The sequence below is a fragment of the Callospermophilus lateralis genome, chromosome 11 (genome assembly GCF_048772815.1).
Source record: "Callospermophilus lateralis isolate mCalLat2 chromosome 11, mCalLat2.hap1, whole genome shotgun sequence".
Classification (NCBI taxonomy): Eukaryota; Metazoa; Chordata; class Mammalia; order Rodentia; family Sciuridae; genus Callospermophilus; species Callospermophilus lateralis.
The window spans coordinates 47,372,049-47,625,262 of NC_135315.1; the positions used below are offsets into that span (position 1 = coordinate 47,372,049).

At 38.8% G+C, this 253,214-nt stretch overlaps 8 protein-coding genes, 2 non-coding genes and 1 pseudogene across 17 annotated transcripts; 4 read left to right on the forward strand and 7 right to left on the reverse strand.

Annotated features, from left to right (window-relative positions):
- The first annotated feature begins 29,492 nt into the window (after positions 1-29,492).
- Rabep1 (rabaptin, RAB GTPase binding effector protein 1) lies at positions 29,493-130,404 on the forward strand. Its single transcript, XM_076871704.1, has 18 exons — positions 29,493-29,725; positions 64,630-64,758; positions 75,119-75,322; positions 77,526-77,686; positions 81,140-81,259; positions 88,303-88,438; positions 93,875-94,053; positions 97,090-97,221; positions 102,899-103,366; positions 104,698-104,802; positions 107,079-107,195; positions 114,380-114,478; positions 119,197-119,337; positions 122,124-122,313; positions 123,085-123,140; positions 125,959-126,057; positions 126,967-127,083; positions 127,761-130,404. The coding sequence occupies exons 1-18, from the start codon at positions 29,692-29,694 to the stop codon at positions 127,860-127,862; spliced, it is 2,589 nt and encodes an 862-aa protein (XP_076727819.1). The 5' UTR covers positions 29,493-29,691; the 3' UTR covers positions 127,863-130,404.
- Positions 71,113-71,219, reverse strand: LOC143411044 (U6 spliceosomal RNA). Its single transcript, XR_013092771.1, has one exon. It is a non-coding gene; the product is annotated as a U6 spliceosomal RNA (small nuclear RNA).
- Positions 130,405-130,680: 276 nt separating the features above from the next.
- Nup88 (nucleoporin 88) lies at positions 130,681-161,053 on the reverse strand. 2 transcript variants are annotated; one of them, XM_076871706.1, is made up of 18 exons: positions 160,954-161,053; positions 160,269-160,403; positions 157,378-157,547; positions 156,563-156,688; positions 152,415-152,501; positions 148,955-149,131; positions 145,353-145,539; positions 144,711-144,858; positions 142,851-142,949; positions 137,908-137,998; positions 135,246-135,347; positions 133,099-133,257; positions 132,569-132,694; positions 132,399-132,464; positions 132,208-132,288; positions 131,785-131,911; positions 131,522-131,640; positions 130,681-130,847 (listed from the first exon to the last, which is right to left on the reverse strand). In XM_076871706.1, the coding sequence occupies exons 1-18, from the start codon at positions 160,981-160,983 to the stop codon at positions 130,784-130,786; spliced, it is 2,094 nt and encodes a 697-aa protein (XP_076727821.1). In that variant the 5' UTR covers positions 160,984-161,053; the 3' UTR covers positions 130,681-130,783. The 2 variants fall into 2 exon arrangements, with proteins under 2 accessions (XP_076727821.1, XP_076727820.1); XM_076871705.1 differs by lacking the exon at positions 160,954-161,053 and having other exon boundaries at positions 160,269-160,643.
- On the forward strand, positions 160,838-169,443 carry Rpain (RPA interacting protein). Of its 4 annotated transcripts, XM_076871710.1 has the most exons (7): positions 160,838-161,251; positions 162,613-162,783; positions 163,983-164,043; positions 165,958-166,069; positions 166,224-166,287; positions 167,353-167,493; positions 169,310-169,443. In XM_076871710.1, the coding sequence occupies exons 1-7, from the start codon at positions 161,123-161,125 to the stop codon at positions 169,337-169,339; spliced, it is 708 nt and encodes a 235-aa protein (XP_076727825.1). In that variant the 5' UTR covers positions 160,838-161,122; the 3' UTR covers positions 169,340-169,443. The 4 variants fall into 4 exon arrangements, with proteins under 4 accessions (XP_076727825.1, XP_076727824.1, XP_076727826.1 ...); XM_076871709.1 differs by having other exon boundaries at positions 167,353-169,443; XM_076871711.1 differs by lacking the exons at positions 166,224-166,287; positions 167,353-167,493; positions 169,310-169,443 and adding an exon at positions 164,389-164,497 and having other exon boundaries at positions 165,864-166,050.
- A 62-nt stretch (positions 169,444-169,505) lies between these two features.
- Positions 169,506-174,522, reverse strand: C1qbp (complement C1q binding protein). The gene is made up of 6 exons (XM_076871708.1): positions 174,219-174,522; positions 173,508-173,658; positions 171,572-171,665; positions 170,408-170,503; positions 170,042-170,164; positions 169,506-169,903 (listed from the first exon to the last, which is right to left on the reverse strand). The coding sequence occupies exons 1-6, from the start codon at positions 174,448-174,450 to the stop codon at positions 169,754-169,756; spliced, it is 846 nt and encodes a 281-aa protein (XP_076727823.1). The 5' UTR covers positions 174,451-174,522; the 3' UTR covers positions 169,506-169,753.
- A 1,011-nt stretch (positions 174,523-175,533) lies between these two features.
- Positions 175,534-200,387, reverse strand: Dhx33 (DEAH-box helicase 33). The gene is made up of 12 exons (XM_076869861.1): positions 200,087-200,387; positions 197,316-197,476; positions 196,056-196,283; positions 195,696-195,866; positions 191,092-191,277; positions 190,271-190,382; positions 188,427-188,586; positions 188,167-188,255; positions 186,329-186,456; positions 185,756-185,959; positions 182,780-182,866; positions 175,534-181,092 (listed from the first exon to the last, which is right to left on the reverse strand). The coding sequence occupies exons 1-12, from the start codon at positions 200,376-200,378 to the stop codon at positions 180,784-180,786; spliced, it is 2,127 nt and encodes a 708-aa protein (XP_076725976.1). The 5' UTR covers positions 200,379-200,387; the 3' UTR covers positions 175,534-180,783.
- A 5,951-nt stretch (positions 200,388-206,338) lies between these two features.
- Positions 206,339-217,489, reverse strand: Derl2 (derlin 2). Of its 3 annotated transcripts, none has more exons than XM_076869931.1 (7): positions 216,979-217,489; positions 215,902-215,967; positions 213,442-213,515; positions 212,242-212,335; positions 211,179-211,374; positions 210,838-210,928; positions 206,339-206,845 (listed from the first exon to the last, which is right to left on the reverse strand). In XM_076869931.1, the coding sequence occupies exons 3-7, from the start codon at positions 213,450-213,452 to the stop codon at positions 206,740-206,742; spliced, it is 498 nt and encodes a 165-aa protein (XP_076726046.1). In that variant the 5' UTR covers positions 213,453-213,515; positions 215,902-215,967; positions 216,979-217,489; the 3' UTR covers positions 206,339-206,739. The 3 variants fall into 3 exon arrangements, with proteins under 3 accessions (XP_076726046.1, XP_076726042.1, XP_076726041.1); XM_076869927.1 differs by lacking the exon at positions 216,979-217,489 and adding an exon at positions 216,791-216,914 and having other exon boundaries at positions 215,902-215,964; XM_076869926.1 differs by lacking the exon at positions 216,979-217,489 and adding an exon at positions 216,791-216,914.
- Positions 217,119-222,244, forward strand: Mis12 (MIS12 kinetochore complex component). 2 transcript variants are annotated; one of them, XM_076869932.1, is made up of 2 exons: positions 217,119-217,395; positions 221,075-222,244. In XM_076869932.1, exon 2 carries the CDS (start codon positions 221,110-221,112, stop codon positions 221,728-221,730), a length of 621 nt encoding a protein of 206 aa, XP_076726047.1. In that variant the 5' UTR covers positions 217,119-217,395; positions 221,075-221,109; the 3' UTR covers positions 221,731-222,244. The 2 variants fall into 2 exon arrangements, with proteins under 2 accessions (XP_076726047.1, XP_076726048.1); XM_076869933.1 differs by having other exon boundaries at positions 217,119-217,386.
- On the forward strand, positions 218,193-218,321 carry LOC143411090 (small nucleolar RNA SNORA30/SNORA37 family). Its single transcript, XR_013092806.1, has one exon. It is a non-coding gene; the product is annotated as a small nucleolar RNA SNORA30/SNORA37 family (small nucleolar RNA).
- Positions 222,245-227,199: 4,955 nt separating the features above from the next.
- Smim48 (small integral membrane protein 48) lies at positions 227,200-227,565 on the reverse strand. The gene has a single exon (XM_076869127.1). It carries the CDS (start codon positions 227,563-227,565, stop codon positions 227,200-227,202), a length of 366 nt encoding a protein of 121 aa, XP_076725242.1.
- A 20,110-nt stretch (positions 227,566-247,675) lies between these two features.
- On the reverse strand, positions 247,676-248,942 carry LOC143410519 (L-aminoadipate-semialdehyde dehydrogenase-phosphopantetheinyl transferase pseudogene; annotated as a pseudogene).
- Positions 248,943-253,214: the final 4,272 nt, after the last annotated feature.

Below are 253,214 nucleotides of genomic sequence, written 5' to 3' on the forward strand. Positions count from 1 at the left end.
CAATATTTGAAAAGACACTTCACCAAGCTGGGCGTAGTGGTACACACATGTAATCCCAGCAGTTCAGGAGGCTGAGGCAGGAGGATAGTGAATTCAAAGTCAGCTTCAGCAACTTAGCAAGGCTGTAAGCTACTAGGTGAGACCCTGTCTCTAAATAAAATATAAAAAAAGGGCTGGGGATGTGGCTCAATGAGTAAGAACCCCGGGATCAATCCCTAATACAAAAAAAAAAAAAAAAAAAAAGAGAGACCACTTCATCCAAAAAGATTTACAAATAACAATCACATGAAAAAATGCTTAATATCATTAATTATCAGGGAGATGAAAATTTAAACCTTATTGAGATACCTACATATTCATTAGAATGGCTAAAATGAAATACTGGCCATTCAAGTGTTGGCAAGCATGTGGCGGGCACTGGAACTCTCGTACACTGCTGATGGAAGTATAAAAAATAGAAATCAATTGGAAAAACATCTGGTAGTTTCTTAAAAAGTTAAATATGCACTTACTGTATGGCCAGTAATTGTGCTCCTACAAATTTACTCAAGAGAAGTAAAAACAAATGTCTATGCAAAGACATGTGTACAAATATTCATAGCAGCTTTATTTGAAAGAGTAAAAAATTGAAAACAACCTAAATGTTCAACAATAAATACATAAACAAATTGTAATATATATATACAATGGAATACTACTCAGCAATGAAAAGAAATGAGCTCTTTCTTTGGGGGTGGGGTAGTGGAGATTGAATCTAGTGTCACTCTACCACCTGAGCTACATCTCTTTTATTCATTCATTCATTTGCAATACTAGGGATTGAACTCAGGGACACTTTACCATTAAGCTACATTCCCAGCCCCTTTTATTTTTTATTTTGAAACAGGGTCTCACTAAGTTGCCCAGGCTGGCCTAGAACTTGCCAGCTTCCTGAGTAGCAGGTGTTCGTCACTGTGCCAGGCTAAGAAATGAGCTCTTGATACACACAGTAGCATAGATGAGTCTCAGAGTAAATACTCAGTGAAAGCCAGACAAAAAGGTGTAAAACTCCCAAAATTGCAAACTAGTCCATAGCAACAGAAAGCAGATCACTGGTTACTATAGTAGGTGAGTTGGGGGATATGGGGAGGTGTGAGAAGGGCAAGAGGAAACTTTGAGGCCGAAAGATGTGTTCATTATTGTGATTGTCCTGATGATTCTATGAGTATATACATATGTCCAAAGTTTTCAAACTGTAGACTTTTTTGGAGGGGTACCAGGGACTGAACTCAGGGGCACTCAACCACTGAGCCACATCCCCAGCCCAATTTATTAGAGTCAGAGTCTCACTGAGTTGCTTAGTGCCTCATTGTTGCTAAGGATGGCTTTGAACTTGAGATCCTCCTGCCTTGGCCTCCTGAGCTGCTGGGATTGTAGGCATGTGCCACTGTGCTCAGCTCAAACTGTAGACTTTATTTATTTTGTACTGGGGATTGAATCCAGAAGTATTCTACCTCTGAAGTTACATCCCCAGCCCTTTTTTAATTTAATTTTTATTTTTTTATTATTGTTATTTTATCATTTGCAATGCTGGAATTGAATCCAAGGGCTTTTTACTACTGAGTTAAATCCTTAGCCCTTTTAAAAAATTTTTTTGTCAGACAGGGTCTTGCTAAATTGCCCATGTGGGTGTTAAACTTGGGATCCTTCTGCCTCAGCCTCATAGGTAGCTGGAATTAGAGGTGTGTGCCACCATGTCTGAATTCAAATTGTAGGCTTTAAATATATGCAGTTTATTTCATGTCAAAAGAAAAAGGCTGGAGGGGCAGGAGTTGTGGCTCAGTGGTAGAGCACTTGCCTGGCATGTGTGGGGCCCTGGTTGGATCTGCAGCACTGCATATAAATAAATAAATAAGTAGATAGATAGATAGATAGATAGATAGATAGATAGATAGATAAAAGGATCCACTGACAACTAAAACATATTTAAAAAAAAAAAAAAGAGGTGAGCCTGGTGGCTCAGCAACTTGGAAGGCTGAGGCAGGAGGATTCCAATTTCAAGGTTAGTCTCGGAAACTTAGTGAGACCCTGTCTTAAAAAAGGGCTGGGGATGTGATTCAGTGGTAGTGCCCCAAGGTTCAATGCTGAGTACCGTGGAGAAAAAAAAAAAAAAAAGGTCAATCTAGGGTGAGGTGGAAATGGGAGACCAGGTGTCAGAGTATGGAGGACTTTGGAGCCAGAATGAGAGGTATAGATGATTCCAAGGTAAGGGGCAAGCATCCAAGCACTTCAGTCAGGATTTGATTGTGGAAAACCAATGCTGTGGGTAGGAGATCTGAAATAGATCACAGGGGAAAAGCAAGGAGCTCTAGTGATGAGGATGGATTCTAGTACTAAAAGGAAGGAGAAACAACTGGATCCATGATAATCTAGGGCTGATGCCCTACTCCCAGGGCAGTCACCTGATAAACAAAATCTGGGGCAAAGAAGGACCTTGGGAGCTTGTAAAAACAAATCCTGCCATATCTGCTTTTTAAAAAATTTCTCCCTTATAAATGGTGTCCTGTGACTGCAGTTCTTTCTGCTAACTTCAGCTGGGTGTTACTGCCTAAGAACTACTGGCTCAGGTCTGGCTCACCCAGCAGGAAGGAGCCTGCCCCTGCATCTCCACCTCAAGGCAGCAAAGGCCTCCAGGGACCTATTTTTCTTTCTGCTGATGACAAGGGCTCCCACTTTACCCTGTGCAAGCCAAGAAGTGATTTCTCTCTGAAGTCAAGTTTCCTCCTTCTGGATGTCCTCCAACTCTTTATGTGTAATGCAAAGCAGGCATTTTTTATCCTGCCCTGTGACTTGCTTAAATGAGCCTGGCATCAATGCCCGGTTTTCTTGCCCACTTTCTCGTCCCACCACAGTTGACTCTTGAAACTGCAGCTGCCACTGGGCCCTGATTCATGGGTGACCCCATCAGGTGACAGAAATCTAAATATAACTGGCTAGCTGGCTTTCTGTGTGCAAAGGGCAAGAAACCAGAACATTTACCTTCACAAAGCTTGTAGACCAGGATCTTTACTGCCTGGGGCAGCCAGCCACAAGGTCATAGTCTGATCGAACATATCCACAGAGATGGAGACAGAGCTTGGCCCAGAAGAAGCTGGGAGTCAAACCCAAAACAGAGGTAGAATTAAGAACCTTGCAGAATGACTAATATCCCGATGTGACAGATTTCTGTAAGGTTCATCCTGCCCAATGGAGAATCTGCCAGGAGCCTTTGATTGATATCCTAATAGCAAATGGGTGTCTGAATACTCTGCCCAACCCAAATGTCTCATTCCTTCATCCCTTTATTCATTTATGAAAGCAAATATTTAGTTAAGTCCTGGTTGAAGAACTACACCTTGCCTCAGAGACTAAAGACCACAAAACCATAAATCGTTACAAACACTATAATAAGGGATCTGGGAGAGGGTGGGATGGGTCAGGGAAGGTTTGCTGGAAGCGATCCCATTCAGACTCAAGTCCTGAAGTGTTAGTAGGAATAAGCTAAGAGAGGTGTGCCAGGGTGGGACAGATGGGCTGAACTTGTCTTCAAGGAACCTTAAGTAGTTTGTATATTGGGCACTTAGGGTGAGATGGGTGTACAGAATGGGAGGTGGTGAGGCAAGGCTGGGCAGGTTGGCAGCTTCTGGATCTTGAAGGCCTTCATTCATTGGCTCACTTATTAACTCACTGAACAAATATCCAGAGTACCTACTCTGGGTCAAACACTGTGCTAGTGCATTGAGAATATCCTATAGGGGGGCTAGGCATATGGCTCAGTTGATAGAGTACTTGCCTTGCATGCACACAAGGCCCTGGGTTCAAACCTCAGCACTGCTGCAACAACTACAACAAAAAATTAGAATATCATATAGGACTGCAGATTAGCTCAGTAGTATAGCCTTTGTCTAGTATACTTGAGGCTCTGGGTTCAATCATCAGTACCAGAAAAAGAAGGAAGGAAAGGAAAGGAAGGAAAGGAAAGGAAGGAAAGGAAGGGAGGAAGGAAGGAAGGAAGGAAGGAAAGAAGGAAGGAAAAAGAACAATCCTAAATTCATTAAGAAATATGCAGTCACTGAAATAAAATGCTATCCAGACTTAAGTGAATCGAAACTGAACAGAACACTTTTTTTTTTTTTTCCTTTTTGGGGCCCGAAGAAAACATCTGGGTATACCCTTCTGATTTTTTTGTTTCTAATTGCTCATACTATTATGATTATTTTTCTTAAAACAGACTACACATCCAGGCAAGAAAGATCATTAATGATAGAGAATATAAATGTGTATTTCAAAACTCGTTTTTGATAATTTCTCTGACTCCCTCACTTGCTTGCCAGATTTTGGTCAGATCTGATGAGCTCATCTTGTTTTGGCCTCATAACGTTGCTGACAAAGAACTACCTAGCCAGGCACGGTGGCACACATCTATAATCTCAGTGACTCATGAGGCTGAGGCAGGAGGATTGCAAATTCAAGGTCAGCCTCAACACCTCAGTGAGACCCTGTCTCAAAATAAAAAATAAAAAGGATTGGAGATATAGCTCAGTGGTAGAGGACACTTGGGTTCAATCCCCAGTAGCAAAAACAACAACAACAACAAAAACAAAACAAAACGATTTCTACCAGGAATAGGAGAAGCATGAGATCTGTCATTTCCTTGTTTGGAAATTGTGCTGGCTTTATTAATTTATATTCAATGGGTGAATTTTTGTGAGCCTCATGTCCAGTTTTTGAGAGTTAGGTTAGTGATAACTGGATAATATAATTAGAAAACATATTTAACTGGGTCCATTTAAGCTGCAATGCATCACAATATGGTGAAATCAAAGATCATGGTTGCCACTGAGCTCCCCCCACTGGCAGATGGCCTCTCCCTCACCTATCAGGACACCTGTGCACCCTGCTTTACTTGAAATGATCTGATCTACACATCAGGATGCCAGTGTCAACTACATAATATACCTAAACTACATCTGATATATTTCACTGTTTGGGGATTTAATGCAAACTCTCTTTAGGGGGTCATTTTATGGATGTGTGTGACCAGGTCCATGGCAATTGCCCTGTCTTATTTCAGGGGTGGAGAAAGCTCTGACATAGCCTTCAGGCAGCATCCAATGTGGGATCCTCAATTTCCCTGACTAAAATCCAAATCCCTTGCTGTGGCCCTTGATGTTTGTTTATCATCCAAACCCAAATAATTTTGAAAGGGGAAAGGCAGAACAAGCCAGACAATAGGTGTCAATTGGACCCTCCCAGGCTCCCAGGCAACTATATTTTACCATATAATCATTACAGATTTTATGCTTTTTTTTTTTTTTTTTTTTTTTGCAAAAAAGAAGGGGTGGGACCATTTTATGAAGCTTTTCTATTTATTAATTTAAAGTAAATTTGGCTCACTCTTTTCTTGGGGGGTGCTGGGGATTGAACCAAGGGGTGTTTTACCACTAAGTTACATCCTCAAGCCCTTTATTTTTTTATTAAAAAAATTTTTTTTGGTTGTTAATGGACCTTTATTTTATTTATTTATCTATATGCAGTGCTGAGAATCCAACCCAGTGTCTCACACATGCTAAGCAAGCACTCTTTTACCACTGAGCCACAACTCCAGCTCCAAGCCCTTTATTTTTTATTTTGAAACTGTCTTTGTTATCCAGAGCCTTGCAAAATTGCTGGGGCTGGCCTCAAACTTGTGATCCTCCTGCCTCAGCCTTCAGAGTCACTGGGATAATAATGCCTAGCTATGTGCCAGCATTACTTAAAAATCAGTTATTACTAAATCATCTTTGGGGCAAGATGCACAGAATATACTTGTGAATGTATGTTAAAACTGAATAGTCCAAATCAACACACACTGTGTCTTTGTGATAGTTTAGTGAACATTTTTCTGGTCTGGAAAATAACATAAGCACATTAGTTACTATTGATATGTGCATTACAATCAAAATATTACACTTGAGAAAATTTGCTACAGTGTTGCAAAGTAAAGACTTACAAAATTTAATTTTCCTGTGTATGATAATTTTGTACCTCTATCATTGGTTTTGTTGTCTGACTTGCCATCTTCAGCATCAGTGCTTCACTTTCAGATCCATTCAGCACATCCAAAATTCCTTTTTTTTTTTTTTTTTTTGGCATTGGTGATTGAATCCAGGGGCTCTTTTCCACTGAGGTACATCCCCAGCTTTTTTTTTTTTTTAATCTTCTTCTTCTTTTCCCCCAGCTCTTTTTATTTATCTATTTTTAGAAGGAGTCTCAAAAATTGCACAAGATGGCCTTGAACTTGAGATCCTCCTGCCTCAGCCTCCAAAGTAGCTGGGATAACTGGCGGGCACCCAAAATTCCCGCCATTTTGAAGCTTTTTCACTTTAGTGTAGTAAAAGATCCTAGCTCTTAATTACCCATGCTCATAATAGTTCCAAAGACAGGCCCTAAATATTTCCAACAGGCATCACCTCTAATCATGTACTCTTATAGAAATGCAGCAAGTGGACTTAAAAGATTTGTTTACATATACATCCAGTGGCTGCAAGAGAGATAAATGTTAGGCCACCAGGAATGACTTACCTGTTACATCTCATTTTCATGCAGAAGTTGCTTCACTTTGTTGTGATCTCAGAAACTATTGCACTGCTCCTAAGAATCACGCAAGTCAGCTTTTGGAAATACACTGACAGTGCGCATGCGCTGAGAATTCTAGGTTCAAGGCTCGTAGCGGTCCACCACCAAAGCGCATCCACAGGTCGCTGGTGAATATGCTGCTGCTTTGTTTACTTTTAAGTGCCCCGAGGAACAGAATTATACCATGTAATGATTATAAGATGAAAGATTATAAACCAGTTTTTGGACTGAAAAACCAAAGTGCAACAATTTTGCAGTGTCATTTATGATGCAGTGAAATAGAGAAATTGGAATGAAACACCATTCTAGAACGTGACCCCAATCCTCTCTAATCTTACGTCCCACGTCCCACAGTTTCGCTGCTCCTTTACAAAGCTCTAACCATGCTGGCCTTCCTTCTGGTCCTGCACAGTGCTAAGGTTTTTCTACTTTTCGGGGACTTCACACTGGCTGGATCCTCCACCTGGAGCACTGTTCTTTGGAACAGCTGACTTCTCACCAGTCCATCCTCAGTTGAAATATCACCTCCTCAGAAAAATTGTCTCCAACCTCCTTCCCTAATTAGTGTCCTCCTGCCCGTAGATTGCCACTCATTCCCACCCTATCCATTACTTCATTCTGTTTTGTTTTGTTTTTTAACCACTGAGCCACATCCCAGCCCCCTTTATTTTTTATTTCAAGCAGTCTCACTAAACTGTTTAAGGCCTTGCTAAATTGCTGAGGCTGGCTTTGAACTTGCCATCCTCCTGTCTCAGCCTCCCAATCTGTTGCTGGCCTTGACTTTGATGGTTTAGAGGACTACTGGCAAGGCGTTTTATAGAATGTTCCAATACTGGAATTTGTCTCACGTTTCTCATGTGAAGACTAGGCTTATTGCGCTGAGGCACAGTGCCTGTGATCCCAGCAAGTGGAGAGGCTGAGGCAGGAAGATCACAAATTCGAGGCCAGCCTTAGCAAATTAGTGAGGCCTGAGCAATTTTGTGACACCCTGTCTCAAAATAAAAAAATAAAAAGATCTGGGATGTAGCTCAGTGGTAAATTGTCCCTGGGTCTAATCCCCAGTGCCAAAAAATAAGAAAAAAAATCACTGAGAGCATAAAGTATGTCTTTCTTTTTTCTTTTTCTTCTTGCAGTACTGGGAGATTGAATCCATGGGTGGTGATCTACTATTGAGCTCCACCCCCAGGCCTTTTTTAATTTTGAGACAGGGTCTCCTTGATTGGCTGAGACAGACCTGGAATTTGTGCTTCTCCTGCCTCAGTCTCCTGAGTTGCTGAGATTACAGGCATGTGCCACTGTTCCCAGTGTACCTATTACTCTGGAGAGTGTGATTTTAGAATTGGTCATTCATTTTTATGATACTTTCATCTCCTATCAAAATGAAACAGTTTTGTATGAAGAGGTCGTTTTTTAAACTTCAGGTGGCTGAGCAAAGCACACCTGTAATCTCAGTGGCTCAGGAGGCTGAGGCAAGAGGATCGAAAATTCAAGGCCAGCTTCAGCAAATTAGAGAGGCCCTAAGCAACTTAGTGAGACCCTGTCTCAAAAACTAAAAAGGATTGGGAAGATAACCCAGTGGTATCCCTGGGTGTAATTCCTAGTTCTGTTAAAAAAATAAATAAAATGAGCCTCAGGAGGTTTTGGTTTGTGTTCTGTTTTTGTGATATTCCTACCTCAATCTTCCCAGTTGCTGGGATTAGAGGCACATTATGAGGATCATAACTCGGGGCCTTGTGAATGGTGCAAGTGCTCTACCAGTGAGCTACTTCCTCAGTTCAAGCCTCAGAGATTTTTTTTTTTAATTCAAAAGTTTTTCCTATTAATATGACATTGAATTCAATCGAAGGTCTGTGCTTGTTGGCTAAGTGATTTGCATTATGTAAATGTAGAAAAATTTCATTACTGCCTTCTAGGATCTTCAGTTAGAACAGAAACCAAAGTCACAGAACGCAGCAGCTGTGGAATATCCTGAAAAGGGTTTGGACTTGCTCCCACAAAATTCTGGGGATAGACTTGGCAGTCACTAATTAACTGTGTGACTTCAAACTCCAACCTTGGAGATTCACATTACTCACTTGCAAAATGGAAATTGACAACAAAAAAATAAAACGAATGCAGCTGGGTGAAGTGGCGCATGCCTGTAAGTCTCAGCTACTGAGAGGCTGAGACAGGAGGATGGCCCTAGCACAAGGATTCTAGACAGCTCAGCTACAGAGCATCTCAAAAACAAAACAAAGCCTAGCTGGTGAGGCAGGCCTGTACTTCCAGCACTAGAGAAGTTGAGACAGGAGGATCTCAAATTGGAGGCCAGCCTCTTTAATCCAGTGAGATCCTGTCTCAAAATAAAAAAGACTGGAGTTGTAACTTAGTGGTAAAGCATCCTTGGGTTCAATCCCTGGACCCCCCCACCTCCTGCAAAAAAAAAAAAAACTGAACAAAACAAAGAATACTAATGTAGGAAGTCTGAAAAGCAAAGGTGGGATTACTGAGGGCAGAGGGAAGACTAGCAGACCAAGATCAATAAAAAAGAAGGATTATATATATGCAGTCAAATTTTATCCACTTTATCTTCTCCCATAGTCCAGTGTTAGAACTATGATGGAAAATGGATTTACACTGGTCACTGAAGGATGAGCCCAATTGCAAAATTAAAAGGAATGCCCCTGAGGCTGGGTGTGGGGTGCACACCTGCAATCCCAGAGACTGGAGGCTGAGACAGACAGGAGGATTGCAAGTTTGAGGCTAGCCTCAGCAATTTAGCGAACCCCTAAACAACTTAGTGAGACCCTTTCTTAAAACGAAAAGGACTGAGGATGTAGCTTAGTGGTAAAATGCCTCTGGGTTCAATCCCCAGTACCCTCCTCCCCTTCAAAAAGAAAGAAAAAGAAATATAGACTCGAAACTATAAGACTCAAAACTTCAATTCAGCCTTGGAGGGGGTGGGGGGAAAGCTTTGGGTCACAATATTTAATGAGAGGCCTGGAGAACAAGTATATTTTTGCCAAAATTATTTGAGAATGCTAGCATTGTTCTGGTTATATCTTGGCAAGAAAGAAGAAAACGTTAGTATGATGGGAGACAAGCCAGGTGTCACCAAAGATCTAACTTGTGATTAAACTACACATGCTTGCTTCCCTGCCCTTGTGTTGGTAGTTCCTCTCACTGTGTTTACTGGTATTCATAGGAGAAGGAAGGACAAGGATTCCATGAGCTATCCATCCATTACAGCACAAGAGGCTTTTTGTTGCTTAACCTCACAGGAATGTAACCTTTAACCACCAGTTTGGGATAATAACAGAACTTGTAAAATGCATTTATTATGACATTATATTTACTCATTTAGGTTCCAAAAGATGCTTGTTGTAGTAAACTGAATTTGCTTACTTGATTTGAAATGAGCTCAATGACTTTATGATAACTAATATGCCATTTTACAATGAAGTGTTTGCGTTACATGGAAAAAATCAAAGACTGTGGGCAAGCTGGAGAATCAAGTCTGAGATTTTGTGGTAAGAACCACCACCAAAATTATGGCATAGAACTGCTGTGGTTGAGGACACCTCTGCTGCTATTCCAGAGGGGTAGGTGCTGCAGTGCCACAGCTGTTGTCACTGATGCTACCACTGCCACCATCTCCACTACTGCCAGTGAGGATGCTTCATTGCCTCTGTCTATTTCTTAGCTCCTGATTAAAAATGCAGTACAGTGCATCTGATTGAAGCACTTACGACGTCATGTGCTCAGTCCTCTATGAAAAGGAGAATGGGAGAGTATCTGGCAATTTCAGCTTCTGTGTTGGGAGGAGGGCTATGTCATTCACCAAAACTGTTAGGGTGGGGGAAATACAGGGAATACAGGAAAGGGGTTCCAATATGTAAGGACAGCTTTTGGAGTCTGAATGGCCAATAAAAAACAAGAAAGGTCTGTTAGATCTGGCGAACCTAAATTATCCTCTTACTTTGCACCTGTGCCCAAACAAGTGCATATTGTAAGAAAAATCACTTCACTGTCCTAATCGAACTCATTCTCAGTGTATGGCCACAGTCTCAAATAAACTTGCAACACTGCCAGACTATTCTATCCACTTTCCTAGTAAGTTCTTATATATATATATTTTTTTGTCTCTTTCTTTTCTTCCTTCCTTCCTTCCTTCCTTCCGTCTTTCCTTCCTTTCTTTCTTATTTAGGGGACTGAACCACTGAGCCACATTTCCAGCCCTTCTTTTTTTTTTTTTTTTTTTTTTGCTAAGTTGCTAAGGCTGGCTTTGAATTTGTGATCTTCCTGTCTCAGACTCCTGAGTGGCTGGGATTACAGGCATGCACCACTATACCTGTTTTTTTTTTTAAACTTTCTGAGATAGTATTTCATATTTCTCTCTCGACTCCATCTCCAATATCTCCCTTCATCCAATGGTGTCTTTCTAAGCGATCCCTAGAGGAAATACATGTAAATAGAAGAGGTCTATTCTATTGGTCTTCTCTTTCCACCACTGCCACCTTTCCCCTCCTCTCTGCATCCCATCCCCTCTCACTTACTCAAAGACTTTGCCCCTATAATCTCCTCTTTCATGTTCTACTGGATCACCCCACTGGCATGGACATGTCTTAATATCACTCATCTTCAAAAACAAAACAAAAAAATATATATATGTGCTCCAAACCCATATCCTCTTCTACCTCCTCTTTCCCAGTGAACCTCATCACTTGGATTTTCTATTTGTGTTCTCGCTCTCCCTCATCTCCAACTTTTCTTTAAACCATTTCAATTGGGCTCTTGTTTTCACTGGCAGTCAAGGTCAGGACTGACCTACATCTTGCCCAAGCCAATGTTGATTTGTTTGATTTTTCTGTTGGCACTTATTGAACTTCTTAGTGACATTTGAGGCTGTTGAACATCTTGTCCTTTTTGAAACAGGTTATTTCTGAGAATCCCATGGCCTTATAGCCCCACTCCCACCCCATTCCCCCCCCCCTTTTTTTTTTGTCTCCTTTTTCTCAAATCTACTTGGCTTTCTCTGGACTCTGGCCTTAGGTATGTAACAAACAGAAAGTCTGGTGGTTCATTTTCAAAATCTAGTATTCAGTCTTAATTGGATCTAATTGTAGTCCTTCCCTTTTGCTCGCCCTAATTCTAAGATTAGCCAATTGCTAGGGCTAATTGTTGGTAGACTGCCTGCCCAGGTGTGCTTGCTTGAGGATTCGCTTTGGGAGAGAGCGCACCCTTCTGCAGAAGTACATTTATTTGCCTTGTCCACCGGCTTCTGAGCGCGTGTTTGATTTCTTGTGGCACCTCCTTACTTCCAACAGTTATCTTCTCTCCTCTAGCTACATTCTCTCCTTACGTAATTTCTTGCCTTAATTTTTGCCTCCATGAATTTATTATATTTTTCCTCAACTTATTTTGAAAAATTTTAAGCTTACTGAAAAGCAGGAAGAATATGAACACCTAAATGCTCTTCAATGAAGTTCACCATTTGCTAGCAATTTACCAACATTTGTGTGCACACACATTCTTTCTCACACTCCCTTACACACTTTATTATTATTATTATTATTTGCCGAAGCATTTGAAATCTAGTTTCAATCAATATACTTCTCCTTAAAGCTTTAGGATATATATCCCAAGATCGAAGTAAAGATTTTCTTAAAAAACTATAATAGTAGGGTTGGGGTTGTGGCTCAGTGGTAGAGCGCTTGCCTAGCATGCACGAGGCACTGGGTTCGATCCCTGGGCACCACTTTAAAAATAAATAAATAAAATAAAAGTATTAAAAAAAAACTATAATGCTATCATTCTATCTAAGAAAACTGGCAATAGGACTAGGGCTATAGCTCAGTGGTACCACACATGCTTAGCATGCATAAGACCCAGGGCACCGCCCACCCAAAGAAAAAAGGAAGGAAGAAAGAAAAAAAAATGAACAACAAACTAATATCATCTAACATACAGTCCATATCCAAATTTCCCCAGATCTCTAAAATATGACTTTCTAGAGAAGTTTTTCTTTTTAATCCAAGACCCCAATCCAATTAAGATTCACCTATTGCATTTAGTCACTATCTCTCTATTCCCATTTATTGTAGGATAAATAGACTCTTCATCTTTATTTATTTTTTTGCTTCATAACATCGACTTCTTTGAAGAGTCTGCTCTTGTAGAATGCATTGTCCATCAGTGGTTCTCAACCAGGGCAATTTTGCCCCCTAGGGGACATTTGGCTATGCCTGGAGACATTTTTTGGTTGTCACAACTATGAAGGTGCTACTGTCATCTAGTGGGAAGAGACCAGGGATGCTGCTAAGCATTCTACAATGCCCAAAACAGTCCCTACAATTATCCAGTCCAAAAATGTTGTTAATGAGCACCACACTGTCTCTCTTTAAGTGGAAGAACTCAAAGAAATGTGTGATCATGAGGACTTCGCTCTTTTGAGAGACTTTGCTCTTTTGGAGAACTTCGTTCGCTCTTTTGGGGGAGGGAGTACCACTGGAAATTGAACCCAGGAACACTTTACCACTAAGCTACATCCTTTTATGTTATTTAAGTTACTTTGTTTTATGTGTGGTACTGGGGATTGAACCTAGAAGTGTTCTACCACTGAGTTACATACACAGCCTATTATTTTGGGGGTAGGGGTAGTGCTGCAGATTGAATCCAGGAACTTATGCACACTAGACAAGAACTACTACTGAGTCACATCCCCAGACTCCATATTAGGGTAAAAATCAAAATGAAGTCACTTACCCTAAAAGTTCCAAGCTGAAACCAAGCTGTTTATTTGACCTTCTAAGAAATTAGGATTACAGAGATAACGGCCACATTTCCCAAACAGACTGGTTTCAGTTGGCATGATACTGAAGTTCCATCTCTGTTTAATCCTTACACAAAAGAAGTTACCTGAAATAACCTGAGGTTAAACAATCAGTTATTTCTCTATTGTTCTATCTTCCTGCCCCACCTTGCAAGGAAAATAAATTTGAAATGACCAATCTGCTTTTAATTTCTCCTCCTTCTTGGGAGGCTGAGACAGGAAAATTGAGTTTAAGTCCAGCCTGGGCAATTGAAAGAAACCGTCTCAAAAATAAGATTTAAAAAGGCTGAGATGTAGCTCAGTGTTAGAGCACTTGAGGTCCTGAATTTGGTCGCCAGTACCACATACATACCCAATGAAGGGAAAGTGAGGAACGAGAGACTGGTAAGCAAGAAATGAAAGATGGAGACCAGGCAGAGATACACACAAGAGTTTATTTGTCAGAGCTGACAAATAAAGGCCATCTCTCTATAGCAGAGAGAGGCAAAAGGCTTGGGTCCGGGACTTTTATGGGGCAGGCTCAGGAATTAGAGCTGAGCAGGTCTTAATGCAGGCAGTTATGGATTGGACTGGTATGAAGGAGTGGTGAGCCTTTCTCAGAAAGGCCCTTGGGCGGGAAAGCAAAACTTTTTCCTTAAAATGGTGGCTGCCACTTAAGATGGCCTTCCATATGCTAAACTAGAAACTTATACCCAAAATAAAGCCAACAAAGATTGTTAAAAAAAAAAAAAAAAAAAAAAGACAGGGGTGCTGAAGTTGAGAAACAATACTAGAGACTTATCTGATTGCTTACTCATGATTAAGTTAGTATCCAACTTTTTGTCCCCAGAGAAAATTATACAAATGACCGAATGGTTTTTAGTGAATTTCATCAGGAGGCTCTTCCTGTCAAGTGTCCCTTTTGTTGGTCCCCAAGTCTGATCAGTTATTTAAGCAGGGACAATTCTATCTGTCCACTGCAAAGATATATCCTCCCCCTGCTTTTTGCAATACTGGGGACCACCCCTTTTTATTTTTTGAGATAGGGTCTCATTAAGTTGCATAGGATTTTGCTTAATTGCTAATGCTGGTCTCCCACTTCAGTCTCTGAGTCACCAGCATTGAGAGACATTTACCTTTGTGTCCAGCTCCCATCTCCCCCTTTTAAGTAATCTGTGCAATAACACTTGGAGATATTGTGAGTATTCTATTGCCAAAATATATTTTTTTTGCAATTTTCAGCATCTATCAATGATCCTTGCCTGAACCAACTATGACACTAATTGTTGTGTCTATGATTATTTGCTGGCACTCTTGTATAAAGAAGAGTTTTCATTTGTTTTCCTCTTTGTCATTTTAGTATTACTATGGACTAATGATAATTTTAAATTCATTATACTACAATAATTGTTACCAACATTATTCATTTTTATGCTCAAATCATCATTAATTTGGCCATTGGAATCACTTCAAATTGGCTTCTACATCCTTTTGACATTTGCCAATAGTCTTTGAGCACTTCTTTGCTTTCTGAAACAAAACTATGTCTCTGACTTACCTTCCACTTCCCCTGCACCTGCCCTGGAATCATCTATTTCATGATTTCTGTTAATAGAGCATGGTACTTAGGAACCAAGAACTGAGTGCTAGGTATATTCGTTGCTATTAGGTATCATTATTTTCAGGCCTTTTCATTAGACAGAGCAAAAAATCACAAACTCAAAACCTAACAAAATGTATAAAAATCATAATTCAATGCCAATACCATAAATTCAAATCCAACAAATACCATTCCACCTTTATGCTTATACATTTGCTTTTTCCTTCTCCATCATGACAATCCTGGTTCTCAACAAAGTCAGTGTATTTTCTTACTAGCCCTATCCCATAATATCACAAAATATTAGTCCCTATAATAACAATTTTTATTAGTTTCTGGTTTATCCTGAACTAATTTCCTTCCTTCCTTCCTTTCTTTCTGAATAAAAAATAACAGGCCAGGCTTGGTGATACATGCAATTCCAATAACTTTTCATTTCTTGCAGGAGGACCCCAAGTTTGAGGCCAGCCTAGGCAACTTAGTGAGACCCTGTCTCAAAATAAAACATAAAAAAGACTAGGGATGCATCTTTGTGGTAGAACTCCCCTGAACTCAAATCTATTATGTCAAAAAAAGAAATACAGAAAAAAACATTTCCACAGTGGTTGAGTAAATATCTCTGAAAATCTGCTGTTTCATGTGTATGTGTGTGCATGTGTGAGCACTCATTCTTCTGGGGATTGATCCCAGGGCCTTGCATATGCTAGACAAATGTTTTGCCACTAGACCTCACCCACAGCCCTCTGCTCTTCCATAATAATAACAATAATGCTGGCAAAAATTGTCAAAGCCAACTTTCTCAAAGCTCTGGAAATTAATCAAAGCATCACAAAAACTGGAAGAGGATTTATTCAAGAAAAACAGCTGAATCTAGGTAAGAACAGAAAGCTCTATACTGTCTTAAGTTAGCCTAGCCCCATTCTTCTCTAATTTTGCAGTGATCTTGAAACTACCATACCTGTGAAAACCAGCAGTCACTCAAGGGGGCAGAGTAGGCTTGAGCCTCCCCCTCAACTTGACATGCAGAGAATTGTCCCTATTTGATCTGTCTGACAGCCTGAAAACATCCATGAGTAAGATTTCTTTATCTATACTGACTCAGAGTTCAAACAGGCAAACATTCTATCCCCAGTGCATTTGCTGAAAAATAAAAAATCAGCTGCAACTGGTATTACCAATTGGAGTTTAACAAAGAACTTGATTTTTTTTTTTTTGGTGGTGTTGGGGATTGAACTCGGGGGTTCTTTACCACTGAACTACATCCCCAGCCCTTTTTATTTTGGAGGATGGAGTCTCATAAACTGCCAAGGTTGGCTTCAAACTTGTGATTCTTCTGCCTCAGCCTTGGGTAGCTGGGATTACAGGCATGTGGTGGCACCAACCTGACTGACCAAAACATCCAAAAGAAAAACTGGTGAATGAGTTGTCTGTAGAGGGATTTGATACATTCTGACTTATTCTTGGAACACATGCCTGTGTAGAGCTATGCATATGCCAAAGAAAGATCTGGGAAATCCCCAGTCTTTCTTCACCTCTTGCTGACCTTGAGCCTTTGCATGAGGAGAAAGTGAAGGGTAAGGCAAAGTTGCAAACTATTGGTGCATTGAAGGTGTAATCCAAGATACTTGCAGCCCCTTGGCAAGGGATATGAGATTTATTGATTCAAGGCATTTAAGAAACTCTGTCCAATTGTTCACTGACCATTAAGTTAGTTGAGGAGAATGTCAGTAACTATGTAGACAAGAAATAAAGACTTTATAGAATTAGTCCAGGAGAGTTATTCAAAAACACAACAATAGCAACAATTACACACTGAAACAATGACAAATACTAGGAATAGGGGCATTTGATTTCTAGAGTTTCCTCATTTATTTATATATTTTTGTGCTGGGGACTGAATTTGATCCAGTCTCAGTGGTTAAGTGTTCCTGGGTTTAATCCCCACTATTAAACAACAAAACAAAAAAGTTGGTTGAGATTATCTAGTCTAAGAAACAGAAAGAGTAAAGAATAATGAACAAAGTCAAAGAGACTTGTGAGATACCATTAGGAAAATCAACCACTTTACCATTGAGCCACATCCCCAGCCCTTTTTATTTATTTATTTTTTATTTTGAGACTAACTATTAAGTTGCTGAGACTGGCTTTGAATTTGAGTCCCTCAGCTTCCTGAGTTGCTGGGATTACAGATGTGTGCCAACACATCCAGCCTCATTATATTATTAGAATATCCACTTTCTGACATAAGAAAAAAAATGAACTACACAAAGAACAAAAGTATGGCACATACACAGGAAAAACATCATTTAATAAAAGTGGTACTTGAAGAAGTTCAAACATTGGATTTATTAAATATTTGAAGCCAGACATTACAAATATGTTCAAAAAACAAAGAGAAAACATGTCGTAAGCCACTAAATTAAAATATTAAATTGATGTATCACAAAAATAAAAAGAACAATAAAGATATGGAAATTTAAAAAGGGACCAAATACAAATTTAGGAGTTGAAAAGTATAATAACTGAAATAAAAAATTCACTAGTGAGGGCTGAACACAAGATTTGAACAAGCCAATGCTGTACTGTACCCCTGAAATCCCAGTAACTCTGGAGGCTGAGGGAGGAGGATCACAAGTTCAAGGCAACCCTCAGCAATCTAGTGAGACCCTTTCTCAAAATAAACAAAAATAAAAAGGTCTGGGGATGTAGCCAGTGGTAAAGCACCCCTAGATTCAATTCCCAGTACCAAAACAAAACAAAATGAACTGGGGGGTGTAGCTCAGTGGTCAAGTGTCCCTGGGTTCAATCCCCACTACCAGAAGCAAACAAAGAAAACCATATCAAAACCTGAACATGGTGGCATATACCTATAATCCCAGCAACTCTGGAGGCTGAGGCAGGAGAATCACAAATTTGAAACCAACCTCTGCAATTTAGCAAGGCCCTGTCTCAAAATGATTAAAAAAAAAAAAAAAGTCTCAGTGGTCAAGTGTTCCTGGGTTTAATCCCCACTATCAAAAACAACAACAACAACAACAACAACAAAAAAAAAAAATTGTTCGAGATTATCTAGTCTAAGAAACAGAAAGAGTAAAGAATAATGAACAAAGTCTAAGAAACTTGTGAGATACCATTAAGAAAATCAATGTATGAATAAAGAGGGCAAAAAGAACATTTAATGAAACAATGGCATAAAATTTCCCAAATTTGATGAAAAACATTCATTTGCTCATCCAAGAAATTCAACAAACATCAAGTATTATAAATTCAACTGATGCACACTTGAATGTCTCACAAACTGTCCAAAGCCAAGGCCAAAGAGTGAACCTTTTAAAATAGGAAGAAAAAAAAAAAAAGCCAACTCCTCATGTACAAGAAATCCTTAATAACAGAAGACTTGTCTAAAAACCATAGTGGCCAAGTCTGGAGTGTTGACACACACCTGTAATCCCAGCATTTTGGAAAGCTGAGGCAAGAGGATCACAAATTCAAAGCCAGCCTCAGCAACTTAGTGAGACCTGTCTCAAAAGAAAAAAATAAAAAGAGGTGAGAATATGGCTTAGTGGTTAAACACCCTTGGGTTCAATCCCCAGTATAAAAGACCAAAACCAGCCAAACACAAAAACCATAGTTGCAGATAGCAGGGGAATGGCATATTCAAAGTGATGAAGCAAAAGAACTGTCAATCAAGAAGGACAGATTTAGTAAAATTATCCTTCAAAATTAAGACATTCCCAGATAAACAAAGATAATACTTTGTTTTTTTTTTAAATTTATTTTTCAGTTGTAGTTGGATAAAATACCTTTATTTTATTTATTTTTATGTGGTACCCAGCCCAATAATGCATTTTTAGTAGACCTGCCCTACCAAGAATAAAAAGGGCTGGGGATGTGGCTCAGTGGTTAAACACCCCTGAGTTAAACCCCCAGTACAAGAAAAAAAAAAAAAAAAAAAGCAACAGTATTTATGTTTATGGATATATTTGTTTCCTATTCTATCATTAATTACATTAAATGTACATGGGCTAAATACTCCAATCAAATGTAAATATAGGCAATGGATTTAAAAAAAAACTCATCAGCTATGTATTGTACCAAGAGCTATATGTAAAGTCCAATACACTAAATGTATAGAAAAAATAGTTAGTGCCAATAGTATTTTTTTATTTTTTATTTTTAGCTGTAGATGGACACAAAACCTCCCAAGATGCTGAGATTCTTTATTTAATTTATTTTTATGTGGTGCTGAAGATTTAACCCAGTGCCTCACATGTGCTAGGCAAGCGCTCTACCACTGAGCTACATCCCCAGCCCTGCCAATAGTATTTAAAAGAGAGAGAACGTGGTGTTACACAGTCAGGTATTCGTGTATAAACACAGGAAAGTTATATCCATTTCATTCTACTGTCTTTCCTAATTCCATCCTCTATCCCTTTCCTTCATTTTCCTTTGTCTAATTCAACGAACTTCTATTCTTCCCCACCTCTCTTATTGTGTGTGAGCATCTACATATCAGGGAGAACATTTGGCCTTTTGTTTTGGGGGATTGGCTTATTTCACTTTGCATGATATTCTCCAATTCTGTCCATTTACCAGCAAATGCCATAATTTCATTCTTCCGTAAGGCTGAGTAATATTCCATCATGTATATGTACTTCAATTTCTTTATCCATTCATCTGTTCAAGGGTACCTAGGTTGGTTCTGTAGCTTAGCTACTGTGAATTTAGCTGCTATAAACATTGATGTGGCTGTGTCACTGTAGTATGCTGATTTTAAGTCCTTGGGTATATGCCAAGGAGTGAAATAACTGGATCAAATGGTGGTTCCATTCCAAGTTTTCTGAGGAATTGCCATACTGTTTTCCAGAGTGATTGCACCAATTTGTAGTCCCACCAACAATGTATGAATGTATCTTTTCCCCCACATCCTCACTAACATTTGTTGTTACTTGTATTATTTTATTTTACTTTATTTTTCACTGGGGATTGAACCCAAGGACACTCCACCACTGAGCCACATTCCCAGTCCTTCTTTATATATTTTTTTGAGACAGGGTCTTCTTGAGTTGCTTAGGTCCTCGCTAAGTTGCTAGGCAGCCTTTGAACTCACAATCCTCCTGCTTCAGCATCCCAAGATGCTGGGATCCTTTCATTTAAAAAATATTTGTTTTTAGTTGTAAATGGACAGAATACCTTTATTATATTTTATTTTTATGTGGTGCTGAGGATTGGCCCTGTTTTTCAAAGTGGCTGTACCATTTCAAAATTCTACTTGCGATGTAGAATTTTTTTTTATTATTTATTTTTTAGTTTTTGGCGGACACAACATCTTTGTTTGTATGTGGTGCTGAGGATTGAACTGAGCTGCCCACATGCCAGGCAAGTGCGCTACCGCTTGAGCCACATCCCCAGCCCTGCAATGTAGAATTTTGTGCTAGGCAAACACTTTACCACGGAGCTACAACTGTAGTCCCATTACTTGTATCCTTGATAATTGCCATTCTGACTGGAGTGAGATGGAATCTCAGTGTCGTTTTAATTTGCATTTCTCTATTTGCTAGAGATGTTGAACATTTTTTCATATATTTGTTGACCATTTGCATTTCTTCTGTGAAGTGCCTAATCAGTTCCTTTGGGCAAAGGATTTAAATAGATATTTCTTCAAAGATATACAAATGGCACATGAAGCCATGTTCAATATGGTCATCAGAAAAATGCAGTTCAAACCACAAGACACCAGTTCACACTCTACGAGGATGGCTAAAAGTAAAAAGCCTATAAATAACAAGTATTGGCAAAAATGTGGAGAATTTGAAATCCTTCTACATTGCAAGTAGAATTTTGAAATGGTTCAGCCACTTTGAAAAACAGTTTGACAGTTCTTCAAAGTGCTAAACACAATGTTACCTTATGACTCAGCAATTCTCCTAGTTATATACACAAGTGAAATGAAAATATATGTCCACATAAAACATTGTACACAAATATTCATAACAGTGTTACATGGAAATAACCCCAAATGTCTCTTAACTGGTAATGGATTAAAAAAAAGGTATATCCATACAATGGAACATTATTTGGTTATAAGAGGAAACACAATATTGATACATGTCACAACATGATGAAATTTAAAAACATAATGCCTAGAGAGAGAGAGAGAGAGAGAGAGAGTAATATATAGGTATATAGGTATAATATATAGGTAATAATATATAGGTATAATATATAGGTAATACAGAAAATATAGGAGATATATATATATAGAAGATATATATGTATATATATATCTCCTATATTTTCTGTATTACCTAATTTTTTTATAGTTTTATTGAGCTATAATCCATATAACATAAAATTCACCATTTTATAATATATACTCCACTGGTTTTTAGTTACATTCACAAAGATATATAACCGCCTCCATGATCAATTTTAGAACTTTTTCGTGATTACACAAAGGAACCCTGTACCCTAGTCCTCTTTCCCACCAACCACTGACATCTACTGATCTGTTTTCCTCATCTATGGATTTTCCTATTCTGGACATTTCATATAAATGGAATCATACAAGTTGTCTTTTTTATTTATTTTTTTAAGTTGTTGATGAACCTTTATTTTATTCATTTATTTACATGCGGTTCTGAGAATTGAACCCATTGACTCACACAAGCTAGGCAAGTGCTCTACCACTGAGCCACAAGCCCAGCCCAATTTTATGACCTTCATTTTACTATGAAAAACAACATTATAAACAATAAATTTGTGCACTCATTTCATTTTTTTCAGATGTCTCCTTGGGATAATTTACTATGAAAGAGATTGCTGGGTCAGAGAATAAATAAATCTGAATATAAAGTTTTGTTAAATATTGCCAAATATTTCCTCTGTAATATTTGTTCCATTTTGCATTTCCAACAGCAACGGAATAGAGTACTTATTTTCCTCATATTTTCATGAAGAGCACAGCGACCAATTTATTTGAATTTTTCCAATAAATGATTGAAAACCACAATATCAGTGTAGTTTCAGTTTGAATCATATTTTGAGTGATATGGACATCTTTTCATATATTTTTAAAAAAAGCGTTTGATGCTTTTTTTTTTTTTTTTTTTTTTTAATGTGGTACTGGGGATTGAGCCTAGGGCCTCATACATACTAGGCAAGTAATTTACTGCTAAACCTCATCTCCAGCCCTTTTGTCTGCTTTTTTTATGTTGAGACATGGTCTTACTAAATTATCCAGGCAGGCTTTGACTTGTAGTCCTCCTGTATCAGCCTCCTGAGTGGCTGAGATTATAGGCATGTGCCACTGAGTCCTGCCATGCCTTAAAATGGACTTCCATATTCTTTGCCCATTTTTAAAAATCAGGTGTTTAGTCTTGGTTCTCTAGATTTTTAAAAAGAGCTCTTTATATATTTCCATCCATTTGCTAAACAGGTGACTCAGTTCTACCACTGTAAAGATAGAACTAGCTGGGTGTGGTGGCACATGTCTGTAATCCCAGTGGCTCTGGAGGCTGAGGCAGGAGATGGTAAGTTCAAAACCATCCTCAGCAATTTAGTGAAGCCCTAAGCAATTTAGCAAGATCCTGTCTCAAAATAAAGTATAAAAAGGGCTGGAGATGTGGCTCAGTGGTTAAACACCCCTGAGTTCAATCCCTAGTACAAAAAAAAAAAATAATAATTCCTTATTGTTTGCTTTGTTTACTATTATTGATAGTCATTTGTTTATTCATTCATTCAAAAATCATTAACTAAGGACTTGTTATGTTGGTTTTAGACATACAGTGTTAGAAATAGACTCTGACCCTATTTTGGGGGACTTGACATTTTACTCAATGGGAGAAAGACATACATAGCTGGCTGGCTGGCCACATATCATGGTGATTATGCATATGGACTTTGGCCCCAAACAACATGAATCTCTCACTTATCATCTTTGTGACCTTAGATGCATTATTTAACCTCTTTGTTTGTTGTAGATGGAACTCAGGGTCTCATACTTAGTAGGCAAATACTCTTCGGTCAAGCTACATCTCTAGTCTTTTGTATTTTTATTTTGAGACAGCATCTCACTAAGTTTCTTGGACTGGGCTTCATGATCCTCCTGCTTCTCAGCCTTCTGGGTAGCTGGGATTATAGGCATGTGCCACTGCCAGGCTCTTAACCTCTTTGGTCTCATCATCTACAAAACGAGGTTGACAACAGTTTCCCCACAACCAATATCCCCATAATAAGGTTTTTAAGGGGATTAAAAAAGTTAAGACATGTGCCTGGCACATGATATACATTAGCAAATGTCAGTTGTTTTTATCTCCAGACAATTTTGCCATTGTGTGGTTAATGTTATAAAAGGGTAATTGCAAGAGAAGGGAGCATGCACAAGCTCTGAAAATACTGGTCTAAGAAGCTACATATATATAACTAATAGTGAATCTCTCTTTGCATTATTAATTGATAGCTGATAAAGAACTGAAATAAGAGCCCTAATCATCATGAGATAAGAAATGTGATATAATTTCTATTCAAAGCCAAGAAACTTGACATTTTAACCCCAGTACCTTATCTAGTGTAAATGGAACAGCTCCGTTAGACTTTTGTAAATATTGGTAATTTTGCCCTGGATTCCCAGGAAAACTTTCAGATAGTAAAGTCTATGGTCTAGACCCCTATTTCCCAGGATGGAAACTACGCTTTGAGGATAAAAAGGAGAGAGGGAAAGGAGAAAGCAGGTATTCACAGAGCAACCACCATGAGTCAGGATATTTGGGGTCTTCAGTCTCCTGATGCACCATAAATTTGGTCTATTAGAGATATGTACATATCTCTAATAGATTAAATAATATGTTTTGGGTGAACACTTAATCCTTGCCAGAATTTCCAGATCTGATCTGAAGCCTGGAGCTCTTTCCTGGATAGCAGGCTGCATCTTGGGAAGGTGTAAGAGAAGCCAGTGTTCTGTTTGGGGCACTCCTCCCATAGGCTCTTTGCTTAGGAGAGGGATGGAGGGCAAGGGTGGTTTGGAGCAATTATAGGCACCTGCCATTTTTTCTTCTCTAGGTTCCAGATACTCTTGGTTAAATGGATCAGGAGATAACTGGAGAAGAAGGGACCAGTATAGGGAATCATCTTGGCTGAACACATCATGGGTGTCTATTCTTGATGGGCTTTTCCTGGAAGGCTACAGTAAGGAAACAGGTACCCAGGCTGTGACTTTATATGAATTTCCAAATGTCTGGGAATAGACAAATTCTCTAGGGGAGAGTGTCTGATTCTGATCCCTATTCCCATAGCCTGCATTGCAAATGTCCCTTATTGCTGGGCAAAGTGGCGCACACTTGTAATCCAGCTATTTGGAGGCTGAGACAGGAGGATTGAAAGTTCAAGAACAACCTCAGCAATTTAGTGAGTCCCTACGGACTTAGCAAGATCCAGTCTCATTTTTTTTTTTAAATTTTTATTTTTTTGCTTATTGAAGCCCAGGGAAGTACGGTGTTCCTATCCTACTCTGAAGACTCTTAGTGTGAAGGAGAACACTTAAAGTGGTGAATACTATCAGCTGAGTGCTAAGTTGGAACATCTGATCTGTACTTAACAGAAATTACAGGGTAGAATTTTTGCAGAATTTTTCAAGAAGAATTTGGGCTATCTATTTTGTATTTATTGCTACCCTTTGGGTTGTTGTGAAGAGTAAAACGAAATAATATTCATGGGAAAGCACCTAAGAAAATTAAATGCTGCAAAAATATGTAGTAAACCACCGGGGCTGGTAGCCCATTCCTACAATCCCAGCAACTTAAGAGGCTGAAGCAGGTCACAATCAGCCCAGGCAACTTAGTGAGACCCTGACTCAAAATAAAAAATAACAGTAATTTTAAGAAGCTGGGTATATAGCTCAGTGGTAGAGTGCCCCTGAATTCAATTTCTAGTACCAAAAACAAACAAACAAACAAACCGTAAAATTATTGTCATTAGTATTATGGAGACTTGGGAGCTGAAGATAATAAAATAGTCCAGTCTAATACCCTGATCATAGCAAGGATTCCTTGTCTAGCATGTCTGAATCACCAGCCATCTCTGCTTGCATTCTTTATTATTTTTATTATTTATTACTTTTTTGGAACTGGTAATTGAACCCAGGGGCATTTTACTATGGAGCTAAAATTCCAGTCCATTTTTTTGCTTTTGCTTTTGATGACAGGTCTAAGTTGCTTAGGACCTTGCTAAATGCTGAGGCTGGCCACAAACTTTTCATTCTCCTGCCTCAGCCTCCCAAATCACTAGAATTACAGATGTGTACTATCATGCCTGGCTCTGCTTGCACTCTTATAGCAACCAGAGTTAATTCCCTGGAAGGCAGAACCTTCTTTTTCTGATCTCTGGGCATTGTACCTACTCAAATCCAGCGATTTGAGGAAACTCTTCATGGCCCAGGTAATTTCTTTACTTCCCACCTTGTCTCACTTTCTTTTCTTTTTCTTTTTTTAAAATTATTGTAGTTGTAGATGGACAGAATGCCTTTATTTGTTTATTTTTATATGGTACTGAGGATCGAACCCAGTGCCTCATGAATGCTAGGCAAGTGCTCTGCCACTGAGCTACAGACCCAGCCCTATTCTCACTTTCTTTCAAATCTCCATGTATTTTGCACAGAATAATTTTTAGATTCTGCATTCCCTGGGGTTCCATTCACTGCAGCTGGTCATTGTCACCTTGCTAATAATGGTGCCCAGAACAAACACAATCAACACTGCTGATGTGACCCTATCAGGGCAAACTGCATGCAAGGCATCACCACCTATAATCTACATGGTGTGAATCTATTAATGAAACACAAAGTGAGTCCTTTCCAAAAGTTCTATCAAATTTGCTCATTTTAGTTCTCTAACTGGCAAATATCACTAAATGTTTTTTTTTCCACCTAAATAATATAAAAATTTGTGCTCCTGGGATTTAGTCAACTTTCTCTATCCGTGGGAATTGGTTCCAAGATGTAGCCCCCACTCTCCACCGCATGGATGCTAGAGTCCCTTCTATATAATGTCTTATATAAGTGTTTGCAATATAACCTGGGTACATCCTCCCATATATTTTAAATTGTTCTAGGTTACTTATAATATGTAACACTGTGTAAATGATATGTAAATTGTTATATTGTTTAGGGAATAATGACAAGAGAAAAATTGTATATGTTCAGTACATATGCAATATTTTCCAAAATATTTTCAACATGCAGGTGGTTGAATTTGCAAATGTGGAATCCATGGTTATGGAGGGCCAATTATTATTTTTTTTAAAGAGAGAGTGAGAGATGGAGAGAGAGAGAGAATTTTTAAATATTTATTCTTTAGTTTTCGGCAGACACAACATCTTTATTTGTATGTGGTGCTGAGAATCGAACCCGGGCCGCAAGCATGCCAGGCGAGCGCGCCACCGCTTGAGCCACATTCCCAGCCCCTGGAGGGCCAATTAAATGGACCCAAATTAAGAAATATCACATTGGGGAGCTGGGGTTGTAGCTCAGTGGTAGAGCACTTGCCTAGCATGTGTGAGGCACTGGGTTTGATCCTCAGCACCATATAAAAAATAAATAAATAAAGGTATTGTGTTCATCTACAACTAAAAAAAAAATTTTTTAAAAAATTTCACATTGGAGTTGGACACAGTGGTGCAAGTCTGTAATCCAAGTGACTCAGGAGGCTGAGGCAGGAGGATTGAAAGTGTAAGACCAGCTTTAGCAATTTAGGGAGACCCTTGTCTTAAAATAAAAAAATAAAAAGGGCTGGGGATGTAGGGCTGGGGATGTAGCTCAGTGGTAGATCTCCTCTGGTTCAGTCTCTATTATCAGAAAATGAAAATCACAAAGCCAGCCTCCTAGAAGGTAGGCTTTTAGGCATCCTTATTAACAGCATGCCAGAACCAGTCATGACTAAGGTCATTCTGTGATATTGGTTCTCTTCCTCTCTTTACAGCGAATCTCCTATTCACTCATTATGTTTACTTGTTTTGGAACTTTATATAAGTAGAATTTTGTTATATGATTTTATCATTTCTTTTAAAATTATATTTGTGAGATTCGCCTATATTGACTATGTGGCTCTAGTTTGCTCATTTTATTGCTATAGAGCATTCCATTAAATATCTAATATAATGAATATTTAATTCAAAAAATTTAAATTATTGTTGATGAATGTTTGGGTCACTTATTGTATCATGAACCATGCTCCTATAAATATTCTTTTTTTTTTTTTTTTTGGTGGTACTGGGGATTGAACCAGGGGCTTCCTGCCAATGATCTTCATCCCTAGTCCTTTTCCTTTCTTTTTCCTTTGTTCTCTTTAGATATACATGACTCTAGAGTGTATTTTGACATATTATACATCCATACAGTATAACTTATTCTAATTAGGATCCCATTCTTGTCTTTCTCACTTTTTTTGTTTTGAGAAAGGGTCTTGCCAAGTTGCTCTGCCCTTCAACTTGTGGTCCTCCTGCCTCAGCTTTCTGAGTGGTCTGTTAACATTCTTGCATTTGTCTACTGGTGCACACATGCAATATAATTGACATGTAATTATTTCATGTCTTATCTCTCAATTTTCTTCAGAATCCAAGAATCACTTCTTTTATACTTAATAAAGCCTTTGAGCACACACTAGTTTTTTCTAGCATATATACTTAGGAGTCGAATTGCTGTGTCTTAGGGTTTACCTAAAAATATAAAAATATAGGTAACTCTGATTTGATTTCAGAATTGCTTTTTCAACCCTCGGCGGTGCGAGGGCACGGGGCTGGGGGGGGGGGGGGGCGGGGCGGGGATTCTGGGTGTCCAAATCAGATGCCTGACGGGTTCAGAATGACCTTGATCTTGAGGGCCTGGTTTCAAGCCTAATTATCAATGGCAATAAATGAGCACTCCTGTAGAGGGCATTAGTATCTGTTATCTTTATGGCCCTTAGGTCCTGTTAATCATCACAACTACTGGGGCTGCTTATCCTGGCCAAAGGTCTCTGTGCTTAGTATGGATTTGCTCACTCAGGAAAGTCTTGTAAGGGTAAGGGTGGAAAAGGGCCCTGCTTGCTCTTTCTTTTTTGATGCTGGGGATTGAACCCAGGGGCACTTAAACACTGAGCCATATCCCCAGGCCTTTTTATTTTAAGATAGGGTCTCTCTAAGTTACTTAGGGCTTTGGTAAGTTGCAAGGCTGGCTTTCTCTTCCTGTTTCAACCTCCTGAGTTGCCACGATTACAGGCATATGACACTGTGCCCAGCCTTGCTTGCTATCACCAGCCGTGAGGATGTTAACTGCTCAAAAAACTAAAAAAAAAAAAAAAAAAAGTCGGAATAAAGCTCTCCCCTAATGTTAGGAAGACCTGGGCAAAAGAACAAATAGATGTCACATGTCTGCCTAAATTATTTAATATTACAAACCATTCCAGTTAACTGATAACCTTAATATAGTCTATTCTTCTATTTTGACAAATATGCTATCTTTAATGACCCTGAAGAGTGGCCTTGAATTTAGATTTGCTGAACTCCTGGGCTTTATGCAATAGAATGAGGTGGTGAGGGTGGCATAAGCTTTGGCTGAACTATTGCACCACCAGGAATCTGTGGACATAACAGCTTAAATATTCAAGTGCTGTGGCCACCTCCTCAAAATTTAGCTGCCCTTTGACACTTTAGGGAATGCCCAGATTCTGCCCTAGAAAGAATGAACTTGGGAAAGAGGCCACAGCTTCAGTCACGTGGGGAGGGAATTCTGGGGTCACACGTTTCCAGCATTTGGTCCTAATGTGCCAGATTCTATTAAGTACTCACTCTAGGATAAGCCGGGGTGGGTAGAGAGGAGCCTGTGAAGTATGGGGCCTAGGGCAGGCCCAGGTATAAAAACAGTACTTTCTGTGTATTATTTCTCTTTTCCTGTCATGAGTACAGGCAATGTCTGGCTGTATCCTTAGCAAGCTCTTTCTGTGCCTGGCAACTAAAAGAGTTATTGCTTAATGGAAAGTAAACCAGCCTCTGCAACACAAGACTGGCTCCAGTTCTGTCGGAAACAGTTTTTCCTAATTTTTTTTTTTTATCCTATTTAAGCTGTTATTAGCCATTATTAGGATGGATATTCCAAGAGATTAAGTGACTCTCCCAAGGTCACACAGTTAGGGAGATAGAGGATTGATTTACTCTCCACCATTCGGTCTCTTCTCGTCCTTTTCTTTTTTTCTTTTGCCTCAGTGCTGGAAGCGGACCCTCCCGGAGGCCGAGCCTTTCCCGCCGGTGTTGCAAATTCACTTCTTCCTCCGTATTAAACCTCCCTCCAGCGCCGTGTCTATCGACCCCTCCCCTCCACTCCAGAGCCTAACCTCCCCGCGCTTCCCCCACCCTCGCGAAGCCCCTCCCCTCCCCTCAGGCCAACGTCACGTGCCGCCCCATCCCCCCGCGCCTGCGCAGTGCTTATTTCCCGCTGTCAGGATGAGGAGGCGGAGGTCGGCGCTCGGGTCCGTCTCTGCCCGCGGCTGTGGCGGCGCCGGCGGCTCCAGCCTTAGCGGTTCCTCCCTGGGCAGCGGCGGCGGCGGCTCGGTCGACGCCTCCTCCGCCAGCTGAGCCCGCGGCATCCCGGGACGCCGCTTCCCCGCCCATCCCCGCTCCCCGAGGCCGGTCCCTGGCCATGGCGCAGCCGGGCCCGGCTCCCCAGCCTGACGGTGAGGCGCCCACCATGGCAGGCGCGGCGGGCGCGGCCTGCCCGGCGCCGGCGTCGCGGGGGAACCTTGGGGTGTGCGGCGGGAAGGGCGTGCGCAGGCCCCGGGGGTGACCCCGCCGGGCGGAGGCGGGAGCGCGCGGGACCGGCGCGGGCGGCGCGCGAAGGCAGCGCGGGGGCCTGGGCGGCCGTCGCTGGGGAGGGGGCGAGAGGCTTCGGCTGCAGCATCCGCAGGCGGGCCGAGGGAAGGGCGTGGGGAGGCTGCGGGGACCTAGGAGAAGCAAGGGAACTTGGTGAGGAAGCTGCTGTGCGATCGGCACGTGGGTTAAGTGGGGAGGATGGAGACCAGGAACATGTGCTGTATTCGATAATGGAAGAAGAAGAAAAAAAAACACAAAAAACCCAACAACAAAATCTTGGTTGTGCTGATGTATCCTCTCACGCCAGCTCCCTCCTCCCAAGTCCACGCTCTTTGCACCCAGTTTTGTGGCATACAACTAGTTCGGATCAGTAAATGGATTTAGTAGCATTCCTTGAGTGGCAGTGTTCCTTAATGGTTAAATGCTAGGGCTTGGGATCCTTCACTAACAAATTCTGACCATATTATCCTCTTAGAGCCTCAGTATATTCAGATGAGGTTAATTTCTGCCTGTTTTATTTATTAAGATGGTAACATTATTTACTTAACCGATAGCTTTGTATTTTTCTGAGAGTGTTAGGGATAATGAGAATACCGAAATCGAGAAATGTTTATTATTAAATATTAAATATTTTTGTGGTGGAAGAAATTGAACCCAGGGCCTCATGCCTGCTAGGCAAGTGCTCTACCATTGAACCACACCCCCAGCCCTATTATTATTTTCAAAGAGATCTGGTTCTCTCTTACCCAGGTTGACCTCCTCTTGGGTTCAGAAGATCCCCCAGAGTAGCAGGGATTACAGGTGCTCACCCAGTTTTTTTTTTTTTTTTTTTTTTTTAAGTTGCAGATGGACACAATACCTTTATTTTTATGTGGTGCTGATGATCGAACCCAGTGCCTCACACAGGCCAGGCAAGCGCTCTACCACTGAGTCACAACCCCAGCCCAGCTGTTTCTTATAGCATTTATGTTCTTGGGAGGAAACAGAGCCTCATCCTGAATGATCCAAGTTAGTTGTCAGAGCCCTTCATGACTCTCAGGGAAGTGGACTAAGCTCTGCTTCAGAGATTGACCACATTTACCCAGAATTTACTACTTGGAGTTATGTTTGGAAAGAATATGCTTAGTCTTTGTCAAGAGCCTCCTTTATGTAGTGAATGTATAATCGACCTTTGTGCCTAGCATCTTTGAGTGTGAGTAGAATGTTGAGATGCGGTGCCTGGCATAGAAGCTACTTAAAAATTTGCTTTGCCCAGGGTAGTCTCTTGTAATAACCTTTCATGAAAACCTTACTGTTTGTTCTTGCCTTTGGGGAACTGGAAACAATGTTATCAGATTTTAAGGCTTCTGCTCTCTTTGCACTCCAAAGCCTGTTAGCCTGAAATGTTGGGTTATATTAGTTGGCTAAGGTAAGATGTCCAGCACCCAAAGTGGACATAAGAATCACCTTGCTGGTTCTATTCCAGCAGAGGAGAAGGGAGGCATGTCTGGTGGGCTGTCCGAGGAAACCTAGGATGTTTTCAGGTGACAATTTATTCCTCACCTTTTGCATTTGATGCCAGGGAAGAAAACTTAGCACTTGACAAACCTTTGATACTGCAGAGTGAGGCAGAATACAGAGAAAGCTCAGTGGCTTCTGTCTCTGATCTGGGGTGCTAGGTATGCCTTGCTGCTTCTGCTTTCTCTTGAGTTGCATGGAAACAAATGGCTAGGGCAGCTCAGGTGACATGACAGTCTGTGATCTAAATTCTCTGCCTCTTTCAGGATGTGAAATGGTCTTCCTTGTAAATAGACAGAAGTGACTAAGCACTTGAAAGAGGCTAGGAAAACATTAGCTTTGGGAAATCTTGTATTCTTGCTATTCTTAGTGCAGGTTTTTTTCCTATTTTTCAAATCTTATGACTATTGGATGAGATTTAGCTTGCATAAATTGCAGTTTTTATTATAAATTAATGTAGTAAATGGGTGGCTACAGCTATTGTTTACAAAAGGAGAGAATTTCCTGTGTTTTGAGTGTTTTGTATCATTTTCTGCTTCACAATTCATCTTGGGATTTAATTTTTCTCTGCAGTTGAACTCATTGGTCATAAGCACACTTGAATTTCCTAGCTTCTGCTGATTTAAAAAACAAAACTATTGCAGAATTCTTTTGCATGAAACTGACAGTAAAAGGTAACTGCTTAGTCTTTGATTTTGTTTGCTTTTATTCCATTTCAAAAGCAATTGTCTTTTATGACATTTGTTTTCCTTTTTGACATATATTGAATTTCTTTTCATGGGATTAAGAAAAGAGTGATTTGTGTGTAAATCAATAGGATGAAATGTTATTTAAAATTTCTCTTTAATTCCTTATTTTATAGATTTTTGAAAAAGTCTTGCTTTTTTTTGGATGGTTCATCTTAGTTTACTCATTTAGATTAATGGTAATTGTAATAGTCATATTTCAGTTGATTAATTTGTTTTCCCTTGAGAACTTAAAGATTGTAGAAATCTTCATATTTTAATTTAACTTAAATTATATTTTAGAAGCATTTATTCTAATTTTACTTCATTACTTTATTTAAGCTTTCTATTTTTTTATAATCCCTCCATTAAAAATACATATATATGGGCGCTGTGGTTGTAGCTCAGTGGTAGATCACTTGCCTAGCATATGTGAGGCATTGGGTTCGATCCTCAGCATGACATAAATATAAGTAAAATAAAGGTATTCTGTCATCTACAACTAAATATATATATATATATATATATATATATATATATATATACACACACACACACACACACACACACACACACACTGGGGAGAGGAGAGGGCCTGGGGAGAGCAAGCCCCCCAGGTATGGTGGCATAGGCCTGTAACTCAAGCTTCTTGGGAGTCTGAGTTAGGAGGGTGGCAAGTTCAAGGTCAGGCTGGATAATTTAGTGAGACCCTATCTCAGAATAAAAAAGCTGGAGATATGGCTCAGTGGTAAAGGGTCCGTGGGTTCAATTCTCAATTAGAAAAAAGAAAGGTCTGGGATGTAGCACCAAAAAAAAAAAGCATGTGTGTATATAGAAAGGATTTTGAACGTTTTCACCATAAATGATAGTAAAAGATAATATGTTTAAAATGATTTAAACATTTCATATTACATACAAGTATCAAAATGTGACATGGTATGCTTTTTTAAAAAAATATTTTTAAAAATTGTCGATGGACCTTTATTTATTAATTTATTTATATGTGGTGCTGAGAATCAAACCCAGTGCCTCACAGGTGCTAGGCAAGCGCTGTACCACTGAGCTACAACCCCAGTCCCATGGTATGCTTTTAATATGTGCAACTTTTATGCTTTTATGTATCAGAAAAAATGTATATATTAAAAAGTAGAAGTATGTTTTCCTTCATTTCCCAGAGGTAACCACTCAATAAGTTTTCTGTTAGTTACATAGACTCAGGCTACCTTTTATCCCTGCTAGACATGGCTTGCATACATAGTTCTACAACTTGCCTGTCTCACTTAACAAATGTTAGCATCATAATTACTTACCTGTACTTGGACCATGTAAATGACCATGGAATGTTATATACGCTTTGTTGGTAATATCTCAGGAAATCTTCATGTTAGTGAAGTGTATATTGCTTCTGTTTTAGTGATGAGGAAACCGAAACAGAGAAGTTAAAGAAATATGCCTTAAGTTGTACAGCTAGTAAATAGGGGACCCAGAATTCAAATAGGCTCTTTGATGCCAGCACCCTCTGACTGAATTGCTAGACCATATGGAGCACTTCCATGTTAGGATTATAAGTCTGTCTCATCCTTGTTAACCCCACTACCTCACCCCTACCTCAAGGGTGGAACTCAGGTACTTTACCATTGAGCCACCTCCCCAGCCCTTTATTATTTATTATTTTTTGGTACTGGGGATTGAACCCAAGGGTGCTTAACCACTGAGTCACATCCCCAGCCTTTTTTTATTTTTTGAGACAGGGCCTCACTAAGTTGCTGACCTTGTGATCCTCTTGCCTAGGCCTCCTCAGTTGTTGGGATTATAGGTGCATGCCACCATGCCCAGCCCAGCCCTTTATTTTTTATTTTGAAACAGTGTCTCATTAAGTTGCTCAGGCAGGCCTTCATTTTGTGGTCTCCCTCCTGTATCTCCCAAAAGCTGGGATTTTCTGATTGATTTTTTTTAAAGTGTGTGTGTATATATATATATATATATTTTTTTTTTTTTTTTTTTTTTTTTTTTGGTGGTGGTATTGGGGATTGAACCCAGGGGTAATCTACTAGCCTTTTTTTGATACTAATGATTGAACTCAGGGACACTTAGCCACTGAGCCACATCCCTAGCCCCCTTTTTTTTTTTTTTTTTTTTTTGTATTTTATTTAGGGACAGTCTTGCTAAGTTGCTGAAGCTAGCTTTGAACTTATGATCCTCCTGCCTTAGCCTCCTGAGCTGCTGTGATCACAGGTGTGTGCTATTTCACCCGGCCCTTTTTAAATTTTTTATTTTGATACAAGGACTTGCTCAGTTGCTCAGGCTGGCCTTGAACTTGTGATCCTCCTGGCACAGTCTCAAGTCACTGGGATTACAGGTGTATGCCATCACACCCAGCTAAAAAAAGTGGTATTCTTCATTTAACTAGTAGTTGGGTATCTACATCATGCCAAGCCCTCTGTTAGTCTCTAGGAAATGCAGGGATGAAGTAAACCAGACCTAGTCCCTATTCCTACGTGTGAATGATTTAGTCATTAATTAGAGATCTCATAGGTATAAAACCATTTATTTATTCAATTAATATGAATGTGTACTACTTTCCAGGCACAGTTCTAGGTATTTGGAATACCTCAGTGAGTAACACAGATAATAATGCTGCCCTAGTGGGACAAAAAGATGCTGAACAACAAACATGAAAGATGGATTGTTAGGTGAAAAGTGCATAGAAACAAAAAAAGAACAGAATAAAGGGAATGGGTGGGGCTGGCCTTAAATAGAGTATAATGGTAATCTTACTGAGAAAATGACAGTTGTGCAAACACTTGAAGGAGGCAGACTGAAGGAATCTGGACAAAGAGTGTTACAGAGGGATCTTTTTTTTATTTTTTTGCAAATACCTTGAAGGAGCATGTCTGCCATGTTGGAGATCAGTGTGACCAGAATGGTGATGAGAGAGAGGAAAGTAATAGGATATGAGATCAGAGAGGCAACGAGGTAGGGTATAGTTTTGTAGGGCCCTAGAAGCAATATTAAGTATTGGCTTTCACTTGGGGAACCATTGAAAAAGTTTTGAACAGAAGAGTGATATGATCTGACTTAAATTTTAAAAAAATTACTCTGGTTGCTGGATTGGCAGTAAGGTAATAGGGAAACAAGGGAGGCATGAATCCAGGAAAAAGATGTTGGGTTTTGGAGAAGGAAGTATTGATGGAAGTTACATTTTGAAAGTATGGCCAATAGGGTTTTCTGATACATTGGATATGGGGTGGAAGAGAAAGAGCGGAGTCAAGGAATTCTAAAGGTTTTTAGCTCTAACAACTGTGGGATATACATAGTATCATGATGCCTGTAATTGAGGAAGGTATTTGACTCATTGAGGGGAGGTTGGGAAAAGTTTCTGAGGAAGTGGTCCTGAATCTGAGATATAATGGATGAACAGGAGTCCCTTTCTTAGAGGAAGCAGGATGAGTAGGAGAACTGAAGAAAGGTCTGTGTGCCTGGACTAGAGAGAGAGAACAAGTGTGTAAAATGGGCATGGGCTAGCCTGTGTGGCCTTTTATCCTTAGAGCTGCAGAGGAAGCCATTCTCTAAGTAGGTTTTAAGCAGGTAGATGACATGTTAACTTTGCAATTTGCACTTTGCTAATCATTAGTAATCATATTGGTATGTGGGTCGTCGTCCCCCGCCCCCCCTCCCCCGCGCGCACAGCACACGCACACACTTAAAATTTTTTTTATTTGGAGACAGGGTCTCACTAAGTAAGTTGTGGAGGCTGGCCTGGAATTTGGGATTCCCCCTTGTCTCAGCTTCTCAAGTATCTGGAATTACAGAAGTGTGCCACCTGCCTTGGCTGATTATATTGTTAATTATAGCATACTTTTAGCTTATTTGCCACCTTTATTTCTTTTATGAATTGGCAATTTAAATCTATTTTCTTTTTTTTTTTTTTTGTATCAGGGATTGAACCCAGGGGTGCTTATTCACTGTGCCACATCCCCAACACATTTTTTTTAATTTAAATTTTTTTTTTTTTTTAGTCATACATGATAGCAGAATGTATTTTGACATATGATACATATATGCCCAACACATTTTTTATTTTGAGATAGGGTGTCACTAAATTGCTTAGTTCCCTGCTAAATTGCTTAGACTGGCTTTGAACTCACCATCCTCTTGCCTCAGCCTACTGAGCTGCTGGGATTGCAAGTGTGTACCACCATGCCCAGCCTTTTTTCTTCCCCCCTATTGGATTGTTCTTTTCACATTAATTTAGTGTGGTCTTTGTAAACTATATTAGCTTTTCTGTATGTTTTAGAAATTTTGGTCTCCAAGTTTGTTGTTTATCTCTATTTTCTTTTATTCTGCAGAAAGCAGTTTTTATGTAGATTTTACCATTGTTTTTTCATTTGTGGTGCTGAGTTTCTTGTTTTATGAGGAAGGCCTCCCCAGCTCTCTTGCTGTCCACCTCACATCTCTTTCTACACCTTTATAGTTGTCATTTGTCTAGTATTTTAATTCATCTGGAGTTTATTTTTAAGTTTAAACAGTGCAAGTTTAATATAAAGGATCATTAACAGATTACCTGGTAAAGAGAAAAGAAAATCTTACAGAAAGCAGTAATAATAGAGAGGAGTAGCCACTTTTCCAGGGCTAAGGAAGAGCAAGGAAGGAGCATATCTAGAAGAAGCAGTTTTCAGAACTGAGATCCAGACCAGGGTGAAGAAGACAAAACTGTGGCTTTTTACAGGACAGAGTTCATTGAAGTGCTACTACAGCAGAACTTGCTTGTAAACAAACAGCTTCGTAGATTGCTGCGGGAAATTGTCTACATCTGGAGTTTATTTTTGCTATGACATAGGGATATGAGCTTATTTTTGCCCCAAATGGACAGCCAGTTGTCTTAATACTATTTATTCAAATAATCCTTGCATTTGGTCACAGGGGGTTGAACCCTTGTGTGCTCTATCACTGAGCTATAGCTCCAGTCTTTTTTATTTTTATTTTGAGACAGTCTTGCTAAATTGACCATACTGTCTTTGAACTTGCAATCCTGCCATACTCACCTGAGTAGCTGGGATTATAGGCATGTGTTACTGAGTGTAGTTTATCTATTTTTAAAATCAGTTTTCTGTATTTTTTTTAATTGTATCTGGAATGGTACCTGATACATGGTAGTCACTGAGTGAAAATTGAATTAGTATTATAATATAGAAGACAATAATGAAAGAATAGAAATGCAACCTTTATAAAGGAGGTGAGCCTTTGGGAGTGGGATTATGGGGAATGATAATATTCAAGTTTATGTATGTAAACATATGCATTACTTTTATAAGACTCTGCACATATACATATATGCTTATTTTTTTCTTCACATATTATGTTGGTGCATTATAGTTGTACATGGTGATGAATTTTGGTATGTAGTTGTACATGCACACAATATAACAATATAATTGAGCCAATATCACTCCTCAGTATTTTTAAATTTTCTTTTTTGTGGTACTGGAGTTTGAACCCAGGAGTGCTTTACCACTGAGCTACATTCCTAATCTTTATTCTCTTTTGAGATAGCATCTCACTGAGTTGCCAAGACTGGCCCCCTGCCTCAGCTTCCCAAGTTGCCAGAATTACAAGCGTTTGTTACCTGCCTGGCTGTGCCTTGTTTATTGCGTGAAATTTGATATGTTCTTGTATAGTCGTTATAACAATAATGAGTTTAGTCTTTATAATAATATCTACTAGGCATTTATTGTTTATTTCTATGTGGTACTGTTGTGCCAGATAATGTGTGTTTGGGGAATAATTAATCATGTATAAGCCCAGTGTGGTGTGTGCTGTAATTCCAGTGACTTGGCATGCTGGGGCAGGAGGACCCCAAGTTCCAGGCCAGCCGTGGCAACTTAATAAGACCCTTTGCAAAATAAAAAATAGTTTAAAAAAAAAAAGGTGGGGTGAGGATGTAACTCAGTGGTGGTAGTGTCCCTGAGTTCATCCCTAGTGCTGGAAAAAAAAAACAAAACCCCAAATTTTTAATAGTTTTATGTGCTCTAGTGAAGGACTAGGCTTTAGTAACATGTGAACTGAGAAGGTGCCCAGTGAGAAAATGGAAATTGTCAGTGCTATTGGATTTAAGGAAGAAAAGGAAGAGCTATGAAGAAAGATCTTTTTTAAAAAAGTGATTTTATTAGTATATTATAATTATATATAAATGGGGTTCATTTTGATATAATCATACTCATAGAAGATAATTTGTTCCATTTCATTCCCCAGTACTTCTTTATCCCTCCTCTCTCTCCCTGTTGAAGGAAGGTATCTTCGGTCAATTTTATCATTAGACACCTGAATCTCTTTCAAGTGGTAGCCTGAGTTCTGTTCCTTTTGGAGAGGATCTTACTACTTCCTAGTTTAACTGGGTCTGATACTTATTTTACCTTTAATTAAATTGAAACTTGTCTCACTCTAACTTCTACCTATTGTTTTACATTCTCTTCCCTAGAACCACGGGGAGGAAAAGATTTTTTCTGCACATTGGTCCTGAAGAAAATTTTTTTTTAGTTGTAGCTGGACACAGTACTTTCATTTTATTTTTATGTGGTGCTGAGGGTCTAACCAGTGCCTCACATGTGCTAGGCATATGTTCTACGACTGAACTACAACCCCACTCCCTAGTCCTGAAGAAACGTGATGATAATCCTTTTTTCCCCAAAGTATTTTGTTTATTTCTCCTAATATATGAATTGAACCTACTTAATGTTCTTTTGGTTCTCTCTTTTTTTTTTTTTTTTTAATTTTTTTAAATTGTAAACGGACATAGTACCTTTATTTTGTTTATGTGGTGCTGAGGATCGCCAGGCAAGGGCTCTATCACTGAGCCACAACCCCAGCCCTCTTTTGATCGTCTTTCAGACAGATTCCAGTTGTTAATGACTTTTGATGGTACTGATGTTCTGGATCTCCTTACACAAAGTAATGGAGTCATAAAACTGAAAGGAATCCTGGACATTCACTATCTTTCTCATTTTACAGATTAGGAAACTAAGTACCAAATAGAAGTGATTTGCATTATAGTAAAGCCAGTACTGGAATTTAGGAGTAGCAAGGAGCCCTCACCTCTTTGCTGGTTACTGTTTCTTTTTATGTAGAATAAGCTTTCTTTAGAATCAGATATTTCCTGGAAAGAATCATGAATTAATAGAGACTGATTATAGTCAGAACATTTAAGACTGTCTTGATAATCATTTCTTTTTCTTTAACACATTTATTTATTTATTTTGGTGTTGGAGATCAGACCCCAGGCCTTATGTATGCAAAGCATGCATTCTACCACTGAGCTATACCTGTAGCCCCAGTACTTCCATTTTTAAAAGATAATTTATCGTGTGTGCTTATTGATAATGGGTATTGTATTGGAGATAATATAGCAAAATGAAATGGTCCTTATGAGGCTTAAAAGTCTAATGCTGAATATAGATACCACAAGGAAAGAACAATTCTGATAGTGGTGTATCTTTCTCTCTGTGTGTCAAAAGTATAGACAGATTTATTTAGGAAAGTGGATAACCTAGCCAAGGAGAATGGGGTAATCTCAAGAGAGATACCTTTGGGGTAAAGCAAGGAATACACATTTAAGGGAGAACATCTACAGAGGGAGAGACGGCCTGCTAGTGCATGAGTGGTAATTATTTGTTGAAGGAAAGTCAAACAAAAGCCTGCAGTTACAATTACGTGGTAATTCTTTCCCATTCACTCCCCCCCCACTATGTGTGTGTGTGTGTGTTTATTTATATATGTAAATATAAACGTGTGTGTGTGTGTGTGTGTGTGTGTGGTGTGTGGTGTGTGTATGTGTTTCTTTGGTACTTAAATCCAGGGGTGCTGTACCACTGAACTGCATTTCCAATGCCCCACACAGCCTTTGAGATAGTTTTCGAAGTTGCTTAGGCTGGCCTTGAACCTGAAAACCTGCCTGAGCCTACTCAGTAGCTGGGATTTCAGGTGTGCATCACTTTCCCTGGCTCTAGTCACAATATTTTGTTAATCCAGCAGAGACATTTTATGAAGAGTCTTGAGAGTTATGTAGAATTTTGTTTTCCTGTTTCAGATCGCATCTATAAATACTTCCCTATGAGCTACATATCTAACCCTTTAAAAGATTTTTTTTAGACAGATTCTTTTGTAAAATTTTATTTATTTATTTATTTTAGTTAGGTATATATGACAGCAGAATGCATTTTGATTCATTGTACACAACTGCAGCACACCTTTTCATTTCTCTGTACACGATGTAACATTGTACCAAATATGCAGTCATACATGTAACTGTTGCCCTACAATAGTTGAGACAGGTTTTTGCTAAGTTTCCTAGGCTGGCCCCAAGCTTGCCATCCTCCTGCTTTAGTCTCCCACTTTGGTGGGATTATAGGTGTGCACTACTGTGCCCAGCTTGTATAGATATTTTGAAAGATGGAGAAGAAATGGATAATTTCCTGGATATATGAAAAACCTGCCAAGATTGAATCATGAAGAAAAGAAATCTAAACAGTCCAATAATGAGTAAGAAGATTAAATTGGTAATAAAAAGTCTCCCAAGAGAAAAGTCCAGAACCTGATGGCTTCACTGCTGAATTCTACCAAACATTTACAGAAGAATTGACATTAGTTCTTCTCAAACATTACGAAAATTGAATGCCAATATCACCATGCTACCTAAATCAGGCAAGAATACAAGAAAGAAAGAAAAACAGGCCAATACCCTTGATGAACATAGAGGCAAAAATCTTCAACAGAAAATTAGCAAACCAAATTCAATAAATTAATAAGATTATTCACCCTGACAAAGTAGGATTGAATGATGATGTTTCAACATAGGAAACTCAGTAGAAGTGATCTCACCAACATAAAATCATTTCAATAGATGCAGATAAAGCATATTTGACAAAATTCAATATCCCTTCAGGACCAAAACACAAGAAATTAGGTCTAGAAGAAAAAAAACCTCAACACAATAAAGGCCAGAGATGACAAAACCACAGTAAATATATTGAATAGGGAAGAGTTGAAAGCTTTTTCTTAATGTCTGGAACAAGACAAGGATACCCATGTTTACCACATTAAAAAAAATTTTTTTAGTTGTAGATGGACACAATGCCTTTATTTTGTTTATTTATTTTTATGTGGTGCTGAGGATCAAACCCAGTGCCTCACACATGTGAGGCAAGCACTCTACCATTGAGCTACAACCCCAAGTCCCATCACTTTAAAAATAAATAAATAAATAAATAAATTTCTAAGTTACTCTGTCTCAGCCATACTCTTAGGTAGCAACATAATGGACTGACATTTTTCTGTTTATGCTATAAACAAACTATTTCAAACTTCGTGGCTTAAAATAACACACTTCCGTTAACCTTTACTTCTAGAGGCCAGAAGCTTGAAATTGGCTTCACTGAGCTAAAATCAAGCTGTTGGCAGGCTCCTGTTGGAGGCTTTAGGAGAGAATCCATTTCCTTACCTTTTCCAGCTTCTAGAATCTGCTGCATTTCTGGACTCATGGCTCCTTCCATCTTTAAGCCAGAAGAGTGGCATCTTCAAACCTCTCTGACTGCCTCTTCTGCTTCCCTCTTCTCTAAGGAAATTTGGGGTACATTTGGCCCATTCAGATAATACAGGATAATCCCCCACATTTACAGTGAGATTATTAACCTTGATTCTATTTGCAATCTTAATTCTTCTTGGCCATGTATCCTAACATTCACAGGTTACAGATAGCAGAATGTAGGCATCTTTGGGTACCATTATGTGCCCACATTTTTTTATCTCTTCATATTCATTATATGATAGGAAAATTTAAAGTTTTAAATCTAAATTCCTGGATTTTTAAGAATTCTTTTTAGATGTGCATGACAGTAGAATGTATTTTGATATATTATACATAAATGGATATAACTTTCCATTCTTGTGGTTGTCATATTTACCACTTCTGTTTGGAATAGTACTGGAATTACTGAAGCCCTTACCTAGAGCTTTAGGCAAGAGAAAGTACTAAAAGGAATCCAATTTGAAAGGAAGAAGTTAAACTGCCCTAGTTTGCCAATGATATATTTAAAAACCCTCAAACTCTACCAAATAAACTGTTAGAATGTATAAAATAATTCAGTAAAATTGCAGGCACACAACAACATTACAAAAATTAGTAGTGTTTCTGTGTACTAACAACAGATTATCTGAAAAAGAAGTGAAGAAAACAGCTTCATTTACAATAGCTACAGAAAACAATTTAGGAAAAAGTTTAGCTAAGGAAGTAAAAGATCTTAGCACTAAAAATTATGAAACATTGATGAAAGATGATATAGATGGAAATATATCCCATGTTCATGGATTGGAAGAATTAATATTGTTTAAATGTCCATACCAAAAGCAATCTATGGATTAATTGAAATTCTCATCAAACTACCCATAATATTCATTAGAGAAATATGAAACACTAGTAAGATTTGTATAGAATCAGAAAAAATCCTGCATAGCCTAAGCAACTCTGAACAAAAATAATAAAGCTGGAAGCATCATGCTATTTGGTATCAAAATATGCCAGGAACCTATAGTAATCAAAACAATGTGATATTGGCTTAAAAACTGACATGTAGACCAATGGAACAGAATAGAGCATCTGGAAATAAGTCCACATGTACAACAGAACTGATTTTCAACAAAGATGCCAAGAATACATAGGCAAATGATGTCAGAACACTGAATATCCACAAGCAGAGAATGAAATTAGACCTTTTTACCATGTACAAAAATTAACTCAAAGTTGATGAAGGGCTGTGTATGGTGGGTGGCACAAGCCTATAATTCAAGCTGCTTGGGAGGTGGATGCAGGATCACAAGTTTGAGGCCAGCCTGGGCAACTTAGCAAGACCCTGTCTCCAAATAAAAGGATGGGGATGGAACTCAGTAATTAGATTTACTTGCCTAGCATATGCACTTGGCCCCTAAGTTCAATCTCCAGTATTGCCAAAATAAATAAATAAATACAAACAAAAGCCAGTCAAGGACATAAATGTAAGGTTCCAAACTATGAAACTATTAGAAGAAAAAGGAGGAAATCTCCACATTATTCTGGTCAGTGATTTTTTTTTAATGTGACCTCAAATATCTAGCATAGACAACAAAAGCAAAAGTAGACCAATGAGAGAACATCAGACTAAGAAGCAAATGCAAAGTGAAGGAAACGATAGTGAAGAAAACCTACATAGTGGGAGACAAGATCTGGAAACCAGACATTAAAGGGTTAATGTCCGTGATATATAAGGAACTCTATAGCAAGAAAACAATCTAGTTAAAAAAAATGAGCAAAACACCTGAATAGACATTTCTCAAAATAAGATATACAGATGGCCAACAGGTATATGAAAAAATGTGCACTGTTGCTAATTAAGGAAATATAAGTCAAAACCACAGTGAAATAACACCTCACTCCAGTTAGAATGATAGTTGTCAAGAAGATAAAAGATTACTGGGTACAATGGTGCATGCCTGAGGATTGCAAGTTTATGGCCAACCAACCTCAGCAACCTAGACCCTGTCTCCAAAAAAAAAAAAGTGCTCAGTGGTAAAGCGCCCCTAAGTTCAGTTCCCAATGTTGTTATTTGTTTTTATTTTAATTTTTTTAGATTCGGCAATGCAGGAGAAAACTCACATCCTGAGAATGTAGATAACTGTTTATCAACTTAAGTCAATGGAAATGGAGAGAAGGAGATAATAGATGTCAGAAATACTGTACTGGTGAAATAGTAACTTGCTGAAATTTTGGTTTGGGAGGTGGATAGGAGAGAAATTGAAGAGGATATTGAGAATATAGATGCTGTGTACCAGTCTAGAGAGCTAGGCAAATTTTATAGTAGGAAGTGGCAGTTTGGTTTTAGGTAGGTTACTCTGGAGTACTAGTAGAGCAGCCATGTAGAAATATATAGTAAATAGCTAGAAATATAGGCCTAGAGTTCAGGGAAGAAGTCGGTGATGTAGATTTATTTTGGGAGTGAAGTGGCTTATAAATCATGAAAGATGAACAGTGCTCAGGGAGAAAAGTATAGGTGATAAGGAAAGCCACAGGTAAACAATAGGTTGGATGAAGAAGGGAAGCCAGTGAACCTGGTTAGAAAGATTAGGAGAAATCAACACTAGAGAAAGTCTGAGGGAGGAGAGGGGATGATCATCAATCTGAATGAATGTTGCAGAGAATTCAGATAATATCACTGAAATTAGCAATTAAGCAATTATCAAGAACTCTAAGAAGAATTTCAATAAAGAAGGAGTAAATAGGCAGCATGTGTAGACTAAACTTTTTAAGTTATGGAGATAAGCATAAAAGTAGGACAGTCACTTCATGGAATAGAAAGGTAGGGGTGGGTGTGTGTGTGTGTGTGTGTGTGTGTGTAAGAAGAGAAATTTAAATAATTGGATGCTGGGGAAACTACCAGTGGAAAGGGAGAGCCTGAAAATGTAAAAATAAGGAGATGATAGGTGGGGCTAGGCCTCAGGAAAATGGAGAGCAGATGAGATGGATCAAGAGGATGAGTCAGTAGGAGAGACAGGGACCTTATCCTTCATAACAGAAGAGAGGAAAGGATGAGTGAGAAAACTGAGGTAGAAGAGACTGACTAGATATACTCTGCATACCTTTATTTTCTTTCTTTCTTTCTTTTTTTTTTTTTTTTTGTACAAGGGATTGAACCCCCACAGTTGCTTAATCTCTGGAGCCACATCCCCAGCCCTTTTTATTGTTACTATTAAGGTCTCACTGGGTTGCTTAGGGCCTTACTTGCGATTGTTCTGCCTCAGCCTCTGGACCTCCATTCTTTTGTACATTTCTTCAGACATGATTTGAGTAAACACACTGAACAAGGTAAATCAGATGCCTGTACTCATGGAGGTTATATTTTTGAGAATTTTTCGGTCAGATAGATTACATTGTTTATTTTCTTCTGGGTCTTTCCTGGGTTATGTTTTGTTGTTGTAGATGGACACAATGACTTCATTTTATTTTTACGTGGTGCTGAGGATTGAACCCAGTGTCTCAAATGTGCTAGGCAAGTGCTGTACCACTGAGCCAGAACCCTAGTCCCCCTCCTGGGTTATCTTAACTAAAGAACAAAAATAATTTGGCCATTTTCCCAATTATCCTAAATATGTTATAACCAGTACCATTATAGATATGCAGGGAAGAAGTTAATTCTTTATATATATATCAAGTGCCCTGGGCATTAGAGCTTAGTTCTTTCATGGAAACTGCGGTAAAAATGACTGATAGAGTAATAATAAGTGCAGGATATGATTAGGTTTGTATTATAAATTTGATGAATTGTGGGGAGCAGACCATGATGTGAGTTTCTATTCCTTTGGTTAAAGCAATCAAAGATTGAGATGAACTTTTTTCCCCTTTTTAGCCTCAGTTGATGTCTACTTTCTGCTACCCCTCTTCATCTCGATCTTATTTCCCCAGTTTTCTAAATTACTCAAGTGTCAGAATATTTCTGAAACTGCTGCTTTATTTTAATACACTGTGAACCTGTTAGGGCTCTGCAGAGTGTCATGAAAGGACATGAACAGTTTAAGTCTGTCTCTATTGCAAGAAAATGTTTTGCAAACAGACGGAAATCTAGTTTCTTTAGAAAATTTCCATTCTTTTGTGATAGTATTAAGTATGAGTATTCTTAATTTTATTGGACCCATATTACTTCCCCTCTTCACCTTGGTTCTAGGCTCTTTGAACAAATCAAAATGGGCTGATTTATCTTGTACACAAAAATCTTAAGATATTGAGGAGCTTTCTTTTCATTTGGGCATTTCCTCACATGAGGGTACAATACCTGCAGCATGTTGTACTTGTCTCCTGTTAACTTTCTGTTAACTCCTGCTACATGTAAGCTAGTCAGATACTGTAATACCATGTAGTTTGCTAGTGTTCTTCTTAAATTGGTACATCAAAAATTGGCAAAAAACATTCCATATATAGAACCTATCTGTCTTGTGCAAAGAACAGTAAAAACATTTCTCTCTCAATAAGAACCCTTAACTATCTTCAGTGTAGACCAACTTCCCTCAGTTTTGTTTGGTGGGGTATGGGGATTGAATTCAGGGGAATTGTACCACTGAGCTACATCTCCACTGTTTTTTATTTTATTTTTGATACAGAATCTAAGTTGTCCAGGGGAACCTTTAACTTTTGATTCTCTTGCCTCAGCCACTGGAGTATCTGAAATTACAGGCTTCCCACCGTTCTTGGCCCTCAATTTGTTTTAATCCACTGTATCACATTCATAATAAAAATAGCAGTTCCCTAATGACATACGATACTAAACATCTTTTTATATGTCTACTTACCATCTGTATATCTTCTTTGATGAGGTATCCATTTAGATCGCATCCATTTTTTCATTGGGTTGTTCATTTTTCCATTGTTGAATTTTAAGAGTTATTTTTATATTTTATATTTTGGATAACTGTCCTTTCTTTATCAGACATGACATTCGCAAATAATTTTTATGGCTTGTCTTTTTTTTTTTTTTTTTTTTTGGTACCAGGGATTGAACTCAGAGGTACTTAATCACTGAGTCACATTCCCAGCCCCTATTTTTAATTTTATTTAGAGACAGGGTCTTGCTGAGTTGCTTAGGGCCTTGATAAGTTGCTGGCTTTGTATTTGCAATCCTTTTGCCTCAGCTTCCCCAGCCTCTGAGACTATAGACGTGCGCCACTGTACCTGGCATGACTTGTCTTTTCATTCTCTTGATAGTGTCTTTGGTGTAGCAGAAGGTTTTAATTTTAATGAAGTCCAATTTATCAGTTATTTCTTTTAGGGATTAAACTTTTGGTGTTATATCCGAAAAGTCATCTCCAAAGCCAAGATCATTCAGATTTTTCTCCCATGTTGTATTTTAAGAAGTTTATAGTTTTGCATTTATTTTAGGTCTGTGATCTCTTTTGAGTTTATTATTTTTTTTTTGTGAAGCATGTAAGGGCAGTGTCTAGGGTCATTTTTCTGTATGTGAATATGCAGTTGTTCTAGCACCATTTGTTAAATGGTTAAATTTAACAAGGGCCTTGTTAAAATTCTGAGATTGGGCTTGAACTTGCGATCCTCCTGCCTCAGCCTCCTGAGTTGCTGGGATTACATATATCCACCACCATGCCCAGTCTTTTTTCTTTCTTTCTTTTTTTTTTAAAAATATTTTTAGTTATAGATGGACACAATATCTTTATTTTATTTATTTTTTTTAATGTAGTGCTGAGAATCAAACCTAGTGTTTCACACATGTTAGGTAAGCATTCTACTGCTGAACCACAACCCAACCCCAGATACAATTCTTAATGAAATTAATTTTTTTTTGCATCAAAAGTAATACTTTTGGGGAAACAATTTGTAAGTGTTTGAAACAATTTGAAAGGAAAATCCATATGGAAGCTAATAAACTTTATTTACTTTGGTACTGGGGATTGGACCTAGGGGTGCTCTACCACTGAGCTACATCCCTATATCTTTTTATTTTTAATTTTGAGACAGGGTCTTACTAAGTGGGCAGGCTGGTTTATGATCCTACTGCCTTGACCTCCCAAGTCACTGGGATTATAAGCATGTATCACTGTGCCTGTCCTGTCCTTTGTCTTAATATAGCTTTTGGGGTAATTTTTGTATAGGGAAATCTATGATTCATTTGAACAACTTTTTTTGGTAATGCTTTGACAGTTTCAAATACCTATTCTGTCTATCTTGGCTGAGTGTGAAGGTTCATGTTTGTAATGCCAGTGACCTGGGAAGGCTAATGCAGGATTACAAATTCTTGAGCCTCTGGTATTACAGGTGTATGCGACTGCACCTGGCTCAATATCATTTTTAATCAAGTTATTTATTTTTGCCAGGCGTGTTGGTACATGCCTGTAATCCCAGTAACTTGGGAGGCTGAGGCAGGAGGATTGAAAATTCAAGGCTAGCCCCAGCAATTTAGTGAAGCCCTTAGCTATTTAGACCTATCTTAAAAAAATCTAAAAGGGCCAGGGATGTGGCTCAGTGATAATCCCAGTACCCTCCTCCCCCCCCAAAAAAATTATTTCTTTGTGAGCTGTTTTTCAAGTTAGGTCTTTTACATTTTATATTGCTATTTTTCTTTTCTGCAACAGTTATACTTTTAGACAAAATTTATTGCGCATTGCAAACAACTCAGGAAACAAAAGCATTATAAGACTTTTTTTTGGTACTAGGTATTGAACCCAGGGGCAGTTTACCACTGAGCTACATCTCCAGTACTTTTTTTTTTTTTTTTTTTGTATTTTGAGATATGGTCTCACTAAGTTGCTTTGTCATTCTCCTGCTTAGTCTCCTGAGTCACTGAGATTTCAGTTGTGTGCCACAGTGCCCAGCCATTATAACACTTTTACAGCCTGTTGTTTTCCACTTAAATAAAGTGATGATTGACATATTATTAAATACCATTATTTTAAACAGTACTCAATCTGTGATCTCACCCCACCCGTGGTCAGATAAAGACAAAGATTCGTGACTAGAAGCAAATACGCTAAATTCTAAGGTTTTTACCGGTGAAAAGTAGCCTTCGAGTTTGTTCCAGATATGATGGCAACATATCTGCTTCCAGAAATGAAATTAATCATGACATTTTTAGGGATTAATTAGAATCAAATTGGTAGAGAACATGGAATAATAACCTTTGATAAAATGCTGCGGGGACATTGAAATGGGAGCCACAGGAACCGGGAGGGACAGGTACCTAGTGCATTTGCACAATCTTAGATTCTCCCTTGAGTATGTTTTACTTTTGCCATAAGTGAAAACATTTAAATTTCTTTAAAATTACATTTAACTTAATTATACCCAGGCCCTGATACCGGTAAGCCCCCTATTTTGCCTGCTTTTCTGTCGGATGGAAGCGACCGGGCTCATCATTTCATAAAGACTTGTTTTTCTACAGGAAAAAAAAAAAAAAAAAAAAACAGTACTCAACAACTAATAATATTCTAATGAATGGAATTCATTATGTTTAATCTTCTGATAAATATTTAAAATTAATTAAAAGGGTTTTTTTCTCATTCCAAATGATGCTATCATAAACATCTGAATATCTGTCTCTTAATTATTTGTCCAAATACTTCAGTCTAATCTGTTGTTTCAAATGTTATATATATTTAAAAATTGATACTTTTGATATATTTAAATTTTGACCTTTTTTTGGCATCCAGCATTGGAACCCAGGAGTCCAACAACTCCAGCCCTTTTTATTTTGAGACAGGATCTTGCTAAATTGCTTAGAGCCTTGCTAAATTGCTGAGGCTGACTTTGAACTTGTGATCTTATTCTCCCAAGACTCTGGGATTACAAGCATGCACCACAGTGCCCAGCAGATGTATTCCTTTGTATGAGTTAGGAATACCTTTAACTGAAAGCAATTGGAATGTCAACTCCCAGTGGCTTAAAAAAGTAAAAGGCTCAGATTTTTTTATGTATAACACATTCATAAATAGGGCATTTTAAGGCTGGTTTGACTATTCAAATATGTCAGATTCAAATTTTTTGTTTTCTACTTTACTGTTAATGTTTTTTGTGGATCTTTCTTTCTAAAGATATCACTACCAGGTATTGGCATGTTCACACACTGCTGATGAGAGCAAAAACTATGACAACCTTATAGGACAAAATATTAATAAAATATTAATCACGTTTCATGTGGATTTAATAGAATTTGTGTTCTTTTTCAAGTTTCATCTTGAAATTTGTGAATACAACTTTTTTATACCTTTATTTTATTTATTTTTATGTGGTGCTAAGGGTCGAACCCAGGGCCTCGAATATGCTAGGCAAGTGTACTACTGCTAAGCCACAATCCAAGCCCCTGTATATAATTTTTGTATTTTTTATTGTTAGAGATGGCATAGTCCCCCTTATCCATGGGGCCCCAGGTGGTTGCTTGAAACTCTGGATAGTACCAAACCTTATATACTATGTTTTTTCCCTGTATGTACATACTCATGATAAAATGTAATCTATAAGTTAGTATGAAATTGATACTAATTATAAAATAGAATGATTAAAAGAGTATAATAATTTAATTAAGTTACATGGATGTGTTCTTTCTCTCTCAAAATCTCTTATTGTACTTTAATCTTTTTGCCTAAAGGAAGCACTTAATGGCTTCAGTTTGGCAAATACAAATTGCCAGCGTTACTACTCTTATGTTTTAAAACCATTATTAAGTAAAGTAAGTATTACTTAAACACAAGTACTGTGATACTGTGACAGTGGACCTGATAGCCTAGATGGCTACTGGGTAACTAATGGGTGGCTGGTGTATATACCATAGATATGTTGGACAAAATTGATTTGTGTCCTAGGCAAGTGGGAGTGGATGACATGAAATTTCATCATGCTATTCAGAACAGTGTACAATTTAATACTTCTTAAATGGAAGAATTCTATATTTCTTGCAGCTGACTCCTGGTAACTGAAACCATGGAAAGTGAAACCATAAAGGAGGACCACTGTATTGGCTTTTCCTAATGTTTTAGAAATTTAACTGATACTGTAATCAGTATTCTTACAATTAAAGCTTTATACATCATCTATGATTATTTCTTTATGTTAAGTTCCTGGCAGTGAAATTGCTTAAAAAAATAAACAAAATGTTAAAAGTTTTACTATTGATTATCACATCGCTGTCTGTCTTGAAATGTACCCTGGATTTTTAAAATCGTGTGTAAGGAGACAACTGTCTTTAAAAGAAGAGTTTATTACTTACAGATCCCAGGAGAAAGGGCATGCCTTTGCCACATAGAGCTACCCAAGTAAGTGAGAAGCAGAAAGATCACAGGACAGCACGGGCCAGACCTTTATAGTGGTTTCTATGGGAAGGAATGAACAGGGCAGGTAAAGTACACAAGTCTGAGCAAGTTTAAGATTGGATAGTTTGAATATTGTTGGTGTATTTCTAACTGTAGGGGTAGTCTTTAGTTGTTACCTGGCCCTTGGAGTGATTAGGGCTTGAGCAATTGTGGCTTGATGTGCCTTAGACAAAAGAGGTGGTTGGTTTGCAAATGAAAGGTATACTCTTGTCGGGTGGGAGGAATTGTTTGCTCTCAATATTTGATGATTCTTGGAGGGGCAGTTTCCCTGTTAAGCATTATTTCTACAACGTCAAAGAGTTATATTGAAAATAAGAAACATGATTAATATTTTATTAATATTTTGTCCTATAAGGTTGTCAGAGGTTTTGCTCTCATCAGCAGTGTGTGAGCATGCCAATACCTGGTAGTGGTATCTTTAGAAAGAGATCCACAAAAACATTATCTATTTTTGTCTCGTTTTTATTTCATGGTGCTGGGGATCAAACCCAGGGCCTTGCACGTGCTAGGTAACACTCTATCACCAAGCCCCCAAAATAGGATTTTTTTTTTTATTTTTTATTTTTTGGTACTAGGAATTGAATCAGGAGCACTTTACCACTGAGCTGTACCCCCGGTCCTTTTTATTTTGAGACATGTTCTTGATAAGTTGCTGAGGCTAGCCTTAAACTTTTGATCCTCCTGTTGCAGCCTCGTGAGTCACCGGGATTACATGCATGTGCCACCATCTCTGGCAAGTTAGCTAATTTTGTGAGCAAAACAATATTGTTTAAATTTATTTCTTTGGTTTCTGTTGGAATTTGGAGTTATTTTGCAAGTTATCTTTTTACTGATATGAAGAGCTTTCTGCACAAGGACATTACTCCAACCTTTTTTTCTGGTGGGGGCTGAAATTCTATTGCCATAATTTGAGTTGGTTTGTCAAAATCATCAAAGGAAAACAAGCGATGGAATTGTGGGATTAATGTGGACATTGGTACCCTTCATCACCTAATGTGACTGTGTAATTGATGCAAACATTAGTATCTATGGACCTTGTTTATTTTTTGAAGAATGTACAGAAGACACTTAAAGATAAAGCTTTTTCTTTTTATTCCCATAATTAGAATATTTCTTGTTTGGTGATAAGAAAGTAGAAGCCTTTTTGTTTGAGTATTATTGAGAGACCAGGTTGATTTGGAACAAGAAATCAAATTTATTTACTTATGACTCTCTTCTTAATTAACAAAAAAAGTTTTTAGAACTTTAACTCTGGCGACATTCGAGCCTGAGGCAGGAGGATAACAAGTTTGAGGCCAGCCTGGGCAACCTAGTAAGACCCTGTCTCAAAATAAAAAGGGTTGGGGTTGTACCTCAATTGACAGAGCACCCCTGGGTTCAATTCCCAGTAGTACCAAAAACAAAACACTCCCAAACAACCCCCCAAGTAAAAACCTCTCAAACCCCAACAGTATAATGCCCTTATTTCTATAGAGGAAACTAATTTATAATTAAATAATCTGTATTTCATGTAAATGAACAGTGGGAATACGTTAAAAGAACACCTTTAGCAGAGATGGTATTATATTTATAACTCCTGCTCATGTGATATATGAATCTTCTATATTAGTGTCTTATATTAAATACTTGTAATCAAAGAGAAATCCAACTAGGTCAGTTCAACATGTCAGTGTTTGAACTCTGCCACTTATTAGCTATATAACAATAGATTATTCAGTCTCTTAGGGAATATTTTTGTGTAACTGGGGGTGATGATGCCTGCATTGTTCATTGTTTTGAAGATTTATTTAGGCAGTATATAAAATTACTTTTCTGACACTCAATAAAGAGCTTTGTTTGGATTATTTAATCTTTACATCCTAAGCAGAAGTACTATTACTGCTCTTATTTTTGCATATAGAGCAGAGGAATCAGTTTATAAGTGGTAGAGCTGGGATTCAAATCTTAGTTTAATTCTGGAGCCTGTTTTCCCAACTATTATGTTATACTGATTCCCATATAATACGAGGCATATCATTGATACTTAATTTTTTATCTCCTGTTATTTTCTGTTTCATTTTTTTGGTGCAATACGGTTAATACTGCATGTCTATTGAACATTCACTCACATCCAGTCATCCCAAAATAATTGCCCTAAAAATACTACCTCTTCTTTGTTCTCCCAACCCTTAAATCTTAACATTAGCATTCTGTCCTTGAAACTTCTTTGACCTGTTGGTTCTTATGTTCCCCTCCTTAGATACAAAGTTAATCTTCTTCATCCACATGTAGGTAAGATGGGTATTTCTTAAAATTCAAATCCATATTTTTGAACTTGATATTTCTGAAAAGCTCATAAATAATGCATTCAACTTTCCTTGTAAATAAAATATGATCCTCGTGTTTTTATTACTTATTTATGATGAACTTTTATTCTGATAAGTAATTTGTGGTATAGAATATGTAGCTATAGTGTAACCTTTTTATAACACAAGTGTGGGGAAAAGAATAATTATGTCTACATTTAAAATTTTGTGTTAAAGGATAGTAAATACATGGGGAAGTTGATTGTTTTTTGGTTTAATCAAACATGGTTCTAAGAGATGGTTTTTGTTGCATTAGGCATTTCCCCCTAAAAATGGTAAAGATATTTAGAATATTTTAATCCAATTACAATTTTATATTAAAAGAAGTTAATAAGGGCATATGTGTGTATGTGTGTTTTGGTGGTGATACAGGGGACTTATCCATGCTAGGCAGGTACTCCGCCAAGCTACATACCACCCTAATAATTAAAAATTTTAAATTAATAGTTCTCTATTGTGAAGTGTGTGTGTGTGTGTGTGTGTGTGTGTGTGTATGTATGTGTGTGTATGTGTATAATGCCCCATTAACTGGAATGGTGGAGCAGTGGTATTATATGGGTAAATTATTTTTTGGTAAAACCCTCAGGTACAGAAATGACAAAATGGAAATAAAGATTAGCCTGACTCCTTTGTCTTATTTAAAAACATTTTTATGCTGGGCACAGTGGTACATGCCTGTAATCCCAGCTGCTTGCATGTTCCAAGCAGGACGATCACAAATTTGAGGCCAGCTTTAGCAGTTTATCAAGGCACATGAACTTAAGAGTAATCCTGACTCAAAAAATAAAAGGGACTAGGGATGTAGCTCAATGGTTAAGTGCCCCTGGTTCAACTTCAGGTTACTCGCCCCTGCCTGCCAAAAAAACCCAAACAACAAACAAACAAAAACCAGCTTTATGTGGAACTTTTTAAAGTTGAAAATATTCACTTAAAAAGCGAAAGATTAGTATGTAGATTTACCACCTTCCACATGTCATGATTGTTAATGTTAATGAACAATAGCACCTCCATATATGTATTTTATATATATACCATATATGTACACGCGCGCGCGCGCACACACACACACACACACACACACATATACACACACGTGTGTATATATACTGGGGATGGAACCTAGGACACTCTGTCACTGAGCTACATCTCTAGCATTTATTTTTATTTTGAGAAGCCATCTTGCCCAGACTGGCCTTGAGTTTATAACCCTTCTGCCTCAGCCTCATGGGCTGTTGGGGTTACTGGCATGTGCCATCACACCTGGCTTCTATAGTATATTTCAGCTGTATAATTGATTGTAAAAGAATCCTGTTTTAGCCCTTTTCATGGTTACATTGTCACCGGGTGTTCCATTTGGCAATACATATGATGATAATAAAGGAATAAACCCTGCAATACAGTTAATACTGCATCAGTAATCTATTGAACATTTACTCACATCCAGTCATCTCAAAATAATTGCCCTAAATATACTATTTCTTCTTTGCTCTCATGCCCCTCATTATTATCCCAGACCTTCCTGTTTTCCCTTTCCTGAGCCTACTGATTTTTTTCTCTATTTGTATTTCCATTCTTTTCTATTATACTGCAAAAAAACTATTAATTTTTCACAGTTACTTCCCTTTTGTATTTTTGCTTTTTCTCAAAGTATTTTTTTTTTTACTTGTGTGTCTTAATTTGTTATCTTGCTTGAATACAATTTATGGAACATTTGAAAATGTATGGATTATTACACATAAGTAGCTTATGAGCATTTTAGAAAGTAAAGTGATATAGTTGTTACTAGAATGAATCCCCAGAAAAAGTTGGATCAAATGAACATCTTCATTTCTTCTTAGCAGAATTAAGAACCTGAAATTCTTAATAACAACTATTATTTGATTGTATTTATGTGAAATTTTTAAAAAATGTGCTGTATTTAATGCTCATAATCTGTGATACTGTGCATAATACTGTGCATTTTAATAATGAAACCTAATGCAAAAAGTTTAACCTTTCCAACATTTGGCCAACTTTCTCTTACTTAAAAATTTTGGTTAGCTTACTTTTTAATTTATTATTATTTTTGGTACTGAGGATTGAACCCATGGGCCCTCTACACAGAGCTATATTGTCAGGTCTTTTTATGTTTCATTTTGAGATAGGGTCTCACAAAGTTGCTTAGGATCTCGCTGAGACTGTCTTAAAATTTATAATCTTCTTGTCTTAGCTTCCTGAGTCACTGGGATTATAGGCCTGCACACCACTCCTGGCACTTTTTAATTTTTATAAAGTCATGGGTAAGAGGAAGAAATATATTTTGATACTAAAGATGATTGGATAGAACCATCTTTCTAATATATTAGTATTAACCTCTACTAAGATCTCATGATAATGTGCCAAAATCCAAGCTTAAAACTTTGCAAATAACAACAACCCTCCAACATTACTAAAACTATACTAGGTTTAGGTTGGAGAGAGTGTTGGCTTAATAGCAGTTTAAGTGGAAAGGATTTTGAGAACAGTGTAAGATTATGTCAGTCTTGTGGGCTAACATTAACAATGTGGATTTGTGGTCCAAAACAAACAAACCAACCCCACTAGGATAAGCTTACTGAATATTATTAAGAGTTTAGTTCCTGTTGGTCATGTGGGTTTGCCCTGCCAAAATAAATTTTCAAACATTTTAGTTCTGTTGATCATACCTGTGATCCCAGGGACTCAGAAAGCTGAGGCAGGAGGATCACAAGTTCAGAGACTAGCTTCAGCAATTTAGTGAGCCCCTAAGCAACTTAGTGGGACCCTGTATCAAAAAAATAAAAAGAAAGCCAGGCATGGTGGTGCATGCCTGCAATCTCAGCTACTCAGGAGGCTGAGGCAAGAAGACTGTAAGTTTGAGGACAGCCTCAGCAACTTTGCAGGGCCCTAAGCAATTTAGGAAGACCCTGCCTTAAAAAATAATAATAAAGGACTGGGAATGGGGCTTAGTGGTAAAGTAACTCTGGTTTCAATTCCCAGTACCAAAAAAAAAAAAAAAAAAAAAAAAAAAAAAAGGTTTATTTTTGTAAATGGGCAGGACAAAAGGATGCATTTTCTACAAGTTGTCAAAGTCAGGTGTCTTTGGGATTATATGAATTGAATTGAAATGAAATTATGTAAGGTGGAACAATTTTTTTCTTGGAAGAAATGATTATCTTTGGTACTATGGAAAAACTGAATAAGATATTTGATTACCTAATACCATCTGTTTTTTTCAAATATTGTAAAATGTTTGGTATGTTAATGCAATTACCTTTACGTGGACTATTTGTCATGAGTATTTGTTAGAGAACAGTGTAAGATTATCCCTACCATCCCTACCATCCGCATTGTACTTTCTCCTTCCCACCCTTCCTCTGTGAGGTATGCTATGTATAATTCAGTGGATTTACAGTAAATAATAATCACTTTTATTGTTAGAAAAGGCTGGAGTGATAAGTTTTGGAGCACACATGAGAGCTTGCTAGGTGGAAATGTTTGAAAATTTATTTTGGCAGGGCAAGTTGGCTCATGCCTGTAATCACAGCTAACTAGGGAGGCTGAGGCAGGAGGATTGCAAATTCAAGGGCAGCATGGGCAATATAGTGAGACCTTGTCTTAAAAAAAAAAAAAAAAAAAAAGGCACTGGGAATCTAACTCAGTGGTAGAACACCCTGGGGTTCAATTCTCAGTATCACTCCCTGGCACTTTCCATCTCCCTCCTTGCTTCCTGCCCACAGTATTGATCTCCCTTTGATTTTCATTAGACTCCCGCCCCCATTTTCCTTTATTTTTTTTTCCTCTCTAGGTTCTACATAATAAGAGAAAACATACAACCCTTGACCTTTTGAGTTTGGCTTATTTCTATTAAATAATGGTCTCTAGTTCCATCTATTTTCCTGCAAATGACATAATTTCATTTTTCTTTATGGCTGAATAAAACTCCATTGTGTATATATACCATATTTTCTTTTTTTAAAATCCATTCACCCGTTGAAGGATACCTAGGCTGGTTCGATAGTTTGGCTGTTGTGAGTTGTGCTGTTATAAACATGGGCGTGCATATATCATTGTAGTATGACGACTTTAATTCTTTAGAATAAATACCAAGAAGTGGTATAACTGGGTCATATAGTGATTTCAGGCCTGGTCTTTTGAGGAATGTCCATACTGATTTCCATAGTAGTCATCCTAATTTACAATCTCACTAACAGTATAAAAGTGTTTCTTTTTCTCCATATCATCTCCAGCATTTATTATTATTTGTATTCTTGATGACTACCATTCTTACTGGTGTGAGATGAAATCTCAGTGTAGTTTTTTTTAATATAATTTTTTAATATCTTTATTTACTTATTTTTATGTGGTGCTGAGGGTTGAACCCAGGGTCTCACACGTGCTAGGCAAGTGCTTTACCACTGAGCCACAACCCCAGCCCCTCAGTGTAGTTTTGATTTGTATTTCCCTAATTGCTAAAGATGTTAAACATTTTTTTATATATATTTGTTGGCTATTTGTATTTCTTTTTTTGAGAAGTGTCTGTTTAATTCATTTGCCCATTTATTTATTAAGTACAGTGTTTTCCTTGTTAGAAAATGTAGTAATAGAATGTAGTGAGGGGCTTAAAAATAATTTCAAGTTGTTGCAAAATTAGGAAAAATAAAGTATCTAAAAATTGTTATTAGTTTTGACCCCAAACTGGGTCCTTTTTCTTTCTTAGAATCTTGTAATGAATAAATGAGACAAAGCCTGGATTGAGCAGTAAAGAAAGGGTATTCTTGGCCAAAAAGAATGGAAGCTGAAAGAAAGGCCCCCATATCAGCTTCTTGACCCTTGGATGTCAGGAGGCTATGGATATAGGGTAAAAGAATGAGGAGAGGGGACTGGGGATGTGGCTCAAGCGGTAGCGCGCTTGACTGGCATGCATGCGGCCCGGGTTCGATCCTCAGCACCATGTACAAACAAAGATGTTGTGTCTGCCGAGAACTAAAAAATAAATATTAAAAATTCTCTCTCTTTCTACCGCTCTATCTCTCTCACTCTCTCTTTAAAAAAAAAAAAAAAGAATGAGGAGAGAAAGGTTAATAGAGGGGAGGAACATTGATGTCTTTTCTGAGAATAGATTGGGATGTTCAGGGATTCAGATGCTCTTTTTGTTCCTCTTGTGGCTAAAATAATTTTTTGTTGATGCCTTTTAATTATAACAGTGGGATTCATTACATTATTACTACATGAGCACACCATAATTTGCTTTTATGGTTCTTTTTTTGTAGCCATGGCAGTGGTCACTGTGTGGGAGAGGTGTGTGTCTGTGTGTGAGATAGCATGCAGATAGAATTAAGTGAAATTAGAGGTTGTCTGGTGGTCATTTTGGCAGCCATCTTAGATATTTATTTATTTGTACTGGGAATTTTTAGTACTGGGTGCAGAGATGTACTGAACTAAATCTCCAGCCTTATTTATTTATTTATTACCACCCAGCGATTGGACCCAAGGGTGCTTTACCATTGAGACATAGCCCAGTCCTTTTTACTATTTTATACAGAGTCTTGCTGAGTTACCTAGGGCCTTACTAAATTGCTGAGGCTGGCTTAAATTTACAATCCTCCTATCTCAGCTTCCCAAGCCACTGGGATTACTGGAGTGAGCTACCATGCCAGTCCCCTTTTTATTTTGAGATAGGTCTCATCAAATTGCTGAGGCTGTCCTTGACTTTGAGATCCTCCTGCCTCAGCCTCCTGAGTCCCAGGGATTATAGAATCACTGGGATTACAAGTGTACACTCCCTTGCCTGGCTAGATTGAACTGGTTCTGACTAGCCTGTCTGAAAAGGAATTTGTGGCTTCAGGCATTCTGTTGCAAATATAAACAAGATTAGAGTGGGATAGAGATTCAACTAGGTCATGTAGGCAGTATATTGGGTAACCAAAGTATTGGCTTTTTCCTTTATGATATTCTTCTTTTTTCTTTTTCCTTTTTTTCTGTATTACTGTTGCTCAATTTACATATTTTCAGTAAATGGTATAGTAATTTTTCCCTTTGGATGTCAAACATTAGGTTTTCCCTTTTTCTTATTACTTAAATGAAGGTAACAGTATATGGAATGTGTGGGATGACTCAGAAAGGCTGATGACTAAAACTCTGAACTGGTAAATTTCAGAAGGTTTAGTACTATTGAAGGCTGTCATTGACACTAATTAGTTTGTTCATGATGCTGCGAAATACATGTTTTAAAAGAAAAGTGTGAGCTGGAAGTCTAAGCATGGAACTTAGTCAAAATCATGAGATTGAAAGTGACTTCTGGTCTTCTGTGGCTACATACAAAGGTACCTAATCACTCTGCTTTTCTTTTTTTTATTTATTCATTACCCCCCCCAATCCCCCAGGACTAGGGATGTGACTTGGTAATACAATGCCTTGCATGTACAAGGCCCAGGGTTTAGTCACCAGCACTAGGGGTGAGAGTGGGCTGGAAGATGCACTTAATACATATTCCCTCTCATCAAGTGATGAGCTGCACTGCCTCAGGACTCTGCCAACAAGTTACACACCCTTCATCTTGGACCTTCAGGAGCCAAAATAAACCTCTCCTTGTTAAACCTTAAATACCACTAGTTTAATAAATGCTCATAGTTATTAAAGTTTTCTATATGCAATGCTAAGTACTTGAACTATTATCTAATTATTACCATGTTAGAAAAATAATGCAGTATTTTGTGTGATGAGAGCCGTTTTAAGTTTATTTTGTAGTTGCTTGCTAATGTATTATACTTATTTGTAATCTTGCGTTTGTTCAGAATGGGTTGATTTTTTTTTTTTAAGACATGATAGTAAAGGCATTCTTGTAAGAAGTAGTTATTTGGGTCTGTCAGTATTTGTACAATTGTAGTATGTTAGAAGTGCTTGAGATATCCATGTTATTTAAAAATTAACAGCAAAAATAAAATGAGAATAAGGGAGTTACTTGGTATACCCTCAAATGGATCGTGATTCCTGGAATTGAAAACTGTCCTGAATCTTACAGAGAGCCAGTAAGATGTGTGGGTAAAAGCCAGAATGGGGTTGGGAGCAGTGGAGAAACACATTTAATTTTGGGGCTGCAATTTTTTTTTCACCCTTTGGGTGGTACTGGGGCTCAACTGAGGAAGATTCTACTTTGAGTTATACTTTCAGTTCTTGTTTCTTTCTTTTTCTTCTATTCTTTCTTAATTTGGTTTGTTTTGCTTAATATGATATTCTCAAATTCCATTATTGTTTATTTCTTTCTTTCATTTTTTAAAAATTTTGTATTGAGACAGGATCTTGCTAAGTTCAGCAGGCCTTGAAGTTTTGATTCTCCTGCCTCAGTCTCCTGAGCAGCTTTATTACAGTAGTGTGCTGCAATTTTATTTTATTTTTTTGGGTACTGGATACTGACTCTAGGGGCACTTTACCATTGAATCATATTCCCAGTCCTTTTTTTTGTTGTTGTTGTTTTTTGAGACAGATTCTCGCTAAATTACTTAGGGCCTCGATAAATTGCTGAGGCTGGCCTCCAGCTTGCAGTCCTCCAGTCTCTACCTTCCAAGGCACAGGGGTTATAGGCTTCTGCTAATTTTGTGTTGTGGTTTCATTAGCCTTGTTTGACCTAAATGTAATAATGTTGAATGGCAGGCATTTTGTGCATGCATGTCTGTGATTTGGTGGAAGGTAGGGATTGGGACGGGGATGTAGTTGTTAGGGAAAGAAAGAGGAGAGGCTCTTGTTTTTTCTTCAATTTACTTATTTATTTATTTGGTAATAGGAATTGAACCCAGGGGTACTTAACCACTGAGCAATATCCCTAGCCCTTTTTATTTTAAGACAAGTTCTTACTAAGTTGCTGAGGCTGGCTTTGAACTTCTGATCCTCCTTGCTTAGCCTTCCGAGTCACTGGGATTATAGGCGTTCACCACCGCACCCAGCTGTTTATTTTAAATTGATAGAAAAATATTGTGTGTTTTTATCATGTCCAACATGGTGTTTTGATGTATACATACAGTGTGGAATTGTTATCTCTTTTATTCACTCCTCAGAGCCTCTCCCTTGCTCTTTTTTCCTCCTTTCTTTTTATGGTACAGAGGATTGAACCTAGGGTGCTTAGCCACTGAGCCACATACATAGCCACTTTAAAATTTTTTTTATTTGAGACAGGATCTTACTAAGTTTCTTAGGGCTTAGCTAAATTGCTGAGGGTATCTTTGGACTTGTGATTCTTCTGCTTTATCCTCTTGAGTTACTGGGATTACCAGCATGTGCTACCAGCCCAGGCTCCCTTCCCTGTTTTTGCAGTAATTAAGAGCTACCAGTAATAATAAAGTGTTAAGGCTCATTCCTGTAGTCCCAGTGATGGTGAGGTTGAGGCAGGAGGATTGCAAGTTTGGGGCCAGCCTCAGCAATTTAGTGAAACCATGCTTGTCTTAAAATATAAAAAGGACTGGGGATATAGCACACTGGTAGAGCATTCTCAGTTCAATCCCTAACACAAACAAATAAAGTGTTTGATGGATTAGTTATTTATTTAACTGTTGTAATTTAATGATAAAATACCAGCAGAGATAAAGATCCCAGAGAAAAAATTTCCTTCATGATTTTACATGGTAAAAATAACATAATCTGGCCAGGTGCCAGTGGCACACACCTGTAATCCCAGCTGCTCAGGAGGCTGAGGTAGGAGGATCTTGAATTCAAAGCCAGCCTCAGCAGTGGTGAAGTGCTAGCAACTCAGTGAGAGAGACCTTGTCTCTAAATAAAACACAAAATAGGGCTGGGGATGTGGCTCAGTGGTTGAGTGCCCCTGAGTTCCATGTCCAGTACCAAAAAAAAAAAAAAAAAAAAAAATTAAGAAATTTTTAAAAAATCACACATTTTCTCCTTCTGATATATTCCCCATCTCTCTCTCTCTCTCAACAAGTTTTTAAGCCTTCATATGATGTCATTGCTTTAACCTGAAGACTAGATATTTGTCCCTCACAATGACTCCTTAACTGTAATGATATATAACTCAAAGCAGTGGTCATTTCCTCATTTTGCCTTGGGTTATATTAATAATGATAAATTTAGTGAGGCTAGTCTGTTATGGAAATGAATAAATACTGATTTTAGTTTTTATGTATTAGAAGTGTATACCCTCATTGTAGAGAACTTTGCAAAGTATAGAGAAGCAAATTATGAGTCATAATTCTATTATATGTAGATATATCATTCATATTTTTTCTAGTCTTTTTTTCTATGCATTATAAAATTAGCTCTGAATTAAATTGAACAATGGGCTGGGGAGTAGGTATGTCTTTAAAAATAATCTCAGATCTTGATAAAAATTATAGGCAAGGGCTGGGACTGTAGCTCAGTGGCAGAGTGCTTGCCTAGCATATGTGAGGCACTGGGTTCGATCCTCAGCACCACATTAAAAAAAAAAAAAGACAAAATAAAGGCATTCTGCTCATCTATAACTACATTTTTTAAAAAATTCAGGCAAGTCATTATCCTAGGGTAGTTTATAGTAGGGAACTTAGACCTCTTATCCAAATAATTAGTGGCTAATTAGTACTGATGGATATCTCCTGAAGGGATTATGGTCTTAAGGTTGGCCTTCAGTTGGAGCAAAGGAGGAGGTCAAGAGTATGTTCTTTAGCCAAAACGGTCCCTGGACTTGGCCAGAGCAGGCAGTCATTTAATGAGTTTTGGCCAAATTTAAAGTCCCTATGACAAAAATGTGTCCCAGACCCTGCCACACCATGATCAATGGTAATTTGAAAACCATGTAATCTTTAGTGTTTTTGAGATTTCATACAGAATGAACAGTTCTTTATTCTTCCTATTTGATTATGATTTCAGAATACTGTTAATGAATTTCTTTGAAACTGGAAAAATAGTTCTGACTGGTATGGCTGCTCCAATCAGGGAACCCATTAGATTTTGTTTGTAACACTTGAGAGAAACAGGAACTAGCAGTATTGGCAGTGGGCTTCATTGTAGGATAATTGTAGGATAATTACTTTAAATAATCCAATACTTAATTTTAAAAGTGGATTTGTTATCAGATAAGGTCTGAGGAGATCCCCAGAAGAGAAAAAGGGACCTCAATTCAGTTCTGGCAGGTTCTTGATTTATATCACATAATGGGATTTGAGGGTACACATATTATTTGGAAAGCATGCCTTATATGGTGGTATATGCCTGTAATCCTACTGACTCTGGTGGTTGAGGCAGAAGAATCTCCAGTTTGAGGTCAATCTCAGCAACTTGGTGAGACCCTGTCTCAATAAAAAGGGTTAGGGGTATATAACTCAGTGGTAGAGTGTCCATGGGTTCAATCCCCAGAATCAAAAGGAAAAAAGGAAAGCAAGGAGATTTATTCCGGAAAGCAAGCCAAGGTGTGCCAGTATTCCAAAGCGAGACGTCTTTTGGGGTCTCAGGCTTCCTTTATTTTTTTGGTACTGAGGATTAAACCTAAGCACACTTTACCACTGAGTTACATCTCCAGGCCTTATATTTTTTATTTTGAGACAGCATCTGATTAAATAACTTAGGTTGGCCTTGAAATTGAGATCTTCCTGTTTCAATGTCTCTAGTCACTGGAATCACAGGTGTGTGCCATTCAGCCTGGCCAGGTTTCTTTCATAGGAAACCTTGAAAATGGGGAATATGAAAATGTGTAAGGGAATGGTGTCAGCCTAATGATTGTGGAGCACAGAGCAGGTTGTGATGGTCGATTCTTAGAATCTTCAGACTGTACCCATATCATGGGTCTCTAACAATCTCTCTGTAAGCTTCTTTTAACTTGTCTAAAAATATATTCTGTAAGCAATAAGGTATATAAGCACTAATTAACTGGACTTACAGTAGTTTAAGATTTATTGGACCTGTTAAGAATTCAGGCCTGCAAGAAAACAGATGAAGGGGTGAAAGGAAGGACATTTATGGAATTTTTAGATTTAAAGCTATAGGTCTTCTTTCTTTCCTTGTTTCTGTCCTTTCTACCTGTTTGTGTTTCTTCTATCCTACCTCAAGTTGACATTCTGCCAATTGTACAAAAGAACTTTGGAAGCTGTTTTGGGATTTGACTTTATGTGATTCTCTGTTTATATGCTGTTTTACTATACATGACTCATTCACAGTTTGTTTATTAAGTTTAATAGAAGTTTTAAAATGAGAATTTCTAAGAATATAGTAGATCTTGGGAATAGCTTGACTACTTGTTCCATGTATGGCATTGTTTGGTTGAAATACTAATTTATTCTTGTTACTTAATTTGTAAACAAAATTACTTGTTAACTTAGTTTTTTTTTTTTCCAGTTTCTCTTCAGCAACGGGTAGCAGAATTGGAAAAAATTAATGCAGAATTTTTACGTGCACAGCAGCAGCTTGAGCAAGAATTTAATCAAAAGAGAGCAAAATTTAAGGAGCTATATTTGGCTAAAGAGGGTAAGTTCATAAAGTCTCCTCCAAACCCTCAAGCTAAAACTGCCTTTAAATGTTAAGTTTTTTGGTAGTACAGTGTTAATTTTGTCATTGAATAAAGCTTGATTTTATGTGTACTTATAATGTGTAACAAAATAATACTATTGAAAAGGCCTGATGTGGTGGCACACTCCTGTGATCCCAGCTACTGAGGAGGCTGAGGTGAGAGGATTGTAGGTTCAAGGCCAGCCTCAGCAAGTTAGTGAGGCCCTAAGCAGCTCAGCGAGACCCTGTCTCAAATTAGAAAATAAAAAAGGGCTGGGGATGTCGCTCAGTGGTAAAGTACCCCTGGGTTCACTCCCTAGTACACATCCCTTCCCCCCGGAAAAAAAAAAAAAAAAAAAACTATTTAAAGGTTAGGGTTAATAATGAAATTGAAAACAAGTGGAACATGCATTATTTTTATTTTTTTTCTTGTTTTCTGATCTTAAGTGTTGATACTTAATCCTGACATTTGACACTTTCAGTGCTCTTGAACACTTGAGGTATATCTCCAGGACCGTGGGCATTCTAATAATACTTTTTATCATGTTATATCAAAACTGACATTTCATGGAATTAATGTGACAAATGTTTGGTAATTTTTCAGTGAATACTTAAGTATCTACTTTGAGACATTGTACTTAGGTGTTGGGTACACAGAAGATGCAAGATTCATATAGTTCTTTAGTTGGATTGAATTTATGTGAGGAAAGGAGATGTAGACTAAATAGGTGGAAAGTGTATAGGTAAATATATGAGAGAACATGATAGGGGACCTAATTCAAAAGGTTGGGATATTGACTTATAGCAATATGGATATAGTTTCCATGTCCTACAGACCCAGGGCTCTCAGAGTGTTATTGTAGACAGCATTATCAGCATCACCAGGAAAAGTTGTTAAAAATCCTCAATTTTGGCAGCACACAGTGGTGCACACCTATAATCCTAGCAGCTTGGGAGCTGAGACGGGAGGATCGCGGGTTCGAAGCCAGCCTCAGCAACAGTGAGGTGCTAAGCAACTCAGTGAGACCCTGTCTCTAAATAAAATACAAAATAGGGCTGGAGATGTGGCTCAGTGATTAAGTGTCCCTGAGTTCAATCCCCAGTATCCCCCCCAAAAATATGCTCAATTTTGGGGTCCCATCTCACATTTTCTAAGAACTGGGATTAGCATTAGGTTAGTGTTTTCTACAAGCTTTCCATAGTGATTTAGATGCATGCTAAAATTTTAAAACTGCTTTAGTCTAGAACAGTGCTTTCAAACTTTAACTTGGATAAAAGTCACCTAGAGAAATGATTAACCACAATATATTTGGGTGTGGTCTAAAATTTGTATCTATTAAGCTTTACCAGTGAACTGTATCCCCAGCTCTTTTTAGTTTTTGAGACAAGGTCTTGCTGAGTTATTGAGGACCTCGCTAAATGGTTGAAGCTGGCCTCTAACCTGGGATCCTCCTGCCTCAGCCTACTGGGTTGCTGAGATTATAAGTGTGAACCACCAACCCTGCTTAAGTTGATATTTAACATTTTTTTTTTTAAAGACATGAAAGCTGGCTTTACCATAACATATTATTTTCTTTCTTTCTTTTTTTTTTAAAGAGAGAGTGAGAGAGGAGAGTGAGTGAGAACCTTTTTTTTTTTTAATATTTATTTTCTAGTTCTCTGCTGACACAACATCTTTGCTGGTGTGTGGTGCTGAGGATCGAACCCGGGCCGCCCACATGCCAGGCGAGCGCGCTACCGCTTGAGCCACATCCCCAGCCCGATATTTAACATTTTTAAAGTTTACCCAGGCACTGTGGTGCATGCTTATAATCCCACTTACCGGGCTCCAAATTCCTTAATAGGACACCCATAGCACAAGAGTTAATAACAAGAATCAACAAATGGGACTTACTTAACCTAAAAAGTTTTTTCTCAGCAAGAGAAACAATAAGAGAGGTAAATAGGGAGCCTACATCATGGGAACAAATTTTTACTCCTCACACTTCAGATAGAGCCCTAATATCCAGAGTATACAAAGAACTCAAAAAATTAAACAATAAGAAAACAAATAACCCAATCAACAAATGGGCCAAAGACCTGAACAGACACTTCTCAAAGGAGGACATACAATCAATCAACAAGTACATGAAAAAATGCTCACCATCTCTAGCAGTCAGAGAAATGCAAATCAAAACCACCCTAAGATACCATCTCACTCCAGTAAGATTGGCAGCCATTATGAAGTCGAACAATAACAAGTGCTGGCGAGGATGTGGGGAAAAGGGTACTCTTGTACATTGCTGGGGGGACTGCAAAATAGTGAGGCCAATATGGAAAGCAGTATGGAGATTCCTGGGAAAGCTGGGAATGGAACCACCATTTGACCCAGCTATTGCCCTTCTCGGACTATTCCCTGAAGACCTCAAAAGAGCGTACTACAGGGATACTGCCACATCGATGTTCATAGCAGCACAATTCACAATAGCTAGACTGTGGAACCAACCCCGATGCCCCTCAATAGATGAATGGATAAAAAAAATGTGGCATTTATACACAATGGAGTACTACGCAGCACTAAGAAATGACAAAATCATGGAATTTGCAGGGAAATGGATGGCATTAGAGCAGATTATGCTAAGTGAAGCTAGCCAATCCCTAAAAAACAAATGCCAAATGTCTTCTTTGATATAATGAGAGCAACTAAGAACAGAGCAGGGAGGAAGAGCAGGAAGTGGGAGGGAAAGGGAGAGAAAAGGGAAATTGCATGGAAATGGAAGGAGACCCTCATTGTTATACAAAATTACATATAAGAGTTTGTGAGGGGAATGGGAAAAAAATAAGGAGAGAAATGAATTACAGTAGATGGGGTAGAGAGAGAAGATGGGAGGGGAAGGGAGGGGGGATAGTAGAGGATAGGAAAGGTAGCAGAATACAACAGTTACTATTATGGTATTATGTAAAAATGTAGATGTGTAACCGATGTGATTCTGCAATCTTTGTAATGTTTTGAATAACCAATAAAAAAAAAAAAAATCCCACTTACTTGGAAGCCTGAGGTAGGAGGATTACAATTTCAAGGCCAGCTTCGGCAGTTTATTGAGATCCCATCCCAAAATAAAATAATGAAAAGAGCTGGGGATATAGCTCAGTGGTAAAGTGCCACTGAGTTCAATCCTCACTTCCAAAATAATAAATAAATTAATTATTTTATGTTTCAAAAGATATGAACAGTGCTTGTTACAGTAGCACACATACTAAAATTAGAATTATATATGGCTCCTGCACAGTAATTACTTGCAAATTCATGAAGCATTACATATTTTAAAAATATATGAAGTATACATTCTATCATAAAATTCAAATTAAAACTTCATGATTTGAAACATTTAGTGCAATCAAATCTTCAAGGAACAAGTAGTCTCAGTCTTTTCTCCTGGGTCAGAGCTATACAATTTATTTTGTGGGATTACTATAACCTTAATACCTAACAAGAAGCACTAATATTACTGTAACAGACCAGTTTTACTTATTATCCTAGAGCTTAAAATCTTAAATAAAATTGATGTTAGTAGTGTTAAAAAATGGTATACTACTAGAAGTGCTTACTATGGATGCAAAAGTAATTTACCATTGAACATCTGTTGATATAACTGACTACATTAACTGATTAGTGGATTCCCTTGGATTTCCAGGACAAAAGACTATGTCATTTGAGAATAGTAAATAGTTTCACATCTTATATGACTTCTTTTCCAATCTGGATTCCTTTTATTTATTTTTTCTTCATTTCCCCACTTTAGTCTAATGGTCCTGAACAGAACCTCAGTCTAGTGCTAAAATAAATGGTAAGAATGGACATCACTGTCTTGTTCTATATTAGGACGAAAGCATTCAGACTGTAAACATGGCTGATTTTAGCTGTGAGTTTTTCTAGATACCCATTATCAGCTTGACAGTTTCCTTCCATTCCTGGTTTAGTGTTTCTACAATGGAAGAGTTTTGGATCTTATAAAGGTCTTTGTCTACTGGAATGATTATGTAGTGTTTTTTTTTTTTAAATCTGTTGATGGGTCAAGTGCTGAACCATCCTTGCATTCCTGAGTTATATTCCACTTGGTTATGCTGTGTTTTTTTTTTTTTTTTTTTGGTGTGTGTTGTTGAATTTGATTTGTTGGTACTTTGTTGAGTATTTCTACATTTGTATTTCTAAGAGATATTTTTCCAAGTTTCTTTGTTCTAAAGTCTTTTTTGGTTTTAATATCAGGATAATACTCACCTCAAAGAATGTCCCCCCAGTCTACTTTTTTTTTTTTGCCATAGTTTTAGAAAGTAATGGTGTTAGCTCTGCCTTTAATTTTAGTAATATGTTATATTCAATAATATGCCGTTATATAGCCTCACATACATAATAGTGGAATTCATTGCTAATGCTGAATAATTCTTAAATCATGATCTCCTCATGAGGGAAAAACTTAAATTTTATAATTATTATTTTTTTATTTTAGTGAGTTGGCTAGGGATACTTCTGGTAAAATAAAGAATTAGAGAACTGATCAGAGAACTGATCAGAGAACAGGCCTTCTTGTTTCACCAAGAGATATATGTTATAGGTTTCTATTACAAACATTGTCACAGAGTAAGATAATTTCCCTTTAGTTACTAGTTTAGAGTTTCCACTACCAAGGAGTATTAAATTTGATTGATTGTCTTTTTCTGTTTTTTTCATTTTCAAAAGCATTAACATAAATAATATACTTAATAAATGTAGTAAAATAAGTTCAAAACTTGTATTCTGAAAACTTCAAAACACTGTTAAGTTAAAGGAAATCTACATAAATGGAAAGACATCCCATATTCATCGATCAGAGGACTTAATATTATTATGAGGCATTATTCCTCAAATTGATCTATAGATCAGTGTAGTATCTTTCAGTATCCCATATGGTGTCTTTGTAGAAATTGATAAGCTGATCCTAAAATCTACGTGGAAATTCTAGAGATCTAGAATAGTCACAATAATCTTTTTAAAAAGAACACAATGCAAATATTCACTTTCTACAACTTTGAGACTTACTACAAAGCAACAATAATCAAACATGGCACTAGTATAAGGACAGACATAATTCAATAGAATAGAATTAAAACTCCAGAAATACACCCTTACATATATCATTAGTTGCTTTTCTACAGATGCAAAACAATTCAGTGGGACAAAGATTCATCTTTTCATCAAATTCTGCTGACATTTGGATACCTACATGCAAAAGAATTAAGTTGAACTTCTACCATTAATCCCCCAAATTAATGCAAAATGCATAAAGACAGATGTGAAAAATGAAAACATAGAGGTAAATCTTTTTGATCTTAGATCAGGCAATTATATTTTGTATAAGAGACTAAAAGTAGGAGCAACCAAAGAAAAATCAGACTTCATACCAAAACAAAACAAAACAAAACAAAACAAAAACCACCACCAACAACAAACTTTTGTGCTTTCAAGGACACCATCAAGAAAGTGAAAAGAACGGGGCTGGGATTGTGGCTCAGGGGTAGAGCGCTCGCCTAGCATGCATGAGGCACTAGGTTCGATTCTCAGCATCACATACAAATAAATAAATTTTTTTAAAAAAGAATCTCTTTAAAAAAAAAAGAAAGTGAAAAGAAAATAAACAAATAGCTAGTAGACATATGAGAAGGTGCTCAAAAGTCATCAGGAAAACACAAAAAATATGAGAACCAGGTATGGTGGCTTACTTCTGTAATCCTAGTGACTCAGGAGGCTTAGGCAGGATTCTAAATTTGAGGACAGCCTCAGCAACTTAGCCACACCCTGCCTTATAATTAAAAAAAGAGGGTGGGGATGGGTTGTTGGGGATGTAGCTCAGGTAGTGTACCCCTGGGTTTAACCACTAGTTCTGGGGGTAAAAATGACAGCCAGATGCAGTGGTGCATATTTGTAATCTCAGCAATTTGTGAGGCTAAGGCAGGAGAATTGCATATTTGAAGCCAGCCTCCACAATTTAGTGAGATCTTGTCTTAAAAAAAAAAAAAAAAAAAAAAAAAAAAGCCTGGTATTGTAGCTTAGTGTAACAGTATAGCAGAGAAAAACAAAAAAACAAAAACAAAAAATGTAGTGGTGGAATTAAACCCAGAGCCTTGTGCATGCTACACAAGTGAGCCTCATCCCCATCGTTTTAAAATTTTATTTTATTTTAAAACAGATGTCCCATTAAGTTGCCCAGCCTGGCCTGGAACTTTGGATCTTCCTGCCTCAGCCCTCTAAGTAGCTAAGATTGTAGGCATGTACCACTGTGCCTAGCTCCTTACATTAGTCTTGTCTTTTTTTTTTTTTTTTTAATGGAATGCTTTATGAATTTGTGTATCATCCTTGTGCAGGGGCCATGTTAATTTCTTCTGTATTGTTCCAGTTTTAGTATATGTGCTGCTGAAGTGAGAATTTATTTTCCGTTTTTTAAATGGATGCATTATAAGTATATATAATAGTGGAATTTATTGCTACATATTTATACATGCCACAATATAAGAATATAATTTGGTCAACATCATTTCCTAGCAATAACATGATTCTTATTATGAGAAATTTGAAGCTTTCCTACTAAAATCAAGAGCAAGAATCTTACTATTGATTTTTTTTTTGGGGGGGTGGGGGGTAGGGTTACCAGGGATTGAACTCAGGGGCACTGGGCCACATCCCCAGCCCTGCTTTGTATTTTACTTAGAGACAGGGTCTCACCGAGTTGCTTAGTGCCTTGCTTTTGCTGAGGCTGGCTTTGAACCCGTGATCCTCCTGTTTCAGCCTCCTGAGCTGCAGGAAGTATAGGCAAGTACTACTGCGCCCAGCTCACCATTGATTTTTAACATAGTCCTACTTAATGCAGTTAGATGAGAAAAGGAAATGAAAGGTATATGGATTGGGAAAGAATAATAAAACTTTATTTGTTCACAGATGACATGATGTCTATGTAGAAAATGCAAAAAAAAACTGGGTGTGATGGGGACTTCTGGAACTAGTGAGTGTAGCAATGTTCATGATAAAAGTTTAATGAAGAAAAGTCACTTGCTTTCCTACATACCAGAATGAACAAATGGAATTTGAAATTAAATCACATTGCCATTTACATTAACATGCAAAAAATAAAAATGTTCAGATATAATCTAATAATAGGTATAAGATCTATATGAGTGAAACTATAAAACCATGATGAAAGAATAAAGAGCTGTGCATGGTGGCACATGCCTATAATCCTAGTTAACATAGGAAGTTGAGACAGGGAGATCTCAAGTTCAAGGCCAGCCTCTGCAAATTAGCGAGAACTTGTCTCAAAAAGGGCTGGAGAGGGCAGGGGATATAGTTCAGTTGGTAGAGTGCTTGCCTTGCGTGCACAAGGCCCTGGGTTCAATCCCCAGCACCATTAAAAAAAAAAAAAAGGCTGGAGATATGGTTCAATATGATCATTGATTCAATCCCCAGTACTGCAACGGAAAAAAAGGAGCAAAGTAAATAGAGTAATGTCCTATATTCTTGGACAGGAATACTTAGTACGGTCAAGGGGTAAGTTCTTCACAACCTGATCTGTAGATTCAGAGTAATCCTAGCATGTTATTTTGTAGACACTGACAAAATGATTCAAAAGTTCATATGGCAAGGCAAAAAGACCTAGAATAGTCAGTTCAGTATTGGAGGTGAATAACAAAGTATGAGGACTGATACAACCTGACTTTAGGACTTTACATAAAGCTACAGTATTATTAAGTGAAAGAATAAATAAATAGCTCAGTAGAACACAAGTAGAGAGTAGAACAGAGTAGAGAGCCCCCAAAATACACACTTGTAAATATAGTTCAGCTGATTCTTGCCAAAGGAGCAAAGATAATATTTGGAGAAAAATGGTCTTTTCAAATGATGTTGGACATCTACATACAAAACAGTTAGAGACTATTATCCAAAGTGTGCAAAAAACTCTTAAAATGCAATGATAGGAAAATAAGCAAAGACACAAACAGACATCTCTAAAGAAGATATGCAGTTGGCAAGTAAGTATATGAAAATATGTTCAATATTATATGTTATTAAGGAATTGTAAATTAAAACAATGAGCCAGATGTGGTGGCACATGCTTATAATCCTATCAACTCAGGAGACTGAGGAAGGAGGATCACAAGTTCCAGGGCTACCTGAGCAACTTAGCAAGGCCCTGTCTCAAAAATAAATAAAAATGGCTGGGGGTGTGGCTTAGTGGTAAAGCGCTCCTGGGTTCAATCCCCAGTGCCAAAAATAAAAAATAAATAAAACAATGAAATAATAAATATTACAAAGTAATATAAGTAATGCTGTGTTAGACAGTATAATACTAGCATGAGAATAGACAATTTTACACCTATTAGAATGGTCCATATCCAAAATACAGATAATACCAAATCCTTGTAAGGACAAAGAGCAACAAGAATTTTCATTCGTTGCTGAGGAGAATGCAGAATGGTGTATCCACTTTAGAAGACTGTTTATGGTTTATTTCAAAACTAAACATAATTCATATTTGATTTTGCAGTCATTATACTTGCAATTTATACAAATATCTTGGAAACCTATGTTTGCACAAAAATCTGCACACAGATGTGTATAGCAACTTTATCCATAATTGTCACAACTTGTCGCACTTTTTTCCTCCTGTTTTGTGATACTGGGAATGGACACTGGCTTTCAACATGATAGGCAAGCACTCTATCATTGAGTTACATCCCCAGCAAATTGTCACAACTTTGAAGCAACTGAGATGCCCATCAGTCAGTGAATGGATAAATAAATTGATATAGCCAGACAGTGGTATATAACTATGCTAAAAGAAATAAGCTATCAAGTCAGGAACAGAGAGGAACTTTAAATGTATATTACTAAATGAAAGAAGGGAAATTGAAAAGATGATATAATAAGTGACTCCAAGTAAAAGACATTTTAGAAAAGGCAAAACGGGGCTGGGTTTGCGCAATAAAAAGAGCAGTGATTGCTAGGAGTGGAATGAGGGAGGAATGAATAGGAAGAGCTCAGGATTTTTAGGGCAGTGAAACTATTTGGACAATAGATACTTCAGTGGTGATACATGTCATTATACGTTTGTCAAAACCCATAGAATGTATACCAGGAGTGAACCTTAATGTAAATTATGTATGGACTATGGGTGATAATTGCCAATGTAGGTTCACCAGTTGTATGATTATACTATTGTGGTGCAGGATATCTAGAGGGGAGAGAGTGGTGTATATATTAGAATATGGGGTGTGTGGGAAATCTTTTATACTTCTCAATTTTTTTTTGTGAATCTAAAGCTGCTCAGATGTTAACTAAAAAATAAATCTGAGATTTGGCTCGGTATATGTGGAGTGCATATGGATGGATCAGGCAAGATATGTGTATGGTTGATGGAGCTGGCTGGTAGATTCACGGGGCTTATAATAACTTTGGATATTTGGTAGGGGAAATCCCCCTATATTATTTGAAACTATTATGACCTTTGTTATTAAACTTTTATTATGTAAAAATTTAAATGTGCACACACCTGTAATTGCTGCAACCCAGGAGGCTGAGACAGGAGGATGGCAAGTTCAAGGTTAGGTTCAGCAACTTAGCCCCTGTCTCAAAAAAAATAAATAAATAAGGGCTGTGGATGTAGCTCAGTGGTAAAGCACCCCTGGGTTCAATCCCCAGTACAAAACAAAACAAGTATACAAGAGTAGACAAAGTAATATAAGTAATGCTGTGTTAGACAGTATAATATTAGCATGAGAATAGACAAATAGATCGTATTTATACAGTGGAGTTCCCAAACCAGACCCGTGTATATGGAGATTTGATGATGATAAAGATGGCAGTATCAAATTGGGAAAAGACTGGAATGGTGGTTATAGAATAATGAGAACTCACAGTTGTTGTACTGATAATTTTTAATCCCCATTTTGTACTTGTGGACACTTAGGCCAGAGAGTTTAAATAAATTGCCAGATTTCATTTAGTCAGTGGTGGAAGAGCCTAAATATAGCTCTAAAACTATGACCTTAACCACTGTATCATTAGATAGTTAATAATTTACTTGTGGTACCCAGCATAGTTAAATCTTATCTCTTGCAAATGGTGTCACTTTCTGTTAACCTTTTCTTTCTTTCTTTTTTTTTTTTTTTGTGGTGCTGGGATTGAACCCAGGGCCTTGTACATGCGAGGCAAGCACTCTTACCAACTGAGCTATATCCCCAGCCTAACACTTTAAAATTTAAATTTCTTCACTAGATTGTCAGCCTGATAAAGTGAGTGCCTCATTAATAGAATGTCTTTACTTTTTTCCAGAGGATCTGAAGAGGCAAAATGCAGTATTACAAGCTGCGCAGGATGATTTGGGACACCTTCGGACACAGCTGTGGGAAGCTCAAGCAGAGATGGAGAATATTAAGGCAATTGCGACAGTCTCTGAGAATACCAAGCAAGAAGCTATAGATGAAGTGAAAAGGCAGTGGAGGGAAGAAGTTGCTTCCCTTCAGGCAGTTATGAAAGGTAAAGACAAAGATCAGTTCTATGGCTTTCTAAGATAACCAAATTTTAGCAATAAGAATATTTTCACACAGTCTGAATGTATATCCTGAGTTCATTTGTGGCTTTATGTGCTGTCATCTTCAAAGATGTACTGTCAGATAAAAGGGAAGTAGGACAGGTGTAGTGACATGTACCTATAATCTCAGCTACTTAGGACGCTGAGGCAGAAGGATTGAAATTTTGAGCCTGGGTGATTTAGCAAGACCCTCTCTCAAAATTAAATTTAAAAGCCAGGTGCGGTGGTGCATGGCTGAAATCCCAGCGGCTTGGGATGCCGAGGCAGAAGAATTGCAAGTTCAAAGCCAACCTTGGTAACTTAGTGAGACCCTGTCTCAAAATAAAAAATAAAAAGGGCTGGGGATGTAGCTCCATGGTTAAGTGCCTCTGGGTACAATCTCTGCTAAAGTGCTTGGTTAGCTCATTCAAGGTCCTGAGTTCTATCCCCACCACTGCTGGGCGGGGGGGGGGGGGGGGGGAGTCAGCCGTGATACTGTAAATGGATGTATTATTCTGTCTTTAACAGATTTAGTAATAAAGAGTATAATGAGAATATTATAGAGATAATACATTAAATGAAGACTACAGTTAATTGTTAGGTATAAAGCAGGGCTTAAATATGGGATTTAATGAGTTAGGTATATAATGTTATTGAATAAGATGTGGGCACAGGGAATGTAATAAACTAGAGAGAGCTGCCATGCAGAAGACAAAGCGATTACACTTAATAGCTGTAGCTGATTATTGCTTTTCTGGTCTAGTGTTGCCATGAAATAACTTCTCCCTGAACCTTTGTGATTGTAGAATTAGTTAACATGATAAATGTGACTCCTGCAGTATCTTCACATTTGTATGTCATTTTTTCCTTAGTGTTCTTTGTGAGAAGACAAGCCCTAATTCTGAGTCTCTAGTTATCAAGTAAAGATTACTCTAGGCTTCCTTTAACAAATCTGATTATAGTGGTTTTCTCAAACAGGAGTTAATTTTTCTCATTAAAGTCCAGCAGGTAATCTAGGGCAAGTTAAACTGTCCTGTGATGTCACTAGAGTCCCTAACTTCTGCAGTCCTTCTGTTCCTTCATCCTTGCATGTGGTTTTCAACTTTGTTTTTGCCTCATAGCTCACAAATGATTGCTCTTCCTCTAGTCTGCATCAGAAAAGCAAGTTTTCAAGAAACCACCAACATACACTCCCCTCATACTTTGTTGACCAAGTGTATAGTCGCCATAATTACAAGGAAACTGGAGAGTGTAGTTCCTATTTTTATTTTTTGTGGTGTGGTAATCCAACCCAAGGCCTCATGCATGTGAGAAAAGCACTGAACTACACCCCCAGCATGAAAATGTTTATTTTATTTTTGTGCTGGGGATTGAACTTAGGGTAACTTAACCATTGAGCCACATCCCCACCACTTTTTGTCATTGTTGTTGTTTTGTTTTTGAGACAGGGTCTTGCTAAGTTACTTAGAGCCTCGGTAAGTTGCTGAGGATGGCCTCAAACTTGAGACCCTCCTGCCTTAGCCTCCAGTGTCACTGGGATTACAGGGTGTGCCACCACACCTGACTTGAAAATGTAGATTTTAAAATGGGCACATTGACTTCCTAAACAAAACTTGGTTTTATTAGTAAAGAAGACGGAGTGAAAATTAATAATCAATGTGTCTATCACATAATGTTTTAAGATTACATTTAAATACAAATACTTCATAGAATTTATTTCAATTAGTATCTTTGGTTATAGTACAATATTCAAGAAATAAATTCATTTCCTCCACTTCCAGGTATTTAGACATGTTGTAATTGTCTTGGGTGCCTTGATGGTAGAACATAGATTTTGGAGTTGACTTTTGAGTTCAAGCCTTGTTTATTTAAGGTTATGAAACATCGGGTAGACTATTTAATCTATCCTTTGGTTTCTCATCTGTTTATAAAATGTATGTCATAGATTTATTATGAAGATTGGAGATCATAGCTTAATAAAGCCCTTTAATTCTACATATAATAACTAAAAAAAAGGAAAACAAATTAAAAAAAAAGAACTAGGAATGTTAGCTTCATTTTTGTGTGAGAGTTAATAGATTTTCAGAAATTAAGCATAAGATCTTTTTATGACTACAAAATTTTAGTGTACCAATGCTTAGACATGAAATACGTGGTAATGTTTTATAGAAACAGTTCGAGACTATGAGCACCAGTTTCACCTTAGGCTGGAACAAGAGCGAGCACAATGGTCACAATATCGAGAATCTGCAGAAAGGGAAATAGCTGATTTAAGAAGAAGACTGTCTGAAGGTCAAGAGGAAGAAAATTTAGAAAACGAAATGAAAAAGGTACCAAAGAATATGTTCATCTATAGAAATATTTGAATCCAGGTGCAAGTGCTTTAATGAATGTGGTTATAGTACTAGATAATGTATTCCCCTTCTCCTAGACAATGCATGTGACTCACTCCCTTATCTTCAAATCTCTGATTAGACATGAGCACCTCATGAGGCTGTCCTAACCTCCCTATTTCACATTGTAATCTCCCTTTCCCACCTACCACAACTCCTGATTTCCCATATTTTACTCCAGTTTTTCCTCTTTCCATGTCTTTCACATAATGTATTTTATATTAAAGTAATCTTTAAAATATGGTATATATAGGAGCTGGGATTGTGGCTCAGTGGTAGAGCGCTCGCCTAGCACGTGCAAGGCCCTGGGTTCAATCCTCAGCTCCACATAAAAATAAAATAAAGATATTGTGTCCAACTACAACTAAAAAAAAAAAAAATATGGTGTGTGTACACACACACACACACACACACACACACAAGTGCAATCCTCAGCACCACAGTGGAATATTATACACACAATGGAATATTATTCAACCTTAAAGAAGAATGAAATGATGACATTTGCCAGTAAATGGATGGAACCAGAGAATATTATGCTAAGCGAAATAAGCCAATCCCAAAGAACTAAAGGCTAAATGTTTTCTCTGATATGTGGATGCTAATTCACAATGGGGGTGGGGAGAATAGAGGTATTTTGGACTATACAGAAGGGAGTGAAGAAGGAGATGGGCATGGGGGTAGGAATAATAATAGAATGAATCAGAGATTATTACCCTATATGCATATATGACTGTACGATCTATGTAACTCTACATCATGTATAACCAGACGAATGATATTATAACTCTGTTTATGTATGATGTGTCAAAATGCATTCTGCTGTCAGTGTTTAACTAATTAAAACAAATAAAAATATATTATAAATAATAAAGTCATCTTTATAAAGATTTCCTTAGAATTGTCTCAATTTAAATTCTTGGGTTATAGTAAAATATTGAAATAAGCCCCTTTTTTCCTACTTTCAGGTAGGTAGATAAGGTGTCATGTTGTATTTGTCTTGGGGACCATAAAAAACATCATATTTCTTTATAAAACAATGCATGTATTTTTTTAAACATTTTTTTAAAGTCGTCAATGCATCTTAATTTGCTTATTTATATGTGATGCTGAGGATCGAACCTGTGCCTCACACATGTCAGTAAAGTGCTCTACCCCTGAGCTACAAACCCAGCCCTCAATGCATGTATTTTTATAAGCACATATTTCTTTAAAACAGTTTGTTTTTTATTGTGTTTATTATTTGCCACCTTTCTTTGTTAGAATAAAAATTCCATGTTAGTAGAAATCTTTTTTATTTGCCTAGAATAGAATGTAACACATAGTTTTTTTTTTAATATTTATTTTTTAGTTGTAGTTGAACACAATACCTTTATTTTTATGTGGTGCTGAGGATCGAACCCAGGGCCTTGCACATGCTAGGTGAGTGCTCTAATGCTGAGCCACAACTCCAGCTCCACATAGGTATTTAATAAATGTTTTTGCATAAGGCTCATTGCTTAATGATTGCACTTAAACCAAAGTTTTAGAACAGGTGTCAATTTTCCTTCTTTCTCAGTTTACCTTGGTTCCTGTGTGACAGAATGCTTGAGCATATTACCATCTAATGCCTGAACACAGGGCTACTAAATATGAGACATTTTATCATTGAGAAAATATAAATAACCTTTTGCCCAGTTTGATAATATAAGCTAAGTATTTTTTTATTTATATATATATATATATACATATTTTTAAATATACATACATATTTTGTTATTGGACCTTTATTTAATATATTTTTTCATTTATATGTTGTGCTGAGATGGAACCCGATGTCTCACCCATACTAGGCAAGTGCTCCACTACTGAGTTACAACTTCAGTGTACATCCATGTTTTTAAAACCACATTATCTTAAAATTTTCAAAATAAATTTTTGTCAATAGGATCATGATCTTCTATTACTAATCCAAATAATGTACATATTTGTTACTTCTATAATATGCCACTTTGTTATTTAAAGTGCTTCAATTTTTAAAATAAACTTTACTTTAGAACCATTTCTGATTAACAGAAAATTTATAAGATAGTAGACAGTTCCTGTATGTTCCATGCCCAGTTTTTCTTATTAATTTTTATATTAATATATATTTGTCACAGTTAATAAACTCATATCCACTCATTAGTACTAAGATACTTTCTTTGTATTCAGATTACTTTAGTTTTCACCTAATATCTATTTTTTTCTCTTCATAGATCTTTGTCCGGGATACCACATTGACTCTTCTTGGTTATTACAGTTTCTCAGATTTTCCTTGCCTTTAATGACCTTTCTTTGATTTTTAACGATGCTCTTTAAAACTTTGTTTACAATGACATCTAACACTTGGAATTGTGAGGTTATATTTGTATTAATAAATAACTATGGGGGCTGGGGTTGTGGCTCAGTGGTAGAGTGCTTGCCTAGCATGAGTGAGGCACTGGGTTCAATCCTCAGCACCACATAAAAGTAAATAAATAAATGGTCCGTTGACAACTACAACTACAAAAAAAAAGATAATAATAATAAAAAAGAAATAACTATGACACATTTTTTACTTTCTCTCACCTTTTCGCCCTACCTCCAAATGATCTTTGTCAAGTGATCCCAAACTAACTGTGAAGATGTTTAAAACTAACATGTCTTTTCCAAACAGTACTTAGTTCAAAATAAAATAAATGAAGATTGTAAGGATTTAAAAACAAAGTGAATATGAATTGTTCTTTTCCAGGGGATATGTTTTTTTTTTTTTGAAAGTCCCCTTTATATTTGTGCATATGTTTCCCTGTCCTAAACAATTTGGGATAAATTTTTGCTTATTTACATTGAGTGACTAAGGTTAATTTTCATATTTATTAGCAGGAAGAACTCCAGCTTTTCGAGTTGTTGTTTCTCTGTATGTGTGTGTATGTATATATTAAAAAATGAAAATTTAGTTTCTCGTCAGTTTACTAATTTATAGTAATGGATTATTAGTATATTTATCATTATAAATATACTAATTTATAGTAACGTGTCAAAAGAAAAATAAAGAAGGGCTGGGGATGTCACTCAGTGAAGAGCACCCGAGTTAAAAAAAAGAAAAAGGAAATTATGTTTTATTAACATAGTAACCAGGAGTTGAAAAAATATTTATTGTGTGCATTTTCGGTTATATATGAGATACTTACTAACACAGTTACTCAATTAAAAAATCAAATTTTCTATTTCAAATTGTAAATTAAATATTTGGCAAAACCCTGATTATGACTTGACATTTAAAGTTAGATTCAGTTTAATTTTCTGAATGTCAGTAAAGTGCTTGGTGTAGTTATTTGTAATACTAGTTTTTATGAGTAAGTTGTACCATTTAATTCTTTTTAACCATAGGCCCAAGAAGATGCTGAAAAACTTCGGTCTGTTGTGATGCCAATGGAGAAGGAAATTGCAGCTTTGAAAGATAAACTGACAGAGGCTGAAGACAAGATTAAAGAGCTGGAGGCCTCAAAGGTTGTGAAACATTGAAATCCATCTGCCCTAATGCCATGAGCAAAATTAGAATCATTAAGTGGGAAAAACTAATTTAGACTATGAGTCTTAAAAATCTTGCTTTTGGCGGGCACGGTGGAGCACACCTGTAATCCTAGCCACTCAGGAGGCTGAGGCAGGAGGATTGTGAGTTCAAAGCCAGCCTCAAGCAACTTGGTGAGACATTTAGCAACTCAGTGAGACCCTGTCTCTAAATAAAATACCAAAAAGGGGCTGAGGATGTGGCCCAGTAGTTAAGCACCACTGGCTTCAATCCCCAGTACCAAAAAAAAAGAATCTTGCTTTTGTTTATAATACAAAAAAACTGCCTGGTTGTGAACACCTGTAATTCCAGCTACTCGGGAGACTGAGGAAGGATTGCAAGTTGAGGCCAGTGTGGGCAATTCAGGGAGACCCTGTCACAAAATAAAAGGAGCCGGGCATGGTGGCGCACACCTGTAACCCCAGCGGCTTGGGAGTCTGAGGCAAGAGGGATTGCAAACTCAAAGCCGGCCTCAGCAACATAGTAAGACCCTGTCTCAAAATAAAAAATAAAAAGGGGTGGGGATGTGGTCCCTGGGTTCAATCCCTGGTACTAATAAATAAGTAAGTAAGTAAATAAAATAGAGTGAGGGTGGGGTGGGGGAACTCACTCTATTACATCACCTCAGTAGTTGAGTATCTGCCTTGCACATGTGAAGTCCTTGGTTGAATCCCTAGTCCCACCACCATCACCACTAAAGCAAACAAACAAACAAATAAAAGCATTGAGATGATTTCTCTCTTATGGATATTTTAAATAATTATAATAATGATGTCCTATCATAAATTGCTTCCTTGTTTCAAATTTAATGTGTATTTTCTTATCAAAATGATTCAATCTCATTAATTTTTTTTTATCTTGGAAAATAAACTGTTCAATGTTGAAGGTTTTTTGATGCCAGCCCTAGACTTGATCTTTTAACAAGAATGTAACTGTAATAATGACTGACTTTGTTGTCCATAAAGACACACCAGAGAAAATACAAATGGATGGTTGGAAATTTTATTAGGGCCAAGTATGGTAGTACAAACATCTAATCCGAGAGATTTAAGGGCGCTGAGGCAGGAGCATCACTGGTTCGAGGCCAGCCTGAGCAATTTAGCAAGGCCCTAAGCAACTTAGTGAGATTACCTCTCAAAATAAAAAGGCCTGGGGATGGAGCTCAATGGTAAAGTGCCCTGGGTTTAATCCCAGTAACAAAAAAATGAACGTAGAAGTATAGTTCAGTGGTAGAATGCTTGTCTAGCATGTAAGAAACTCTGGGTTGGATCTCCGGGACCACCAAAATTTTTAAAAAAGTAAAGATTAAAAGTAGGAAAGAAACAAATAATGAAAAATGATAACAGCAGAAAACAGGAATATAAAAAAATGGTAATGTATCAGTAATCCTAGTAAATGTAAATTGAGACCTACTAAAAGATTTATCAGTTTAACTGATAAACATAAGTTGATATTGCTTATAAGAGATTCACCTAAAATAAAACCCCAAAGTAAGATTGAAAATAAATACAACTTAGATCCTGTCTCAAAAAGAAATAGGGTATAGATCAGCAGTAGAAGTTCCATGGGTTCAATCCCCAGAGCCAGAAACAAAGAAAATCCAAAATAGAAAAACATACTGTTTAAATTCCAGCCAGAAAACTGATAGAGGAAGTGCAATATCAAATGGATAGGATAAGGAGGAAAAAACTAATAAAGAGGGAACCTACTTAATAATTCATCAGTAAAATAATTATGAACTTGAATGTGCTTTGAAATATGTGAACTAAAAAGTGACAACTACAAGGAGAAATTGACACAGTTACAGTAGGCAATTTGAACTGATCTTTAGAGCAAGGAGAAAAAAATATTAGTAGGGCTACAGGAATTTTGAAAAATCAGGACCATAATTTAGATTTAATACACACATCAAATGTAGATTTAATAGTCAAAAAAGAAAGATAATATTTTGTAGAGCATAGTAGTTAAAATCTCAGCATTTAGTAGTGTGGGTGACCTTGAGAAAAGTTACTTAATCTTATTCTGTTTTTCTTTTTCTGGGGACATTTTATAATACCCTTTATAATACCTTATAAGGATATTATAAGGATGGTTCGAATTAATAAATAGGAACCCTTAGGATAGTATATGGGATATATTATTATTTTTAGATACATTATCCTTTTCATGATATATATTAGCATTATGATACATTAAGCTTTTTATTTATTTATTTTTATTTTTTGTGGTGCTGGGAATTGAACCCAGGGCCTTGTGCATGGGAGGCAAGCACTCTACCAACTGAGCTATATCCCCAGCCCCTTAAGCTTTTTATAGTGTATTTTCAGATACATTTTTTCATAAGGTCAGAAAGGAATTGTTAACAAATTTCAAAGAATTGATGTTCTACAGATCCAGTTGTCCAATCCCAGATTATTCAGTTATTCACAATAAAAAAGATAGTCAAAATAAAATACTTGGAAAAAGGGGGGAAAATCATGGAAAAAGTAATCACAAAATATGTAGAGTGATGGGGATATTTAGCTCAAGAATATTAAGGAAAAAATAGCCAGGCACAGTGGCGTACATCTGTAATCTCAGCGGCTCAGGAGGCTGAGGCAGGAGGATCATAAGTTCAATGCCAGCCTCAGCAACGGTGAGGCATTAAGCAACTCAGTGAGACCCTGTCTCTAAATAAAATACAAAATGCGGCTGGGGGTGTGGCTCAGTGGTCAAATGTGCCTGAGTTCAAACCCTAACCCTAACCCATGCCCCCAATTCCCCCCAAAAAAATGTAAAGGAGAAAATAATAATGGTAAAAACCGAAAGTAAGTGGAAGGAAATAGTACAAGTAAGAGCAGAAGTTAGTGAGATAGAAAAGCAAAAGAATAATAGGGAATAATCAACATATGAGAAATTGGAAAAAGTAATTAGACAATCTCTAATATTAAAGTCTTATCAGGAAAAATGAAAATGTTTTCTAATCATTAGAAATGAAATGGGACATGATTGCAAATCCTTAGTTAAAAATAGTAAATGCTACAAACAGTGATATACTAATAAGGTTGAAAAAATGAAATGAAAAAAATTCTCATGAAATATATTTAGTCAGAATTTTCCCAAGATGACATAGGCAAGGTAAAGTAGTAATTATTGAAGAAAATTAGTCTAGAATCAAATTTTTGTTCTTCCTGCCTCCTGTTTCCAAGACATTAAACTCAGTTGATTTTCCAGGCACATTTTTCAGAATCTTTTGGAAAGAGAATCCTTATATTTTACACACTGTGTCAGAAAATAGAAGAGGAAAAAAAATTCTCCTTTCATTTCTGAGACTAGTAGATCCTTACTATAATGAACCAATACATAGAAAGGTAGTAAAAGAAAACAAAATCATAGATTTGTCTCAGGAATCTGGAAGTTAAATTTTTTTTAACATTTGTTAAACTGTTGGGGGTAGGGGTGGAAAACAGCCAGACTTGGTTGTGTACATCGGTAATCCCAGTGATCAGGGAGGCCGAGGCCATAGGATTGCAAGCTCAAAGGGCCCATGGGTAATCTAACAAGTCTCTGTCTCAAAACAAAAGACAAACAAAAACTGGAGAAGTAGCTCAGTGGTAGAGCACTAGCCTGTGTTCAATCCCCAGTACTGAAGAAGAAGGGAAAAACATATCACAACCAAGTAGGGAGTATTCTCAGCAACTTAAGGATGGCATATCATTCTTACATGTATCAGGATGTCGTATTACTGTGATGCACCACAAAAAAGACTGCAGAAGAGCAATGTTTGTCTTGGATTCCGAAGGCCTTTGATAAATTTAAACATTAAACAAAGGGCTGTTTATCAGACCTTCAGTAAGCACAGTTAACAAATGTTTAGCAGTGTTGGGAACACTATGTGGAGACCTGTGTTCAGGAATTTTGTTGAGGTTGTTTTTGTGGGTCCTAGATGATATAGCAAGGCAACATAAAGAAATGAGAAGAACTGGAAAGAATCTGATGAAACTGATTTGATTGTCTACATAGAAAAGCCAGAAAATGCACAACAGATTGTTAGACCAAGTAAGAATTCAACTAGTTGAAAGCTGTTCCAGCAAGGTCAACATAAAAAAAAAAAAAAAAAAGGAGATGTTTCTATACTCCAGTAATGTCCAATTATAGAATGTAGCAAGAAGAAGGATCCCATTCACAACAGCAGAAAAAATTCTTGATTACCTAAGAATAAACAAAGGTGGGTAAGACCTTTATAGAATACATTATAAATGAAGACCTGTGTGTATACTCCTGATAAAAAGCATTGTAAAGCAATTGGTATACTCCCAATTTAATCTGTAAATTCAGATTAGATCATAGCATTTCTACAGGGAAATAACAGATCAGGAATACACCCAGCAAAATTTTAAAGAAGACATGGCAGTAGACTTGCTCTACCTACTATTTATTAAGATAGTTTGTCCCTGGTTTCTGGATAAACAAATGGATCAATGAAACAGAATAGTGAGCCCAGAGATAGATTCGTATGTCTGTGGAAATTGGTAATTGGCAGGTGACATTACAAATTAGTGGAGAAGGGTGGGCTGCAGGTATAGCTCAGTTGGTAGAGTGCTTGCCTCACATGTACAAGGCCCTGGGTTTGATCCCTAGCACCACAAAAAAACAACAGCAAGCAAAACTAAGACAAATTAGTGGTGAAGGTACAGATTGTTTGAAATATACTTTTTGCTGGACACTGATGCATACTTGTAATCCCAATGATTCTGGAAGTGAAGGCAGGAGGATTTCAAGTTTGAGTCCGGCCTGAGCAGCTTAATGAGACCCTGTTTCAAAATAAAAAGGGCTGGGGTTGAAATTCAGTGGTAGAGCACCCTTGTTCAATCCTCAGTATAAGGGATTGGGGGCAGGAAGATTTTCAAATAGTTATATGTTCAGAATAAAGTGAAATTAACTTTATACCTCATACCTTATGGAAATTAATTTCAGTTAATTAAAAATCTAAAAGTGAAAATTAAATCTTTAAAACTATCAGATATTAAAAAACAGTATGGGGCTAGGGTGTGGCTCATTGGTAAAGCACTTGCCTAGCACGTGCAAGGCCTTGGAGTTCACAAATGTGCACACAAAAATTGGGGTCAAAAAGAAAACACTATTGATTATGGACAAAACACTGACAAATCTGGCTACCTTAGAATATAATATTCCCTGTTAAAAGGTCTACAAAAAGTTGAAAAAGAGAAGCTGTAGACTGTGAGAAGATATGTATAGCTCCTATTCCTGACAATTAATAGCCCAAATTTATACAGATTGCCAAGTCCATGCGTGACAAAAGGCCCATTGGCAAAACAGGTAAAGTATATGAATGAGTAGCTACAAAAGAGAAAATTAAATAGTCAAGGAATGTAAAAAATAATATCTGGCTATACTAAGAAATCAGAAAAATACAGATGAAAGTGGGATACCATTTTAACCAGGTTATAAATCTTACAGAATAAATTTGTTACATTCAACTTACTGTTGTAGTGTTTCAGCTACTGTCATAATATCAGATCCCAAGTTCACTATTTTGGGGTTCTTGATGTGGGGGAGTCCTTGTTACTTCTTTCTACTTTCTCCTGATACCATATGGATCTCTCTCTCTCTCTCTTTCTCTCTCTCTCTCTCTCTCTCTCTCTCTTTGTGGTACTGGGCCTCATTCAGGTTTCTCTTTCAGTCTTTCAGTGGTTTGTCCTCAGCTATACTATTACTCTGTGTTACCTGGATTTTTGTAGATGTCCGTAAGCTTTTGATGAGTTGTTAGGGTTGTAGAATTCAAAGAAAAAAAATATTGTGCTGCTACTTCCACTATCTTCCCAGAGTCTTCTTAATAGCTTTCAAATATTAGAAATTCACTAATTTTTAATTCAGTTGAAATCTTTATTCTAAGAAGTTAGAGCTGGTAGAGTTAGCAGTTGTATACCGTCATTTATAATGGCTCTTTTGCCTCTTCATTACCATTTGATGATAACAGGTGTCAGGAAAGCACTTTGCTTTGTTTGGTTAGTGCCTTGTGGTTGACTGATGACCTCCAGTAAAACATCAAATTGCAGTGTCAGTAATCATTTTAGTCTCTGACTAGTACTGTGTAATGGTCTAGGAATAAGGATAACTGAAAACAGATAAGCCAGCTGTTTGAAGAAATAGAAAATGGCTGAAAGTGACCTTGAGTATGAAATTAGATATAGCCATGTAAAAAAATAAAAGTTAACTAAATGGTTAGAATTTAGAATGAACAATTTATGTGAAAGTATAAAAAAGTGACTTACAATCCTAGATTTTCTGGTTATATCTATTTCAAATATTAGGCTGTGTTGTTAATATTCTAGGTATTACAGTTATTGTTTAACAAAAATAAAGCACTTTATAAAATGATGTGATTTTAAAAAATATTATGCCCTTATGTGATTAGTGGCACATAAGGGCACTTCTTCTCATCAAGACTTCCTTTCTTTTAATTTCCATGAATAAGTATTGGTGAAAATTTCTCCTTTTTATAAATTTAAGATATTTGGAATTACCTTACCAGAAATTGAAGAAAATCAAAGTTACAAGAATAGGTTGTCATTTTTATCTTTAGAAATTAGCTGCTATTTAAAAAACTCAGTCCATACCTGATGTTACTAAGTATGGGATAAAATAAGCACCTGAATTGTTCTGAAAATGAAAATGGAACTTTTTGGAAAAGCAGACTATAAAATAATTATGTGTAATTTCAGTTGCATATTTATTCAGGTGATGGAATTATGGATAACATCTATTAATTATGTTATTTTCCAAGTTTTCTTTCATAAGTATGTATTTGTTTTAGAATTAAAATTATTAATGTTAATTTTGTGTATACATAAATTTATGTAAAAGTAAATGTTAATTTTTTCCAGAACTTACGTTTTTTTTATTTTTTTAAGTACTGGACATTATACCTAATGTAGAAACGGTTGTAAAATTTCAGTTTGATAGATGCATCATCTTTCAGGTTAAAGAACTGAATCATTATTTGGAAGCTGAGAAATCTTGTAGGACTGATCTAGAGATGTACGTAGCTGTTTTGAATACTCAGAAATCTGTTCTACAGGAAGATGCTGAGAAACTCCGGAAAGAATTGCATGAAGGTAAATGTATGTTCTAAATATTTTTATTTCAGTCTTGAAGATAACTATGTTAGCAATTTGATATTAACTAATAATAACAAATTTTGAAATTCCAATTCAAGCTGGGCACTGTGGCACACATTTGTAATCCCAGCAGCTTGGGAGGCAGAGGCAGGAGAATGGCAAGTTCAAAGCCAGCCTCAGCAACAGTGAGGCATTTAATAACTCAGTGAGACCCTGTATCTAAATAAAATACAAAATAGTGCTGGGGATTTGGCTCAGTGGTCTGTGATTCAGTGGTCTAGTGATTCAGTTTAAGCTTTGTGGTCAATTTGAATGTTCTTATGCGAAGCTGAAGCTGTGAGAACTACTAAAGGTCCTTGGATTGATAGTGCTTTTGTGTTCCTACATAACTTCAGCAATAACTGTACAAGGTATGAGCTCTCAGTAGAAAGATAATAAGGCTGGAAATGTGTACTTATACTGCTTTTGCTTGCATACCTTGTTTGATGGATGTGAATTAGCAAAAGTGAGAATGTGATTGAGAGGGCAGACAATCTATTCTGTGGGCCTTATTAACATTCCTTTTTTTAAAACAGTACTGGGACTTGAATCCAGGGTCTTAGACTTGCTAAGCAAGCACTCTTTCACTGAGCTATATCCATAGCCCTCTTTGTTTTTTATTTTGAGACAAGGGTCTCACTAAGTTACTCATGCTGGCCTTTAATTTGTGATCTTCTTGTCTCAGCCTCCCGAGTTCCTGGGTTACATGTTTGCACTATTGTGTCCAGTTTAACATCCTTTTATTTTTTCCTAGTTGTGGATATTGAACCCAGGACCTCCTGCTTGTTGGCAAGCTACACCCCCAGCCTCTCCCCGCTTTTTTATTTAAATGTTTTTAGTTGTACATGCAGCGTGTTTATTTTGTTGATTTACTTTTATGTGGTGCTGAGAATCAAACCCAGTGCCTCACACATGGAGGCAGGTGCTTTACTGCTGAGCCACACCCCAGCCACCACCCCCAGCCCTTTTTGGAATTACCTTACCAGAAATTGTTTTACTATTTATTTATTTATTTTTGTTTTATTATTTATTTATTTATTTTTAACAGGCCTGGGGATTGAACCCAGGGGCACTCTACTACTGAGCTACACCCCTAACCCTTTTTTTTTTTTAATATTTATTTTTCAGTTTTCAGTGGACACAACATCTTTATTTTATTTTTATGTGGTGCTAAGGATTGAACCTAGCACCCCGCGCATGCCAGGCGAGCGCGTTACCACTTGAGCCACATCCCCAGCCCAACTCCTAACCCTTTTTAAACTTTGAGACAGTCACACTAAGTAAGTTGCCCAGGCTGGCCTCAAACTTGTGATCTTCTTGACTCAGCCTCCATTGTAGTTGAGAGTAGTTGTAGATATAGTTGTAGATGTTCATATCTATACACTCAGTTAACATCCCTATTTTTTTTTTGGCACCTGGGACTGAACTTGGGTACTTGACCACTGAGTCACATCCCCAGCCCCATTTTGTATTTTATTTAGAGACAGGGTCTCACTGAGTTGCTTAGCGCCTTGCAGTTGCTGAGGTTGGCTTTGAACTCTTGATCATCCTGTCTCGTCCTCCTACGCTGCAGGGATTATAGGCGTGCGCCCGGCAGTAACATCCTTGTTTTTAAGGGACTATTTTGGATTTTACTAGTCTTGTAGGAGAGTGACGTATACATTGACTCTGTATTTTCTAAAACAGGTATGGAAGGAAAAAGTAACCCTAAAACTTACAAATGAGCTAATTTAATACACTAAATAACAAGGTCTAGCAACAGATTTAATAACTGCTTTTTTTCTTTTAGTACTGGGAACTGAACCCATTTAGCCTTTTTATTTTTGTTTAGAGACAGGGTCTTGCTAAATTGCTGAGGCTGGCCTCAAACTTTTGATCCTCTTGCCTCAGCCTCCCAAGTTGCAGGGATTATAGGTGTGTTCCACCATGCTGGGTTTAACTACTGTCATTTTGAAATAGTGTTGTGCATAAATGATACATTAAGAGGTCTGCTGGATTGGGGATATAGTTGGTAGAGTGCTTGCCTTGCGGGCACAAGGCCCTGGGTTCAATCCCCAGCACCCCCTCCCCTTAAAAAAAAATCTGCAACAACTGTAGTACAGATAAAAATATCTATGATTTCTAATGATGGTCAAGTCATGGTTTTTCTTCTACTGTATTGCCTAGACTTTACAGTGAAGGAAATGGTGAATTTCAGTTAGAGAATATTGAAAATAAAGATTTTTTTTCCTTATCCTAGTATATGGATTCCTTGAAATCCTAGACTTGTTGCAGCTTATACTAGCAACATTTTAATGTGCAGGATTTGGAGTGTGTTGATAGAATTCTAACAGAATTTAAGTACATTTAGTGCTATGGAAAACAGAGTCATAAATAACTTAGCCATATATTTATTTTTTTTCCAAATAGTGGAATGCTAAAATGATATAAACCTAAAAAATTATTTCAGAAAACATTATGAAAATAACCCAAACTTTGAGTGGGTCTTTGGCCTTCAGGACATACTTTTCAAATATTACTACTGTTACAATCAAACAGATAACCATACTGTCAAAGGGTTTCCAAAAGAAGTACAATCTTGGTTTAAACTTTGTATCCCAGCTCTTTTAGAATAAGTTGTTGAGGTTATCAAACCTTCTAATATATCTGAGACAAGTAATTGAGAAATTATTATGAAAATGAGGAAGGGATAAGAGAAGTAATTTTGTTCTAAAATGGCTACAAAAAATAGTGTTTTTAAGTGAAAGAGAGAAAAGTTGAGCAGCAGTATAATTTGCTGCCTAAATTGGGGGAATTAGATATGCAATCAAATTAATTTAAGTGCCTGGTCTAGGTGCTGTGCTGGGAAGTATGTTAGGATATAGCAATGTCACCAACAAAGATAGGCTCGATTCTTTTTTCTTAGGAATAGATGAGTTTTTTAAAATAAATTATTCTTTAATTTTTTTTTTTTTTTTTTTGAGATGGAACTCTCACTGTGTTTTCTAGACTGGTCTTGAACTTCTAGGTTTAGGTGATGTTTCCACCTCAACTCCCCAAGTAGCTGGCACTACAGCATGTCCCATTGTGCCTGGCTGAAAAAAGTTATTCTTAGTAGAGTTTAGCTTGTTCTTTTTTTGTCGTTGTTTTGTTTTCTTTTATTAAGTGATGTTTTAAGAGAGGGGTGAATACTTGACAGGAGTCTGAGGGGAGTGTGGCATGCAAGGCCATTTGCATGTGGTACAGCTAGTTAAGGAAGTAGAAGAGAGTAGTTCAGCGCGATTAGGATGCAAGAGAAAATGGGCAAAGTGTAATATTGGAACAGTGGACATGGACTAGATCATGGAGGTCTTATGCTCAGGATGTTGAACTTTATCAGATCAGCTTTAAAGAGCCTCTTCAGAGACTTTTTTTTTTTTTTTTTTTTTTTTGGTACTTGGGATTTAACCTAGTGGCAGTTTACTGGTGAGCTATATCCCTAGCTCTTTACTTTTTGAAACAGGGTCTTACTATGTTGCTTAGGGTCTTGCTAAGTTGCTGAGGCTGCCTCAAACTTGAGATTTTCCTGTCTCAGTTGATTTTTAAGTAACAGTTTTATCAAGATGTAATTTACATTCAGCCTCTTAAAGTGAATATTGAACTTTTTTCTTTTGAGAGTAAAGTAAGAATTTATTTTTGAAACAGAAAGTGGAGCACACATAGGAAGGGGTCCCAAGAGGGTTGCCCAATGATTTTTAATATAGAATTATATGTCATCAACCACTATCTAATTCCAAAACAGTTCATTACCTCAGAAATCCTTACCCATTTGTAGTCATTCACAATTTCTCTTTTCCCATGCCCCTGGCAATCACAAATCTACTTTTTGTCTCCAGGTTTTCCTGTTCTGACTTTTAATTTGAACAGAATTTTGTAATATATGATATATGCCTCTTTGTGTCTGGCTTCTCTGAAGGATTTTAAACTGGGGAGTCATATCATTTTTGAGTTTTAGAAAGTTCAGTTTAAGCTGGCACAGTGGTGCATCCCTGTAATTCCAGCAGTTTGAGAGGCTGAGGCAGGAGGATCCCAAGTTCAAAGTTAGCATTAGCAACTTAATGAGGCCCTGTCTCAAAATAAAACAAACAAAAGAAAAGGGCTGGAGATGTGGCTCAATGGTTGATTGAGCGTGGCTGGGTTCAATCTCTGGTACCAAAAAAAATAAAAAAAGTTTCGGTTTAATAGCAGTGTGGAGGATAGGAAAGAGAGAGCAAGACCAATCTAAAGGCCAGCTCAGGAAGAATGAAAATGGGACTACCATTAAAGTTGTCTTAAATCCTAAGGGCTGGTCTAAGGCAGAAGCCAGAAATCAGAAGATAGATGGGGATATGAAGTCAGAAATATGATTCTCTCAGGTTTCTGACTTGGGTGGTTGGGTGGATGAGTGGATGGGTAGATAGATAGTGCTTTATCTATTGATAAAGATAAACATAGATAGATGTTTTCAAAGTAAGATGGCTGAGCTGATGGTATCAACAATGTATATATTTTACAATTTTTTTTTTTTTTTTTTTTTTTACTTATCCTAAGGAGGCAGAAATAAATGGGCCCCGGAAGGATTCCTGAATGACAAATTTATCAAAACGTATTAAGCATATTTAGGAGTAGTTACCACACGTGGGCCCTTAGAACAACATTTGCCAAAGTGTATTCCCTTCACTTATTTAAACTGAACTGTAAAAATTGTTTTTATTTGTTTAATTTTTGTGATACTGGGGATTGAACCCAGGACCTCACTTATGACAGGCAAGTGTTCTACCACTGAGCCACATCCCCAGTCCTTGTTATTATTTGTCTAATAAATTTGGGAAATGCTATATTACATATTACCTTTTTTCGGGGGGCGGGTACTAGAGATTGAATCTAAGAGCCCTTTACCACTAAGCTACATTTCTAGCCTTTTTTGGTTTTTATTTTGAGACAGGGTCTCACTAAGTTGCTTAGGGCCTTGTTTACTTGCTGGGGCCAGCCTTGAACTTGTAATCTTCCTGCCTCAGCCTCCTAAACTGCTGGGATTATAGGTGTATAGCCCTCATGCCCAGCATATATCACCTTCTAAGAGAAAATACATATAATGAAGACCCTCAACTCAAAATCCTGCTGTAGTCTTTAACAATTTACTTAACCCAGAATTTCTTAAACTTAAATGAACACAGAAGTCCTTTCTTCATATGTTCTTGGGCACACACTTTGGGAGGCTCTGCAGTACAGAGATGGTGTAGAGATACCTGCCATATTCATTTGTAGATTGCCTCTTGGGGCCAATCAAGAACACACATATAGATAAAATAGACCACTGGTTCTGGTCTAGTAGCCCTATGCTAAAGAAATTTTCTTCCATTAAAATTCAGTGTTTTTGATTGGGGTTCCTAATAGTTTGCCATCTCTTGGAACAAGAGCGACAACAACACAACCAGTTAAAACATACATGGCAGAAGGCCAATGACCAGTTTCTGGAATCTCAGCGTTTACTGATGAGAGACATGCAGCGAATGGAGATTGTGTTAACTTCAGAACAGCTCCGACAAGTAGAAGAACTAAAGAAGAAAGATCAGGTGAATACTAGTTTTGTAGGATTTGCTTATGTTGTTAATAATAGCACCCCTCCCCTGATTGCATTATTGTATGATTTTTTTTTTGTGTTGATTTAAGCTGGAACAAGGTAATGTGTACCACTTTATTATCATCATTGCCATTATTATCGAGTGCTGGGAATGGAATCCAGGACATTGCCCATGTTAGGGGCAGCTGAGCTGCATGTACTTGTTTATAGTTTTTTGTTTGTTTTGTTGCTTTTTTCTTTTTTTGAATGCCACTTTAAAAAAAAAAGATAATAGCTGTATTTGAGGAATTTTGTTTTTTAGCTTCATATATGGCCTTATCTCAGAAGGGGGATACTGATTTATAAATGATCCTCTTCGAGATTGCAGGATGTGGCCGTGCCTGTTTCTGAGAAATCTTTGCAGTGCTGTCTTTTGGTGACTTTGTTCTAAAAGTCTGATTAGAAGATGGCAAGATGGGGATGGAAAAACTGAGTGATATGAAAGATAGTTGTCCAGGGTGCTACAAAGTTTCTCTTCATTATTTAAAAATAATTACTTATATGAATAATGCACACATGCATTTTCATGTTGAAAGTTGCTTGTTTAAAATTCAAAATGAAATAGTAAAGTCATATGAAGTGATCAAGGTGAAATTCCTCTGGATACCTACTTCTTTTCCAGAAATAACTGCATTTAGCAGTTTGATAGTTTCCCAGATCAGTTCTGTGTGTTTGTCAGTATATAGTTAGGGTGATTCCTTCCTCTACCCCAAATACTTGGATCATAAAAGTATTTCTTCCATAACTTATTTTTTCATAAGCATCATCTTGGATATATTTTCATACCAGAGTTCTATCTCATTAACTGGCAGCAGGTATATATCATAATTTAATATTTCTCCATGTGGACATCTAGATTTCCACCCCCCTTATTTTGTCATCTTAAGTAATGCCATACCTAATCCAGACTCATGGATTCAGACTCATTCATCTTGTGTGACAGCAGTCACACAAAGGGTTAGCCTAAGGGTTTAGATTCTAAAATACAGATTTTGTCATGCCTTTCTTGCTGCTCATTGAAACAGTCTAAGCTTACTAAGATCGTTGTTTAAGGCCATTATTAACATATCCTATACCATATTGTATACGTGCACAGATATTTCCCTAGGGGGCTATATAAAAGTTTGCATTGATTTTCTAGGTATTTTAAGAAGTATTTTAAATTGCCTTATGTGACTTAGGTTGGATTTTACTTACTTATTTAGGTACTAGAGACTGAATCCTGGAGTGTTCTGCTGCTGAGATACATCCCCATCCCTTTTTAGTATCTATTCTGAGACAGGGTCTTACTAAGCTGCCCAGGCTGGCCTCAAACTTGTGATCCTCCTGCTTTTGCCTCTCAAGCAGCTGGAATCACAAGCATGTCCCACTGTGCCCAGCTAAATTTTGTTTTGCAGAAGTTTCTCTTTTAAATTTCTTCTTTTTCGTTAGCATGGTATTGCACTTCTGTAATCCCAGCAACCCAGGGGCTGAGGCAGGAGGATCAGAAGTTTGAAGCTAGCCTCAACAACTTAGTGAGGCCCTAAGCAACTTAGTAAGACCCTGTCTCAAAATAACACAAAGGGATGGGAGGGCTCAGCAGTAGAGCACTTACCTTGCACACGTGAGGCACTGGATTTGATCCTTAGTACCACATAAAAATAAACAAACAAAATAAAGGTATTGTGTCCATCTACAACTAAAATATATATTTGTGTGTGTGTGTGTGTGTGTGTGTGTGTGTGTGTATGGGGTTGCTGGGGACTTAGCTCAGTGATAAGTACTGCTGGGTTCAATCTGCAGTATCATTCATAAATAAACTTCTTTTTTATCACTTAATTCAGACTCATTCATCTTGTGTGACAGCAGTCACACAAAGGGTTAGCCTAAGGGTTTAGATTCTAAACTACAAATTGTCATGCCTTTCTTGCTGCTCATTGAAACAGTCTAAGCTTACTAAGATCATTGTTTAAGGCCATTATTAACATTTATTGAGCTCTAACTATGTGTTTATGTGCTAGCATGGTGCTAAGGCTTTATATGTAAAGCTTTATCTCAAGTGGTTGTCAGAAAACAGCAAAACCGTCCATACGAGGTAGGCACTAGAGAACTGTTCTTATGTTATAAATGAGGAAGCAGGCTGTGAGAAGTAATGGCAGCTCTGAGGTTTGAGCCAATTTCTGATTCTAGAGTCTAAGCACTTAATCATTGCCTCTTTCCTGTGTCCCTCACTTTTTATGTACCTGTCCACTTTTCAGACACATTGAATTATTCAGCATTCCACCATAAGCCTGCCTTCCCAGGCTTCTTTGTTTTGTACATGCTTCCTTTCTCCCTGGAACCCTTGCCTACCTTCTCTTAGGCAAGTGGCAAGCTCATCTTATTGATCTTCCATGATCCAGCTGAAATATTGCCTCCTTTAGGGCTCCTTTGCTCGATCCCTCAAATGAAATCAATCTTGTATTTCTCCTGCAGAACGTTGTACCTCCTTGTATTGTAATTGTGTGTTTGTCTCTCCTTACTAAACAGTCTTTGGGGGAACCCAGAAGGTATCTTATTCACCTTTGTTGAATGAATTTCTACATCAACTTTGATCATTGTTTTTGTATTTTATACAAATTTTTACGTGTTTCTAATGGGTGTGTAGTGTCATAACAACTTTTTTCCTATTTTCTACAATAATCAGAAGGAATGTTCTATGTAAAAAAAATCTTTTTTGATCATTTGAAGGGAGAAGTTAGTTTTCTTTTGCTTTACTTTCATATATATGCTTTTCTTGAAAGCTGTTTTCTGATATTTTTCTTTGTAGCAGGGTTCTTATTTTGTGCTTACAGTTTTAAAATATTTTGTCATGACCAGAGGCCCCTAGATATTATTACAAAACAAATAAGCTTTAAGTGTCCAATTTTCTATTGGTATAAAGCTCTTTGTTCTTTTTTATTTGTTTAGTGTGATTAAAGAACTGTGACTTGTTAAGATTACCTTGATAAATGTTTTTTCTTCCTTTTAGGAGGACGATGAACAACAAAGAATTAATAAGAGAAAGGATCACAAAAAAACAGATATTGAGGAAGAAGTAAAAATACCAGTAGTATGTGCTTTACCTCAAGAAGAATCTTCTGCCCAGTTATCAAATGAAGAGGTATAGTGAATCTGTAATTAAAATTTTTGCATTAGCCAGGCACAGAACGTGTCTGTAAATCCCTGTACTTGGGAGGCTGAGGTGGGAGGATCACTTAAGCCCAGGAGTTGAAGGCATCTCAGAAAACAAAAATACTATATGTTCAATGTCACATACAGTTCACTTACTCAAACATCAGCCAATTACATTGTTTATATTGGAAGTAAATAGCTAGAAATTAGATAAAATAATAGTATTTTCTGTTGGTTGCTTAGAAAGTATTATAGGTAGTACTATCTGAAATATGTTGGAGTTTCATTCACCCTATGAAATATTTTTTTTTACCAGTAATTTCAAAATTTGAGACTTTAGAATCTTTAAGTGATGTGTATAAAATCTTTTTTGAAGTGAATGGTGTTACTAATACTTGGAGTTTGTTTAAAGGAGATTAAAGTGTGGAAACATTTAGCTTCCTATAGCACATGTATGAGTTTTAACTAGTACTAGGATTTTTTTTTTTCCTTGTGGCACTGGGGATAGAGCCCAAGGTGCTTTACCTCTGAGCTACATCCCAAGACCTTTCTAAATTTTATTTTGAGACAGGGTCTTGCCAACTTGCTGAGGCTGGCCTCAAACTTGGAATCCTCCTGCCTCAGTCTCCCAAATCACAGGGATTACAGGAGTGCACCACCACATTTGGCAGAAATAGGTCTTTAGTGCTGAGAATAGAGGGTGAAGTTTGACAGATTGTGGTGAGGCCTGGTAGAACATTGCAGATGTTGAGAATGGATATAGTAGAGAGTCCCAGAGGTGGAAAGTGTAAGATGGTGTTCTTGTAGTCTCATCATCCCTCACCTGCAGTGTCACAAAGACCTTCTCATTGGGTTTCTTGCCTTCAGCCTTTTCTACTCCATTGTACACTTGCATCATTGTCAAATTAATTTTCTTAAGTGCAGCTGCATTCAGGCCACTCCTTTACTTAAAAACCACCACTCATTCCCATTATGTATATCACTGAATACAGATCCTTCAATTAGAGGATTGAAATTCTTCATAATAAGGATTCCATTTTGGCCACATTGGTCATTGTATTGTGCTACACTCTGTATTGCATGATGTTTCCTTCATGTGGAATTCTTTTTTTTATTTTTTAAATTTTTTTTATTTGTATTAATTAGTTACACATGACAGTACAATGATCTTGACATATCATACATTTGAGTCAGATGGGGTATAATTTCTCATTTTTCTGAATGTACAGGTTGCAGAATCACGTTGGTCATGCAGTCATGTATATACCCACAGCAATAATAAAGTCTGTTTTAATCTGCTGTCCTTCCTTTCCCCCCTTCCTCTTCCCTCCCCTCCCATCACTTCTCTCTACCCAATCTAAGGTGACACACTTCTTTTTTTTTTTTCCTCACATCGTCATACATGTATTCTGTATAACAATGAGGGTCTCCTTCCATCTTCCATGCAATTCCCCTTTTCCCTCCCCTTCCCTCCCACCTCTCTTCCCTATTTAGTGATAATCTTCTTCTCATGCTCTTCCTTCCTACCTCATTTTGAGTCATGTATCAGAGAAGACATTTGGCATTTGTTTTTTAGGGTTTGGCTAACTTCACTTAGCCTAATCTGCTCTAATGCCATCCATTTCCCTGCAAATGCCATGATCTTGTTATTTTTTAGTGCTGAGTAATATTCCATTGTGTATATATGCCACATTTTTTGTATCTTCATCCTTTGAAGGGCATCTAGGTTGGTTCCACAGTCTAGCTATTGTGAATTGTGTTGCTGTAAACATTGATGTGGCTGTGTCCCTGTAGTATGCTGTTTTTAGGTCTTTTGGGTATAGTCCAAGAAGAGGAATAGCTGGGTCAAATGGTGGTTCTATTCCCAGCTTTCCAGGGAATCTCCATACTGCTTTCCAAATTGGCTGCCTACAAGTAGAATTTTTGTCTTTCTCTGCCTTTCTTTCTTTTCTGCTTCCCCCACCTCCCCACCATTAGAGGTTGAACCCAGGGCCTTGCACATACTAATCAAGAGTTCTACCACTGAGCTATATCCCTAGTGCTTCCCTCCATCTTTCTGAATGTTGAAATTCTTTTACTCATCCTTCAAAGCTCATGCTGATATCTTCTCTTTAATTAAGAAAAATGTTTCCCTTATTTCCTTTAGGAGAAAAAGTAAGTTCTTAGCTTGGCTTTCCTAACTGAACATCCCTTCAGTTCTTTTTTTTTTTAATATTTATTTTTTAGTTCTCGGCGGACACAACATCTTTGTTTGTATGTGGTGCTGAGGATCGAACCCGGGCCGCACGCACACCAGCCAAGCGCGCTACTGCTTGAGCCACATCCCCAGCCCAATCCCTTCAGTTCTTAATCCCTGCTCTCATTTCACTACAACCAGACCTGTCTGCTTGCTGTTCATGTTTATATGCCTTGTTTTTACTGTCCCTGCTACTTAGAATTTTGTACTCAGAGGGGCTAGAGATGTGGCTAGTTCCAGCACTCCAGCCCTTCTGAGTGTGAGGTCCTGGATTTCATCCCTAATACCAAACAAAAAGGAATTCCCTACACACCTGCTCAACCTTAATTCCCAGTCTGGTGAACAAGCATCAGTTAAATTGGGATAAAGGGCCGGACACAGTGGCAGACACCTGTAATCCCAGCAGCTTGGGAGGCAGAGGCAAGATGATCACAAATTCAAAGCCAGCCTCAGCAACTTAGCAAGGCCCTGAGCAACTTAACAAGATCCTGTCTCAAAATAAAAAATAAAAAGGGCTTGGGATGTGACTCAGAGGTTTAAGTGTCCCCGGGTTCAATTCCTGATACAAAAAAAAAAAAAAAAGGGTGGCGGGTGAAATATTTTTTTCTTTGAGAGGCATCACATTTCTCTGTAGTTTAAGAATTTATTCTGATTCATGTATGATCTACATCTTGGTGGCTTCATGATTATGGTTAGTTTAATGTTAAGACTTTTAAAAATATCCTCATAGACACCGAAAATTACAATGTAGTTGTTTTTGCACATTCTTCATTTTGGAACATACACTGAGAACTACTTGGCCGTATTGTGCTGTGTGTTTTTTAAATAGTTAACTCCAGGAGAATTTCTCAATTTTGGGATACAGCCAAATATTATGTGGTTTTTGCATCATGTAGTTATCTACCCAGGAATGTTTGAAAATCAGGAAAACAGGAAAGGGAAATTTGCTATGATTTATGATAAAGTACTTTTCTTATTTATGCTTATGTCTTAACAAATCTGTATGACATTGTATATATACTTTCTAACATTTGAAATACCTTTTAGATTTTCAGATGAGTTTGAATTTTGAGTATACTTTTTTGTGTTAAAAGTCATGATGAGGGCTAAGGATGTGGCTCAAGCGGTAGCATGCTCGCCTGGCATGTGCGTGCGGCCCGGGTTTGATCCTCAGTACCACATACAAAGAAAGATGTTGTGTCTGCCGAAAAAAAAACAATAAAAAAATAAAATAAATATTAAAAGTTCTCTCTCTCTCTCTCTAAAAAAAAAAAAAAGTCATGATGATTTTACTTTAGTCAGTGGTTTAAAATTAATATATAATGCTGTGGAGACTTAGATTTATTGCTAAAGACATTTGAAATTTATAGGACCATACATATTCTTTAACCTGATGCTTATAATATGCTTTTCTCAATACAAAAATAATATGGAAATACTATGGAAAATTTGGAAAGTACAAGAAAAGGTCTAAAATCCTGTTACCCAGAGATAACCTTACCTCTAACATTTTTGATATGTATCTCTTCTTTCCCTCTATTTTCTTTTTCAAAGATAACATAAAAGTTTCTATTTGTATTTTTAAAACATATTTTATATTGCAACTACATAATAGTTTAGATACATTTTCCTCCCACTTAAATGTACTCTAAGGTTTTGGCACATCATTGTTTTCCCAAAAAATGACATTTGATGGCTGATAGAATTTCAGCAATGTGAATGTACCAAAATTTCGTTAGTCAGTTTCCAACTAATTTGTGTCCAGGTTTTAATTTATAAAGGTGACTAGGTGTTAACATGGAGAGGCCAATGTCATTAGAAGTTGTTTAATTTTAGTCCCTCCCCCTCCAAAAATTGTGAATTGAACCCAGGGTTCTTGCATGCTGGGTAAGAATTCCTTCATTGAGCTCAAAATTCCCCTAGAAATGAGAGGTGCAGCATGACTTGTACGACCTCACTGGGAAACAGCAGAGCTGGTCTGGAGGCAGAAGGAGCAAAGGGAAAGCATGGACCACAGTCACTGGGGTTTCCTTAAGCAGAGCAGGGCAAACAGTACAGGACTGGCTAATTTGAATGATTCCCATGGACTTTGTAGTTTATGGGGTCTCTTTCATTTGGTTCCTATCTGTTCCTGGGATGATTTAGGGTAGGGAAAGTAGTGGCTTGGTATGGGAATCAGATAAAGGAGGTGGTTAGAGTATGGTTTTGGGATTGACTGGTTTACATATGAAAGGTATGTTATAGTCAAGTGAGTTGTTTATTATCTTTAGGCATTAGTGACTCTGGGAGGCACAGTCTCTCTCTAGCCATCAGGGCCTCTAAGACACTAAAACATCATGAAATATAGGAAATAAAAAATGTGATAATTAATCATCAAGTTGGTTCTGTTTTTTTACTACCATGAAGTTTTCATTAAGTAATGCTATTATATATAATTTTTCCTTAGGCAAAAATCAGTATGGATATATCTGATTATTTTCATAGTATGTTTTCCCCCCTTCATACTGGTGCTTGAACACAGGGCCTCACACATGCTAGGCAAGTGCTTTACCACTGAGCTATATTCCTGTCCCTTTTAAAATTTTATTTTGAGAAAGGATTTCATTAAATTACTTAGGCTGGCCTTGAATTTGTGATCCTCTTGCCTCAGCCTTGTGAGTAGCTAGGATTACAGCTATGCACCACCATGCCTGGCTGAAGAAAAAAATTTTTGTAAGCTACCAGAATTGGTTCTTATTCTAGTTTTTATTGGGTTATTTATTTGGGACTTTCACCATCATTACCTTCATATAGCCTAGGTTTGTGTTTTCAGACATCTGTTTCAGAAAAGTAAAAATCTTTGAAAATAAAGAAATGGAGGAATTAACATAAAAGATGCCAATTTTTTACTATACCAAGTGAAAATATTTTCCTAATTAATTAATTAATTTTTGTGCTGGGAATTGAACCCAAAGGTGCTTTACCACTGAGCCACATCCCTGGCTCTTTTTTATTATTTGTTGTGTGACCGGGGTCTTGCTAAGTTGCTTAGGGCCTCGCTAAGTTGCTGAGGCTGTCTTTGAATTTGAAATCCTCTTGCCTCAGTCTCCCAGGGGTGCTTAAATACTGAACTATATCCCTGGCCCTTTTTATTTTTTATTTTGAGATAGTATTATGCTGATTTGATTAGTCTTGCTAAGTTGCTGAGTCTGGTCTTGAACTTGTGATCCTCCTGCCTTAACCTCCTAAGTCATTGGAATATGGGCATGTGCCACTGTGTCTAGCTTATGCACCTGCTTAGTGCCCAACATATTTAGATACTGAATAATGATTAAATGAAGGTTGTGTTAATGATTGTCACGTGTAATGTGGTAAAATATGCCTAGTGTATGATATATTTTGAAGATACAGAACATTGTCTAATTTGGCAATATCTCTTTTCACATTTCAGGAACATTTAGACAGCGCCCATGGTTCAGTTCATTCCTTAGATGCAGACTTGCTGTTACCATCTGGAGATCCATTTAGTAAATCGGACAATGACATGTTTAAAGATGGACTCAGGAGAGCACAGTCTACAGACAGCTTGGGAACCTCGGGCTCATTGCAATCCAAAGCTTTAGGCTATAATTACAAAGCAAAATCTGCTGGAAACCTGGATGAGTCGGATTTTGGACCACTGGTAGGAGCAGATTCAGTATCTGAGAACTTTGATACTGCATCCCTTGGGTCACTGCAGATGCCAAGTGGGTTTATGTTAACCAAAGATCAGGAAAGAGCAATCAAGGCTATGACACCAGAACAGGAAGAGACTGCATCCCTTCTCTCCAGTGTTACCCAGGGTATGGAGAGTGCTTACGTGTCCCCCAGTGGTTACCGCTTAGTCAGTGAGACTGAGTGGAATCTCCTGCAGAAAGAGGTGAGTTATTCATGATCTGTTCCTCTTGTTCAGTCTGAGGGACATTACTGTAACTCTGGGATTTATTGGTCATTGAGTAGGTAGTCCCTGGAGTCAATGCAGGCTTGTGTTTCCAGCAAGTAGGTGTTAACTGTCATAGTCTGCTTTGTTCTTCCTGCTGCCTCTGAAAGAGAAGGGTGCTAACCAGCTATTGGTGTTGATTGTGAATTTCTCTCCCTGAGGTCATACTTCAGAAGCTGGGACAACCTTCCTAACATTACTAAGTTAGAATAGCTGAATTTGTTTTGAAGTTTTCTTAAATCTGAGTGTATTTCAGGATTCAGTTTGTCTTTCCTTTAGGTCTGAAATGCAAATGCTTATCATTGATTGATGCAGAGTAGTGGTTTAAGGAGTAGGTAGAAAATATGGGAGAAAAAAAGGAAGCAAACTAATAAGAAGTCAGGCTTTAATAAACTTTAATTTTCCTCCTCAGGGTATTTGCAAACTCAGAAAATTAGAAGATAGAAACTTAAATATGTATTGGCATAATTCGTTACAGATTACAAAGCCCTTTTACTTACCTCTTCTCTTTGAATTTTCTTATCATAATGAGGCAGTCAGGGCATGATTGTCCCCAATTTCCAGATGAGGAAATTGGCTCTGAGAGATCAAGCATTGCTTAAGTGTTCTCCTTGACCTAGTAGCAAAACCTGGGTTAGAATCCTGGTTTTCTGAATTCCAGGACTTTCCTTTGCTCAGGGCTACTTCTCTTTAAAGAAGTGCTTGATAAGTAAGTGGAGCAGCCTGTTAAGCCTGAAAGAAACTATTCTTGGCCTCATGCAAAACGTATGTGAGAAGGTGCTAGTTAATAGTTTCACACCTATTTCATAAGTGAAGCTGGTGAAATGGGGAATTGGCACTGTTTGTGTTTTCTGCCTTTTTCATTGGTCCGGTTGTATTGAGAGTGCTGCAGTGTAGCATTGTCTGCTTGCTTTGTGTTTTCCTCAAATATGGTGTTTTGTGGCCCTCAGCCTCTTGTTGATGTGTTGTTTCCCTCCTTTTCCTCTCATACTTGTACTGGAGATTATGACTTTTTAGAATTATAGCTTAGTTGGTAGAGCGCTTGACTCCCATGCACAGTGCCCTGAGTTCAATCCCCAGTATCACCAAAAAAAAAAAAAAAAAAAAGTGTGACCCTGAATTGAAACTCTTTCTGAAAGTCCATGGAGAAATTGTTTATTCTGTACTATACTTTGAGTAACATCAGTAGAACACTATGCATGTATTCCTCAAGTATGTGATGTAGAATTATTTTGTTCTGCCTGATAAAAAGTAATTTTGGTGCCCTTCAGGTACATAATGCTGGAAATAAACTTGGTAGACGTTGTGATATGTGTTCCAATTATGAAAAACAGTTACAAGGAATTCAAATTCAGGAGGCTGAAACAAGAGACCAGGTGAGTTTCATTTGGATATGCCAAATTGGAGCGGTTGTAGTCTTCATTGGAGGTACAGAATTACCCCCCATTTGTTTTAATGAAGCATATCTGTCTTGTTAAATTATGAAATAATCTAGCACATACAGTGGCAGTTAATTTCCAGCGGGAGTCCCTTGGTGTTACCTGTGTTTTATTAATGTGCCAATACTATTTGGATCACCTCAGCTCTTAGAGGAGCACCCTCATTCCTCTCCCACCCTACCCTTTCTACTCACTGTCTATACTTGATATTGGCATTGATCTGGAATACTTCATGATATGAAGACTAGGGACAAAAGAGGTTGAACATGGCCTCTGTAGAACAAAAGCTTAATTAAATGTGATTAATCGGAATTTGGAATCTTCATTGCTTATTGCCTACTTCTTGGTATAAATTTGTTGAATTGATTAAGGTTAATTTACAGGGTCACAGAGATTAAGTTTGGTAAATTTGGAATGCTGAAATTGACAGTTAAGTACTTGTCCAAACACAGTGTTGAATGATGAGTACCTTGATACAATTTAGGAAATAATGTAGAATTTCATGAGAGTAGATTTGTTGAAAGTATATGTAAGGAAAAGATTATTTTTCTTCTGTTTCTTAACTGTCCTTTGGTTGTTTTGAACATTATTCTCTTAGTCTTCAAAAGAACTTTAAGCAGGGCTGGGGTTGTGGCTTACTGGTAGAACAATTGCCTACTATATGTGAGACACTGAGTTCGATTCTTAGTACTACATATAAATAAATGAATAAAATAAATTTTCATCAACAACTGAAAATAAAAAGAACTTCAAGCAAATTAGAATGGTGGTTTAATATTTTCAAATGTCAGCTGGGCACAGTGGTGCATACCTGTAATCCTAGTAGCTTTGGAGGCTGAGGCAGGAGGATCACAAGTTCAAAGCTAACCACAGCAATTTAGTGAGACCCTGCCTCAAAATCAAAAATAAAAAGGGGATGGGGATGTTGCTCAGTGGTAGAGTGCCCGGAGTTCAATTCTCAAACAAACAAATAAACAAACAAAAATATACATATATTTCCAATGTTGTTGGCATTGAGTTCTTCCATATATGCTTTTTTTCTTAAATAGTTCAAAGGTAAATTTCTAAAGCTATTTGCAAAACTAATATAGTTTGTCTTTGGTAGTGTAGCATGGGAATGGGCTATCTTGGGTTCCTTAGCTATTTCCATAAACATTCACTGATGCCTCATCTACACCTGGCATTATGCTGGGTCCTGGTGATTCAGATGCAGCTAGAATAAAATTTCAACCCCTGTGAAGCTTTCAGTGTTGCGAACCAAAACAGTAGTTCAATATAGTTTGTTCCTGGAGAGGTACACATAGAAATTAAGGAGGGCATCCACCTTAACCATGGGTTCAGGAAAGGCAACATTTGAGCTAAGTTTTTGTAGAGCCTGGGTAAAAATTAGTTGGGAAAAGAAGTGGTGAAGGAGGGGCTGGGATTGTGGCTCAGCAGTAGAGCACTTGCCTAGCACGAGCGGGACCCGGGTTCGATTCTCAGCACCACATAAAAATAAAGGCATTGTGTTGTGTCCATCTACACCTAAAAATAAATAAATAAATAAAATTAAAAAAAAAAAAGAAGTGGTGAAGGAGAGATAGGGAGTTCAGGGAGAAGAAAGAGGTCTAGAGGAAAGAGTTACGAAAGAAAACTGTGTGTTCTAGGAAGTGTCTGAGTGGTTCTGTGGCTGGGCATGAGGGTGTTTAAAGGAATCCTAGGCCAGAATGAGATTACTAAGGGCCAGTGATGGGAGGGGTTTAAATTGATCAGAAGGCTTTTGGGAGGCATTCATGTGCTTTTAAGTAGAGAAATTATTGTATTTCAGTTTTGTAAAGTTTATAGTGTTTGTGTGGATTATAGATCAGAGGATAGAGGAGAACTAGGTAGTTCATTGTTAGGGCTGAGAGTGTCCAGAAGAAAGGCAATTTTCAAGTGAGATGTATGTGAAAAAAATGACTTGTTAACTGTAAAGCACAGCACAATTGTCTCTTGAGGTCATTCATCTCATTTATTTCAGAATGACAAATCTTATGGTGTTTTTCAGGAAAAAATAGATTTAAAAAGAGTTTTTGCCTTTTTTTGTGTTTTAATTCACTAAATAATTCTGGACTTGTGATATAGCTTAGTAGTAAAGCACTTGCCAATATGTGCGAGGCCCTCCATTTGATCCTTTTCACCAAAAAGAAAAAAAACCTAGTTCTCCCTTTTAATTGACATTTTTAATTACACAGGTGAAAAAACTGCAGGTGATGCTAAGGCAAGCTAATGACCAGCTGGAGAAGACAATGAAAGATAAACAGGAGCTGGAAGACTTCATTAAGCAGAGCACTGAGGACTCAAGCCATCAGGTAAATGGGGTTTTAGATTGTAACCCATAGGAATGACAGGGTTAAAATATAGTCATGTTTCTTTTTTTTTTTTCTTTTGGTACCGGGGATTGAACTCAGGGGCACTTGACCACTGAGCCACATCCCCAGCCTTATTTTGTATTTTATTTAGAGATAGGGTCTCGCTGAGTTGCTTAGCATCACTAAGCTGCTGAGGCTGCTGAGGCTAGTTTTGAATTTGTAATCCTCCTGCCTCAGCCTCACAAGCTGCTGGGATTAAGGTGTGCGCCACTGTGCCCAGCTAGTTATGTTTCTTTTGCCCTTAATAATCAGTTAACATCAGGGGGCTCTGATTCTCCTTCTCTCCTTTGTTAGTTATTATTTGTTTATGCTGGGGATTGAACCCAGGGGTTCTCTACTACTGAGCTACATCCCCAGCCCTCCACCTTTTTTTTTTTTTTTTTTGCCAAATTTAGAGACAAGGTCTCACTAATTTGCCAAGGCTGACTCAAACTTTTGATCCTCCTGCTTCCACCTTAGAATAGATGGAATTAAAATCGTGCAGCACTGTGCCCAGCTTTTTATTATTATGATTTTTAGATAAAACATTTGTATAAATAATCCAATAACTGTATCAAGCATATCACAAATAACATCTTTGTAACCATCCCTTTGATCAAGTTGAACATTAGCCAGTATCCCAGAAGCCTTCACTTAAGCCCCATCACTTACAGCCTCCTACACAGAAGTAACTGTTATCCTACACCATTAGTTTTGTCCATTTTCTGATTTTTAAAAAGAGACATAGTAGGTATTCTTTTGCTTGTCTTCCTTCACTTGGCAGGGTATGAAAGTACTGTCTTGATGCATGTAGGTTATTTTATTTTTTGATACCGGGAATTAAACTCGGGGGCACTTAACCACTGAGCCACACCCCCATCCCTTTTTAAAAAATATTTTATTGTTTAGAGACAGGGTCTCGCTGAATTGCTTAGGGCCTCACTAAGTTGCTGAGGCTGGCTTTAAACTCATGATCCTCATGTCTCAGCCTCCTGAGCTGCTAGGATTATAAGTATATGCCACTGTGCCTGGTGGATTTTCAATGTCATGTGGTTGTACTATTGAGTGGATATACCATAGTTTATCTGTATTAATGTTGATGGACATTTTAGTTGTTTCCAGTTCTGGGATATCATGAATAATGTTACTTTTGAAATTTCTGTATAGGGTTTGGTGAACATGTTTCTTTTAGGTTCATATCTAGGAGAAAGAATATCTGGTTCAAAATGCTCAAAATAGCCAGACACAGTGGTGGATGCTGGTAATTCCAGCTACTCAGGAGGCTGAGGAAGGAGGATTAAAAGTTCAAGGCCAGCCTTGGCAATTTAGCCAAACCTTGTCTCCAAAAAGAGAGAGAAGAGGGGAAAAAAAAAAAAAAAAAGCTGGGAATATAGCTCAGTGGTAGAGTATCTCTGGGCTTAGTTTCTAGTACTGCAAATAAAAAAGGTTAAAATATGTATATTCACCTTTAGTAGATAAAAATACTGTCTGTTTTCCAAAGTGGTTATACCAGTTTATACTCCCACCAGTGATGTATGAGAAGAACCCAATGTCTTGAAAAACTTCATCTTATTACTTTAATTATAGTCATTGTGGTGGATGTGTAATGAATGATATTTCAATGTGGCTTAGTTTGCATTTCTTTGATGACCACTGAAATTATTTAGCATTTTTTCATTTATTGGCTGTTGGATATTGTGTGTGTGCATATGCACTTACAAGAGAGAGAGAGAGAGAAAGAGAGAGAGAGAGAGAGAGAGAGAGAGAGAGAGAGAGAGAATCCTGCTCAAGTCCCATGCTCTTTTTTCATCTTTTTTGTTGGTTCTTGATTTGCTTGGTGCTTGTTATATGATCTCATCAGAGCCTTTTGATTATTTGTGCTGCATACATTTTCTACTCAGTAGCTTATGTCTTAAATAGTACTCTGATGTGTAGAAGTTCTTCATTTTAATATACTCAGATTTATTGATCTTTATGATTATTGATTTTTGTCCTTTTCTTAAGTTGTTGATGGACCTTTATCTAATTTATTTATTTATATTGTGGTATTGAGTATTGAACCCAGTGCCTCACACATGCTAGGCAAGTGCTCTACCACTGAGCCAAAACCCCAGCCCTGTCCTGATTTTTAAAATAATCTTCTCTTATACTGTAATTATGAAGATATTTTCATATTTTAGCTTAATAGAAGTTGCATTGAATGAAGTTGTTTATGTTTATATAAAAAATTTATATGGAATTGGTTTATACATACATGCCACTATCTATTTGATGTAGGTAAGGGTAAAATTTTATTTTTTCACATATATAGCCAAAGGAACTGGGATGTAGTATGTACTTAGTATCTTGTATAAAGATGGGTTCAATCTCCATAGCTACAGGTAAATAAACAAAAATAAAAAATAATTTAGGTAGTCAGTTTGTGTACTGTGTTGTGAAAATATCATCCCTTCCCCATTGCCCTGCAAGGTCATCTTTATCATTTATCAAGTGTATATATGTGTGGGTTAATTTCACGACTTTGTTCCATTGGTTTGGTTTTGGGCCAAATTCTATACTGATTTATAATAAAATTTTACTTAGTTCTTTTTTTTTTTTTTGAGATAGAGCTATCTTTTCATTCGTTTCAAAGCATTTACCTTTACCTCATAAGGCTTAGTTATAATAGCCACTTCAATACCTTTGATAATCTAACTTGGATCATTATGGTTTGGCATCTGTTGATTTTCTTTCCTCTTGAGCATTGATCACATTTTTCTTGCTCTTTCTGTGTCAAATTTATTTATAGTGTCTTGGGAATTAGGAATATTTTATTATGAGACTCTGGGTTCTGTTAAAATCCTTTGGATAATGTTGATGGTTTTGTATTGTTTTGTTATAGGAAGTAGTCAACATGATTGAATTCAGTGCCCAAGTTCTCTCTTTTACTTATTTATTTTAATTTTTTATTTGTTCTTTTTAGTTATACTTGATAGTAGAATATATTGACATACATATATGAAGTATAACTTACCATTTTTGTCATTGTACATCATATGAGTTACATTGGTTGTGTATTTGTATATGAACATAGGAAAATTATGTCCAGTTCATTTTACTGTCTCTCCTATTCCCATCTTCCCTTCCTTCCTGTTCATTCACCTTTTTCTATTCCAGTGAACTTTTACTCCCCACTCCCTTACTGTGAGTTAGCATTCACATATCAGAGAGAACATTTGGCCTTTGGTTTTTGGGGGATTGGCGTACTTTGCTTAACATGATAGTCTCCAGTTCCATCTGTTTACTGGCAAGTGCCATAATTTCATTCTTCTTTATGGCTGAGTAATCTTCCATTGTGTACATATATTACATTTTCTTTATCCACTCATTTGTTGAAGGGCAACTAAGTTGGTTCCATAGCTTAACTACCGTGAATTTAGTTGCTATAAACATTGATGTGGCTGTGTCACTATGGTATGCATATTTTAAGTCCTTTGGGTATATGCCAAGGAGTGGGATAATTGGATCAAATGGTGGTTTCATTCCAAGCTTTCTGAGGAATCTCCATACTGCTTTCCAGGGTGGTTGCACCAATTTGCAGTTCCATCAGCATTGTATGGGTGTACTTTTCCCCTGACATTCTTGCCAACATTTATTTTTACTTATATTCTTGATAATTGCCATCTGGTTGGAGTGAGGTGAAATATCAGTTAGTTTTAATTTCAAGTTCTCTTTTAATTTGTTTGAATTGGTAGTTTCTCTAATGCCTGTTTAGTTTTCCAAAGTCTTTGTTATGCTGCTTTGGGTCTGGTCTTCTGTGCCAACTCACAGGTGAGTATAGGACCATTGCTGGTTCATATTCATAATTTGGGGATCCTTTTTCTAGCTCTCATCTCTCTAAGATTATCCCCATGCTGTGTGGCTCACAGAGAGCCTGTTCTTGGCATCGTGGCCAGAAAGTATTATCTCCTATCCTGCTGCAGTTCACAGCTAGGACTGCATTCAGATTGATGCAGTGAGAAAGTGGGGCAAAAAGAGCAAGTAAACAGGAAACTCTTTTCTGTATAAATTGCTTTTTCTGGTTTTAATTTTTTCTTCTTCTTAATCTTTCTACTTTTATCTCTTTTTCATGGTCCTCAGTAATGGCTTTTTATATTTTTATCCAGAGTTTTTAGTTGTAATCAGTGAAAGAAAGGTCTTAATGGCAGAGTCCATCTCAGACAGCACCAGAAGTCTTGATTCTCTCACATTTAGTTTCTCAGAGATAACTTTTTCTTTCTACTTTCTTACAAGATGGACACTTTTGCCAGTGTTAGAATTCTAATTACTTATACTGTTTTCTTAAGCACTTTGAGATTATCATACCATTGCTTCTGGCTTCCATGTTTCTGGTGAAAAGCCAGCTGTTGGTCTTATTTTGACTTCTTTAAAGCTAAATGCATATTTTTTCTAGCTATTTTAAAGATGTTCATTTTGTCTTGTTTTTCATTGTTTTACTTAGCTACACCTGGGTATATTTTTCCTGTTTGGGTTTCACAGTGTTTCTTGGATCTCCGAGTTGATGTCTTATAACATAACTGGAAAATTCCCAGCCATTATCTCTCCTTAAGAGCTCATTTTTTGTTGAACAGTATACAAAGTGAAGTTCACAAATCTCAAGTGTATAGTTTGATGAATTTTAACATGTGAAAGATATTACCAGGATCATCATCTAGATCAAGATTCAGATCATTTCTCATACACCTCATGCCCTTTCTTGGTCAGTAAATACTCCACCTACCTGCATATAGAGGTGGCCATTGTTATGAATTTTGACACTGTTTCAGTTATTTCTTGTTCTTGAACTTCATATAATTGGAATTGTATAGTGTATAGCCTTTAGTGTCTTGTTTCTTTTGCTCTTAATCATGTATCTTCATCCATATTCTCTGTGTTAGCAGTTATTTTTAATACTTTGAATATTCTCTTATATTGATAAAACTGAGGGACTTTGGGTTTTTTCTGATTTTTGGTGTCAAGTTTTCTATGAATATTCTTGTACATGTTTTTTGGTACACATGTGGGCTCGTTTCTGTTGAATACATCCAGAATTTAGGAGTAAAATTACAAGGTTATTGCATAGGCTTATTTTTCAGCTCTACTAGATATTTCCATTAGCTGTTATTTCTTTAAATGTTTATATACATATTAGACTTTCTCATTTCATCCATGTACCTTTTAACTTTTGTATTTTCCATTGTATTACCTTTGTTTGTTTTTTTAAAATGTATTGTTTTTAGTGCACTAATTTTTTCTTCAAATGGATCTTTTCTGTAAACCCATCCTTTAAATTTATCATTTGAGTAATTTATTTTTTTCAATGTATTATTTTCCATTTGATTACTCTTTATTAGTTCTCTGGCAGTTCCAAATTTTGTCTTTTCAATCTTTAAATAAGTTTCTGATAATTTAAATATCTGGTATTGTAGACCTGTTTCTTTTGTTTGTTTTTAAGTATATTTCTTCTGTAGTTACATTTGAGTGCTGCATATTGTATGTTGAAAAGTTATTGAAATAATAATAAAGCCTACGATGATGTCATTTTCCTTATGAGAGGGAGGCCTCGTGGTATTCAAAGTGCTGAATCACTTTAATCTAGTTACAGGAATTGGGATTATATATAGTTTTTTTTTTTTTTTTTTTAAACTTTGAGACAAGGTTTTGCTGAGTTGCTTAGGGCCTTGCTAAGTTGTTGAGGCTGGCTTTGAACTTGCAATCCTCCTGCCTCAGCCTCCCAAACCACTGAGATTACAGGCATGCATCACTGTGCCTGGCTTATATATATAATTATGAAGGTTAGATTTTAAAATTGTTCCCTTTCCCTAGGATGTGGGCCCCTGGGAACCCAACCCAAGTGTGGGATGTTTACCCCGGGGGTCCCTTTGCTTGATATGTCCTGGGCTCTTCACTTTTGCTACCTATCCTGGGGTTTTTAAACATCCTGCTCAGCTTCTGAGTGTCATGTCTATTTCTTCTGAAGTAGGTACATGCTTCTAGAGAACTATTTCAGATACTATACTCTCCACATGTCCTCAGCCTGGTCCTTAGCTCTGAGATTTTTTTTTTCTTTGTTAGTTTTCCAGTGTCTTCAAGTAATATAATTTATAATTTCATACAGTTTTTCTGATTCTCAGGTAGGTTAGTTGGTTCATATTCCAAAATCTGCCACTATAAGAATTCAGACAGTAATCATTTTAAAAACATGTAGACAGATTATTTCCATTTATATTATACTTTTTAAGTCATCAAAGTCCCTAAGAACATTAAAACTAATTCAAAGGTGTTAATTTAGTGATGTTAATTGTGTAGGTATTGCCCCTCAGTATTCCATCTTAGAAGATTGTAGCTAGTTCAGAAAAGATTAATTTTTTTTCTTTGAAATGTATACCTTTTGTGTGTGGAGACCGCTCCAATTTAAATTTTAGTCTTTTATTTTTTTTGTCTTTTTAAAAAATTTTTATTTTTTTATTGATTTTTTTAAATAAGTGACAGTGGAATGCCTTACAATTCTTATTACACATATATAGCAAAATTTTTCATATCTCTGGTTGTATATAAAGTATGTTGATACCAATTCATGTCTTCATACATGTACTTTGTATAATGATGTCCATCACATGCCACCATCCTTGTTAACCCCCTGCCACTTCCCTTTCCCTCCCACCCCTCTGCCTTATCTAGAGTTTGTCTATTCCTCCCATGCTCCCGCTCCCTACCCCACTATGAATCAGACTCCTTATATCAGAGAAAACATTCGGCATTTGTTTTTTTTTGGGGGATTGGCTAACTTCACTTAGCATTATCTTCCCCAATGCCATCCATTTACCTGCAAATGCCATGAAAAAATTTTAGTCTTTTAAAAACTATTATCTGTCATTGGTTCACTTGGTTTCACATCTGTCTAGAAAGCCATATAATGCTGTTTGGTCATGGCAGCACCTTGGGTTATCTGAAGGGTTGGTACTTTATATACAACACATGAGCATGTGTCTGTTAAAAGGAGAGATGGTCACCACGGACCAGTAAAATATTCATTCTGAACCCAGAATAATTAGAAGATGGCACTGTTAATTTCAGAATAATTAATTTGCTAACTGTATATTTTTCATGTATGCATTTTGTTTAAGATCTCTGCACTTGTCCTAAGAGCCCAAGCATCAGAAATCTTACTTGAAGAGTTGCAGCAGGGCTTTTCCCAGGCAAAGAGGGATGTTCAAGAACAGATGGTAAGTCAATATTTTAAATACGTGTTACATACATTTATTCCTTGTCCATCTTTAAATCATCCGACGTGACTTTATCACCCTGTTCAAAGTGGTTACTGTTATGTTCTACAGAGCCTATGGGATGAAAGTAGTAGACAAAATACTGCAAAGACATCTTTCCTTTTTTTAACCAACCTCACCCTTCTCAATCTCTCATCTTTATTTAACACAATTTATTTTTCGAATTTTTGGAAACTTAAACACAATAAAGTGTGTATCAATGTTTAATTTTCAATTCCAAATACAAGCTAAAAAATTGAAATCTCTCATGAGTTTTAGTTGGTACAGCTTTTTGAACAGTCATTGTGCTTTTCCTGGACAGCTAATTTACTTTGAATAACTTCAGTAATTTTGTGGGGATTATGAAAAAATATATATTGTGCCTATTGTGGATTAGGGGAACTTTCTGAAGGCCATCAATTCTGAAAGGGATGAAAGCAGAGAGCTTTAAGAACAAGGGTTGGCTGGAGCCTTTGCAAAGTAGTTCCCAAGCTCAGGCCTCCTTCATCACAAGCCTGGCTGTATTTGCCTCATGCATCCTTTTTCTCAAAGTTGGAACCCTGCATCTGATAGCCTGAGTAAATGATGGCAGAGTTGGTCCTGCTGGCATGACCATACAAAGCTGCTTCTTACTCAGTCCATCTAGGGCTGACAATTTTTTTCCCATATTTATTGGTGCATAATTATACATAATAGTGGGATTCATTACATATTCATACATGCATTGGCCAGTATTTCTCCAGTCCCTCTATTCCTTCCTTTACTCTACTGGTCTCCCTTAGATTTTCATGAGACCCCTGCTCCCCACTTTCTTTTCCTTTTTAGTTTCAGGCATGACTGATTTAAAAAAAAAAAAAAAAAAAAAAAAAAGGACAGAAACAAAAGTCTGTATGTGGAATGGTAATGATTTGTTTTTGATTGGCATTCAGCCATTGTCTGGAATGCACTTGGAGCAGATCCCTGAGTCCTGGCCCTCTTGGCTGGGAAGACCCATCCTAATCATTGACTGGAGAGTTCAAATTGATTCTCAGATCAGAGAACACAAAATAACAATCAAATAAATGATGACAAGGTTTCCTGCTGTGGTCCCCTTGTACCTTCTTCTTTCTTGTCTTTTGGAGGCCCTCTTCCTTTGCAAACACTTTTCAGGTTGATTCCACTTTAAACAAGTGTGTTGCAGGGTGACATTGGAGAATTGTTGGAATTAAGGTTGAGGTCTTGTTAACTCCAATCTTTTTATCATTTTCTCAAAATTAGCACGAATAGTTCTTATGCTGAGAGAAAAGCTCAATCTCTCAGACCACTGCAGAGTGACTATAGTAGGACTTGGGAATCTTAATATTTTCCCCTAACATTTTATTTTGAAAAATTTCAAACCTGCAGGGAAGTTTATGGAATCAACTCCTGAGATACCTTCATGTTAGTATACCAGTTGCTAATCTTTTGCTACTTCAGTGCATTTGCTGTATCATTTGTGCTTATGTATGTTGTGGTTTGTTTCTGCTGCTTATTTGGAATTGAGTCATAGACATCATGATACTCATAAATTCTCAATATTCCTAAGATGTTCTACGTGACCATAATACTTATTACATTCTTTTTTTTTTTTTTTGGTGGTTCTGGAGATTGAACCCAGGGCCTTGTGCATGTAAGGCAAGCACTCTACCAACTGAGCTATATCCCAGCCCTCATTACATTCTCAAAGTTTATCTAATTGTCCCTAATATTTCTTGATTTTTTTTTTTTTTTTTTTTTGGTGTGGTGGTTGTGACTTTTTTTTTCTTTTCTTTTTTTTTTTTGGTTCAGGAACCAATCAAGAATCACATTGCATTTTAAAAAAAATATTTATTTTTTAGTTGTAGTTGGACACAGTACCTTTATTTTTTTTTATTTTTATTCAATGCCGATTATCGAACCCAGGGCCTTGAATGTGCTAGGTGAGCACTCTACTGCTGAGCCACAACCCCAGCCCCTACATATTGCATTTTGTTATCATGTTACTTTAGTCTCCTTTAATCTAGAATAGACCTCCCCCTTTTAATGACTTTAATGTTTTTGAAGAGTCCAGTCCAGTTGCCTTGTAGAGTGTTTTAAGCTAATTGTCTTGCAGAATGTATTTCTATCTGCTCCCATACATAATTATTTCAGTTTGTGTTTGACTTATTCTGATTTTTTCCTCATGATTAAGTTTAAGTCAGTCATTTGGGCAAGAATATTACCTAAGTTTATAACATCATGAGGCACATAACGATGAGTAGTTCCATTATTAGTGATGTTAAATATGATTAATTGGTTAAGGTGGAGATAAAATAATTTCAGGCTGCATAAGTATTGCTATTAACAGTTAACTTACAAAGTAAAATTCAACATTTCTTTGTAGTTGTTTCTCCCCTTAGAATGTATACAAGGTAAAGGATTCCAGTTTGGGTAATGTGTTCAGAAGTTACATGAGTTGAATTTTCTTTTTGGTTAAATTATCAATTTGATACATAGTTTGTTTTGTACTTTGTTTTGTATCTTTGTTTCTGTTTGTACTACATTTTCATATGTCCACTTTTCTTTCTTGATTGCTTTTTTAAAAAAAAATATGTAGCCTGGTTAAATGTGTATACTCTTCTCTTTCTTATCCCTTTTACTCAATTTCTTTTTTAAAAATATTTTTTGATATTTATTTTTTAGTTGTAGTTGGACACAATACCTTTATTTTATTTATTTTTATGTGGTGCCGAGGATCAAACCCAGGGCCTTGCACGTGCTGAGCGAGCACTTTACCGCTGAGCCACAACCCCAGCCCCTTTCACTCAATTCTATCTGCTCCCATACATACTCATTTCAGTTTGTGTTTGACTTATTCTTCTGTTTAAAAAAAATTTTTTTTTTTTTTTTTTTTTTTTTGGTACTGGGGATTGAACCCAGGGTGCTTAATCATAGAGATACATCTCCAGCCCCCATTTTTTTTAAACATGCCAACCGCACACAACTATTTTTTTTTTATATAAAAGGGAGAGAGGAAGGAAAAAAAAAAGAGAAACACTCATTTTCTTCTTTTTCTTTTTTCATACTCAAAAGGTAGTAGGATGCTAATATTTAGTTATAAATGAATGGAAAATGATCATAAAACACAGCTGATTGTAGCCTAAAGAAAATAAGAGCCAGGACTGGGGTTGTGGCTCAGAGGAAGAGTGCTTGCCTAGCATGTGTGAAGCACTGGGTTCATTCCTCAGTACTACATAAAAATAAAATAAAGGTATTGTGTCCACCTACAACTAAAAAATAAATATTTAAAATTAAAAAAAAAAATAAGAGCCGGTGGAGCTTAACCAAAATTTGTCTGATTTTGACTGCCTATCTGCAGCCTGTTTGTCCTTCAGAATGCAGCTCATTCATCACCTCCCTTCCTTCCCCTAATTAGGTACCCCTTTGTCCTTTTATTGCTCAGTATAGTTTTTGTTACAGCACTTGCTTTGGTATACTTGTCTTTCTGTACTTGACTTTTAGCTTTTTCAGAGCAAAGTCTCTCTCTCTTTTGTCTTTACATTCCCTATGGGCAGAAATACATCTACTACAGAGTAGTAGCTGCTGAATAAATATTAGATGAATGAGTAATCTACATTATGTATGCCCTTATGGCAAATGACTTAGTATTAAAAATAAGCAGAAATGAAATACTTTTGTAGTACAATAACTTCTACTCAAATTAGCTAGAATAACTTTTATATTTATACAAATTAATATGAAATATCTTAAATTATTTTACACTTGAGCAAGTGGAAGAATATAAGCATATTCTGTTTTAAGAATGAGCTTCTCAAGGGCCATGTTAACTGAGCTTAGATCCTCTTGATGGCTTGCAGCATTGGGACTGCTGGGACATTCACAGTGATCCTAGATTTGAACAGACATGCATGTAATTGGAGAGGAAGACACTGCTTTTTATTTTGCTACACTTCCTGTTGAATACATGCCCTAAGGACAGGAGTTGTCTTAGAGGACATCTCCATTTGATGTGGTCTTTTTCTTCTCTTTCTTCTCTTCCTTTTCCTGGATATTGAACCTGGAGGTGCTTAACTACTGAGCCACATTCCCAGTCCTTTTCAAATTTTTAATATTTGAGACAGGGTCTCACTAAGTTGCTTAGGGCCTCTTAAATCTCTTACCTCAGCCCCCGAAGCTGCTGGGATTACAGGTATTCGCCACTGTGTCCAGCTCTCAGTCCTTTTTATTCTTTATTTTGAGACAGAATATTGCTAAGATATCTAGTCTTGAACTTGTGATTCTCCTGCTTCTGCCTCCCAAGTAGTTTGGATTATAGGCCTGTTCTGCTACGCACCTCCATATAGGCCTTGATTCTATTGGTAACTTCCATTGAGCTGGAGATCGTGGTCTTCTGTAGACCAGAGAGAGGGGGGCAGGGGGAAAACCTCATTATTTTTGAGATATTGATAGAAATATGGAAGAATGAGCTTAGTTCTTTGTCTCATTGCCCATTTCCTTGTTGAATACAAAAGCTGCAATCAGAAAAAAAATTCTTGAGTTGCTCTTTCTAAGTCTTGCCGAGCTTTATTACACACCCCTCCATCCTCAGATCTCATTGGGCTTGGCCTTATTTTTCTCTGGTCTAGCTATCACTAGACCAGAATTACTTTTCTGGCTGCGATTAGTATCTATTTCTATTTCAGGCAGTGCTGATGCAGTCACGGGAACAAGTTTCAGAAGAGCTGCTGAGGTTACAGAAAGACAATGACAGCCTCCAGGGAAAGCATAGCCTACATGTGTCCTTGCAGCAAGCAGAAGACTTCATCCTCCCAGACACGATAGAGGTAGTGTATTTCCTGTGTAATCCAAAATGTAAACAAGTGTGTTTTTTGAAATGGCTATAAATTCTTTTTTAAAACAACTTTATTGAGATATAATTCATTTACTAAACAATTTAATCTTTTTAAAGTATACAATTCAGTGTTTTCTAGTGTATTCATAAATAAGTGTAGCCACTATGACAGTCACTTTTAGAACATTTTCATCACCTAAAAACAAACATACATAAAAAAACAACAAACTCTTACCCTTTAGCCATCACTCCTGTTCCCCCTCTCCCCAAACATTAACCAACTACTAATTTACCTTCTATCTCTATAGATTGCCTATTCTGGCCTTTCATGTGAATGGAATCATATCACATTCCATAGTATTTTGGGTCTGACTTCTTTCACTGGGCAGCACTATTTATTTCTTCAGTGATTGAATAAAACTCCATTGTATGGATGTTTTATCTGTTGATGGACATTTAGGTTGTTTCCATTTGGGGACTGTTACAAATAATGCTGCATAAACATCCACATGCAGAGTTTGGTATGGCCATGTTTTCATCTCTCTGCGTATATACCTTGTAGTCGAATTGCTAGGTTATGTGGGAACTCTGTTTAAATCATTGGAATCTAATTAAACTGTTTTCTAAAGCAGTGGCACAGAACTATCTTGTCTTCCCATCGTCAGTGTGTAAAGGCTTGGATTCCTCCACATCCTTGCCAACACTTTGTTATTTTTGATTATAGCCATCCTAATGAGTTTGAGATGGTAATTCATTGTGGTTTTCATTTGCATTTCCCTAATGACCAGTGTTAATGAGCATCTTTTCATGTGCTTATTGGCCTTTTGTATATCTTCCCTAGATACATGTTTATTTAGATCCTTTGTTAATTTAAAAATCAGATTATTTGTCTTTTTCTTACTGAGTCATAAGAGTTCTTTATATTATTTAGAATAAGTCCTGTATGAGATACAATTTGCAAATGTTTTCTTCCATTTGAGGGGTTGTCTTTTTTGACTTTCTTGGTGGTATCCTTTAAAGCACAAAAATTTTAATTTTAATGAAGTCCAGTTTATCTATTCTTTTCTACTGTTCCTTGTGCTTTTGGGGTCATGTGTAAGAATCTTTTGCCAAATTCAAGATCTGTGTAGTTATTCAGAACTAGATAGAGAGAATGCCAGAAATTAAAATTTAAATTAAATTAAAAGCAGTCACCACATTGGCTCCTTATATTTATTTTTTTTTTCTAGCTCTGAAAGGTCAAATTACACCCATCATCTTTCTGTTCATAAAGAAAATACTTTAGGTCACTTATATTCTTCTGTGGTTGGGTGAATCTGGGCTACAAAATCAGTTTCCTTTGGAAATTTGTCCCCTTAACTTGATCCTACTTTTATACCCTTTTCTTTTTCTTTTTTATTTTTACTTTTATTTCTAGATATTTGAACATATAAAAATTATCTTCTTAGACTAAATCTATTAAACCCTATAAGCAGTTCAGGCGAAGATGAGATTTCTTAGAGCAATTTAAAGTGAAGTAGAAAAATATTGTTTGTAAGGTCCTTTTTTCTTTTGTATCTTAAATTATGATTGTTAAAAAAAAGTATTTAAAAATCAAACATTAAATAAATTTAGTTTTGTGTGTTTCCCTTAAACCTGCTCTGTAGATTCAACCTCTTTCAACCTCTACAATATGGACCTCATTCTTTTTTCTTTTTTCTTTTTTTTTTTTAAAGAGAGAGAGAGAGAGAATTTTTAATATTTATTTTTTAGTTATCGGCGGATACAACATCTTTGTTTGTATGTGGTGCTGAGGATCGAACCCGGGCTGCACGCACGCCAGGCGAGCGCGCTACCGCTTGAGCCACATCCCCAGCCCCTCATTCTTTTTTCTTATGCACATCTTAACATTATTGTTATTTTTTACTCTTATTTGATGATTTATAAAGATTCAGTTGTTTATCTTGCCTTTAGCCACATGCAGTCATGCGGTCACCTCCCATAGCTTGTGTCTAGTTCAGGTTCCTGGCTTTCATAGGAGAGCCTTCCTCCTTGCTCATCAGAAGGTATTGGAAACCTGGGTGCTTTGCTATTAGCTTAAAATCACTGTACTATCACTTGCTGTCTATAGAAAAGTATAGTTGTTATACTTTTCTCTTTTGGTCAGAAAAACTTCTCTGTTCTGTATTCTCTACAGACTTTTTATTTCTAGATTTTAAAGGCTATCTAAAAATACCAGTTTTTACTTTACAGTTGCTTTAGGATATAACTGGAAATATTTTTAGAAGATGCCAGTACTAAAATTTAGGGGAAAATAAGATTCACAGTGAATTTATTATAGAAAAACAGCTAATCACCTTAGAAGCATCCTTTGCTACTTAGCTCCAGCTTGAGATACTATTTTGCCTATGGTAGATATTCAGTTTAAATGAATAAATAGGTAAGTAATTAAATTTCATTCTCTTAGAGTTCACACTTACTCCTTCACTTAAGCTACTATTTCTAATGAACCTAGTATTGCAAGTCATTTAACATTTTAATTGTTTTGCTTAGGAAATAGGTTGAGGGGAACATGTAGTTCACAACACACATTTTTGGCTGGAATTGTCTTACTTCTGAAACATTGGGCATTAACATGACATGTCATGTGCCTTTGAAGCCCTATGTGGCTTTAAGATCAGAGTCTTAATATTTGAATCATTTAGAACAATATCTGAAATTCTCGTTGTAGAAGATCTTTTGTTTCTTTACTTCCTTTCACCATCACAAATCCAATAACTACTTGTTTCTTGAATCCAGGTGCTCCGGGAATTGGTATTAAAATACCGTGAGAACATCATTCATTTGCGGACAGCAGCAGACCACATGGAAGAAAAGCTGAAGGCTGAGATACTTTTCCTAAAAGAGCAGATTCAAGCAGAACAGTGTTTAAAAGAAAACCTTGAAGAAACTCTGCAGCTAGAAATAGAAAACTGCAAGGAGGAAATAGGTGAAGATAAAAGTGATATAGTGTAGAATTGGTTACTAAATAAAACTTTTACTTTCTTTTTTTCCTGGCAGGGGTTGGGGGGGCAGCAGTACTAGAGATTTAACCCAGGGGTGCTCTACCACTGAGCTATACCTGGCCCTTCATTATTTTTATTTTGAGATAGGGTCTCAGTAAGTTGCTGAGGCTAGCCTAGAACTTAGGATCTTCCTGACTTAGCCTCCCGAGTCACTGGGATTAAATAAAACTTCTCTGATTGTGAAAATTAATAGTTGGTCATAGGATGTGGAAAAGAGGAAAGTATAGGAAAGAAGTAAGGATTCAACCCATTTTTCTCAGATGTTCTGATATATCTAGTAATATGGCGACTAAAAAACTGAAAACAAAAAATCTTATGCTTTTTAGGAGCTCTGATGACCTTTCTTTGTCAGTTACTACAGAAAACAACAGTGGAATCCAGGCCACTGGGAATGCAGTTAGATGGGTGATATTTCCAAGTAGAACTTTGATGTATTAACTGCTAGGAGTATCTTTTCCCACTGACAGTCAGATGTGTATACTTGATGAAGAGGTAGTTTATAATAGTGTCCTTTCATGTGGACTCTGCCTTTACCTGAGCTTGATAATGATGCTGCTTGGTTGGGGATAGTTTTGAGAAAGGACCTTTTCCCCCATGTTCAGTATATATTTGAGTCCTTTGGTGTAGCTTAAGGAAAAAAAAAATAATGCACAATAATAAATGATTGCTAATATTTCTCCCCTTTCCTCTTACAGCTTCCATTTCTAGTCTGAAGGCTGAATTAGAAAGAATAAAAGTAGAAAAAGAACAGGTGAGTCATAAGTTTAAAATTAATTCTGTCAACAATCAGTTGATATTTAATCTTAGAGTCAAGGAGTAAGAAATAGTTGAGCACAATACTTGGCCTTTAAGGAACTTTGGGATGATGATGAACATTTATTGAGAGGCTGTTGTGTGTCAGGCTGTGTTGACTGGAGGAGGAAAGGGGAAGGGGATGACTTGATGGTAGCCTGGAGTCTCCATTGTCGTGGGAAACAGGCAGGCATGGTCCTGACATGATGTTCGCATAAAGCTACCATAGGAGTGTGTAGAAAACATTTCTAAGTAGAGCATGCTGTCTAGCTGGCTTGGAGTCCTTTTAGACAACACAACACCTGTGGCAGGTAACCCATTCAGTTCCTGGCCTCCTTATTCCTTTAGGCCTCCACTCTGTCCTCCTTGGCCACAGATTTCATCATCCTGGTCTTACTCCTACAGGTCCTTCTGGGTACTTCCTCCACTTCTTCACTTCCCTTAACTTTTAACTTTTCCTTTCTCTTGGATTAAGTAACTCCTTCTTGGCTTTGCTTTCTTTACTTCCAAGTTGCAACTTAAACACCTTGCCTCTTCAGCTAGTCTTCCATGCACATTCTCCAATCCCCAGATTCCTTGTCCTTCTGCTGCCCTCATTTAATTACTGCCCAACTTTGGCTTAGACCTGGTGTCCCCAGGCTGCTGATGCCATCAGTTCTGCTCGTGCTGTTAGATGGGGCTCAGGTGTTCCCAGACAGCCTTTCATTTGTCCTAAGGTGTCTCTCTTCCATCCCCTGTGGGGACTACTTCAGTCATTATCACCTCAAATCCCTCACACTCAGCAGATGCTGAGCTCACTCTGCAGTCATAATGCAGGACATCTTCAGGCTCCTCGGTCATTTGTTCTCCTGCTCTTATTGAGAAAATGATGATCTGTTTCTCACCATAGTATGTCACTGCAGAGGTGCTTTCACTGAATCCCTCTCGTGTTTTCCAGCCTTCCACTCTTGAGTCTTGGGCTCTTTGTTGATCTTTCCTATTACTCAGATATGTTCAGGTGTCTCCCATTAAAAGGGAAAGTTTCTCTTTGCACTTCTCTCAAGCCACCTTTCTTTTCTTGACTGCCACATTTTTGTTTTTAGTGTTTGGGATTGTGTCCTTGGATTTGCCTGTGCTAGACAGGCACTGAGCTACATTCTCAGCCCTTGTTTAGTTTTATTTTGAGACTGGGTCTCACTGAGTTGCTCAGGCTGGCCTTGAACTGTAGGTCTTAAGCTGTCCTGCTTCAGCCTTACAAGTAGCTGGGACTACATGAATGCCTGGCTTTTGTGCAACATTTTTTTTTTTTAAGGTAGGGCCTCACACATACTAGGCAAGTACTCCATCACTGAGCTGTACCCCAGCCCTTTTTATTTTTTATTTTGAGGCAGGGTCTTACTAGTTGCCCAGACTGGCCTTGAACTTGTGATCTTCCTGCCTTGCTGGAATTAATAGATGTGTGCCACTGTTCCTGGCTTGCTGACACTCTTGAAGAGGGGCCTCACAAGCAGTCCTTACCTGCTGCAGCCTGCCTCTGCCTCCACTTGGCTACTATGATTGCATTATAGAGATGACTATAGGGCTGGTAGTGTGGCTCAGTGAGCCACGTGTGTGAAGCTCTGGGCTGAGTCCCTAGTGCCAGAAAGCAGGGGTGGGGGTGGGAGAAATGAGAGAGGGAATAAACTGTACTCAGATAACTAACGCCTTATCATTTTACTCCACTGTCACCCAGTGTGGTTTCAGACTCACTTCTCACCTTAAATATTTTAAGAGCTTGTTTCCTAGCCAGGTGAGGTGGTACACACCTGTAATCCCAGCAGCTCACGAGGCTGAGGCAGGAGGATCATGAGCCAGCCTCAGCAACTTAGTGAGGCCCTAAGCAACTCAGTGAGACCCTGTCTCTAAATAAAATATACACACACACAAAAGGGCTGGGGATGTGCTTCAAAAAAGAGCTTGTTTCCTGTCTCCTGAATTTAGCATCTTGAAATTCATCTTAAGGGGCTGGGGATGTGGCTCAAGTGGTAGCGCGCTTGCCTGGCATGCGTGCGGCCCGGGTTCGATCCTCAGCACCACATACAAAGATGTTGTGTCCGCCGAGAACTAAAAAATAAATATTAAAAATTCTCTCTCTCCCTCTCTCACTCTCTCTTTAAAAAAAAAGAAAAAGAAAAAGAAATTCATCTCTATATTAAAAGCAAGGTGATCTTCAAAAAATTACAAACTCAACTATGACCTCTCTTATTGAAAAACCTTCCAGTGGCTTCCTTTATCCACAGGACAAGTTGATATTCCTTAGCCAGCCAGAGATCTCTTCTTGCCTGACATGCCTCAAATTCTACAGCCTTGACACTGCTGTGGGTAAGAACCCACCACCATTCCTGAAGGCATTTTTATGCATGCCACCGTTTCCCTCTTTTTTGAGTATCTCTGTTTCTTTTCTCCCTGTTTTCCTGCCTCTATAAACATTTTCATCTTTTAATAGTCAAGCAGCATTTCTTCTAGGAAATACTTCTTAAGTTTTCTGGCAGAATTAAGTACTTTTTCCTTCTTCTGGGTTCATATGCCATAATTATTAACATGTCTGGTCTCTCCTGATTTCTCCATCTCTAAGCCTTAGAACATGGTAGGTACTCAACTAAGTAGTTAATGAAAAATAGTTCTGGAAGGAAAAACAGAATCCAGACATTAAAAGGTGAGAAGTACATTCCAAACATAGCCTGTAGGCTTTTCTAAGCAACATGCTCTGGCCTATAGGGAGTTTGTAAGGTTCAGCTTTTTCCTTTTTAATTTTACAGTTGGATTCTACATTTAGAGAGAAGTCTCAACAGCTTGAGAATCTTCAGGAGATAAAGATCAATTTGGAAGACCAGTTAAAGAAAGAGACTGCTGCTAAGGTGATATTTTTGTGGTTATTTAACTTTTAAGGCTAAGAATGTAGGAACACATCTTAATTGTTTACAAAACCAAATCAAACCAATATTGCTGGTATGGAATATCACCTTCTGAAAGTAGGGAAGACTAGCTGCTTGCAAAAAGAAAATGAATTTGAATCAGAGTTGGAGTAAATCTTCATTCTGCCAGCCCTAGAGGCCTGTCATAGGCTTTAGTAGACCAGACTGGCCATCAGGGCCATTAAACCAAGCTTGGGCAATGCCCAGTTAGAAACATGCTTTGAAATGTTCATTTCATTTGAATGATGTGTCAGATCATATGATTGTATTGAACCACATTTACTGCCTGAATTGATTGATCCAGTTAGAATTGAAGGGCATTTGGCTAATTGTAGGGAGAGTTGCCTAGAAAGCATCTTAGTGAACTGTGTGGTCAGACATTTAGGTGCAGAAATGTCCTATTGGTGTCATTCAATAGCCACTTGTCTTTAGAAAGGCAACAGTTCACATCCTGCTAAAGTTTTGTGCTATAAGGAAGACTGGGGCATATTTACTGAGAATTTTCCTGGTGGATATTTGTCTGTTGTGATTGTCAGAGGAAATCCCTAAGGTTTCTATCCCTGTTGCTGTGACAGCTACTGATCTTAGCAGCTGTTTTTATATTAATCACTACTGTCACCAGTTGCTGGAGGTAGCTGGTGCAGTACTTTAATCCATTTTTATCCTGGCTTTTGTGTCCAATTCATTTTAGATCCTAGAGCAGGTATCTTGGCCAGTTTGCACCCTTGCCCTATAGATAAAGAGAGATTAGTGGGATATGGGAGATATCTTCCCTAGGAGTAGGTAACAAGTTTCTGAGTAATTCTGACCTTTGCCTCTTTGGCATTAACATTCAAAACTTTTATATTTTAGGCTGCTGTTGAGCAACTAATGTTTGAAGAGAAGAACAAAGCTCAGAGATTACAGACAGAATTAGATGTCAGTGAACAAGTCCAGAGAGATTTTGTAAAGCTTTCTCAGACCCTTCAGGTGAGGCATTTGGGGAACCACTGTGAAACTGTGGGGAGAGAATCTTGCTATCCTTGAGCACTAGAGTAGCTAGCAATGTAGTGACTGCAGCTGCTTTTACCTCTACCACAAATTTCCACCTAGACAATCAAGCCAGAACCTACAGACCTTGATCTCTTTCCTCTATACCTTGCTATATGAGTATAAACTTGTATTTTATGGCCTAAATTTTTAAAAAACTACTTAGTGTCCAGCCCAGAGCATGGTGTTCCCTCCAGTAAATTCCTTGTCTCCCCCTGACTCCTTTCCTTGAGGGCCCAGCTTATGTTTGTCCTCTCAGTGGAACCTTCTAGGTTCCTGAGCTGCGTCTGAAGTACTTCCTTCCTCCACCATGCTCCCTTGGCACTCTGTCAATGTCTAGTGACATTTAATAGACTGTCAGCTTGTTTTCTTCCCAGCTGAACTGTGTCTTCTTGGGGATTGAGTCAGGTCTCCATAATCACAGCATTTATATTCATAATACTAGATTGTTACAAAGTAGCTTTGGGGAATTTTAAAAATTAAATTGTTCTTGCTGCTGCCTTCCTTCTCTGAAATGACTGCTCTGGTGAATTAATCTGCTGCATCTCAGCTAAACCAAAGGCTGAGAAAATCTAGGCAATGGGCCACCTGCACATATCTCACCATTGTTTCTCCAGGTGCAGTTAGAGCGGATCCGGCAAGCAGACTCCTTGGAGAGAATCCGGGCAATTCTGAATGATACCAAACTGACAGACATTAACCAGCTCCCTGAGACATGACACCCTGACAGCAGGAATCTAGTCTGCACTTTGGGGTTTTTAACTCATCTTTAGATCAACATTAATTATTATTTAACTCTTAACTGAAGAAGCCGAAGTCACAACAAAAGGACGATTGGAGAAATGCTTATTTCTGGTGAGAGAAGACTGTGCAGCACAGGGACAGCCAGCAGCCAGGGTCATTTGCAGCCAACAGACCTTTCCAGTGAACACTAACCAGACTCCGGGCTTGATTCCAACAGGTGTGGGATCAGATTTGGTGATGGAAAAGGGCTGTATCTTTGCCTGATTTCTCCAACATAAAATTTTCAAACACATTTTCTTACCCTAAAGCAACTTCCCAGTAGTGTTTGGAATTACATTTTCTGTTCATAGTGAGAGAGAGAATTTCTTTTTCTGTTGTCTAGAGAGCTCATCAGAAACAGTATTCAGATAGCAGACAGAGGTAGTATGCTGTATGAATATTTTATATTAAAATATGAAGTTTGAGAGCAGGCCATTGGCTACTGACTGTATTTCCCTCGTTTAGTGCATTTTCTTCTTTTTACCATTTTATCTTATATTGGAGGATTTTTAAATGCTACTGAAACTTGCCTAAGAACTTTAAGACTGTGGCAAACCAAACCAGTTCAAGTACAGAATTAGGAGGATTTGAAAACTTGGCTGAGGTTATATATGGATAATTATATATATGTATGTATATATGTATGTATATATACATATATATGTATGTATTGGAAGTTGAGTTTAAAGGAAAAGCACAAGAAACTATTTGGAAGCACTTTTTCTGCATACCTGGAAGATCTTCGTGGGCCCCACAGGTGCCGGGGTTGAACTGGCACCAGACTTTTGATATATTTTGGCCTGGTTATTGGATCAGTGAAAAAATAATAAACAAACTATACCTGACATCATCTATCATATATTTATAAATCTACTTATTTTCAACTTGAATCAGTGGGCTTAAATACTATTTGTTTTAAAAGTGTCAAATATAGAAAAGTAATGAGGTTTGGCAGATACTTACTTGATATTTTCTTTTACAATTTTGATCTGGAGTGTAAGTGACAATGCTTACAGTGAAATTGGGGGGAAATCCATTTAGTGTATCAATCAGTTTGGAAATCTGCTCTGTCATTTTCCAAGAGTGTGAGTTTCTTGTGTGAAGAAAACCTCAGTGGAACAAGTTGTTTTTGCCATAGCTTCATGAAGTGTTGCAGAAACAGTAAATTTGTGTCATGCTCACTGTTCACATGCTGCAGTACTGCCCCAAGAGCAGCTAGTGGAAGGCTGTTTAATTCACCATGTACAACATTCAAAAGGAAAAATGTTTAAGTACTTTTTTAAAATTGATGTTGAATAGCAGAGGGATACCTGAAGGAACCTTATAGGAATTAGTGAACTTTGTTATAAATGAAGTCAGTATGGATTTGTCCTAAAGATCTTTCTTCCACGGGATAAATGATAAGGACTACATTACATCATCCCATGGATTATTTTTGTAGTCTTGCATTCATGATTATGAATTTAAAAGTAAATACTAATTATGAAAGTAGTGCTAAAGGCCTTGTTATGCATGAATCATTATAATTGATTGAAGTCCTTTTGTATAAAGTCTACTTGGTTTAAAGGAAACATGTCCTCTTTTGAGTTACAGGGAATTTTGTTAGTTTCAGAATGATTTATACAGTTAAAAGACTAGTTCCTTGCATAGGCCCCAAGCTTATTTAGCACTATAAATCATGAGGAGTAATTCGTAATCTTTCTGAACCATTGTTTCCAGTTAACTGCTGAGACCGAGCACCTTTTTTTTCTCCAGAAGATGGGTACTGGGGCAATAAAATCATGATTAGGGAACTCTTCATGGTCTGTACTATGGCAGATGCAAACTGTTGGAATCCACTAAATTGAGAAAAATATCCTAGAAAAACCCAAACTGAGACTGCATTTTAACAGTCTGGTATGAAACAAACTGCTGTGATACTCTCCAGGTAGGACAATTCTTTAAGTGGGATTTTCTGAATAAATGAAATCTGATTTAAGGTGAAATTTATCCCTTCTAAGGAAAAGATCAGTTGGGTTTCACAAGTGTTCCTGTGCTTGTATTCAGTCTGTGTACACCTGTTCTCTCGCATGTCTAACCCAATTTACCTCTTACCTGTAATGTACCTTACAATGTGGTTTTTAATTGGCAGTTACTTGGCCATTTCTAGGCAGGTATGGTTATTACCTTTCAGAACTCATATTGGCAGGTACAAAAAGATGTAAAGCTGAGACAAAACCATATACTGCCTACCAAGCTATTTCTTTCTTTCTTTAAGGTGCTAACACTTGCACCTTGTACCTACTCAGTCGAGACACAGCACAGCCAAACTCAGCTCTGAAAGGTAATAGTGCCTGTGAGAAGTGAGCAGAGGTGGCCTTGGCAATTGTGGATTTTTAACTCTGCTCTGAGCAGATTGCAGGTGTAACTGTTGCTAACTGTACTGAAGGTGTTTCCTTAAGAAGAAGTGTTCAAATTAAAAAAAGCTGCTGCCCAGTAGACTGTGTGGCCTTTTCCTTTGAATTCTAGTGTTGTGATGCTACTTTAAAATGCAGCTCTTATTCTGGCTTCAATAGAGAGAAAGTTCAGTAGGGTCAAGGAGACTTGGAAGTGTACAGCTGAAAGCCTGTGTCTCAGGGTGGTTTTGTTTTTGAAAATGATACTGGGCCCTTGTTGCATATGATCACTGACTTTAGTTATAAAGCACATTCCAATTTTTAAATATATTTATTCAAAATTATAAAACAAATATTAAAAATGATAAACCACACCAAATTCATCCAAAAAAATGCTTCTTTATAAATTAGTGCTGTTTGGTTTACAGTATGGGTTTGAATCTTCAGTTTTGTTAATTTCAGTTGTGAATTTAATCCTGGTGTCAGAAGTTTACATGATTTCGGATATCATTGATTTGCTTCACCATTTCCCTTATGTGTTCACCCCTGTAAAATCATAAAGTCACTCATTTTTAGAGAAGAAAGTCATTAGTACAGAATCTTAAGAACTGAAACGAGTAATGCTGAATTATCTAAGAACTTCTTTGCTTAAATTAACAACTTAAGGTTCCAGATGAATAGTAAGTATTTACTCATTTAAGGCGGCAAACTGGTTCAACTACTGGAATTTATTTTTTGTGGCTAAGTACTGGGGATAGAACCCAGGACCTTGTGTATACTACTTGATTGTTCTACCACTGAGCTGTATACCTCCAGCCCCAGGAATTTTTTTTTTAATATTTATTTTTTAGTTGAAGGTGGACACATGATATCTTTATTTCATTCTTATGTGGTGCTGAGGATTGAATCCAGTGCCTCACACATGCTAGGCGAGCATTCTACCATTGAGCAACAACCCCAGTCCCCCAGGAAATATTTTTGAACATAGTCTCTCTCTGGGAAAATACTTTTGACCACACAACAAAATCACATTATAGAAAAGCCATCATATTCCATCCTCTCACCATAGTCATTGCTTAAGTCCCTATCCCAGTAATTAGTGATGTGCAGACACTAAAACTTGGGAATCTTTACCTGGGCAGACAGAGGTTGACTTTGGCATACTCCAGAGAAAAAAAACTATTTTCACAACAATAGCAAGTTTATAAGCATTTACTTACTCCTCCTTCAGAATGGACTGGATGCACTTCCGCTGGTAGGCACTGAGGGTGATGCTCGGTTTTTGAGGACTTGGCACCTTTTCCATCTTTCGCTGTTGATAGTCTTTTTTCATAGTAACCTTAAGTAATCAAACAGAACATGAATATTTTAGTATGCTTTGCCACACGTTTTTACATGTTTTAATCTGTTCTTGTTATGTTTTATGAAATTATTAATGCTTAAAAAATAAGACTGAATTTAACCACCTTGTACTCATTCCTACCTGTTTGATGGCATTGCCCAAATGTCGAAGTTGATCCGGTATCAGCTGTAATTCTTTCTTCATGTCTCTCTCACTATCAGAGAGAACTGGGAGCTGAGAGTGAAAACTGTGAAGTACTTTTTTCATCCTTTAGATAAGGTAAGCAAACATCTCAGCTTAAGATCTCCGCTAATTATGAGAAATATAATCACAATAAAGCTTGTAATTCAAGACTCTGGTATCTGGGGAGGTCGTCTCCACAGGATAGATTAGGGGAAAGTGACATATCTTTCCTAACATACACTTCAGAGGAGAAACAGGGATCCATTCAATTCTATAGGTATGTGAGCAACTGCTAAGGTCTATTTTCTTCATAATACTATTAGTACTTAATAAGGTTGCTAGTATCTGAGTAGGGAACTGAATATTACACAGCCCACTGACCTGTTCATGATATCTTCTTGTTTCTCCTTGGCTTCCTCATATTTGTCAGCTAAGCGCTCAGCCATTTCCCGTAGACTCTTCCTGATGGCATAAGAAACAAAGACTCTTGGGATTCACTGATGTGTTCAACATCTTGAGTGAGATTCAGTCCCCTACATTACTGTTTCATTCTCCCTAGTTTTGACACTTACCTCTCCTCTCGACAATAATTGAGATCTTCTAGCTGTTTCTTTTTTTGGTCACATAATAATTTGACCCTTTAAGAAGGAAAATAAAGTTTAATCAGAAGCCAGGCCTGGGCTATTAATACAGCACCAGCTACCAACCAGGGACTAATGGTTGTGAACATAAGACATCGTACCTCCGCTGAATCTCTTCCTTTGCCAGGTCCTGCTTAAGAATGTACTGTTCTCTGAACACCTGGGTGGCTCTGCTGATGAGCTGAAGGCATTCCTCAGGAGGAGGGGCCAAATCCTTTTCAGATGATCTTAAAATGAAAATTTCAATCATTTTCCTTAGCCAAGTAAGACTAGTGAAAACAGACTGAGTCAGCTGCTTTTTTCCTTTTTTGCACTTATTTATTTTAGAACAAGGTCTTGCTAAGTTGCTGAGGCTGGCCTCAAACTTATGATCCTCTTGCCTTAGTCTCCAAAGCCATTGGGATTATGGGCATCCACCCCCATGCCCAGCTTCCTTTTTCACTTTGTTTATCACTCTCAGGTGTCACTTCTCTTCCTCTACTCACTAACTGATGAGATATGCCCTGTGTCTCTTCCACCTCCACCACAGTAAAGCAGATATGAAATAGCTGAGGACAGAAAGGATGAACAATAATTTTGAAAAGAGAGAACAAAACCCATTCTTAAAATCTGTATGCCCAAGATCACATACTTGAGAAATGCTGGATTGGCAACGCTACGTTGCAAAATGCTTCTAATATGCTTTTCAAAGGAATCTGGGGTCTCAGCCAGAATACGGAGAGGGGACTCTGTCACTTCAACATCTTCTCGGGTACACAGCAGGGGAGGAGAAGCTGGATGGACAGTACTTCTATAAAACAGATAAATGAAAGTCTACCAATGGAGTTATTTACTATATGAAAGCATAAACCAAACTTATCCAGAACTTGGAGAACATAAACAAAAAGTTGTTACTCAAAAGCTCAAGAATGTATGTTTTCCACCTTGAAGAGATCACGTTCAGAAGTTGTCCCTTTATGCTGCCATGTGTGAAAGCATTTTGGACTCTACCAACAGATCCTTTCCGCAAAGGACTCAAGAACTTGTTTTATAAGCTAGAGCCACAAACAAGTCACTCCTTTCTTAGGTACAGACTTGATCAACACCAATTTAAGACAGATAACAACTATATGCCATATGCAGTTGTATATAACTTGATTCCTAAAAATTGTATGCCCTCAATCATAAATATTTGCAAAGGCAATTTTAGAAAGTACTTGAAAGAGTATAAAATTTTGGCAACATGGTAACTTACTTACTTTGAAAATGACAATTTAAATTCACAAGGTTTATTAAACAGTGACATTACTTTATAGATAATCTGTATTTTAGGGAGTTGGCAGAAACATGATTTGAAGGTATCCAGATAATTGAGTTTTTTCACCACTTAGGATTCATATCTTTACTCTGAAATTGGTGTGACTAGGTTCTATTTTACTAAAGGTATGTGGACTTTTGAAAAATATGCTGAGGCAAACAGCAAATATTTTTCCAGTGATTTTGTTTAGTCTTGCTAATTTTCAGTCTCTTTTAGTATAAGCAACACAAAATTTATATTTTCCCCCATCTAAGTAGTATTAGTGTCATTTTTTTTTTTTAATGTAGAAGACTTTTTTTTTTTTTTTTTGGTACTGGGGATTGAACTTGGGGCACTTGGCCATTGAGCCACACCCTCAGCCCTGTTTTGTATTTTATTTAGAGACAGGGTCTCACAGAGTCACTTAGTGCCTCGCCATTGCTGAGGCTTAGCTTTGAATTCATAATCCTCCTGTCTCAGCCTCCCCAAATTGCTGGGTTTACAGGCATGTAATATCGCGCCTGGCTCACAGAAGACCTTCTAAGGACAGTAAATGAATGCTAGTATCTTCCACATAAATCAGTATATAGAAGCACATGCTCCGAACTGACACCAGGAGACTAGGCTTTAACATTCAGAACTGACTTTTGATTTTGATATTCCTACTCCTGCATTTATAAAACTCAGAACGACCTTCCAATCCTGTTGGAAAAGGAAAATGGTGATTACAGCTTAATATCTGAGTTTCTTAAAAAGCAACAAGGACTGCTGAGTTTGGCTTTATACCACCTTTCTTCTAGAGTTTACACACTCCCTGATGAGGCTGGTAGAGAAGAAATTAAGACTGAATATGAACTTTAGAATCAGTCAGACCTAAATCCCAGTTGTCTTTTCCTTGGCTTCTGCATTGGCTTAAACTCTCAAGTCTGTTTCCTCTTCTGTAAGATGGGGAACAGTGTTCTTTTTGAAGGCTACAATGATACTTCCAGGAGGTGATGCGGGAACATGGCTTACTTCTGAGCCTGGCACATACAGCTTGATGACTATTAAATCTAGTTCATATTAATGGAATTCATTATTAACTTTAGTATTTTTTCCCACACTTTAAGGAAAAGCTCTCAATTTTCAGCAATTTGATGGAGATACCAGAAACCATGTCTAAAATGAACACTTCCAGACACAGCAGGGAAAATGGATATATCCACCCTTTCAACCCTCAAACCAGAAGCTAAAACAAACTGTAATATGTCAGGTGTGGTGGCGAACTCCTGTAATCCCAGGAACTTGGGAGGCTAAGGCAGGAAGACTACAAGTTCAAGGCCAGCCTCGGCAACTTAGGCTCTAAGCAACTTGGTGAGATCTTGTCTTAAAAATAAGAAGACTGGGATGTGGCTTAGTGGTAAATTGCCTCTGGGTTCAATTCTTAGTACCAAAAATTAAAAAAAAAAAATTACGTATAAGTTTGAACCAGTTACTATGTAGAAAATATAAAAAGGACATACAATAAAGGCCTTGTGAGGCACTCGTAGGTACTGGTGATGCAGATCATTGTGGGCCCAAGAATATCAGGGACAATCCAGAATCCTCGAATTGGAGCTGGCTGCCTGGAGGAAAAAATTCAGTTAAGTTACAAAGCGGCAGATGCAATCATACTAAGAACAAAGACATAACCCAATGATACCAAGAACAAAGAACGTAACCAGCCTGTGGCCTTTTCAGGCCTAGGCTGATAGTTACCTGGGATATGCTATTAGTGCCGTAATCTCAAAAGTGGTGATGTGGAAGCCTGTAATAAACCTCTGATCAGTCTAAACCAAACTGCCACTTATCAGTCTAAGAGGCCATTTACCAAGTCCCTCAGGAACCTACAGGCTCACAGGGTTTATATCTCAGAGGTCACAGTACATTCAAGTTCACTCTTTTATCAGCTCACACGTATATGTGTCTCATGTAGTGCCTAACAGATTCAATGAACTTTAGGGTATATCTCACATTACACATTCAGTGAAGCCAACATCTATCATAGGACTTCATTTAGTGCACCTAGCATACACCTCCCTCTAACTTCCTTCCTACTTCACCTAAAGAAACTGCAAATTGTGGCTCTCAAATGGGAACTGTATCCCTGCCAACACACTCTACAACTGGCCCCCATGAAATCCCACCCTCAGGCCACAGCACGTTTTTGTCCCTCAACATTTGTGCCATTTTCTCTCTCATCTGAAAATTGCACACTGACCATTTCTCCTTTTCCCCCTTTAGAATAGCAGTCTTTAGACAGTAATAAACAACACATTTCCTATCCTTTTTCTAAAGGGGAGGGAATCTGGGAAATTCTAGAATTTTACTTTTGTTATCAGTGTGAAGCCCACATTGAGAGAGTGCTTACATATTATATAACCAGTACCCAGGTCAAAAATTAGAATGCCGCAGCAGCCTCAGTCCTATGGTTCTTTGTATTGCCAAGTCTATGATCACTGCTCACCAGTTCCTTGCTGCCTTCTCTTAGAAACAGCTCCTCCCTGGTATCCTTGACATCCTTCCCTTCAGGTTCTCCTTCAGTGTCTCTGGCAGCCCTTTATTCACGTTTCCTTCCAGGGCTGGGCTCCTGTCTCTACCCACTGCTCATACTTTAAGATCACTTCATGCAGATCTCTTCCACTCGTCTCAGGCCCTTTACTGGGTAACCCTACATTGGAGCCAGAATCATCGCTCCAATGCTGACAATCCCCCATCTCTAGTGTCCTATACAAGATCACTCCAAACTTCAGACCTATTATCTCCAACTGCTAGTAGGCTCCTCCACTTGGATGGCCTACAGAGAACATAAAACTCTAGATGCCTGCGTAATTCATCTTCCATCTTCCCAAATTCACTCATTATGTCTCCAATTGTCTGAAAGGTATCACATTTATCCTTAGAAGAAACTTTGGAATCATTCTAGACACCTCCCTTTTCTCTTATTCATCAAATATTTACTGAGTGGCACTCTGTTACACACTGAGTAAACAAAAGACCAACAGAATATACTAAGAAACTGCTTTCTTCAAACATTGTAGTAGTGGTGACAGATATTAAGCAAACACAAGTTACAATACAAGAATATAATATGATAAAAAGAACAGGAGGTCCTCTGAAGGAATCAATCAAGGAAGTCCTCTGAAGAAATGACGGATTAGCAAGAAGAGTTAAGTGTCGTGTAGGTGGTATAACCTTTAATTCTAGCTACTTGAGAGGCTGAAGCAAGAGGCTCACTTGAGCCCAGGCATGTGAGGCCAGTCTACAATATAGCAAGACCCTGTTTCAAAAATAAGAGTAAGAGTTAACCAAGAGGATAGTAAGCTAGGGTCAGGACTGGGACAGAGAAAATAACATGTGGAATGGCCTTGAAACAGGAGAAAGGTTTTGATGAACTTCTTTTATTTTTTTTAAATTTCTTTTATTTTGATTTTTTTCTCATTTAACATATATATAATAGGTTCTTTGTACTGGGATTAAAAAAAAAAAAAAAATATATATATATATATGCAGTATTTACCTTGGAATTCAAGACCATATTTGAAGTTTGAGAAACAGCTATTTATGCTTGTAATTTAGATGTTAGTATGTTGTTTCTCTCAATAGTTTCTTGATACAAAGACAAATCTGATGTTTAATAGCATGAAGAAAGTAACTGGAAAATTAAAAAAGTTAATTTTGATACTAGGTAGCTGCTTTCCTCTTCCTCCATTACTATTCAAATTGGTCATAAAAGGTAAACAAAATATTATGCAAGGGCTGGGGATGTGGCTCAAGCGGTAGTGCGTTCGCCTGGCACGCGTGCGGCCCGGGTTCCATCCTCAGCACCACATACAAACAAAGATGTTGTGTCCGCCGATAACTAAAAAATAAATATTAAAATTCTTTAAAAAAAAATATTATGCAGGAGAGGCTGAGGCAGGAGAATCACAGGTTCAAAGCCATCCTTATGCAACTTAGTGATACTTTGATTCAAAAGAAAAAAATTGAAAAAGGTTTGGGGATGTCACTCAGTAGCTAAATGTCCCTAGTTGAACTTCTAATTAACATGATACTCTTGGGATGAAGTATTCTAAGTATGTATGTACTTGAATTACTGAAATGAACTAGTATTATCATTGTATACATGGGAGAGATGAGCTTTACCTGCATGGCAGTGGCTTTGTACAAAGGATATGTTCTACAAAGCATTTCTGTTCTGTAGCAAGTTCTTGTAAACTATCCTTATCTTCTTCATCTATAAAGGAAAACATAAATTAATTGATGCTTAGACAAATCTCCATATTAAATGCAATTAAAAGTACTTTTCTCAAACCATTGTTTCTAAAGGATTATTCCCTTCTAACAAAATATCCTTACTTCAGGCGTCTAGATTTCTGCTGTGGAAAGGAAATTAAGGTTTTTCTTGGTCAGGTTGCAAATGGAGAAACGTTTCACTGAGAATAATCTCAGGAATAATTCCCTTCCACAGTCTTCCTTTTCAACACTAATTTTTTTTTTTAATAATATCCTTTGGGCCACCAAACTCTCCCATTCTGAAGTGTACAATCCAGTGGGTTTTACTATATTAATAGAACTGGATAGCCATCACTACAATTAATTTACAAATATTTTCATTTCTCTAAAAGAAACCCCCAGACCTATTAATGATCACTCTCAGTTCCTACCAACTTTCTCAGACCTAGGCAACCACTCATCTTTCTGCCTCTGTGGATTTGTCTATACTGGACTTTTCATATAGATGGTATCATAAAATTCATAGTTTAACTGACTTCTTTCACTTAGCATGTTTTCAAGTTATCCATGTTCATCCATATTAGAACATGTTATTAGTACTACATTCCTTCTTATGTCTGAATAATATTTCATTGTGTGGATGGATAGACCCATTTTTAATAATCTATCAGTTGATACACACTTATGTGGCTACTATGAATAATGTTGCTATGACCACCTGTATACAAGTATTTGTGTGGACATGTTTTCATTTCTCTTTGAGTATATACACAGGGGAACTGCTGGATATATTGTAACTCTGCTTAATCCTTTCCAGAACTGCCAAGCTGTTTTTCAACCACTGCACCTTTTACATTCTCATTAAGCAATCTGTTAGAGTCGCCATTCTTCCACAGCCTCATCAATATTTGCAATTGTCCATTTTTTTCCCCCCTTTTGGCCATCTCAGTAGATATTCAATGATATTTTATTGTGGTTTTGTGATATTTCATTTCCATAACGACTAAGGATGTTGTAAAAGATTTTCTGTTATTTATATATCATTGAAGGAACAATACGTATGCAAATCTTCTGCATTCCCCACCACCCTGCACCCTTTTGTGGTTCTGGGGATGGAACCTGGGATCTCATGCATGCTAGATAAGCACTATACCAATGAGCTACACTCCCAGTCCCACTTTACCCATTATTAGGTTGGACAAGTCATTTTATATTATTGAATTCTAAGAGTTCTTTGTTCTAATAAGTCCATTATCAAATATGTCATTTACAAATATTTTCCCCGTTCTGTGGATTTTCATTTTTGTGACAGTGTCCTTTAATAATAACTTGTTTATCATCAAAATTTAAAACTTTATCTATTCGTTCTCTAATTGTGCTTTTGATGATATACCAAAGAAACCACTGCCTAAGCCATGTTGACAAAGATTTATGCCTCTTCTAAAAATTTTATTGTGGTAGGTCTTTCATTTGGGTCTGATCCAATTTGAGTTCATTTCCACAAATGGTATAAAGCAGGAGTCCAAGGTAAATATTTTTGTATGCAGATACTCATTTGTGCCAGCATCACTTGTTGAAAAGACTATTCTTTCTCCACTGAATCGTTCTGGCATCACTGAAACCAAATGACTGTATATATAAGGTTTATTCCTACACTCCCAATTTCTATTTCATTGACCTGTTTTTGTATCCTTAAGCCAACATGGTACTGTTTTGATTACTATGGTTTTGTGTTCTGAAATTGCAAAGTGTGGACTCGCCAATTTTGTTTTTCAAGACTGTTTTGGATATTCCAGTCTACCTGCATTTCCATATGAATTTTTAGGGTAATCTTGTCAATTTCTGCAAAGAAGTCAGCTACAACTTTGAGAAGGATTGCACTTAATTTTTAGATCAACTTAGGAAGTACTGCCATTTAACAATATTAAGTTCTCTGATCCATGAATATGGGATGTTTTTCATTCATTTAGGTTTTATTTTCTTTCGTTGTCTGGTAGTATTAACCGTATATCCTGCATCTGGCACAGTGATGCACACCTGTAATCCCAGCAGCCTGGCAGGCTGAGGCAGGAGGATCAAAAGTTCAAAGCCAGCCTGAGCAACTTAGTAAGGCTAGGGCCTTATTAAGTTAACAAGACCCTGTCTCAAAAAATAAAAAGGACTGGGGATGTAAAGCACCCCTGGGTTCATTCCCCAGGACCAAAAGAGAGAGGAAAAAAAGTATATTCATCACTTCTTTTGTTAAATTCATATTTTATTCATTTTGATTCCAGTATAAACAGAAATGTTTTCTTAGCTTTTATATTGTTCATTGGTAGCAGTTTCATTTCTGTGCACTATTTATACACTGGTCTTATATCCTACAAATTTGAACATAATTACTAGTTCAAATAGTTTTTTGGCAGATTCCCTAGAATTTTCTATATAAAAGGTCATGGTATCTAAGAAGAGAGTTTATTTCTTCCTTTCTAGTCTGGATATCTTTTATTACCTTTTCTCAGCTAACTTCCTGTCTAAGACTTCTGTTACAATGCTGAAATGGTATGAAGAGATAGCTCTGTTTTGCTCCTTATGGGGAAAGAACATGTTTACAATTAAGTTGGTCACTGACTTGGGGTGATTACCAAGCAAAGCCTTGAAGTACATGCAGGCTAGTGGTTTCTTCTTGCTATTAGTACAATACAAGGAAAGATAAAATCAAGGGAAGAAGTTAATAAAATGGAAGAAGGACCTGATGATATTAGAAATTCTCAGTCTATCTGGATGGCAAAAGATGATAAAGAGATTCACTGTCAGAAAATCATGCTATAGACAAAAGGCTATGAGTATGGCTATACTACTTTATTAAATATTTAAGATGGTTAGAATATTTAGTCACACAGAATAGAGATTGCAAGTGTGACTTATTCAGCCCTCACATCAGAAATCCAGAAGTAGAGTTGGGATTATCTAGGAAGGATCTGTGGTGGATAAACTACTTACCTACTGAAATGAATCTCTATGATATACACAAGAAATCCAAAAGTTTCTTGAGAATTTTATAACAGCTAGAACAGTGCTGGTTTGGACTAAAAAGACTAGAAAGAAGATGAGAGAAGGCAGTTCTACCTTAAAATTCTACAGGTAAGAAACAAGCTGATGAAACTATATAGCTACAAACAAATGCTACCATCCCTAAAAGACGCAGGACAAGTCAACTTGAGGATTATCCCCAGGCCTTCAAATCTATGAGTATTGGGATTTGGAAATTGCTTCATCCTGTAACAATTTCTTCCCTTTTGAATTGAAATGTCTGAAAATGGTATCCTTCGCCACTCCTGCCACTATGTTCTGGGAACTAGTAAGTTATTGTGTTTCATGGTCCATAAATAGAAAAACTTCACCCATAGTTGATTTAAATGAAAAACTCATGAGATTTGGATGAGATGTTGAACTAGTGTTGCTGTTGTATTGTTTGAGATTTTTGAGAATATTAAGGTGAATATATTTTGCATTTGAGTCAAATGTGAATCCTGGAGGTAGAAAAGGAGTGGACTGTAGTACACAGAATAATGGATTCTCAAAAGATATCCACATCTCAATCACTAGAAACTGAATATATAGCAAAGGGGAATTAAGATCACAATTAAGATCATGCAGAACTTCTAACCTACAAAACTGTAGTAAAGTTGTGGTATTTTAAGTCAGTTTTTGTGAATTATTATAGCCGCAGAAGAAAGCTATATAGAAAGCATTATTCTGTCGGCTATGGATTCTTCGGAGATGCTCTTTATTGGTCTGAGTAAGTTCCTTTCTATTACTAGTTTGTTGACTGCTTTTTAACATAAAAGCTGTTGGATTTTCTTAAATGCTTTTTCTGCATCTATAGAGATGATCACATGGTTTTTGACCCTTATTCTATTCACATGTACACTAAATGATTTTCAGATGTTAAACTAACCATGTATTCCAGGGATAAATCCCACTTGGTTGGGGTGTACAATCCTTTTTACATGTTGCTGGATTTTGGTTTGCTAGTATTTTGTTGAGGATTTTTTGTCTACATTCATAAGAGATATCTGTCCATTGTTTTGTTTCCTTGGATGTCTCAGTCTGGTTTTAGTACAAATGTCATCCTGACCTCACAGAATGAGTTAAGAAGTGTTCCCTTCTCATCTACTTTTATGGAGAAGCTTGTAAAGAATTCTTTAAAAGTAAAGCCAACTAATCCTAGAATTTCTTTTTGAATAGTGTTTTTTGTTTCTTAATTAGTTTCCCTATCTTTCTTAGTATAGATCTATTCAATTTTTAAATTTTGTCTTGAGTCAATTTTGGTAGTTTCTTTCTTTCTTGAAATGTGTCCATTCCACCTAGATTATCTAACTGGCATACACTTTTTCACAGTACCCTTTCCCTTTTTTTCCTTCTTTGGTTTCTGTAAGCTTGGTAGTAATATTCCTTTTTTTGGTACCAGATTGTTATAATTTTGGGCTTTTTTTTCTGTTCTAGTTTTTGGTACTCTAACTAAAGATTTGTCTTTTTTTTTTTTGGTACCAGGGATTGAACCTAGGGGCACTTAACCAAGAGCAACCACCCCAGCCCTTTTTTTTATTTTGAGACAAGGTGTCACTAAGTTGCTTAAGGCCTCAGTAAATTGCTGAGGCTGGCTTTGAACTTGTGATCCTCCTGCCTCACCTTCCAGAGCTGCCAGGATTACAAGCATGTGTTTTCATGCCTGGCAAGGTTTGTCAATTTTGCTGAACTTTCTAGAGAACAAACCTTTTACCAATTTTCTATTGTTTCCCTGTACCAAACTACTTGTTTGACAGAACATCTAAAACCTACCGAAAAACACATAAAGTTAGTAAACTCACCTGATCCAAGAAACTTATGAAGTTTATGAATCCAGGTTAACCCAACACTATGTACACCAGCTTCATGAGTACAGTGATATCTTGACGGACACTTGGGGTCTGCAAATAGACTCATTAATGACATAAAGGTATCCATTAGAAAACTGAAATAATTTACCTTAGTAGTCTACAAATACATTTGTTGATGGAAGTCTGTAGGAATTTCATACTGTGGCACCACATCAAGGAGTTTGAAATTTTTAACTTTTAAGTTCAATTTTCAAATATATTTTAAGTAAAAAGTCCAATAAAATTCAAATGTTAATTTTCTAGAAAACAACAAAGTGGAATCCACCAAAGCATGAAAACTTGCTGTCAGGTAACTCATTATGCCTTTTGGTCTATGTATACATTTATTTAAAGTTCTTCAAGATAAATGGTGATTAAGAATGATAGCTCTGTAGAAAACTTATGCTTCACATCTGCTTAGATGAACTAGTTGAAGTAAGTGCACTCCAAAAGCACAGTTACTACACTGACTTCAGCATAACCCTTCAGTGAATATTCTGTCATAAGTAATAAGTTAGGCATCAAATGAGACGTGAAGTTTTGTATTTTCATAATGTTGATTTACAGATAGGTCCAAAGTTTATGACACTAAGAAATGGGAGCAATTGTTAATTAAGATAATGTAACTGGCTTTGAACCAAAATTTTCTGTACTGCCTTTGAGTCTAGTAACAATTAGGACAATCCTGAGGGTTGCAGTTGTAGCTCAGTGGTAGAGCACTTGCCTAGCACATGTGAGGGCCTGGGTTTCATCCTCAGGACCAAATAAAGATAAACAAATAAAATAAAAGTATTGTGTCCATCTACAACTAAAAAAAAAAAAAAGTTAAAGATGAGCTCCTGAATATATTATTATTTGTAAATATTTATCTCTGTGGTTAAGAATTTTAAAATATTGAAATAACAAAATATACAAATAATGTACAAAGTAAATTTATTTTTTCGTGTACCAGGGATTGAACTCCTTAATATTAAATTTACAGTAAGATAATGTTATATTATCTTTATGTTTTATATACTGGAGTTCTGCATAACTCTTTTTTCTCTTTTTTTTTTTTTGTAATTAATTTTTATTGTTGGTGGTTCAAAACATTACATAGTTCTTGATATATCATATTTCACACTCTGATTCAAGTGGGATATGAACTCCCATTTTTACCCCGTATACAGATTGCAGAATCACATCAGTTGCACATCCATTGATTTACAAATTGCCATACTAGTGTCTGTTATATTCTGCTGCCTTTCCTATCCTCTACTATCCCCCCTCCCCTCTTTTTTCTTTCCACATTTTTTTATTGGTGCATTATAGCTGTACATGATGATGGGATTTGTTATTACATATTTGTACATGCACACAATTATTTGGCCAGTATTGTTCCCTAGCACTCTACCACTGACCACGAAATCTACTTTTTATAGGTGCAGGAAAAAGTCATTATTGTACATCTGAGTGAATTCATACTGAGGAACACTATCTTAAAACTTGAGAATCATTTGTTTAATATTCACTGGAGAGAAAGTGACTAAAAGGCAAAAAAGAACCCAGTTAACTTTTTAATTTTTTTATTTTTTAGGTGTAGATTGACACAACACAATGCCTTTTTTTTTTACGTGGTGCTGAGAATCGAACCCAGATCCCGCCCATGCTAGACGAGCGCTCTACCGCTGAGCAAGAATCCCTAGCCCCCCCAGTTAACTTTTTTAAAGGCTGGAACCACAAAACAAATAAATTACCTGTGAACAGGCTGTGACTACTTAGTATAAATATATATAATGGAATAAAAGGAACTACATTTAATGAATTCCTTACCTCTGTGAAGTTTAATTGGACATGAAAAGTCAGAATCAAAGGGATCATCCTCTCCAGATGCCAATTTCAGGGCGAGTTCCAGTTCAACACATTCAAACACATACAGAGAAGGAATGAAGTCAGCCTTGGAATCCCAGGACTTTTCTGACTGTAAAAGAAGTACTATAATTTTGATACTGCATATTCATTTGAAAATAATCACAATTAAAAACAGGAGAAAAAAGCTGGGTCAAACAATGCTCTCAAATTCTTCTTAATTCCATCCCCTTTCTTAAGAATGTGTTGATCTTCTTGAGAGAGAGAGGAAAAAAGTATACTTCTTTAGAAAGATTATTATATGTTAATAAGTAAGTCTATAGAAAAGTCAGCTGAGTGGTTCAAAGGTTCCTTTATTTGCTACCAGAGACTGCAATACAGAGGTCAGAAAAATAAATAGGCAAATTGGTGGACCAACTAAATAGTGCAACCTAACTTCTATCTGTCTAGGTTTTTAATATGCTTCAATTATTTGTGTTTAATTTCCAAAGGACCAGATGTGTCAGATATAAGCTAAAATTCCTCATGTATTAAACATTCATATTGGGCCAAGAAGTATACCTGGTGTTAAAGATCTGAAATAGACCAATACTAGCCTGCACTTACTGTTTGGTCATCTTCTTCTTCCCCCTCTAGCACAACACAGTGATACAGCATTCCTGATTCAGTAGCAATCACTAAGATATTGGGAACACAGGGTAAGCAGAGTATAGCACAAGCATCATAACCATAGTTATCTTCAGCAGCAGGATGCATGGGCAATGGACCCAACAGTTTTCCAATATTTCCAGGGCTAAAGAAAAAATAAAAACATGTTTAGGAAATGTTAACAGAAGATAGATATGCCCATCCCCTAAAACCATTCTTTGACTTGGTCTTCCTCCAGATATTATACAATCACCATATACAATATAATATATTCCCAATATCTCCACTTTTTCACTTTCCCACTAACATTCCAACACTCTTGTGGTTCTCAACCTGAGTTGATTTTGCCCTTGAGGGGACACTGTTAATATCTGAAAGCATTTTGGATTGTCACAACAGGGGTCTGTGTGTGTAAAATTAGTATCTTGTGGGTAGAAGCCAGAGATGCTGTTAGATATTCCTCCACAGGTCAGCCCTTCACAACAAAAAATCATTCACTTCTTTCTTTTCTCCTGGTACTTGGAATTGAACCCAGGGGCACTCTATCTGGATGAGCTACATCCCAGGTTTTTTGTTGTTGTTGTTTTGAGACTGGATCTTGCTAAGTTGCCTAAGCTAGGTCAAACTTGTACTCCTGCTCAGACTTTCTAAGTAGCTGGAATTATTGCTGTGTTATCACCACACCCCACAACCAAGAATTATACAGAACAAAATGCCAATAATGCAGAGATTGAAAGGTTTTACCCTAAGCTGCCTATGGTAGCCCTTTTACCAATCTATTGAAATTACTCTGGCAAAGATCATCCATATGGTTCTCACTGTGAAATCCAAAAGGCTTAAGTGACGTTCTGCTAAATTAACTTTGGTTAACAAGGACTGCTTCTTGACACCTTAACACCCTATAACAATTTTTTCTTTCTTTCTCTTTTCTTTTTCTTTCTTTTTTTTTTTTTTTGCAGTATAAAGATGGAACCCAAGGCCTTGTACATTGCTAGGTAAGCATTCTACCAATAACCTACATCCCTGACCCTCTAATGTCCTTTGCTAATTTCTTTCTTAAATACTGCTGTACTCCAGTGGTCTGCTGTTTTCAAAATACACATTTACATGGTAGCATATTAAATTGTGCCTGCTTTAACTACCCATATATTCTGACAACTCCCAAATCTTTTCTTCTGAGATGCAACTACTCTTCAGAGCTCTGGATGCACGTTTTATTTAATTAGAAAAACATATATATTTAGTCCTGGATGGTACACCCAATAACTGATGACTGAGATGGGGAAGCAGACATTTAACCAGAATTATTACACCATGTAATAAGTGTAACCAAAAAAAAAAAAAAAAAAAAAAAAGGATGTACTGGGTACAATGGAACAACAAAAAGGTACAAAGACAAGTCAGGTAAAAAGGTGTAAAAAATTGGAAACAAATTATCTTGGGGGATAAGAGGGACATAGTTTATACAAAGTTCTGGAAACATGAAAGGCAAGGAAGTAAGAGGGAGGAAACTTAGCTTACTATGATAGGAAGCAAAGTAAAAGCTCTAAAGCAACAGAAAAGTAGCTGGACAGATATCTAGAATTGATTTATGAAGTAGACAGATTTTATATTCAGAGTTATTCTGGGTGAGTATATCACTAGAAGTGTAAGTCAGGAGTGACAGAGCTTCATTTTATAAAGCTCATCTGGTAACACTGAGGAGGACAGGAAGGGTCCAAAATTGGATTAAAGGAAACTACTTAAGAGAATATGATCTGGGCAGAAGATAAACATCTGAAGCAGGAACAAAAGAATGGTGATAAGGATGTAAACATTCAAGAAACTTTTATCATAAAATCAATAAAATTTGGGACAATTAGATGCAAAAGGATGTAGATAACTACAAGTTTGGGCCTAACACCACTAGGTAGATCATGATGTGGACAAATTAAGGGGAAGAATGGTAAGGATGATAATGTTACCACAAAATCTCCCCAAGATGGGGTGGGAGTGTAACTCAGTGGAAGAGTGCTTGCCTAGGTGTATACAAGGCTCTGGGTTTACCTCTCCAGCACTACAAAAAAACCAAAACAACAACAACATAAAAAACCCTCCCAGGAAAAACATGTGTGAAAGGTAAAGAACATTTCTGCCAAGGGAATGTACTCAAGAGTAAATCTTCACCATTCTGCAATATCAAACTCTTTCATCTTTCTAATCTTCATCAGTTGGTATACCCTCTTCTCTCTCCGGGAATCACTTCAGCTTCCAATTCCTTCTACTAAATCCTTCAAGTTCAAGCTTTAATATTACAATTTCCTCAAAGTCTTCTAAGATAATAGGACTAAGCATTTAATTCATCAGATGCTCGTAACAACCTGCGATGACCTAAGCACATTACACTGCACTTTACTACAGTTATTTAGTTGAATGCCCTTTTGTTAAACAAGGAACCACACAGTAGGGACCTTGCCTCCAAACTTGTATTTCCATAGTCTGCCACAAGGTGCACCCTGAATAAATATGTCAAGTTGATTGGTAAGTAAGTAAATAAACTAATGTTCAGCACTTGCCCATTTGCCTTTGGTTACAAACCTTGCCCAAATCTTATCCTCTATTTACTCTCTCAACCTAACAGATGACTTTCACATCTTCTCAATTGTCTCTCACCGCTTTACATTTTCCAAGCATCCATACAATATTTCCACTTTATTCAGTACTGTCTCACATTGATCATTTATAAGAAATCTCCCCCTGAAAAATAGTTTCCTTTCTTGATCTCAGTATTTCTGTTAATGGCTCATTTCCTTATCCAAACTGTAACTAAGTCTTATTGATCACTCCTCTGTAGCATCTACTATGCTTCATTTCTCCCTTTAAACTACCACCACCCTTGTTCAAACTCCTAGAACACAATCGATTTTGCAACACTTTCCTTACATGAATCTTCTGCTCTAGCCCAAGATGTCTAATCGTTGACCCTTGAATGAAACTTGTAACTTGCTTGTTTTTACATTGTGCTTTATGCTGCCCTTATGAGTGAAATGGTTTTACTCTTCCTTGATGCTTCACTTAATCCTGCATGAGACTAAATCCCACATGACATGAATCTGTCTCCATGAAAATTTTCTTAATTTCTCCAGTCAGAATGATCTCTCCTTGCTCTGGATTCTTACTGTGTCCCAGTAATGTGGTATGGGTAATTACCTCTTCATGTGTATATTTATCTCTTTCTCCAAAAAGTGTATATTTATCTTTTTCTCCACAAAAGGGCAAAAGACACCAGATTATTATCTAATCATTTCCATAGTGCCTTGTTCATATAAGATAAACCATAAATACTTTTTTAGTTAGCCTTATGAACACAAGCAAATTGTATCTTATTCTAAACTATAGAGCTTACTCAAAAATGAGGAAATCAAAGTTCAAATGATCTGTACCAACTCTTTCTCCAAAATGAGCAAAGCAAATGTTTAAAGGGAGCTCATTTCCACAAACTCAGAAATATGGTTTCCCAAATCTAAAGACAATCAGTACAAGCTTAGTTTCATTTCAGGTAGATTACCACCCCAACTTACCCATGCAACAGACTGACATATGTAAGGAAAGTCTCCCCATTCTCATATAAGATGTACAGTGGGTATGCCACTACTTCATCTTTGCCTTTTTGTCCAAATATATTCTTTGGAACTGCTGTCAATGGCCCAAAGTCAAATGCAACTGCGGTTTCACCTAGAGATGCGGTATATGCCCTTCTGCAAAGAGATTTGAAAAAACAACTTTTGAAACAAAAACAAAAAAATCTCTAGTAACAGGAGGTGGGTAAATACAAAATTTAGACTTAATGGAGTGAAAAGACAAAAAAATATGATTATAAAGAATGTTAACACTGGAAAAATTTCATAAAATTAAGTAAAAAAAAGAAGGCCATAAAATTGGGCTGGAGTTGTGGCTCAGTGAAAGCACTCGCCTAGCATGTGTGAGGCCCTGGGTTTGATCCTCAGCACCACATAAAAGTAAATAAAATAAAGGTATTTTGTCCACCTAAAATGAAAAAAAAATTTTTAAAAATGAAAGCCATAAAATTATTTGGTGCTGCTTTAATTTTAAATGGTTTAAATACAGATATATAAATAAAAAAAATTCATGCATACATGTATAAATATAAATAAAAACATGGACTAGTTGTCTCCAAGAAGCAGGATTCATTAATTCCACAAATATTTAACCACTTGCTCTGTCAGGCACTATTTTAGGTTCTGGGAATACATAAGCAAAATTAAAGGCCCTGCCATCTGGTGAGAGATGTACAATAAACAGAGAAGAAATAAACATAATAGGGGTTGGGGTTGTACTCAGTGGTAGCACGCTTGCCTAGCATGCTTGAGGCACTGGGTTCGATTCTCAGCACCACATACAAATAAGTGAAAATAAAAGTCCATCAACAACTAAAAAATATTTAAAAAACAGAAAAGGGGAAAAAAAAGAAATAAACTAATATAAGTTCAGAAAACGATGTTATGAATGAAAATAAAGTACGGCAAAAGCATATTGATGGAGATGTAACTTTAGGCTAGGTAGTTGGGAAGGACTCTGAAAAGGTAATATTTGCACAAAGATCTGAAGGAAGTAAGGAAACAGCTCTATAGTTATCTGGAGAAGGAACAATTGAGGTGGAGGAAAAACACATGCCAAAGATCTTAGGTAGAAGACGCTTGGTATCTGAAGAATGTCAAGGAGGACAAGGTGGCTGTTGCTCTGACAGCCATGGCACAGTGGGAGGAATGAAGCTGGAGAGGGAGTCAGGTGATAGGCATATAAGTCTTGGTAGATTCTGGGAAATCAATGGGGTGAGGAGAGCAGGGAAGTAGAGTGTCTGAACTAAATCAAAAACATCATTTTGGCAGCTCTAATGAAGCTAGGGAATAAGAGATTATAAAAGATTTATATTTTCTTCCTAATATTTTTCTCTATTTTCCCCAATTTTCTACAATAGATATGTTACATGTATAATCTGGAAGGACAAATTGTAAAATCATGCTGCTATTATATTTTAAAGTATAGTATAGTTATCCAAAAAGACTTAATCTATAAAAGGTTAATAAATATTGTTAAACTAAAATCACAATTTCACAAAGTTTAGAAAGTCAACATCATTAGAAGGTATTATAAGTAACATCTCTCTTAATAAAAGGAGAGTTAAATTAAAAACCAAAAAAGAAAGGGAACAGAGAAGTTAATTTAAGTTAAATTTAATTGACACTTAATAAATATTGTAATATACCTAATCATATTAGGTATCAATGAATGAGTACTCTGTGTAAACCCCATGCCAAGCACTTTTTTATTATAAACATTAGTTCATATTAATTGTACAAATTCATGGATTTCACAGTGACACTTTCCCATGTGCACAATACTATGCTTTCATTGTAGTCAGCCTTCCTACTTTCCTCAGTAACTCTCCCTTTTCTCTTCCTTACCCTTTGTCTAATCGTTCCTCTTCTACGTTTAAGACATCATTTTTTTTTGTTTATTTCCATATGTGAGAAGAAACATGTCTTTCTGTGTCTGGCTTACTTTGCTTAACATGATGACCTCAGTTCCAATTCTTTTTCTACAAATGACAGGATTTCCTCCTCCTTTATGGCAAAATAATATTCCATTATGCATGTATGTGCATACATCATATTTTCCTTAAACATTCATCTGCTGACAAGCACCTAGGCTGATTCCATAGCTTTGATATTGTGAATAGTGCTGCAATAAAGATAGGTATGTAGGTATCTCATTCATATGCTGACTTTATTTCCTTCAGGTATACACCCAGGAGCTAAGCAATTCTTTATGCATCTCATTTATTATGTACAATAACCTAAGAAATAATCAGTAATATTTTTTTATACTCATGGAATACAGTCATGAAAATGAAGCTCAATGCAATTGGGAAATATGCCCAGATACCACAGCTGGCAAGGACTGGTAGGTTGATACCAGGGGCAAACCTCTGGACAACACTGCATTTACTCTGCTGCCTTTTATCTAGATCATGTGTCTCTCAAAAGAAAGTAAGTTGATCAGCTATGGAAACATGTTGCAGGAGAAAATGCCCTGACCCAAGAACAGGATCAACCCCAGAGGCAGGTATTTGCCAGTGTGGAGATGGATGCACTAGAATTTAAGCTGGTGCTATAAAACATTCACATCTTATAACTGAAATCTTCAGTTCTGGGGCCATCAAAGAGAATTAATGGTCCCAGGTTAGTAACAACCCCTGGCTCCTAGCAGAAACAGTTGTAAATCTTTTCTGGAGGAACAAACCCCCAATTCAGGCCCTCAATAATCCCAAATATTAGGATTAAGTAAATGTAAGTTCACAGTCAGTGATCAGCAATAAGAAAAGCAACATGATTGCAACTGAAGAACAAGGACTTCAGATACTGAAACTGTCAAATATAGAATAACTATGTATAAAAGAGTAACAAAAACTAAATAAAAAATATTAGATATGACCATCACAGAGACATAGAACTTCAGAAATATTGCTACTGTGTGATCATGTATGTATAGTAATCACCAGAAACACTCATCAGGAGGCAAGAGGAATGGGATTTGTGAGTTCAAAGGGTCATTCCATTAAGTGGTCAAAGTAGACATGAACATGTGCCTGTAGTGGGTAAGAAAACATGAAAAGAAGCCAAGGTCATGGGAGAATCAAAGGGTTTAAGTAGGTCTCCAACCCAATACTCACTTTTTACAATTTTGTAATTATTTTATAATGTACTCTCTTATTAATTTACAATAGGAAAATCCATTTCTGCACTCATTTTAGAATTTTCTTGAAAAGAAAATAATGTTACAATAACATTCAGATTTATAACTTCTTGTTACCTATTTACATTGCCTACCTTTGCTTACTTCTCACATTACCAAAAGCATGCAAAGTCACCTCTGAAAAATCTTGAAATCTCTTAAAACTACATTTATGATATCAACAAACAACTGAACAAACATTTCATGACACAAATAAAAACATACCCTTTATTGAGTATTAGACTCTCCTCTTCTGCTTCTGAAAGTACAATCACCTTAACAGGTGTCTGTGGCTCACGGAGAGAATAAATTCTAGCAATCAAGAGAGAAGAAAACAAGTACTTAAAATTCTCCTTCATTTCCTAAAATTGTACTTTCCTCTCAATCTAGTCAGTTTTTACTTGAGAAATTTCCTACCAATTATTAAATCCCATTATGTCCCAAATATTCAATTCTCCAAATAGTGCAATGAAATTGACAAAAGTGCATTAGAATGGGTTGGAAATGATCTATAGCTTATATATCCTTTATGTATTTTTTCATATATTTATGAAATATATTTTTCTTATATGTGTGAAACACATGTATTTTTCAAGTACTCTAATTATTCACCTATTACTTTTCTCAATAGAACTCCAAAAACAATATTTTAAGGTGACCATAAGTGGTATATTTGTTGTTTAATTTAAGTTTTATAGTGTTCTACATATATGATGGGATATCATCAGTTAACCATTTCTTTGCCAAAGATTTTGTTATTGACAAAGAAGCCTGCTTCCTTTGTTCTTTATATAAGAGGGAAGTTTCTTTAGAACCTGAAGTAATGTTCTCTATCCATATCAAAATTTCTTTTCTTTTTACTTGCAGCGTTGGGGCCTTGAGCATGATGCTAAGCAAATGCTCTACCATGACACAAGCCCCCTTAAAAAAAATTCTCTCTCCTCCTTGGCTATGAACCCAGCCCCCTTTCCAAAATTCTCGCCCCCCGCCTGCCCCTGCCCCGCCATGGGGATTGAACCCATGGGTATCTACCACTGAGCTACATTCCCAGCCCTTTTTATTATTTGAGGCAGGATCTTGTTAAGTTGCCCAGGCTGGCCTCGAACTTGCAATCCTCTGCTTTAGTCTCCCAAGTTAGTTAGATTACAAGTGTGCATCAGATTAGTCAGTCAGATTGTAAGTGTTCAGCCTTATTCAAAAACTCTGAGAAGCCTATACCATTGCACCTCATGTTTTCCATCCTGGGTCCTCAGCTGTACTCTCTGCCTAATCATTTCACTATTGCCCCAAGCCTGCTAGCTTCCCTTTAGTTATAATTATCTGTCTCTATTAGACACCTAAAGATAATATCTTCTTTACATTCCAAATGCCCAAATATGAATAACATTTAGCTTGCAATCTATATGTGTTTTGTTATATGAAAACACTATATCATATCATCCATATTTTCAAGGGAAAAGTATAAAAGTTAAAAAATTTTTTTTTCCAAAATCATTTAAATTGAAAGTAATTTAACCAGTGTGGTGACACATGCCAGTAACCCCAGCAACTCAGGAGGATGAGGCAGGAGGATAGCAAGTTCAAGTAGACCCTATCTTGAAATAAAAATAAAAAAAGGGCTGGGGTGTAGAGCTCAGTGGTGTCTCTGCATTAAATCCCTAGTGTAAAAAAACAAACAAAAAAAGGTAACATATTTCACAGTGTGTATGGCTATATTAAAAGGGAAACTATTTTTCAAAAGGCTGGTAATGTCATTATTAGAAATCAAATGTCGCCCATAAAGTCTGCACCAAATTGGTCACTTATCTTTTTCCACCAAGAATTTTTTTTTTTTTTGAGAGAGAGAGAGAGAGGGAGAGGGAGGAGAGAGGAGAGAGAGAGAGAATTTTAATATTTATTTTTTAGTTTTCGGTGGACACAACATCTTTGTTTGTATGTGGTGCTGAGGATCCAACCCGGGCCACACGCATGCCAGGCAAGCACTCTACAGCTTGAGCCACATCCCCAGCCCAATTTTTTTTTTTTTTTTTTTTTTAAATGTGTTGATGAGGATCAAATCCAATGCCTCACACCTGCTAGGCGAGTGTACCACTGAGCTACAACCCCAGTCCTCCACCAAGAATTTTTAAGCTTGGTTTACTCCATTATCAATAAAATGTGACAAGTACTTAAAAAAAAATTTGTAATGACAAATTGCTCCAAATAAATGCACACTCACTTTGGTCTTCCTAGGTTCCTACAAGTCATCACTGACTTCAAAAGACACAATAGTAATTCAAGCAATATTTTGTTGGAGAACAATAAAAGAAATGTTTCTCATAACAATGAGTGGGAATTTCCTTTTGCCCTCAATGTTCTTTCTGTCAAAGTTTAGGGAATGAGAACCGCTAAATAACCCATATTTTTAAAAGAATCTTCAATATTTAGGACCAGCCAGATAGGGTAATCTCAGACACTCAAGAGGCTGAGGTAGGAGGATCACAAGTTTGAGGTCAGTCTCAGCAACTAAGCGAGGCCCTAAACAACTTAATGAGACCCTGATTTAAAATTAAAAAATAATAAGGGCTAGGGATTTGGCTCAGTGGTAAAGCACCTTTGGCTGGGTTCAATACCCCAGTACCTAAAAAAAATAAGAAAGAAATGGGACCAGATACTTCCTTTAAAGCTTAACATGAGTTAACATGAGGAAGTAAGGATGTGACTATGCTATCTCACTACCATTTTCCCAGCATATATAACAAGAAGGTTAAGAAGAGAAAGTGTCTAAGAGTTCTTGGGATTACAGAATCATGTTTGTAATGGGGCAGTTTCCCTTCCCCTCTTTCTTTACCTTCAACTTCAAAGCCAAATGGGTGAGCAAGGAAGGCTCTTAGAGAAGGACCAGGCAGATTTGGAGGTACTTATAATAAGGGAGAATGGTGCCTCTGGTCCTATCTGAATGCAAGGTGAGTTGCAGAAATCTATAAGCCATCAAGGAAATTCTAGGATGAATCTCCTGTTACATCCAAGGGTCTAAGAGCATGCATATACTTTAATTATTTATCTGGAAATTTCTAAAGAAGATATGCTAGAGCAGCCTAAGAAAGGATTATGGTATAGTACATCCAGTTCTCTGCAGCCCTTGGAAGGCAGAGAAGAGACCTCTGCTCCATATAAAAGACCACAGCAGGTGATAAGGCACAGGAGATATCAAGTTTGCAAATACTCCATCTTCAGAGAGGGTTTAGGGCATGGATAGCTGACAGAAGCCATGGGAGAGAGATCTCCTCAGTGATGGAGGTAGCTAAAAGTTAAACACTGGGCCCCCAAAACACTCCATCTGTGCAGAGATTACCATATCATTGGAGATAATAAGCAACAGATGCAATAAATTAAACCAAGATCAGGAATACCTGCCCTTCCCTGAAAGCAATCAGTTAGGTAAGATCTCTGCCTCATCCACTCACCCTCTCTATCCCCACTCTGAAGAAGAGAAGAAAGAGGAGGCAGCCTCAATCTCTACACTTCACTGTGTGGAGTGAAATTATGAAAAAGGAGCACACCCTCTCTAATCATTTCAGGTCCCTCCAGACATAGGTCTGACCTATGAAGGGTCTTGGATAATGGTTTTGAAAACTGACTTCACAAGCAGAGCTTTAAATGAGACACACTAAGTTTTAGTAACTAAAAGTAACCAGAAAGCCAAGGAATCTGTATAAGATGCTATTAAGGGGGTCAACCATTCCACAGGGAAGCAAGATTTGGTAGAGAACAGGTAAAAAGCAGTGATTAGGAAAAAAAATATAACTGGAGATATTTATACCTCTGTTTAGTTGAGTTCTCCTGATACACTTTTTACAAAAGATAGATCCAGAAAGTTAACTGAGTGGGGATAGAGCATTTAATCACAGAGTACAAAGCTTGGAAGGGGCTTCAGAAATTATCAAATCAAATCTGCTCATTTTAAAAATTGGAAACTAAGCCCCTTTGCTTCCAAAAGAAGCTTAAGATCTCAAAGATAATAGAAGTGGCTGTGGAGGAAAGATTCAAATTTCTCATTTCTACTTATATTCTCTTTCCCCCGTGATACACTATCACCAAAGGGTGACATGATGAAAAGTTTGGGGAAAACAGTACTTATAGGAAGGAACAGGAACAGAGATACTGGAGGCAGGAAGGCTAGTTGAGAAGGAACAGCAGAAATTAAAGCATGTAACTTAGGGAAAGCAGTTTGGCAATTCTTATGAATGAGAATGGGTTACAATAGCCATCAAAATAAAAGCATTCGAACATCCAGTGACTCATTTAGTGTAAACCTGAGCTGTGAATGAGCAAAGTGAAAAAGAGCCTTCACACTTGCAAAGGTACAAGAGAGGTATAAAAATAAAATTTACCTTATTAAATTGTCTGATGTTAACAGCACTATGTGAGGATCTAGCATTTCACTTGGATACCAGGCAGCATGCTTTAGAGTCAGAGAGGTAGAACTGGTGAAAAATCTCTCAGCAATTGGAGTTGTGCTAAAATAAAGATAACAAATTTTTCAAAAATATTTTTAGAACTTGAATGAAACAATAATCTATTTTAATATTCACTGCTTTTCTTTCCTTCAAATTTTTCTGTTAAATCTTGAGGAGACAGCATTCAAAGCACTTATTCAATCAATATTACAGAATTGAAATAAAAGCATTTTCTCAATTGTAGCATATTTTATCAGTGCTTTACAAACATTTTTCAATACAGTATCTGATCTGATCTTTTTATTAGTAAGAAATTATCATTATTATTTTGATCTAGAAAATATACAGTTCAAAGGGATTTCACTTATATACTATAGAGCTAATAAAAGGTCTCCACCTTATATTCTTTTCAGTAATCATTCAGATCTTCATTTTTCTTTATTTTTTCAAAAAGAAATTATATATAAAAATAAACATCTAAGCAAACTTCTGGCTCCTAGACAATATGTGCTTTTTAAAGATCATATTTCTAACAAATTCAAAACATAGCCTAACTTCTAATAAGACAGAAATGTGACAATTCAAGCAGAATAAAAGAATAACCACACATATACTATAAGCATTCATATCACAGAAGCCAGTCTGAAGATCATAAGGAATGGTCAGGTTCAATAGTAACATACTTTAAGAATCCCTGATCTTGAATAATTCTCTGTATGTATAACAAATTATGTAGACATACAACTTACCTACAATTCACTGTTGCTTTTCCACCTTCAAATTCAGAATTCTTCCCCCATCTTTTAGGTAATTCTAATACCATAAGTCCTTTTATTCCTATGAGTGCTACATGATGTTGGGTTGGACTTAACAAGACTTGATAAATTTCAAACAGAGGTGGATTTATGCAAAGTAATCTCTGAAAATTAAAGCAAATTGGTCAACATAGTTATTTTTAATGTAAATATACATGGTAGACATTTGAAACCACTATAATGCTCTAATTTTCTATAATTATAGGACAACAAAGCATTCCGGGTAAGTACCAACACTTGGGTTGATGAAACATTTTTAGTCATTTAGACTGAAATAATAAACAAATGCATCAGATTTCCCCGTTTTGATAATTAAAGACTGTTACATCTAATTTTTCAAGCCTCAACCTACACCTACAACTCCAGTTTCAAATTCCACCATTCCCCACTTGTTCTTTACACCAATCAGATGAATCTGTATTTCTGGGAAATCATGATTATGCCTCTTTGTTTTGGTGCAACCGTTCCTCTTGCTACAGTGCCACTTTTCTTATTAGCCAGCTAACAAGACTTAGCACATTCTCAGAAACTGGGCTTCTATGCCTTTTCCTCCCCAAGAAAATATTCCTGATCTTATAAGCAAGAATAAATGTATCTTTTCTGTAGTTTCACAGTTCCTTCTGGATAATTCCACTATTCTGCATTCTAACTGACTTTTTTACTTGCTCAATTCACTCATATAGCTATGGATTACTTGAAATGTGCCACTCTTCTCTGTATCCTAGCTTAGCATGTGGCACATCATAGACTCTCAATATGTGCTTAGTGCAACTTACGAGACCATGTCTCAAAATAAAAACTGGGCTCAGGATATGATTCAGTGATTAAGCACCCCCTGGGTTCAATCCCCAGTACCCCTCCAATTTTTATATATGTATATATATATATTTATATATATATGTGTGTGTGTGTGTATTTAATGAGTAGACAAAATAAACTCAGAAGTATTAATAAATAACTATTATAATACAATAAAATGGTTTCAAGAACTTTTAGCAGCAAGCAGAATGCTGCTTTAATGCTGATATAGAAAAGATGAAACATGATATTTTAAGGGGGTTCCAATAAGTTATTTGTCTTAGTATATGTTCTCAAAAAATTCACTTTTTCTATTGGTACTTTCCATTTTTTCTCTCATAACTCCCTCAGATCCCCATTTTCTTTCTACTTTCAGTTATAAAATTATGAGACTGCCAATATGTCGCCTTTCTTATGTTTAGAGAAGCATCCTAAGTCAAAATCTTTTTAGATCAGACTGTTCCAAAATATGAGAATTCTACTAATTGTTATGGATGTCTGTAAGCATGTGTCTTTTAGCTGCCTTTGCTGTTTCTAAACACACTGACTTTTTTTCTCATCAGAGGTTCTTTCCTTCTGTTCTCTATATTCAATCCCCAACTTCTTTCTACTTGATTTTGACTGTAACTCAAATCAAACAGAGGACTGAAACCTTGCTTCTGATACATATCTGATCACATTAATTTATTTGTAACAATCCCAGAAACTAAGTTTTTGTTATTGTTGTTCTTAAAGTCACTACTCATGCTTTTATTAATATTCAATGTCATAATGCATGATAACTGCTTTCTTTTTAACCTTGAGTTTTTGAGATTCTAGAAGTCTGAAGGTTTTGAAGATGGTCACTAGTATTTTATTGGGAGCTTACATATTCCAGGTACTGTCATGGGCTGGGGAAACAAAAATGAGTTAAGGTACAGAGAGAGACACACACACACACACACACACACACTCCCAATTTTGTGGTCTAGAAAGAAGACAATAAATAAATAATTTTAAATAGTTTACTGTGCAAAATACTACATAGCATATAGAATGCTATGATAATACTGTGTGCTGGATCCAGATGCAATGGTGTGCACCTGTGGTCCCAGCTACTTGGGAAGCTGAGAGGATCATTTGAGGCCAGGAATTGAGGGCCAGCCTGTGCTACATACAAAGTCCCCATCTCTTAAAAAAGAGGGTAAAGAAAAAAGAAAAGAAAAAAAATTGGGTGCTGAACACCTAATAATTATTCTTAACTGAAGTTTTACAGTAAACAGATTCTAGACTCTTGACTTTGAAAACTGCAGAAGCATTGGTAGTAGCTTGTTAAAATCAAATCACCTTTCAAAAAGAATTAGTCCATGGCACGTAACAGATGTTATTCACTAAAATGGTCGCCACATTTACTTTTAAAATGAAAAAGGAGGGCCAATTTCCTACAAATAAACATCTACACAAAGCGATGTTCGATCCCTGCAAATCTGGCATACTTTCCGATCACACCCACTTTCACGCGCTACTGGCGATACCAAAAATTTCCAACTTGGGGAATGAACTAATTTACTAAAAGGAAATAATAATTAAAAATTAGTTCCTCCATCTCAGGCTTGAAACTTGCTTTCAACTCCACTATCTTGGCAATGCTCACAACCCAAGAGAAAGTTATGATTATACCCATTTGAGTGTCACGACATAAAATACGGTTCTCTAGGACAACCTCTAAAAATAGCCACTCCGCCACACATTCTCTATCCCTTTACCCTATTGGTTTTCTTCAGAGTACTTAACCATCACCGACGTTTTATTAAGTATTCCACGGTCCTCCCCTTCCTCCCAGACCCCCGGAACACAAGCACCGAACAGCGTGAGTTCCGCCAAGTGTCGGCAGGGTAGGAGTCAATAAACATGCTGGATAGAAAGGGCTTTTCCGCTTGAAGTGGATTGTCCCCGAACAGCACACCCACCAGAAGATGAAAAACAGCCAAGATGAGAACGAAACACAAAACAAGTTCAGATCCCGACCGAGGGTGGCCAGGCCGTACCTGGTACTGGGAGAGCGAAGGCTCCTCACTACCACCGACGAGGCCTCGGAGGCGAATCACTAAGAAGGAACTGCCTTCTCCGTCCCACAGGAAGAGCTCTCCGCCGAGGCCGAAGATCAGGTTTCTCGTCAGCAACTGCGGCGGCAAAGACGGCGATGAGGGCAATGATGAAGAAGCCGGTTTCTCAGAGTCTGTTGGGCTCTGTTTTTTCAGTCCCTCCCGGAGCCGCAAGAACACAACGTGATTAGGAAGCCAGGTCTGCCACAAATCACCGTCGCCTACCGGCCCCTCGGCAGTCGCCATCTTGACCCAACTGCTTTCCTCGCTACAGTTGCTTGACCCGCCGCTGAGCACAGCCTATCCTCGGCTAGCCATCCATTGCTTCAGCCAATCATCGAACAGGAAACCCAGAAACACGACTTTAGCGCTAGGGGCGGGACTTAGGAGAACTAGCCTATCAAGCAAGGGCATCTTCAAGGGCAAGCCAATTGCCAGGTTGGCATTCATTAAGAAGTCAAAGTGGGCGGGCCAAGGTGAATAGAACAGTGCTTCTTTAGAGTCAGCCTTGGTTCTCTGCTCGGAATCTAATACCTAAGGTAAAGACGGAGGTCTGCGTAAGTCATTGCATTTCGAACACCTCCATACGGGTAAACCCAGGCATCCAGAATTTTCCTTCAGGACTTACCGCTCTTAGTCCAGATTGGTTTGACTTCATAAACGTCACTTCTTCATCCACCTACCTACCCTTAGTTGGCCCAAATCAGTCTCGTGTGGGGCTGACCTGTAAAACACTTCCCAGAATTCCTTGCTATCTACGCGCAATTTTCTCCAGAAACTATAACTCCCAGAGGTCTATGCGAGTTCCCAGGGGCGGGGCAATTGGCAGCGACTCCCTCGAAGAGATGGCAGAACCTGCTGGATCTCAGCGACGCTCGCTGTACAAACAGGTGGGCTCGGCGTCCTGGAAAGAGGCTTTCAGGCAGGTGAGTGTGGGGTTTGGGCCATGGTCACTCCTTGAATCCATCCCAAGGGCCGTTGTCCTCCGTGCCTTCGACTCTTCAGTGCTCTATGAGGCAGGTGCCTAGAGCCCCTGGCCAGTGGAGGTGGACCCGGAACCCAAAAGTTCCTGCAGCTTCCTGGGTCTTGGTCACCGCCTGCCCCTTCTCGGGTTTTTGGCCCGACGGGTGTGGGATTACCCTGTGTGAGCTCAGACTCTCTAAGCTTTGCTTTTTGAATTCAGGCCAGTTTCAAAACTTGGAAGTGTGATCGTGATCGCACTCTCCGCACCTCTACAATAACACCATCCTACTATTAATTGGACACGGAAAGAAGCACTTTGTATAGTTTTGACATGTGAGGTAGAAATTGTTTTTATTCTAGAGAGGAATCAGAAGAGTTTGTTGCCAAGTTTGTATTGTTAACTTTCCTCAGTTCTGTCCTCTTCTGTAGTCAGCATAGTTTCTAGTAAGATACAGCCTCTTCAAGTGGGTATATTCCAGGAAAATAATCTGATATTAGAAAAATTTTGTTTCTCAACCGTGGCTGTTGACATTTTGAGGGAGATAATTTTTATTGTGTAGGGCTGTTCTGTACTTTATAAAATTTTTAAATGCAGTATCCCTGGCCTCTAGCCCATTAAATATATATATATTTTTTTTTTAAGAGAGAGGGACAGGGAGAGAGAGAGAGAGAATTTTTTTTAATATTTATTTTTTAGTTATCGGCGGACACAACATCTTTGTTTTGTATGTGGTGCTGAGGATCGAACCCAGGCCGCACGCCTGCCAGGCAAGCGCGCTACCGCTTGAGCCATATCCCCAGCCCCCATTAAATATTATTATGGTCTTACCACAAGAGTTGTGACAACCAAAAATATCACCCAGGCCTTGTCACATGTACCCTGGTGAATAAAATCACCTTGAGTTACGGTAGCCACCTCTAAAGTAGCAAGAATTTGAAAGCAATATAAATGTCCTCTAATAGGATAGTAAATAAGATATTATGCACCCAATCATTAAGGATAACATTAAATAACATTAAATTATTCTAGGTCAGTGGTATTTAGGAACCACTGACCTGCTACATACTTGGCATTGAAGGTAGAATATGAAATATGGTGATCTGAAAATATGTGAACAAAGGATTATAATTTTACTCATTTACATTCGATTAAGGACTGGACAAGGATATGCAAAAATAACAGTAGTTAGGAGTATAATGGAAATTTTGTTGTCTATAAATTTTCTTTAACATTTTGTCAAGTAACCTAAGGGTTTTTTGTTGTTGTTGTTGTTGTTTTTTTTTAATGGAATTGATTTCCCCCCATCTTGCTGCTTTTTCCAAGGGATGCCTGGAGAGAATGAGAAACAGCCGGGACAGGCTCCTGAACAGTTACCGCCAGATTGGGAGCAGTATGCCAGGGAGAGGTCAGAATGCCCTTCTAGTGCAAGAGGTGATGGAAGAAGAATGGAAGTCTTTGCAGTCAAGCGAGTACTGTCCAGAGGCTTTGACTCAGGTCAGGCTTGGATAAGTGCTTTCAGAGAAGGGTTTGCTCCATGAAGAAATCCTAGTGTCTTCTTTGTACCTATTTATGCATTTCCTCTAAACCCACTGACTCTCCAACCCCTAATTTGAATTCTAACAGCCTTTGATCCAGACTCTTCTGCCTTTAACGTTAAATTATTCTAGGTTAGTGGTTCCTAAATATTAGACTGTAGACCTGCTACATACTTGCAACATAATCACTTATGAAACTGTGAAGAAATTTTTGTCTTCACTCTTGGGAATTTTGATTAATTAGGCATGAACTAGGAATCTGGCTTCTTAAAAGTCTCTAGGAACATTCTGATTACAGTCTCAGCCAAAGTTGGAAACTGAATATGAATAGGAAATCGTTTATGGTGTATCAGGAAGAGTACTAGATTGGAGGTCGGGAGTTCAGGAATCCTAATTCTGGTTTTGCTACTGACTCTTAACTTCACTCTCTTTAAGCTTTAGCTTTTACATTTATAAAACGAAGAAAATAGTGTCAATATTGTAAGGATTATATGAAAAAACTCCGAAACTGCTTTGAAACTATCAAGGCACTATATAATAGGAAGGCACTGTTCAGTGGCTTGCCTTACATCACCACAGTTACTACTCATGATAGTCCTCTTGGGTGGGTTTTATTCCCACTTTACAGAGGTCAAAACTGAGGCTTATAAAGACTAAGAACTTTTCCTGGTTATATAACCTTGGGAGAACATATATTTAACTACAGCCCTATACTGTCTGCCCCAAATTTGACTGTGTTATTTTATCACTGGCTAGTTTGATCATTTGTCAATGACTTAACATGACCACATTACCCCGTTGTCAGCATAGTCTGTTGGAGGACTGGACTGATTTTTCAGGTAAATCTGTTTTTTTATTTTGTTTTTGGTACTAGAGATTGAAGCCAGGGGCACTTAACCACTAAACTACATTCTGACCCCTTTTTATTTATTTTGAGATAAAGTCTTGCTAAGTGGCTTAGGACCTCTCTAGGTTGCTGAGACTGGCCTTGAACTTGTGATCCTTCTGCCTCAGCCTTCTAAATTTCTGGGCTTATAGGCATGTGCCACCATGCCCAGCAAATCTGGGTTCTTAAGCCAACCTCTAAGTATGAATTACTGTTGGGTTTGGGGACAGATTAATAATTCAAATTTAAGATGATTCCACTTTCTTTTATAGTTGAGCTTGCCAATGGACTTGGCTGTGCTAGAGGAAATCCAGCAGGAGCTGATTGATCAAGGTAACCCTAGGCAGTGGTCCTTCCTGTATTTAATCACTCTTAATACTGACCTTTTCTACCACTATCTTCAGTCAAGTGTCTAGAATTCTTTGGTTTTACTCTGAATTTTTGACTGTCTATCTTCCAAATAATAAGAATCTCTAGGGTGCTGGGCTTTGCTGTTTTGTGCTAACAACTTTTTTCATTCTATGGTATTGCTTTCCCTTTATCTACCCTATAAGATCTTATTAGAATAGAAAGTGGTGTTCTCACACAGATTGTACAATTAATGAATCAGTGGAGCTGGGAAGCAAAATTTTGTGAATCCACTTCCCACATTTGTTCTGTCCTGCTCTTTATTAATAGGTTTAGCCAGGTGCAGTGTCCTGAGCCTGTGGTTCCATCTACTCCAGAGGCTGAGATGGGAGGATTGCTTGGGCCCAGGACTTTGAGGCCAGCCAGCCTGGGCAATATAGTAAGACTCCTCATTTTAAAAAATAAAACAAAGCAAAACAAAGAAAAAATGGTTAATAGTAAACATGTCACTTTACAGGATGCAGTGGAGTGGTGCATGGTCATATCCCTTGCTTTACCCAATTTAAATGCCATCTCTCTCATCCATTCTTTATTGATTCCCCAGGATCTTGTGAACATTACTCCTTGAGATGTCATAGCATTATGGAGAATACATAATTTTAGCACCTCATATAATTGTCTTTTATTCCATATAGTCTTATCTTGACTAGGTTTCATCTTTATCATCTGTAAAATAGAGATGATAGGCCTGCCCTGTAAATTTGTCATAAGGCTTAAATAATATGTGTAGAGAACTTAGAGCAATGTCTGGCATGCAGAAAGCTTTCAGTAATCAGTAGCTATTATTATGGTAAGGCATGAGCACACATTCTTGAACCAGACCATAAAGAGACATTTCTCAGCTTTACCACTTATAAATTGTGTGGAACTGAGCAAAGTAGTTAATTTTCCCATGCCTCAGTCCCTTCATCTTTGAAATAAAGATATTTATAGTGAAGAAACTAATATATGTAAAGGATTTAAGCAGCATTTAAAGCATAGTAAGTGCTCTGCAAATAATAGCTGTTATGATTGACTTCAGTTGGATTGTGAAGTTCTTAAAGTTTAGTTATCTTCTTTTTGTAATTGATTCTCTCTTCCCCCTGCCTACAGAACCTGTCTGAATGATGAAACATATGACCCAGTAAATCTTTCTTTCAGAGTATATTTAACTAAAAATTCTAAAATGATAAGGTTTTACTGTGCTTTGCTACCGTCAGCCAGTTGGAACATTCTAAAACGGGTCAGCGACCTTTCTATAAAAGGCCAGCTATCCCAACTACTCTCTACTGTTGAGATGGAAAAGCAGTTTCAGACAGTGTGTAAACAAATGAGCACAGCCGTAGTTGGTTGCTTCTGTGTCTAAAGTCTGGACTGTGAGTTCATCAAGGGCAGAACAATCTTTTTCATCTCTGTACCCCTGTGACTAGCACACATTAGGTACTATTGTACTTTTGCTGAATCAATCAACACAGATTCTGAACAACATAGGTTCTGAGTACTCAGCCATTGAGAAACTGATCACTTGAGGCTTAACAGTGAGCCTAATGTCAGAAGTAAATGCTCTGTAAGTATCAGCTTTCTCCATTTGCTCTTGAGACTCCAACATTTCACACCTTTACTCCTGTGGCCTGTAGAGATATGTGAAAATTATCTCCTTGTCCCTTAGCCTACTTTATCTCCTGTGCTCACAAGGAGGTGGTAGATGGGGGCTGCGGAGATCCAACAAGATGTTAGCCTGAGTTTTGCCTGAATCTTTACCTTAGGTGGAAGAGACTTTTGAAGGTGAAACATGGCATTAAATACAGGACATCCCCGGGAAAACATGGTGAGGCACTCCTGCTGCCTTTTGCCTTGCAGAACAGTCCATCATCAGCGAGTATGAGAAGAGCTTGCAGTTTGATGAACAGTATCTCAGCATCATGCTGGCTGAGTGGGAAGCGAAGCCCCTCATTTGTCCTGTTTGTACAAAGTAAGAGTCTTCAAATTTTTTAGCATTATTGGTTCCCATCCCTCATTCCAAGGTGAGTGGGATCCTCCTCCCCGCCAAAAATTTGTTGCATGAGAAGTTCGGAGGGCCCAGGTCTGACCACCATGATAATAGAAGATCCTAATTCTGATTCTAGGTACAACCTGAGAATAACAAATGGTGTGGTTGTGTGTCAATGTGGCCTGTACATCCCATCTCATGTAAGTATTCCACATAAAGGTTTTGTGCCATCTCTTTCCAAATACATCTGTTTTTTAAAGAACCTTCAGTCTTGGGCTGAAGCTTATGTACACATCTCTTCCTGATTTTGTGTTCAGCAACACCAGATTGGTAGCCTCACATCAGCCATGGGAAGAACATATGCAGCATGGAAATTGGCAAACACTTCATACAAATCAGGGCTTTTGTCCCCTTCTCCCCCACCCTGTAGGCAGTGTGCCTCCCACCACTGCTTCCAGTCTATAGAGTGATCACAGAGGTTTGGAAACACTTGTCTCTGATCTTCCATAGAAAGTTTCTGTATATGAAGACACACCAATATTTAGAATATAAACCTCAGTAACCTTAAAATGCATAAGGAACCCTCTTTTCAGACATGCTGGGGCAGCAAGCTTGCCAGTTCATTGAGCAGTTGCTTAAAATGGCAAATTATAAAAATGAATAATTTTATAGTGAGTTCCTAACAACTTTGAAAACAACTCCTATATTGCTTAGTCTAAAGTTGTACAGTTTCATCCCTTTGAAGTTGATCAAGAAGCTGAATATAGAACTTTAGGATTTTTCTTTTACTTAACAAATTTTTTTTAAACAACTCATCCGTTTGAATGTTTCCTAAACTCTTATCGTAAAAATAAAACTTTATTTTCATACAGTATCATTGGTTTACAGAAATAAAATCTCAGAGATACAGTAGCAAGTTCAGTTAGCACAAATAGATCTAGGAGCAGACACTGCTAATTCTTAGTAAGAATACACTGAGCCAGTGGCAGCAGAAGCAGGTATTTGTTAGAAAGTAGCCTGCTCTTCCTGAATGTTCCTGCAGTGAGTGGCAGTCAGTGTTTTGAAGACGGAATGGATAGTACTGGAGAGGCAGTTAAATATGGAGATTTTGGCACAGTCTTAGGCCCAGGACTGTCTTTAAAACTTCAAGGAATCAATCCAATCACATCAATTGAGCTAGAGTTATATTGGTTGGCATGAGGAATAATTATTTTGAACCTGTTGACAATCACGTAACTTAGTTGCAGTTGAATTTTATTTTTCAGTCTCCAGAATTGTCAGAACAGAAGCTTCGTACCTATTTAGAAGATAGTATAAATGACCACAGTACACATTGTCCCCATACCCCTGAATTTTCAGTCACTGATGGAACAGAAGAAAAGCCCAGTCTTCTCATGTACTGTCTGGTAAGCTTCCCATGGGAAGAGCAGATCAGCAGTTTGTTTTATTCCCATTTGGGTGGAAATAATCTTTAGAGACAGGTAAATGTTTAATGGTTTATTTTTTGAAGCATTTACTTCATAGAAAGTGAAGTTAACTTCACCTAAAAGATCAGTCATTCCCTGAAAAGCAAAGAGGCAGCCTAGGATCATGGTGTCCAGCTGCACTGTCTGCTCGTTAGATCTGCTTCAGTGGTCTTGGACTCCTCAGATCAGGTCATGGTCATAAAACCCAGGTAGCCATCCTGGCACCACCTCTGCAAATGGATATGGGACAGGAAGCACAGCACAGCAGCATAAGGCTAGTCTCAACAAGAATCTTCATAGAGGTGCAAGATCAGATTCTAGGTCCCTAAGTAGTAACTCATGTGTGAGGGACAGGACTCTAAGTAGGTATGGGTGTCACTTGTCTTGAAACCTTAAGCTTCTTATAAGAACTGGTGTCTCTTACAGTAATCTATGTAATGAAGTAGTCATCACTATGACATGTTATAGCTTCTAGGCCTCCCAGCAAGGGGAACTTTGGGATTAGTGAGCACTACAGCATGCCAGATACTCAGTAAAACCTAACCCTTCACATAAAACTGGCCAGTCTTTTATGGGCTCCCAACTGTACCTGATACCATGAGCCCTCTTAACGCTGCAGCACGTGGTAAGCCACTCTGAATGACCATGCCTTCCAGTCCTGACCAATCACAAGGTGTGGCTCCAGGTGTAGGCCTCACCTGCCACCTGCAGGGATTAAGCTATTCCTTTGTAACCCTACCCCTTACCTCATTTGCATGGCTTTTTCACAATAAAAAAGGGTTCAGAACTTGCTCCTCTTTCTTTCCATGGACCCCTAAGGTCAGAGGAGCCGTCACAGGACCCAAAGAAAAAGGTATTTCTGTCTCTGTGATTATTTCATTTCGCACAGCCCAGTTCACCTAGAGTGACCTTGAGTGTGTAGTTGTGAAAAGTGAGGGCTGCAGTTAGCTGTTGATATGTCTTTTGTCCTTTAGGGCAAGGATCATCTTTATTTTACTCCCAATGCTTAACATCTAAATAGGTGCTTAATCTTTATATAAATGGAGGAAGAAGAGCTGAAGAGTCAGATGGCCTCAGCTTTTGCCTTCTTAGGACAATGAACTAGTGAGTCACCTGCACAGATGATTGTAGTAGCAGAGTAGTGTGGTGCTCCTGGAGTGTGAAAGTCTCAGGCGAAATGCTAGAGAGGATAAGAATGACAGTTAAAAGAGGGAACTAGCCAGGAGCAGTGGCATGTCCCTAGAATTCCAGCTATTCAGCATGCTGAGGCAAGATCCTTGAGCCTAGGAGTTCAAGACCAACCTGGGCCACTTATTGAGACTCTTTTGTCTCCAAAAAATAAAAAAGCAAAAAGATTGCCTAATTACTGAATACATCTATGCCTCTCCCTGGATTTGTAGATCTAGTGAGATCAGGCTATAGGGCCATTTAGCATAGATGGGGATGAGGTAGAAGGAAATAGGTGTGGGTAGAAAAGATGGTGGTCTATGACAAGGGCTTGGACTATCTGAGATATGAAAATGTGAAACTGGCCAGGGGACGGAATGTTCCAACCTATCTGATAGGGTTATAGCATCTTTCAGAAAAAGCCAAATATATTCTCTATGCAGTCAAGTAAAGGACAGATGTGATTCCTTAGCATAGTGGTGGGGCCAAGCCAGCGAGGAATGTTCACTGATCATATTACGGGATATCAAGGGAAGGCTTGTGGGATTACAATTGAATTTATGCTAACTTGTTTTCTGTTTAAATTCAGGTTTGTGATACATGGGCTGTGATCCTCTAGAGCCAGCCTGGACTCATGTCAAATCCTCAAATCCTGTAAGAGGATTTCCTGTATATACAGATCTTTTACTTATAATTTATCTTATATTAAAATTTTTCAAACATGTCTGTTTTGGTGTTTTGATGCAGGTTGAAGGTGAAGAAATAGAAAAGACAAACTTCCTTGGAGGAGTTAAAAGAATTTTATTGTCCATCATTATGTTATACAAAAATCTAGAAATAATAGTTTGTACAGGAAAACTACCAAATGAATAGTAAATGAGAGCATGATAGCAATAATTTAAATTTGCTTATTTTTCCCCCATGATGTTAGGATTATAACCACTTCAAAGCACATAGTCTGGTGTCAGGGTAGTTTTTGTTCACTGGTCAAAGCTCACCATAATATTAAGGCCTTCAAGTGTCTCTGATTGCTCTACTGGCTCTTGACGAAACTTTTGAGGTCTTCAAGAAAAGTAATGTACTCCTGGTGCTCCAGGGCTGTGCTGAGTTCCACCAACTCATCTGCAAAAGTGTTGTCCACCCCTCGGTCCGCAAGGAAATCCATTAGGTGGTCATACAAGGCCTATAAAGAAACATTTATTAGTTTAAAGAAGTACAACAACAGTCAGTAATGCTTACTAATTAAAATGCTGCTTCTTGTCATTGAACCAAGACCCTCCCCTACAAGGCATGATTATCCCCCATCCTACCCAGAACTCACCCAGTCCAGGGAATCTGTGTTCAGTGTGTAATTAGTATCTTTCCATTCTGACTCGCCAGTGGCCTGAAAGCTGACTTCCTTAATAGAGAAAATGTCACTCTCGGCTTCCTCTTCTTGTCCAATCTGAGAAGAAATAGCATTTAGGAAAACTGAAGGATTCTCCAGGAAAAGCCAGAATCAGGCAAAGAAAGGCTTTGCAGCCTGAAACTCCCAGGTTCTAACTACCGTCTCTCCTCACCCCCATATCTTTCCCTGCTTTGCTGGTCTAGAAAGTTTGACAAGTATCTACTAAAAGGACCAGAAAGATCCCAGGACACACTCCTTGCCTGGGGGGGTGCCAAGGGACTGTCACTCCAGCTTACATACCTCATCCTCTGGATAGTGACAGTCTAGTACAAGAGCTTTCTTGCCATCACTCTTTGTAACTTCAACCACAAAATTCGGAGTGGATGTCAGTTCAGGCTGGGAAAAAAAAAAAACAAGTCAGTACAAGTCACTGTTGAAAGGAGTCCATCCCTGGACCAAAGGCATCAGGTAGTTCAGTGATGGCCACCACTATTAGGATATCTAGCCATTTTCATAGTCCTATGCTATGGTGTTCAAATAAGGAGCCCAGGATCTTTAACACAGTATTACAAAGATTTTTACTTCTGTTAGCACTCTACTTTTAAAAACACATGGGGTTTAATAAGAAATCTGAATTCCTGTTAATGGTACCAGTTAATTGAGATCTAGAGTAGTCCCTCAACCTTTCTGGGCCTGTTCTTTCTCCACCAACACACTGAAAAGACAGCCCAAAGCTCTAAGACACTCTTTCCAGTTTAATTGTTTCAGGAATCCTTTCTGTATTACAGACCAGGATCAAAGGCTGGCACACTGGTTCTGGTCAAATGGCTATCCCTACTGGCTGAGTAAAAGCAGAAGCTTTTCTGATGGTGACCCTGGGAGCAGTCCAAGGTCAGGGAAAATCCACTCAGGGTAGCTAAGACAAGCACACAAGAGCTCTGCTCCCATAGTAGGCCAGAAGACGACACTGATACCTGCTCAAACAGACAGTCTGTGGACCCCAGGGCCCTCTCACTAGTTGGCCACTTCCTAAAATGTCTCAAGACAAAGCACCACCTAGATCCAACAAAGAAAGCCAGCAACCTAAGAAATGACCTCACCTAACCAAGTGTTAAAGTCTCTGAGGTCCTTGGCTTTCCTACCTTGGTTAAATGGGCAGTATTTATTACCAGCTTAAGACCTGTTAGGAACATTCCTTAAGGAGTGAAAGTTTCAGTTCCTTTCCATTAATAGAAAACAGGCCTAACTATGAAGCCTGAGCTGGCTCCTGGCAGTGTATTCAGCCCCTGGGAAAGGAGGGGCCACAAACCCAGGGGCTAACACTGGCCAGAACCTATTGACTCTGTTGCTCTGTAAGTCCACTGTCTTCTCTTCAAGTATTTAAAAAAAAATTAAAAGAAAAAAGAACCAGTTGTTCTTGCCTGTTAGAACTGATGGAAAGTCTGGTTAATAGCACAGGCTTACCTCCTGTTCTTCAACCTTCTGCCCTTGTGAGGGCTCTTCCTCACCATCAAATGTTGGTGGGATGCTATTGTTAATGTTGAAAGTGACAGTAATCCTAGAAGGGCAAACGAAGACACAATAGCAAGGTATACTTTTAACTAAGTAATAGAACAGGTTAAGTATGGAGGCTTATTGAAACATTGTCTCTATCCTAGGTGGCTGTACATCTTATCTGTAGAACTCTAAAATAGGCACATTACCTACATGTGCCAATGGCTCAAAGTTAAATTACTAGGCCCTGGCTCGGGAAAATGGTTCAGTGGTAGAACACTTGCCTACTATGTATGAAACCCTGGGTTCTGTCCCAAGCACAAGGAGTGGGATGGTAGAATTAGCAAGGCCTGTTATCTCAACCAAACCCAGTCATACCTGGGCTACTTCCATCAGGCAAGCATCCCAGGGCCCAATGCCACATGTCCACTGGCCATATCATGATACTGCCTGCCCTAGTCTTTCCAGGTATCCACTAGAGATGAGCAGCTGAGAAGCTGATGAGATGGAACAGAAGTCCCTTCAAAAACTTCCCCATCCTAAAATCTGCCCCTGAGAAGGTGGCATCACAATAAATGCTGCAGTATCGATTCATTCTTCACAATCACAAAACAGGCCAGAAACATCAACTAATAACTTTAAGGGTTAAAGAATCCTGACCTGACAAATCATGTTTAGGTCAAAATTCTGCGATAAAGAGATCTGGAACTAGAAGTGCTGGGCTACTCCAACAGGTCCCACCCTATATAAGAGTACATTAAATGCTGCTCCCTGGATTCATACTGACTGGTTGCCTTACCATGAAGCTGCTTTCCTATAATAATGGCAATTTGAGGTTCTGCCACAAATCTCTGATCTGTAACACTGCTGATCAAGCTGAATTCCAGGACATGGAAATGCAGTATGTTCACCAGAGCATTATTTATAATGGCCCCAAACTGGTCATGAAAACCCTATGAAAATGACTTAGGTACCGCACATTGGCACATGCTTATAATCCCAGTGACTCAGCGGGCTGAGGATGGAAAATCATAAGTTTAATCAACTTAGCAAGACCCTATCTTAAACAAAAAGGGCTGGAGGGGTGCTGGTGTTGTAGCTCAGGGAAAGAGCACTTGCCTAGCATGTATGAGGCACTGGATTCAATCCTTAGCACCACATAAAAATAAAATAAAGGTATTATGTACACCTACAGCTAAAAATATATATATATAAAAAAAGGACGTAGCTCAGTGGTAGAATGCCCCAGGTGAAGTTAAGAATATACAACTGACACATGCATGGAGAAGAAAACACTATACCATAGGCAAAAATGAATCAGAATCCTACTTCACACCACACAGAAAAGTTAATGCAAAATGGATCATAGACCTAAACATAAGAGCTAAAACTCTAAAACTTTTAAGAGAAAAAACAAGCATAAATGTCCACAACCTGGCCCTGGTTTCCTAAAGATGAAACTAATAATACAAGTGACAAAAGGAAATTTTCAGTGGCAAAGCACTTGCATCGAAGGCACAAGGCCCTGGTTCAACTCCTACTACTGGGGGGAAAATAAAGACAAAATTTTAAACTTTTTCTGGGGGAGGGGCACTTGGTGATAGAACAAGTGCTTAGCATATGTGAGGCCCTGTATTCAATCCCCAGCACCACAAAAATAAAGAGAAGCAGAAGCCAGAAATAAATTTAGGGAGGGCACAGCATCCCTAACAACCAGTCCAGAGCAGATTTGTGTTCAGTGAATAAGCAACCTCAAGCTCATAAGGTCCAACAAATCCTCTCTTGAAAACCATGTTAACAAAGTACTGGGCCTAATCCAAGGCTGTCTTGGGGATTGTTCAGGACAGGTCCTGCAAGGTCATGGATTTGATCACTTGGAGTCCCCAGTCCCTAGAACAATACTTACTTTTCCCCAGCAACTTTCCGTACTAATTTAGCTTCTGTCCCGTTCACTTCCAGGTCCCAACCACCAGACATCTTGGGAAGGGACTTATGCTTCTGGATTTTCTTTTCTTCCTTGATTTCATCCGTCAGGAATTCTACAAAAGCTTTGTCTCCTAGAAAGGAAATACAGATGATTCAAAAAGAGAAAAGTCAATTAGTTTAAATCACACCACAAAGCCTGAGTTTTTCAACCACGACTTTGGGCCTTCCCAAAGTTCCATTTTCAAGAGACTAAGGATAACGGGGCGTGGTGGAACACGCCTGTATCCCAGCGACTCTCGGATGGCTGAAGCAGGACGACCTCAAGTTTGAGGTGAGCCTCAGCAACTCTGCTACACTGTCTCAAAACAAAAAGTGAAAAGGACTGAGGATGTGATGAGGATGTAACACTGTGGTAAAGCGCCCCAGGGTACGAGAAAAAAAAAAAGAGACTGAGAGGAACTAAGGATAAAAGTAGCCTCCAGTATTTAATATTATTTCCACTTCAACACAAAAACAAAACCACGAAACCCTTGGTGAATGGGGGAGGAGGGTGCGATCAACACGGTTCAACCCGCTGATCGTCAACCAACGGGAAAGTGTCCCGGCCCCGCGTCTCTGTTCCGGGCATTCTCTCCGGGCTGCTCTCCCTCTCCCGGGCCCCCACGACCACGCCCGGGTGCGCAAACCTCACCTTCCGTGTGCAGCGCGCCGCAGCCGCAGCCGCAGCCACAGGGCGCGGGAGGCTGCAGGAGGCCGGGCCGCCGCTCCGACCCGGCTCGCACGCAGAGCAGTCCGAAGGGCCGGACGCACAGCCGCGGCGCCGGCTGCAGCAGTTGCCGGAGCGGAGGGGCGGGCGTGACGGTACGGAGGCCGGCGACGGCGGCGCCCAGGGCTCGGGGAACACAGCGCAACAGAGGCAGCATCCCGAGAGGGCGAGCAGACACGTGCGAGAGCAAAGGACAACCCCGGCCAAGACCCCGTGACCTAACGCGCCGCCGGAAGCTCCGCCCTCTCCCGGGAGTGTTTCCGACTTCTGCGCCCTGAAGACCGAAGGCAACGGGACGGGATCGCGCCCTCTGCTGGGGACCTCCGGTGAGGCCCCCGAGGATTCCTTGGTTCGGAGAAGTTGTTCTCAGGCGACTTTGCCCTGTCTTTGTTCAGGGGCTGCTTACTCTTTAACTTCCTATGTACTGTTTTCTGACTTCGTGGAACACGCTCTTGTCGCTTCAACTCCCACCACCTCAGTCCCCAAGGTTACCTCCCTAAGTGGCCTTCCTGGAACTTCATCCTTTTCATCGGAACTCACCCAACACCTTTGCTGCTTCTCCTTTCAACACAATCCTTTTGGCAGCAGCACTGTACCTGGCAGCTTCACCTCACCCACCCCAGATGACATCCTCAAGGGCAGGATCCATGATTAATTTCAGTGACCATTCTCCGCAGCATCCAACTTTGCATCTTAACTCTAATGGAACATTTTTCTCGGGGCAAGAAGCCGTGGCTTAAATCAGATTTAGGTAAGAACCAGTGATCCACAGGCCACGTATGTAATCTCAGCTACAAAATGGAGACCAGCCTGGGCAATTTAGCAAGCCCCTGACTCAAAATAAAATATAGAGGGTGCTGTTCATTCTCTAATGAGATTTTTGAAGCAATATATAATGGTATTTAAAACGTCTTTTGGAAGCTGGGCATTAATCCCAGCTATTTGGGAGGCTAAGGTAGAAGGATCTCAAGTTCAGGACCAGCCTGGACAACATAGATTAATACTATCTCAAAATTTTAAGAAGGGTTGGATGTAGTTCAGTAGTAGAGGGCCCCACTACTACTTACAAAAAGAAAAAGGAAAAAAAACCACAATAATCTTATTCCTAGGAACATGGGATATATACTGTACTAAAAAAATATGGCTTACCAAATGAGTGCCAATGAGAAGACTTAATAGTTCCTAAACAGTACCCTGTAAAATAGGGAAAGAAAATCCAACAAAGAAGCCACACACAAAATGTACAAGTTTCATTTTTATGGATTTGATAGTCAAGTGCAAATTTGAGCATTATATACAGAGATGTTTTTATAGTTGTATTGGCTAAGACCAGACTCTCAAAATTCAGCATAAGCTTGAATCAACTTGATTTCCACCCCCACTAGCTTTTTCTGCAAGTTGTAACAATCTAATCAAATACAGTATAATAAAATTCTTATTTTCTTTATAAATTCCTCTTGCTCAAGCATTGGCATCTTAGATGCATAGCCAGAGTTCTAAGCAGTTCCTGATGGCTGAATTACCTGGATTTATGTACCATAGTAAAATTTAGTTTTATGCACAGTGCAAAAATTTGCTCCCTTTTATTATCTCTAAATAGTAGAGATGCAGTAGCATTAAGGATTTTCACCAAGGACCTGTGTTTGCAGTCCTTCCCCTGTAATAGAATGTATTACCTGGATGTTTCATACTTCATGGTTACTGGCAATAGAAAATAAACACCTGATGCGTGCAGAGCTGCTTGGAATGGTAACTAGTGATTTGTCCATATATGGATTGCACAGATTGGAAAAGAAGCATCACACTATCTGATATTTTACCAATTGAAAAGAGTAGCTTGAGATTATACTGCATTATCATTGTGAAACAGTCAACTTTCTTAAGAAAGTTTAAGTTTAAAGTGCACTGTCCCCTGCAGCTCAATATAAATAACCATTAATTTCTTTGTAGTAATATGTTGAGTCAGAATGGGTTTTCCATCCGATTTAATCCCTGAGCAGCTATATTAAAAATCAGCTTTTAAAAAAGCCCAATAGAAAAAACTACTCTATTAAAATCCTACCACAATGTTATAGTGATAAACAGGTATCTATACAGAAACATTAAAGCTACTTAGAAGCTCTTTACATTCTTTACTCCTCAGAGAATATACATTTCCAGAAACTGTTCAGGTATTTAAGCTGGACAAAACTCAAGGTTTACTTGACCCCCAAAACTCCTCTATATAGAGATAATTTGTTGAGGAATAAACTACCCCACTCCCCATTGATTACCAGCAATGATGAAAGTTTTATTAAAAATACAGTATTTTTAGTCAGGCGCAGTGTCGCACACCTATAATCCCAGTAGCTTTGGAGACTGAGGCAGGAGGATCACAAATTCAAAGCCAGCCTCAGCAACTCAGCAAGGCTCTAAGCAACTAGCAAGACCCTGTTTCTAAGTAAAATATAAAGAAAGGGCTGAGGATGTGACCAAGACAGAAAACACAAAAACAATATTTTGCTCTGTTTCCTGTTCATCCAGTGAGCTGCTTCCCTATGCCACATGCTTCCGCCATGATGTTCAGCCTCACCTGGAGTCCCAAGGAAAGATGACCCTTTATCAAGATTTCTCAATATAACTGATTCTGGCAATTCCTGCCTTACATTGGATGAGGTCAACTATCAAACTCATATCAAGAATATCCCAAAAGAAGAATAACACGAAGCTGCTAATTGGTCCAGGAAAACATGAAGCAAAAAATGACCCTGGGAAACCAAAAAATAGAACCTTATCTGACAACAGTGATGCTGAGAGTCAAAAGGAAGACATGGTTGAAACCACTCTTGTACAACCAATCAACATAAAGAGCAATTACAATCCCTTCTTTTCATCAGTTGGTTCAAAGAGCAGCTGGTTCCAGGACTTTAAGGGCTTTCTTTGCCTCAGGAGGAGCCAGGAAGGTTGCAGCTCTGACTTGAGAACATGTTCAGCAGGAGGAAAACCCCTGTCTATCCCTGAAGTCTGAGGAAGGTCTTTGCCAAAGCTTCTAGAGAAGTTTTTCTTAATTATCCAGCAAGGAAGTGCTTGCTTTCTAGAAAGTTCTGAAGTACTTCTTTCGGTGCTTTGGATACAACAGAGAACAAAAACGGATAAAAGATTCCTCTCTCTGGAAGTGTACATTTCTCTGAGACACAGAAAATATTCAATATAAGTTACATGAAATGTTTGGAAATAAGTGTTATTGAAATGAAAGAAGTAAGACAATTTGGAATGTCCTCTCATGGTAGGAATTAAATGAGGCTAACAAGTCACAAAGGATGATTTCAACAAGAAATGAAAGCAACTGCAAAGCCCTCTGTAATGCAAAAATTCATCATAAACTCTATGAAAATGAAATCACCAGTAGAAAGAAAGAGGAGTGATCCATTCTTAATCCTGGATAAAGTCCTGCAAAAACAGCCCATTACCAGTGTGACACTGCTGACTGATGGATGGACAGAACTCAAAAGAGGCCTACAGAGGCAGAAGTAGCATCTCTTTCTTTACAGTAATCTATTTATTCTGATGAAAATCAAACATAATAACTTAAAGGTAAAAAAGAAAATAAAACTGATATGTGGAGAGCAAGCTGTGTGGATGAAATGGGAGAGGGGAACATCAATTCTGTGACATCCTTTGTCCTGGGCTAGCCCGCAGTGAACTACTTGGCCACTTTTAGATCTCCAGAGCAAAAGGACAAATGGCTCTCTCTCCTACATCAATCTGGAGAAAGAGAAGGACTATCCAGAGGATTCCCATTAAAATATTCACCAGGACACTGGGAATTGTGTCTATGTAAGTGTTTGTAAGCCAGAAAATTAAATTCAGAATTCCTGCATAAGGCAGAAAAGTCCATGGTTAAAAAGAGAGACAATCAGGCAGGGAGAGTGTACATGCTATGGAATTAAGTGTGTAGAAATATAATGAGGAGCTGGGCATAGTGGATCACGCCTGTAATCCCAGGAAGCTGAGGCAGGAGGATCATGAGTTCAAAGCCAGCCTCAGCAACTTAGCCAGGCCCTCAATAACTGAGAACCTGTCTCTAAATAAAATATAAAAAAAGGCTGGGGATGTGGCTCAGAGGTTAAGTGACCCTGGGTTCAATTTCGGGTATGCCCCCCACCAAAAAAAAAAAAAAGAAATATCATGAGGGAGAAACATTTTCCAGGGTGTGTGTTATCTTTGTTTGTATGAAAAATAAACTAAAAGAAATGGAACAAGATAAATTAGTATTGATTCTGGTATTTAACCTTTATGCTTGGAAAGAATATTGCTTGTCAGATGTATCTTTCTTCCCTCTCATATGAATGTTTCTCTCAGACCTTTTCAAGAGAAAATGGAGAGGCTTAAAGTTACTTCCACAGGGAGGGAGTCCCTATTAGCATAAAGCAAGTGTCTCCAGACCTGTCATATTGTCAAAGATTAAATCTTTTACCCAAGTTATTATGTATAATTTTTTGACTGAAGTTGTGGTACAAGAGCAAAGATTTTATCAATGAGGAAAAGATGGAAACATTTTTATAATACTATCAATTGTCATACTTCACAGCAGTTCAAGATCACAAGGAATAGTTTTGTTTGTGGAAAATAAGTAGAGCAAAAAAGTTACAGCTCAATAAAAATAAAAGATTATACAAAAGTTCTGACCAAAAAAAAAGCACAATGTTTTCTTCTACCAAGTCAGACTAAACATCCTAGCCCCCTCTTATGAATGATAAAAATATACTTAAAAAGAAATCTTTCTGGAGAACTTTTCAGGAAGTCAGTAATGGTAAGAACAAGCTGATTTGAGGAAGAACCAGTTCAAGTTTAAGAATTCTCTACAATAAGGTCCACAGGAACTGTCAGATTCCATTTGACCTAACTATAACCATTTCTAACAGAAATAAGTACCTAGACAACCCTAAATAGGGGCTAAAACGTCAAATTGCTCAGACTACAGCAAATTTTATAAATAAAGACCAGGCCAGATTAAATTTAGACAACTGTGGACCAATGAGACCCTTTAATGGAGGTGAACAATCAGGCGACAGTCTGAAAAGATCTCATTGGACCCAGATTGAAGAAACTGCCCACTTTCTTTGAAGAGCCTGGTAGGAAGTTTGGCCCCCTGCTTAATAGATTGTGCAATTCACTTTGTAAAGTAATGACAAAATTGTCATTTTGGAACAATTAAGCACAACTTTTATCATGCTTAATCTTAGTTGCTTCTAGGTCCAAACATTTTCCGGGGAAAGATTATTTGCTTTTGATAATAAACTAGCTAATAAGAGCCTTTAGTCTTTCCTCAGTAGGAAGAGACTGTGTAGATCCTCAAATTCCTTCTGACAAATGTAGACAATGAAGGTTAGAGAGAAGTCCCTGGTATAATTAGGAAGTTGCAAAGTTAGATGCCCCTATGTCCCTATAAAGGAAAAAAAAAAACAAAACAGAAAATCAACAAGATACAAGACTATAACAGCCAGTTGTGGTGAATGGGAAGAGTAGATGCCCTCTGGGTTCTCGCTGACCATGAACCTCTTCCTTCCCTCTTACCCCCAGCAGCTCTGACCAGGGGCCCTGCCTACAGAGAAACAGTTCAAACAGAGCACAGAATTACTCTTCCTGTGTACACATTTATAGGTGCTCAGTTAAAGAGAAAAATGACAACTGGGTATATAAGGAGACTACTACACCAACAGGTTGGTTTCTTGTGTCTACACCTGACATGTTTCAGAAGGTACAATCAACTTTCACCCAGGTAACTTACATGTCTCCTGAAAGCACTGATGGGGACATGCACCAAGGGCCAAGAGACTCCTTCACTGATCTCTGGTTGGAGATGGGCAAAGACTAGTCTGCACCCTGAGACATGAGGCTCAGTAGGGATGGCCATCCCAGGAGATAAGAAACTACAGCACCTCCCTCTTGAAACTTCTACAGAAGTCAATTTCTTATGTTTCTACTTTAAAGCTGTATAAACAAAGACATTAAATAGAATCAAGGACAACATCCAAGCTCCATGCCTGTCAGTCACAAGAACTCAGGATATCTTGTTGTACTTAATTCACATCAGATAGAAAACAGTAACATTATGCATAATGGCTCATAATTTACTATGTGTGTATCTGTGTCAGGCAAAGCTCTAGGTAATTTTCCATTCATTTTCTCTCAACTTCATGACACCAATCTTATAAGTTAGTATGATTATTATCTCCAATTGAGGCTCACGAATTAACTAAATTACCCAAAGTCACCCACCATGGACCAAAAGCATAATTCTGAAATGCCCAAGGTTGAAATGATATGTACACATCTACACAGTTCAGTCTGAGGAGTTTCAGCAAAGATGATTTCAAGCCTCTGGAAATTAGGCACATATAAGTATGCTGAAACTCACAGCTTCTCTAGGTGCCAGCCTGGGAGTCTGCCACGAGGCCACTGTGGTCCAAGCTCCAGGCACAGCCACAGTGCCACAGCCTGGGGCAGCTCAGTTTCTGGTGGTTCTCAGCTTCCTCCTGAAGTACTCAGGGGCAGCCTCATACAGCCACTCAGCATCCACGACGCAGAGGTCTCTCATATAGCACTTGTTGGTGTACAGCAGCTCAGTGTATACGACGCAGGCTGGCTTGCAGTGAAAGAGGACAGATGAGGGATGGATGGCCACTGGCTGGTGGGTGTCCGTGGTGGCATAGGTACCATCAGGCTGCAGTTCAGCAGTGCTCATAAAGAGGCTGTGAGCCAAGCAGCGGCGGATGCTCTCCATGTCTCCTCGCGATGACATGACTGGCATTGACATCTGTTTCAGGAGATATGGAGAGATGGAAAGACCCCAGACATAAACACTGCTCAACATTACCCAACTGCATTGGAACAACGGGACCTAAAATGCAGCATCCTGCCAAGTCTGTCAAAATACACTTTGACATTCTATGGTGGTTGACTCAATGGCCTTAGGCATCAGCACGGGCAGGGGATGAAGGCACAGTGCAAGAAGAGAAGACTGAGAACAGAAATGTTTGCCAGGGAGAATTCATGCAAATGACCAGACCACAGGCAGGTCCATCAGGTCATCCCTGGAAGGAAAAGCCTTTCCCTTTCATTTTGACCACATTGTCTACTGCTCACTCATATACTGCTGCCAAGTTAATTTTCCTGAAGCACAACTCCAGTCCCTCTTCATTCACTCAAAACCCTTAGTGTCTTTATTGCTGTTGGCAAAAAGTGCAAAGTTCCTATGATAAAGCTGAAGATGAGCCACTGCCAGGCTACCCCATCAGTTCTTGGCCCCACCCCTCTTCTGCAGACATTCTCTATAATCAATAGTCTTTTCTTCTCTAGATCCATGCATTGACTCCTAGCTGTTGGCCCCTGCATATGCTGCTCCTACTGGAAATGCTGCCCTCATCTCTGCAGTGAGAATGTCAGTCATCAGTCAATGTCCTTGCTCTGTGCCCTTGCTGAGTGGGTGGTGGAACCCTGTACCACTGCTTATAGCTCAATAGACCAGTGGTGGACACTTACTTACCTGACCTAGGCTGGCATGTTTAGGTCTAAAATAGGAGATCTAATCAATCTCTGTCAGGCTCCTGCCCACAGGCCCCCCGGGTGGCTAGGCCATGTGAAGCCATCATGTGCACGTGGAGGCAGAAGTGAGAAGGAGAAACAAAGCAAGCAGAGAGAACAAGAGAACCAGCAACTCCTGATGGCTTGTTCCAGTCGCTTATTCCAGTCTCTTGTGAAGTATGACTACTTCCTGTCCTCTTCATCCTTTGAAACATCCCCCATTTTCCTCAAGGGCTTTTGTTTTTGGCAATCAGCTGTTCCTTTTTATTTTTTTTCCCCTATTGTCCTATGATCAAACCCAGGGTTCTCATACATGCTAAGCAAGTGGTCTCCCATTGAGCTACATTTCCAGCCCTTTCTTTTAAATTTTATTTTGCAACAGGGTCTCGATAAATTGGACTTGAACTTGTGATCCTCTTAACATGGACTCCTGAGTAGCTGGGATTACAGGTATGTGCTGGCCAGCTTATTTCTTGCCTTCATCTCATCTGTCAAGATGGAGCTCAAGGTGTAGCTTAATGGTAGAACATTTGCCTAGCATGCATAAGTCCCTAGGTTGCATTCCAAGCATGGCAAACAAACAAAGTTTATAAATCTGAACATAAACTATATGTACATTTCTCTCTCTCTCTCTCTCTCTCTCTCTCTCTCTCTCTCTCACACACACACACACACACACACACACACACACATAAATACAGTAACTGTAAAAAATGAAATAATTTAAAAAATAGTGTTATTATGAAGTAGAACAAAATAGTAAAAGGTAGAATTATGGGTAATTCTTACTTCTTGCTTAGTTTTAAATTTTTTTACAATGAGAATTCCTTTTATAATCACTAGTGATAGGCAACTTAAAATATTACCCTAGAAAAGACAGACAGGTTAGTTCCCCAAAGAGTATCAGGAAGAGACAATACCTTTAGGCAGATTTCCCTCAGTTGTGCTCTCACTTCAGCTACTAACAGCATATTCTTGCTGTTCACAAAATTCTCTTTGCACCAGTCCTGAATAGAAGAAAAAGAAATATCACAATCCTCTCATTTCTACACTGAAAAAGAATGTGTGAGAATGTGTGTATGTAAATAAAACTTCGAGAACACGGTTGAATTCAGAGGGAAAATTTCCAGTGTCAAAAAGGACTATCAGAAAACCTCTTGCCAGGCACAGTGGCACATGCCTATAATCACAGCAACTTAGGAGGCTGAAGCAAGGATGATCACAAATTCAAAGTCCATTTAGTGAGAACCCATCTCAAAATAAAAAATCAAGGGCTGGGGTTGTGGCTCAGTGGTAGAGCACTTCAACTCAGAAGGTGTAGGGAGAACATCACAGTTGGAGGCCAGCTTCAGCACGAGCGAGGCCCTGGGTTTGATCCTCAGCACCACATAAAAATAAATAAATAAAATAAAGGTATTATGTCCAACTACAACTAAAATATAAAGATTTTAAAAAAATAAACAAAAAGGGCTGGGAATACAGTTCAGAGGTAAAGTGCCCCTAGTATAAATAGCCAGTAGCACCAAACAAAAAAATAAATTAATAGTTTAAAGAGAAACTAAAATATTCCTTATTTCAATTCACCATGAGAAAAGCAACAGACTGATATATTTTGCATCATACCCTATAAAATATTAGTACCTCCAGACTATATTTGTAAAAAACAACCCAGGAGGAAAATGGGCGAAAGATATGAACTGATTGAACTCACAGAAGAGGGAAAATAAACACCCAATAAACTTATGTGAGAAAGTTCAGTCTCTTGAGGAATCATGGCAATGAAGTTTAGAATAACTGAGATACAATTTCACATCCATCAACTAGGTTAAAATTGAAGTTATTTCAACTTAGAGTTGAAGAGGATGGTGGAAATGGAAACTCTTATACAGAATGAGGGACCACAGACAATTTGAGAGAGCCACTTTCCAACCTGGTAAAACTGAACTACAGCTATCCCAAGGCCTGGCAGATACACTCTTAGGTGTTGATCCCAGTGTGCATAGGGAGACCTGTACCAGATGGTCACTTAGTGTTGTAAGTAGAAAGAAGCTGCCAAAGGATAGTATAAGAAAATATTTATGTTTAGAGTATACAATGTGGATGGATATGAAATACAGTCACCCATGTGGGAAATACACACCAGCTATAGGACAGTGCTCAATAAGGAAGGAAAAACTTGGCGTTTTTACTGCATCAGCAATATTTTGTTTGCTTAAGAATAAACTAAAGCACTGGTATAGCACTGAACACCTGTTAACTCAGGAGCTCTGGAGGCTGAGGCAGAAGGATCACAAGGAACCTTAGAAACTTCATGAGGTCCTAAGTAACTTAGGAAGACCCTGTCTCAAAATAAAATATAAAAAAGGCTGGGGATACGGCTTAGAGATGAAGGATCCCTGGGTCCAATCCCTGGCACAAAAATAAATAAATAAATAGAATTAAGGTACACGTAAAAAAAGTATAGAAATGTTAAAGCTGAATGGTGTTTTTTTTTTTTTTTTTTTTTTTTTTGTAGTTGTAGATGGAGAGAAGGCATTTATTTTATTTATTTTTATGTGGTGCTGAGGATCAAACCCAGTGCCTCATGCATGCTAGGCAAGCACTCTACCACTGAGTTATAGCCCCAACCCTGAGTGGTGGCATTTTTTTTAAAGTAAAAATGTGCATGCTATGGCATAATTATGGATTTTACTAATATACAAGAGAACATATTGTCATTTTCTATCTTGGTACAAGGAACTGAAATATCACACTAGCAAAAACTACTGTGAAGAAAGTTTGAGGTAGGTGAGGGGAAAAAACATTTTGTGATTGCTGTCGTCTAGATATGGTATGAATGTTTCCTAAAGCTTCTCTCAACTCAGAAGGCTTAGGCAGGAACATCACAAGTCGGAGGCCAGTTTCAGCAACTTAGCAAGATCCTGTCTTAAAAAGTAAAGTATGGGGATATAGCTCAGTGGTAAAGCTTCCATAGGTTCAACCTCTAGTATCAAAACAAAAAATAAATAAAAGAAATTTAATCCCCATTGTGAGGTTCAACAAGTAGAAACTTAACCCAATTATGATGTATACAGGTGGGGCCTCTGGAAAGTGGCTAGGTTTAGATAAAGCCACTAGATCGAATCCCTCATCATTGAATCCTTTCTATGTGATGTCTTCTATGTGATGCTCTGTGCCATCTCAGGGTTCTGCTAGAAGACTACCACAAGATGAGGCCCATAGCTCTGGCACTTCCAGAACTGTGAGCCCAAATAAACCTCTTTTCTTAAACAAATTAGTCTGCCTCAGGTACTATGTTATAGTAACAAGAAACTAATAAAATAGCTACAAAATTGAAGCACCAAACACATAACTGATTTGGTCCACATCAAGTAAAAATTAAACACAAGCAGAACAAAGTCCACAATTAAATTTATTCCCAGGTGATACCCCACTACTCAGACATTTCCAAAATAAAATCTGGCATTCTTTGTGTGGCTCTTCAGATGATCCAGCCAAAAAGGGAAGGGGCATGCCTATAACCCCAGTAACTTGGGAAGCTGAGAAAGGGAATCACAAAAAAAAGGCCACCCTTGGCAATTCAGGTATCTTTTGTCTCAAAATAAAAAATAAAAGGCCAGGAGTGTTTTGCTGGGCACGATGGTGCACGTCTGTAATCCCAACAGCCTAGGAGGCTGAGGCAGGAGAATAGTGAGTTCAAAGCCAGCCTCAGCAACCTAGCAAGGCCCTGAGCAATTCAATGAGATCCTGTCTCTAAATAAAATACAAAAAGGGCTGGGGATATTGCTCAGTGGTTACATGCCCTGGATTCAAACCCCAGCACTGAAATAGGAAAAAAATTTATATGCCTGAAAAAAGGAGTTAGCATTTGAGAAAAGGAACAAAACAAGGATCACCTTATTTCCACCTATGTTTTTGAAAGTCCGATAAATATTGAGCAGGGTGATGTGATCCCCCTCGCTGGATATGAACTTCTTCCGGACACCCTGCACTTCATCCCGCCGGGCAGGAGGATTATAGAGAACACTGTCCACAGACAGCAGGGAAACGATGGTCAGAATTTCTTCTGTACAGTGGAATTTGGAGGATAGAAGGATGGTCTGAAAATCAAAATTAAAAATGTATAAACCAACTATTTTCCTAGCTTCTGAATACAGTTTTTCTGTATACTCTTTTTAGCTTTTATTCAAAGGAATTAAAGGGCAAGGTCTCTAAAATCATGACTTTATATGTAAAGTCATGTCATTTTTGTAAAAGGGACGACTGCCTTCCCTGACTAATTCAAATCCCTGTGGGCAGGGCTCATGACTTATATGCCTTTGAATCCCACACACAACATTATACAAACGTAGGGGTTAGTAATTATTTAAGAGAACAAGTGAGATTAGAACCACAGGGCTCAATTGTTTGCTTTGGGATAGCTAACCTGTAACGGACAGAAAAGGGACTGAGGAGAAGGTATCATTTACTTTGGCAAATTTGGGCTCTAAAGGAAATGCTGCCATCTTTCTTCCAATTGGAGTCAGTGTAAGCTGGTCATCCTTATGTTCAAGAGCACCTAACAGGTCCAGTTGGGCAATGGCCGCCTGAATGTGATCTAAAGAAACAGAGACATAAAAAGGACCAAAATTCCAAAAAGAAGTCACAGCTAGTTCAGTACTTCTAGGAGCTTTTGACAACTCCACACTAAATAACAGCAAAACCCACCCAACCACTGCCCAGCACACTATTCACAGCTATTAATGACACCACTAAAAAGTCAAAAATTTACAAACAAAATACAGGAGGGCAGTTGTTCTGAGGGAGTGAGAAGGAGGTGGAAGCAGCCAAGTGGGGTCCCTGGGGGTTCAATGGCACCGGTAACAGCGACACAGACATTGGTTTTATTGCTCCTTACACCTTATACATATCATCCTTTGTAGAAATTTAGCAGTGAAAAAAAACCCCCAAGTGTAGAACAGTACATGATATGTGTTGCTATGTGTGTTTTTATTTCTGTGACTTTTTTTCTTTTTTTTTAAACAATGCTGGGGCTACATCCATGGAGCTATATCCCAGCCCATTCACCTTATTTATTTATTTATGAATTATTTTATTTATGATACTGGGGATTGAACCCAGGGCACTTAACCATTAAGCCACATCCCCAGCTCTTTTTACTTTTTTATGTTGAGACAGGGTTTCCCTAAGTTGCTTAGAAGCTTTACAAAGTTGCTGAGGTGGCCCTTGAACTTGCGATTACCCCACCTCAGCCTCCTGAGCTGCTAGGATTACAGACATGTGCCACTGCCCCCAACTAGTCCTTTTATTTTTGACACAAGGTCTTACTAAGTTGCCCAGTCTGGCTTTGCACTTTCTACCCTCTTGCCTGGGATTATAGATGTGTGCCACTCGTCTGGCAGGGCTAGGTGTTTTTAAAGAGTCTGTGCATTCTTGCATATGCATACATTTTCTGTAGAAGACAACTAGAAAATGAACACAACAGCTGCTCTAGGAAAGGAAAACTAAGAACTTGAGGATCAGAGCGGGACCCTTCATAACCATCAATTGTTTATATTTTCTCTCTTTCTTTCTTTTCTATGATTGCATTTTTTTTTTTTTTTTTAATTGTAAAAAGAGGAAAATCAAGCCAGGCACAGTGGTGCACACCTGAAATCCCAGCAACCCAGGAGGCTGAGAAAAGAGGATCACAAGTTCTGGGTGGGCCTCAGTAATTTAGCAAGGCCCTAAGCAACTTAGCAAGACCCTGTCTCAAATAAAAATAAATAAATAAAAAGGTTTGGAGATGTGATAAACTCTGTGATAAAGCAGCCCTGGGTTCCATTCCAAACAACAAAATAAATAAATAAAAGGACAACAGAGTACTGATGTGATGTCATATGCGACAAGCTACAATCATTAGGACTCTAGTTGTTATTTTCTTCCACCATGGGGAGATTACCTACAAAAGGCAGGGAACAATCAAATTCCAATTTAAAGCCAAGAAATTTGATCTTTGCTGTCCTTTTGCATACACAAGCACAATTCATTTCTGTAGTATCCCATGGATTACTCTTAATGACCTTCACTGGTTTCAGAGGTCAAGTCCCCTGACTGTAAGTCCCTGCATGATGGGTCTGACAGCATAGAATCTGTCATTTCATGATTTTGAGACCCTTCTCTGAAAGACAACATTGTTATTCAACAAGTGAAATTGGCAAAAGGAGATGATGGAAATACTTGTTTTTCTTCCCAAATACTTGTTTTGGGGAAGAGTACACTTATTAGCTACTCATTTACCTTCTGTCACACTGAGGACTCCACTTACCTGGAGATGGTTTGGACATGAAGTCAAAGGTGAGCACATTTGGGACTTTCATAGCTAGAAGTTGAAGCATCACACTCGCCAGGTTACACCTGTGAAGAGTACGAGACCAGGATCGTTACTCATCCCTGACCCCCAGCAAGTCAGTCAGAACCATTGACGGGGGAAGAGCATTAATAAAAACCACAGCTCTGGAAAACAAGCCAACAGGAAAGAGTGACACAGGGGCAGACAGCAAGGGTGCAAGCGTGCCTTGAACCAACCTCTGGATCTCTGGCACAGTCATCTTCTCAAACTTCTCAAACTCCTCTTCGGTATACAGCCGGTAACAGATGCCACTGTCCTCTCTGCCAGCCCTCCCTGTGCGCTGCCAGGCCTGAGTCTTTGACACACGCTGCACAGCTAACACCTCGAGACCACTGTCTAGAGGGAGAATGGAACTCATCAGTGCTTTGCTCGTCACATAAAAAAACTGTTTCCACAGTGATGACAAAAAGTAACAGTCCTCAGAATACCAGTGAGCCTTTTATAATACGGGGGTTCAGAAAAACTCAAGGCTAAATGTGAAAGCACAAAACTAGATTGCTCCAGTGCTTTGGTCCCATAGTAAAAAAGGGCCTTGCAATAAGCCCTGTGTAAATCCGTTATGAAACTATCAGAAAAGCCTCATGCTCCTAGCAAGGGGCCTGAAGTAGTTTCAGAAGTCATGGATTACATTGCAAGATAGTCAACCACCTTAGTATGCTTGGGACTGAAGGTTTCTAGGATATAAGACTTTTTTTGGTACTGGGGACTGAACCTAGGGGTGCTTAACCAGTGAGCCACATCCACAGCCTTTTAAATTTTTTACTTTGAAACAGGGCCTCACTAAATTGTTGAGGCTGGCTTTGAATTTGCGATACTTCTGCCTCTTGAGCCACTGGGATTACAGGTGTATGCCACTGCACCCAGTGGATATGGGAATTTTGATGCTAACACTGAGACAGTTTCTAGCAAGCTAGGAATGTTGGTCATACTACTGATCGATGACTCAGAAAGTGAATGCCTCGAGTTATTAGTGTGCTTTTTCTGTTGTTTTTTTTGGTACCTGGGATTAAACTCAGGGGCACTCAACCATTGAGCCACATCCCCAGCCCTATTTTATATTTTATTTAGAGACAGGGTCTCACTGAGTTGCTTAGTGCCTCGCCTTTGCTGAGGCTGGCTTTGAACTCACAATCCTCCTGCCTCAGCCTCCCGAGCTGCTGGGATTATAGGTGTGCACCATCACGCCTGGCTACCCTCTGTTTTCTGTGAGAAAACAGGTCATGTGAAGTTTGTTTCCTAGGAATAAATGACATTAAAACTTTTCTATTTTCCTTTTGGTAGTGGGGATTGAACCCAGCTTACCATTGAGTACATCCACAACCCTTTTATTGCTTGGATTACAGACATGAACCAGCTGCCTGGCTAACATCTGTTCTGGACAAAGGTGTACTCTGTGCCAGGTCATGAAAACCCACACCATTTCACATATGCTGTCTCTAGAAAATCTACACGACACTCAGCCCCACCAGTGGCTACAGAGCACTTCAATTAAATACTGGGGAGTGGTAATTTCAGCTGAAACAGAAATGAGCAAAAATAACTTCCAGCAAGTCTCCCACTGCATATTTGTAGGAGACAGATGGTGGTCCACCTGCTGCCCCTTACCCCAGATTAAAGGATCCTTCTGCTTCCTCGGAAACCTGGGAGCACACACCAGCCATACACAAAATATTATTTCTCATAAGAGCCTTTGATTGCTAACAGATTGTCTGTGGTCTTCCAGCAATCATTCTTGCCCAACTTCCAGTGGGCTTTCAAATATTCTGCCCAAGACCCTGACCATGTTCTTAGGTTTGCTAAATGTGGGCTCCTTTCCTATCTTGACTTCTTGTCTCCTATACCTGCATTAGGTCTGTCTCCTTTTTGGACTTGATTTCTAGACTATCTCACTTATGGTCCCTGCCATTCAAATCTCAGTTACTTATAAACATGAAATGCTCACTTGGGGAAAATTGTGAGACTAGTTTCAATGATTGCTCATTATATACAGGAGAGACATTCATGAGCTACAAATTCTCACCAGGGTTATACTTCTTTGCTTTAACCATGCCCGTGTCAACTACATATTTTATTCCTGTAATGGTTATGGAGGTTTCAGCGATGTTGGTTGAAATGATCACTTTGCGATAGCCCTAAAAGGAGGAAGAAAACCAAAAAGCCACATGACACATATATGATTCAGAAGTTTAAAACATATTCTCACCATTAATTTCCACCATCATTCATGACAGAGAAAAGATGACTTCTCATTATTAATGGTAGTCATCAGTATTAATAGTTGGTCATTAAACTAGACAGGAATGGGAAGGCAGAAAATGACACTGCAGTTCTAAAGATTAACTTGAGGTGATGAGATGTAATGGGACAAGCACAAGATTCAAAAACAATTAGATGAGACCTGAAATCCTGGCCTTGCCAATTTCATATGTGCCCAGTGAGCACTGCCTACTTCCCCTCTGGGGCCTCAATACCCCTGTAGGAGCCTGAATGACGGGAGTGCACATGAGCATTAGCACTGTGCCTGGCACAGCAGAGGCACACAATAAACCATAATATGGACAAAATGTGACTTATACTAGCCCTTACAAGAGTCACTCACTTACTTTTCATCTTGGCCTTTGTATTTTTCCTCATCCCCTAAAAACTGTTTCCTTGCTCTTCTCAGAGGACAGTTCCACCTGTAGCTGTGCGATATATATCTGTATTTTCTCAATTAGCTCACTGATGCCTGGACAACCCCTCCCACGTACCTTATCTGGAGCCCAGTGAAAGGCACACGGGCCCCACTGGTGGATCTGACTGGGTGCCCAGGGATGGAGCTGGACAGAAGCAGGAACTCACCTTAGGGGCCCCTTGGAAGACTCGGAGCTGCTGTGCATAGGGCAAGGAGGCATACAGAGGAAGGACCAACATCCCAGGGCAGCCATCAGGGAGGTGTTTTGCAATGTCTCGGCAGGTCTTGCTCATTGCTTCGATCTCCTCCTGACCAGTGAGGAACACTAGTATGTCCTGAGAAGAAGGGGCTTCCTTTAAAAAAAGAGGGGAAAAAAATGATGTTTACTGATAACATTTCACAAAGTGTGGAGATGTAAGAAGCCTAAATGTTGATAGCTCCCTGGGAGAAGAGTTTTACCAGCAACACACAGAACCGTAACAGGTGTGAGTTAACCAGCTATGTTTAGAAACCAGCCAAGGACATTTTGAAGGAAAATTACCAGGTTGCTTTTTTGAAGGGACAATACCAGGGAAAGCACAATCAGGCAAGAAAATAAAACCTACATAAAGCTGCCTTCCTTTCCCAAACATCTTAAAAGATGAAACTGATAAAACAGAGGCAACTTAAGGAAATCCTCATCAATGGAAGTCTCCAGAAGCAATCATGCTGGAAAAGGACTACTTATTCAATGATGCCATCATATACCAAAAAGGTTTCTCATAGCTGGGTATGGTGGCACATGCCTATAATCTCAGTGACTCAGGAGGCTGAGGCAGGAGGTTCACAAATTCAAGGCCAGCCTCTGCAACTTAGCTAGACCCTAAGTAACTGAGCAAGACCTTATCTCCCTCCACCAAAAAAGAAATAAGAAAGAGCTGGGGATATAGCTCAGTGGTAAGCACCCGGGCTCCAATCCCCAATACCAGAAAAAAAAAAAGTACCCTATGTAACTGCTTGAGACACTGAGGTTAACTGGGTTGTTCACCTTCAAAGAGAATGATCAAGTAAATGATATGCCCATTCACCTGATTTTTCTTTGACATCTGTTCAATCAGACAGATTATACATATGGCAAAATAACTGAAAAATATTTAGCAATAATTATGTGCCTACGTATGTATATACAGTTGGCCCTCCACATCCTCAGGGTTCACATCCACAGATTCAAACACCTATAGATCTGACCCAGTTATCCCACTCCTTGGTATACACCCAAATGACTTAAATCAGCACACTACAGTGATATAGCCATACTAATGTTTATAGCAGCTGAATTCACAATAGCAAAGTTATGGAACCAACCTAGGTGCCCTTCAACAGATGAACGGATAAAGAAAATGTGGTATGCTGGGCATGGAGGTGCATGCTCCTAATCCTAGTGGCTCAGGAGGTTGAGGCCCTACGCAAGACCCTGTTTCTAAATAAAATATTTTTAAAAAGGGCTGGGAGCCAAGTGTGGTGGTGCATGCCCGTAATCCCAACAGCTCAGGAGGCTGAGGCAGGAGGACTGCATGTTCAAAGCCAGCCTCAGCAACAGCAAGGTGCTAAGCAACTCAGTGAGACCCTAAGTAAAATACAAAATAGGGCTGGGGAATGTAGCTCAGTGGTTGAGTGTTCCCAAGTTGAAGCCCTAGTACATGTCCCTCCTGCCAAAAAAATGTGGGTGGCTGATGTGGCTCAGTGGTTAAGCACCCCTATGTACAATCCCCTGTAACCAAAAAAAAAAAAAAAAAAATGTGGTGCATACACACCAATGGAATATTTCTCAGCTGTAAGGAAGAATGAAATTAAGACGTTCGCCAGAAAGTGGATGAAACTGGAAACTATCTTGTTGTGAAATAAGCCAGTACCAAAAACCCAAGGCTGAATATTCTCTCTTGATATGTGAATGTTAACACACAATAAGTGAGGATGGGGAGTACAAGTTCACTGAATTAGACAAAGGGGAGAGGAGTTACAATTAGGAAAGAATAGAATGAATCACACATAACTTTCCTATGTTCATATATGAATACATGAACAATGAAACTCCACATCATGTACAACCACAAGAATGGGATCCTAATTAGAATAAGTTATATTCAATGTACGTATGTCAAAATATACATTAATACAATATACATCTAAAAAAAAATTTAAAAATTTTAAACTATTTTAAAAAACTAAGTCTGTATTAAACAGACTTGTCATTATTTGCTAAACAATCTAACAATTATTTGCGTAGCATTTACATAGTACTAAGTATTATAAGTAATACAGAGATGGTTTAAATTATGCAGGATGATATGTGTAGATTATATGCAAATACCATGAGATTTTATAATTTTTTTTTTTTTTTAAAGAGCGAGAGAGAATTTTAACATTTATTTTTTAGTTTTTGGCAGACACAACATCTTTATTTGTATGTGGTGCTGAGGATCGAACCCGGGCCGCACGCATGCCAGGCGAGCGCTACCCAGCCCCCATGACATTTTATAAAGAACTAGAGTATTCTCAAATTTTGGTATCCAAGGGGAGTCCTGGAACTAACCCCTACTTTGAATGCTGAAGGATGAGTATATACTTAAGTACATATACACATTCATATATTTATATGTGTGTGTATTTTTTAACTTATGGGGTACTAGGGGTTGAACCCAAGGTACTTTACCACTGAACTACTTCCCCAACCCTTTTTATTTTTTATTCTGAGATAGGGTCTCACTAAGTTGTTTAGGGCTTCACTAATTTGTTGAGGCTGGCCTCAAACTTGCCATTTTCCTACCTCAGCTTCCCGAGTCACTGAGATTTCAGGTGTGCACCACTACAACCAGTTGAAGTTGCCGAGGTTGGCCTTGAAGTGTGTATTTTTTTGAGCCTAATATGGATAGGACAAATTTCAGAGGTATATACAGACAGAATAAAGTGTAAAACGGTCAAAACTTTATCAGTAGCAGAATTCATCAAAGCTACTATATACCCTGAATGTACCAGTAGCCACCATTCATGAAAAATCCATCATTTCAAGTTTGCTTTTGGCAGTTAAACAAGGCAGACTGACCTCTTCTCTTTCCCAAATACCATCCAATTGACAGTAAGGGTCACTGTCCCAAAATGGCACAACAATGAGATGAGTGTGTTCAACTCAGTTTTGAAAAATGGAAGAGATTGGGGGGAGACACTGAATGATAGGCATAGGAAGCTGAGTCTTGGGTGCCTCTTAAGGGGACCAGTGACAAGAGATGAGGTGATTTCCCTAGAGGAGCCAGAAAGGCTCAGGACTTGAGGGAGCAAGGTAGAGATAAGTTGTGAGAGGATAAAACCTAGAATTTGACTCAAAGTCTTGAGTATGGTCTAGTTAAACTTACAGGTTCCCTCTCCTACCCAGTGCAGCCAAACTGGGAAGCCAGAAGAAGCAGTAACGGGCATCACCGTGGGCACTGTGGGAGAGTGGCGAGAGTGTCAATATGACAGTTGCACAGACCTAATATAAGTTAATTCTTTGCCTTTAGATTTTCTCAGAAAATTAACAGGAAAATTAAAAACAATTTTATACAAATCAAACAAAAATGAGGTGATTTAATAAATCAAGTTTTTAAAGTAAATATTTAATAAAATGAGAAGGGATTTTGAAATAGTTCTTTAATGAAGTTAAAAAAAACACCTCTTTTTTTTTTTTGGTGGTGCTTGGATCAAACCCAGAGCCTCACGCATGCTAGGCAAGCAATCTACCAGAGCCACACTCCCAACCCTAAAAAACAACTCTTAATTGCAACCTATTATTGAGTCAATTTTTATTTTTTTAATGAGGTAGAAAATAACAGACTATATCACAAGTAATGAAGGAGACAGTTTTTCATAGGCTTAATATAGTTTATATATATCCATATGTACATATGCATATATATGTGTGCGTGTGTGTGTGTATGCAAAGAGAGAGAGAAAGAGGGAGAAGGTTGTAATATAAAATGTACTTCTTTAGTGGGGCTTCTGATAAATTAAAAAAAAAAAACAAGTAGGGCAGTGCTCTAACATATGATAGTTTTCTAGTTCAGTGGAGGAAAGTTGCTGGTCAGAGTTGAATTATTTTTCTTTTCAGAGAAAATAAGAGAAGCAGAATAGAATAGACAATATGATTGATGTATGTACATTCCATGTATGTATTATATGTCAAAATACATTCTGCTATCATGTATGACTACATAAATAAATAAATAAATAAATAACAATCTTGCTAAAAAAAATAAATAAGAGATACCATAAAAATGACTAAAAACCTAGACATAGCAATTGAATTCCTTATTTAACTTTCTGTGTGTTTGTGTCTGTGTGTGTGTGTTACACATTAGGCAAGTGTTCTACCACTGAGCTACACCCTCAACCTTTCATATTTATCTTGATGACATGCTCACAAAGTGGTGTATTCACTGGTTTTTCTTTTCTTTTTTTGGTACTGAATATTGAACCCAGGGGTGCTCTCTCACTGAGCTACATCCCCAGACTTTTTATTTATTTTTAGACAAGGTCTCATTAAGTTCCTTCGGCCTCACTAAGTTGCTGAGGCTGGCCTTGAAGTTGCCGAGGGAGGTTGGCCTTGAAGTTGCCACCCTCCTGTTTCAGCCTCCTGTCACTAGGATTACAAGTGTGTGCCACTGCACCTGACAGTGGCTTTTCTCTTCAAGGCTGAATGTTCTCACTACCAAATATACAGAACACAGAATTTGTCAGGAATTTGAACCCCATTCCATACCTGGTGGATCTGGAAGACCGAGACAAGAGCTGCATGTAGGTAATCGTGCTGAGGCTGTTTGGTGTAAAAAATCTGGATTGGATGCTGCCGACCTTCCAGGTAGAGGACAGGGGCTCCATTGAAATACTGAGAAAACAGGTCCACATCCATGGTAGCCGACATCACAATCACCTTTGCAAGAGAACAAAAAGGAGGATAGCAAGTAGGCATTGGACAGCCTTTCTATGCCCCTCCCAAGCCCTAAAAGCAGATGGTCAAGGCCTGTGCCACTCCCATCATGTTTATGTTTCTCTGTGGTTCTGAAGCAAGAAAACACATGGGAAAGAAACAAGCCTGTTTCCTTAAATTGACTGTACATACTTTGAGAGGCAGTTTCCCCAGTTCCTTTCGCCTCTTCTGAGCAGCTTTCACCACTCCAAAGAGCACATCTGTGTGGATAGTCCGTTCGTGGGCTTCATCCAAAATGATACAGCTGTACTTCCGCAGCAGGGAGTCTGAAATTGCTTCACGCAATAGCATGCCATCAGTTAGGAACTTGATCCTGGTGTCTTCTGAGGTGACATCCTCAAAGCGCACTGTATAACCAACCTATATGGAAGAACAACTCGTTTATGCACCAAACATCTGTTGAGCATCCCCTTGTATCCAGCACTGTCCTAAGCACCTATCACAGTGCACAAGACCAACACTACCCTGGCCTGCTCCCTTGGGGATCGTATGGTTTACTCAGTGGACATGCACCTTTAACTGCAATTATGTTGAGCATCTGCATTATGGACGAAACTGGAAACTAACTTGCTAAGTGAAATAAGCCAGTACCAAAAAACCAAAGGCTGAATATTCTCTCTTGATATGTGGATGTTAACACACAAAAAGCGAGGAAGGGAACATGTACCTTTAACTGCAATTATGGTGAGCATTACAAAGAATTTTAAACTAACCTCCTACAAGCTACTTAATAAGTTTCACATGAAGCTGTATATAGATATGAAAAAGATGTCCAAGATGTTTTATGTAAAGCTAGAATACATGCACATAAACATAAATCTGTCTTCTATAAAATTCTGAAACTCATCTTAAATACCTACCTATACGTCAGAGAGATGCTTACAATGTTTCTAGAAATATATAAAAATATTTAACAGAGGTTACTAAAGTCTCAAAATTTATCTAACTTTCCAAAGGGTTTTTTTTTTTCCCCCCGGGGGGGGGGGGGGGGGGTGGTACTAGGAATTGACTTAACCACTGAGCCACATTCCCAACACTTTTTATTTTTATTTTTTATTTTGAGAGAGGGTCTCACTAAGTTGCTGAGGCTGCTTTTGAACTTGTGATCCTCCTGCCTCAGCAGGATCCTAAACAGCTGGGATCTCAGGCCTGTGCCACCCTGCCTGGCTCCAATAGCTTTTGAAAGCAAAGCAAACAGAATTGTAACCCTATTAGAGTCTCTGATCTCTCCAGAACTGGGAAAGAACTCCAAGAATGGCCTAAACGGCTGTGGCAAAAAAAGAAGTTTGCCATGTATAAGAAATCTTGTTCAGAAAAACATAAAAAGGCAAAAGGCACAGTGAGAGCACTGCTCAGTAAACAGTACTGATATTAAACAAGAAAATGAAGTACCAGTTTCCCAAGTTCAGTTCTCTTCTCATCTGACACTCTAGTAGCAAGAGAGATGGCTGCTACTCGGCGGGGCTGGGTCACAGCAATGATGCCCTGGCGGCTGATGCCCCCTTCATAGAGGTACTGAGGGATCTGAGTTGTCTTCCCAGAGCCAGTTTCCCCTAGGAATGAAAAAAAAAAAAAAAAAAAAAGTCTCACTTAGATGTAAATTGACACAGAATTCTCCAATCAAACAGCTTAAAGTCAGAAAAAAAATATATATATGTAAGAAAATACCTTGAGTTAAAGGTCTCAGAAAAATGTGCATTCATGTTTACTGCTGCAGAGTGTTTGCTGGAATTGTTTCTGGGGAAGTTAAACTATATTTTTAAAAATTTGAAATGTTGATGCCATTTGACCCACAATTCCACTTTCAGGGATTGATTCTAAGGAAATAATTTAAGATGACTTCTTCAACTTGGCTCATAAAAATTAGAAGGGAGATCAGTAGCATACAGGAAGGGGACCAGAGGAAGGGAGGAATAGGGGAAAGGGGGAGGTACCAGAGAAAAAACTTAACTAAATTGTGCTATGTGCATGTACGAATATGTCACAATGAATCCTATTACATTTAATTATAAAAAATAAAAAATAAATTAAAAAAACTTCGGCTCTTGACATTTAAAAATTGGAAACAATATATATGTTCAACAAGAGGTAGCTGGTAGAGTTATAAGATAAAATGAAATACAACTGTTATACAGATTGGTATGTATAAGCAAGAAAAGATGTCATTTACACATGCAAACATAACAAACTCCGGACCATTCCCTGACCTGCCACTTTCTTTCAATCCCTCTGCCTCTGTCCACACTATTCCAGAACTAGATACCTGCCCTCATGCTGCTACCTAGAAAACGACAAGATGGGTAAGCCCTTAATGGGGCCCAAGGGCTGCACTGGTGGCCCTCATCTGGGCTCCTTTGTGCTCTGTTCATCCCTCTCCTAGCAGTGAACAGACTAGTTTGTATAGAATGTTTAAATGTTTCTGTCCTTTTCCAATACCAGAAGGCACTGGAAAGCAGAGTCAGTCTCTGTCTTTCCATGGACTTGAGTACCCTGCATACAGTAAGTATCCAATAAATGTTATTTCCTACCCTCTGTGGGTCCCTTTAACAGTTTCTAATTAGATCAAAGAACTCAGGGAGCTCAAAAACATCTGCATAGAAGCAGCCTTCCTATTCAGCTCCTCCACAGTTTAGAATAGAACAAGTACTTGGGAAACCTGGGCATCCTCTTTCCTTGCTATCATGACCCCTCTCTAGCTTCAAAGTATTATAGTCCCATTTCTCTCAGTCATCAGAGCCCTTTAACTGCTCATCCTTCCTGACCCAGCCAAGAATCACAGACTAAGAATTTGAGTATTCTGCAATCTTCCTGCTGAATCTCCTAGGCACAATCCTAACAAATTGGATCCATGTCTCCCCTTCCTGCTCCTATACCAGAATAACTGAGCATTGCTAAAGTAAAATAACCAAATGCTGCAGATGTAGGGCTAAGAGACATCTGGGCACCAACTCTACCATTGATCTTGTTCCTGTTTTTGCAGCCTGTTTTCTGTCTCTATCCTCCCCAAGGACCTATTTGAGGCTCTGAGACTCCCATTCTCAGCAGAACTCTTCCAAGAAAAAAAAAAAAAAAAAGTCCTCTAATGTGATTTCCCTCTACAAATGCATCTGCAATCACACCATTCTTGCTTCCTTTCTCCAGGGCCCACAGTCCTCTGAGACAGCATTCCTCCTATCTAGGCCAGCTCTCCTCTAGTCCTTGTTGCCAAGTGGCCCCCACCCAACCTTTACTATTAGTTCTATCCTATCTTCAGCCTCCCTCTCTGCTGAGTTCTTCCCCTTAACCTATGAAAGTTCTTCTCAGCCTCTTTTTTCTCAAAACAGAAACCTGATCCCTCTACTTTCTTTCCTTCACCTTCTGCCTACTTAACTCAATGACACATTAGCTCTTACCACCATGGTTCCGTTGAAATATGCCCCAAAGAGGGCTGGGGTTGTGGCTCAGAGGTAGAGCTCTGGACTAGCATGGGTGAGGCACTGGGTTCTATCCTCAGCACCACATAAAGTAAAATAAAGACATTGTGTCCACCTATAACTAAAAAATAAATATTTAAAAATAAAAAGAAATATGCCCCAACTAAATCCAGTGGGCAATTTTTTGAGTGGTCCACCTATTTACTGAACATTACAGTTCACTACTGTACTCACTGCCTTCTTACAGCTATATTCCTCTGATAAGCAGCAGTCCCGGGTCTCCTTTCCGTCTTTGATAGCTCATCTTCATGAGATCTTTACTAAATGTGGGTAATCAAAGCTCCTTGAAATTAATCCCTGCCTTACAGCTCTGCTCAGCTCCTTACATGCATCAGAACTACTACTTCCCAACCCATCGGCCTGTTTCCAGTCTCTCAGGCACGGTCTCTTCTACATAGAAAGCACTCCCTCCAGGTTCACCTCCCCAGCCGTCTCCTCACAGATTAGTTTGAATCCACTCATCTAAGCTTCCAAAGCCCCCATACGCCTCTCTACCCTTTCAGCGAAAGTGAGTCTTTCTCTACAACCGTCGGTAACTTCCACTCTTCTCCGAGGTCCCTCTCCAGGTCTGGCACAGAAGGGGCGTTCAAGTTTGTTTTAAAAAAACGAATGAAAGGGAGAAGCACCTAAGAAACTGTTCCCGCAAAGCAGGAACCGAGTAAAAAGGAACCCGCTGGCGCGGTCACTCACCAATGAAGACCGCGCTGTCCAGGTTTCGGAGCTGGGCCAAGAGCTGCCCCCGCGCCTGGAAGATGGGCAGACTCCGGCGCTGCGACTCCAGAGCCTCACGGTAGGGACTGGCCGAGGGCTGGGCCAGGGGCGGTTGCTGTCGCCGGCCTCCTCCTCCACCTCTACCGCAGCCGCCGCCCGCAGTCAGCAGCATCACTACTCGCCTCTCGGGAGGGTAGGAACCGGCGCGGCTCGGAGGCCCACAGCCCGGCCGGAATCTCTTGGCCGGCGGGAAGCCCGCCTCCTCCGGCATGTCGGGAGGACGCCGCGGCAGGAGGCGCAAGAGCAGGAAGCTCCTGCCCCTCTCGGTTGCCGGCACCAAGCAAGCACCGCCCCTTTCTCTCCACGTGCAGCCGGTTCTGGGCGACCACCAATGACCTCACGGCCGCCCCCAAGCTTTAGGGAGGGAACTACAATTCCCAGAATGCATTGGGGGTTTGGGAAGACTTTCAATTCTTAGGGACGATGAGAGTAGAGGCTGATGTACAACCACAAAAAAGCCCGGAGCAACAACAGAGAAAGATAGGGTATGCGGTTCCGTGGGACATTGGTCTAGAATAACGACTTTCTTCTCCTTGACGTTAACAACGGTTTACTTCCAGCAAAAATGCGTTTCTCGCCTGGCGCCGTGGCGCACGCCTGTAGTCCCAGCGGCTCCGGAGGTTGAGGCAGTAGGATCGCGAGTTCAAAGCCAGCCTTAGCAAAAGCGATGTGCTAAGCAATCGGTGAGACCCTGTCTCTAAATAAAATGCAAAATGGGGCTGGGGATGTGGCTCAGTGGTCGAGTGCCCGAGTTCAGTCCCCTGTACGTTTCCCCCACCGTCCAAAAACAAGTTTCTCCTTCTCTGTCCACAAAAATCGTTCTTCCTTCAAGGAATTACTTATTTAAAGTCAATGAGAGGGGCTGGGGATATAGCCCTGTTGGTAGAGTGCTTGCTTTGCATGCACAAGGCCCTGGGTTCAATCTCCAGTACCCCATCCCCCCAAAAAAAACAATGAGAAATACAAAGGTTTGCATTGATCTTCTAGAGTTAAATGGTAGATCCTGATACCCTCAATTTACAAATGAAGAAATTGAGTTTTCTGAAATTAAAGTCATTCAAATGTCACAAAATCTTAATTTTGAAAAGGGCAATGTGATCATCCTTATTAACAGAAAAGAAAGACGAATTCTATGACTCTGACAATCATATTTTCCTAAGAAAGTGATCATCTGGATGGATGCTGTGTGCTTCAGCAACACAAGCAGGGAAAGAGAAAATTGAATGGAACTAAAATGGTCTTTAACAGCTTCCTTTCTCCCAATCATTACTGCCAGACTCTCAAATTCCTTACACAACTCTCCAGCCCTGTCATGATACTCTAACCAATGAAAACATCTAGAACTTCAGCAGAGAAAATATTACAAGTTCTTCTGTTCCTTCTTAAAAGCTTTGAGGAGCGGCTTGCAGTGGCGCACACCTGTAATCCCAGTGGCTCAGGAGGCTAAGACAGGAGCTTCTCAAGTTCAAAGCCAGCCTCAACAATGGGGAGGCACTAAGCAACTCAGTGAGACCCTGTCTCTAAAGAAAATACAACATAGGGCTGGGGATGTGGCTCAGTTGTTGAGTGCCCCTGAGTTCATGTCTGGTACAAAAAAAAAAGAAAGAAAGAAATAAACAAAAAACTAATTCACTCCAGGAAGAATGGCTCTGCATACAGGAAATATGACCTCCAGAGAATAAAGGATAAGTTTCAACCTAACGTGAAAGAACATCTTCTGGAGTTTATTTCCGTGAAACTCAGTATGTGAAAAAAAAATTCTCCTCAGTATGTGTTTAAAATCCTCCTTTCCCTTTCCTCTAGGTCAAGAGATCATTTTTCTTCAGTTCTTGACAGTGTAATATATCAGGGGTTACTAAAAATGTACGTTGAACCAACAACAGACGTTTTTCAGAATTGACAATTTTTTGCTTTTTAATTCTTAAATATTAATTTAGAAAGGTGATCTAAAACTACAAGGGAAAATAAATGTTGTAATGGACCGGAAATAAAATAAACAAAAAATACAGAAACAGAACAAAAAAAGTAAAAGATCCCAGTCCTTTTTTCCCACTTATTTTCCAAACTAACCTATTGTTATATATGTTACAAGAATCCAGGTAGGTAATATGAATGAGCAAAATAATTTCTTGATAGGGGACATGTCTTGTCCCTAGAAGCAGCCATTAATTGCTTCTAGGCAACAGCTGTCATGCAGGCTATTTTTCTTCCTATTTTTTCAAGAAAAGCGAAAAAATGAAGATTTTATGTGACATCTGTTTAAAATATTGACTAAAAAATTTTTTGACATTTATAATTAGAACAAATTAAAATATATATATATTATATATGCTCCCCCCCAAAAAATGTGTTTCTTGAAATGCAAAACATGGCACATTAAGCTGGGCATGGAGGCTGATGCTTGTAATCCCAGAAATTATGGGTGAAGTAGGAAGAACAAGTTTGAGGCCAGTCCCAGCAACTTAGTGAGACCTTGTCTTAAAATGAAAATATTAAAAAGGACTGGAAATGTAGCTCAGTGGTAAAGCGCCCCTGGGTTCAATCCCCAATACCAAACAACACAGTACTTCTATACGAAACTCTTCCATAAACTCTGGCTTAGTAATCCTGTTCTGCAGCCTCTAAACTCAGTTGAAAAAATTAAATCCTACACAAGCATCAAGTTATATTGCCCACATTTCCCCCATTAGTAGTGTGAAATCTTCTGCCCCTCCAAATAGTCTCTTGTGGTTCAGCAGCTTTCATTTACAGATGTTGACACACTAATAATATTATTCAAAGTATATTCTGGCTCTTCCTCCAAAAGGTCATGTATCAGACACATTTCATTCTTAACTTGTCTGAGATAGTTGTGTGGACTTATCAGGTCTGACCATGACCATACCAGTGGTGGTCATTGTGAAGGTTTGGATGTGTGTCCCCAAAACTCCTATTGATGTAGGAATGTTCAGAGGTGAAATAATTATACTATTATGAAGGCTGTAACCCAATTAATGAATTAATACATCTGATGGACTAATAATTGAATGGACTGACTAACTGGGTGGTAATGATAGGCTGGTGGGACATGGCTGGAGGAAGTAACTCACTGGGGTTTGTATTTGGTCCCTGATGCCTTGCCCTCTCCCTCCCGCTCTGCTGTCAAGTCTTTTGAGTAGTTTTCCTCCACCAGTCCCTTCTGCCATGAAGTTCTGCCTTACCTTAGGCCCAGAGCAATGGTGTTGGCCAACTATGGATTGAAACCTCTGAAATCCTGAGCCAAAATAAACTTTCCCTCATCTACATTTTCTTGTCAGTTATATTGGTCACAGCGAGGAAAAGCTAACAGTCACCTGATCACCAAACCATGGTCCTTGATCACATTCAGTTCTGCTCCAGTCCCAATTTCAGAGACAATCATAAGCCTCAGCAATTAGGCACAAGCTTGCATGCATACATATGAATCCCTTTGTAATTAAAAATACCAGATAATAGTTTGCTGATTAATAAACAAAGTATTTATTCAGCACCCATGTGCCAAGCACTGTGCTAGGCACTGTGGTGGATACAAAAATTAAGACATGGTCCCTGCCCTTAAGGAGCTTACATTCTCATGAGGGAGACAAGACTAATATACATGTACCAACTAGGAACAGTACAAGACAATATATAATTTGGTGTAAGAATATGTCATACAGATTTGAAGCTTTATAGAGATTCAAAGAAGACAATGAAATAGGCCTTAGAATCAAGATTTCTTGAGGTGTCAGGAACAAGTCCAGGCCTTGAAGGATTAGAGAGGCTTAACTTGAGGTCCCTGTTAGGTAGAAGTGGGAATAAGGTTCAGAAGACAAAAAGTATGCATTTAATATAGGGGCTAAGAATTCACTGGATTTTTGAGCAGGTAAGTAACTTGACCATATAAGGTTCGACAGCTTTAATGAAAACTCATAAAATATGTAAGTAATTTAGGGGCATCCTGCAGAGCACTAAAAATGATGACAGGATCTTAGCTAACACCAAAGATGAAACTCACCTGTCAAAGGAAAACAGAACCATGACTTAAAACACTGGCAGGAGAGATGACAATTCTAGGAAGCCAGTTACTCAACACAGCATAGCTCTCATATTTCCTAATTTTCAGAAGCCCAGAGAGACTGAGTGAGGCTTTCCTTAACAAGATCCAGGACAAGGGTGCTTTGCTTTAAGAGAATACAGAAGTATGAAAAATATTAGGACATACAATAGTGACACAGGAAAAAAAAAAAAAAAAAGAACCAAGTGGAAGAGAGAAACAAATAGAAATCCATAGTGAAAAAACACACCAAAATGTATATAAAATGTATCTCCTAGGGAGATGCAATTTGCTCGTCCATTTATTTTCAAATGAACATATATTGTATTTCTGTAACAAAAAAACATGTTTTAATCAGGTGTGTGCTTTTCAGTATAACTAGTAGAATTCAGGAATCTTTCAAATTATATGTATGTAAGGTTGATAGGTCACAAAAATTCCATATATCAAATCTCACTTTTCAATTGACTTGCATTATGAAAAGGAAATGTTCTGGAAGACTCAAGATCAAGAGGTAAGCTGGGGAAGAAGTAAGGACTTTTCATTAGGTTCAGGTAAGCCTGGGGATCCTGTCAAGCAACACAGGGCTGGGGATGGGTGGAAGTGGGACTGGCAAAACTGATAAGAGGTCAGTGATTTAAATCACCACTGCCAAGGACACAGTGTAGTAGCACAGCAGGGCGTCCTGCCACTAGGAATTTATACCCTACAAAAGCAGAGAAACAAAATCCTATAAATGACTGCCTTTAGGCTATACATTCAAAATGTGTTTCCTGTTTTACCCAGTCATGAATGTGTACAGATACTCCCTAATTAAATGAACAGTCAGTGAAAAGATTTTAGGATTAAAATTTTACCACAAAAATTCCATTAATTGGATAACCCAAAATTAAGTCAAGGAGAACAAATAAAACTAGAGAAACCCATTTCTAGCCCCAAAGCAAACAAACAAACAAAAAAACTACTAAAAGTCATTGGTAAAACTTTCTAGACAAAGACAAAGATGATTAAACTTAAGAATCCCGTAAGGATTATACAATCTAAGTATGGCATTTAAACTTTAAAAACACTTCTTAAACTGCTTAGAAGAAAAAGCAGTCCCATTGACCCAAATTCCATAAAACTGCAACAATCATATTCAAAGTTACTTACTAGCAACTGTAAAACATGCTTACGAAATTCCATACTTATGCATATTCCAATTTTAAAGACATTAAAATACTTTGCACTTTAACAATAATCTGAAAATTCCCACTTAAGATTTATGTTTGATCTAAGCCTATGTCAATCTGAGGAAATCTCACTCTGTAAAGCTATCCCTAACCAAGACACACTGAAGACAATCCAGTTGGGGGACAGGATCTTGTACCTACATGCTATTCATAGAAACTGAGATCATTTCTTTCTTAGGGGTGCACTCTTTTACTTTCCTGAGTTCTGATTAAGCAGTATGAACACAAACCTGCTGGGATTCGGGAAGAACTTACTATTTTGGACAAATATTTGTTGAACTACAGGCATGATTTAAAGGCCTGCTTCTGTGGACCCTAATTTCTGCCTAATTGGGAAGGTAACCATTTACTTGGCTCAGAAAAGGCTTTCAACTTTTCATGAAGTAAATGACAAATACTAACCAGCCAATGACCCAGGAGGAAAGTATGCCTAACTGCTACTCATTCATCTTCCCATAGTTTTAAAAAAAAATGTGGCCATTACCAGTCGCTCCCTGGATAGTTCTTAATGGAGAAAAGCAAGCAGAATAAATAAGATACCACATGAGCCTTTTACTTACAGCTGACTTTTCTACAGCTGAATTTCTGCTACAAGAACCACCCTCCCTTCTCTTTCTTGTGTTCTGATGACTTGAAGTTTTGCAATTCCCAGATGGAAAACAAGCTATCTGAATGACAGAAATAAATCTTTCTACTGAAGCTAGCACTCTGAATTAGTAAGATGTACATAGCTACAGCACTATAGTCATGTTTTCAATCTTGAAATCAAATCCATTTGAAAGCTGTGAAGACACAGGAAGAGCAGGCCTGTAAACTGCTCAGTCCAGACCTACTTGGGAGAACTAGCATACACTATCATAATTTAAAAAGATCACACACAAAAGCTTTAATACAGTGAAAGAGAGATGGAACTCAGTTTTATTTTGTCCTCTCTGAAACTTTCAGTTACACCATGGCCTCGTCTATCAAAGAAGAAGAAGAAAAAGCCCTGCCTTATGCCACAGAATTCAAGTACTTATGTACTTGTTAGAGGCAGCAGGATATCTTTCTCCAGTTTTTTGGCTCCAAGAGATTACACTTTCAGTACCAGTGTAGTGAGGAACCACTGGCAAACTGCTGGAAATGTCTTCTGGATTAGTCAGTGTACCATTTCATAAAGTGCTTCTGGAGTTAAAATCTGTCAAGCTGTCAAAAGTGTCCACACTTTTGCAACAAAGGATAAAAGAATCCCAATGGGTATTTCACCAAGTCCTTCCCAGCTGGGTTTCATTATTGGCACGGCTGCTTTAACCTCCAAGACGTTGGCCCTCACCCCAGGCAAAGCCTCCTGGCCGTTCTTCAGGTAGTGGATTGTAATTTGGATCCTCATCTGGTGTATCAAAAATAGTCCTCCTAAAATACATATGACAGATATAATTTAGTCCCAGAGTCATCTTAGGTTTGAAGTACTATAAGGTCAGTTCCCTCCCACAGGGGTTTCCACTATTGGACGAGCACTGGGTCTGTCTGCTAATTAAACAGTTATCATTTTAATTATTTAACATTTACATTAACTTTTACCTCCTTACTAATTTTATCACAAAAGTAGTACATGTTAATTGTAGAGAAACAGGAAATGTAGATGAGTAAAATATCCTAAGTTCCCAGATAATTTCCACTGATATTATTCTTCTAGAATAAATAATTGTGGTTTTACAAAAGGTACATCACACTTCTGTTTTTTTAACCTTTTTTTTTTTAATACCCAGGATTGAACCCAGGGCCTCTTAGCCACTGAGCCACATCCTCACTCCTATTTTGTATTTTGTTAGAGACAGGGTATCACTGAATTGCTGAGCACCTCGTCATTGCTGAGACTGGCTTTGAACTAAAGATTCTCCTGTCTCAGCTTCCCAAGTCACTGGGACTACAGGCATGCGCACACCCTGCCTAACCTAGCTTTCATTTAATTTGGTAAGAATATCTCACCATAACAAAAGCTAAGTGCTCATCAAAAGACAAATGAATATTCAAAATACAACATATACATATGACAGAACATTAACCTTACAAAGGAAGGAATTAGTTGGGGGTGTTGCACAGTGGTATAATATTCAATCTTGCATTCAATCCCTGGCAACAACCAAAAAACATTAAAAAAAGAAAAAATAATGGAAGAAACGATATTCTGACACATGTGCTCCAATATGGACAAACCTTGACAGCGTTATGCTAAGTTAATAAGTCACTCAAAAAATACTGCATGTTTCTACTTATATATTTATATGAGGTTCCTAGAGTAGTTAAATTCAGAGAAAGAGAAATAAAATGGTAATTGTCAGGGACTACGGGAAGGGGATAAATAGCGAGTATCTAAAGGGCACTGAGTTTTAGTTCTATAAGATGAAAAGAATTCTACAAATGATGGCGGCACTATCATGTGAATGTATTTAACACCACTGAACTGCACATTTAAAAATGGTTAAAATGGTAAATTTTAGGGGCTGGGGTTGTGGCTCAGTGGCAGAACACCTGCCTAGCATGTGTGAGGCACTGAGTTCAATCCTTAGCACTGCATATAAATAAATAAAAAATAAAGATATATCAATAACTAAAAAATATTTTTTTAAAAAATGGTATAAATTTTGTTAGGTAATACAAATTAAATTTAAAATCAACTAACAAGGTATCCCAATAAAAACTACTGCAGAACATAAGTACAGATAATAAATTTCCAAGGCTTTTTTTGGGGGGGCGGGGTGAGGGGTGGGTACTGGCGATTGAACCCAGAGGCACTTTACCAAAGCTACATCCCCAGTCCAGCCTTTTTTATTTAAACTTGAAGATCCTCCTGCCTCAGTCTCCCAAGGAGCCGGGATTATAGGTATGGGCCATCATGCCTCGCTTTCAAGACTTTTTAAATACTATTATATAATAATTCAAAATTTCATTAAAGTATGAACCATTAAAGCAGCATCCTCTACTATGAGTCATATATGTAATTCTACTTGCAGTCAATTGGTAAAATTAGAAATGTATTCAAAAACTTCTACTTTATATTAGAGTCAGAAACAAGTATTTACGTTTCTCCAGGAGCTTTGGTTCTTACAAACAACAAAAAAAACGAGCACACCAATAGGAAAATGGGAACTGATATTTAATAAAGAAAGGGATATTTATAGTCTCAAAGTACTTTCCTACAAAAGGGAAAAGAGTATCTTTACAATGGAAAAGCCTGACAGACACCTTAAGTAATCAAAATGATTATCATCACCTTGATAAATATAAGTCAAAATCCCATGCTAACAGGCTGCAATCAGAACAGTGTCATTTATCTGATATTCCCACCAAAGGGTGAAAAACTTGAATCAAAATATGTGAGGAACATCAGACAAACACAAACTGGGAGATATTCTATACAATGAACTCAAAATATTCAAACAAACCCATGTCATGAAAGCCAAGGAGAGAATAAGGAGCTGTTCCAAATGGAAGGACACTAAAACAACGTGTCAATAAATAAAACACCTGAATCTGAGCTAGATTCTTTGCTATTTATAGTAAAATTATATAATATTCTGAGAACTGCCCAAACTGGAATTGGGCCTGAGATTTCATGTTTATTTCCTAAGTTTGACTATGTAAAAATTGTTTACTTTAAAATAGCTAAGGGAAAAATGTCTTTTGTACTCTATTTGTTTCTTTCTGTAATTCTGAAATGAATTTTAAAAATTGTTTAAATTATAAAAAATGAGACACCATCTTATTAAATAGAAAATGGTAAATAACGGTATTTGATAGGGTTGTCGGGAAATAAATACATACATTGCTGATGGAAATGTAAATTTGAACATCCACCTGGAGAGTTCTGGCAACTAAAAATAAAAAACACCAGCAATTCCACCTCTATGGACTTATCCTTTGAAAATAACCCATGGATATGTTCAGATTTATCACCATTCCAATTAGAGAAGGGAAAAGCAAAAGCTATCATCAATGTCCATCAATATAAGATTAGGAAAATTATGCTAAATCCACATCATGGAATATCATGTAACTTATAATTTTGTGGGATATTTATGATGGACAAGTGATCATGACATATTAAATTTAAAAGGCTATGACATAGGATTTTTAAAAACTATACAGATGGGCTGGGGTTGTGGCTCAGTGGTGGAGCGCTTGCCTAGCCATGTGTTGGATACTGGGTTGAATCCTCAGCACCACATAAAAATAAATAAAATAAAATGTGTCTGTCTACTTTAAAAAAAAAAAAAAAAAAAGAAGAAGTATACAGATAAGCCAGACATGGTGTAAAATTCCAACCACTTAGGAAGCTGAGGCATGAGGATCACAAGCTCAAGATCAGTCTAGTCAACTTAGCAAGACCCTGACTCAAAATAAAATTAAAAATAAAAAAGGTTGGAAATGTAGGTATAGCACTTGTATAGGGCCCTAGGTTTAATCTCCAGTACCACACAAAGAGGAGAAAAAAAAATACAGACAGTAAAAGACTAAAGAATATTTATAAAAAAGTGAACAATGGTAGCCAATGCTATGTCTAAGTAGTGAGATCATGGATGATTTTATTTTCTTTTTGCTTAACTGTCTACAACAAACATTTTAATACAAAAACTTAAAATTTTCCCTCAATTGAACTCTTCTTAATGTAATATTTCCCAAAGACACAAAATTCTGGAATAGAAGAGGTCTTATTTGCTTAAAATCATAACCAGTCAATAGAACAACTACACCTGATTTCTGGTCCCAAGCTATTTCTACTCCACTGTCTCTCCCACCTGTTCTGCAGGACAGAAATCCTACCATTAGAAATTTTCATCTGTTAGTAGAGGATAGGAAAGGTAGCAGAATACAACAGTTACTAATATGGCATTATGTAAAAATGTGGATGTGTAACCGATGTGATTCTGCAATCTGTATTTGGGGTAAAAATGGGAGTTCATAACCCATTTGAATCTAATGTATGAAATATGTCAAGAGCTTTGTAATGTTTTGAACAACCAATTAAAAAAAAAAAAAAGAAAAAGAAATTTTCATCTGTGTTGCCCATTTTGCTACCTCACCTCTCTAAACTAGACAGCAGCCTCATAAAACCAGCAGACTCCTCCCTGGGATAGGAAGTTCTAGTGGTTCTCTGAAGCAATAATTACCATGGCATCCCAATGACATCCTGAGCCTGTTAACCTTGCTCTTGCCACAACCTTGGCACTGCCTGTTCCCACTCAATCCAACTGTTCCTAAACTGCGGCTAGATTCCTCAATCTGCAAATATTTACTGACCTGAACTATGGGTACCAGGAGCTCTGAGAGCCCCAAAATACCCAAACATGGGTCTTGTACTGGTTTGTCTGCAAGGAGCACAAACCATGGGATTAAATACTCACAAAATAGATGGTGTTTTCAGAATTCTTATCCCTCCAGGCTGATTGGGAAATACATCTTCCAAGAAAAAATATATGTGTCCAACTGCAATACCTAGAGTCAACCAGAAATAAAAGATGAGAAAGAGTATTAAAATTTCAACTGCAGGTGGACCTACCAACATAAGTTGCTTATTTTTAGGATAACAACTAAAACTTAATGAACTGATATAGTAGTCTTTGAGATGTACCTATCAAATAATTCTTTAATAGTTATTCATGAAAGCCAGACAAATCAATGTGAAAAACAGTGACAAAATAAACTTAAATTAATATAATAGAAAAAGTAGTGATAAGACACTTACCCAAGAGGTCCACAATGATTGAGTTCCCCAACAACAAGGAAAACCCCATGAGCACCCAGGGCAGAAAAGGGGCCTGGAAGTTGAGAAGACCAAAGAAGTTCATGCGGACATATGGGTTCCTTCGGCTCCATACATAGACGAGCATTATTGTAAAGGCCTGTCCCAAGAAAACTAAGCTCACAAACAAACCAAAAAGCTAACAGATGGCATTAAGGAAAATATCAACATTAAAAGCATAACAGGGAAGACTAAGAGAACTAAAGATTGAGTTGTAATGAAAGCTTGAATGAGAAAAGTTGAGAAGTTACATCTTTAGAAAAGAAGGAAAAAACCCTGAAGATAATTACCAGAGCAATCAGACAAAAACTGACTCCAGTGAAATCATCTGGAGTATAGCTATTTCGAACTAATATTCTACTTTTGTGAAGTTCTTGCTTCTGGAAAATGTTAATTCTTCAGTCAATAATTACAATAAAGCTCACTCACCATAAGCACTTTTACCGATGAATGTCAGCAGGAACAAAATCATCTCTTCAGACAGTACTACATCCAAGTCTGTTTTACAGGATAAATTTTTTTTTCTTCTAAATGCACCTTTTTTTTTTTTTTAGTATTTTTTTTTTTTTAGGTGTAGATGGACACAACACAATGCCTTTACTTTTATGAGGTGCTGCCTGTGTTAGGCAAGCACTCTACCACTGAGCCACAATCCCAGCCCCAAATGCATCATTTTTGATAGTGACTAAATGCATGTCTCACCAACTTAGTTTGAAAATGAAATACACTCATCAGTGATATAACTTGAGATGTTTCATAATAACCCACCTGGGTTAAAATTTCCTCTGCCTTGCTCATAGTAGAAAAAGCATCCTGTCCAACATCTATGCTTGGAAAGCTGTTACAGAAGGTGTGCTGTAAAATAAACGGTCATTCTCTAAAGAGCTAAAATCTGGAAGTTTACTTTAATGTTTGTTCAGAATATTTAATGAATCATGGGAGACAGATGAAACGAGACTGGCTGTTCTTTAACATTTTCCTGTATTCTATTGTTTTTGAAGGATACAGTCATTAAGAATCCACCAAAAAGGAACATAAATACAAAGTCTGCTGTCCGACCTCGGAAAGAGCCTTCTTCTAGCATTCGACAGTAACGATATCTTAAGTTCCAAGTTAAGAAAATGTCAATCATACTAATTGGAAGAAAGTAAAGTTTAATGCATCATTTAAATACACCTGGACTCCACATTATCTATATGCATTCAGGCTTCATTTTTATAAGCATGTTTGAGTAATAAGGTAAATACTTTTTTTTTTTTAGTATTTATTTTTTAGGTATAGATGGACACAACACAATGCCTTTACTTTTATGTGGTGCTGCCTGTGCTAGGCAAGCACTCTACCACTAAGCCACATTCCCAGCCTAAAACTAGCACCATATTTTACTAAGAATGTCCCTAGCTGGGGAACCAATCCAGATGTTACAGAAATATGCTTCCAGTCACCTTTAAACATTTTGAAATTTATAGTATTATCTTTCCCACACTCAGCCTAATCTTGATCCTCACCATTCTTACTTTTCCATGAAGAAATCCCCATTAAGAAAACTTATGTGATAAACTACTTTTCCAGGCCAGGGAGGTAAAGCATTTCTATATTTACCTCAGTCAATAAAGATGCATTAAAAGGAAAAGACTATCATCACTTACCAGAATAAAGTATTACATAGGAGACACAGGAATTCATCCTAGGACAAGAGTCCTGCCATTGCTACAAGTCCCTCTGTCCACTGCTGATGAACTGAATTACAACTCAGTGGCTCCAGATCATGGCTTTTAATAATCTGGAACATGACAAACTCAGCAGACATTATGGTACTATGCTTTTGGCCAGAAGAACCAGCAATCAAGACCCAAGATTTCAAGTTCTCCATTTCTTATGAACCCATGGCAAACTCTTGCTAATTAAATTATGACCATGTACAGGTTATGTATAACTTATACCTACTGATATCATTTTATAAGTATGCTTCTATTAAATGTTTCCCCCCCTTGATTAGGTTTGTAAGCAACTTAAGTAATGATCTCTCATAATTAGACCTCCCATGTAAAGAGTGAGCTACAACTCCTTCAAAATGTTGCTGACCATCTACTCTATGTACAACTGACTCAGAATTCACAGATAAGAGTATCAGAATTAAATCTTAATTTACTCTATCCTAAGTAAACCTAAAGTTTTGATGCTGACTTTACTTAATAAAGGATACAGAAAAATCATGTTAAATAAAAAATTGAATCCAACTGGTCCAAAAAATAAGAAATTGGTGATTAACCTCCATATCTGTAGAGGAAAAAAAAAAAAAAAAAAAGAGAAAGATTAGGTAAAATATATCAGCAGGAAACATTTTATGATTACAATGGTTGAAAAGCCATAAAGGGTGATATTTTATTACAGATCCCAAACTGGAAGACACAATCTGACAATGGATTTTTGTGCTGCTTCGACCATAAAGTCAGAAAAATACTGTATGTACCATAAAGTGAAAAAAATACTGTATGGACTGTAAAATTTATAAAGCTAAAAAAGCAGAAAATTTGAACTGTGATTGTCCTTAAAACAACTCAGAATGATCAGGTAAATTATGGAAAAAGTCTGAAGACAAGACTAGGTTGAGTCAGGCACAGTGGCATGTGCTTGTAATCCCAGCAACTTCAGAGACTGAGGCAGGAGGATCACAAGTTTGGGGAAATCCCAGGCAATTTACAGAGACCCTATCTCAAAATAAAATTTTAAAGAGGGGCAAGCCCATTGCAACCTATTTTTAAAATGGACATGTTTCTTTCTTTTTCTCTCTCTGCTCCTCCCTAATCTCAGGGGAAACAGGACTTTTCATTCCTATCCTAGCAGATTTATCTCTTCTGAGTACACACCCACCATAGGAATGAAGTAATCCAGACTTTGAGGATGATACCAAAAGATCTCAGAAATGACTATCTCCCAAATTAACAGGTAAATTTCAACTCCAGACAGAGAACACATGGAATGCAGCCTTTGAATCACTTCTTTAAAAGCCCCTGTTCCTGCTGATAGGCAGAATCACAGCCTTTGGGACAGAGTCCCCTGGTGTTTCTCCTTTACTAGCAAAGCAATAAACCTTCTTTTTCCTTTTTCTCAAAAATAAATAAAAAGGGGCAGGGGATATAGTTTAGTGGTGGGAGCATGTCTCCCTGTCACCAAACCCCAGTACCACTAAAAATAAATAAATAAAAATTTAAAAATAGGTTCATCCGAATAACAGAAGAGTGCGTTTACATATGTAATATAGTCATCTCAGGTAACTTTTTTTTTTTAATACCAGATATTGAACCTAGGGGTCTCGCTAAATTGCTGAGGCTGGCCTCAAACTTTCAATCCTCCTGCCTCAAGAGTCCATACTCACTGGGATTATAGGCATGTGCCACTACACTCAGTATAAATGAAACATCTGAGACAGAAAGAACACTATGTTTGGGGCAGAACTACTGGTTTTGGGTTTTTCCTCCTCACCAACGATAATCTGTGTGATCATCCAGGAGTAGAAAAATGCATCTCTCTCTCTGAATTCTGATTGCTGGAAAAGACTATCTTCCATTGCAATTTAATATATTGTTTAGTATACTGTTTTAGATACTGGTCTTTTACTGTTATGTCACTACAGTCTGATCCTGGAAGATTAATTATTTCAGTACTGGGAATTGAACTCAGGGGTACTCTACCACTGAGCTATATTCCCGACACTTTTTCATTCTTATTTTTGAGGCAGGCTCTGGACAATCAGGCTGGCCTCAAACATGTGATCCTCCGAGTCATTGGGATCATATGCATGAACCACTGCACAGGGCAAGATGAACTGATTTAAAAGTGCTGTCAGAATTGAATTTATGAAAGCCAGAAGAATGAATCAGACATAAGTTTCCTATGTTTATATATGAATACATGACCAGTGAAACTTCACATCATGTACAACCACAAGAATGGAATCCTAATTAGAATGTTACACTCCATGTATATATGTCAAAATACACTCTACTGGGCTAGGGCTGTGGCTTAGCGGAAGCATACTTGCCTGGCATGTGTGAGGCACTAGGTTCGATTCTCAGCACCACATACAAATAAATAAAGGTCTATCAACAACTTAAAAAATATATATATATGAAAAAATACACTCTCCTGGCATGTATATCTAAAAAAAATTAAAAAAAAAAAAAAAGAATTGAACTTATGAACTGAACCATGATGATAAGAAGGTGGTGTAAACAGGTGGTGAAGGACAAAATAAGGCCATCCTGCAAAACCCTCTGGGCACCTTGCTAATCAGTCTCCTTTTAAAACTACAATAAACTATAAGACAGTGATACCCAATACAGGAACTGAACACATGAAAACCATGCAAGGAACTTTAAAGACAAAATACAAAATGTTAATTCCTATCCCTGGTGATTCTGATTTAGTACAGAATTAAAAAGCTTCTACAGACAAAAAGCTTGTGACTCTCTTAAAAGTTCCCTAAGTGACTCTGAAGCCCAGCCAGCTTGCAGAATCATTGCTTTACACCTCAACAATATGATTTACAATCTCAGGTCCCCAGTAGACTCTTTTCTGAGATGCCACATGGCAGAATTTGCTACTTAACAGATCAAAACAGAAGCAACAGAAACATTAACTATGGTTTTGAAGGGCCACTTACTTGAAAGTGTTTAAAAATTAATTCAGGATTGAAGTACAGCTGAAAAGGTGTGATCAATTCCAGCTGCTGAAATAGAAAAAGAGCGTCTTAAAACAAATCAATCAAAAAAAAATTTCATCACTTACAACAAAGGATTAGTAAATAGGTCTAGCAAGTGCCAATTCTCAAATCACTTAGGATGAATTACTTTTAAGCCTTTCTTAGGCCAGAGGAAGAAGCTGATAAAGAATTGTCTACACCTGGCACAACTTTTTGTATCCTCAATAACACAACATTTAAAAAAAATGTGTTACAATGCTTAAGGATTACATGAAGGCATAGGAGGCAGGCAGGTGATGGTATTTTTAGATTCAGTCTTCGTAAGAGCAGCTATTACTAATTTGCCCATTACGTGAGCACCACCGAAACAGATGGGTGCAAAACACAACTTACTTGAAATAACCGAGATTGGAGACCCTGCCATCATTAGGACTGGGTGCTACCGCCAGCCCCTTTTATCTATAGACCCCTATGATGTTTCCCTCTCGATAGTTTTCTATATTCAATACCTAAGTCTCTTCACTTAGCGGACCTTCCTCCTACGTTACCACCTAAAAATTACTATAGCTTTCGGACACATTTTGGGTGGGCGGCTCCCGCAGCCCTTACCACCTATAGGTCCGGTTTCATCTCTCAGAGACTTATCTGATCCCTCATGGAGCAGCACTCCCTTCTCGGGCCATTGAATTAGCACTCTTGGAACCACCCCGAACCCAGGAGTGTGCCTTGTATGCCTCTACCCACCCCTGGGACCAAACCCTCTGGGCTTCCTCGAGGCCCAACCCCAGTTTCCTGAAGAACCAGTCATATCCAGCCCGGAAAAGGAGAAGGAGGCGCTGCAGCTGCTCACCACAGCGGCGGTGGTGAGGACGCAGGCGGTGGTGTAGGCGCGGCTAACCGGTGGGATTTGCAGATACTCCAGCCGGAGGCTCTGGTACGCCATCTTTCCCACCGCCGCCTGCCCACCCCCCAACTTCCCCTTCCGCCAGTATGCCCAAGCGGCAGGGTGGACTCAGAGCGTCCCAGGCTTTAGCTTACCCGCTACTGTCCAATCAGCGCCGCACAATCGGCCAGCCACCAATCACTAGAGCGTTAAGAATCGCTGACCCACCAATCACGAGTTGCGTCTCCGCGGCGCCCCGGCCCACCTTCTCCTCCTACCAACGTAGGAAAGAAGAGAGAAAAGATCGATTCCTTCCGCCAATCCCCGCCGGCCACAGCTAGCTTTCCCTTCTGGCCCCTTTCCGTCACCAATCGAGGTGCCCACTCTGACCCGACAGTCAGCCAATCGGGAGGGCGATAGCATCCCGCCTTTGCTTTAGTTCGCGGAGGCACGTATCCGTCGGAATTTTGAGGTGCCATCAGTGCCGCCCATATTTGGCAGATCGCGGTGCCTTAAAGGAGATAGCGGGACACTTTTGTGTGATCGACTTCATCACCTCCATGGTAGCTACGGTAAATGCTGCGGGGCCGCGTTTTCGCTGAGGAGAGGCGGGAACTAGGTTCCCCCACGTAGAGGGACCTGAGCGGCCTCTGGGTGAGCCGCGCCGGCGCGCCCTGCTGCGGGCCCCAACCTGAAGGTCCCGGCATGCAGCGGGATCGCAGGGCCGGATGGGAGCCGGGAGCTGCCCGGAAGCTTCTCTAGCTCTGCCGCTTCTGGGTCCTGTCCAGAGTGTTCGCGAGCTCTTAAAGCATCTAAGTCCGTCGAGATGGCCTGGGCGTCTCCCGCCCTGAATCTCTTCTTACCTTCAGGAACTCTAAGGCTAGCAGAGAAGATGAGACCGTAGGACTAGATCAGTCAGTTGCGAAGAGAGCAACTGATGGGAATTCAGAGGAGGGTGTGGTGGGTCATCAGAAAAGGGTGCTTGCAGTGGCTCTTAAAGGCTGTTTATCCAAGGCATGCCTACTGGAGGGCAAGGAAAATAGCTCGTTTTGGTCGGAGCAAAAGACTAGCCTAATCATTGCAGGAGAGGTTAAGAGGATCATACTTTATTGGGTGGGCTAACAAAGTTAAAAAACGCTAAAGAATTCCGGAGCAATGAAGCAGGAGGATCCCAGATTCAAGGCCAGTCTCAGCAACTTAGCGAGACCCTGTCTCAAAAGAAAAAGGACTGGGGATGTGGCTTAGTGGTTAAGCACCCCCTGGCTTCAATCCCCGGTACCAAAAAAAAAAAAAAAAAAGAATTTCGGAACAAGGAACGGAGCATCAAGTCCGGTGTGGTAAGGAAGGAAAGAACCAAATAAAAGGTTGGCTAGCACTTTCACAGGTCCTCCCCTAGGCAGTGGGGCCAGGATTTGGTAGCTGGTGCTGAGAGAAAACCATTGATTGCATTCTTGCCCTGGTCCTGTAACAGTGGCAACTGTCACTCAATGGAACAGAGAAGAAAAACAAAACAAATAACAGGTTGGAGAAAGTGGTTCAACAACATCATCAACAACAAAAAGACCAGGTGCAGTGGCACGAGCTTATAGTCCCAGCTGCTAGGGGGTTTGAGGCAGGAGGATCACATGAGTCTCAGGTTGAAGGTTAGCCTAGGCAACTTGTCTAGATCCCCTCACAAAACAAAAACTACAATAAAAAGGGGGTATGAATGGGTAGTTCACAGAAAAAGAAATCTTCACAGCCTGTTGATTAAAACAATGGTTGTTTGTTACTTACTGTGAGACCACCACCTCAGTAGAGCATTGACAGTGTCTCTTAGGGGAGAAGGATAAGATTGGAATTTTCTGAGACTTCCAAGTTTGGTTTCAAGTATATTTCCCAATGTATGGGGCTTGATTACAGTGTGCTGTGTATCATAATACAACAATCCAAGATAGATGGAAACTTGAGGTAAAGTTTAGAGAATGGTAGCATACAGATTGTTGATAGTTTCCACTAAGAGTGGACCATCTTTTAGGGAGTTTGTAAGGAACAACCAAGCCATTTGAACAGTGGAAATATTCTAGTCTTCTAAAATATTAAAGTCATGCTAATGTGGACATGAGGTTGGGGGGTGGGGAACGTAGACAGTTTCAGTTCTCAGTGTTCAGTTAGTGTCTGAGGGTAGATGATTTTGGTTTTCTAAAAACAACTTGTGTGAAATAATTTTACATCTGCCAAATTGGCAAAAGTTAGAATGTTGAATATTGTTGAGTGTTGGCAAAGATATGAGGAAGAAATTGTCATCTAGCACAAGTGTGAATGTAAATCAGCCCACATGTTCTGGAAAACATTTTGGCAATATTTGGTGAAGTTATCTATGAGTAAACTCTTTGGCCTAGCAATGACTTGCCTTTGAAAAACCTGGCAAGTCCCCAAGGAGACATCATAGGAAGATGTTCATTTAATTTCTGGTAGCAAGATGCTAAGAACAGGCCAGGCACGGTGGTGCACACCTGTAATCCCAGTGGCTGGGAGGCTGAGGTAGGAGAATCACAAGTTCAAAGCCAACCTCAGCAAAAGCGGGGTGCTAAGCATCTCAGACCCTATCTCTAAATAAAATACAAAATAGGGCTGGGGATGTGGCTCAGTGACTGACTGCCCTTGAGTTCAATCCCTGGTACTCCCCCCCACCCCCAAAGAAAATGCTAGGAACAAATGAGGTGTTTGTCACAAGAAGAATGAATCTTTAAATGTGATAGAGTTGATGGAATACTTTAGTCAGAACAAATGAAGTAAACTTAAATAATAATATGAAGTTATCAAAAAAATAAATGTATATGTATAAAATACATATATATATATATATATATATATATATATATAATATCTATCCACAGATAAATATGAATTTAAAAGACACACATTAAAAACACTATAATTAGGTTCCTACTAAGGATGGGAGGTGAAAAGTAAAAGGATAAGTAATAGAGGACAAAAATAGAAGTTTTAACTCAAATTAGACGCGTAGGTTACTTAAAAAAAAAAGTGTGGTTAGTAAGAGTCAGATGATGAAGGCCCTTATAAACCACATTGAGAGGGTTTGAGTTGATCCTGGAGGCATAGGGAAGTATTGAAAAAAAAAATTCAGAGAATCCTCTACAAAATAGAAAAGAAAGCAATTTTATTATTAAATAACATCAAGATTACAATGTTTTGTAGATAATCTCTAAACAAAGAAATTCTACCTTGTTTAAACAATCACACAGTTACAATCACTCTGTTTTAAACCATTATATACATAAAATTTCAAGATTAGTGGTATCTGTTTTCTATAAGAAGATTGGACACACCATTTCCTGCATGTTGTCATGAAGTCCAACCTAAATTAACCTGGTAATTGAAATGTCAGTTATTATTGCCTATGTACCTTTATCTAAAGGAGTAAGAAAAAAACTTCTCTTATTTCTATGACAAGCATATGGTTACAACTAGGACAAAGATGTCTAGATTGATCTCATTGTGACAGGGAGATATGTGATATTTTCCTAGATGTTTACATTTGAAAGGAATGAAACCCCCTCCCCCAGCACACACACCCTTGAAAAAACAAGTCAGTGTTGTAAAGCCCCTTTGTTCATCTTCTGATAGGGATTTTTTCCAGATGGCTGGGGTGGAAGGCAAGGGATTGAGGCCACTGGCAATAGGGTATTTAAAGTAATAGAAGATCACGAGGCTTGAAAGGACTGGGGAAAGAACTGAAGAGACTGAGAGCAAGAAAGAAGGTTATTAGATTAAATGAGAATATGTGAATGATAGTTGGAAGAATAATATAGGAGGTTGTGGTCAAAAAGTAGGAGTTGTTGGGGAGAGAAGTTAACAAATATCAAGAACCAGGTGGCTGAAAGAATGGAGCTGTAGATATTGAAATTCATGTCTCTGGGGCAATCTCATAGGTCATCTATGTAAATTTTAAAATTGTCCAAGATGATAACAGAGCCAGAAGATTGATCTGTGTGCCAAAGACTTCAGCACATGAGAGGTGGAGACAAATGAATAATGAGGAGAGGGGCAAGTCAGTTCTAGAATGGGGAAAGAGCCTTAGAGAAGCATGGTTTGTATCCTTTTATGGACAATCAAGGCTGGAAATAACAGCAGGTATCAAGGAACACAAACTTATTTTTTTCTTTGAGTCCTTGTTTGTGATGTGATCTATTACTTTCTTCATTTTTTTTATCCAAATGAATTTTTATTTTCTTTTTACATTTGCAGATTTTTCATAATTGAAAATAGCAAAGTAAACCAAGATGTCAATGGATCCAATGACCTATGAGGCCCAGTTCTTTGGCTTCACACCAGAGACTTGCATGCTTAGGATCTATATTGCATTTCAAGATTACCTATTTGAAGTGATGCAGGCTGTTGAACAGGTTATTATGAAGAAGCTGGAGGGAATCCCAGACTGTGATATTAGCCCAGTCCAGATTCGTAAATGCACAGAGAAGTTTCTTTGCTTCATGAAAGGACGTTTTGATAAACTTTTTGGCAAAATGGAGCAGCTGTTTTTGCAGTTGATTTTGCGTATTCCCCCAAATATCTTGCTTCCTGAAGACAAATGTCAGGAGACACATCCTTATAGTGAAGAAGAATTCCAGCTTCTCCAAAAAGAAATTGAAGAATTACAGGAAAAATATAAGACTGAATTATGTACTAAGCAGGCCCTTCTTGCAGAATTAGAAGAGCAAAAAATTGTTCAAGCCAAACTCAAACAGACTTTGACTTTGTTTGATGAGCTTGAAAATGTTGGCAGAGATCATGGGACTAGTGATTTTAGGAAGAGTTTGGTGTCCCTGGTCCAGAACTGTAGGAAACTCCAGAACATTAGAGACAATGTGGAAAATGAAAGCAAAAGACTGAAAATATCTTAATTTCTCAGTAGCAAAAACAAAGAACCTGTAAGAAACTAATTTTCCTTTGTTCACTCTTTCTTATGTTCCCCATCTTTTTTGGTCCACTCTTCTCAAGTAGCTGTACTGCCTTGAACTAGTCTTTGAAGCATCTGAGTTTTCTAATAAGTGGAAAGAGATTCTTGATTCAATAATGGCTCATTTGGGGGCATGATTGAAGAAGTAAAACTACAGCTGAAAATATATAATTGTACCTTGGTTACAAGTCTTTGTGATCCTGGTCCTTTTGACTTATTCTTTGGATAATACCAGGTGAGAAAAGGGTTAAATGGGTGGCTTCTTTATTAACCAGCCATTATACTATGAAATAGCCAGCATAGGGTGCTGCTCTTGCCCAGCAACTTTGCTTTACATGAAGATGTTGTAACTGGTTGAAGAAGCAAGCAGCAAAAAAAAAAAAAAAAGACATCTTTGATCTTTGGTAAACAAGAAAGTTGTTTTTATTTCTATAATAAATCTCTCCTTTTAAAAAATATTTTTAGTTATAAATGGACAATACCTTTATTTTATTTGTTATGTTTTATGTGGTGCTGAAGATTGAACCCAGTGCCTCACATGTGCTAGGCGAGCTCTCTGTCAATGAACCACAACCCCAGCCCAAATAGATCTTTTTATAAATGAGGTCCTGGTGATGTTAAGCAATTTAGTACCTTGGGGTCCTGCAGAAGATAACATTGGACAAAAAAGAAGCAGGTACCACTGGAATAGAAAAGGAAGCATGGGTTGGGGGGTCATGGCTCAGCGGTAGGGCACTCGCCTAGCACGTGCAAGGCCCTGGATTTGATCCTCAGCACACATAAAAATAAGTAAATAAAAATAAAGATATTTAAAAAAAAGAAAGAAAAGGAAGCATGGGGCATACACAATAATGAAGTTTATATTTATTGACTCAGGTTTTATACCTTTTTTATAGTAAAATTAGTTTTAGACTCTGCCTTATAACTAATATTTAATTAACTTATTCATACTGAGGGTAATAAGCATCAAATGTTTAGTACCCTCAGATTATCTAAGGGAAGGGGAGAAATATTAATGATTTTTTTTTTTTTTTTGCATGCAATGCTGAGAATCGAACCCAGTGCCTCACACATGCTTGGCAAGCACTCTACCACTGAGCCACAACCCTAGACCTAGTGACTGATCTTAATGGGTTATTTGCTTTTCATGTCTTCTTAAAGAACAGAATTTTGAGTTTTTCCTGTAAAGAAGGAGTTATTTGGAGTATTAATATTTGCAACTAAATATTCATAGACTTAGGAAACTTGTTCTTATTATCAAAAGGTCTTTTGGGCTGGGGATGTGGCTCAAGCGGTAGCGCGCTCGCCTGGCATGCGTGTGGCCCGGGTTTGATCCTCAGCACCACATACAAACAAAGCTGTTGTGTCTGCCGTAAACTAAGAAATAAATATTAAAAAAAAAAATTTAATTTAATTCTTGTTTCTAATCCTGTGCATTAAATATATATGTTCTAAAAGCTTTGGATTTTGATTTTGTGTTGTCTATAATATCATGATCTATGTTTTTTTCTCAGTATGGCTTTTTACTCAAATGAAGACTTCAATTTCACATTTGAAGCTTATTCAAAATCACCTAGTGTAATAGATTGAATGGTAATCCCTCAAAAGATATGACTATGTTCTGATTCCTGGAACCTTTGAATGTAGCCTTATTTACAAAAAGGGTCTTTGCAGATATAATTGATTTAAGGATTTGGAGATGATGACATCATCTTGAAATATGAGCCCCAAATCCAATGAAAAGTGATAAGTTAGGCAGAGGGAGACTTTGAAACAAAAGTAGAAGTCATAAATGCAGGTTGGAGTAATGCAGTCGTAAGTTGGGAATGCCAGCAGCCACCACAAGCTAGAAGAGACAACAGATTCTTCCTTAGAGCCTGCAGAAAGGATGTGGCTCTGCTGAGCTCATACCTAGTGTCCCAAATATATTCCAACTATCTCCCTCAATTTAAATAATATCCCATAATATTCAGAAACCACTGCTTAATTCACTGTCTGCATATATCTGCTCTTTACAGACAACTCAATACATAATAGAATACTTTCCCCAATCAATAGGTTCTATATCATTTGTGATCTTCTGCAAATCTGTTGTTTTTACCTGCAACATCCATGGCACCTGAGTGTTCTTCAGGGAAGGAATTTCTTTCCTACTACTTGCCATTTTCATGGGATTGCCCTTTGAGGTGCCTTGTCTTTTTTTTAACCAAAAGGTGTGTTATCTAGAATTTTTTTTTCCTGGTGTTGGATTTAAACCTAAACCTTGCACATGCTAGGCTATTGCCATACTACTGAGTTACACCCCTGAACCCCCTAGAATTTGACTCTTGAGCAAGAAAGCACAAGTACCAAAAAATGGGCACAATCATGATGGAATTTTGGAAAGACTATCCATTAATAGCAGAGAAAGGCTTGATATTTTGAATAAGGGGAAGCTTTTTTTTTTTTTTAGTTAGTTACAGGTGGACACAATGTCTTTGTTTTACTTTATGTGGTGCTGAGGATAGAACCCAGTGCCTCGCCATGCTAGGTGATCACTCTACCTATGAGTCACAACCCCAGCGCCCCCCTCCCCGCCACCTGCCCAATAAGGGAAATTCTTACTAGAAGCCCAGAAATTGAGGGACACTTGAGAAAATTCAATATAGAGAAGTCACCATGAAATAGGGGGGCAAAAGGTGTATAGGGGGCAATTAGGATATGTTACCAAATATCCTGGGTTACTTAACTATAGAAGAGGAAAATTGGCTATATTAGACATGATGATGCTAAAGGCAAATGTGGATGGCATGAAAGTAATGGAAATTTAATATTGATTAGAAATATAGCTGGGCATAGTGACACACATCTGTAATCCCAGTGACTTGGGAGGCTGAGGCAGGAGGATTGCAAGTTCAAGGCCAGCCTCAGCAATTTATCGAGGCCCTAGGTAATTTAATGAGATCCTGTCTCAAAAAAGGGCTGGGGATGTACCTCAATGGTAAAGTGCCCCTGGGTTCAATCCCCAATATCCCCCTGCTCCAACAAATAGGTATACATATGAAGAAAGAGTGTGTGTATGAATGTGTGTGTGTGTGTGTATGTATTTTTTTGAGTGAGAAAAGTAATGGGTGAATAGAAAAAAATATGAGGCTATGAGAAGAGTAATGGAATCTTGGTGCAGGGCGGGGATAGCAGTGAATGTTAAGGAAGGTCAGAGTGCAGCATTAGACCAACTGGGGAGAAATGCAGTAGATTCTGAAATAAGGGGATCCAATGGGCCTGGATATTTAGGGGTATTAAAGTCACTATTAAAAGATTGTAGAGGCAGTAGGATCTAACCATTGATTGATTGATTGATTGATTTTGGTGCTGGGGATCAAACCCAGGGCCTTGTGCATGCAAGGCAAGCACTCTACCAACTGAGCTATATCCCCAGGCCCAGGATCTAATCATAGTATCAGCAAAGCAACCAGATATTTGAATATGGGATAGAAAATGGAGACCCAGATTTGGTAGCACAACAGTTATTGTGGAACAATAACAAAGATTGAGGAACAGAGGACTTTGGTTTTGGGATGGGAAAGGAGTCTGCCATCAGGTGATAGGTGACCAAAGGATACTGGGGGATCATATTCTGAAGTCACCAAAGGATTGTTAAATGAGAGATAATAAGGGATATGTGAATGAGAAACAATAGGAGCAAATGTTTGGAATACACTAGGCCATATCTTGGGATTCAGTGGGAATCAATACTAAGGGATAGTAGAAGATCCAATATCCAAGTTTAAAAACTGGAAAAGAGGTGTATATTGAGGTACCTAAGGGCTGTGATTTGAGGAAATGGTGTCACCAATTGTTGGAGGAAATTATTTTAAACTGTGGCTATAAAGCAAAGGCTGATGTTAGGGAAACAGCGGATGGCACACTTGTAGCATTGAAGTAAAATGTAGGGGGGCAAGATACCAAGGTACACAGTGATATGGGATTAGGGGAAATCAGAACTGGGAAATGACAAGGCTTTATTATTGGAAAACAGTTTATAAAAACCTAAGCTGGATGAAACGGGCAAATGCCGGAGCTTAATTGGGGGACTGAACTGGGCCAGAAGTGTCTTGAAATGGAAGCAAGTGGGGACTAAATCCTGAGGCGTAATAGACCTGCTGTTAGGAGACAGCAGGATTGGATCCTGGCATGTTGGAGCAGACTAGGAAGTCTGAAGGGGCCCATTGTACAGTTGGAAATTAATGGAGAACTAAATACAGAGGAGACTGAAAAAGATTTATTCCATCAGAGGTGCCACGATTACAGATATTTCCGTAAAGAATATGCAGTGTTATAGTGCTGTATTTGGACATTTGACATTCTTGAGCAAACAAAGAAAGCAAGTGGGTTAATAACCTGCCACGGTGGGTTCTGTTATTAGAATTTGGGGTCGGAGATGACAAACCCTCCGCAGGATTTCTTCAATGGACACATCCCCTAGCCCCTTCATCTTGGGTCCCATAGTTTGTGAAGGGCTACTGAATAGAGTGAAGCCACTCCAGAGTCCCCAAGTCGAGATCTCCCGTAAACCCCAGTTAGGGCCTCCAGTCTCATACAGTGGACCCAGCGAAATCGGCCTGCGTCCTGGGAAGTGTGCAGCTGCAGATCCCACGCAGTTCCGGATACGTCCTGAGCGTGGCTTTCTGGAACGACCCTCCTCTGGCTACAGGTCTTGGCTCCGCCTGGCAGCGACAACAAAGCCTGAGGCAGGAAAAGCGCACATTCCGGATCAGTGCGAACCCGGGAGGTGTGGCACCATACCTTGACAAATGCCCCTCACCTTGTCCAGGGTTCCAGCGGTGCCCGCTGCTCACCCAGGTCCGCCAGGTCCGCCAGGTCCCCGAGCTCTGAGTACTGACTGCGCCAGCTCTGAGGCACAGCTGGCTCCTTCTGGGTGCCATGCAGCATCACAGGGCTCCGGCCCAATCTGGGCCAGGGCGCCAATCCTTCCCATGGGACCCTCTCTGGAAGGCTGTGGACCCAGATCTGGCTCATCCCTTGAAGAACAGAAGGTTGGGCTCACCAAGCACAAAATGCTGGGCTCGCTGCGCAAGCCCCCACATCACAAAGTGGTAGGTTACAGCGACTTTATCCTAACTATAAACGGGGTTCAATTGCACCCCAGCATTCTAAACATTAGGAGCGGGCTATGCCCCCGCCCCCTGTCTGCGGGTGCTACTGCACCGTTATTTCATTGCCAATGGCTACTTTGGACCTTCCTCCTCCTGATGGACAGTTAGACAAAGAGAGCGACAACAGAGATGAAAAGAAACAAGCATCGAAAGCTAGATGAAGGGGGTGCAGCTAGTCTCCACAACAAATTGCTGCGCCCTTCTTTCCCTTTCCCTCCCCCCTCCCCTCTGCGCCCACCCCTTCCCGCCCTACCGACTTAGGCAAGCTGTAAATGGATATAGGTGAAGATGCAGGAGGTGATGGAGAAAGCGATAGCCGCGTAAATAAAGATGGAGAGGTGCGGGAAATGATCGAGATAGCAGCCCTCGTCCAGTGGAGGCGCCTCTTCCTTGAGCTTGGGACGAGGGGCGGCCTTGGGGGGCTGCCCGGCGCGGATCCCCTGCGCCTTCCCGCCCGCACGCCGACCAGACTTCTTGCCCGCAGCGGACGCCGACTTGGGCGCGCGGGCAGCTGGAAGATCTTCTGGGGGAGGCTTATCAAACAGGCCTTCGGACTCAGGGTCGGAGTCGGTGGGCATATGTTCGGTGCCCCAGGGTTTGCGCTGAAAGAGACCGTCAGCCATTGGCACTGGGCGCGGGCAGGTGGGGGTCTGCTGGATCCAGGCGATCAAATCCAAACCCGACAGTCAAGTCCGAACCGGGTCGAATGCAGTGGGCGGCGGCAGGGGCTGCAGCTGTATTTCTACTACCCAGAGTGGGGGCACAGGGGGCGGAGCCAGTGAGGTAGAGGGCCTCTGCAGGGTATGCTGGGCCTCTCAGCGGAGGCGCCACTTCCCTTGACTCCTCCTTCTGCCCCCTGCCTGTTGCAGAGGTTGGCTTTCCCAGTTCCAGCTCCCCGGCCAGCGGCCAGAGGCTAGCAAGTCTCCACAAAGCCAGGTTTTGTCTCCTTGGCAACCACACAGGCGACCAGCGTAGATGCAGGCACTGGAAGCTAGCTGGGAACCCCTGGCGGGAAAAGAGGGCTTGGCGCGCAGGGAACTGGAATGCAGACCACCAGGCACCAGCTGCGTGCGGAGCTTCCCCAGGGTTTACTTCTCCTTCCTAAAACTATTGTTAGTATTAGTATTAGTATTAGTATTAGTATTATTGACTAGGTACCAGGGGTTGAACCCAGGGGTGCTTACCACTGAGTAACATCCCAAGTCCTTTTTATTTATTTATTTATTTATTTTAAAGAAAGAGTGAGAGAGAGAAAGAGGGAGAGAGAGAATTTTTAATATTTATTTTTTAGTATTTGGCAGACACAACATCTTTGTCTGTATGTGGTGCTGAGGATCGAACCCGGGCCGCATGCATGCCAGGCTAGCGCGCCACCGCTTGAGCCACATCCCCAGCCCCCCTTTTTTATTTTTTATTTTGAGACAGGGTGTCGCTAAGTTGTTAAGGCCTCTGTAAAGTTGCCAAGGCTGGCTTTGAACTTGCAGTCCTCCTGCCTCAACCCCTGAAGGTGCAGGGATCATAGACTCGCGCCACCGCCCAGCTAAAACAAATATTGATTGAAGAGTTGTATTATTATTATTATTATTATTATTAATGAAAAGGGAATCTTGTAGAAAACTTAAAATTTAGAAAGCAATATAAAAAACACTTAACAATTTCAAGGTCCTGAAATTGCACCGTTAAAGAGTTGATGCCTTTCGCTCCCTCCTTCTTTCTCTACCCATCCACATTTGTATCTATACATTGTTTTTGTTGTTGTTGTTGTTTGTTTTGTTTTGGCTTTTGTGCAAGAGGATGAACCCAGGACCTTGGGCATGCTGAGCATGATCCTCAACCCCTACATCCTGCTTTCTCTTTTTGCTATTGAACTACAGATGGACTCCAGCGTTTGGGCACAAGCCCAAATCCTTTCAAAGACCTCTCATCCGAGCCCATTTCTTTCCCACCCTCAGCACCCTGCCCCGCCCCCCCCCCTCTGCTAACTCAAGCCCCTCTCTGGCTTCCACTAGTACTGCCACAGTCATTGGGCATTACCATTTCCTGACACTTCTGTTGTATCTGAATTCCAAGGCCGGGTTAGTGGAATGGAGAACTTGGTTTTATATGGGTCCCAGTGGGTCGGAGGGGTCCTTTTGCAGACCCTGGCAAATGCAACTCATGGGACTTTAACTGCCATCAGGGAACTTGTTACCTCACCCGCTGGATCCTCCACCAGGACTCAGGTCCAGGATGCTGTTTTTCTCAGTCTTACAGTGTTGCCAAAGACTTCTCCCCCCACCCCTTTGGTACTGGGGATCGAACCCAATGATGCTTCTCCACTGAGCTACATCCCCAGTCTGTTTTTGTTTTTTATTTTCAGACAGAGTCTCTGTTAGATGCAGGACAGGCTGAGTAAGTTGTCTGCAGGGCATGCCAAACAAAGTTAGCTGCAGGATGACCTGGCTACTCAAACTCTCTGTCTGGTTCTTTACCACCTGTTTGCTTCAAGCCCAAACGCCCAAGCCCCTGCTCAAGGCTGAGCGCTTTGCCGCCCCCCCCCTCAAGGCTGAACATTCAACCCCCTGCCGTTCAAGGCCGAACACTTAACCCCCTTGTGTGCCAACAAGGCAGCTTGCAGACCCAGAGACCCCATTAGATTTGGGCTATAAAAACTCCCTCATGCAGGGCCCCTCTCTCTTGTTCTCTCTCTTGCTCTTGCTCTCTCTTTCTTCTCTCTCTCTCTCTCTCTCTCTCTCTCTTCACCTCTGTTTCACTGCTGCAATAAAGATCTCTTGGTTGCTCCAAATGTTGTGGTCACTTTCCTTTCAGTTTCTAAATTGCTAAGGCTGGTATTGCCTTAGCCTCCTGAATCATTGGGATTAGAGGTGTGTGCCACTGGGCCAAGCTGCCAAGGATTTCTTGCATAGGCAGACACTACCAGGTAGTGGTAGGTATTCACTTAATTTTTTTTTGAATGAATGGCTCAGCCAAAGGATTGGCTCTTTGCAGCAGACTCACATTCTCTTGCTAACAAAAGGAGACTTAAAACTCCAGCTACAAGAGCTGCAGAATATGGATTCTCTTAATCCTAGTCCACTAAAAACTGGTAGCTTCATAAAAGGTTTAGCATACACTTACCATATGACCCAGCAATTCTACTCCCAGGTTTCTACCTGAAAGAAACAAAAGCATATGATGACATAGAGACTAATACAGGAATAGTCATAGCAGCATTACTGGTAATAGCCCCAAACTGGAAACAATCCAAATATCCATCAAATGGTGCCTGGATAAAAAAAATATATATATGGTTTATCTATGCAATTGAATACTATTCAGCACTAAATAGAAGTGAACTACTGATACATGCTAAATTTGTATGGACCTCAAAAACATTACACTAAGTAGAAAAAGCTAGATGTAAAAGACCACAGAGTATATGATCCTTTTATATTTAATGTCCAGAAAAGATACATTTATTGAGATAGAAAGCAGATTAGTGATCACCTGGGGCTGGAGTAGAAGAAACCATTAACTGCAGTTTCAAGGCAACTTTTTAGTGTTAGAAATGTTCTAAAACTGGATTGCAGTGATGATTGCACACTTCTATACATTTTCTAAAATTAACTGACTTACATAAAGTAGGTGAATTTTGTTTGTTTATTTGGTACTGGGGATCAGACCCATGCCCTCACATACATTACACAAGTACTCTAGCACTGAGCTACATCCCCAGTCCTTTTTATTTTATTTTGAGACAGGGTCTGCTAAGTTGCTCAGGGCTGGCCTCAAACTTGTAATCCTCCTGTCTCAACCTCCTGAGTAGCTGGAGGTTTGTACCACTATCACAGGAAAGCAGGAAGCTGAAACTCCAAATCTTACTCGGTTCTTTTGTTTTGACAAAAGAAAATTTAAAGTCAGACACCAAAAGCCATGCAAAAGATGTTTAATATAAGTCACAGTAGAGTGTGGTGGGGCACTCCTGTAAATCACCTCAGCTTGGGAGGCTGAGACAGGAGGATAGTGAGTTCAAAGCCAGCCTTAGCAAAAAAGCAAGGTGCTAAGCAACTCAGCGAGACCCCGTCTCTAAACAAAATACAAAATAGGGATGGGGGATATGGCTCAATGGTTGAATGCCCCTGATTTCAATCCCCAGTATTTCCCCCACCTCCAAAAAAAAAATAATAATAATAATTAATTAAAAGTGCTGGGGATGCAGTTCAGTAGTAGAGTGCCCTGGGTTTGACCCCAAGTAATGCCAAGGCAGAGGGAAAAAGAGTTAAGATGGTAAATTGTATTTTATGTATATTTTGCCACAAAGTTGTAAAGAACCATAGAGATATATTTTGTTCTCCCCAAACTATAAAAACGGTCTATTTCAAAGGTCTTGTAAATCAAGACCTTTGTTGACTGGGGTGGTAGCTCGGTGGTAGAATGCTTGCCTCACATTCCTGAGGGCTTAGGTTGGATCCTCAGCACCACATAAAAATAGATAAATAAATAAATAAATACAAATTGTCTTACTCTGCCTCATCACTCCATTCACTGCCTGCAAATGACCATGAGCTCCATAACCCTAGGAACTAAGTGGTCCTTATTTGTAGCTATATCCACATGGCCTGCCACATTGCAACATTCAATAAACTTTATTTAATGAAGGAACTTGGGGCCTGGTTCCAAACTCTGTTGCAACCACACTTCTATAATATAATAGGTTGTTCTTTTTTTTTTTCTTTTATTTTTTTTGTATCAGGGATTGAACCCAAGGGTACTTAACCCCTGAGCCACATCCCCAGCCCTTTTTATTTTTATTTTGAGACAAGGTCTCACTAAGCTGCTTAGAGCCATGCTAAAAACCGAGGCTGGCTTTGAACCTGCAATCCTCCTGCCTCAGCCTCCCAAGCCGCTGGGATTACAGGGATGTGCCACCACATCAAGCGATGGGTTGTTCTGATTAGTTATGAGACCAGCTAAGTCACCAGTCCAAGTAAAAGGGCCTGGGATTTGTGTCAGTAGTGACTGGTCTAACTATCCCCAAGGATCCTCTCCTTCAAACAGGACTTATAAATTATTTTTCTATCTTTCAACACAAACACACTCTCAAAATGTTTGGTTGAGAAAAGAATTACACTATAGCCTGCACTGTGCAATAAGAGCTGGTAGATAGATGAGGAGGCACATAGAACCTTCCTGACTTGATCCAAACTCAGTGATGGAAGTGTCTGTGCTGATGTCCAAGAGGGGAGTCAGACCAGGGACCTAGAACTAGTTCTGTGTGACCTTGGGCCAATTCCTTCTCTCCAATGGGTCTCGGTTTCCCACTTAACAAGTGAAGAAATGTCAATACTTTGCAAGTGGGGTACAATCAGTCCATTTCTCATTCTGAAGGAAACGGAAACCAGCTGTGAGGGAAGCAAACAAGACAGACTGTCATGAGAATATTCATGTCCTTTTATATAATCATCCCATCCCTTAATATTGATTTTGATGCAATGATCTAAAAGAAAGAAAAGCTGTCTGCAAGAGAATGCGTATTGCAGTACTGTTCATCATGGAAAAAAAAAAAAAGGAAGCAAAATCATTGTCGGAACAAGAGGAGAATAGTTAATTAGATGATGCTGCAGCCAGGGATGGGGTGTAATATGGTTTCCATCCTGAGCTCTGGAAAAACAAAACAAAACTGTGGCTACTGCATGAGTCATCCAGTCATCAGAGATGAGTATCCTGAAAACTCATATGTGGCTTGAGGGATTCTTGTGATAATCCAAATTAAAGTCAAAAAGAAAATTAATCTACATTGAAATCATCCAAACACAAGATTTAAAAGGACAATAAAAAGAAAATAATGCTCCTGCAGAGAAAGTCTGGGATGGAAAGAGTAAAGATGGTAATTTTTACTTTATTTGGATATTGAATTCATAGGTAACCTCTTTCTCATTTTTCTAGATCTTGTGTACCATTGATGTGTGTGTGTGTGTGTGTGTGTGTGTGTGTGTGTGTTATACAGTAAAATCAGTTAATAGGTGTGCCCTGTGATATTCTAGTTGGGGCCCACAAGACTAAGGTCCTTACCCAACTGTCTGGATGGCCCCATATTGCTTAGCAACCACCTGCTGAACAGCAGTTGCTAGGAAACCAGGAACAGAGCTGGTCTCCTGAATAATATAGTCCAGCATCAATACCAGTGCCAGCCTCTTGCCCTCAAGTTCTCTCTGGCAGTGTCTCTCTCCAGCTCCCCTCCTTTGGGTTCCTACCTTCCTGGAGCTAACCTGCCGGATGCACTCAGTAGAACTCCATGATTGTAGAGTCCACCAGAGCACAGGTGATTACTGTTTCCACAGGACCCTATTATTTCCCCCGCTCCAGGATTAGGGCCTAGACCAGAGTATATACACAACTCTAAGTTTAACTTTATAGTTAACCCATCAATGGAGTAAGTATTACCCACAGACTCCAGAGGGCCCTTGACCCTGGGAACCTCTTCTATGCCTGCTTTTTCCTGCAAAAAAAGCATGGACCTTAGTATGGGCTTCCACAACCCCAGCACGTGTCTGACTCAATGGAAGCATGAAATCCATGACTCTTGAATGAGTTCTTTGATGGGGTCATGTGGACATCTCCCTGTTTCAAGTAGCCCACCTTGAAAAGAAAATTAATCTACACTGAATTCGTCTAAACACAACATCGTAAAACACCCTCCAACTTCCCATCATGGTTAAGAATGATCCTGCACTTGTTCCTGCATCTCAACCACCTTACTGTACCATCACCTTCATCCTGAGGAAGTCACTTTCTGCCTCTACCTAATACCCACTGACTGCTCTATTGAAAAAAGAAAGAAAAAAGAAGCCAGGAAGATGGACCAGGAAAAGCTGATAACAATATGAAATGCAGCCAGAAAGCCTCCCAGACAGGCCCTCCTGGCAATAGCGGTGGCCTTCTTCTTCTAAATGGGACCCTTGATGTGAGTGAATGAACTCACCCTGAGATCAGCCATGGACTGGTTTCTTGAGGTCTCCCTGGAATGTGTCTTGGGTCCATCATTGGGGTCTAAGTTGCTTTTTTCTGACCTACTCATAGGTGAAAATTGTCAGAGGTGTCTTCAAAGTACATAACCTGAGATTCTGAAGGATCACACGTGTCTCTTGAGAACAAACAAATGGGAAGAGAGCCAGGGGAAGGGCAGACACTCTCTACTAAGTGGGACGATGGCAAAGAGCTAAGCTGCCAGTTGCGCTCAGTTACTAAGAACTCCTGGGTCAAGGGCATTTAATATGCAAGGGGGAAAGGTTTCAAAGATGCAATATATTGCATTTGCCAAAGATGGTTGCTCCAATACATATGTCACATACTCTTGCAAAGTGACTGACCTACCAACCACTGAGAAGTGGGGGTTAAGTTCCTCCCCTTGGATCTGGACTGGGGGCATGGTTGCTCTATTAGAAAGGATGCAACGTGTCTTCTAAGGCTTAATCATAAAAGGGTGCAGCTTCTGCCTGACTCTTTTGGAATGCTCACCCTTGGAACCCAACCACCATGTTGTAAGGGAACTGTGCAGGTGTTCCAGCCAGTAGCCCAGCTAACATCTCAACTTACAGCAAGCATCAGCCACCAGACATGTGAATGAGCAGCCTCTAGATGACTCAGGCCCCCAGCTTTTGAGCTTCTTCATCTAATTTGAGTGGAACTAAGACAAGTTCCCATTTTGCAGTGTCTGTGTGGAATCTTGTCATTGTTTAAGCCACTAAAGTTTAGGATGCTTTGTTATACAGCCATAATAACTGGAACAGTGGATAACTAGAAATCGACTATAGCTACATGAGAAACTAGGCAAGAGACAGTTGGAAATCAAGAGGTTTGTCCCCACCATAACTCACATTGAGGCTTAATTCCCCCACTGAAATGTTGAGGTGGTAGGGACTTTCAGGGGGAGACTTCCAAGGTCATGGGACACCACCTTCTGAAGGGATTAATGTCTCTCGGGAGTGTGATAGATCTCAAAGGACTGGATTATTTTCTGAGAGAGCAAGTTATTGTAACCATCTAGCCTCCTTCATTCCCTTTCTCTTTCTCATGCTATTGGCCTCTCACACTTGCTCCCATCATGATATGGTTCACCACATTGTGACACAGTAGAAGCCCTCTCCAAGGGCAATTGCCCATCTACTCTTCAAAAGTATGAACCACAAGAAATCTCTTTTCTTTATAAAGTTCACAGCCTTGGGTATTTTGTTATAGCAATATAAAAGGGACAAAGGGCTGTGGCGCACACCTGTAACCCCAACAGCTTAGGAGGCTGAGGCAGAAGGATTGCAAGTTTGAGAGCAGCCTCCTCAACCTAACGAGACTTGTGTCAAAATAAAAAATAGAAAAGGGGCTGGGGATGTGGCTCAGTAGTTAAGTGCCCCTAGGTTCAATCCCTACCTCCATAAAAAAAAAAAAAAGAAAAGAAAAGAAAATGGGAAGAACCAACCTGAGCCCTTAGATAGTTGTTCAGTATGATCATCCTAGTGGCAGGACAAAATCTTCCAGTGCAATTGGGGTTCTTCTTTTTTTTTAATATTTATTTTTTAGTTTTCGGCAGACACAACATCTTTGTTTGTATGTGGTGCTGAGGATCGAACCAGGGCCGCACTCATGCCAGGTGAGCATGCTACTGCTTGAGCCACATCGCAAGCCCCAGTTGGGGTTCTTCTATCCTTGGTAAACCAACATCTTGCTCCCAGGAAATCTTGTGGATTCACAGCTGTATACACATGTCAAACATCAAATATATTGTATGTCAATTGTACTTTAATAAAGCTGGACATGTGCTTTTGATTCTCCTCTTGGGTAAGCAGGGAGGAGTAGAATGGCTTAGGATATAATCCTGGCACCATGAGAGTCTAATGAAGAATGGTGCCTCTGTGTGTGTGTGTGTGTGTCTGTCTGTCTGTCCCAATGGGAGGATGTCAACCTTCAATAAAGCCCTGCACTCTTTACAGCACAGGGCCTCATTCTGCTGTCTAATTTGTGCCTGATTTTCCTGAATCCAGAGACTGACTGGTTTAGCCCCTAAAGAGACTCAACATTCATGAAGCCTTCTGCAGGATTAGGGGAGCCACAGTGCTGGCAAGGATGGGAGAGGTCTAGGAACCTAATTCCTGGCTGCTCCTAATCCAGACTTTGAACAAATCCTGCTACCTTTGGCATCTCTGTGCCCACGTGGGATAGACCCCTCACTTCCAGGTCCTGATCTTTCCTGGGTCCTGCAGTGCAAATTGTTAAGTGCCCCTAGGTTTCTTCTGAAACTCTGCAGGCTCAGGCTCTGCCACAGCAGAGCTTATATTTGCTTACCATCTTCCAATATTTGTAATGACATTCTTCATTTCTTGTATTTTCCCCTAGTTCTCATTACTCTGGGACTGTACTTGTTCTATTCCTTTATGGATATATTAGTGGGATTTCGGAAGGGAACAGGGATAACTAAGTATATAAAATCCACATCTGGGGCTATCAAGATAGGTACAGGGACCACTACCATGGGATCTTATGGTTGGGGAGAAAAATGGGGCCCAATTCCAAATATAACAAGGAAAATTGAATATATTCATAACTAGAAGCACTGCTGGTTACCATGATATAAATTATGTATATATATTCATTTATTCAATGACTTGTTGAGTATCATCATATGCCGGGGACTCCCCTAAGGCATGTGAAATGCGTCAGTGATTTATACATTTATACATCTGTGGTAGTGTGTGCTTCGCATGGAAGTCTCTGAGTTTGAAAATGGAAATAATTAGGGTAGAGTAGAGGGAATCAAGAGTATGGGGGTGGAATATATTAGAGAGGGTAGGCCTAATTGAGAACGCAAGATTCAAGTCAAACTTAAAGGAGGTGAGGGAGTTATAGTCTTGTGGCTATGGAGGAAAGAACGTTCCAGGCAGAGAAAATAGTAGAAAAGATGGAAGCGTATCTGTTAAGGAGACCCCATGGCAGGAGCAGATGGAGAGGGGTTAGAGAAATTGGGAGGCAAGGGTAGATCTTTTATATTTAACCCTATTTTATAAATCAAACAAAAACCCTGTGTGTGAGGGTGTGTATATTTAAGAAATGACATGACTCTTGGTAAATTGGAAAGACAAACTTTATTCAGGATTTAATGGGGTTTTATAGTAGGGTAGAAAAATTGGGTCCAACTTTGATTTATAGCCAAGGAACAGAGTGGGACTTGTGGGAACCGGGGTAGGTCGTTGGATGGAAAATTATCAAAAAGGTAGGTGCCATGTTTGAATTTTTCCCTCCAAAGAGGGAACTAACTATTTGCTGGGAACTAATCCCCAAAGCAATAGTGTTGAGAGGTAACTGGGCCATGAGCACTAGGCCATTACTTTGGCGTTATCGGCTCAGTGGCTTTTTTGTACTCTCCATCAGAAGAATCAGACAAAGGCACAACGGTGACAGGGACAAGACTCTACTGGGAATTCTAGCTGGAGCAGAGGAGAAATATCATTGACCATACAGTGTCAGTCTGGCTTCCTGGACAAAGGAGAGAGCCTGTTTTATTCATTCGAAAGGGTTGCTTGTAGGGATGAGCTAGGGTCTAGGAATTTTGATTGGCTTTGGGCACATTTTCTAAGGTGTTTTCTTTGTGGAAGGGTGTTCAGTCTGAAGCCAAATGTCACAGCTCTTCCTGTATATTCATCTTTGTCTTGGGATAAGGATGAGTCTGTAGCTATTAAGGAAACACAGGTGGGGAGCAGAAGAAAACACAAACCATGCAAGTAACAGATTAAGGGTCCAGAGAATTGGTTGTTTCAGTGATCCCTCAACAGTATTACCCTTTATGTTGTTTGTCCTTGCAGAGTCAAGGTGCAAGCATCTGGTTTTATGATACTCCTGATTTCTGGAGCAGTAAGACGAGTGAGAGAGTGAGGGGCTAGGGAAAGGCACACACCACTCTCTCATCAGCTAACAGCTAACAAAAAGTGTCCTTTTTGGGTGGGGGCTGCCTATATCTCATTCACTCCTTGGGTGTTTTACTCCTTTAACCTTAAGGGATGCTTCTTTTCATGGGAGTGAGGTCCCTACAGATAGTGGTTGTGGATAAGTTATCAAGGGGGTAGTTTCTTGATAGAAAGATGAGTTCAGGAACCGGGTGCCATGGTACACACTTGTAATCCCAGTGGCTCAGGAGGCTGAGGCAGGAGGATCCCGAGAGTTCAAAGCTAGCCTTAGCAACTTAGTGAGGCCCTAGCACCTTGTTAAGACCCTGTCTCTAAATAAAATACAAAAAGGTGTTATGTGGCTCAGTGGTTAAGTGCCCCTTGGTTCAATCCCAGTACCAAAAAAAGAAAAAAAGAAAGATGAGTTCAGGCCCCCTTCTTCCCTCTTTGGAGCACTCTCTCCCTATGTGATGCCTTCCATCATTGAATGGTGCAGCAAGAAAACCCTCACCAGATACAGCTCCTCAGTCTCACACTTCTCAGCTTCTAGATCTGAAATAAATAAGAAAAAAAAATTTACGAATCACCTAGTCTGTGGTATTCTATTATAGCAGCACAAAATGGCCTAATGAAACAGAGAGCTCCTGAATTTCCTCATGATGAGAATAAAAACCTCCTCATGCTGATGACAGAGGCCAAGGAAAGTAAAACTGTGTCATATTCTGTAGCTAAGCACAGCCTAGCTCAACCTGTATATGTATATGACCTAGCTTTTGCTTCTACAAATTATAACCTCTTCTGTGACATCAGTGGAGAAGCAATCTAGCTGCTTCTCCCCAGTTTCATAAAATTGCATAAAGTTCATTTCACCTTTTGGCATTATTTCTTATGTGGGCAGGTGGGTGAATCAGGCCAGCTGGGATCTAGGCAGTGTCCCTGGGTGAGGCTGCCTGGTCAGTCCAGTGGTTCTCTGCTGAACTGACCCTACAAGATTCTTGCTGAAGGCAGGCTAGGGTGATCAGCTATCACCTGGGGGATGAATAATCTTATCAGTTATTCAGGATGAATAGATATTGAGAGTGTGGCATTCTGGCTAAACTGATTTAGCAGAATTCTTGCTGAAATCAGACAAGGCAAAGGACACAGAAGTCATAAAGTGTAGGCATCATCTGGAAGAGGATTCAGAGGAGTCTGACCAAAGTTTGGTCAAGAAGAGATTGTCAGTGTGAATATAAAAGGATATGAAGATTGGAAATAGAGGTGGGCACAGTGGTGCATGCCTATAATCCCAGGGGCTTGGGAGGCTGAGGCAGGAGAATCAAAAGTTCAAAGTCAGCCTCAGCAAGGCGAGGTGCTAAGCAACTCAGTGAGACTCTGTCTCTAAATAAAATACAAAATAGGGCTGGGGATGTGGCTCAGTGGTCGAGTGCTCCTGAGTTCAATCCCGTGTACCTGCTCCCGCCCCCCAAAAAAAGATTGGAAATGGGTATGGAAGGAGACATATAGAGATTGTTGTTACAGAGCTGGGGTCTTTCGGGAAACTGAGGCAGCACAAAGACACTTCCCTCCCAAACCTGATTCTTATGATCAAGTCAGAAAGATTTCAGACATGTTGCTCAGAGTAACAGGCATGAGTCTATCGAAGGGATAGAAAAGGGAAAGGAAGACACTTTCAAGGGAGAAAATGGGTCCTCTCAGAGGAGAGGGATCGACTACTTCTCCTGCACTCCGGTTTCATTGGGGATCCCAGAGAAGTTTCCAGAGAGTCCTGCCCACGTCCACCTCTTGACTTTTAGCTGACAAAAGGATGACATCAGCCTTTCAAGTCTGCCATGACAACTCTGACCCGGGCCCCTGCTCACTGGTTCTAATTGAATTCATAACCATAAATTCTTACAGATTTTATGGTTAGGAGGAATTATCATTATCTCCCTGAGTTTCGGAACCGGCTCATGAAAAGAGTCACAAAAGTTCCCCCTTTAGGGTAACTTGTGTTCCTCTTCTTGACATTATTTTGGGCCTGCATTTCTCTTGCAGATAATAGGTAGTTTACTGAAGAATGTGACATAGCATGTCCATTTAGGCAAAGCAGGGCTACAGGTCAATTTCCTCTTGGAAAAGAAAGCATGAGGACGTCAGCACAGTGGGCCCATTTTATAGAATAATTGTCTTAATCTTGTGTTCCCACTATTTGCACCTGCCTGTCCTCTACCATTGTTATCGGAATTCTTGTGTTTGTAAGGTACAAACCCATAGCAGTACTCCAAATAGCAAGGATGTCTGTGAGCAAAGGTCTGACCTAAATGTCACCCCCTCAGGAAGATCCTCTCATCCTAATTAGAGTGGTACATACAACCACTGAAACCAGAGTTTTGAGATGAGACTATATCCCCTGCTTCACCAACTCCCTTTGGGTTCTTGTCTTGCAAATTTTGAAGAATAAAATGCATGGACAATCATGGAAGGGAAGAGTAAATGGAGCAGATTTATTTAAGCAAGAAGAGATAGAACTCCCGCCCTGTGGGAGGGGGCCTAAGAACAGAAAAACTCATTTTGGTGTGCCAGTTTAGGAGTTTATATATGGTTCTGGGCAGAGGTTGGAGCAAAAACTGTTAAAGAGGCATGGAGAAGGTATCAGGGCGATCATTGTTCTTTCCATTCAGTTCACCCCCCACCTTCCCTCCAATAACTTCATCTGGGTTCACCCCCACCTTCCATTTTCTACCTCTGGGACAAAGATGTTGGCTGGAGGTATTCCCACAGGGGAGCTTCAAAGCCTTTTACATTTGAACTAGGCCTTGAAGGCGCTCATTAATATGTCTACCAGTTAGCCTCCAGTTGTGGTAGAATGGAGGCTAACTGGTAGACATATTAACTGCCTGGTCATTTTACCCCCTCATTCACCACCTCTATCTCCCTCCTCAATTTTTTTCCCTTTCTCTCTCTCTTTTTTTTCTTTTTCCTTTGGCAGCACTGGGGACTAAATCCAGGGCCCTGTGCATGCTAGGCAAGTGCTTTACCACTCCACCACTGAGCAACACCCTTAAAGCACCTCCCAGTATCTGAAATGATCTTATCTATTTGTTTATTTACTATTTCTTATCTCCTTGACATTAAGAATGTACATTGCTAGAGGGCAGATACTTTGGCTTTGCCTGCTCACTGGCACCTAGAGCAGCCCCGGGCACAAGGGAGCTAGGTTCATTTGCCTAAGGATTGTTCTCTGAATGAGTAACTGTATAGGAACTTCACATCCATTAGCCCTCATAATCAAACAACCCTTTCACTCAAGTACGAAAAATTGAGGTTCAGAGAGGTTTATACCATTCCAGAATCACACAACTAGAGGACAGCAGAGCCAGGATCTGATTCCCAATTCTCTATCTGTTCCTTAAAATCCCAGTTGTCGCTCTTAGAACTGGGATCCAAAGCAGACGTGCATCTCTCTCTCTCCCACCCACACACACACTTCTTTGCTTCTGGCCTTTCTCCTACTCCTCGACTGGCCCCACTACCGAGCTGGCTGCGGTGGAAACAGCTCCCGATTTGGGTGGGAGTAGTTTCTGCTGCGCCAGACAACAAAAGTTCTAGACAGGCGGAGGGAGGGGAAAAAAGGGGGCTTCCCGGAAGGGGGCGGGGCTGGGTGGCCTGGGGCGGGGGTGGAGCCGCAGGAGCCCCTCCTCGTACCCCACCCTCCCCTTCTTCTCATTTCCCGCGCATAGGGGTGTGTCCCGAGGGCGGTCCGCTGCGCGCTACGGCAGACCACATCCCCAAGGCGCGCGTAAGAAAACCACCCTGCGTTCCGAACTCGTCTACCTAGCCTGCTGCCCCGGTTTTCCCCTGATTTCCTCCTCAGAGGTGGGGGCGAGCCTCCCGTGTCCGCCACGAGACGGCCTCGCCTTCCCCACATAGGCATCTGCTCCGAGAGGACGCGGGAGGGCCCAGCGACCTGAACGCCTCTCTGGACGCGGGCATCACCTCGTCCCCGGCGGTGCCCTCGACCTCCATTTGAATCTTTAAATTCAAACATTCAGGTCTCCGAGACTTCTATACAAAATAGGGCTGGGGATGTGGCTCAGTGGTTGAGTGGGGTAGGCTTGGAGAGATGGGTGGGAATAAAAATAGGTGAGACGCGTCATCTGGTGATTTTGGGGAGCATTCTCTAGTACTTGTCTAGATATCGGTCTCTGGACCTGTTTGTTCCTCGTCTCTTCTTCCAGTGAGTAAAGATAAACTGATGACCGATAAGTGCAATCACTGGAATACGGAGAGCATTTTGTGCCAGAATATCTTTTCTAACTTTACTAGGAGTCTGTTGCAGAATCCTACTTTGTGCGCTCAATTGTGGTGTCATTTGAGGAGCTATCCCTGCCTAGAATTTGTTGGTCCACCTGGAAGAGAATGTTCTTCCTTTAGGGAATGGTTGTTCCCGAGCCATGGGGGTTACCTCATCCTCTCTGGCCCCTTGGATGGATGGATGGGCTTAGGGTAGTGGGCTTGGGGAGTCTGCAAAGTAGAGACCTCTTTGCCCCTCTCCCTCAGCCTAGGAGTCTCGCTTTCCGTTATTGCACTGTCTGCAGATCCATGGGTAGGCTCCAGGTCTTCCTGCAGAGCCAGATTTGGGTAGCGGCCCTCCGAAGAGGGTCTCCTGGGGAGAGTCGATGCTTTGGCCTGCTTGGACTGGAGCCCTGTAAATGCTGCATCGCCCAGAAGAGGAGCCAGCTGTGCCTCAGAGTTGAGGCGGGTCGAGGGAGGACACCAGTGCTCAGCCGATGTCCGGGCATCTGTTGGGTTATATTGTTTCGCACCCAGGGGCTCTGGCTGACCTGGATTTTGGGAGTTTTGTTTTTGCTTTATTTTTTGCCTAAGGCTTTGTCGCTACTGCCGAGCTTGGAAGACACTCTTAAGCCTAAGGAACCGTCCTCTTTGGAGTCCCCCGCCGCACTTGTCCTGAACGAGGAGATTCCCCGGTTGCAGATCTTCCTGGACGCAGGCCTAGAACTTGCTTGCTGAGTAGAATGAGACCCTGGGAAGCCGTCTGGGGTTAGATGGAGGGCTGTCTTTGGGTACTGTGGTGGCAAGCTTTTACAGGCATGGGAAGGATATTGAAATCTAAGAGACCTATTAAGTACTAAAATAGTTAAGGTGAAAAGTTATGGAGTGAATGGCTCAAACATGCTCAAAGGGAGAAAGGCAGGCCATATGGAAAAAACTAATAGGTGGGTGGGAGGAGTAGGGGGAAGGGATGACTTATACAGCTTTTTAAAGTGTATGGCTGCTTGAAAATCCATTCATTGCTTGCCTGCAGCAAACTTGCGCTGTAATAGATGCTAATGGTGCACTATGTATATTCTTGTTTGGCCAAGGAAGTAGTGAGGATGCAATCTTTGTATTTGGGAGGGGGATATTACTAGCCAGTCACTCCATTGTGCTGGGGGAATCCTTAATGAATGCATGTGATGCTGCTCCAGTTAGAGGCCAGAGACTTTGTGAATGTTGCTGTTTATATCCATATGGTGTAGAAATGGTCCTGTGGGGGAATAAGCAATAAAGCTTTGGTTCCCTGTGCATCGATCAGCTGAGCCCATTTGCACTCCTAAAGGCTGAGCCTTTGAGTAAAGGAAGGAATTCCTTCCCTGGTTGTAGTGGCACCTCCCTCCTCCACAGAAAATCTTAATTAAGCTTCTCCAAAAATCTTCACCATAATTGATCTCAGGACTATCAGCAAAAGAATCTCTGCAAAAGAGTTCAACTGTAGTTAAGCTTCCCATTTCCTGTTGCTCTATCTTAAAATAATTAAATTTGGCCAGGGGCCTGAAAGAGATTAGCGCCAGGTGCTGAATGCCCTTTTACTAGTTTTTCTACAAACATTTATGGACTTTCTAGAATAGTAACAAAATACATATTAGTTTGTAAAAGATTTCAAGTGGGAAGCCTGTTTGCAAAGTCAAAGTGTGATAAGGAAGACAGGTTTTTTAATGAGGCCTCTTGGCCAGAGGCATTAGGGCCTGTAGCTTCACAGAGATGTTTACATTTCAAAGAGAAGAGAAGATGTTACTAATTGGGCTCCTTGGTAACTGGCAGGAGGAGAGAAGAAAGGGGAGAAGAAGCTCTCCCTTGTCATTCTGACTGTCCTTGAAGGGTTAATTTGCCTAGAACAGTGAAAGAAAGAGCTGCTTTTGTATGAACTTCTGCATACTGTGAACTTCTGAGCCCCTCCCCTTACACACTGGGTATAAAGTTCTGAAACTGCCTGAACTCAGGGTTCAGGGGGATTGATTGATTGCAGTGAAAACTTTGCCTTCTGAACCTGGTTGCAATCAAATAAGCCTGCTTCCTGTTTCTTTTTCTTTTTTCTTTTTTAAATATATATATATTTTTAGTTGTCAATAGATCTTTCTTTTTTTTTTTTTTAAATTTATTTATATGTGGTGCTGAGAATCATGTGCCTCACACATGCTAGGCAAGCGCTCCGCCACTGAGCCCCAGCCCCAGCCCTGCTTCCTGGTTTCCTATCTGGTGTCCAAACTAGTCTGTCCCTACAACATGGTCATACTGTGACTTTCAAGGAACCGCCTCTTCTCAAGGGGACAAGGTACCTCTTAGACCTGCCTTCCCTTGTCTTGCCATGAGAGCTTGGCACCTCCCTGTACTGTTTCTCTGTATTGTCTCCTAGTAATCAGTCTAAAGTCTAACATCTTCCATATATTCCTCAATTGTAGTGCCCTGTCTACTCAATATGCTGCTTTGCCATTTGCTCACTTGAGGAATGCAGTTCAGAATAGGGTTGGGGCAGGGGAGTTCATACCCTATAGTACCTGTCGGGCCCCATTTGAACCTTAGATTGACAGGGGCTGATAGACACAAATTTAATGTTCTAATAAGTAGTATATATGAAAAATGACACCCCCCCCCCCCAAATAGTGAGACCTGGGAAAAGGGGAGTGAGAAGGAAAGCCATACATTGAGAGCATTGATCCTTTCCATACATTTGTTCCTGGTGATAAAACAAACCCTGGGGAAGAGGTGTCCATCACACCTAGAAAGGCAGTCTCTGGGAAGAGGACAAAGCATTAATCCTTCCGTAAACAAATCCTTTTCAGATACCAACCACTGACCCCAGGGCCTCCATCAGGTCCAGTAAGATAAGTCCCAGAGACTGACTGCTGACCCTAGACTCCCTCCCATTTTTCCCAATAAAACAGATCCCAAATTCCTGAGTGCCCAAGCTGACATACTCATTAATTAATTCACCTCTCAGTATAACCTACATAAGCCCAGTCCCTTCCTTTGTTCTGGGGCTCATTTTCCGCCAGGAAAGTGGGTCCATTCCTCTAGGTGTAGTCCCATTCCTGAATAAAGGCTGACATGATCTGTGAAGTTTGCATCCAACCTAGACTCTTTGTTCTAACAATAAGGAGCTGAATATATTGTATTAGTAGGAACACAATAATGATTTTTTTTAAAGTATTAATCATTTCATTATCATAGTGACAAGACAAATGGTTTTTCATGTCATCATTACACTCGTGCTAGAGATAACAATACTTTCTGTTTTACAGATGCTACTTGATCTTTTTTTTTAATATTTATTTTTTAGGTGTAGATGGACACAACACAATGCCTTTATTTTTATGTGGTGCTGAGGATGGAACCTGGGTCCCGCCCGTGCTAGGCGAGCGCTTTACCGCTGAGCCACAATCCCAGCCCCTACTTGATCTTTTTTAAACACATTACTTATTATGCTTGGAATAAATGAGCATGCTTGGGCTGGGGATGTGGCTCAAGCAGTAGAGTGCTCACCTGGCATGCATGCGGCCCGGGTTCGATCCTCAGCACCACATACAAACAAAGATGTTGTGTCTGCCAATAACTAAAAAATAAATATTAAAATTCTCAAAAAAAAAAAATCTTAAAAAAATAAATGAGCATGCTTAATAAAATTTAAAAAGCTATAAAACATTCCAAGATTTTTTATTAACAAAAATACCTACTCTTATACAGTTTACATACCACTTTCAATGTTAGTAATAGAAACAATGAAATTATTTCTTGATATTTAACAATAACAACACTAACTTCCCAAGACATGCACTACAACCATATGATAGATTCTGTCATCGATATGATGGTCTTGGCATCTTAATATATTATGTTCGCTTTTTAAATTAAGTCCTCTTTACTAAAATAAAACAGATGAAGGCTTAGTTGGTAAGAGTGCTTGCCTTACATATATAAGGCCCTGGGTTCAATCCCCAGCATCAACCAACCAAACAAACAGATGAAGACCATGAACAAGATGATCATTTAAAAAAAAAGGAATACAAATAACCTGTAATGTTTTTTTTATCAATTCCATTTGTAATGACAGAAATACAAATTTTAAAAAATAATACAACATTATTCAGTTATTCTGACAAAGATTAAATAGGGAGGAAAAAAATAAAAGATAATACCTACAGTTGACCAGGGAGTATACAGATAGGCAAGGTCACACATACTGTACTAAATGGAAATGTAAATTGGACAGCTTTTTTTGGACAACAATATGGTAATACTTACCAAAACTCTAAAAATGTTTAAGCCCTTTGGATCAGTCACTCCACTTCTGAAAACTTTACAAAATTTAAAAAAAAAATTTAGTTGTAGTTGGACACAATACCTTTATTTTATTTATTTATTTTCATATGGTGCTGAGGATCCAACCCAGGGCCTCACATGTGCTACTGAGCACTGTACCGCTGAGCCACAACCCCAGCCCCTCTAAAGAGTTTCTTAAAGACATAATGTGCCTCAAAATGTACTGGGACATTCACTGCACCACTTACAGTAACATAATGCAGACAATCAAAAATGCCTAACAACAGAAAATAAGTTCATTATGGCACATCTTTCTTATGCCAAGCAGTGGGCTTCATCTCAATGCCATAATCCCAAACCTCCTTTAGCTTTTTCCTTTCCAACAGAGTTTACTTCTAATAGAGGCCAAAAGAATGTCAGATGCTAGCTTTCTCTATGACCAAATCTGAGTTGATGGAAAATGAGGGGAAATCATTTGGAGGCTAAGAGGAGAAAACTTCCACACCCATAAAATAAATGTTACAGGAAAAACGGTCTTTCGTGCCTTGTAGATGCAATTTTAGGAAGGTATAAGACTAGAAGTTATGGCATTATGCTGGAGAGTGGGATGAGCCTAAGGCAAAATCAATAAATTGAGGCCAAAAATAAAAAATCCTTAGAAACCACTAAAAGTTTATATAATAGAGGTATTATGAACAGTTTTAAAAATGTACAAAACAGTATGTTCCCATTAAAAAAAAAAGTTAACATGGATTCAATGGCCAAAAAATGTCTGGAAAGATAACTCAGAATTAAAGAGTAATTTATCTCTGAAAGATGGGATCCAAATGTTTCCTTATTCCATATTTCCACTATTTTTTTTTCTATAATGAACATGTAAAATTCTGTCAGCCTTTTTCCATTAGTTCAATGCAGTTTCTGACTGGAAGAGGTAAACGTATAGTACCAGAAGTCTTTTTTTTTTTTTTTTTTAAATATTTATTTCCTTTAGTTTTCTGCGGACACCAGATCTTTGTATGTGGTGCTGAGAATCGAACCCGGGCCACAAGCATGACAGGCGAGCGCGCTACTGCTTGAGCCACATCCCCAGCCCCCAGAAATCTGTTTTTTTAGTAGTAAAAGTTTTCAGTTTTTAAAAAATTGTTTTGTGAAATAAAATTTGATACCATCGGGCATTGATATTTTTTTCTGTGAATGTGGAAGATTACAATTTTCAGTTCCCTTTATTATGTAGGGAATCTTGTCATGACTTTGTGCCATTTTGGATTGGAATTTCTTCTGTGAAGCAAAAACAGTCCCCAAATAAAGGATTTTTCATGGGAATAGCAGATGATATTAAATAATTAAATCTGGGAATAATAAACTGCCTCTGGGTTGGTATAGAATCATCTTGGGATGAAACATCCTTGTGTCTAGATCCACTGGATTTCCTAAGAACGGCAAAAAAAATGGGGTTCATATATTTTGCTTTCCTCAAATGCCCATTATTTTTCTTCCTCTCCATCCAGGAACAAACATGTTTCTTTATAAACTTGGCCTATATCCAAGTTTAATGGAGATATATCAAATTCAAGCCGCTGCAATTCAAATCCCAGTCCAACACCAATAGCTTTCATGAAGATTTCCTTCAGCACCCAATTCCTATAAAACACATCTAGCTGAGTCCATTCAGCCTTAAAGCTTCTGATTGTTTCCCATTCTTTGTTGGTGAACTTCCTTTTCATAATATGAAAGAACTCTGGAATTGAACCTCAGCCTGGAAAACTAGTCTTCATTATATCAATTCCAACTTGTAGCTCAGGTTCCGCAGTAAGCACTGCATAATCCCCTTGATGAGAGGTGTTAAAGTTGAAATTAGGGTAAGGATTCAATGAGTCCTTTGCAAGGACTGGATTTCCTTTTTCAGTTCTTTGCAAGCAGATATGGTGCTTGAGGGATATTCAATTTCTCTGCAGCTAATTTCCTTATCATCAGACCACCAGCCATAGCTGTCTTAGTGTCCAGGGCAAAGACAAACTGACCGATGGGCTCCTTCTCTGGCCAGAGAATTGCCTTTCACTCAAGGAGGTCAGTTGTTTGTTCTTTTCAGGCCTACGACTGATTGGATGAGGCCTCCCCACACTGTGGAAGGCAGTTTGCTTTGTTCAAAGTCCTCCAAGTTAAACATTAGTCTCCTCCAAAATCACCTTCACAGAAACATCCAGAGTAATATTTGATCGACACCTACATCTGAAGACATACCCTCGCAAACCCTATGATCACAAGTACTATTCTCATCTTTATCCTTGATTTACAAGGAGACCAAGGCAGAGAGAGATGTTAGATAACTTCCCTAGAGTCCCACAGGAAGTTTACCAACAAAGAATGGGAAACAATCACAACCTAGAGGCAGTTTACTATTCCCAGCTTTAATGATTTAATATCATTAAACAATAAATAAATATATAAATAAATAAATGGTGGAGATGGAACTCAGCCCCTTGCAAACTGGCTCCAGAGTCCCCACCCATGCCTCAGTTGAACAAATAGCCTGCTGTCTTTGAAAACCTGGAAATGCATCCAGTGTAGAGATTCCTGGAACTTGTCATTGCCCACTAAGGGGCCAAGAAGATAAATTTGTCAAAAACTATAAGTTTCTACTCCTTTTGTGACCCTGAAATATATATATTTTTTAATTTCCTGTGGCACCCACCAAATTCCAAGAAGCTCCAGTTTTCTTTAACCAGTGGTATATAGCCAACTGGTAAAACAGCTATTTTCAGAATCTGTATTTCGCCCTACATAAAATTGTCTACTCTCATCTATTTTACCCATCTGACAAAAATGACTTTGGTGTGGGAAATGGGTCCATGTTTCCTGTAGGAAATACTTGGGGTGATCCTAGTTCTCCCGCTCTGAGGTTAACCACTCCTCTGGAAAATTAATAGAACACCCAGTCCCTCCAGAGGAACTGTCATGTCTCCACCATTACACCTCTGCTTGCAGAAACATGGACTTTTAAAGGATGTCTTCATTGCAGAGGGCAGTTACTATTTGCTATTTTGTATAACAAAAGGGGATTAAATTAGGCCAGGGCATCTTTGAAATAGTGTGGATGAAGGAAAGCTTGGCTGTGTGGGTGGTGTATGTAATGTTTGTATGTTCTGATGAGTGTGTGTGTCCTCATGTGAGGGGCAGTCCAAGTGGCAGAATATAATGGACATGTCCCGATTGCCCCATTCCCCAGCATGCTAAATGGTAGCAGAAATAGCCATGTTTGTAACTGACCTTTTCTCCCTAGCCCTAGCAGACAGGTCATGGAGGAGATGTTAGCAGGGACCATTTCCTGGGAATAACAGAGGAAGGCCGGCTGCAGGATTACAAGGGACAGGTGAGTGTAATTCAACCCAAAGGGTGACACCTACATCTGAAGACATGCCCTCCACTTCCTGAGCTGGGACAATGCCCAAGTCACTACGAAATGTAGTGATCAATCGGTCAGAGCCTCTTGCTTCAAGATGGAAGGCGTGGGTCATTCAGAGTGGCTCCCCACACTAGCCTACCCTGCAAATTTTGGATTTGCCAGCCTCCATAATAATGTGAGCCAATTCCTTAAAATCAATCTCTCTCTCTCTCTCCATCATATTGATACTGTTTCTCTGGAGAATCCTGAGAGATACAGGGTTGTCATTAGAATTAGATGAGCTCCTGGACATAACATTTTTCAAACAGGGCAGGGTTGGGGGCCATGCTAAGAGACTTCAGTATTCACACATCCAGTTGAACTTCAAAGATACCTGTGCTCTCTTGCTCTTTGAACACATCCCAAAGCTATTGAAAATGCCCTACTACCTTCAGCAAGGCAGCAAATGATACTTGGATCTCCCTGCAAGTCAGACACTCAGAGGTGGCACAACAGGAAGTTGGAGGCTGCCTTCAATGACTCTTGGTGTTGCAGCCCCAACAACTGTGGCACCTCCAGCTGGGAGCTACAACTTGAAGGACAGCTGCTTGGACAGATCCTGAGCTAATAGTCTCCACCTGCAGCTTCCTGGTGGTGTGGCTCAGAGCTTCCTCTAGATTAGAACTGTGATGTGCAGTGCAAGGCAAAAGAAGCAAATAGTTTGATCTCTCTATGCTTCTGAGAGACTTCTATGAGGCCTTCAGACATGTAGAGAATAAACAAAGTCTAAGACAAATATGGCCTCCTGCCCTTAAGATAGCTGAGGAATCAAATTCAAATGCAAGTTTTGAATCTGCCACATTTTAGCAGAAAACATAAAACACTGTGTGGACACAGGGAACTGATCTGGAATCCATCTAAAGCAGCAAGTTCATTATGTAGAGCTTTCTTGTCTTTGGAAGTGAACAGAGTCTTGGCCGTAGGGTCCTGAGAGGCCTTAGGGTCTTATACAGTTAGCAGCAGAAAGTAGCCACAGTTATCTGGATCTTAAGTAAAAACATCCTTTTCAAAGTATGAGACTCCTTTTCCATTATGGGGCACGTCTAAGAGCTGGCATACAAAAATTCGGGGACATTCTCATTCCCTTAGGAGGATCCTGATCGAATCAACCAAATTTATGGAACTTGTTAACAGTGTGGCCTGAGCATGAAGATCAGTGGGTCCAGAAAGTGTCATCTCTCTGGCTCATGCTTGTGAGGCAGCTGGGACTAATGTCACATGTGTGAACCCCTCCCTTTCCAATTTGTTTTATGCTTATGCACTAACCTTATTAAATTCTCTGTAGGGATAGTTGTGGGTGGTTGAGCTATGCTGACCTCTCTCACCCATCCAGTGAGCAGGAAAGCCAAGAGATTGCACCTACCCTGTAATCCCTCCCAGCCACCCCAACATGGTTTCAATTTGTGCAGTTTGTTACCCAAGGTCAAATGTATCCCAAGAATATCAAGTGGAAAATTCCATAAATAAACAATTCCTAAGTTTTAAATTGTGTGTCATTCTGAGTAGCATGATGCAATCTCTCGCTGTCCTGCTCTGTACTGTCTGGGAAGTGAATCATCCCTGTTTTGTGTGTGCACATGATGCTGCATATGCTGCTGCCTGTTAGTCACTCAGTAGCTGCCTGAGTTATCAGACCAACTGTCAAAGTGTCATAGTCCTTGGGTTCAAGTAACTCCTTTTCCTTAATGGCTACAATGTGCAAGAGTAGTGATGCTAAGAATTCAGATATGCCCAAGAGAAGCCACAAAGAGCTTCCTTTAGAAAAAGGCAAAGTACAATAAGATATTTTGAGGAAGAGGGACACATTCATTTAACTATCTATACACACATATATTCTATTTTATTATTGATCATTGTAGTTCCCCCCTGCCCACTTTGTGCTAGGGATTGAACCTAGGGGCTTAACCACTGAGTGACATCCTTAGTCCTTTTTATTTTTCATTTTGAGACAGGGTCTTGCTAAGTTGTTTAGGGCCTCAGTTAGTTGCGGAGGCTGGTTTTGAATTTGGGATCCTCCTGCCTCAGCCTCCCAAGCCACTAAGATTACAGGTGTGCACCACTGAACTCAGCTATTTTTAATCTCTTTTGTACCTAATGTATAAATTAACTCTATCATAGGTAGGTATGTATAGGAAAAATATAATTGTAAGCTTCAGTACTATCCACAGACTCAGGCTTCCACTTGGGGGTCTTGGAATGTATCCCCTGCAGAAAAGGGGGGACTACTATACAAACTGTATGCTTGACACTGATCTGAGCACCTACAAGTATTATCTCCTGACACTCTTAGAACAACCCTCAAGGTCAGGGACACCATGGAAGAGATCCCTCCACCCAGAGGGACCCGCCCCGTACTGTGCAGTTGATGGGAAGGGAACAGGGCAGAGACTCAAATGTGTTGGCTGAATGGGGAATATCAACTTGTGGTTCTGAATCTTGGGCAGGGGTAATGTGAGTGAAGTTTTGCTCTCATGAGTCAAAGGCAACATTTGTATAAATGTCACAATATAAATGTCAAAATACCAATGGGTTCAATTCTTTTTTTTCCCCTTGCTTCATGAACTTTATTATTTTTCAATTTTTTTATTTGTCCTTTTTAGTTACACATGACAGTAGAATGTATTTTGACATATCATACATACATGGAGTATACTTCCCATTCTTTGGTTGCACATGATGTGGAATTTCACATATTCATATATGAACATAAGAAAGTTATGTCCAATTCATTCTTCCATTCTACTGTCTTTCCCATTCTCACTGCCCTTCCCTTCCACCCCGCCTCGCTGTCCAATCCAGTGAACCTCTACTCCTTTGGTTTTTTTGAGATTTCCTTATTTCACTTATCATGATAATCTCCCGTTCCATTCATTTACTGGCAAATGCCATAATTTCATTCTTCTTTATAGCTGAGTAATATTCCAGTGGATTCAATTCTAAGATTACCATTCACTGGAGTCATGGGTGGCCTATTAACTTGGAGATGATTAGTAAGGTGGACTCTTGCATCACATGGATAGGGAGATATCTAGAGAAAGTTCCTTTACCATTTACCTATTAATAAGTTCCCCATGTGCCAAGCAGTATACTAGGCACCGGGAAGGAACTGATGAGCACATTCGACATGGCTCCTTCCCTCAGGAAGCTTACTATTTAGTGGAAGGAGATGAGCAGTGAAGTAGCAGGGATGATGCCATGTCTGATGGGCAAGAGGGAAACAGGGTGCTTCAGGAGCACAGGGCAGTGTGGTACCTAAACCCAGTGGAAGGGCATGGCATCACTTTCTATAGGAGGACATCTCTCTGCTAAAACCTAGACTCCATCCCCCCCCCCCCACCTT

Bases quoted from the DNA above. Each gene is read 5' to 3' on its own strand.
- Derl2 (XM_076869926.1), bottom strand. From the start codon at position 216,883: ATGGCGTACCAGAGCCTCCGGCTGGAGTATCTGCAAATCCCACCGGTT. The intron at 211,375-212,241 runs GTATCCTTCAAA...GCCATCTGTTAG, and splicing joins TTGGTGGATTCTTAATGACT to CTTTTTGGTTTGTTTGTGAG. The intron at 206,846-210,837 runs GTGAGTATTTAA...TATGTATTTTAG, and splicing joins CTGAAAACACCATCTATTTT to GAGGACTATTTTTGATACAC.
- Nup88 (XM_076871705.1), bottom strand. From the start codon at position 160,571: ATGGCGACTGCCGAGGGGCCGGTAGGCGACGGTGATTTGTGGCAGACC. The intron at 156,689-157,377 runs GTAAGTTGTATG...TCTTTATTTTAG, and splicing joins AAAGCAACAGTGAATTGTAG to CACAACTCCAATTGCTGAGA. The intron at 132,695-133,098 runs GTATGTGATCTT...TTTCATTTTAAG, and splicing joins GCCAATCCAGCATTTCTCAA to ATCATCTGAAAAGGATTTGG.
- Rpain (XM_076871709.1), top strand. From the start codon at position 161,123: ATGCGAGTTCCCAGGGGCGGGGCAATTGGCAGCGACTCCCTCGAAGAG. The intron at 161,252-162,612 runs GTGAGTGTGGGG...GCTTTTTCCAAG, and splicing joins GGAAAGAGGCTTTCAGGCAG to GGATGCCTGGAGAGAATGAG. The intron at 162,784-163,982 runs GTCAGGCTTGGA...TTTCTTTTATAG, and splicing joins GTCCAGAGGCTTTGACTCAG to TTGAGCTTGCCAATGGACTT.
- Smim48 (XM_076869127.1), bottom strand. From the start codon at position 227,565: ATGGCTGACGGTCTCTTTCAGCGCAAACCCTGGGGCACCGAACATATG.
- Rabep1 (XM_076871704.1), top strand. From the start codon at position 29,692: ATGGCGCAGCCGGGCCCGGCTCCCCAGCCTGACG. The intron at 104,803-107,078 runs GTGAGTTTCATT...TTAATTACACAG, and splicing joins AGGCTGAAACAAGAGACCAG to GTGAAAAAACTGCAGGTGAT. The intron at 122,314-123,084 runs GTGAAGATAAAA...TTCCTCTTACAG, and splicing joins AAACTGCAAGGAGGAAATAG to CTTCCATTTCTAGTCTGAAG.
- Dhx33 (XM_076869861.1), bottom strand. From the start codon at position 200,378: ATGCCGGAGGAGGCGGGCTTCCCGCCGGCCAAGAGATTCCGGCCGGGC. The intron at 191,278-195,695 runs GTATGGAATGGG...CTTTTTTTAAAG, and splicing joins CGGTCTTCCAGATCCACCAG to GAAGCCCCTTCTTCTCAGGA. The intron at 190,383-191,091 runs GTGAGTTCCTGC...TCCTCCTTTTAG, and splicing joins TCTTCCAAGGGGCCCCTAAG to GGCTATCGCAAAGTGATCAT.
- C1qbp (XM_076871708.1), bottom strand. From the start codon at position 174,450: ATGCTGCCTCTGTTGCGCTGTGTTCCCCGAGCCCTGGGCGCCGCCGTC. The intron at 171,666-173,507 runs GTAAGTATTGTT...TTGCCCTTCTAG, and splicing joins CGGAAAGTTGCTGGGGAAAA to GATTACTGTCACTTTCAACA. The intron at 170,165-170,407 runs GTATGTAAGCTG...ATTTCTTCTCAG, and splicing joins GTCACTATCCAGAGGATGAG to ATTGGACAAGAAGAGGAAGC.
- Mis12 (XM_076869932.1), top strand. From the start codon at position 221,110: ATGTCAATGGATCCAATGACCTATGAGGCCCAGTTCTTTGGCTTCACA.